At 41.3% G+C, this 257017-nt stretch overlaps 23 protein-coding genes across 41 annotated transcripts in view; 12 read left to right on the top strand and 11 right to left on the bottom strand.

Moving 5' to 3' along the window:
• Nucleotides 1-22133: 22133 nt before the first annotated feature.
• Nucleotides 22134-29863, bottom strand: slitrk3b (SLIT and NTRK-like family, member 3b). The gene is made up of 3 exons (XM_053628689.1): nt 29832-29863; nt 28016-28259; nt 22134-27297 (listed from the first exon to the last, which is right to left on the bottom strand). Exon 3 carries the CDS (start codon nt 27276-27278, stop codon nt 24705-24707), a length of 2574 nt encoding a protein of 857 aa, XP_053484664.1. The 5' UTR covers nt 27279-27297; nt 28016-28259; nt 29832-29863; the 3' UTR covers nt 22134-24704.
• Nucleotides 29864-29889: 26 nt separating this feature from the next.
• nrd1a (nardilysin a (N-arginine dibasic convertase)) lies at nt 29890-51095 on the top strand. Of its 5 annotated transcripts, none has more exons than XM_053628687.1 (31): nt 29890-30019; nt 31068-31237; nt 31534-31768; nt 32174-32255; nt 33178-33331; nt 33836-33909; nt 37220-37315; nt 38207-38329; nt 38659-38716; nt 39128-39201; nt 39378-39447; nt 39722-39799; nt 39886-40006; nt 41046-41104; nt 41220-41274; nt 41599-41703; nt 41868-41991; nt 42283-42369; nt 42450-42569; nt 42976-43027; nt 43196-43346; nt 43446-43573; nt 44855-45017; nt 45573-45604; nt 45729-45867; nt 47733-47780; nt 48475-48527; nt 48622-48705; nt 48912-49119; nt 49219-49308; nt 49832-51095. In XM_053628687.1, the coding sequence occupies exons 2-31, from the start codon at nt 31089-31091 to the stop codon at nt 50021-50023; spliced, it is 3204 nt and encodes a 1067-aa protein (XP_053484662.1). In that variant the 5' UTR covers nt 29890-30019; nt 31068-31088; the 3' UTR covers nt 50024-51095. The 5 variants fall into 5 exon arrangements, with proteins under 5 accessions (XP_053484662.1, XP_053484661.1, XP_053484659.1 ...); XM_053628686.1 differs by lacking the exon at nt 29890-30019 and adding an exon at nt 30305-30390; XM_053628684.1 differs by lacking the exon at nt 29890-30019 and adding an exon at nt 30406-30599.
• Nucleotides 51096-54795: 3700 nt separating this feature from the next.
• Nucleotides 54796-61413, top strand: ifi44c2 (interferon induced protein 44c2). Of its 2 annotated transcripts, none has more exons than XM_053628683.1 (8): nt 54796-55228; nt 57142-57655; nt 57733-57784; nt 58779-58974; nt 59130-59276; nt 59560-59731; nt 60269-60369; nt 60817-61413. In XM_053628683.1, exons 2-8 carry the CDS (start codon nt 57169-57171, stop codon nt 60991-60993), a joined length of 1332 nt encoding a protein of 443 aa, XP_053484658.1. In that variant the 5' UTR covers nt 54796-55228; nt 57142-57168; the 3' UTR covers nt 60994-61413. The 2 variants fall into 2 exon arrangements, with proteins under 2 accessions (XP_053484658.1, XP_053484657.1); XM_053628682.1 differs by having other exon boundaries at nt 54797-55228; nt 57163-57655.
• A 1053-nt stretch (nt 61414-62466) lies between these two features.
• Nucleotides 62467-65752, top strand: apoda.1 (apolipoprotein Da, duplicate 1). 2 transcript variants are annotated; one of them, XM_053628681.1, is made up of 5 exons: nt 62467-62619; nt 63115-63242; nt 63447-63568; nt 63644-63729; nt 63898-65752. In XM_053628681.1, the coding sequence occupies exons 2-5, from the start codon at nt 63120-63122 to the stop codon at nt 64161-64163; spliced, it is 597 nt and encodes a 198-aa protein (XP_053484656.1). In that variant the 5' UTR covers nt 62467-62619; nt 63115-63119; the 3' UTR covers nt 64164-65752. The 2 variants fall into 2 exon arrangements, with proteins under 2 accessions (XP_053484656.1, XP_053484654.1); XM_053628679.1 differs by having other exon boundaries at nt 62468-62619; nt 63105-63242.
• copa (COPI coat complex subunit alpha) lies at nt 65651-78624 on the bottom strand. Its single transcript, XM_053628677.1, has 29 exons — nt 78425-78624; nt 76320-76433; nt 76148-76221; nt 75961-76041; nt 75510-75586; nt 75290-75399; nt 72899-73008; nt 72324-72423; nt 71890-72108; nt 71587-71737; nt 71087-71153; nt 70920-70995; nt 70711-70793; nt 70339-70564; nt 70081-70219; nt 69721-69883; nt 69477-69623; nt 69212-69401; nt 69013-69108; nt 68814-68902; nt 68480-68603; nt 68292-68381; nt 68068-68174; nt 67807-67956; nt 67356-67700; nt 66834-66944; nt 66483-66644; nt 66138-66332; nt 65651-65952 (listed from the first exon to the last, which is right to left on the bottom strand). Exons 1-29 carry the CDS (start codon nt 78462-78464, stop codon nt 65893-65895), a joined length of 3696 nt encoding a protein of 1231 aa, XP_053484652.1. The 5' UTR covers nt 78465-78624; the 3' UTR covers nt 65651-65892.
• Nucleotides 78625-79306: 682 nt separating this feature from the next.
• On the bottom strand, nt 79307-82637 carry pex19 (peroxisomal biogenesis factor 19). Its single transcript, XM_053628678.1, has 8 exons — nt 82534-82637; nt 81854-81936; nt 81591-81753; nt 81416-81501; nt 81064-81237; nt 80553-80711; nt 80328-80372; nt 79307-80190 (listed from the first exon to the last, which is right to left on the bottom strand). Exons 1-8 carry the CDS (start codon nt 82592-82594, stop codon nt 80113-80115), a joined length of 849 nt encoding a protein of 282 aa, XP_053484653.1. The 5' UTR covers nt 82595-82637; the 3' UTR covers nt 79307-80112.
• A 711-nt stretch (nt 82638-83348) lies between these two features.
• Nucleotides 83349-94497, bottom strand: map1sb (microtubule-associated protein 1Sb). Of its 2 annotated transcripts, none has more exons than XM_053628674.1 (7): nt 94315-94497; nt 92325-92426; nt 90717-90799; nt 90028-90168; nt 86764-89905; nt 86295-86503; nt 83349-85923 (listed from the first exon to the last, which is right to left on the bottom strand). In XM_053628674.1, the coding sequence occupies exons 1-7, from the start codon at nt 94466-94468 to the stop codon at nt 85768-85770; spliced, it is 3987 nt and encodes a 1328-aa protein (XP_053484649.1). In that variant the 5' UTR covers nt 94469-94497; the 3' UTR covers nt 83349-85767. The 2 variants fall into 2 exon arrangements, with proteins under 2 accessions (XP_053484649.1, XP_053484650.1); XM_053628675.1 differs by having other exon boundaries at nt 86295-86500.
• A 470-nt stretch (nt 94498-94967) lies between these two features.
• Nucleotides 94968-96791, bottom strand: LOC128610692 (cocaine- and amphetamine-regulated transcript protein-like). The gene is made up of 3 exons (XM_053630110.1): nt 96564-96791; nt 96271-96354; nt 94968-95075 (listed from the first exon to the last, which is right to left on the bottom strand). Exons 1-3 carry the CDS (start codon nt 96789-96791, stop codon nt 94968-94970), a joined length of 420 nt encoding a protein of 139 aa, XP_053486085.1.
• Nucleotides 96792-99929: 3138 nt separating this feature from the next.
• Nucleotides 99930-102103, top strand: gadd45bb (growth arrest and DNA-damage-inducible, beta b). The gene is made up of 4 exons (XM_053628673.1): nt 99930-100300; nt 100868-100969; nt 101141-101366; nt 101657-102103. Exons 1-4 carry the CDS (start codon nt 100257-100259, stop codon nt 101759-101761), a joined length of 477 nt encoding a protein of 158 aa, XP_053484648.1. The 5' UTR covers nt 99930-100256; the 3' UTR covers nt 101762-102103.
• A 1163-nt stretch (nt 102104-103266) lies between these two features.
• On the top strand, nt 103267-109968 carry sec62 (SEC62 homolog, preprotein translocation factor). Its single transcript, XM_053628666.1, has 8 exons — nt 103267-103422; nt 104725-104833; nt 104916-105021; nt 105334-105511; nt 105649-105744; nt 105868-105928; nt 107891-108010; nt 108121-109968. Exons 1-8 carry the CDS (start codon nt 103387-103389, stop codon nt 108588-108590), a joined length of 1176 nt encoding a protein of 391 aa, XP_053484641.1. The 5' UTR covers nt 103267-103386; the 3' UTR covers nt 108591-109968.
• An 839-nt stretch (nt 109969-110807) lies between these two features.
• Nucleotides 110808-118852, bottom strand: samd7 (sterile alpha motif domain containing 7). The gene is made up of 10 exons (XM_053628665.1): nt 118834-118852; nt 116573-116695; nt 114935-115060; nt 114733-114841; nt 114455-114564; nt 114082-114163; nt 112556-113199; nt 112020-112141; nt 111798-111908; nt 110808-111531 (listed from the first exon to the last, which is right to left on the bottom strand). Exons 3-10 carry the CDS (start codon nt 115026-115028, stop codon nt 111313-111315), a joined length of 1491 nt encoding a protein of 496 aa, XP_053484640.1. The 5' UTR covers nt 115029-115060; nt 116573-116695; nt 118834-118852; the 3' UTR covers nt 110808-111312.
• Nucleotides 118397-126483, top strand: elavl1a (ELAV like RNA binding protein 1a). 4 transcript variants are annotated; one of them, XM_053628668.1, is made up of 7 exons: nt 118435-118557; nt 120022-120086; nt 121075-121252; nt 121604-121707; nt 122853-123006; nt 123090-123315; nt 123638-126483. In XM_053628668.1, the coding sequence occupies exons 2-7, from the start codon at nt 120051-120053 to the stop codon at nt 123963-123965; spliced, it is 1026 nt and encodes a 341-aa protein (XP_053484643.1). In that variant the 5' UTR covers nt 118435-118557; nt 120022-120050; the 3' UTR covers nt 123966-126483. The 4 variants fall into 4 exon arrangements, with proteins under 4 accessions (XP_053484642.1, XP_053484643.1, XP_053484644.1 ...); XM_053628669.1 differs by having other exon boundaries at nt 118451-118557; nt 119833-120086; XM_053628667.1 differs by lacking the exon at nt 120022-120086 and having other exon boundaries at nt 118397-118557.
• A 508-nt stretch (nt 126484-126991) lies between these two features.
• zgc:101744 (Receptor expression-enhancing protein 6-like) lies at nt 126992-134745 on the top strand. Its single transcript, XM_053628672.1, has 5 exons — nt 126992-127238; nt 132435-132528; nt 133202-133340; nt 133444-133600; nt 134414-134745. Exons 1-5 carry the CDS (start codon nt 127121-127123, stop codon nt 134446-134448), a joined length of 543 nt encoding a protein of 180 aa, XP_053484647.1. The 5' UTR covers nt 126992-127120; the 3' UTR covers nt 134449-134745.
• Nucleotides 134746-135862: 1117 nt separating this feature from the next.
• Nucleotides 135863-141929, top strand: gng7 (guanine nucleotide binding protein (G protein), gamma 7). 2 transcript variants are annotated; one of them, XM_053628663.1, is made up of 4 exons: nt 135863-135975; nt 137673-137772; nt 137848-137965; nt 138640-141929. In XM_053628663.1, the coding sequence occupies exons 3-4, from the start codon at nt 137885-137887 to the stop codon at nt 138763-138765; spliced, it is 207 nt and encodes a 68-aa protein (XP_053484638.1). In that variant the 5' UTR covers nt 135863-135975; nt 137673-137772; nt 137848-137884; the 3' UTR covers nt 138766-141929. The 2 variants fall into 2 exon arrangements, with proteins under 2 accessions (XP_053484638.1, XP_053484639.1); XM_053628664.1 differs by lacking the exon at nt 135863-135975 and adding an exon at nt 135984-136318.
• Nucleotides 141927-146827, bottom strand: nadkb (NAD kinase b). Of its 3 annotated transcripts, none has more exons than XM_053628661.1 (12): nt 146621-146827; nt 145041-145268; nt 144861-144944; nt 144546-144675; nt 144293-144401; nt 144106-144191; nt 143910-144012; nt 143584-143708; nt 143241-143340; nt 142947-143104; nt 142553-142635; nt 141927-142396 (listed from the first exon to the last, which is right to left on the bottom strand). In XM_053628661.1, exons 2-12 carry the CDS (start codon nt 145265-145267, stop codon nt 142237-142239), a joined length of 1365 nt encoding a protein of 454 aa, XP_053484636.1. In that variant the 5' UTR covers nt 145268; nt 146621-146827; the 3' UTR covers nt 141927-142236. The 3 variants fall into 3 exon arrangements, with proteins under 3 accessions (XP_053484636.1, XP_053484634.1, XP_053484635.1); XM_053628659.1 differs by lacking the exon at nt 146621-146827 and adding an exon at nt 146027-146164; XM_053628660.1 differs by lacking the exon at nt 146621-146827 and adding an exon at nt 145533-145820.
• A 4425-nt stretch (nt 146828-151252) lies between these two features.
• gpr160 (G protein-coupled receptor 160) lies at nt 151253-152254 on the bottom strand. Its single transcript, XM_053630109.1, has one exon. The coding sequence runs from the start codon at nt 152132-152134 to the stop codon at nt 151253-151255; it is 882 nt and encodes a 293-aa protein (XP_053486084.1). The 5' UTR covers nt 152135-152254.
• A 3294-nt stretch (nt 152255-155548) lies between these two features.
• On the bottom strand, nt 155549-163162 carry skila (SKI-like proto-oncogene a). 4 transcript variants are annotated; one of them, XM_053628656.1, is made up of 10 exons: nt 163093-163162; nt 162940-163004; nt 160539-161362; nt 160138-160443; nt 158571-158642; nt 158413-158486; nt 158153-158265; nt 157845-158053; nt 157087-157314; nt 155549-156954 (listed from the first exon to the last, which is right to left on the bottom strand). In XM_053628656.1, the coding sequence occupies exons 3-10, from the start codon at nt 161244-161246 to the stop codon at nt 156670-156672; spliced, it is 1995 nt and encodes a 664-aa protein (XP_053484631.1). In that variant the 5' UTR covers nt 161247-161362; nt 162940-163004; nt 163093-163162; the 3' UTR covers nt 155549-156669. The 4 variants fall into 4 exon arrangements, with proteins under 4 accessions (XP_053484631.1, XP_053484630.1, XP_053484633.1 ...); XM_053628655.1 differs by lacking the exons at nt 162940-163004; nt 163093-163162 and adding an exon at nt 162162-162301; XM_053628658.1 differs by lacking the exons at nt 162940-163004; nt 163093-163162 and adding an exon at nt 162162-162301 and having other exon boundaries at nt 158592-158642.
• Nucleotides 163163-166262: 3100 nt separating this feature from the next.
• prkci (protein kinase C, iota) lies at nt 166263-176102 on the bottom strand. Its single transcript, XM_053628654.1, has 18 exons — nt 175621-176102; nt 173339-173460; nt 173027-173116; nt 172272-172322; nt 172005-172090; nt 171778-171912; nt 171322-171379; nt 171183-171238; nt 170846-171022; nt 170646-170743; nt 170402-170488; nt 170177-170312; nt 168987-169074; nt 168672-168797; nt 168457-168536; nt 167910-167999; nt 167446-167561; nt 166263-167274 (listed from the first exon to the last, which is right to left on the bottom strand). The coding sequence occupies exons 1-18, from the start codon at nt 175698-175700 to the stop codon at nt 167187-167189; spliced, it is 1764 nt and encodes a 587-aa protein (XP_053484629.1). The 5' UTR covers nt 175701-176102; the 3' UTR covers nt 166263-167186.
• Nucleotides 176103-190442: 14340 nt separating this feature from the next.
• LOC128609832 (adiponectin-like) lies at nt 190443-205175 on the bottom strand. Of its 2 annotated transcripts, XR_008386289.1 has the most exons (7): nt 204936-205175; nt 203134-203326; nt 202922-202999; nt 202670-202744; nt 202165-202305; nt 200320-201881; nt 199963-200185 (listed from the first exon to the last, which is right to left on the bottom strand). XR_008386289.1 is itself a non-coding variant. In XM_053628652.1 (6 exons), the coding sequence occupies exons 3-6, from the start codon at nt 193513-193515 to the stop codon at nt 191020-191022; spliced, it is 699 nt and encodes a 232-aa protein (XP_053484627.1). In that variant the 5' UTR covers nt 199963-200185; nt 200320-200532; the 3' UTR covers nt 190443-191019. The 2 variants fall into 2 exon arrangements, 1 of the variants encoding a protein (XP_053484627.1); XM_053628652.1 differs by lacking the exons at nt 202165-202305; nt 202670-202744; nt 202922-202999; nt 203134-203326; nt 204936-205175 and adding exons at nt 190443-191303; nt 192013-192156; nt 193157-193234; nt 193323-193515 and having other exon boundaries at nt 200320-200532.
• A 1069-nt stretch (nt 205176-206244) lies between these two features.
• apol1 (apolipoprotein L, 1) lies at nt 206245-213312 on the top strand. Of its 2 annotated transcripts, none has more exons than XM_053628651.1 (14): nt 206245-206435; nt 207598-207722; nt 208014-208088; nt 208462-208542; nt 208621-208683; nt 208813-208872; nt 209551-209610; nt 209699-209758; nt 210043-210093; nt 211431-211493; nt 211574-211613; nt 211730-211781; nt 211928-212381; nt 212540-213312. In XM_053628651.1, exons 2-14 carry the CDS (start codon nt 207714-207716, stop codon nt 213065-213067), a joined length of 1596 nt encoding a protein of 531 aa, XP_053484626.1. In that variant the 5' UTR covers nt 206245-206435; nt 207598-207713; the 3' UTR covers nt 213068-213312. The 2 variants fall into 2 exon arrangements, with proteins under 2 accessions (XP_053484626.1, XP_053484625.1); XM_053628650.1 differs by having other exon boundaries at nt 206246-206435; nt 211428-211493.
• A 2424-nt stretch (nt 213313-215736) lies between these two features.
• LOC128609830 (putative ferric-chelate reductase 1) lies at nt 215737-225281 on the top strand. Its single transcript, XM_053628649.1, has 11 exons — nt 215737-215794; nt 215993-216084; nt 216246-216452; nt 216791-216883; nt 217919-218084; nt 219909-219991; nt 220114-220302; nt 220564-220659; nt 220754-220898; nt 222726-222836; nt 224594-225281. The coding sequence occupies exons 2-11, from the start codon at nt 215995-215997 to the stop codon at nt 224635-224637; spliced, it is 1224 nt and encodes a 407-aa protein (XP_053484624.1). The 5' UTR covers nt 215737-215794; nt 215993-215994; the 3' UTR covers nt 224638-225281.
• A 2879-nt stretch (nt 225282-228160) lies between these two features.
• LOC128610690 (location of vulva defective 1) lies at nt 228161-247045 on the top strand. The gene is made up of 20 exons (XM_053630108.1): nt 228161-228166; nt 233967-234081; nt 234333-234424; nt 234608-234808; nt 236072-236164; nt 236438-236609; nt 237706-237794; nt 238002-238202; nt 239521-239613; nt 239887-240058; nt 241153-241241; nt 241449-241649; nt 242968-243060; nt 243330-243495; nt 244589-244677; nt 244867-245046; nt 245161-245262; nt 245349-245484; nt 245815-245919; nt 246146-247045. Exons 1-20 carry the CDS (start codon nt 228161-228163, stop codon nt 246187-246189), a joined length of 2439 nt encoding a protein of 812 aa, XP_053486083.1. The 3' UTR covers nt 246190-247045.
• Nucleotides 247046-253658: 6613 nt separating this feature from the next.
• Nucleotides 253659-257017, top strand: part of LOC128609828 (putative ferric-chelate reductase 1) — an 8492-nt gene continuing 5133 nt past the window's right edge. Inside the window, exons 1-3 of the mRNA XM_053628648.1 lie at nt 253659-253756; nt 254053-254144; nt 254239-254430. Of these exons, the coding sequence (XP_053484623.1) occupies nt 254055-254144; nt 254239-254430 (282 nt within the window). The 5' untranslated portion in view covers nt 253659-253756; nt 254053-254054. The remainder of the gene's footprint in view (nt 253757-254052; nt 254145-254238; nt 254431-257017) is intronic.

The raw sequence follows: 257017 nt of genomic DNA, 5'->3' as shown, positions 1-257017 counted from the left end.
CTGCACTCCACAGTCGATGCGTAATTAGTGGTTTGTCGTTCGGAACGCGACAGTGTGTGTGTGTTTTAAAGATGGCCGCAGGATGATTGATGTAGCTTTAATATAAACCCCGTGGCCGTATTGCAGAAAACGCAGCGTTCATTTATCACAGTGTCGCTCGCAGCTCTGCGCAGCTCAGATCGTCTAATCCACTTCATCTGGGTAAAGCAGCAACGGAACCGGAACCAGAATCTTCCGACCATCCTGTAACCTGGAAAAAGAAAAATCACATGTGGAGAAAGCTAAACTACTTTAACACTTTCCCTTAGTCACTTCCATGACTTTCATGAAATGAAGGTGATGAAGGTGATGGTGGAGATGAAGGTGGTGATGATGGGGAAGCTCATGATGTAGATGAAGGTGATGATGGTGGAGATGATGAAAGTGATTATGGTGGTGATGGAGCTGATGATGGAGATGATGAAGGTGATTATCGTGAAGATGATGGTGAAGGTGATGATGAAGGTGATTTATGGTGATGGTGAAGGTCATGATGGAGATGGTGATGATGGAGGTGATTATGGTGGTGATGGAGAAGGTGGTGATGAGCTGATGAAGGTGATTATGGTGATGGTGATTATGGTGGTGGTGGTGATGGAGCTGATGAAGGTGATTATGGTGATGATGGAGATGATGGTGGTGATTATGGTGAATATGATGGTGAAGGTCATTATGATGGAGATGATGGTGGTGATAATGAAGGTGATTATGGTGGTGATGGAGATGATGGTGATGAAGGTGATTATGGTGAAGGTGAAGGTGATGATGGAGATGGTGATGATGGAGGTGATTATGGTGGTGATGGAGAAGGTGGTGATGGAGCTGATGAAGGTGATTATGGTGATGATGGTGGTGATGATGGAGATGATGAAAGTGTTTATGGTGAAGATGACGGTGTAGGTCATGATGATGGAGATGAAGGTGATTATGGTGGTGATGGAGATGATGGTGATGAAGGTGATTATGGTGAAGTTGAAGGTGATGATGGAGATGGTGATGATGGAGGTGATTATGGTGGTGATGGAGATGATGGTGATGAAGGTGATTATGGTGAAGTTGAAGGTGATGATGGAGATGGTGATGATGGAGGTGATTATGGTGGTGATGGAGAAGGTGGTGATGACCTGATGAAGGTGATTATGGTGATGATGGTGGTGATTATGGTGGTGGTGGTGATGGAGCTGATGAAGGTGATTATGGTGATGATGATGGTGGTGATTATGGTGGTGGTGATGATGGAGATGATGAAAGTGATTATGGTGAAGATGATGGTGTAGGTCATGATGATGGAGATGAAGGTGATTATGGTGAAGATGCGTGTGTGTAATAAGCAGTCGTGGTGTGTTGTGTCTGATTGCTGCTCCACTCAGACTCCCGCTTCACTCCACGCTCCTCACTGTGCTGATTTGATCAGAAAGCGAGCGCTCATCCCTTTTCCTGCGCCGTGCCGAGGGAATCTCATCTCATCTCCACGTCTCCTCTGTAACAGGATCAGCGTGAGGATGATGAAGTGTTCTCGCTCGGTGCTCCACGTCTCCTGAACATCTTATTAACAGCTTCCTCTGGTCCTAACCATCACGCTGCATTAATATCTCCATCATTAACTTGTTCTGTAGCTGTGAGAGAAATCACTTTTACAGTCTGCGCTCTTTATTATTCCTGCTGCTGCATGAACCAACAGCTTCCGGTTGCTAGGCAACAGCAGTCACATGATCAGCAGAACAACACCGTTTTTCACCAAATGAGCTGAAAATAGCAGGCAGAGTGTAAAGCGCTGGTGATGAAACTCCGAAGCAATGAGTGCTCAGCTTCCAGAGCTTTAAAGGCCAATCAGTGAGGAACTAAGGTGTAAATAATCTTGTTCTGATTATTAATCATAATAAAGAGAATAAAGATATAATAAATGAAAACTGTTATAAACATAATATAAATATAATACAATAATAATCACAGCATTAAAGATCAGACTCCTGATTTATTTTATGTTTATGGAACAAATCAACAGAAACATGTTCTAAAGAACTTATGACATATCACACCATGTCTCACTCCTCACATATCACACCATGTCTCCTCCTCCTTTCCTCATGTGTCACTCCTCACTCCCCATGTCTCACTCCCTTTCCTCATGTCTCACTCCTTACATATCATTCCCCATGTCTCACTCCTCACACATCACACCATGTCTCACTCCTCACATATCACATGATGTCTCACTCCTCACACATCACACCATGTCTCACTCACATATCACATGATGTCTCACTCCTCACATATCACTCAACATGTCACACTCCTTATGTTTCACTCCACATGAGGAGTGATACACGGGGTGATATGTGAAGAGTGAGACATCCAGAGACACCCCATGTCTCATTCCTCATGTCTCACTCCTCATTTCTCACTCCTTACCCCATGCATCACTCCTATGTCTCACCACTCAGGTGTCACTCCTCATACACCACGGGTTCACATATCACACCAAGAGTGAGACATGGGGTGTCTCACTCCTCATGGGGTGAGAAGTGAGCCATGGTATGTGAGGAGGGTTAGGGTTCATGTCTCACTCTTCACATATCAAACCAAGAGTGAGACGTGGGGTGTGAGGAGTGAGACACAAGAGTGAGATATGGGGTGAGACATGACATATCACACCTCACACTCACCGTTATTCTACATCACACACCGACATGTTTAGGATATTTGCTTTATTACTTTCTAACAAGAGAAATGTTGATCCCAAATATGTTCTGCATAAACCTCCAGGCGTCGCTGATAATCCCTGTATAAATGTTCAGTGCTGGTATAATTTTATATGTGTGTGCGTGTGTGTGTGTGTGTGTTCCCCCTCATAATACAGGAGCATGACACATTTATGTAAATGTGCTGTTTATTAATGTGATCGTGAGTCCAGTCTGAATAAAAGTGTGTGTTTGTACTCAGGGCTAGTTGAAGTGCCCCGTCGTTTCACTCATTAAAAACCACTTTATGTTAATTCTCTAGTGCAGTGTGAGAGAGTGTGTGTGTGTGTGTTTTCACAGGCTGCTGTTTCCGTTAGTGAGGTCATTAGCGATGAATTTGGCCATTACGGAGTTAAAGTGTGCTCGTTTATTTACAGCGCTGTGCTAATGAGCAGCAGCGAGGATGAGAGCGATTTCCCTCATTATTAAAAAAATCTGACTTCCTGTTAGCCGTCCTGCGCTGTGCTAATTTTAGCCTTTCTGCTAATTTCCTGTTGTGAGTCCTCGTTAGTGCTGGAGTTCATTAGCCCTCGTTTGTTTCACAGTGTCATCTCACACTTCTCTGATCCTTCAGCTGCAGAGTCGCCATTATCACAGCAGCACATCACACTCTGATTAACACCGCAATCATAAACACCACATTATAACACTCCCATTACAAGGCGCTCCCATTACAACACGCGTTCCCGTTACAACACGCTCTCCTGTGACAATGCTCTCCCGTCACAACACACTCTCCCGTCACAACACACTCTCCTGTCACAACGCTCTCCCGTTACAACACGCGCTTCCGTTACAACACGCTCTCCCATTACAACACACTCTCCCGTCACAACACACTCTCCTGTCACAACGCTCTCCCGTTACAACGCACGCTTCCATTACAACACGCTCTCCCATTACAACATGCGTTCCTGTCACAACACGCTCTCCTGTCACAACGCTCTCCCTTCACAACGCTGTCCCGTTACAACACACGCTTCCGTTACAACACGCTCTCCCATTACAACACGTTCCCGTTACAACACGCTCCCATTACAACACGCTCTCCCATTACAACACGCTACCGTTACAGCACGCGCTGCCGTTACAACATGCTCCCGTTACAACACGCTACCTTAACAACACGCTCTCCCATTACGACACGCTCCCGTTACAACACGCACTCCCGTTACAACACGCTCTCCCGTTACAACACGCTCCCGTTACAACACGCTCCCCCGTTACAACACGCTCCCGTTACAACACGCTCCCCCTTACAACGCGCACTCCCATTACAACACGCGCTCCCGTTACAACACGCTCTCCCATTACAACACGCTCCCGTTACAACACGCTCCCCCGTTACAACACGCTCCCCCGTTACAACACGCTCCTGTTACAACACGCGCTCCCGTTACAACACGCTCCCCCGTTACAACACGCTCTCCCGTTACAACACGCTCCCCCGTTACAACACGCGCTCCCGTTACAACACGCTCCCCCGTTACAACACGCTCCCCTTACAACGCGCTCCCGTTACAACGCGCTCCCGTTACAACACGCACTCCCATTACAACGCGCGCCCATTACAATGCGCTACCGTTACAACACGCTACTGTTACAACACACTGTCCCGTTACAACATGCTCCCATTACAACACGCTACCATTACAGCACACTACCTTAACAACACGCTCTCCCGTTACAACACGCCACCGTTACAAGACGCTCCCCCGTTACAACGCGCACTCCCATTACAACACGCTCCCATTACAACACGTCACCGTTACAACACGCTCCTGTTACAAAGCGCTACTGTTACAACACGCTGTCCCATTACAACATGCTCCCGTTACAACACGCTCCCGTTACAACATGCTCCCGTTACAACATGCACTCCCATTATAACACATTCCCGTTACAACACGCTCTCCCGTTACTACACGCACTCCCGTTACAACACGCTCCCGTTACAACAGGCTCTCGCGTTACAACATGCGCTCCCGTTACATCACGCTACCGTTACAACACACTCCCGTTACAACATGCTCTCGCGTTACAACACGCGCTTCCATTACAACACGCTCTCCCATTACAACGCGCTCCCGTTACAACACGCTCCCGTTACAACACGCGCTCCCGTTACAAGGCGCTCCCGTTACAACACGCTCCCGTTACAACACGCTCTCGCGTCACGACACGCACTCCCGTTACGACACGCATTCCCATAACAACACGCTCCCGTTACAACACGCTCTCGCGTTACAACACGCGCTCCCGTTACAACACGCGCTCCCGTTACAACACGCTCCCCCGTTACAACATGCACTCCCAATACAACGCGCGCCCGTTACAATGCGCTACCGTTACAATGCGCTACCGTTACAACACGCTGTCCCATTACAACATGCTCCCGTTACAACACGCTACTGTTACAACATGCTGTCACGTTACAACATGCTCCCGTTACAACACTCTACCATTACAACACACTACCTTAACAACAGGCGCTCCCATTACAACACGCTCCCATTACAACACGCTCCCGTTACAACACGCTCTCCTGTTACAACACGCACTCCCGTTACAACACGCTACTGTTACAACATGCTGTCACGTTACAACATGTTCCCGTTACAACACTCTACCATTACAACACACTACCTTAACAACAGGCGCTCCCATTACAACACGCTCCCATTACAACACGCTCCCGTTACAACACGCTCTCCTGTTACAACACGCACTCCCGTTACAACACGCTCTCCCGTTACAACACGCTACCGTTACAACACGCTCCCGTTACAACACGCTCTCCCGTTACAACACGCACTCACGTACAACAAGCTCCCGTTACAACGCGCTCCCGTTACAACACGCACTCCCATTACAACACGCGCCCCGTTACAACACGCTACCATTACAACATGCTCTCCCATTACAAGGCGCTCCCATTACAACACGCGTTCCCGTTACAACACGCGCTCCCGTTACAACACGCTCCCGTTACAACACGCTCCCCCGTTACAACATGCACTCCCAATACAACGCACGCCCGTTACAATGCGCTACCGTTACAATGCGCTACCGTTACAACACGCTGTCCCATTACAACATGCTCCCGTTACAACACGCTACCGTTACAACATGCTGTCACGTTACAACATGCTCCCGTTACAACATGCACTCCCATTACAACACACTACCTTAACAACAGGCGCTCCCATTACAACACGCTCCCATTACAACACGCTCCCGTTACAACACGCTCTCCCGTTACAACACGCACTCCCGTTACAACACGCTCTACCGTTACAACACGCTCCCGTTACAACACGCTCTCCCATTACAACACGCGCTCACGTTACAACACGCTCCCGTTACAACACGCTCCCGTTACAACGCGCTGCCGTTACAACGCGCGCCCCGTTACAACACGCTCCCGTTACAACACGCTCTTCAGTTACAACACGCTACCGTTACAACATGCTCTCCCATTACAAGGCGCTCCCATTACAACACGCGTTCCCGTTACAACACACTCTCCTGTGACAATGCTCTCCCGTCACAACACACTCTCCCGTCACAACACACTCTCCTGTCACAACGCTCTCCCGTTACAACACGCGCTTCCGTTACAACACGCTCTCCCATTACAACACACTCTCCCGTCACAACACACTCTCCTGTCACAACGCTCTCCCGTTACAACACGCGCTTCCATTACAACACGCTCTCCCATTACAACATGCGTTCCTGTCACAACACGCTCTCCTGTCACAACGCTCTCCCTTCACAACGCTGTCCCGTTACAACACACGCTTCCGTTACAACACGCTCTCCCATTACAACACGTTCCCGTTACAACACGCTCCCATTACAACACGCTCTCCCATTACAACACGCTACCGTTACAGCACGTGCTGCCATTACAACACGCTCCCGTTACAACACGCTACCATAACAACATGCTCTCCCATTACGACACGCTCCCGTTACAACACGCACTCCCGTTACAACACGCTCTCCCGTTACAACACGCTTCCGTTACAACACGCACTCCCGTTACAACACGCTCTCCCGTTACAACACGCTCCCGTTACAACACGCTCCCCCGTTACAACACGCTCCCGTTACAACACGTTCCCCCTTACAACGCGCACTCCCATTACAACACGCGCTCCTGTTACAACACGCTCTCCCATTACAACACGCTCCCGTTACAACATGCTCCCCCGTTACAACACGCGCTCCCGTTACAACACGCTCCCCCGTTACAACACGCTCCCGTTACAACACGCGCTCCCGTTACAACACGCTCCCCCGTTACAACACACTCTCCCGTTACAACACGCTCCCCTTACAACACGCACTCCCATTACAATGCGCGCCCATTACAATGCGCTACCGTTACAACACGCTACTGTTACAACACACTGTCCCGTTACAACATGCTCCCATTACAACGCGCTCCCGTTACAACACGCACTCCCATTACAACGCGCGCCCATTACAATGCGCTACCGTTACAACACGCTACTGTTACAACACACTGTCCCGTTACAACATGCTCCCATTACAACACGCTCCCGTTACAACATGCTCCCGTTACAACATGCACTCCCATTATAACACACTCCCGTTAAAACACGCTCTCCCGTTACTACACGCAATCCCGTTACAACATGCTCCCGTTACAACAGGCTCTCGCGTTACAACATGCGCTCCCGTTACAACACGCTACCGTTACAACACACTCCCGTTACAACACACTCCCGTTACAACATGCTCTCGCGTTACAACACGCGCTTCCATTACAACACGCTCTCCCGTTACAACACGCTCCCGTTACAACACGCGCTCCAGTTACAAGGCGCTCCCGTTACAACACGCTCTCGCGTTACAACACGCACTCCCGTTACAACACGCATTCCCATAACAACACGCTCCCGTTACAACACGCTCTCGCGTTACAACACGCGCTCCCGTTACAACACGCTCCCCCGTTACAACATGCACTCCCAATACAACGCACGCCCGTTACAATGCGCTACCGTTACAATGCGCTACGGTTACAACACGCTGTCCCATTACAACATGCTCCCGTTACAACACGCTACCGTTACAACATGCTGTCACGTTACAACATGCTCCCGTTACAACACTCTACCATTACAACACACTACCTTAACAACAGGCGCTACCATTACAACACGCTCCCATTACAACACGCTCCCGTTATAACATGCTCTCCCGTTACAACACGCACTCCCGTTACAACACGCTACCGTTACAACACGCTCCCGTTACAACACGCTCTCCCGTTACAACACACACTCACGTTACAACACGCTCCCGTTACAACGCGCTCCCGTTACAACACGCACTCCCATTACAACGCGCGCCCCGTTACAACACGCTCCCGTTACAACACGCTCTTCAGTTACAACACGCTACCGTTACAACATGCTCTCCCATTACAACACGCTCCCGTTACAACACGCGCTCCCATTATAACGCGCGCTCCTGTTACAACACGCGCTCCCGTTACAACACGCTCCCGTTACAACACGCTCCCGTTACAACACGCTCCCCCGTTACAACACACTCTCCCGTTACAACACACTCCCCCGTTAGAACACGCTCCCGTTACAACACGCACTCCCATTACAACGCGCGCCCCGTTACAATGCACTACCGTTACAACACGCTCCCGTTACAACACGCTCCCGTTACAACACGCTACCGTTACAACATGCTCCCGTTACAACACGCTACCATTACAACACACTACCTTAACAACACGCTCTCCCATTACAACACGCCACCGTTACAAGACGCTCCCCCGTTACAACGCGCACTCCCATTACAACGCGCTCCTGTTACAAAGTGCTACCGTTACAACACGCTGTCCCGTTACAACACACTCTCCCATTACAACACGCTCTCCTGTTACAACACGCTCCCGTTACAACACGCTACCATTACAACACACTACCTTAACAACACGCTCTCCCATTACAACACGCTCCCATTACAACACGTCACCGTTACAACACGCTCCTGTTACAAAGCGCTACCGTTACAACACGCTGTCCCATTACAACATGCTCCCATTACAACACGCTACTGTTACAACACACTGTCCCGTTACAACATGCTCCCATTACAACACGCTCCCGTTACAACATGCTCCCGTTACAACATGCACTCCCATTATAACACACTCCCGTTACAACACGCTCTCCCGTTACTACACGCAATCCCATTACAACACGCTCCCGTTACAACAGGCTCTCGCGTTACAACATGCGCTCCCGTTACAACACGCTACCGTTACAACACACTCCCGTTACAACATGCTCTCGCGTTACAACACGCGCTTCCATTACAACACGCTCTCCCATTACAACGCGCTCCCGTTACAACACGCTCCCGTTACAGCACGCGCTCCCGTTACAAGGCGCTCCCGTTACAACACGCTCCCGTTACAACACGCGCTCCCGTTACAAGGCGCTCCCGTAACAACACGCTCCCGTTACAACACGCTCTCGCGTTACAACACGCACTCCCGTTACAACACACATTCCCATAACAACACGCTCCCGTTACAACACGCTCTCGCGTTACAACACGCGCTCCCGTTACAACACGCTCCCCCGTTACAACATGCACTCCCAATACAACGCGCGCCCGTTACAATGCGCTACCGTTACAATGCGCTACCGTTACAACACGCTGTCCCATTACAACATGCTCCCGTTACAACACGCTACCGTTACAACATGCTGTCACGTTACAACATGCTCCCGTTACAACACTCTACCATTACAACACACTACCTTAACAACAGGCGCTCCCATTACAACACGCTCCCATTACAACACGCTCCCGTTACAACATGCTCTCCCGTTACAACACGCACTCCCGTTACAACACGCTACCGTTACAACACGCTCCCGTTACAACACGCTCCCGTTACAACACGCACTCCCATTACAACGCGCGCCCCGTTACAACACGCTCCCGTTACAACACGCTCTTCAGTTACAACACGCTACCGTTACAACATGCTCTCCCATTACAACACGCTCCCGTTACAACACGCGCTCCCATTATAACGCGCGCTCCTGTTACTACACGCGCTCCCGTTACAACACACTCCCGTTAAAAACACGCTCCCGTTACAACACGCTCCCCCGTTACAACACACTCTCCCGTTACAACACACTCCCCCGTTACAACACGCTCCCGTTACAACACGCACTCCCATTACAACGCGCGCCCCGTTACAATGCACTACCGTTACAACACGCTCCCGTTACAACACGCTCCCGTTACAACACGCTACCGTTACAACATGCTCCCGTTACAACACGCTACCATTACAACACACTACCTTAACAACACGCTCTCCCATTACAACACGCCACCGTTACAAGACGCTCCCCCGTTACAACGCGCACTCCCATTACAACGCGCTCCTGTTACAAAGTGCTACCGTTACAACACGCTGTCCCGTTACAACACACTCTCCCATTACAACACGCTCTCCTGTTACAACACGCTCCCGTTACAACACGCTACCATTACAACACACTACCTTAACAACACGCTCTCCCATTACAACACGCTCCCATTACAACACGTCACCGTTACAACACGCTCCTGTTACAAAGCGCTACCGTTACAACACGCTGTCCCATTACAACATGCTCCCGTTACAACACGCTCTCCCGTTACAACACGCACCCCTGTTACAACACGCTCCTGTTACAACACGCTACCATTACAACACGCCCTCCCGTTACAACATGCTCCCGTTACAACACGTGCTCCCTTAATAACACGCTCTCCCGTTACAACACGCTCTCCCATTACAACACGCTCCCGTTACAATGCGCTCTCCCGTTACAACACGCGCTCCCTTAATAACACGCTACTGTTACAACACGCTCTCCCATTACAACACGCTCTCCCATTACAACACGCTCCCGTTACAACACTCTACCGTTACAACACGCGCTCCCGTTACAACACGCTACTGTTACAACACGCTACCGTTACAACACGCGCTCCCGTTACAACACGCGCTTCTGTTACAACGCGCTCCTGTTACAACGCGCTACCGTTACAACACGCTCCCCCGTTACAACACGTGCTCCCGTTACAACACGTGCTCCCGTTACAACACGCTCTCATTACTACACGCACTCCCGTTACATCACGCTCTCCCGTTACAACACGCTCCCGTTACAACAGGCTCTCGCGTTACAACACGCACTCCCGTTACAACACGCACTCCCATTACAACACACTCCCATTACAACACGCTCTCGTGTTACAACACGCACTGCCGTTACAACACGCACTCCCATTACAACACGCTCCCGTTACAACACGCTCTCGCGTTACAACACGCACTCCCGTTACAACACGCTACCGTTACAACACACTCCCGTTACAACACTCTCTCCCATTACAACACGCTACCGTTACAACACGCTCCCCCGTTACAACACGCGCTCCCATTACAACGCGCGCCCGTTACAATGCGCTACCGTTACAATGCGCTACTGTTACAATGCGCTACCGTTACAACACGCTGTCCCGTTACAACATGCTCCCGTTACAACACACTACCATTACAACACACTACCTTAACAACACGCTCTCCCATTACAACACGCTCCCAATACAACACGCACTCCCGTTACAACAGGCTCTCGCGTTACAACACGCACTCCCGTTACAACACGCTACCGTTACAACACGCTCCCGTTACAACATGCTCTCGCGTTACAACACGCGCTTCCATTACAACACGTTACCGTTACAACACGTGCTCCCTTAATAACACGCTACCGTTACAACACGCTCCCGTTACAACACGCTCTTCAGTTACAACACGCTACCGTTACAACACGCTCCCCCGTTACAACACGCTCCCCCGTTACAACACGCGCCCCGTTACAAAACGCGCTCCTGTTACAACACGCTCCCGTTACAACACGTGCTCCCTTAATAACACGCTCTCCCGTTACAACACGCTCTCCCATTACAACACGCTCCCGTTACAATGCGCTCTCCCGTTACAACACGCGCTCCCTTAATAACACGCTACTGTTACAACACGCTCTCCCATTACAACACGCTCTCCCATTACAACACGCTCCCGTTACAACACTCTACCGTTACAACACGCGCTCCCGTTACAACACGCTACTGTTACAACACGCTACCGTTACAACACGCGCTCCCGTTACAACACGCGCTTCTGTTACAACGCGCTCCCGTTACAACACGCTACCGTTACAACACGCTCCCCCGTTACAACACGCGCTCCCGTTACAACACGCTACCGTTACAACACGCTCCCATTACAAGAGGCTCTCGCGTTACAACACGCACTCCCGTTACAACACGCTCCCGTTACAACACGCTCTCCCGTTACAACACGCACTCCCATTACAACGCGCTCCCGTTACAACACGCTCCCCCGTTACAACACGCGCTCCCGTTACAACACGCTCCCCCGTTACAACACGCGCTCCCGTTACAACACGCTCCCCCGTTACAACACACGCTCCCGTTACAACACGCTACCGTTACAACACGCTCCCGTTACAACAGGCTCTCGCGTTACAACACGCACTCCCGTTACAACACGCGCTCCCGTTACAACACGCTCTCCCGTTACAACACGCACTCCCATTACAACGCTCTCCCGTTACAACACGTGCTCCCTTAATAACACGCTCTCCCGTTACAACACGCTCTCCCATTACAACACGCTCCCGTTACAATGCGCTCTCCCGTTACAACACGTGCTCCCTTAATAACACGCTCCCGTTACAACACGCTCCCGTTACAACACGCTCTCCCATTACAACACGCTCCCGTTACAACACTCTACCGTTACAACACGGTACCGTTACAACACGCGCTCCCGTTACAACACGCTACTGTTACAACACGCTACCGTTACAACACGCGCTCCCGTTACAACACGCGCTTCTGTTACAACGCGCTCCTGTTACAACACGCTACCGTTACAACACGCTCTCCCGTTACAACACGCGCTCCCATTACAACACGCTACCGTTACAACACGCTCTCCCGTTACAACACGCGCTCCCGTTACAACACGCACTCCCGTTACAACACGCTCTCCCGTTACAACACGCTACCGTTACAACGCGTTACCCCGTTACAACACGCTCCCGTTAAAACACACGCTCCCGTTACAACACGCTCTCCCGTTACAGCACGCTCTCCCGTTACAACACGCTACCGTTACAACGCGTTACCCCGTTACAACACGCTCCCGTTAAAACACACGCTCCCGTTACAACACGCTCTCCCGTTACAGCACGCTACCGTTACAACACGCTAATGTTACAACATGCTCCCGTTACAACGCGCTCCCGTTATAACGTGCTCCCGTTACAACACGCTACCATTACAACACGCCCTCCCGTTACAACATGCTCCCGTTACAACACCCGCTCCCGTTACAACACGCTCTCCCATTATAACACGCTCCCGTTACAACACGCTCTCCCGTTACTACACGCACTCCCGTTACAACACGCTCCCGTTACAACAGGCTCTCGCGTTACTACACGCACTCCCGTTACTACACGCACTCCCGTTACAACACTCTCCCATTACAACACGCTCCCGTTACAACAGGCTCTTGCGTTACAACATGCGCTCCCGTTACAACACGCTCCCGTTACAACACGCTCTCCCATTACTACATGCACTCCCGTTACATCACGCTCTCCCGTTACAACGCGCTCCCGTTACAACACGCTCCCCCGTTACAACATGCGCTCCCGTTACAACACGCTCCCGTTACAACACGCTCTCCCATTACTACATGCACTCCCGTTACATCACGCTCTCCCGTTACAACAGGCTCTCGCGTTACAACACGCACTCCCGTTACAACACGCACTCCCGTTACAACATGCACTCCCATTACAACACGCTCCCATTACAACACGCTCTCGTGTTACAACACGCACTCCCGTCACAACACGCACTCCCATTACAACACGCTCCCGTTACAACACGCTCTCGCGTTACAACACGCGCTCCCGTTACAACACGCTACCGTTACAACACTCTCTCCCTTTACAACACGCTACCGTTACAACACGCTCCCCCGTTACAACACGCACTCCCGTTACAACACGCGCTCCCATTACAACGTGCGCCCGTTACAACGCGCTACCGTTACAATGCGCTACTGTTACAATGCGCTACCGTTACAACACGCTGTCCCATTACAACATGCTCCCGTTACAACATGCTGTCCCGTTACAACATGCTCCCGTTACAACACACTACCATTACAACACACTACCTTAACAACATGCTCTCCCATTACAACACGCTCCCAATACAACATGCTACCGTTACAACACGCTCCCGTTACAACACGCTCTCCCGTTACAACACACACTCCCGTTACTACACGCACTCCCGTTACAACACGCTACCGTTACAACACGCTCCCGTTACAACACGCTCCCGTTACAACAGGCTCTCGCGTTACAACACGCACTCCCGTTACAACACACTACTGTTACAACACGCTCCCGTTACAACATGCTCTCGCGTTACAACACGCGCTTCCATTACAACACGTTACCGTTACAACACGCGCTCCCTTAATAACACGCTACCGTTACAACACGCTCCCGTTACAACACGCTCTTCAGTTACAACACGCTACCGTTACAACACGCTCCCGTTACAACACGCTCCCCCGTTACAACACGCGCTCCCGTTACAACACGCGCTCCCATTACAACACGCGCTCCCAATACAACGCGCTCCCGTTACAACACGCTCCCCCGTTACAACACGCGCTCCCGTTACAAAACGCGCTTCTGTTACAACACGCTCCCGTTACAACACGCTCCCGTTACAACACGTGCTCCCTTAATAACACGCTCTCCCGTTACAACACGCTCTCCCATTACAACACGCTCCCGTTACAATGCGCTCTCCCGTTACAACACGCGCTCCCTTAATAACACGCTACTGTTACAACACGCTCTCCCATTACAACACGCTCCCGTTACAACACTCTACCGTTACAACACGGTACCGTTACAACACGCACTCCCGTTACAACACGCTACTGTTACAACACGCTACCGTTACAACACGCTCCCCCGTTACAACACGCGCTCCCATTACAACACGCGCTCCCGTTACAACACGCTCCCCCGTTACAGCACGCGCTCCCGTTACAAAACGCGCTCTCCCGTTACAACACGCGCTCTCTTAATAACACGCTACTGTTACAACACGCTCTCCCATTACAACACGCTCTCCCATTACAACACGCTCTCCCATTACAACACGCTCCCGTTACAACACTCTACCGTTACAACACGCGCTCCCGTTACAACATGCTACTGTTACAACACGCTACCGTTACAACACGCGCTCCCGTTACAACACGCACTTCTGTTACAACGCGCTACCGTTACAACATGCTCTCCCGTTAAAACACACGCTCCCGTTACAACACGCTCTCCCGTTACAGCACGCTCTCCCGTTACAACACGCTACCGTTACAACGCGCTCCCGTTATAACGTGCTCCCGTTACAACACGCTACCATTACAACACGCCCTCCCGTTACAACATGCTCCCGTTACAACACCCGCTCCCGTTACAACACGCTCTCCCATTATAACACGCTCCCGTTACAACACGCTCTCCCGTTACTACACGCACTCCCGTTACAACACGCTCCCGTTACAACAGGCTCTCGCGTTACTACACGCACTCCCGTTACAACACTCTCCCATTACAACACGCTCCCGTTACAACACGCTCTCCTGTTACAACAGGCTCTTGCGTTACAACATGCGCTCCCGTTACAACACGCTCCCGTTACAACACGCTCTCCCATTACTACATGCACTCCCGTTACATCACGCTCTCCCGTTACAACGCGCTCCCGTTACAACACGCTCCCCCGTTACAACATGCGCTCCCGTTACAACACGCTCCCGTTACAACACGCTCTCCCATTACTACATGCACTCCCGTTACATCACGCTCTCCCGTTACAACAGGCTCTCGCGTTACAACACGCACTCCCGTTACAACACGCACTCCCGTTACAACATGCACTCCCATTACAACACGCTCCCATTACAACACGCTCTCGTGTTACAACACGCACTCCCGTCACAACACGCACTCCCATTACAACACGCTCCCGTTACAACACGCTCTCGCGTTACAACACGCGCTCCCGTTACAACACGCTACCGTTACAACACTCTCTCCCTTTACAACACGCTACCGTTACAACACGCTCCCCCGTTACAACACGCACTCCCGTTACAACACGCGCTCCCATTACAACGTGCGCCCGTTACAACGCGCTACCGTTACAATGCGCTACTGTTACAATGCGCTACCGTTACAACACGCTGTCCCATTACAACATGCTCCCGTTACAACATGCTGTCCCGTTACAACATGCTCCCGTTACAACACACTACCATTACAACACACTACCTTAACAACATGCTCTCCCATTACAACACGCTCCCAATACAACATGCTACCGTTACAACACGCTCCCGTTACAACACGCTCTCCCGTTACAACACACACTCCCGTTACTACACGCACTCCCGTTACAACACGCTACCGTTACAACACGCTCCCGTTACAACACGCTCCCGTTACAACAGGCTCTCGCGTTACAACACGCACTCCCGTTACAACACACTACTGTTACAACACGCTCCCGTTACAACATGCTCTCGCGTTACAACACGCGCTTCCATTACAACACGTTACCGTTACAACACGCGCTCCCTTAATAACACGCTACCGTTACAACACGCTCCCGTTACAACACGCTCTTCAGTTACAACACGCTACCGTTACAACACGCTCCCGTTACAACACGCTCCCCCGTTACAACACGCGCTCCCGTTACAACACGCGCTCCCAATACAACGCGCTCCCGTTACAACACGCTCCCCCGTTACAACACGCGCTCCCGTTACAAAACGCGCTTCTGTTACAACACGCTCCCGTTACAACACGCTCCCGTTACAACACGTGCTCCCTTAATAACACGCTCTCCCGTTACAACACGCTCTCCCATTACAACACGCTCCCGTTACAATGCGCTCTCCCGTTACAACACGCGCTCCCTTAATAACACGCTACTGTTACAACACGCTCTCCCATTACAACACGCTCCCGTTACAACACTCTACCGTTACAACACGGTACCGTTACAACACGCACTCCCGTTACAACACGCTACTGTTACAACACGCTACCGTTACAACACGCGCTCCCGTTACAACACGCACTTCTGTTACAACGCGCTACCGTTACAACATGCTCCCGTTACAACACGCTCCCCCGTTACAACACGCGCTCCCGTTACAACACGCGCTCCCATTACAACACGCGCTCCCGTTACAACACGCTCCCCCGTTACAGCACGCGCTCCCGTTACAAAACGCGCTCTCCCGTTACAACACGCGCTCCCTTAATAACACGCTACTGTTACAACACGCTCTCCCATTACAACACGCTCTCCCATTACAACACGCTCTCCCATTACAACACGCTCCCGTTACAACACTCTACCGTTACAACACGCGCTCCCGTTACAACATGCTACTGTTACAACACGCTACCGTTACAACACGCGCTCCCGTTACAACACGCACTTCTGTTACAACGCGCTACCGTTACAACATGCTCCCGTTACAACACGCTCCCGTTACAACACGCTCCCGTTACAACACGTGCTCCCTTAATAACACGCTCTCCCGTTACAACACGCTCTCCCATTACAACACGCTCCTGTTACAATGCGCTCTCCCGTTACAACACGCGCTCCCTTAATAACACGCTACTGTTACAACACGCTCTCCCATTACAACACGCTCTCCCATTACAACACGCTCTCCCATTACAACACGCTCCCGTTACAACACTCTACCGTTACAACACGCGCTCCCGTTACAACACGCGCTACCGTTACAACACGCGCTCCCGTTACAACACGCGCTTCTGTTACAACGCGCTCCTGTTACAACGCGCTACCGTTACAACACGCTCCCCCGTTACAACACGCGCTCCCGTTACAACACGCTCCCGTTACAACACGCTCTCATTACTACACGCACTCCCGTTACATCACGCTCTCCCGTTACAACACGCTCTCCCGTTACAACACGCTCCCGTTACAACAGGCTCTCGCGTTACAACACGCACTCCCGTTACAACACGCACTCCCATTACAACACACTCCCATTACAACACGCTCTCGTGTTACAACACGCACTGCCGTTACAACACGCACTCCCATTACAACACGCGCTCCCGTTACAACACGCTCTCGCGTTACAACACGCACTCCCGTTACAACACGCTACCGTTACAACACACTCCCGTTACAACACTCTCTCCCATTACAACACGCTACCGTTACAACACGCTCCCCCGTTACAACACGCGCTCCCGTTACAACACGCGCTCCCATTACAACGCGCGCCCGTTACAATGCGCTACCGTTACAATGCGCTACTGTTACAATGCGCTACCGTTACAACACGCTGTCCCATTACAACATGCTCCCGTTACAACACGCTACTGTTACAACATGCTGTCCCGTTACAACATGCTCCCGTTACAACACACTACCATTACAACACACTACCTTAACAACACGCTCTCCCATTACAACACGCTCCCAATACAACACGCACTCCCGTTACAACAGGCTCTCGCGTTACAACACGCACTCCCGTTACAACACGCTACCGTTACAACACGCTCCCGTTACAACATGCTCTCGCGTTACAACACGCGCTTCCATTACAACACGTTACCGTTACAACACGCGCTCCCTTAATAACACGCTACCGTTACAACACGCTCTTCAGTTACAACACGCTACCGTTACAACACGCTCCCCCGTTACAACACGCGCCCCGTTACAAAACGCCCTCCTGTTACAACACGCTCCCGTTACAACACGTGCTCCCTTAATAACACGCTCTCCCGTTACAACACGCTCTCCCATTACAACACGCTCCCGTTACAATGCGCTCTCCCGTTACAACACGCGCTCCCTTAATAACACGCTACTGTTACAACACGCTCTCCCATTACAACACGCTCTCCCATTACAACACGCTCCTGTTACAACACTCTACCGTTACAACACGCGCTCCCGTTACAACACGCTACTGTTACAACACGCTACCGTTACAACACGCGCTCCCGTTACAACACGCGCTTCTGTTACAACGCGCTCCCGTTACAACACGCTACCGTTACAACACGCTCCCCCGTTACAACACGCGCTCCCGTTACAACACGCTACCGTTACAACACGCTCCCATTACAACAGGCTCTCGCGTTACAACACGCACTCCCGTTACAACACGCTCCCGTTACAACACGCTCTCCCGTTACAACACGCACTCCCATTACAACGCGCTCCCGTTACAACACGCTCCCCCGTTACAACACGCGCTCCCGTTACAACACGCTCCCCCGTTACAACACACGCTCCCGTTACAACACGCTACCGTTACAACACGCTCCCGTTACAACAGGCTCTCGCGTTACAACACGCACTCCCGTTACAACACGCGCTCCCGTTACAACACGCTCTCCCGTTACAACACGCACTCCCATTACAACGCGCTCCCGTCACAACACGCTCCCCCGTTACAACACGCGCTCCTGTTACAAAACGCGCTCCTGTTACAACACGCTCTCCCGTTACAACACGTGCTCCCTTAATAACACGCTCTCCCGTTACAACACGCTCTCCCATTACAACACGCTCCCGTTACAATGCGCTCTCCCGTTACAACACGTGCTCCCTTAATAACACGCTACCGTTACAACACGCTCCCGTTACAACACGCTCTCCCATTACAACACGCTCCCGTTACAACACTCTACCGTTACAACACGGTACCGTTACAACACGTGCTCCCGTTACAACACGCTACTGTTACAACACGCGCTCCCGTTACAACACGCGCTTCTGTTACAACGCGCTCCTGTTACAACACGCTACCGTTACAACACGCTCTCCCGTTACAACACGCGCTCCCATTACAACACGCTACCGTTACAACACGCTCTCCCGTTACAACACGCGCTCCCGTTACAACACGCACTCCCGTTACAACACGCTCTCCCGTTACAACACGCTACCGTTACAACGCGTTATCCCGTTACAACACGCTCCCGTTAAAACACACGCTCCCGTTACAACACGCTCTCCCGTTACAGCACGCTACCGTTACAACACGCTACTGTTACAACATGCTCCCGTTACAACGCGCTCCCGTTATAACACGCTACCATTACAACACACTCTCCCATTACAACATGCTCCCGTTACAACACATGATGATAGGATAGGAATGAGTGAATGTCAGAGAGAGAGACAGGTACAGTATGAGAAAGGGATGAATAGATATAAAGAAAGAATGAGACAGGAAGAGACAGTAAGACAGGCAGAGAGTGAGAAAGGAATGAGTGGATAAAGTGAGAGAGGGAGCGAGAGAGTGAGACAGGTAGAGAGTGAGAAAGGAATGATTGGATAGATAGAAAGCGAGTGAGACAGGGAGAGATAGAGTGAGACACATTGAGAGTGAGAAAGGGATGAGTGAATGATAGAAAGTTAGAAAGCCAAGTAGAGAGAGAGTGTAAACTCCGCCCCCTTTCACACAGGGTGACTCATTAGAAACAGGAAGTGTTACGCACTGTTAATTTATCACTACTGTTAGCGTGTAACTAGCATTCCTGTAGCCAATGAGACATCTGTAATTGTCATGGAGACGGAGTTATAGCGCAGTGTGTGTAAAAGGAGCTGCAGTGTGTGTTATTATTAAATCTAAGAGAGTAGACACTGACACATTTTAATATGTACACACACTTAGCTTATAGCATTAGCTGTGCTATTTTTATCCCCGTGGGCGGATCGTTAAGGATGTAACCGGAGAAGCTAACGTCAGCAGCTGGGATATATTTAGACTTCCTTACATATACGCATTCCGACACAGGTGCCAGTTTTCCCACTAACTCCCTAACTCAGGGCTGATGGGATACATGCGGGAAACATCACTAAAACTCACTAACCCTCGCTAGCACAGCACTAACACTGCTGGGTTCAACTACAGGAAGTTTGAGTTTCCCATGTGAGACAAGGGAGAGAGACAGAGATGAGCAAATGACAGAAAGAGACAGGAAGAGTGAGACAGGGAGAGTGAGGCAAATAAAAAGTGAGACAGGGATGAGTGGATCACTGTATGAGAAACAGATAGAGAGTGAGACAGGGACAGGTGGATTACAAAGATACAGACGGAGAGTAAGACAAAGAAGAGTAGATGACGGAAAGAAAGAGATAGAAAGTGAGACAGGTAGAGAGTGAGACAGATGGAGAGTGAGACAGGTAGAGTTACATTTAATCTGATTAGCCAATCACAAACATGATACTATGACATCACCCTGACACAATGCTTATCATAAAGTACCGTTATTACAAAATAGAATTAGCTAAGCCCCGGGCTGTTAGCCATCTAAGAGTGTTAGCATAACTAGCGTTAACCATTACATCTCTAACAGGAGCAATCTGATGCTAATCACATTCACAAGCACACTAGCTGAATTTATTTAAACTGTTACATTGTGCCACTTAAAAAGTGGCCGAGTTTGCTAGCGAGCTAGCTGAATTAAGCTATGACGTCAAGATGAAGACATGGAAGGAAGCGCTAACAGCGATGTCACCCCTTGTTGACTTCTTCCAGTGGTGGCATCTCAATATTATGCTAGTTAAAGAGCCAGCCAGGCAATTAGCACATTAGTTTTTTACCAAGCCTGATATTTAGCACAGTCAGTTAATTATCAGGGTAGTTAGGTGGCAATCCAGGTCATTTACACACTACTAGCTAGCCTGATTGGTTTTCTAGATAAGGGTAGCTAGATAGTGAAATAGATGATTTGCATGGTAGTTAGCAATCTAGCTACTTTAATTCAGCTAGTTATCATGTTAGCTCAAATATGCTAACAGCAGTAATATTTAATCTGATGTAATGAATATTACACACTAGGTTGTTTTGCTCACAGCAAAATAGAGAATTAGTGTGTTCGGCAACCAGCAAGCAGGCTACATGACAAATCAGCTAGCAAGTCAACTGTTTAGCAAATTCGTTAGTTATCCTGCTTGCTAGATAGCAAATTCAGTAACTTAGCATGTTAGGCATATTAACAATCAGTTAGTTATCAGGCTATTTGTATGCTAGCTAGATGTTAGCTAGTCAGTGAGCTAATACAGTGTGTAAGTGTGCAATGTAGGTGGCACACACTTCAGAGTAACTAGGGGAAGTGAACAAGTGCACATTAGCATGAGCAATACTTAGCGATTAGCGTTTATCTTCCTTTATTCAGTTCAGGCTAAACGAGAGGCAGAATCATCGTACACTGATTAATTAAACATGATGTACAGGAATAATAATTAAGAATAATTAATAATTAATAACACACTGAAATATAAGAATAAATATAAGCACACGTCCTGCACGCAGATGGATGATTATAAAAATGAGCGGCCGGCCTCGTCGCCGTCCGTAACCATGATCAGATTAAATGTGGAATAAAAACGCTGTACAGTTTTACTGCGTCTCTGAAACGTCGCTAATCACGGGAAAGAAAAAACTAAAACAATCCACAGAATAGAAGCCAGGCTTCATACCACAGATATCCATATTAGTGCCCTAGATAGTGCGCACTGTTGATACTGAACCCCTTGAACTAGCATGCTAACTTTTCTTTGGGTATAGCCTGTAAAATTAGCTAGAATTCCCCAGAGCCAATTTTATTTATTTATTTATTTATGTGGAAATTTCCTCTGATATTAGCTAGCCAGTTCGCTCTGAGGAATTTTTTTTAAACGTTAGCTAGTTTCTGTTTAAGGACTTTTCTCTGACCTTAGCTACCTAGATTGTTTGTAGATATCATTTACATTAGCTAGTTTTTGTTCAAGGAATTAAAACTAATGTGTATTATTATTTGTTTGGGTCGAATTTTAAAATGAGCGAATCTTGTTTCAGGAATTTACTCTATTTTTAGCTAGCCAGTTTGTGGATATTTTTTAACAATAGCTAACTTCTGTTTGGGTAATATACACTGGTGTTCGCTAGCCATTTTGAATTAGTATATTTTTCAAATTAGCTAGCTTGTTTTTATTAATTTTTTTTAGCTAGGCAATTTATAGATATTTTCTGACATTAGTTACCTTTACTTTGGGCCGTTTTCTCTGGCATTAGCTAGTTATTCTTAATTATAGGTAACTTTTATCTGATGTTTCTTTGGAAAGTTTGCCCTTATGTTATCCGGCTGGCTAATGTTGGTGCTCGCCCTAATAATTCAAGAAAATATTTTATTCTTCACAATGAATCTTCCGTTTTTCTCTTCTACGATTTTTTCACTCGGTTAGCATTATAGCTTACAAGCTACTGGTAGCAAAAGGTATATCACTTAGCAGCAAGATATGGAAGACTGGAAAAGTTGTTTGAAGTAATGTTAACGATTAAACATTCATGCATCCTAGACGAGCATTTTGAAATAAATATTTACATCTCAAGCATATTGGCGTATGTTAGTCAGCTAGCTAATTAAGGAAATGCTAACTATGCTTTCTTCTAGCTAATCTAGAAGCTTTGTTGTCTAAAGTAGCTAAATGTTCGATTTTAAAATAGAAATATATGTATACATATATATATATATATATATATATATAAAAATGAGAGTGTTTTGGGTTGTTATGCGCGATGTAGTTCGGCTACCATTAGTGCAATAAAACAACCGCAAGTAGAAATAACTGCGTTAAATCCCAGCGTATTATAATTCACAGAATTTCATGCAAAATTAATAAAATGATATAATTTTTTAAACAAAAATAAATCGTATAATGCTGCGTGCTTGTAGCGATTATATTTAGGTAAATGTTGCCGTTTGCGTACGATGTCACACTGGATGATGTTAAATGTTATTATAATACTACAGTAACAGTGCAACGATTTCATTATTTAGCGCTAAATTTCTTATGTACTTGTTAAAATCTGCTTCGTTAATATCAAAGTACTGTGTAAAGTCACGTTTCTCAAAAAAAAACAACAAAAAAAAAAACAGTTCACCCCAGTTAAAAAAAGAAAAGAAAAAAATTTTACGGGATGTACGTGTCAAGTGATACGTGATTGTGACTCAATCGTTGTTCATATCGTGACGATTCACCTCCACACCAGAAGAGGGCGCCCTCACCTGAATATTCTATACCGCAAACGAATACCGAAAAACTCCACGCTTTTCTAGGTCTAGCCGTATATATAAACACGTGGTCACCACTGAAATGTGGAGAAAGTCTTGCCAACGATTCGGTATTGTGAACGTTCTCGGCATGATTTTTTTTATTTTTAATGTGCCTTGCCTGTTGTTTACATTCCTGTAAATAAACCTCTTTAACCCCCGCCCCCCCCCGAGTCCTTTACGTTACACACAAGCTAACCGTACAGGTTATTTTAGATTTCCTCATCACACAATAGCGTAAGTAATGATGTCATCAGCTACGTAGGTGTCTAATATGGAGATCTGTGGTTCGGACGTGTCGTTCCTTCCTTTTGCAGCTTTGTCCTTTTGCCCTAAATCTGTGTTTTAGATAAATAAACTGTAATTGTATAAAAATAATCATCTTTACATCGTTGCTGGCTGCTCTCATGAAGGCACTTGTTATAAAAGTCAGAGTAAGGGATTTCCTCCGGAGCAACGTGGCGTTCAGTCTTACCATTATTCATTCCTGGAAGAAAGACGACGGGGAAGTCGAGACTTTTATTTGATCGTAAATGTTTTAAAACTGATACGATCTCTCCAGCGCATCAACGTAATCCATTTTGGTTTTCAGTCTCGCGCTGAGGTTGGTGTAATCGCCCGGGGTTTGATTAGCGCAGTCTGTCCTCGACTCTGCGTCCGGGGCAACCGCTCGCTTTGGACTGATGTCGCCCAGCCAGGAACTCGTCCCGAAAAGGCTGTGTACCAATCCCACTTTGGGTGTTGGCCCTTGGCTGTCAATCACCGTCGGACAGAGTATTCCATTCCCATGGAAACCGGCAATATCAGTCACGGTGTTGATGGGAGCATGGCTGACTACAGTCGTCCACTCCTCCTCTTTTTCAAGCACCGTTCTGTAATTGGAGCCGCTCTCACCACAATCCGCACCTTCCATCTTGCACTCTAGAGGCCCCGCCTCCTGCTTGCAAAGCCCTAGAGGCCCTGCCCCGTCTCGCCCACGCTCGTAAGCTGCACATTGCGAAGCTGGCACAGTGATGCATTCATAGACATGGTTAGAGGGTGGAGTTTCGGGCAGTGTGGGTGGAGTTTCTGTAAATATTCCACACTCTATCTGGATTCCGGTTAGCCCCGCCTCTTCCTGCTTCCTAAATGGAAGCTTGTCGCGCTTTTTCATAATAAACGTGCAGAGTGCCGCAGCAGCAAAGAACGACGAGACAAACAGGATGACAAGGCTAAGGACGAGCACAGAAAGAGGAATGACAGCTTTAGGAGGGAACGAAGGCGAAAACTCCATCTCATGTTCATCTGGAGACGAGGACGGCCTTAAAAGCTCGGGGCAAATCACCTCCGGGCTCAGAGAGCGCAAATCCTTCCCCAACATGGTGTCTGGCGTCTTACACAGCACCTCGCCAACGATGACCACCGAGCTTAACGTATCCAACCACTGTTTTAACGGAACGATCTCGCACGCACAGTCCCAGGGGTTCTGATTCAGGTCGATCTGCACCACAGAGTGCAGGTGCTCTAAAACCCCGCCCACTGGCAGGTGAGGGAAGTAGTTGTTGCGCAGGTTGAGCCGAGCGAGCGACGTTCCCTCGAACGCGCCCACAGGAAGCGAATGCAGAAGATTGTTATTCAGAAACAAAAGCTGAAGCGCAGGCATCGGGCTAAACGCCGCCGGCTGAACTTCCTTTATCTCGTTGTATTCAAAATACAAGTAGTGCAGACTCTGCAGGCCGTGGAACATGTCCGCTGTTAGCTTCTCGATGTTATTCCCGTTTAGATACAGACTGCGTAAATTGGGTAAATTGGCAAAAGCACCTTCCTCGACATAAAATATTTGGTTGTTTCCTAAGTGTAACAAATCCAGACTGGAAAAATTCCAAAAGTCAGACCTGTGTATCCTCTGGATCAGATTCCCGCTCAGGTAGAGCTTCTTTGCATTTAGCGGTCGCGGCGTTAGCTCAGAAACATTGTGAAATCCATTCTCCTTGCAGTTCACGGTCAGGCCGAGGTCATTGATGTGCAAGTTGCAGGTGCACTCTATGGGGCAGATGATGGGGATGGGTGGCCTCGTCTCGTATCCAGCGATTGGAGGATGGTTTGGATAAATGCTGCGCGGTGTGGGCGGGGTTTTCGACGGCCTCGGCCTTCGCGTTGGTTTCAGGTTCTTCTGTTCCACTGACGACACTGTGTTCTGGTTTGCGGAGAACATAGACGAAGGCTTGGTTGGTCTCACTCTTCCTGCTGAATGAGGGATTCCTAGATTGGCCTCAACTTCGGCATCCGTCAGCGCCGGGCAGAGCTCGCGCCGCTTGATCTCTCTGAGGTCTTTGCCGTGCAGGTGGAATGGATACTCACACGTTATCTCTCCCACCACGGACGTGTACGGTATTCTCTCCAGCCAGGCCCGCAGCTGGACGATATCGCACGCGCAGTTCCATGGGTTCTCCTCCAGCTGGATCTCCATCAGGTTTCTCCCGATGTACTCCAGTGCTCCTCGGTAGCTCAGATTCTTTAGGCGGTTTCCTCTGAGGTCCAGGTGTGTAAGCGAGACGGATCTGAAGAGGAATGGCGGTAACGCGGGTATCAGGTTATCATTGAGGATCAGCACCCGGAGTTTGTGGAGGTGTCTAAACGCGCCGCTCTCGATCCGCCTGATGACATTGTAGTCGGCTTGCAGGTATTCCAGGCTCTCCAGGCCGAGGAACGTGTCATTGCGGAACACCTCCAGCTTGTTCTCATGGAGGTAAAGCCTCTTCAAGGAGCTCAGTCCATTAAAGGCACCGGCTTGGATGTCCTGCAGCGCGTTGTTGCCCAGGTTCACGGCTACGGCGTTGTTCAGGTGCAGGAAGTTGTTAAAGTACAGCTTGCGTATGGTGTTCTTCTGCAGGTAGAGCTTAAACGGTCTGATCCAGGACTGAGCCACCTGGCTGACGTTGGTGAAACCTTTGCCATCGCAGTGGACGTGGAACAGTCCCTCTTTCACCTCGCAGTAGCAGGGATGGAAACAAGGCTCGTCAATCTCCTCCGATTCATCCAGCAGAGGGATGGGAGTCGTCCGGACGAGATTGACGCCGACACTGCTTAGCAGGACGATCCACAGCATCGTTCCTCCGAATGTGGACGACATCAGGAGCTCCTTCACTGCACTGAAAACCAACAACAAAGAGATTCAGGATTATCGTTCGAATCTTGCCGATATAACATCTGCTTTTTTAGACTGAAAATATGGTGTAGTTCTGAATGTGGCGAGATAAAACCGTACGCCCACCGCGCTGCTGCAGTCTGAAGGCTTCACCGTCCCGCGGGGCCTCGGCAGAGTTTGCTAGTCGGCTATAAATGACTCAGGAATATTAAAGAATCTCCTTGTGGGAAATCTCTCTCACTCTCCTCCCTCATTAGCTAATGCGAGCAGCAGGAGGGATGTGAGGAGAATAAAACCACCGTCAGATCGATGGAGATTAAACATGCCTCCGGTGATAAAATGGAGCCTGGACTAGTGGGAGAAAACGTTCAGCTCACGGGCTAGTGATCTTGGAGAACCTCGTTCGGTCTTTTTTTTTGTGCCATTTTTCAGAGATAAACATGGCAGTTGAAGATGCGGATACAAGATGTCTCTGATTTATTGATCATGTCTTCAAGGCAAACAGAAGGGACGTGTCTCATAGACTCGCGCTATCATCTTACACATCATGTACATGTGTTATAACACATTATAAATGCAGTATTATGCGTACTGGGGACACAGCCCTGAGTCATGTCTGAGATCAGTCATATGCGCAGCAATGTAACACACACACACACACACACACACACACACACATATAGCATTCTACTGTGTGTGTGTGTTGGTTGGTTAATACTCACTGTGGTCGCTGATGTTCTCCATGTCGCTCTGGTTGAGCCGCGCGCGCGTTCTCATACCATGCATTGCTCTTCTTCTTCCACGCGCTGAAGCGGATGGAGGCGCGAGGACGTGACGGGACTGCAGCAGTGTGTGTGTGTGTGTGTGCTTTAGGATGCAGCTCGAGCTGTCACCGGAGGAGGAGAAAAGCGGAGGCTGCAGTTCGATGAGCAGCAGGAAAATCCTCACCGACTCCTCCTGCGCGCGCTTGTATATATGCGCGCGCACGCGTGTGTGTGTGTGTGTGAGAGAGAGAGAGTGAGAGAGAAGGAGCGAGTGAGCGCGCGCTGCTGCATGTGATGACGATAATGACTGGTTTTTTTTTTTTACTCATCACTCACTGCTTCCTCCACATCATTCATCACTCTCTGTTCTCATCATGTGATAAATAAATAAATAAATAAATAAATAAATAAATACTCAAAATGGCGGAACCCATATAGTTTGTGTTAGCTGTTGATGCTAAGTGTAGTTACAGTGACTACGTTTACATGGACAGCAGTAATCTTATTTTTGACCTTACTCTGAGTAAGACAATATTATGACCTCTGGGTCTTTTCTCAGCGATTTATCAACACATCTGAGGAAAATGTCGACATTCTTATTAAACCTGACATGTTATTACTATCACACTCAGTATAAAACTCTAGCATTTTGCTTTTGCTAGCTAGCTCGCTATGTTGCTATCTTCAGTCATGAGCAAGGTTATAGATCTACTCAGCGTCCAGTTTCTCAGTTGCCTAGCAATGGTGTTCTCACTTTAGTGACCCACTATTGTAAATGTAAATAGAAATTGACAAACGGAATAACTTTATGTGAAGATTTCGTTCGACGTCAAACGTTTTTCGACGTGTAATGCGATGGTGACAATTCTCAATACGGCGGTATTAGTTTAAACTTTAAACTAATACCGCCGTATTGAGAATTGTCACCAATTCTCAGCTGTCACAAAATTGTCACCATTTAAACTTTAACATATAATTAAAGTGAAATTCGAGTCATTTATCACAAATTAATCAACACATCTGAGGTAAATATCAATGTTCGGAATAATCCTGATATTTTTATAGCTAGCTGGGCCCTCATTTCCCAGATGCATAGCAACAGGGTTCTCACTTTAACCATGTGAACAATGTGCATGTTTTTGTTACCGTTCAGTGTAAAAGAAAACAACAACAAAACTTTACACCATAATATGTAGGTTCATAGTGTTTACGTGAAGATTTTACTTGACATCTAAATTTTCGAGTTGTGACACGTCAACAAATACGGCAGAACCCATGTTAATTAGCTTTACGCTAAGTGTAATTTCAGACTTTTCTAAGTAAATTATTGACACATCTGAGTAAAATGTCAAAGTTCCAGATAATACTGACATGTTTTTACTGTCACTAGCTGTATAAAGGATTAGCTTTAATTTTGCTAGCTAGCTACATTATTCGCAGTCATGAGCAAATTATACTGTGTCCAGTTTCCCACTAACCTAGCAACATTTCTCATTTTCACCACATGAATGTTTCCTGGTTGAGTTTCTTGCTCACCCATTCCACCATATAAATTTTTATCTCTTTAAGATTTTTGTTGTTTAAGAACGTGACACAATTTCACCTTCTGTGGTTTGTGTAGCTAATGCTAAACCATATTCTGTTAGTAGTACTGAAATGTTACATAATTATACTTCATATTAACATATATTAATATGCTAAACATTTTACCCTACTAAAACTCGAATACAGTTCCTTCACTCATTCATTCATTCGAATTCTATAAGTGCCCTACCCTGGTCCTATCGTATATCCCGTGAATATCCCGGGAACACTGAGTTCTGAAGGAATTATGTAGGAATTTGACGGCTCCAAGTTTGGATTGTATTATGAGCTCCACCTGGTGGTTTAATCAATGGACTGCAACAGAGAATTTATGACTTTTCTTTTTTCTTTACCCTTGGGTATTAAACACTAGGGGAGGTAAGAATAATTAAAATAATTAAAATCATGTAAATAATTTTAATTATTTATATTTACGAGTGTACTATATTTATGAGTGTGCACTTTAAACATGGCTACATTGCAAACTGTTATTGAGAGCCATAAACTGAACTGGCATAAAGACCAACCATTATTCATTTCTGCACAGCAGGTAAACAAACAAGTAAATAAATAAAATGTTTCATATTTAATCAGTAACCTTTACACGTGCACAAACAATACAGTCTCGACGTGCCGAAGCTCAGGCCAATCAGAATTCCCTATTACATCAGGTCCAAGCCAATCAGAGCCAGTTTTGTTGCCGGGGGGTTTTAGCCAATCAGAGGTGAGCAGGGTGAAGTCTGGCCGAGGTAAGAGTGGTGTGAGTGAGTGTGTGTGTGTGTGTGTGTGTGAGAGAGAGAGAGAGAGAGAGAGAGAGAGAGACATAGCTGTAACACTGTAATAACACACTGTTTATCGGAATAACGGAGCTCGTGTGTAAACCTGAAACTATGACATGCTAAGAAACATTCTGACGCGCACGTGCTGGAGCCGACTTCCGCTCATGCGCACCGGTCAGGTCGGTAGAGCGTGAGCTTTCCATGCTCTTCCATACAAGTGATTATAATAGCGGAGTGTGTGTAGAAATGTGTAGAAGTGTGGTCAGCTGATGTCCCGCATAACGGACACGCATGCGGGGATGATGCTGGAATTAACTCTGGATTAACTCGGATCTCTTATGTTTCCTGCTCTAACACATCTGTCTCAGATCATTAACGTGTGTTATAGCTGTGCAAGAAGATTAGATTTGATGTTACTATGTGTATTAGTGTGTGTTCATGAGTGTGTTAGAATGTTTGTGTTCGAGTGGGGCGAAGGTTACATGGCTGTGTTGGGGTGTGTGTGTGTGTGTGTGTGTGTGTGTGTATGGTTTACAGCCTTTTATTAGGATAATTTAAGTGTGTTAGTGTTAGAGTGTGTGCATATGTGTGTGTTGTCACTAGTTTCATTCCTTCCCTTGTTTTGTGCCCTTCCTCTCTGGGTGTAGTGCGCACTTCTCCGTGTTGAGATGCCCAATAAGTCCACACAGAGTGTGGGGAGTGTGTCGGCTCAGAGTGTCACTCCGGACCGAGGAGAACCGAACCTAGGACCAGCACAGCAGGAGAACCGAGGGGACGATGACATCATCAAGTCACCCAGTGACCCCAGACAGTACAGGTAATACCTCAGCTCGCTGAACTGGGAAGGAGGAGTGAGGAAGCAATGAATAAGGAGAACAGGAAACAATGACCACATAAGGACAGGGGAAGTCAGGAATTGCAGTGAACTCTAGGGACCTCAGTGCAGGCCTCATGTTACAGCAAAAGTGAAGAATACAGATAATATTTCTACTGCATACATGCTCATATTCACACCTCAGTGTTTGTCTCTCTTTCTCTCTGTCTCTATCTCTCTCTGACTCTGTCTGTCTTTCTCTTTCTGTCTCTCACTCTCTCTCTCTCTGTCTCTCTCAGATATATAGAGTTGAATAATGGCCTTCGTGCTTTGCTGATCTCAGACTTCAGCAGCTCTGAAGGGAAATCAGATGACGATGATGATGATGACGATGAGGAAGAAGAGGAAGATGAAGAGGAGGAAGATGATTCAGGAGAGGGAACAGATGATGAGTCAGAGGAAGATGATGATGAGCAGGACAGTGACGATGAGGAGGAGGAGGTGAAGAAGAAAAAGAAGAATTCGGAGAAACAGGTCAGTGACATTTCACACACACACACACCCCTAATACACACGCTAGTTCCACTACACTGTTAAAGCTAACAAATCACATAAAACGGATGCCAGTGTGGCTAGCGTATAAGCTAACTCGACTAGTAACTCCAGCTGTTTGGGATGTTCGTCCTTCTGTCCTTTTTATCGTTAGTGCCTGTCCAAAATCTAATAATTGTTTACGTCTAGATGCTAGCTCTGTTAAAATGTAAACGAAGTGGCAGAAAACAAGAAACACGTGGAACCTGTTAAGAGAGAGAGAGACAGGAAACTATGACCATATAAGGAATGTGGAAACCGAATAGGGTCAAATTCATGGGAGGTCATAATTATGTGTATTGTGTGGGGTTTTTTCAGTATATTTATTCACATGTGTGTGTGAGACAGTCAGCAGCAGCCCTGTGTATCGGTGTGGGGAGTTTCAGTGACCCTGAGGACCTGCCGGGTCTCGCCCACTTCCTGGAACACAGTGAGTGTATACACGTCTACCTCAGCACTGATATCACTCCATGTCTCAGTCTTCCCTTCACGCTCTGTGTAGTGTGTGTTTGTGTGTGAAGTTCTAGGTTTCTTGACATACCTCCAAAATCCGCACTGCAGTTCTATAACCTTCTGTTTGCATCTTGGTGTATTTCTCTGTTTCTCCTGTGGCTCTTTTAACACTTTCAACAATGAGAATAAACAAATCATTGCAACATGTGTGCGAAATAATAATAAATGGCAGGATTTGATGTGTGGACGATCTGGAGGCTCAGCTGAATTCACTGATTCTGAAACTGAGAGCGCGCAGCATGAACGCTCATCACTGTTGCCCTGAATATCGCTCAGCTTCGGCGTCTTTGAGGAAATCCGGCATCCGTGGCTGATCTGACTCTGAGCTGTGTGGGATTGAGTAGTAACCATAAGCGCTCTTTCACACATGACGGAGTTCATGCTCTCGCTCTGTGCACGGGTTTTATTTAGCTTTAAATGACAACCTCTCCAGGAGGAATTGCTTTGGGAAGTGTTAACAGTCCATTAAGGCAAAAGAAAATGAAAGAACGGGAAAAAAAGTCTTTTCCGAATGTGTGTAGTTGACTGTAGAATCGATTTAAACTAGTGTGAAATATTTCCTAAGATCCTCATCCCGAGCGCAGTTCCCGTATCCTCAGTGCCACTCAGAACTCTCAAATCTACTGCGAGTCCTCAGTGCATCTCTTTAGCACATCCCTCTGGAACATTCTGTGCACTCTGTCATCTTCAGTCTAGTTACCCTTCTGCATCTAAAATCCTCACTGCAGTTCCAGAATATTACATGGGCTGTGTGTAAATCATAAGATCTTACGCGACATATCGCTGCCTGATATGTTTTTCTCTCTCTCTCTCTCTCGCTCGCTCTTGCTCCGTGTTAGTGGTGTTTATGGGCAGTGAGAAATATCCGCGTGAGAATGGATTCGATGCGTTCCTGAAGAAACACGGCGGCAGTGATAATGCCTCCACTGACTGTGAGAGGACTGTGTTCCAGTTCGACGTGCAGAGGAAGAAATTTCGAGAAGCTCTCGACAGGTACGTCAAAAAATGTAAAGATAAGTAAAAAACACACAGACTTGGATAATACACTCAGAATCATAGAGTCAGAGTCTTACAACAGAGTCAGAATCTTGGGATCAGAACCGTAGATTAGAGTAACAACTGTAGATTAGGGTCAGAATCATACATTAGAGTCAGAATCCTAGATTAGAGTCAGAACAGGTCAGAATCACAGAATAGGGTCAGAACCTTGGATTAGGGTCAGAGTTGTTGATTAGAGTCAGAATTGTTGATTAGAGTCAGAATCGTAGATTGGAGTCAGAACAGTAGATTAGGGTCAGAGTTGTAGATTAGGGTCAGAATCACAGAATAGGGTCAGAATTGTAGGTTAGAGTCAGAAATGTAGATTAGAGCCAGAACTGTAGATTAGGGTCAGAATAGTAGTTTAGAATCAGAAATGTAGATTAGAGTCAGAGTCATAGATTAGAGTCAGAAATGTACACTACCTACATTGTGATGTCTTTTTGGTGTTTTTTCCAGATGGGCTCAGTTCTTCATCTGTCCTCTGATGATCAGAGACGCCATAGAGAGAGAGGTGGAGGCTGTCGACAGCGGTGAGGGAATGCACATCAGGCAGATGGACTACACATTAGCATGTTATTAGTTTATAATAGGGCTGCAAAATTAATTGAATATCGATTGTGATTTTAACTGCCCACGATTCGATTACATGAACATGACCGACCATGATATTGACGCTTAAAGTTCGTCCTCCGCTCATAGAAAACTCTGCTGCAGATCAAATCAAGCGCTTCCTAAACTTACAGCCACTCACCATAGAGCGGCGCAGGGAAGACATCATTTTGTAACGCCAAAACCCGGAAACCAAGATAGCATTTTAGCGCTCCAGCTGCCAGCTTCACTTGCGGGAGGGGAAATCGTGACATTAACATGTTGCTAAAAGGCACTACAGAGGTTGTTGGGGACATTAAACATCATCACGCTGAACAGGAAAAAACGTTGCAGATAAACTCAGGGCTCTACAGTGCGAACATTTCACTTGCATTTACGACTGAATAGAACTTTGTGCGACTGTGAATAAATGTTTATTCGCACCGGTGTGAGTGACCTGTTCGGAGTTGTATAATACAGTCTGAATAAAAACTACAGGAAGTCCAAAATGGATCTACACCACGCAACAGTTACTTTCACACTGCTTTTCATCATCTCAATCAACCGAACAAGTGTGTAAATACTGAAAAGAAACCATTACGATGACAATAGTAACTCTGTACATCATCTGCTTCTCTCAACTTCCCGATCTCACAAATGCCATCTTTTATTGATCCCGCAAAATGACCTGCACCTGCTACTTGCTCGTGTAGAGACAATGGTAAATTAATGATGTTAAGGATACAAGGTGGGTTTTAATTCAAACTTCTTTATTAAATAATTCCTCACCAATCATAATCAAGAGTAGCAACTGTTCAGTCTGTAAACATACAGTACACTGCTGCTCTCCTTCAATAACTCTAATAGCGCATTCACTTTATTTAAACTCATGCTTGCCACATATCACAAGAAAAGTCAACTCCAGTTTCCATGTTTTGATTTAATCCCCATTATCCGCAGACATCGCAACACTGTACTGGGGAACCAATCTAAAAGGAACAACTGATAAGCAAACAAAAACTAATAAAATGTAAAGATAGAAAATGTGCATAGTTATAAATAAATCATTTAATATAAAAAATAGACATTATAATAACTTCATAAAATATAAATAAAATGAGAAATGAAATAATGTTTAATTACTATGGGTTGCAGTTAATATCAATTTGACATTAAGCTTTGTAAGTTATTTCCTTAGAAGGAAATATTAGCCTTTTTCCTAATATGGATCATGTTTGTGTTAGTCTACTTTTAATTAGGACTCTTTATTGTTTAAGATATTTAAAAATAAATATTTTATGTTTGTTTATTTATCAATTATCCAACAGTATTCCTTATTGCTATTATTTTAACTCAGTTAACAGTGACCATGAGCAGAGAGCTTACATTTAACTGTTTATGACAGACCTCCTGATTAAAGCTTAAACAAAAAAGATTGGTATCTGGATCGGTTTCGGTTGTAAAAATCCTGATCGGTGCATCCCTATTGAACACCATTAAACTAAAGCGCTTTGCATCTGACGGGTAAATGAACTCCCCCAATCACATCCTATATGAGATTATTCAGATATGTACGCAATATACACAGAGCGGTTCGAGAACTGACTCCAGCCCAGAACCATGACAGTGGAAAATGTCTAATAGTGTAGCTTTAAATATATTTAAGAGGAGCAGACTTCAAAGACTGAACATTGATGTTTATTGTATTTGTTTACAAGGTGGAACAAGTTAACGGTTGTTGTTTTTTGCATACAGCCTGTAAAATTAACTGAAAATATTACGTTTAGTTTATCAGAAGGTAAGATAATTTGTCATGGCTCACACTATGTTCCTAAATTCTGTCATAATTGGCAAGCTCAAGTTTTCTCATGCCTACTTGTGTGTTATATTGTGGCACATTAATGTTACCATCTCTAAAAAAACAAAGCAAAAAAAAAACAACTTCAACCATGCGCCAAAATTTTTGACTGTGCTCCTAAATTTTTGTAATTTTTGTAAGAAATTGTTACCGTAGAGCCCTGAAACTGGTTCAGGTATGCTGTGCACAATTGCCCTCCAAAAAACGTGGTAAATCTGTGTTATGGAAAATGTTTTTTGGTGACGTTGAAGACGAGCGACCGTGGTGTAGTTTGTTTATAGCATACAGTCAGCTGTTTATTCTGGCGATTGTATTTAGGCTTCAAACTTCATAAAAGTTATGTTAATTTGTGAAAATTATTTTGATGCACAAAACGTGTTAGTATTGTAAACGTTTGCTGATCACAGAGCTTATTTTTTGCAATAATCCAAAAGCCTATGGGAAAATTCTATTGGGTTTTTGTCGAGGAAACCGGTGTGATGGTAACTTCTGGGTTCCGGTACAAAATGACATGCTACACTCTATTGGGAGATTTGGCTGCGTCTCTCCTCCTGTAAACACTGTTATTGACTTTTCTGCATTCGCCTGAATTGTTTTCATTTGGTTGCGTATTGTTATATTTGATGCATATTTTCATTTGGTTGACGGCATTTTTATTTTTACTTATCCTATATTTTGGGTACTAATTTATTTATATTTTGCTTCTATAAGATGATGCACGTTAAGGCTCAGTCTAATTTGATGCAAAGATTTGTACATTAGCAGGAATGTAGCACAACATGGAGGTGAAAGCAGCGGTCTGTTTATTTAAATGTGAAAGTGCAATAAAAATGTTGTCCGTAAAATCAATGAATAATTGTGATAAATAATCGTGATCTCAGTATTGATCAAAATAATCGGGATTATCATTTTGGCTATAATCGTGCAGCCCTAGTATATAATTAGCAGATTATTAACCGGGACAGACACGTAACTGCGTTTATGATTATGTAGCGCATTTGCCTCTTTGAACCGTTAACAGAAAACGTTGACTAGCTGACGGATTTCGTCATAACGTGAGACACGCTAGCATTCTCACCAGCGAAATGTAACCGATGTGCCATGAATGTTATATCACAGCTTTATGCTTTGTAAGAATTTCCACAAACCCATGTGTTCCTCATTCTGAAAAGATCATGAGTTGTCCCTGCAGGCTAACGTACCCGAACTGAAAACTAAAATCTCAGACTAGATATGATCTCGCCATGCCTGTATTAGCCTAGCACTTTACAAATCTTATAATTTCACTACAGGTTATTATTAATAACGTACTGAAACTCAGGACACGGGATTTGGGAAAAGAACCCTGAGTAAACATTAACGAAGGTTTGTGTGAATGTTTTGTTCTATTTCAGAGTATCAGTTAGCAAAGCCGTCAGATTCGCACCGTAAGGAGATGCTGTTCGGCAGTCTGGCTAAACCCCATCACCCCATGGCCAAGTTCTGCTGGGGTGAGTGTCCACACCGGGCCATGGCTCAGTTACACACAGCTGTTAACACAAGTTATATCAAGAACTGAACTGTAAATCAGTATGTATGTTACCTCATGTAACGATGTGATGTGCTAATTATTGCTAGTGTCGCTAAGGTAAAATATTCATCCATTTACACACCAAAACTAGCAGCACCAGATTGATAACGAGATTTCAGTATTATTGCAGTAAATACGCTACAATTAAAAATGAAATATTAAGTTAATTTCAGCTTTTTTTCCTAATTTCTGCAGCTGTTGTTTGTTGTCTATTATTTTCTTAAAAAACAAGGCTGACAAAAAATTGGGTTGAACAGGCAGCATGACAAAACCCACACCAAATCCTTGCAAAATACAAAAGAGACAAATTAATCTTATTACTTCATTATTATTATTATTATTATTATTATTATTATTATTATTATTATTATTTTATAATTCTGTACATGTTATGCAAATTAGCAGAAAAGGCAGGTGTTGTAAGACGTGTTGTTTTCTTGTCATGTACATGGTAACATGCTAGCACGTAGCCGTTAAGTCTTTATAAGTGGCTGTGGAAACGAGACAGAAACATCTGTAACACCAAAATTTACCTCAAATATGCTAAATAAATAATTTTTTTAAAAAGCCTATAGTGACACAGTTAGCATCAACTGCTAACAACAGCTCTTGTGGGTTCTGCCATTTTGAGAAGCGATAGCATTGTGTCACAGCTCAATTGTGACACAATTTTTGTTGTTTGTTTTCTTTCTTCTTTGTTCCTTTTTTTCTCTTTGCTAATATGTGCTTCACACACACTAACGGTCCTGTTCTGGGTTGTGTCCCAAATATCCTGTACCCTAACTAGCGCGGTGTGCTTTTATTGTGAAAGGGAACGCACAGACTCTGAAGACCGAGCCGAAGAAAAATAAGATAAACGTGTACAAGCGTCTGAGAAAGTTCTGGAAGAGACACTACTCTGCTCACTACATGACGCTAGCCGTGCAGTCCAGAGGTAAGTTATGCTAACGCACCTCATTTCTGTTTTATACACTCCCCCTTGGTCACTTCCCCTTGGTTAAAGGACTATTCTGCTACTTTATCAGCTCGAGTGAAGTATCAAGTGTTTTACTTTATTAGCTAGCTATTTATAGTGCTATCTAATTGATAAACCAGGCATTCTTGGTTAGCTAACTATTTAGCAAATCAGTTTTCACTCTCGCTAGTTAGTTAACGAGTTATTTAACCGTTACAAGTGTGTGACAGAAGTGCACACTTTGTCCTAGGGCGCATGTAAAACCCTAAGAGAATGCTGCTGTTTGTTTCTTGTCGTTTTTCCGTCAGAGACGCTGGACACTCTGGAGCAGTGGGTCAGAGAGATCTTCAGCAACGTCCCTAACAAGTGAGTAGCAGAATTGCACTGAGGGCTGTTAGGACACAACCGTGAGTGCAGTGCACATAACACTACTGATTACTGAATTAGGACGGAACCCGGGGAGTTTTCACAGTGAATCACACTGACAGACTGTGACGAGCTGACCGATCAGCAGCTTCGCTTTCCACTTTCTTTAATTCTTGATTTTTTTCCTCTTTTCTGTTTTTTTTGTTCATTTCTTTGTTTTTTCTTCTTTCTACACTTTCTATTTCCTTCTTTTTACTTTTGCTTTAAACACGTTTATTTCATCTTCTTTCTTTTTTTCTTTCTTTCCTGTTTTGTTCCTTGTTCTTCTTTCCTCTCCTTTTTGTTCTTTCTTTCTTTAATAATAATAATAATAATAATAATAATAATAACACCTTTTGTTTGATGTTGCAGTGGTCTGCCCAGACCCGACTTCTCTCACCTGCTTGAGCCGTTTAACACTCCGGCCTTCAACAAACTGTACCGAGGTAAAGGAGTGTGGGCGTGTCCCAATCCATACACCCCATTTATTATATATTCCACCATCAGTCCACTGTGGGCGTGTCCCTGTCCACACACCCTAATCACAACCATTCACATTGTCTTCTCACCACATTTCATAAAAGCACACATTTGAGAAACATTATTTCTGTGTGTGTGGTAGTGGTACCTGTGAGAAAAGAACACTCCCTCACCATCACCTGGGCATTTCCCCCTCAGGAGAAACACTACAGGTGAGTTCACTTGAGTAAAAGGTTTACCTTTGCCAACTACACTAAGCTGTATTACCTGGGATCATAATAGTGAGTTAACTTACCTGAACCTGAACTTGGTTACCTGCTTACCTCCCTTTTGTATCAGCGTTCGGCCCAGGGTAATGACTGAGACTAATTTACCTGGGCTAAAATACTCAGGCTAATGAAGATCAGCTGATGTACCTGGGTTGATGTATAAGTTCACACTACCTGTGTGTGTGTGTGTGTGTGTGTGTGTATGTGCGTGTTGTAGGGTGAAGCCGTTACACTATCTGGCCTGGCTCATCGGTCATGAAGGAGCCGGCAGCATCCTGTCTCTGCTCCGGAAGAAGTACATCTCTCTCTCTCTCTCACACACACACACTTTCATTCTTTACACATACATTAATATGTGTGTGTGTGTGTGTGTCTGTGTAGGTGTTGGGCGTTGGCTCTGTATGGTGGTAACAGTGAGACTGGGTTTGATCAGAACTCCACTTACTCCATCTTCAGCATCAACATCACACTCACGGACCAGGGCTTCCAGAACTTCTACCAGGTCTGCACTACATAGGGACACTACATAGGGTACACTACATAGGGTACAGTTCATAGGGATGATTAATGAAGGTGTAATTAAGGGTGTAATTGAAGGTGTAGTTGATGATGTAGTTGAATGTGTAATTAAAGGTGTAGTTTAAGGTGTAACTGGTATAGTTAAAGGTGTACTTGAAGGTGTAAAGGTGTAATTAAAGTTACAATTGTGTAATTGGTGTAGTTTAAGGTATAATTGGTATAGTTAAAAGTGTAGTTAAAAGTGTAGTTTAAGGTGTAGTTAAATGTTTAATTGTTGTAGATAAATGTTTATTTAAAGGTGTAGTTTAAGGTGTTAAAGGTGTAATTGGTGTAGTTAAAAGTTCAGTTTAAAGTGTAGTTTGTGTAGTTTAAGGTGTAGTTAAAGGTGTAATTGATGTAGTTTAAGGTGTAGATAAAGGTGTAATTGGTGTAGTTAAAGGTGTAATTGGTGTAGTTTAATGTGTAGATAAAGGTGTAGTTTAAGGTGTAGTTAAAGGTGTAACTGGTGTAGTGTAAGGTATAGACAAAGGTGTAGTTGAAGTTGTAATTGGTGTAGTTTAATGTGTAATTGGTGTAGTTAAAGGTGTAGTGTAAGGTGTAGTTTAAGGTGTAATTGGTGTAGTTTAATGTGTAAATAAAGGTGTAGTTTAATATGTAGTTAAAGGTGTAATTTGTGTAGTTAAAAGTGTAGATAAAGGTGTAATTGGTGTAGTCAAAGTTGTAGTTAAAGTTGTAATTGGTGTAGTTTAAGGTGTAGATTTGAGGTCTAGTTTAAGATGTAGTTAAAGGTATAGTTAAATGTAATTGGTGTAGTTAAAGGTGTAATTGGTGAAGTTTAAGGTGTAGATAAAAATGTAGTTTAAGGTGTAGATAAAGGTGTAGTTCATGTAGTTTAAGGTGTAGGTAAAGGCGTAGTTTAAGTTGTAATTTAAGGTGTAGATAAAGGCGTAGTTTAAGTTGTAATTTAAGGTGTAGATAAAAGTGTAATTTAAGGTGTCGTTAAAGGTGTAATTGCTGTACAGGTGGCTGATCTGGTGTTTCAGTACGTGAAGATGCTGCAGCGTCTTGGCCCTCAGCTCAGGTAAGACACTTCCTGTTATTACATGTTCTTCTGTAGTCATGTGACACACATGCACACGTATGCAATCAGACGTTCCACTCTGCTATTCTTTAAAACTAAACGATGTTTTGTGCAGAATTTATGAGGAAATCCAGAAGATTGAAGCTAATGAGTTCCGCTACCTAGAACAGGTATGCTAATTAGCATTCATTTATTAGCATTAGTGTAGTGATTTTGTTATTAGCATTAGCATTAGCAATAACAATGTGCGAATAATGTAAAGTAGCATTTTTGTGGTATTAGCATTAATGTGCTAATGAAATGTGAAGTGTCATTCTTTTATTAAGGCTAGCATTTACGTTAGCATTATCAGTGTGTAAAAAATGACAGATCTCTTATCCATTAGCGTTAACTTCAGCACTGTGTGTGTTTTTAGCAGGAAATGTTAGCTTTTAATAGCATTATCAGTGGGAATGATGTGAATGATGTAATTGTGTGTGTGTGTGTGTGTGTAGACAGATCCGATCGAGTACGTGGAGGATGTGTGTGAGAACATGCAGCTGTTTGCTAAAGAGGATTTCCTAACAGGAGATCAGCTGCTGTTCGAGTTTAATCCAGAGGTAAACACACACACACCTTTAGCAAATTAGCAATCTAGTGCTAACTGTTTGCTACAGCTAGGTACTGTGTGTTAGCCTGTTAAAATCCAGGCTATACAACTGACAGTGCTAATAGATATGGCTAATTAGCTAACGCTGCTCTTTTGTTTCTCTTTGTGTATCAGGTGATCGGCTCTGTCCTAAATCTCCTCACTGCAGACAAAGTAAACTTGCTGCTGCTGTCTCCGGAACATGAGGGTCTCTGTCCTCTGCAGGAGAAGTGGTTCGGCACTCAGTACAGTGTTGAGGGTGTGTGTGTGTGTGAAGGTTACCGTGGGGATTAACAGACTGCAGTAAAAAGATGACATACTACTACACTAGTTTATATAGTACACTGTGTAGTGCACTAGTGAACGGCTAAGGACGGAACCACAATCTGTTCACTGAATGATAGCGTGTTAGCGTAGTATGTGTTAGCATAAAGTGTGTGTTAGCATAGAGTGTGTTAGTGTAGTGTGTGTATTAGCTCAGGATGTGTTAGCGTATTGTGTATTAGCTCAGGATGTGTTAGCATGCTAACATAGTGCTGTTGTGCTGCAGATATCCAGCAACAGTGGAGCGACCGCTGGGCCTCAGACTTAGAGCTAAACTCAGACTTCCACCTTCCTGCTGAAAACCAGTTCATTGGTGAGACACACACACACACACACACATACACACACACACAGCCTTCGTGCTCACAGCGTTGTGTGTTCTGTTCTCCTCAGCGACGGACTTTACACTGAAACCCTTGGACTGTGAGGACACAGAGTTTCCTGTTAAAGTCTCTGACGCTGCCCGAGGGTGTGTGTGGTACAAGAAGGACAACAAATTTAAAATTCCTAAAGGTGTGTTCCGAAATGTTCCTTAAACACTCTTAAATACACCAATAATAATTCATAATAATGATCTAAGAAAGGAATAAACAGTTTGAACCAGTCACGGTCTGATATGCTAAAATATGTTAATTACAATAGGATAAAGATGTACTGACTGGAAGCATTTAGCTTCAGAACCTGCGTGCTAAGCTGTCTTGCTAGCTGGCTTGCTTAGCTGATGTTAGCGCTGAATAGACGGTGGTTGTCATGGTAATTTAAGGTTGTATTCTGACAGGGATAAATAAACCTGTGAGGAAATGTGGAGGTAAACTGTAACTCTGATCATGTGACCTTCTTTAAGTTAGGTAATATTCTAGAAAAGTAAAGAGCTCAGGGTTTCAATCTCTCTCTCTCTCTCCCTCTCTCTCTCTGTTAGCCTACGTGTGGTTCCATCTCATCTCCCCGCTGATACAGAAGTCTCCTAAGAAGTAAGAATGGAGTTTTTCAAAGCTCAAATATTTTTATAATGAGTGTATGTCTTCACTGTCTCACTCTCTCTGTCTCACTCTCTGTCTGTCTCACTCTGTCTGTCTCACTCTCTGTCTGTCTCACTCTGTCTGTCTCATGCTCCGTCTGTCTCGCTCTCTGTCCCTCAGTCTGGTCCTGTTTGACGTATTTGTGAACGTGTTGCTGTATAACGTTTCGGAGCCGGCGTATGAGGCCGACGTGGCTCAGCTCGAGTACAAACTCACAGCGGAGGAACATGGACTCGTCATCAAGGTCAAAGGGTTCAACCATAAACTACGGGTGAGACACACACACACACACACACACACACACGCACACACACACACACAAAACTGCCTCAACCTTGACCTTGGTTTGTATGTGCTGTTTTCTGTGCAGCTGCTGTTTAACCTGATTGTGGATCATCTGTCTGATTTCTCTGTGCCGCCCGACGTCTTCAGCATGTTCACCGAGCAGCTGAAGAAGTCTTACTTTAACATCCTGATAAAGCCTGAGAAACTCGCCAAGTGAGTGTGTGTTCACGCGCTAACCGAAACGGTGCTAAACCACATGCAATAAACCTAGATTTTAGTTTCTTTATTTCATGCTAGTCAGAGTGTGTGTGTGAGTGAGTGAAGATGATGGTGATGGTGGTGGTGGTGTGTATGTGTGTGTGTGTGTGTGAGTGAGTGAGTGAGTGAAGAATATGATGATGATGATGATGTGTGTGTGTCTGTGTGATGATGATGGTGGTCTGCGTGCGAGTTTGTGTGTGTGTGTGTGAGAGTGAGTGAAGATGATGATGATGATGGTGTGTGTGTCCGTGTGTTTGTGTGTGTGTGTGAGTGAGTGAAGATGATCATCATGATGATGATGATGGTGTGTGTGTCCGTGTGTGTGTGTGTGAGTGAGTGAAGATGATGATGATGATGATGATGGTGTGTGTGTCCGTGTCTGTGTGTGTGTGTGAGTGAGTGAAGATGATGATGGTGATGATGGTGTATGTGTCTGTGTGTGTGAGTGAGTGAAGATGATGATGATGATGGTGTGTGTGTCCATGTGTGTGTGTGAGTGAGTGAAGATGATGATGATGATGATGATGGTGTGTGTGTCCGTGTCAGTGTGTGTGTGTGCGAGTGAGTGAACATGATGATGATGATGATGATGGTGTATGTGTCCGTGTGTGTGAGTGAGTGAAGATGATGATGATGATGATGATGATGATGGTGGTGGTGGTGTGTGTGTGAGTGAGTGATGATGATGATGATAGTGGTGTGTGTGTCCGTGTGTGTGTGTGAGTGAGTGAAGATGATGATGGTGGTGGTGTGTGTGTGAGTGAGTGATGATGATGATGATGATGATGATGGTGGTGGTGGTGGTGTGTATGTGAGTGAGTGATGATGATGATGATAGTGGTGTGTGTGTCCGTGTGTGTGTGTGAGTGAGTGAAGATGATGATGATGGTGGTGGTGGTGGTGTGTGTGTGAGTGAGTGATGATGATGATGATGATGATGATGGTGGTGGTGGTATGTGTGTGAGTGAGTGATGATGATGATAGTGGTGTGTGTGCCCGTGTGTGTGAGTGAGTGAAGATGATGATGATGATGATGGTGGTGGTGTGTGTGTGAGTGAGTGATGATGATGATGATGATGGTGGTGGTGGTGGTGGTGGTGGTGTGTGTGTGAGTGAGTGATGATGATGATAGTGGTGTGTGTGTGAGTGAGTGAAGATGATGATGATGGTGTGTGTGTGTGTGAAGATGAAGATGATGATGATGATGATGGTGGTGTGTGTGTGTGTCTCCAGGGACGTGCGCTTGTTGATCCTGGAGGCCGAGCGGTGGTCAGTGGTGCAGAAACACCAGGCGGTGGTGGAGGGGATCAGCGTGGATGAGCTGATGGAGTTTGTATGCAGCTTTAAGGCGGAGCTTTACGCCGAGGGACTGGTGCAGGGGAACCTCACTCGTACGGTATACAACACACACCCATCACGGGGCGCTCTGATTGGCTGAGAGTAGTAGGGATGATGGCAGAAAGGGGTGTGGCCTAATAACAGATTCTATATCATTGATGTGTGATTAGACATAACACATATTCTTCAGCTTTAGTGCATTTGACACGCCAAAACACGGAAACTGATCCATTCCATAATACACACATCTTTTATCACAAGTAATCACATGCTTATGAAGTGAAGGTCCTCCATAACTCAGAGGTAAACGGTACTCTCAGTGATGCTGCCACCATCATGCTTCACACGGTTCTCAGGCCCGACTCTGCCAGTTTTCTCAGCATTAACTGATGATTACAGTGCTAACACAACTTTTTTATTATTTGCACTAAAACGTCTCCGCAGTTTACCTGATGATGAAAGTATTGGCAGTGGTGGGTGTGTGTGTGTATGTGTGTGTGTGTGTGTGTGTGAAGCTGAAATTTCCTAAATAAAGCTATGGGTGTGTGTGTGTGTGTGTGGGTGTGTGTGTGTGTGTGGGTGTTAAAACCATGTGTGTTTGTGTTATCTGCAGGAGGCCATTGACTTTCTGAACTACCTCACACAGTGAGTAACATCTGTTAACATGTTATATGTTTGTTATTAAAGTTAGATTGGTATGTTCCATGTGTTCAGGTGGTGACGCGCACGCGCATGCGCGCGTGTGTGTGTGTGTGTGTGTGTGTTTCAGTAAACTACAGTACAGGAAGTTGTCAGCAGAAGTTCCTGTTCAGTTCAGGGTGGTGGAGCTGCCGCACACGCGCAGTGTGTGTAAAGTGAAGTCTCTCAGTAAAGGAGACGCGAACTCAGAAGTCACTGTTTATTACCAGGTACAAATCCTCTGATATTGTTATTATTATTCTAGTTGTTGTTGTTCTAAAATAAGATTTGTAATACCGTAATTTCCGGACTATAAGCCGCTACTTTTTTCACACACTTTGAACACTGCGGCTTAAACAATGATGCGGCTAATTTATGGATTTTTACGGGCTAACGAGCTTACCAATGAAATTACCGAACAGGTCACAGTGGACCAATGAAACTGTTCGAATTAAATCAAACGCACTCACACTAAATTCTTCAGATCAGTCATTTTGCGCTTCATGCACACACCCTTATCATGGAAAACACACGAAGAAATGCATATGATGCAGCTTTCAAGTTAAAGGCGATCAATCTGGCTGTCGAAGAAGGAAATAGCATGCAAGAAGCAACTTTTGCTCAAGTCTGCCAGTGGATCCTAACAACGTGGAGCAGTGTCAAAAAATCTATCACCAGCAGGTTTCGAAAGGCTGGACTGCTGCGTGATGAAGAAGACAGCACGAGCTCAAGGGCGAATTTGCCTCGAGACGTAAGTGACATTGAGAGCGACAACAAAAGAGAGACTGAGGAAGTGTGTGACGAAGTACCGGTAATTCTGAGGCTGTTCAATTCCGACACTGAAGAAGACGACTTTAGTGGTTTTAGTGCGCAGGAGGAAGATGAAGATAGCGATCAATGACTTTTCCTGGTAGGCAACTGTATTTTTTATTTTTTTAACCAGCCGTGTTACAGGCACTGTTCGGAATAAAGCATTTACGGTACGTATTTAATTAAAAATTAAAAAAAATCTCTGTGTAACATCTTTCTGTGTACATATCTCATGTTTACAACGTGGACACCTGCGGCTTATAGACAAGTGCGGCCTATATATGTACAAAATTTTTTTTCTTTTTAAAGTTAGTGGGTGCGGCTTATATTCAGGTGCGCTCAATAGTCCGAAAATTACGGTAATTAAATTTTAAATGGCGATGGAGTTACAGTCGTGCTGAAATTCAGTTCTTTTTATTCGGCCCCGAACACCGCTGGTGCGAAGCCCTATTGGATCTGCTCCGTTTATTATTATTATTATTATTATTATTATTATTATTATTATTATTTTCCAAAATGAATCACGTTTTAGAGATCCTAAACATACCCGAAAACTCACAAAACTTTGCAGATGCGTCAGAACCGGTGACAATTTACATCTGACAGGGGTTCCAGAATTGATTGTGGCAAAATGGATCAACAGCGCCACCTACAAAATTTCAACGATGTGCGCCTCGTGCCACGTTTCACCTACATGTACGAAATTCGGTACACCTGTATAAGATGGCCATACCTACAAAAACGTCTCTTGAACCCATGCCCTAAACTCAACAGGAAGTCAGCCATTTTGATTTTTCTCTGAGATTTTTGTTCCGTTTTTTTGCCAATTCCAGGCCTCGTATTTTAATGAACTCCTCCTAGCGATTTCATCAGATCGGCGTCATATTTGGTCGATAGATCGATAGGCATAGACGACACTAAATTGTGAAGCTTTTGAGTTTCCGCTGCACGACGTGCGCGTGGTGGTCTCACAAATTTCGATGTTTCGCCATGAAAAAGGAAGTTGGTATAACTCAAACATAGAATGTCCAGTCTGCTCCAAACTTCACGTTTGATACATGTCCCGGCCTGAAGATCTCTACATGCCAAGATTCAGTAATAGTCATAGTGCCACCTGCTGGCAACAAGAAATGATTCATTTTACATCGTGATACACTTCTAACAACATGTAAGTGCTAAAAAAAAATGGAATGGCATTCCCCTGGCAGGGCAGCCCCAACATGCACCCGGGTGTGAGGGCCCGTTCATCGCTGCTTTCAGCTTTAATTGTTGTTGTGTTTTTCAGTCTGGAGCGAAGAACCTGCGAGAGCACACACTGATGGAGCTGCTGGTGGTGAGTGTGTTTGTTTTTGAGATGATGTCATAGTATGCCTTACAGCAGCCTACCAATTGCCAACTTTACAGTACTTCAAACTGACACGCAGTGGTCTCTGTGCCTCAGTAAGGGATGCGTGGCTTGTGTGACTCGGTCCTAGTGAAGAAGGAGGGGCCTATGTGAGTCAATGCTAATGAAGGGGTGTGGCCCCTAAGTAATTGTTCATGATGGAGGCGTGGTTTCTGTGAATTAGTGCCATTGAAGGAGTTGTGGTTACTGTCAGTGTTAATAAAGGAGGCGTGACCACTGTGACTCGGTCTCAGTGAAGGTGGAGGAGCCTCCATAAGTCAAGCTAATGAGGGAGGCATGGCCTCTGTGACTCGGTCTCAGTGAAGGAGGAGGAGCCTCCATAAGTCAAGCTAATGAGGGAGGCATGGCCTCTGTGACTCGGTCTCAGTGAAGGAGGAGGAGCCTCCGTAAGTCAAGCTAATGAGGGAGGCACGGCCTCTGTGACTCGGTCTCAGTGAAGGAGGAGGAGCCTCCGTAAGTCAAGCTAATGAGGGAGGCACGGCCTCTGTGACTCGGTCTCAGTGAAGGAGGAGGAGCCTCCGTAAGTCAAGCTAATGAGGGAGGCACGGCCTCTGTGACTCGGTCTCAGTGAAGGAGGAGGGGCCTCTGTAATTATCAGTATTTGTCTGCGTGTGTGTTACAGATGCACATGGAGGAGCCGTGCTTCGACTTCCTCAGGACTAAAGAGACTCTGGGGTGAGTCGCGGATCAGACCTTTCCCTCCTCCCTCATGTTCTGTCGTTCGTTAACATGTATGTGTGTGTGGGGGGGTGGTGGGTTTGTCCTGCAGGTATCATGTCTACCCCACCTGCAGAAACACCTCTGGCATCCTCGGCTTCTCCATCACTGTGGAGACGCAGGCCACCAAGTTCAGGTGAGTCTCCTGCGCCGCTGAGTCAACAAGGGCGGGGATTAATCAGCCAATGGGCTATTCACAAACACGATCATGTGACATGACCGTACCGATTAACACAATGTATAAGCAGTATTATGTAATGTAGAGTTTTGGGGCTCGCTGCTGACGTCATGATCGTTTTTTATTAAAATTATGTAAATGAGGTGTGTGTGTGTGTGTTACAGTACAGAGCATGTGGAGATGAAGATGGAGGAGTTCCTGCAGAGCTTTGGAGAGACGCTGGCGGCGCTGACTGATGATGCGTTCAGGAGTCATGTGACGGCGCTAGTGAAGCTGAAGCAGTGTGAGGACACACACTTAGGGGAGGAGGTGGAGCGACACTGGAACGAGGTCATCACCCAACAGTATGTCTACGACCGACTCCAGCATGAGGTCAGTGTCTCTCACACACACACACACAATTACCTAAAAGTGTATATGTGTGTGTGATAACTGTGTGTGTGTGTGTGTGTGTGTGTGTGTGTGTGTCAGATCAAGGCTCTGAAGCTGATCAGTAAAGCTGAGCTGATTGACTGGTTCCTGCATCACAGGTCTCAGATCAGCAGGAGACTCAGCGTGCATGTAAGTGACGTGTTAATGACACAGTAATAAATACGTAACACCCTGAAGTTGATTATTTTCCTCTAACAGCATGCTTCCAAGCTTTTTATTCCTCTGACACCACAGCAGCTTACCCACAATTACAATGTTGTATTAATTAAAGCTTAAAGTTACAGCTTTACCTCTGACTATTACAAAGCGCTGACAGTGGATACTCCTTCCTTACACGTTACATAAACACATTTCTCTTTACACATGTTTTAAATAAAAATCTGTTTATTATCAGTGGAGCGTCTGCTGTACACATCCCTGATACTATAGAAACGATAATGCAAGCTCCGCCCCCAAGCACTAGCCGAGCTGGGAGGAGGCATTTGTTACACACAGGGCGGGGTGGCGGGGGGGTGGGGGGTCTTGTTAAGGGGGTTCATCATCATTCAGGAGTGGAAATGATCCTGAACGAGAATGCCAGTGACCTCTAGCACGTCCTGATCTGTGTAATGAGTTAATGAGATTTGATTTGTTTTGATTGATTGATTGACAGGTGGTGGGATTCGGGTCGCAGGAGAACGACCCCCCGGCTGAAGAGGAACCAGAGACATCTCAGTATGGCCAAGTGTCCGAACTGGTGTTCCTCTCTCCGTCACACACATCCCCGTCTGACATCATCATCACCAACATCAGAGCTTTCACACACACACTGACGCTGTATCCATATCACAAAGTCCTCCAGTAAACACACACACACACACACACACACGGTGTACATACATGACCCGGAGCTCTGAGGACATGAGGCTGATCCTGACTTTACAACAATAAGAGTTTTACTTTAAACTCTCTCTCTCTCTCTCTCTCTCTCTCTCTCTCTAAGGGTGCCAATATATTTGCATAGTGTTGTTGAGTGATTTGCTACACGCTGTCCTGTATACAGTTTATTCCCATCATTAAAAAGAGTTTGTAAAAGCGATTAGAAAATTTATAACAGGTGCTTTGAAACGGAACCCCTGAAGCAGTTGTGTGAAACAGAGATTTTTGAGCTCCAAGCTAGACGCGGCGCTGACGTTGCTGGACTCCAGCTGCGAGACTCAGGCGTTAAAGAGATGGTCAGACTGATGAAGCTCTTCCTGCTCTGCTGCTGTGTTTATTAAACTTTTACTAACATGCTTCACAATTTGGATCATGATTTCTATCATCTACATGAAGATCTCCCTGCGTCTTCTGACCTCTGACCATGCCCGGGCCGATAATGAGATAAATTAGACACTTGAGGAATGAGGAACAGGAGTGAGGCTGGTGATGTCAGGGAGCTTCCTGTTAATCTGGTGCTCTATAACCCTCAGAAACCCTGTTTTCTTCCTAATGTTTTAGTCTGGGCGAGGTGCCGCCCCCCAGTCAGTACTCTCCTATCATACGACAGGGTGAAGACCAACACCTGCCTGTCCGAGACACGTGAATTTTTTCGAACTGCTGCTCATGCTGCATAATGGGGTGATGTAACACACACGGAGGAAAGCGCTATCTGCACTCTTCCACATACATGAACAATTGGGTAGTATCGCTGTGATTGACAGGGGAGGGAGAGTAAGCCCCACCCACACAGAAACCACGGACAATTACGCCCTATCCGTATCGATTTTATTATGTCAGAATGGAAATTAATCATTTGAGGTGTTCAGAGAGAAAACCACACGGCACTGTGTCAGAGAATTAAGCCGATTATGTATGTAGCATGATTACATTTCAATAAATAAGTCAATAAAATGAATAAAGTAAAAAGAAATCCTTTGATTTGTGAAATTTCTTCGAAATGATTCATTCAAAAGGAACACCTCTGCTCCACTGTTTCTCTCTCTCTCTCTCTCTCTCTCTCTCTCTCTCACTGTGTGAGTGTGTGTGTGTGAGAGAGAGAGAGAGTGAGATTGTCCATGTTCTTGCTACTGGTTCCTCTGAAACATCTTTCATCACAATGGAGTAAAGAGCAACAGCTGGATATAACAACATACACTGATGATGACGAAGAAGAAAATGAAGATGGTGTGATGGAGTTCCCTCCTGAGATGAGACGAACTGTTAGACAGGAGAGAAGTTGGAGTTACTGACACTAATTATCAGGTAACATCAAAGCAACTGTTAATATATGCAAATTTATTCATGTAAATAAAAATTCTTTTTATTTTGCTTCAGGGTTTAATAAACATATATTGTGGAAATGTGGGTGTGGCCTGGATCAGGAGTGTGTGTGTGTGTGTGCGTGTGTGTGTGTGCACACCTTTGCTGCGGAATGAAGTATTTGTATGAAGTGTTTTCTTACATATGAATTCCATGTTAGAGTGCAAAATTTCACCAAACACACACACACACACACACTTGACAGAGGAGATGCACCAGAAGTGAAAATGTAAAGTGTGCAGGAAAAAAACATTTGGAAGTAAATCAGTTTAAATTTGTGTCACAAAAATGTGTGTGTGTGTGTTTCCTTCTCACACACATCTTCACCTGAGAACATGTGTTAATGAGCTGATGATGATGTCACACAGGTGTGTAACACACCAGACTAAAACAGGATGAGGAAAAAATAAATTTTCTAAAACAGATCATCAGGTCATTCTGCTTCTCCTGTGTGTGTGTGTGTGTGTGTGTGTGTGTGTGTGTGTGTGCGCACGCACACTGGTTATCTGCAGCACTGTGATGGAAAAGTGGTGTACAGGGAGTGGTGTTTGAATAATTGAGTGTCTCGGGGCGGTGGTGTATAAATATTCATCTCACAGCTTCAACATTCATTCACAATTCATTACCAAGTCTTTCTGCTTCTTACACACACACACACACACACACACACACACACAAACAGGGCTCACCTCACATCACACGCACTTGTCTCAAAAAATATTGCTCACTTCAGTAAACTGTTTGATAAAATGATTTATGTTTTGGGGTTCAGATCTCTGGGGGAACCTGAAAGGGTTCTATGTAGAAGTGTACAGCAGGTTTCTATAGGGTTCTAATCATAACAGGAGTGTGGGAAGAGTGTCCTGCTGAAAGTCATAGAAGGCTGAATAAATTTTGGAGACAGACATGTGAACATGAGAAGTCTGACTCTGTGTGTGTGTGTGTGTGTGTGTGTGTGTGTGTGTGTGTGTGTGTATTATGGAGGTCAGATGAGTGCTGGAACTGTGGTGATATCAGGAGGATTTTTAGCTGCTGTGATTCTGCTGTGTATCATCACTGTGCTGTGTTACTGCAGACTGCAGGTATACACACACAAACACATTTCCCTACAGCACTAATCCAGGATAAAAAAAAATCCCACACTAAAGAAATGGATTAAATTGTGTTTGTTATTAGTGTGTGTAATGTGTTTATTGTGTGCGGTTGTGTTTGTGCTGGTGTTTGGTGTTGTTGTTTGGTGTTTGTGCTGGTGTTTGGTGTCGGTGTTTGATGTTTGTGTTGGTGTTTGTATTGGTGTTTGTGTTGGTGTTTGGTGTTTGTGTTGGTGTTTGGTGTTGGTGTTTGGTGTTGGTGTTTGGTGTCGGTGTTTGGTGTTGGTGTTGGTGTTTGTGTTGGTTTTTGGTGTCGGTGTTTGGTGTTTGTGTTGGTGTTTGGTTTTGGTGTTTGGTGTCGGTGTTGGTGTTTGTGCTGGTGTTTGGTGTTGGGTTCTGTGTTTGGTGTCGGTGTTTGTGTAGCGTTATTGTTGTGAGTGTGATGTCTCAGAGTCGGTCGGTGTGCCGGTGTTGGACGCTCGTCCTCGTATCTGCAGTGACGTGTGCAGTGTGGATGGAGTCACCAGGACCCTGCTGCCGTTGACCTCTGGCCCCAGTGCCACCCACAGCTACTGTCTCACCTGCTCACCGTACTATCGCCATGACGACGTGTGTAATGGGAGCATGTGGCTCGCTATTGCTCACCAAGAGCCGAGAGGCGTTACTGCACTCGGCACGGCGGCCATGATGAACTTCTACACCAACACACACGCCATCAGCACCGACGTCTGACCTCTGAAGTTTACAGATAACAACAATTCTTTTGCCTGTTTCCTTCCCAAATCTCTGTTCGTACATAAAGTTATCAGTTTTATTTTGCCAAACTTCCACTTGAAAGATTTCACTTTTACTCAAGAGGAGGCTCCCTAAGTAGGGAGTGTTTTAGGATTTTAATGTTTATATCTGTTTACAACAAGGGGTGAAGTTTAAGTTACTTTTGATGAGCCAATTGTAAACATGATCATGTGACATCCTTACAGTAGCTTTTGCTAGCAAGGTCAGTGCTAGCTAACTAGCTTGTATAGTAGCACATTTACTGTGTGTGTGTGTGTGTGTGTGTGTGTGTGTGTGTGTGTGTGGTACATGTGCAGTAATGATATAAATCATCTGTAATATATTCAGCATGTCTCACTGACTGTCTCTCACAGTTATTAATACTAAACTCCAACCATAAGAAAGAGCATATTATGGCACTTCATATCTGTGTATGGTCTCAGTAGGATCTGCATCAGGCAGAAAAGACACTTGAGAAGAATATGTAGTCTATTAAAATAAGTCATAGCTAATAAAATGTTAGACTCCATCTCATGACGTACTCTCACATTAGCTAAAGGTAGCAAATAATAAACTAAAGAAATGCAATGTTGTGCCTCTGGACAATGATGAATTAAACTTTCACATTTTCTTAGAGATGTTGTAATGGGCATTGTGTTATTATTTAGACTGGACTATCATAATGAGATTGACCACGTTATTCAGTTTCGCATCATATTTTAATAATAATAATAATAATAATAATAATAATAATAATAATAATAATAATAGCTGCATAGTTTTTGTAGTAACTGGACAAACGTTGTAGAAGAAACTGTTAGTACATTTCAAAATGGTGGAAAATCCAGCAGGGTCTTATCATTTTTTTTATTCCAAAACAAGTGAAGGACAAAAGGATTTAGATAACCTACACCCTATCACGCTGCTCAACACTGATTACAAATTATTTACCGGAGTGATTGCTGCTAGATTAAAGGTGGGACTTCAATAATTAGTGAAACTCAATCTGGGTTCCTTAAAGACAGGTCAATACATAACAATATTCATTTTGTGCTTGACATCATAGAATATAATCATTTAATTGAAGACAATGGATTTATTTAATTTAATTTTTTTTGGATTAAAAAAGCCTTTTATATGGTTGAACATCCATTTATTTGTTTTGGTCCAAAATGTATCAATACCATAAAGATGCTTTATAAGGACATAAATAGCTAGGTAGCTCTACCCAAGGGGGACATGCCCAAGATTTCACATGGAGGTGCAAGGCAAGGCTGTGGTGGGCTTATTATAGTAGCAGAACTGTTAGCCATCTTATTAAAGAGGGAGAATATTGCTGGTGTTCATTTTAGGGAACACACATTCTTTGTCAGTCAAAAAAAAAAAAACTAAACAAATGCAGATCCCCTTAGCACTACATTCTGTAGAATGTTTTACCAAAGCATCAGGATTACAATTAAATACAGCTCAGTGTAAACTGATGACTATTCACGAGCTATATTTAATCTCATTATATAATATTCCAGTTAGAAAGGAGGTGAAATACTTAGGGATTACAAATTTGAAAGAAGATATCAGAAAAACGTAAAACAAATATGAATATTTTGTTACAGAGGGACACTTTACACACACATCAGCTTTAGGATTAGTGTGCTAATCTCAGTAAATTATTGTGTTTTATAGAGTTAGCTGGTGATAAATTGTTGTTACGTTTTAATAAAGGTCATATCGGATGTAGTGAATCAGCGTGGTCATGTGATTATTTCCTGAAACGTGAAAGTGAAAGTGATGTGTTTCTGTTCTGCTGAAATCAAACCACTTGTGTGTATGTGAGTGTGTTCTCCTCGTTTCTCTCTACTTCTTATTCTGTGAGGATTGAGACTGAAGCTGCTGTGCTGTCAGAGGTAGGATCTGCTATGACTTCTGTTTCATTTCTACACATTTATTAATCTCCAGTAGAAGAAGAAGCTCATGTTCTGACGCTGTAATAATCTCTGTATGTGAAAATGTTTGTCAGATATCGTAGTAATTATGCAGAATGTGTTGCTTTAATAGGACTAACTGTTCTGTCTTTACTGAATGCTGTAAAAAACAAAAACAAAAACAAAAAAAAAACAACTCCCATACAAACACAGTTATTATTTATTAGCCTCGACATTCCACATCTTTTCTGTTTGTCTTGAACTTTCATTCTAGAATACAGTGTCTGTCTCTCTCTCTGTGTGTTGAGTGTGAGCATGTTGCTTCCTCTCATCTATTTGTTCTATCTTTGTTATATACATATGTATATGTTATATACATATGTATATGTTATATATATATATATATATATATATATATATATATATATATATATACACACACACACACACACACACACACACACACAAATACATATATCACTGATAGAGCATTGAACATGTTGCTTTACAAGCACATGGAGTTTCTTTGAGTGATGGAGGAAGGTTTCTGGGCGTCAACACCAGCATTTGCCAGGTATGTTTTCACCCCAAGGATCAAGGCATGAGAACGTTCTGTTGGTCTCCAGAATGAATAGTGCAGAGGTTCTGTTTCTGAACACCGTCGAAAGGGTGATGTAATCCATCCAGATGTAATCACTTACCAATGTGCTTCCTCTCTCCACAACTTCCTAAAAAGTAACGCTATCAAACATCCCCCCTTTCGTTAAAGATGAGACATTAACTAGTGAGCTCTCTCACTGTGGCAAACTCGCTTCCCCGACTAAAAAGGTAACAATCAGTCTTTTAGAAGATTCACATACATAATCCTGAACAATAACAACACTGAGCTAAAGTGCACATTAACTTTTAAGATTGGTGTTTTTGACTACGTTATCTAAAAACAGGGCACCTGGTGTGGGTGTGTCCACAGGGTACAGGTGGTGAAAACTGTGTTTTGGCTCGAGGCAGCTACATTTATTTAACAATATGGTAGACTTTCCCTCCGATCTGAAAGTCTACAAAGCAAGCAAAGATTCTGTCCTTTTTGTTTTTGATGGTGGTGTTAATGAGTGTGTGTAGAGTGTAGATTCGGTCGGTGTTGCGGTGTTTGGGTAAAAAGGTGAAATTTTTTTTTTATTTCGGACGTTTGTGTTTGTGAGCGAATGTGAGAATGCGTGTATTAAGAATACTGTAGAACACGTTACCCAAACCGCTGCTAACACTAACGCCTCTGTAGTTTCTGGGGACAAATTTGTCACCGTTCTTCAGAACAGGTGTTATGAGGCCTTGGTTCCAGATTTTGAGGAGCCTGTCGATATAGAGCTTCTAACATCTTGTCGTTACTGTATTTAATCATTTCATTGCTGATGTTATCTGGTCCACGTGATTTGTTTAATTTGAGGGTCTTTATGTGTTTCTATTTCTCAGAAAGTGAAATTTTGTAATCTAAGGGATTGTGGTGGGTTTTGATGGTAGTTTCCATTTCATGGAGTGTTTTCTTATTTCTGATGGTTCTGGGTTGGCAGGTTTGAGTAGATCTGTGAAGTAGTTTTTCCAGATTGTTCCATTTTGTATAGCTATTTGTTCAGGTGATTTGTCCAGGTTTTTGTACATTTTCCAAAAGGAGCTTTGATCAATTGCTTCTTCTATTTTGTTTAATTTGGTGTTCATATGTGGTTCTTTCTAGTTTTGTATGTTGTTTATCTGTTTTTAAGGCTCTTGCTTACTACAGTCTGTATTGTGTATCTGAATTAAAGGAGCATTAGTCAGGATAAGGTCTCTAACTGTTAACTTTTTTTTCTTCTTAAGTCAGCCCTTCTTTCTCGCTCATGTACACAAAGCTAACCATGTGGTAGGTTTGTTTTGTTCTGTTTCAGATCTCCATGATGAGTGTGATTAACTCCCGACTGTCCAAGAAGCAGGAGATGAAGCTGTGCGCCCTACTCGGTCACGCTAAACTCAGTCTGCTGTACAAGGCCAGCATGCATGGCTTCAACAGCAACATCTTCCACGAGAAGTGTGATCGTCAGGGCCCCACTGTTACTGTAGCGTATAATAACTCTGGCTACATTTTTGGAGCGTACATCAGTAAAGATTATGCACAGACGGGTCAGAACATCGTAGATGACAAAGCCTTCCTGTTCAGCTTCAATGAGCGTGAGGTTGATAAAGCTCCTCTGCGTGTGGTGAGCACAGAAGCACAGCGATCCTATATTGATGGAAACACTGGGCCCAATTTCAACTCCTTGCTTTTTATATACAATAACACCGCCACTGTGTACAGCAATCCAGGCACGTATAATTTTGACCCAGCGGAGATGCATGGCAATGACCTCCAGTTGAGCGAGTGTGAGGTGTACCGAGTGGAAGGTGAGCTTTATTTCAGTTAAAGTATTAGGTTAAAGCAGAGATGGTTCATGTGAACATTACTGTTTGTTTACCTGCAGGGTTTGGATCACTCATGGAGAAACCGTGGAGAAACCTCGAGTGGAGTTTGGAGTAAGAAAAGTCAAACCCAGTATAAATCTTCCTCAGAATTAAAGTTATATAGGTTAATATAGGTTCCTGATTAATTTAAAATTCCTCTGTGGTTTCCACCATAAAGGAACTGGTTCTACTGGACTAGAACCAAGGAAGTGATGTCATTAGCTGTGAGGGTTATTTTTGGGAAGGTTATGTCACAGTTCACAGTTCCGTTAAAGATCTTAAATCAAACGTCCACCCTGAATGACTCGCATGTTAAAGTTTATAATTACATTTGTGATCTTCAGAGGTTTCCACATGTCCAAGAGGTTTCGACATATCCATTCATTGGTCTATTTTTACTTTGGTTAACGGTTTCCTACATTACCCACAATGCTGTTTGGCTACCTGTTAATGATGGTGGTGCTGTGGGATTTCACCCTCGCTTGTTCACTACCTAAAGAGAGCGATGCCGCAGCAGTTTAGTCCTTTAGTCTGTCCAGCTCTGTCACCTCCTCATCTGTACACTCTGCTCAAACACATCAGCTTACAAAGCTTCAACTTACCATCAAAGCCATCACACTCATCATCTCATACATCCCGAACTAGTCGAGCCGAGTCTTGAGCTGTACCTCTGCGTCGTATAACGTCGTTGCATTCTGGAACTTTGATCAACGTTTGCTCAAACGTCTTCACTACTTCTGCGCTGGATTTGTCTTTCGTATTATGCTGAATGTTGATGGAAAATTAAAAATGAGTGAGAAAAGATGTTTTGTTTCCAGGAGATAATAGTGAAACCTGAGCATTATTACTTACCACAAATGTTCTCACATTTTTCTTTCTGTTGTAACTGCGAACAATAACAATAACAATGTCCCCTGTGACATCATCACGACACACAACCGCTAACTTCTTCAAGATATAACGGCAACAGCCAACAAATTATCATGAGAATCAGTAAACACACCACAAATAGTATAAACATGGTTAACGTGTGTCAGAGTTTAACGTTAATAACTGTGTGTGTTAGGAAGAGGAAGTCTCTGATGGATGAGATCTTGCGCTGGACTCCGAGTGTGAGCTCGGTGCAGAAAGCTCGTGTGTTGCTTGTCGGTGCTGTTGGAGCGGGTAAATCCAGCTTCTTTAACTCGGTTAGCTCCGTGTTTAAAGGCCACGTGAGCTGCCGAGCCAACACGGGCATCGCTGGCACCAGCCTCACCACACAGGTAACTCGCTAATTTCACTAATTATTAAACATATTTTTTATTACAGAGCCCTGTACTACAATTAGAGCATTTGTATAAACCTGTGCATTTGCAGGTATGTCTATAATTATATAAGATGATGATGATAATGATGGTGTGTGTGTGTGTGTGTGTAGTTCCGTGTGTACTCCATTAAGGCGGGCAGTAAGTTTTTGCCGATCACGCTGTGTGACAGTATGGGCCTGGAGGAGGGACTTAACGCCGGACTGGACATCGACGACTTCACCAACATTTTAAAGGGTCACATTCAGGACAGATACCAGGTAGAGCTGAGTAATATCATCTTGTCTAGTGTTAATGTTTGAACATTGGACCACTTTGATGTCTTATGAAGAGCAAAGACATGTGAAACTGAACATACACGAAGGTATAGTTGGTATGAATACAAATTTTGGTCCTATGGATGTGCACTTGAAGCTATCTTTATATGTAATCCACTGGTTCCATGTTCTAAACCCTCAGAAACTCTTTAGTTACACTGCTGATACTTTTTCTGCTCTCTCCCTCTGTCTCTCTCTATCTCTCTCTCTCTCTCTCTCTTTCCAGTTTAACCCGTCGATGCCTCTCCAATCGGAATCATCTTATTTTTGTAAAATCCCGACTTTGAAGGAAAAGATCCACACTGTGGTGTATGTGATGGACGCCTGCAAGATCAAACTGCTATCTGACAAGCTGATCGAGAAACTGACTGCTTTCCGCAGAAAAGCCAACCACATGGGTAACACACACACACGCAATGTTTTTTATCTTATTAACTTGAAGAGAGAGAATAAAGAGAGGGAATAAAGAGAAGCTGGTGATGGAATGAGTGTTTATAGCTGCTATAACGTAAGTGATAATAGGAACTAACTCGTTTCACAACTTTAATTGTAACTATAAATGGATAAAAGTATGATGTGTGTTTCTTAATAAACAGAAATGTAAATTGATATGGATATAAGAAGAATAAAACACTTGGGGACATGCAGTTATAGGAAAATAATCAGCTTTGGGGTGGTAACACCGCTTCATCACAGCGCCCTGTCACTCAGTATTTAGTTTCAACACACAGTGTTTATTATTTACCTGAATGTCCCACTCTAGAACCAAACATAAAGCCAGAACTCCAGAACCCAGCAGAGTTCCTTTAACCTAATGTTTTACTACAGACATGAAAACATTGCAATATCACAAAGTCTCTGTGTGTGTGTGTGTGTGTGTGTGTGTGTGTGTGTGTGTGTGTGTGTGTGTGTATGGGTATGGATGTGTGCTACAGGAATACCACAGATGGTTCTGCTGACTAAGGTGGATGAAGCGTGTCGTTCTGTGGGAGAAGATCTGAAACATGTCTATCAGAGCCATTACATCTACAAGATGGTGAGATTTGGGAAATTGGCATATGAGACACACATGCTATATTTATAACAAAGCTCTTAACAGTCCTAGCTAGTATCAGCTAACTACCTAGCCTAACTTGTTCTTTAGAAAATCAGAAATCCCCTAAATGAGGATCGATAAAAGAGCACAACGGTATCTTTAGTGTCCTTTAGCTAGTGTTTTCTGTTATGGCATAAAGATTAGCTAGCTTTTGTGTGGAAATTATTTCTGATGTTAGCTAGCTAGTTTTTTGTTGATCAAATTAACAGTCTGAACTGGAACTTTAATGTAGCTAGCTAATCTATTATTTCCCCCAGAGAATAATGACAAGCCCATGGTTCTTGAAGTAATGTAGGAGCTTATCTTTCCACATGTGTGTGTGTGTGTGTGTGTGTGTGTGTGTGTGTGTGTGTGTGTGTGTGTGTGTGTGTGTGTGTGTGTGTTTAGATGCAGGAGGTGAGTGTATGTCTGGGTGTTTCTCTCTCCGCTGTGGTTCCAGTGAAGAACTACAGCGAAGAGCTCGAGCTCGACCCATACACTGACATTGTGCTGCTCAACACCCTTCAGCAGATCATCAGAACCTCTGACGCGTACTTCGACGATGTTTCCTGCGAGGAAGAATAGAGTCCAGAACGTTAGACGTCTTAAAAGCTGGACTACATCATCATAAACCTGCTTCAGGCTTAAACCTGCATGTTCAGTCACATTTATTCACAACGTTTACTTCCTCCTCTGCTGAATATAACTGACATGAACAGCTTGCGCTTGTTGAAATAAATATGCATGTGAAATTTAAATCCTTGAAATAAATATTGTGTTTTTGAAATGAATCACTGTTCACTTCCTGATAAGTTTATGAGATGTGTTTCCTGGTTCCTGTGTTGGCCCCTTTCTTCTCTGTTGACTCAGGTACAGACAGATACAGACAGATACCATTTGCGCATTTACATACTTTCCAGTCAATAGTTAACCCATTGTCTCTGTTGTGTGCCTGTTGTATACTCTGTTTTTTCTTTGAATAAATGAGAGATCTTGCCATTTGAACTTTGTGTGTCTGTGAGTCATTTGGCAAACTCTCCCAAGTGCTTGGTGTGGGAAGTGTATGGCAGGGCAAGGGTGCCGTCTTTCTTGTGTATGTTCTTCTTCTCTTTTCCTAACATTGCAATCGCAACACTTCCTGTATGCTCTTAGAACACTTTGGACTGGAAGATGTTAATTTATTTATTTTTATGTTACACTGGAGTGTACTTCAATTCTAATAAACACAATAACAGGCTATAACAAGCACAACAACACAGCTGTGTATAAAAGTGAACATGAAAATGCTCTGCTAGCTACTTTACGTACATAACATCTGCTGTACATAACATCCATGGTGAATGGTTGGTGCTAGCTATGTGAAATAATTTGCGAGGTAACATCAGCACAGTGCTGTGTTTTGGGAGCCAGTCACACTAGAAATGTACATTTTGTGTCTCTGTGTGAAATAAGTGCTGAGACAAATCCTGTTTTCTTTCCTTGACAAACTGATGTTTATTTATTGCACATCCATCTTCTATACCACTTATCCTTTTCAGGGTCACAGGGAAACCTGGAGCCTATCCCAGGGAGCATCGGGCACAAGGCGGGGTACTAACAGGGCAGGGTGCCAATCCATTGCAGGGCACAATCACATACACATTCACACATACATACACTACGGACACTTTGGTCATGCGTGTCTTTGGAGGAAACCCCCGCAGCACAGGGAGAACATGCCATATCCGCACACACACGGTGGGAATCGAACCCCAGGCCCTGGAGGTGTGAGGCGAATGTGCTAACCACTAAGCCACTGTCTGCAGATCCAGCTTAAACAATATCAACCTGGGGATCTGAGATCTCAGCTTTGATAGGATATGATAGGAACTACGTACAATCCTGTTTATGTCTCGACCTCCCTAACACATGGTGTGAAGAATTTGGAGAAAATTGGAGAAGGTCAAAATTTTTGCCATAAAAAATCGAATAAAAGGATACAAAAATAAAAGTTTCATAGTTTAGTTTTTGAGTGAAGAGCTCTGGGAGGTATGTGTGTGGGAAACTCCTGACTGGAATTTGGGTAATTTTCTGCACCGTGTTGTTAATAAAGCGCACACGGCCTCTCGTTCATCACGGGTTTGTCTCGAGTGGTGTGACGGAGGGATGGTGAGGTTCTTCTCCCAGTCCTGATAACACAGAGAGAGAGAGAGAGTCTTCTATCAGCTGCAGGTAATCACCAAAATTCCAACATTTTTATGAAAATAAACTGCTTTCTAATGAAGTGTAAAGATTTACTGAAGTGAATCTGTTCTAAAGTACACAGATTTATAAATATATTGTGTTTACATTGATCTTTTATTCAAAGTGTCGCATTTCAGAGTGTGTTTAAATGTGGATTTCTCTTGTCTAAGCATTCTCTATTATTATTATTATTATTATTATTATTAGTAGTAGTAGTAGTAGTAGTAGTAGTAGTAGTAGTAGTAGTATTTTACACTGCAAAAATGATATCTTAGTAAGTGAAAACATCTTGAACCCAAATATATGTAATATTTTTATTTTAAATTTTTCCGAATCAAATGTTATATTGTTTAAATTAATTTGACTATATTCATCTACGTTAAGACGTCGTCTTCTGTAGTGACGTAATATCCGTCTGAACCTGAACCTCGTGGGTACGGTGCGTTCTATCTGACGCCAGGTGTGTGTGTAAGTGTGTTACAGGTGTGATGGATGTACAGGTGTGTTTTGCGCTCTCATTGGTCGCTTTGTTGGCCGTCGTGGACGCTCAGGTGCCTCACTGGGGGGCGTGTCCCGAACCGAGCACTCAGCCTGCCTTCAACCTCAAACGGGTACCGAGTTCACTTTCACACCTTCACTGGCACCGAGTCCACCTAATCTAACACACCTCACTCTCTCTGTGTGTGTGTGTGTGTGTGTGTGTGTGTGTGTGTGTGTGTGTGTGTGTGTGTGTGTGTGTGTGTGTGTGTGTGTGTGTGTGTGTGTGTGTGTGTGTGTGTGTGTGTGTGTGTGTGTGTGTGTGTGTGTGTGTGTAGTTTATGGGACGCTGGTTCGAGGTGGCGAAACTCCCGGCACAGTTTGAGAAGGGGAGATGTATTGAGACGAACTTCACGCTGACATCTGAGGGGTCGGCTCTCGTACAGAGCTCCGAGATTCTGTAGGTGGGGCGGGGCGGGGGTCAAAAATGTAAAAAAGACAATTAAATTAATGTTTTCACATTTTTCTGATGTAGAAAAGGTGAAGTGAGGAGGATTGAAGGAACTGCTGTTGTTGAAGACCAGAGGAACCCAGCTAAACTGGGCATCAGCTTTTCATACGGTAACACACACACATAACTGAGCCTTTACAATAAAGATACTAGAACTCTAGAACCTTTGTAATGATTCTACAACCACAAATATTAACTCAAGACAGGAGAGACAGGGAGGTTGCCAGATCCTCAGTAACTGTCTGTGTGTGTGTGTGTGTGTGTGTGTGGTGCTGCAGTTCTCCCCTACACTCCGTACTGGATTCTCTCCACGGATTATGTCAGCTCGGCCGTGGTGTACTCGTGCACGGACGTTCTCAGGATCTTCCACGTGGACTTTGCTTGGATATTGGGCCGCGACCGCACTCTGCCCGAGTCCACCATTCAGCGTGCTAAAGCCATTTTCATGGAGAACCGCATCGACGTGAGCCGCATGATCGCCAGCTCACAGGAGGACTGCGGCAGAACCGTGTGGAACCGGGCTGTGTTTCAGTCCTCTCTGTAGTGCGCCCTCGCTCAAGTTCCCTTGGTCCTGATCATTAGAGTTGTTCTGTTTATTACATATCATTTCTTCTGCACAAATTCAGCTCATAGTGGAACCACACACACACAGGCTTCTACAATCACACTTGTCAAACAGCGGTTAGAATCTAAAACCTGCACATTCTAGATTGCATATTTCCAGCACTGTGCTGTCTGAGGAAGTTAGAACCAGACTCTCTTTCGCACAGAAACATTTTAGAATTCCAGAGAATTCACAAAAAAGACTCTAGAACTTCCTTTACACTGCAATATGAATTTTAGAACTTTTACTGTGAGGATTGTAGTATTCTAGAATTGAGGATGCTCAAATTAGATCCTCAGTAAACATCCTAGAACCTTTGTAGTCTGGAGAACTCTATATTCTATATATAAATTCTATAACCGTGATCTGAATTCCAGAACTTTGGCTATGAGGATTCTAGAACCTAACCTAACCTAAATGCTGGAACCAGATTCCCCAGGAGACGTTAGGATCCTGTGATTGCAGTCTGAATCGGGGAACATTTGCACTGGGTATTGTAGAATTCTAGAACCGTGCTCTCTGAGGGTGCTAGAGCCAGCCAGACTCCCAGTGAGGATTCTAGAACCTCTTGCACTGGAAACCCTGAAGGGTCCGATTGTTACCTGAATGCTGGAAATGTGGCTCTGAGAGTACGAGAATTCTAGAATGTTGCTAGTACCAGCAAAAGATTCTAGAAGTTACTTTAGAATGAGGATTCTGTAACTGCCATCTGAACTCTAAAACCGTGCTACCTCAGGACGCTAGAACCCGTGTCCTGAAGATGTAAAAATTTTCCTGTGATCTAGAACCTTTGAACAGAGGTTTCTAGAACTCTAGAACCAACATGCATAGGCCAGACACCATGATGTGAAATTACACAACCTGCACAATGATGAATCTAGAACTACAATCATGATAGAACCTTGACAGTGAGAGTCAAATCCTCATCTACATTACTTGCACTGTGTGTGTTTCTGATACTTAGTGTTTATAGTTAACTGAGTCACGTGATGCATGCGCTTTCTAACTCACTGATCCTGTATGAAACGAGAAACACGAAAATAAATTTCCTAAACCACCATCATGCTCTCAGTGTGTCTCCTGTACTCCGTCCCCGTGTGGCCACTCGGAGAACTGTAGCTGATCAGAATCTGAATCTTTTCAGTGAGTCAGGTTATTTGACTCGGCTCCCCAGAAGAGTCGACTCTTTCAGCGACCAAACGGATCGTTCTTCTAAACCAGAAAAAGTTTGCAACATTACAAGTACTGTTATTTTTTTGTGTAATTGCGGCTGGAATTCACACATCAGTGAAATCTTCACTTTCTAAATGAACAGAATGATGTTACTGTTGGCTGCATTTAAAAAATATATATTTTAATCACAGTTAAACGAGTAACCCTGATGTGAAGAAACCCAGTGAGTCACTGAGAGGACTGGGGACAGGAAATGAGAACAGCACACAGCTTGGAAGAGTTTATTTAAGTTTTTCAGGGGTTAAACATATAGTGTGTGTGTGTGTGTGTGTGTGTGTGTGTGTGTGTGTGTGTGTGTGTGTAACATTAAGTGAGCAGAAACACAATACACACATGATAACGAGAAGCCTTTAGTTTCACTACACTGTAAGATTTTATTATCTATATAGAGTTTGATTTCATTCTTTATCTATAGGTAGGTGTGTGTGTTGCTTCTTCAGCGGAACTGCAGAGGACTCACACGCAGTCCGATCACATCCTTACCGATCTCAGTCACCTGAAGAGAGAGACAGGACACACAAAGTGACATCACTGCAGACTCTGATAAAATAATCAGAGCTCACAACTCTGAACAAACCCACCTTCTTTAACACCTTTACGTCAGACTCCAAAAAGAAAGAACGCGCGTGTGTGTGTGTGTGTGTGTGTGTGTGTGTGTGTGAGTGAGTGAGAGAGACTGACCTGTGTGACCCTGCACACTTGCCCTTTGTAGGTGGGGCAGTAGCAGGCCCCGGACAGAGGGCACTTCTCCACAGGGCGTCCTCTGTACAGCGGGATGAAGGAGGCGGCACACAGGTCGAAGGGGTTGTGTGGGTCGTAGTTGAGCTGGTGGGCGTCGGTCAGGTTTTTCTCGCACGCTGCCAGGATCTTACGCGTCTGAAAGAGAACCAGGTCACATGAGGCTGCGTCCCAAATCAGTGGTAGAGCGAGCTTCACAACGAACAATCTCTCTCTCTCTCTCTCTACTGGTAGTGTTAAACAGGGTGTAGGACGCAACGGGTAGTCGTCATGACAACCAGGCCTCACCTGCTGTGCTACCTCGGGTTTGGGTCCGAGCTCGAGCAGGCGGCGTGCGAACCCTGCGGCTGTCTTAAAGTTCTTCAGTTTGAAGAAGAGATTGAGCGCGGTGCGTAACACCAATACCATGTGGACCGGCTGCAGGTTACAGTGTGTGAAGTACGCCGCCATCTACACACACACACACACACACACACACACACACACACACACACACACACACGTCAGAGCACCATCACTATTCTTCTGAAATATTTGACTTTTATAAACCACACACTGATCTCACTTCAGCTACAATGAGGGAAAAGTAGGGTGGCTGAGCGGGGATTAATCATCCAATGGTTATGACATCATCAGTACCTCACACTGCCTCTTCTGTTGCTCCAGTGTGTCTTTAGGAAGCTTCTTCCTCTCCGTCTCCATGGTGAGACCCACAATGTACTCTTTACAGATAGTGATCAACTGCTGGGCCTGAAACACACACACACACACACACACACACACACACACACACACACACACAATGAGACAGGACTGCTCACATGAGTGTAAGAGTTAGGGATTAAGGATTAATTAGGAAACAAGGGGATATGGGTTTAGAGTGTAAGGGATATGGTGTAGGAGTGTACAGATGTGTGTAGGGGTTAGGATGTAGGATTAGGGTGTAGGGCGTTACCTCAGCAATCTCCTGTTTGTTATTGAGCACCAGGAGGGGGATGGACAGCAGGATTAGGGTGTAGGGGTGTAGGATTAGGGGTTAGGGTGTAGGGCGTTACCTCATCAATCTCCTGTTTGTTATCGAGCACCAGCAGGGGGACGGATAGCAGGATTAGGGTGTAGGGGTGTAGGATTAGGGGTTCGGCTGTAGGATTAGGGTGTTACCTCAGCGATCTCCTGTTTGTTATCGAGCACCAGCAGGGGGACAGACAGCAGGATGCTCCTGAACTTGTCGACAGCCTCGTCGAAGCGCCCCGAGGTGGTCATCTGGTAGCATTGCTGCAGGCGGGCGATGAGGTCACGCAGGTGCAGCCCCACTGCCGGGACTCCGCCCTTCTGCCCGTCTCTCTGCCTCCTGCCCTCGTTCGTACCCCCGTCCCTCAGAGGGTGGGAGAAGAGACAGGGCAGAGATGGAAGCCCCACGTAGGACACGCGCCCCCGCGAGAACGCCTGCAGGAAGAGGGGTTTCAAGGGCTCAAAGTGGACCACACCCACCTGATCGTGCAGCAGCTGCAAGGGACGGGGTCAGAGAGGGAAAGAGAGCGTTCTCAGTGATGGTTTGGGAAGGGTGTCATAATGAGAAGTTAGAAACATTTACATTAATTAAAGCCTTTACCCTCATGGCTGTCTCGAAGGATCCAGCAAGGATGTGATCAACTGGCAACTGAGAGTTGTTACACCACATCTGGGCAGGGCTAGTACCTTTAGTTGGCGGGACAAAGAAGCCTTCTCCTTCAGCACCACCCCCAGCACCAGTTGGCAAATCCTATTGGTCCAAACATGCATCAATCAAATACATTTGCAAATGATCAGTTCAACAACAAAAAAGTACAAATTAATGGCTGATGAGTGTGAAGCAGTGTGTGTGTGTACTGACCAGTTCAGGTGGAAGGTCCAGATCCTCCTCCACTTCCCATCCTCCTCCTTCATCCTTCCCCAGAGCTCCTTCCTCACCCAGACCCTCCTGAGCGTCCATAAACCCATCTGCAGCACGATGAGGACAAATCAACTACACGAAAGCTACAACATAGACTACAACCCACAACATTTGCTCAGTACAAATACTGTGTGTGTGTGTGTGTGTGTGTGTGTGTGACTGACCATCGTCTAAGTGGAGCTCTGCATCTTCACCCCATCCTTCTCCTCCAGGAGCATCCATGTCCAGATCGGCCGCCATCTGACCTGCTTTTCCTGCAACAGGAGCAATTCCAGACACGTACCCCAATGTTAGCACGTCGCTAACAGAACACCGGGAAACTACAACCACAGAAGAAGTGACCTGAACTGACCTTTAGCGGCAATGACTCCCTCGAAGAAGCCCTTAGAGACGGTGAGCAGGGGCCAGTTGGTGTCCAGAGGGTTGATTGGAGGAGGAGGCTGCAGCAGCTCAGCGTTCGGGTCTACTTCGGGGATCTACACACATATACACCATTAGACAGCATTATTAAGTGTACTTTCACTATTATCTCTATTTCACTATTATTATTTCATCTATTATCCTGTTTGCTGAGTCATGAGTGAAACTGATTCTTTTATTAATTTACTATGGCATGTTTGATTCACTGAGTCGATTCAGAATCACTTCGCTCGGATGCTACCAGACCGCCGTAAAATAACGTTTACCATCTCCTTCTCGAGGTCGAAGGTCTCTTTGAGCGCCTCGGCCTCCTCGTCCATGCCGTGTGTTGCTGCAGTCAGGTACGCCAGAGACTCTACACATACACGCCAGGAGTTATAGCAAGAAACACAAAAGTGCACCCGAGTAAACAAGTGTGTAAAGCATGTGCTGTATTAAAGAGAGGGAGAGAGTGTGTGTACTTACTCTGTCCACAGTTCTTGAGGATGCGCACTCTCTCACTGACGTCCCCCAGATACAGAGCACCCTGATAATGTCCACTCATGTCCTTCCTGATCTCAGCTATACACACACACACACACACACACACACACACACGTTACAGACAAAGCGCATATTGCTAACCTCCACTCGTACTCTTCCCAGACTTCCTAGATAGCCTCACCGATCTTCATCATCTTGCGGAGCTTGGCCAGGTTCCCAGTGATCAGGTAGAGGAAGGTGAGCTTGTCGAAGTTCTTGGTTCTCTGGTAGCACATCTCCACCACCTGGTGATGACCCTGCAGAAGAGCCGCCTCACCCAGACGCTCCCAACAGCTCCGCTCGTCCAGAGCCTTGGCCGCCTCCAGCGCCACCTGCAGCACGAAGAAGGAACTGTCAGCACGTGTGTGACCTCAGTGACCTTCAGAAGGGTGACGCGACACACCCACCTCGATGTTTCCGCACTCCAGCGCCAGACTGAAGCGGGTTTTCTCATCCTTGACGAAGTGTAGCGCCACCTCCGGGTAGCCCTTCTTCTGCAGGTACGCAATGATGGACTGACCCACCAGCTTAGCGTTACGCACCATGTGCAGCACCTGAGGAATTATGGGTAACATGTTATCTACATTTCTCTCTCATAAACTCCTCATTGTGGGCGTGTCCCAAAACATACGCCCTGCTCTCTAGACTTACCTCATCATATTTGCGGTTAACGAGTGCGAGTTTGAAGCGGTACTCGGTCGGGTCGATGTTGAGGACGCGAGGTCTGCACTCCCGATCCAGACAGTACACACTGTTCCCCCTCACACGCGTCACGTAGATGGGCAGGTCCAGGGTGCGGATTATACCATGATCACTTTGGAGTGGGGGGGAGGGGGAGATATTACATTTAAATACACAAATAATCCTTATTTTTAAACATTATTCTGAGTATTATTATCATTAGTATTATTCCTAGAGGTGACATTTATTCCACACTGTACTTCGTTAGTGTTACATAGAGGTGTATTTTTGTGTAGTGTCACGTGAGAGAGAGGTAGGTGAGGGCGTCACCCTGAGGTGAGGGCGTATTTGATGTGGTTGGAGGTGGTGTAAATAAACACGCCGCTCTCATCCCATGCGCCGCTCTTCACGCGGATGTTCTCGTGGATGTTACACAGACTCTCTAACTTCCTGTTGCAGATCATGATGGCTGTAGAGACAGTTGAGTGTTTTATTGTTATTATCATTAATATATAAACGATGTAAATTCTCAACATAAATATATAACATACACAGTAAGAGTAGGAAGCACTGATATCAGCGCAGTACCGTGTTTGGCCAGCAGCGCGACGTGGCTGGTGTCCGCGCTCCACACCACGTATTTGACTTTGGCGATTTTGACGGTAGCGAGTGAGCGTTTCTGCTGCACATCGAACAGCGTGACTCCGTCTGCATCCCTCAGAAGCAGAGAACCCGTCCCTGCGTAGAAGATCTCCTCACAGCTCGGAACCTGTACCTTCTTCACGATCTCATTCTTCAGGTTCTTTATCAGCAGCTGTGGACAGAGATAGATTATATATATATATATATAAAAAAAAACACACACATACATACATACATACATACATACATACACACACGTGAACAGGAAGTCTGTGATGCAGAGAAGGCACGAACAGGAAGTGTGTGACGTGTTCTCACCGAGTGCATGCGGTCCAACACGGCGAAGCGATTCCGGGCCACCCATACTGCTGTGAGTCCTGATGAGCGCTTTCCCTCTGGAGCTACACACACACACACACACACACACACACACACACACACACACACACACACACACCGCTTAGAACCTGAGTTTAACTGCAGTGAGTAATGGAGTGTGTGCGTTTGTGTGTGGGATCAGTACTCACCATCAGGGTTCTGCGCGTCGCTCTCTCGAGGGATTGAGTACAGATCATACGTGCTGTTCTCCAGATTAGTGGCTCTCTGAAAAACACAAGAGTGTGAGCGTGCGAGAGTGTGTGTGAGAGTGTGTGTTCAGAATGATCAAATAAGCACTTCTCGTGTAAAGACTTACCGTACACAGCAGCACAGCATTCTCCGCAGGATTGTACGACATGCTGAAGACGGGAAACTTGGAGCCGCTGTGAATAGAACCCAAATTTAAATAACGAAACACTTTTCGGATGGAGGTTAGGGGGCGGAGCTTTGCATAAATCAACTTCATGATGTCACTAAATCGATCACATCTCAGGACAAGGACACAATACTCAGAAAGGCTAGTGTAGCTTAGGTCCGTGATTGAACGCATGACGGTTGTCATGGTAACGGTGAAATATAGGAGCGAGAGAAGAACTCTGATAGCTAGCTGACTAACAGGTAGCTAACCGCTAAGCTAGCCAAGTTTGTAAATTAAAGCGACTAATAAAAGTCTAATAGCGATATCAGGATGGTGTGAGGGTATTCCCACATTTGCATATTCATGAATATTTATAGATCCTGATGAAGGTGTAGAGATGTTGGTCATTTGTTCGATGCTAAAAAGAAGTTCTTGAAGGGCTAATCATGCACACACACCTCCGTAGCTGCATGACAGCCGTGTCTTTGCTGCTGTTGAAGTCAAGCTGACGCAGGAAGCGGTCCTTGACATAGTACAGCATGTTCCCGTACACAGCATAGGCAGGACGCTCACGCTCCAACTTAAACACCAACATCCCGCTGTCATGACCTGAACACACACACACACACACGTTAATGTAAATGTTACACACATCCTGCTCTGATTGCCTTATTAGTGTAGTGTGAATATCAATAAAAAATGGATTTTCTTCTGCTGTATTAAAGTGTGTGTGTGTTTGAGCGTGTGAGAGAGAGACACACCAGCAGCGAACAGGTTGAGGTTGGGATGAGCTCCAAGCACCCAGAAGCGGTCGTGGTCCCTGCGGAAGGTCTGGACGCCTGTCCTCTTGGACATGTCCCACACTCGGATGCTCTTATCCTCAGAGTTGGACAGGATGAGCTCCTGGCGCGGGTGGAAGACAGCGCAGGACACGTTGTTGTAGTGCCCCCTACAGGTGTCCAGCTCCCACGCCTTCGACTCTAAACAACAACAAGAGCAGTGCCACTCGGATACACTCCAACACATTCAAACACAAATATCAAACCATCCGGCTATGCGGCAATCAGGAGGAGGCTGCCTACGTAGGCCACGTACCTGCATATGGATACAGTCTCACTGCCCCATCCCAAACCCCAGAGGCCGCTACATTCATACAAACACGTAACATAGACTCTATGCATGGACACATGCTTACCATTCATCCTCCATATCTTCACCTGCCGGTCGTCAGCTCCGCTCACGATCAGAGGCATGCTGGGATGGAACGCTGCCCAGTTCACCCCTCGATCGTGACCCTGAGGGCAAAAGATCAAAATTAATCACGATGTTATCATCAGTGGGTGGGGCCTGAGCATTAATTTGACTGTATAAAGTTACACAAGCCACTGATGTTTAAAACGTACGTTCAATGTTAAACAAAAAAATGGAGACAGGAGATAATTTGTCGTTTGCTGCAAAAGAACCCTTGTGTCATTGGGGGGGGGGGGGGAATTTCACCACTGCTGCCCTGCCCCCTGCAGAGAAACTCCTCCCACTTTAACAGGTACAGGTGAAAAGATCATGAAGGGCAATACAGGACATTAACGCCCCTGTACATCAGATCTACTTTATACATGCAGGACTAAACCATTAGTTTAGAGGTCTGTTTATTTACTCAAATGTACACAGGAACCACAGAAAGTATGAACAGTTCTAGTTTCAGCTCAGTAGAGTTACACCCCACCACCAAGAACATCATCATGATGAAGATGATGATGCAATCATTCTGACCTCCAGCACGTGTTTAACCACAGCGTCCGACGCTCCGAAAAGATCCACCCCGGTGATGCCACGCACATCTGTTTCCACGGCGCCTGGAGACAGGTTCTTCTTCCTCAAACCTGGAACCGACATTTACAATCCGACCCGTTTACACGATACGACCGAGACACACACACACACACACACACACACACACACACACACACACACAGTACAGAGGAGGAGAGAGAGGAGCAATGTTATAACTGATTACATCTATATACACACACACACACACACACCGTGTTTGTTGGGCTTCTATACACACACACAAACACACACACACAGATTCTGACATACACAAAGCACACAATCTGATTCTCAACCCAGTTCAGACATCAGCAAAAAAAAGAAAAAAAAAGAATACTTATTAATGATTATTTAAAAAAATAATAATCATCATTTACACTTCCTTTTGCTTCATTTCCTGTCTCTGGAGTTTTGATTTCTGAAGACGGACTCTGTGTCGAAGTGTTTCTCCAGATTAATACAGAAATGGAGTCATATGTAAATGAGGAGAAGACTCTGCGTATTGTGATTGGCTAATGAGGAGAAAATCAACAGTACTGACTTAAAATCAAATCTCAGAATCAGGGGGGGGGTTAGGGGAAGCAAGCAGAGGCCATGTCCCAAACGCAGGGTTAATAACTACTTAGTTCCCTCTTTACAAGTGATCTTGAATCTCTGAGATTTGGGACAGAGCCCTAAAAAAATCCAAACTAATCATAAATTCAAGTACAGTACAATAACTAGTGAACAACTCTGGCATTTGGAACACAAGCATAAAATGGATGATGTAGCAAGTGATTCATTTGACCATTTAAAATTCAAATTCTGGCATTTGGGACAAAGCCTTACAATGGCCAACGCTGCAGTATGTACAATAACTAGTGCTGAGCTTTGGAATTAGGGACAGAGCCTTAAAACACCTGATGTTCTAGTACACTAAGTAGTAATGAAGTGTGTGGATTGATAATGAACTAGTGATTTATTGACAGAGTCGACGTGCCCTCAGAAAGGTGCAGTGTGTGTGTGTAAAAAAAGCCCAATGAAGGAGATGCAGCAGGAACTGATGTGTAGGGGCAGATGTTTCCGTCAGGGGAGTGGGACAGCGCTGAGATGGGGGATGGGGTGGATGAATGGATGGTGGGGGTATTTGGGTGGGGCGATGGGGAGGAGGTGTAGGGGGCAGAAATGTAAACTGTGCTCTGGTGGGGCAGGACAGGTGTACAGAGTGAGCATTAGCGTGCACATGCACTAAAGGACACATGGGTAAGCGTGGTCATGCGTTTAGTGCGATTAACATCAAAGACGTGGCTCATGGTGGAACGAGTCAATCATTCCGATCATTATCATTATCATCATTATTAATAATAATAAATTATTATTATTATTGCGCATCAGACGCTGATATGAGTGTGTAAGGGATGTTGCGACTCTCAGTGCAATAACACTTTATTTAATCTCATTTTATTTATTACTTTTACAGAGCAGTAGCTAGTTACTAAGTGATTAGTAAGTAATTAATGATTTATTAATCCAGATCACTGATCTGTACACATGCACATGAGCACTAACGTCAAGTCCACTTCTGTTTCTACATAAAGACACTTACTGCTTACTGTTTGGGTTTTAAACAGTGCTTACAAAGCTGAAGCTCAATAGAGGAAAGGGACATGCTCTGTGTGTGTGTGTGCGTGTTAGACCAGGTTAAAATGGAGGATTAATAATGAGCAGATGAATATTATGAGTGATGATCAGGTTATAAACATGCAGAAAGACAGAAACACCTCTCAGACACACAGACACCACAGAATGTCTGTTGTGTTATTAATCCAGACCGCACTGGTGTTATGATGCTGAATTCACCTCTCCACTTGTTCAGATTAAATCTAATGTACATGATGTAGGACCAAACCATTATGGCTCTGGGGGGGGAGGGGGGTTGAGAATCTGGACCATTTATGATCACAGGGTGGGGTCTGACTCTATATAATGTGCTCTGATGACACCGGACCAGACCATTCCTGAACAGTAGTGGGGATCTGTCCATCTTATCTAATCTGTATCTGTCAAAGTGGAACAAACCATTACAGAAAAAAGTGAAGGGAAGATTCAGTAGAGCTGATGGAGAACCTCAGAGATGTGGAGGAACAAATTCAACATCATAACGCAGGACTGAGTTAATAACACTCGACTTGAGAGAGGTGTTTCAAAACAGAGCCCACAGAGATCTCACCTTTACATTCATCTACTCCCTTTCTTCTCCTCTCCTCCTCTCCCTCCCTCCCTCCATCCATCCATCCATCCATCCATCCATCCACCCCCTCCCCCCTCAGCAGCTTTCCCACTCCTCCTCACCGGAGATATCCCACACCCGCACGGTCTGATCCAGACTGGCCGACACCACCAGGTCCTCCGACGAGTGGAACTGAGCACACATCACGTAGTGGTTATGACCTGTCAGGACACTGAGGGGGAGAAAGAAACAGAGAGACTATATTAACCAGCTGCTCTGTGAATAAACTTGTACGTACGTATGTACACACACACACACACACACACACACACACACACACACCAGACACATGTCCTGGACTGCCAGTTCCACAGACGGATGGTCTGATCATCTGAAGCACTCAGGATCCACGGGTACTCCTGTCCACGGAGAGAGGGGGGGGGGGGTTAGTCCATTCATCATTACATCATCAATAGAAAATCTGTTTGCAGCTTCTCTTAAAGTATGAATAAAGTCTGTCTGATTAGCAGAAAGTGTCTTTCTCTAAATCTTTGTGTCTATCTCGCCATCCTTCTGTCTGTCTAGCCATCCTTTTAGCCATCGAGCCGTCTGTCAAGCTGTCTGTCAATCTTGTCAACTGATTATTTGGCCATCTATCTGTCTGTCTAGCTGTCTGACTGTGTGTGTACGTGCCTGTCAATCCACCGGTCTATCTGTACCTCTATATACACCTACATCTCCAGGTGGTTGTCTCTCTGCATCCATGTGTGTGTGAAAGTGAGTGAGGACTCACATGGTGGAAGAATGTGGTGCGGATGTAGTCCAGGTGTCCAAGCAGAGTGAAGAGACAGCGACGGAGCTTATAGTTCCACACCTACACACACACACACACACACACACACACACAGGTTTACTCCCTCTCTCTCTGTGATAAATCCTGGCTGTTACACTGCAGTAGAATCAGGACACTGATGTTAGACCTTGATTTTATAATCGTCTCCACCCGAGACAAACAGAGGCTGCTGCTTGTGGAAGTCGATCCCTCTCACCGGACCTGTCCAACACACACACACACACACACACACACTCACTCATTAGACTATAAACACACACACAGAGCACCGAGAGATGAAAACGGTGGACGTGTCTAACCGTCATGTTCGTCAAACTTGTCAATGAGGGTACACATGCGATAATCCCACAGCTGGATGACGCCATTGTGCAGACTGGCCAGGATCCACGGCCGCTTCGGGTGGAAACTCAGCCCTGATGAGACACACACACATCTGGATTTATCTGGGCTGATCATTCATCCTCAAGATTTTTTTTGTTGGCCGCCACTTACGTTTCATTGTGTTACGTTGATTGCTCACTGCTACAACACGCTACATTTCATCACAGCACACTGTCCGAGATACGGTCATATCTTTTCATTAATTAAAAAACATTTTAAACACTTACAAACAGACTGGAACTGTGATATTTATGCCAACATTTAATTAATCTAAAAAAAGAAAACAAACAGGTTTAATCTCTGAGAGGGAAATTAAAGTGTTACAGTACCAGTATAGTTAGCAGAAACATCGAAATAACTATTTTTTTGGGATGAACCTAAATGAAAATTCTTGGCTGAAGCTGAATACAATGAAAAACTTGTCCGAAAGCCGAAAGTTTTTTCCATATATTTTGCCATTTTTTTCACCATTGCATTAATTAAATAGTCAAAATGTGCTTTTTACCATTTTGTCTTTCTTTTCAAAGAAAAAAAATCAATTACAAAAACTACTATTTCAAAATATTTATTTAACACTGAACATTTTTTTTCATTCCAGCAGGCACAGGCTACCAACAAGGCACAATATAACTTTAAATAAATAAATGACTAAAATAAAAATATTTTGATGTGGTCATCTTTGAACTCCCCTTGAATAGCCTATGTTAGGCCTATAACTGACTGCTGAAAGAATGTAACACTCTGTAGCCTACAACAAAAAGTGCATTAAAAAGTGCAAAAAATGGTTCTGTTCAATTCTATACGGCTGATTATATTGGGGATATATACCGCTTGCGTCCCTGTACACCTCGCGGAGTATTATAGTAGATATAGTTAGATATGTTGTTAATGTTATGTTCCTTGATAGATTTAGTTTAAACTATAAATTAGTTAATTTAGTCCCTGCTGGTTTTTCCGCTCCTAGTCCATAGTACTAGTTCATGTTTCTTGTTTTGACCCTGTTTTCTGTGACCGCGACTCTGATTCCTGCTTTGCCCCATTAATGCCTGTTTGCCGATAGCCCAGTAATCCTTTGCCTGTCTTGACTAAGTTTTTTGGATTACGATTTGTCTGTCTGTCCTTAAATAAATATGTCTTTACTTGCTTCCATACTCTACTCCCTTACGTCTCGCGACGTGACAGAAACATGCTCCGGAACAGAAACAAAACAAACGCATGTGTCCACACTAAACATCCGAAGAGCACGTAGCTCGTGCACGCGCGCCCCCTCATGGAGGTCGTGACATTTGCGCGTCTCACTCTGGTTGCTAGCCTATTTTGTCGCGTCATCAAACACGTCATTGTGCGGTCAAATTTATTCGGCCGAACACCGAAAGTGCTTTTTTTTTTTTTTTTTTTTTTTTTTTTGCTATTTCCGGCCGAATAATTTCGGTTGCCGAACATTCGGTGCATCCCTACTATTTATATTCATTTCTACCGCACATGCGCAGTCGTAGTTTTATTAGTCAATGTTTATTAAATGTAAATCATGTCACGGGTGTTTATGTTCTTATATAAAGGGTTGGATGAGGAGATTTATTTAAACTTTCTGTACAGAAATGTCACAAACATTTTCCCGGACACGTTGTTATTTGACTGCGTTAATGTGTGATATTAATAATGCATAATGCAGACATGACTTTTATAAAGGATTGAGGATGAAGATTTAATAATTAACACTACAGTTTTACTTATAATTACTTGCAGCATTACTATTAACCAATAACACGTTTTTAAAACGCATTACAGCTGAGTTACTGCCGTTAAATCCTAATGACAGCTAGTTACGACTAATGAACTACATCTAACCAAAACAGGCCACATTTTTTACTTTATAAATGTTTTAAAGCACGTATTCATATTCCTAACACACGCATATTTAAAGCAAATCTAACATAAAATAAAATGATTAAAGAACACAAGCTGAATGAGCTGTAGCTAGCATGCTAACTCCAGCTAGTTCTGTTTGCTAGCTCTGTGTTACCTTTCACTCGGGCCGACTTGGTCTCGAATTTGGTTAACATCTCCGCGTTTCTGAGTGTCTAATCCAAAAATCCAAAAATCCAATCTAAAGAGAACTCGTGTGCAGGAGTGATTCCAGTAATGAATATTCCAGTAATGAATCCCGGAACTCCTGTACTTCCTCAGCTGACACGTCTACCGAAATATAATGTTTCCGGTGCGGGGTGAAATAAAGTTTTTTGTGTGTGTTCAAAACATGACGGAGAAATCTCCACGTAGCTGTTGAGGAACTGGTGCGCATGCGCAGACACAAGAACCGTTCCGCTAGCAAAGCGTTAGCAAAGACATTCAGAAAAGTGAATTTAGCAAGTGTTATGTGTTTTATTTAATCAATAATACTCCTAACTCTTGAAATCTTTGTCTCAAAGCTTTTAGATACATTTTAGAACGAGGTACTTTTTTTTTGGTAACTGTACAAATGTACACACGTTATTTTTGTGTATTGTTGTGCATCATGATAAATTAAGCTCATAAAGTCATTAGTATGCTTTTCATTTTCCATTTTACAAATTTATAGGCATATATGGCCGACTGCAGAATTATTGGCACCCTTTCAAAGAAAGTAGTGACTATAAAAAAAAATTACACACAGCTTTACTTGTAGTGTTAGTCTAGTTATTACAGCACAAATAATATTATTTTATTTGCGTTAATGGAAAAATTACTGCCACCCTTTCTTCTGCAGCTGGAAACGCCTCGCTGATAAGAAATGGTCAGAGGAGGCCGCCAGAATAAACCAAATAACCTTTACATCCGCGGTGAGCAGAAAAGCATCTCAGACTCGCCCACTCACCCAAATTGGATATTTTGTAAGTGATAATAAACTGAACATGAACTCAAACTGAACACAGAGTCAGTCACACACACACGCCGGAGAGATGGAGCAGGACAAGAAGATAAACAATGGTACAGCATGGTGTATGTGCAGCTAGAGATGAGACAAGGAGCTTCACAAACACATGCCACTTTTAATTATTCTAAACGTTCTAAACATCACTGAGGAATAAATCACATTTTATCAACATTTAAAGGAATAGAATATCACTCTCACACTCTCTCTCTCACACTCACACACCTGCATTTAAATGGCTTCACTCTTAGTGTTGTAAAAATCACACAATATTCCCAATAATTATGTATATAAAACCATTAGATGGAATAATGATCAGATTTTTTTTGTTTTTTAATATATCCATTACAGCACAATATTGACTGGTGTACCTCCATCAAAGTCGGAGGAGCTTCTAATAAATTTAATCAGCCGATCATCATCGCAAGGTGCTTTTTCAGCTCTGTGTACTGATTAGCATAAAATAGTGGATGTTACCTGGATAAAGTACTTGTATTTAATTACACAACAGTAGTTTAGCTAAAGTTAGCAAACATCTGCTACTGCTAGAGAAGTAACACTAACGTTAGCTAAAAGGTGTTAACCGATTTTATTGTGTAAACCGACTAATGTGGGGTGAATTATTATTCTGTTTAATTAAAGGCAGTATTTCATGTTAAATAGTCTGTCTGTCTGTCCGTCCGTCCGTCCGTCCGTCCGTCCATCCACACACACACACACACACACACACACACACACACACACACTCTCTCTCAACATTATATCATCGTTATACTGCTAACATGTCCGCCTCTCTGAGGTCACATGATTGAGCACTGCTCCCCCCCTGCTGCTCCAGGAAGATGAAGAGACTCCGGGTCAAAGTTCAGACCAGGGGGCTGATGGAAAACACAGGGCAGAAAGACATGCGCTCAAGTGTGTGTGCACACACTAACACAGATCAGAGACTAAGAGAATGTAGTTTGGAATCTAGAACTGTTCTAGAACAGCCAAACAGATATTTAAAGACACTCACTGCTTCTCCGGCCAGCTCCTTCGGCGGGTGACCCAAATCCTGCAGCTGGGTGAAAAGACACATCGTTATATTTATATTATATATATATATACACACACACACACACACACACACACACACACATACATATATATATATATATAGACACATATACACACACACACAGAGTGTTAACAGCCTCCTCTATCAGTCGGACTGGGACACGGGGAATGAACGTTTCTGTACCTTCTGCATGAGCTCCAGAATGTTCTCAAAGCTGCTCTCTGTGTCTCCGTCTCTCTCAAACTGGCTGCAAATTTCTCCCATGATCCTGTGCTGCTGCTCGTACCGCTGGACGTCCTCAGCTGAGAGCGACTGTCTGTTACTGTCCAACCATTCAGGGTACTGCCGGACACCGGGGACAGCAGGAACAAAGACGCAGTCAGACATTTTACATCAAATAAACGACACATACGAAGAGAATAAACAGAGCAGGAATGTGCTGAGATCATCATAAGTTTAGAGCTCAAGAAAGGGACAGAAAAGTCAGATTGTGGATGGAGACGGAGCCTGATGGGGCCTGAGGAGTGGGCAGGGTCTGAGGGAATGAGACGGAGCTTGTGGACAGATATTCTCACAAGCCACATTCTAATGCTCTAATCGTGATATATGCTCAAGAGTGACACATAGCTCCCCCTCTTACACTCTCTTCCTGCCCTTGACCCCTTCCCTGACCTTGACTCAGTGTGAAACTCACCTTCTCTGTGATCTCCTTGAGTGATGGATACAGCACGTCTTTGGACAGAAGATTCTGCATGATGGACTGCATGATGGGGAGGATATTTCCGTCATCCCCGCCCCCTTCACTGTTCTCATCCAATCCCAGCCCTTCTAACGTTTTAGCCAGATCCTCCCCGGCCAATCCGGTGGTCTGGTAAAACACACACACACACACACACACACGTGCAGAGGACAAATGTTTATTTTGTGCAGTGAGAAATGGATTCTTAAAGCATAGTGAATATAATGAGTTTTCAATTTAAGTCGGAATTATTATTATTCATTCCAGGTGAAATCACTGCTGTTGGTGCTCTGCGTGTTTTTTTTACCTGCAGATTATCTGCGTTTTTGGCCAAACCGCTCAGTGTGTCTTTGAGGCAGGAAGCAAACTCTTGCTGAGACACTGCATCAGTACCTGCACATCATCACGTTCATAACATCAAAATGTCTGCGTGATGATAATATCCATAACTGTACTGAGTATTGTAGGTTACGCTGACGTACCCACTTTCCCGGCGGCCTCGGACAGTTTGTGGAACTGCTGAATCAGCTCGGGTTCTTCCTGTGCGAGCTCAGCCATCGCTCTCTCCCACTCCTCCCTCGCCTGGTGAGCCATCTCTCCTTCAAACAGAGACTCGAAGAACTGACTGTCCTCCAGCAGAGGCGGCTACAGACACACACACACATACACATATTAAGACATGAAGGTGCTGATCGCATGTTATGATTATTTGTCAGCTTAAAATAAAAAAAAATTTAATGGTCACCTTCTGCCCTGTCTTCGCTTCTGCACTGGGGGCTTCAGGAGGAGCACGAGGAACATTCGTCTTCTCAAAGTCATCCAGTGCACCTGGGAGAGAGAGAGAGAGAGAGAGAGAGAACACTTATCGTGAAGTGATGACAGAACCTAACGATAAATATCAAACTGAGAGGAACCGCTAAAGTTTTAAACACAACCTTCCAGATTTTTATCTTATAGGCAGTAGATCAACACACTGTATGTACCACAAAGTGACACCGGTTCTAATAGCTTTTTATTATTATTTGAGGATTCATATCCTATAATAATAATATAATAATAATAATATATAATAATAAACGATAAAGTGTGACTTCCAATGTAAGGACAGAAAAGAGTTGCCTTTATCTGCTTAACGTGCGTTTGCAATAAATAACGAATTTAAGAAAAGTGTTAATCAAGGAATCTAAACAATGCAGTTATCTAGATTGTCGTTTACACTTTAGAGAAGTACAAAATACCATATAAAGGGAGAACACATATTTCCTCGTGATTGTAATGAAAGTCTTGGTGCACAAGTTCTCCCTTTCTCCCTGTAGTTACTGTTTGTGTTGTTTCTAACCCGCTCTTTAGCTGTGGAGGTGTCAGCTCGCCCGCTTTATTTGCTCTGAGCTGTAAAAACACTTCATCTGGAATCGCAAATCTTACTGTCCAATAATTCATCCAGTTCTGCGTCTGCTGCAGCTGAGTTTTCAGATTGCGACGCCATCTCGCACTGCAGTGACAAGCTGGGGTGTCGCGGAAAGATGACGTAGATGTCACGTGACTCGAGTCGACCCCCTAGCTAGTTGACTAGTCAATGACAGCGATGGATTTCTGTGTATCGGAATTAAAATAGCATCGTCTGTTTTAATCGTCGCCTCTTCTTTATAATATAATATAGAAATAAATTGAACTTCTAAACGTATCAGTAAAAGCAGTGGGAAAAAACGAGCTAGATTAGTTAGATTAGATTCTAGATTAGAATTAGGCTCACCCTATTCTTTTTAGAGTCGTGAATCATTTAATCTCTAATTCTAGTAATTACACACACACCAAAAAATAATAATGTAGCTGATTATTTATTTATATATTTTTAAACCAATGTTATGTTTTGTTTCTTATAAAATAATGGATAAAATTATGAAAATAAAGATAATATGAATATTCTGGAATTAAGCATTTACACTTTCATGTTTCCACAGTTTATTCTTTTACAATTATTTTGTACACTAAATTATAAAAATATATACATTTACCATATTTTGTGGCCTCAGTCATTAGCTCCATACAAGTGCAAGAGTTTTCGGACACTTTTCTGCGGAATCTTTTGTGTTTTGTTTAAACTCAAACAGATATTTTTAAACACTGGACATAAAACCATGTTATAATAATCATTAAAAAAATGTATATCCTTTGACTACACCAAGAGAGCGTACTAATTTTTAAAAAATGTTCATATAACTCTTGAGATGACACTGATAGCCAGCGGAGAAACAATATTTTTATTAGCCACTAAATCTGTAGTAAATCTTTTAGAAATTGTTGCAGATTACAGGTTTCTTCATTAATTCTACATTCAGACCTTCTGAGCAAAATGCATTTTTCTTTAAAAAAAAAACAAAACCCAAACATCTTGTCGACAGACAGAACATTTTTTCATTTCCTTTAATAACTCAGACACATGAGGTGAGAGAACAGGATGTGACACCACTCAAAACCATTTTAAATTTGTATTTTAATAACAAATCAGTATAACGCACTTTTCTGTTTTATATTACACACATTCCTCTCGTCTCGTGCCCATGTGGAGTTTCTTTCCAAATAAAATCCTGTGTTTCAGCAGGAGAAAGTTACAGCACACAGTTAAACACACAGCAGCAGCATTACATCACAAACACTCAGGACCTGATTATAAATCTTTAATTTTTTTCCAAATTTCAGTATTTCCAAGTGCTTCAAGAGTCCTGCTCTAACACATTGTTAAATGTTATATATCCATGTATTACGTGTTATTTAGCTACACAATTCTAACCATGGGTTTATAATTTTATAGTGATATTGGTCATTTTAGTGTTAAAAAGTCTACATTTAGACCTTAAGTTAAAAGAACTAGTCGGCTAACCTGATCCAGCTAGCTAAAAAACAGACTGACTAGCAAAATGTACCTCAGCTCACATAGATGTGATAGATTGTTATGGTAAACAAAATGGGAGAGTATTGAACATTTCTTTAGGGAGGTAAACAGAGAAGAGCAGATCATCTGTTTAATGTTAAATATGCCAAAAAAAACAACAACAGTAAAACCACGGTATTAGCTAGATAACATTAGTTTATGCAATCTGACTAGCATGCTAACTAGTAATCTGGTGTTTTCTTTCAAATAATTCCAAATAATATAATAAATTCATGACGGATTTAATCATGTTGTATTGTATGATATGGTATGAAGTTTAGAAGTGAAATTTAAAAGTCTGATTGGCTAGACACAACGTGACTCATTTGCATAAAGTTTAGCTTGACTGAATGTGCACATGGAGACGTGGCGTAAGTGTGAGTTAGCTAAATGTAAATGAATTATTATTAATGTTAGATACAAAGTGGTCAGCTAACTAAAAAAAACAAAAACAGGGTGAATGACAATATGGCGTATTTTTCTATAATATATTAAAGCGGCCCAAGTGTAACAAGGTGTGTTAGAGCAGGACATGTCTCTGAACTGTGCAGAATGTTCAGATAACATGAGCAGCACAATAAAACATCAGGAGCAAGTGAAAAAAAAAGAAAAGAAAATGTTTTAGATGATGAACACAATTATTCTATTTAGAGGAATAAATTTTTGCCATGGGGAAGTAATGAACTTTAACTCCGCACAGCACACAGGTAACAGACTGCTAGCGGTTTAAATACAATATCATTTATTAAGTCAGTAATCATTTATTCACTCCTAATCATGACATTTCACAGCAAATATACACAGCTAGCTTCACTAATGTGTGCTTTATGGATTTTTTGGAAAATCAGAGATGTAATTAGCTGTTTTTTTATTATCTAAAAGGAGAAATGAGAACCTGTTTACACTAACTTCATGATTGGAGCCTTTTTCAATCTGCATCCGGAAGATTAATTCTTTATTTACTATATAATAATATTAATAATATTCTTCATCAGAATGTCCTTATTTCTAGGTTCCTCTCACACATGCGTGTCCTTCCAGTCTACAGCTATTTCCACACTTTGGCTTCTTAAACTGAATTATACTTGTGCGATTTTTAAAAAATCTTAAACAAACAAACCGGAACCACATGCAAGAACACACTGTTACACACGCTGCAGGTGTTTATTACATCAATGAAAGGATTCAAATGTAGATTAAATGTGTAAATGTGAAATACACAGCAATGTGTGATAATGAAATGTCAAAAACCTCCTGTTTCCTGTGTTCTACTTCCTGGTTCTACGTCAGGAATTAACTATAATATTCCTGATTATAACTTCCATAGTTTTAAGGCTCCATCCAAAATTCTAGAACTCATCCCTACTTAGTGTACTTAATAAAACAACAGCTATTTTAGGGCTCTGTCCCAAACCCTAGAACTCATTCCTACTTAGTGTACTCACTAGAATGTCAGCTAAACCTAGAACCACCTAGAACCCACAGGATAAATTCTAATAAGACTGGATAGTGGTTAGTGTAATAGCGTACATTAGTGTTTGTTAGAACCTGATCAGCTCATTAACACCCCCTTAACAAGGTGTGTTAGTGTGAATGTGTGTTAGTATGTGTTAGTGTGTGTTATACCATCAAATACACTACACTATGCCGATTTTTTTAAACATTATTTAAAATTAAATGTTGTGTTTAGCCCCCGCCCACTCTTCCTGTTATTTCATCACCGTGTGTCAGAACTCCACTTTACAGGCAGGGAACGTCTCCTCCTGCATGGCCACTGTGCTGTTGCTACCCAGTACTGTGATGCCCAGCTGCTGCTGCTTCTCCTGGGTCTGATGGTACCACTCGTGCATCATCATCGACTCAAATGTGGGGATTAACGTCACCTGCAGACAGGAAATGACATGCACAGAGATGCAGATAAACTCTTAGCCTAGTATCCTTAACCCTCCTGGCTGGCTATCCTATTGAATGTCTAACTAGTTGTCTCTCTTACTGATTGTCTTTCTTACTGGCTAGCTCTCTTACTGGTTGTCTGTCTTACTGGCTGGCTCTCCTACTGGTTGCCTGTCTTACTGGATGGTTCTCTTACTGGTTGGCGCTCTTATTGGTTGGCTCACTAACTGGTTGTCTCTCTTATTGGTTGTCTCTCTTACTTCCTATTCTTCTTACTGGCTGTATCTCTTACTGACTGTCCTTCTTATTGCCTGTCTCTCCTTAAGGTAAGAAACCATAATCACGGTAAGTGTGAACTCACCGGCACATCTTCAGGCCAAACAGACTTTCCGTCTAGCAAAGCATCCAGAATGGGTCTCATCATGTCTTCTTTCAAAGTGTCATCTCCACTTATAATGTAACAGGATGATCGCAAACGGCAGAAGAATTCAACATCAATAGTGGATGCTGCATTTCCAGATGGGAGGTACGCCAGGTCCAAATACACAGAGGTGATGCCCTTGATACCTGCTGGTGATTATGGAGAAAACCAGTTAGACAAGCGCTAATTGATCCTTTTGTATTTGGATTTTACAGGAAACAGTGACTGACTGCAAACATTTTTTAACAAGAATTAAATGTTATAATCTGATTTACTTACACTGAGGGAACTACAGGACATGATCATTCATATCTTGTAGTTAGCTCAGTGGAAGTATTCAAGTAATGTCCTGCAACAGTTATTAGTTAAACCAACCGTCTTGGTATTTTGTTCATAAATCTTTTCCTACCTGTGGTGGTTGGTCTTTTTGCACCAGAATGGGAGGAACGTGAAACTGGAGTGTCTGCAGTAGAATTTGACCTCAGACTCCCAACCGATCCAGTCTGACTCCCTGTTCTGCTCTTGCTAGCTTGTGCCGAAGTGCTAGATGCACTTAGCCTCTGTGTAACCACAGTCAGCTTCCTGTTCTTTGAACCTGTTTTACCGAGTTTCCCAGGATCAGGCATGCAGGCCCCAGGCTGGGCAGGAAGAGGAGGGATATCTTTGAGAGGAACAGGAAGAGGATCCTGAAGTGGTGAATTATTCAGGTTCAAGTTCTCAGAGGAGCAGTGTACACCCGCTTCCTCATCAGAATCTAACGCACCGTCTGCAGTGATAGAAGGGCATTCCTCCAGACCGGGTTGAGGGTCGGAATCCGAGCCAGTGGGGAAGTAGTCGCTAGCAGAGGTGAGAGGAGTTTCCTGGGCTGGGTGAGTGGCCTTGTTGCTGAAAAATGCCTGGTGCAGGGGCTTCACCACTTCCTGGGAGTGATCGCTGTCATCTGAGAAGTCATGTGGGCTGGTAGCCATAAGTCCTGGTGAAAGGGTGTGCTGATCTTTCTCTAGATGTTTAAAATGTTTAAATTCGCAGGGAGAAACCAAACAAAGGTCGACATCATTAGGAGCATCAAACATCAGACTCTGTGGTCCAGAAGGACGTCCATCCGAGGCATCGTTCATCACCCTCTTTGTATGTGCCATCTTTAAAGACAAAGACATGCCTACTTTGAAGTCAGGATCTGCATAGTGTCCATTAGAGTAGGACATCTCATCCTCATTTGTGGATTCACTGACCGTAGGAAGCACCTGCTCAAAGGACATCGATAAAGACTCGTCAACCTCAGTGGATTGTGGTGAGCTAACTTCGGCAGGCAATGAGTGGGTGGTGGTGGTCACTGTGGGTGATATATCAGGCATAATGTCCTTGGAAGAGCTCAGAGACAGGAAACTGGAGTGTTTCTCTTTAGAAGAACTGGAGTTGCTCTCTTGAGTACTTTTGGGACATCCAGTCTCTGAAGTCTTACACGATCCTCCTTGCTGGCTGTCTGATCCCAAGCACATCTTAGCTACTAAGCTGCTGCGGTCTCTGGAGGCCCAAGTTTCCTCAGGGGAAAGGTGATATGGTGTATGACCAGCACTGTTTGGACCAGATCTTGGAGGACTCAACTCCAAGGTCTTCTCATCTGGGCTAATGCAGACTTCGTCCTGGACACTTTTGGGTGGATTGTCCTTCAAAGCTCCATCAAGCCAGTTAAACTCAGTGGGTGTAAGGTCCATATTTACACTGTGCTCACTCTTTGGAGTCTTGACAATTCCCGAAGCCTCAGTGGACTTGACAGGATTCAGTATGTCATCTAAAGACTTCTCTGGACTCACATGGATGTTTTTTGGATCGTCCTCACTTCCTGATTCCTTCCTTGATGGGATGTCAGGAATTTTAGCAGACAATTCATGTGACTGCTCTTTCTCCATTTCCAGAAACTCTGCTGTCAAATCCTCAGGTGAAGAGATCTCTGAGGGTTTTGGATCCCCCACATCACCTGAGAGCTTCTGGTTTTGCTGCTCCTTGTTAGATTTATTGCTTTTTACTCTGTCCTCTGTCCCGTTGTTTACTTTCATTTCATTTTTCTTTGCACTTGCAGATTTATTTGGGTCTGCAGAAGGGGATGCAGACCTTGGAGCCAGTTTCTTGGCCTCTTTTCCCATCAAATTGTTTTTTCTTTCTTCAGTCTTTTCATCGTTCTTCTGTTTGTTCAAAGGGGAATCCTTTTTGCCTGACATTTTCCTCTGTCCGATTTCCTGTTTTTTTGACACTGTCATGGTACTCCTGTCATCTTTTTTGTTGGCTTTAAAAGACTCCTTCCTTGCAATGGTTTTGTTCAGTTTAGGCTTAACACCAATTTCAACAGTCTTCGGTTTTTCTTCACCATTCATAGACTTGACCTTGACCTGGTCTTTTGGCTCTGGATACCCACGGACTGATTTCTCCTTTGTTGTGGCACTGCTTGACCTGGATTCTTTGATGCCAGACTTGAGGCTATCTTGGCTCTCAGCTCGTTTTGGGTTCTTTTCTGCCTTTGGTTCGATATCTTTGGAGCACACTACAGGGCACTTGAGAAAATCTAGGTGCTTCAGCTTTTCAAGACCTTCCAGTATCTTTGTTTGTGGCGTCGACCCAGGGAAAAGGACTCGAATGATCTTTTCATGTGGGCTAGCAGGATGCCATACAAGTAAAGTGCAAATAGACACCAGAGAACTTAAGGGAACTTCCGAACCTTTGGGACTGGTACTGTTTTCAGGCCAGCGGTTCATGAAGTCCTCAAACTCTTTGCTGCCTTTAACCGGGTTAATGACAAACAGCTCAAGACATCCGACTCCCATTTTCTGAAACAGAATCACTGGTTCTATGGGACCGCTCGAATTGCGAAATAGTGGTTCTGCTGAGATCTTGAGCTTCTCCAAATGACGTAAAGTAAAGCCTGCTTGATCACTACTTCGCAGCACGTTTGGATCACCTTGAATTTTTTTCAGCCTTTTTGGTGCATTAAAGAAAACGACGCCCAACTCTGGAGAGATCAGATTTTTTTGCCATTTTTCCTTCTTCTCTGAGTCAGAGGAATTATCTTCCTCGAGCTCTGCAACCTTTCTTGCAAAAAGACTATTAATCCCTGGAAGATTATCAGTCCCAGCGTGAGATAGAAGAACAGAATCTACACGGTCCAGATGCCTGACTAACTTCCAGAAACAAGACCGTGGATCCGATCCACCATTGACCAGGACGTTGAATCCGTTGACGGCGAAAAAGGCGCAGTCCCCTCTCCCGCCTGGAAATATGTAGCAGCAGGGACGACAGAGTTTGAGGAACCCCACTGTGCTTGGGGGTTCTAGTAGATCAAAAGGCGATGGTGGCTCAATGTTCTCGCAGAGATGATTGGTGAACTCCTGAAGGCCATCCATTTTTGGCAGCACCATTAAAGGGTTCACCTTAATGTCTATTACATCTTGTAAATTGTGTTTTCCGAGTATGGAATTCTTCCATGTTCCAGTCTTCGGGCAGCTAAGGGTGAGGGTTGCTTTTCCTGTCACACTCGCAGAGTTCAGTTGATGTTGAATCTGTTGTGTGCAAAAATAATAACACAGTCAGTGCATCATAATCTGTTTTTGTCAAAAGATTTGACAGTTTGGCTCATTTTTCAAAAAATCAATAGTTAAAAAACATAAAATTTTTCATGGACCTCTTCGTCTGTTAAGATCTGAATGAAGTGGTTTGGAGTGAAATGTCCGGTGTGTAAGACGAGGTCCCCGCTGTCCTCCAGGGAGCGTCCAGTCAGCACGAGCAGCTTGTGCTGAGACGTGTCCGTTATCAGGCCATATATCTGCACATATTAGCATGCTAATCATGGATAAAGTCATAGTAATTACTGTTTTCTGGAACCTAAATAAATGTGTAAATGTGTACATCCTTACAAACAAAACAAAGAAATTTATTAATGTATAAAATGTTTGTGTGTGTGTGTGTGTGTGTGTGTGAATTGCCAAGTGGTTTATTTAGTTATTCATGTATTTACAGACTTATCACTCTAAAATGGATATTTATGTGTAGAATCTGCTTCTTTAGTTATTCATATAGCCAAAATTTGAAACAGCTGTTTTCTGACTGGTTAAACTTTGTCACATGACCATAAATAATACAGCCAAATACAGGCGGTTAATGCTGAAATCCATGGATCTCAATATGTTGATTTTCCTGATCCTGAAATTACAAAATTGTTCAAATTTTCACAATGCAAAAAGTTACAAAATCGAGTTTTATCAAGTCTAGTATTTCTACTTGGATTCTGTTATTCAAATAAAATCTGGATCACATTCACATCTGGATCTGGAATAAAATTTAGCTTGTTTATTAATCAGCCCCTGAACAAACCTGAGAGTAGAGAGTTTCCTCTGAGGGACTGAAGACAACTCTGCAGCTAAACACACTCGTACTGAGCTCCAATATCCGCTGACCTACACACACACACACACACACACACACACACACACACTGATCAGGAGACATTTCTTAATCAAACACTCTGATTTTAGAGACAGATTAGACACTGAAACAGAAAAAAAACAATAATATAGGTTCAGTTTATTACTCAGTTTATCAGCCCAAGTGTGTTAAATGTGCAACAGATATTTCTCACATGTGCAAATAACCTGGAAAAATATCTAGAACATGATTAAAATAAATAAATAAAGGTTTAAGCCATGACTTCAGCACAAGTGTATTCTGTGGTAGAGAAACCTGTTTGGAAAACGGAGTTAATTTTCCAGAACGCTTGTCTATGTTTGAATGGGCCTCCTGTCAGTCATTTTATAGACACGCCCCCAGTGCCACTTCACTCCACCCTCTATTTCAGTATGAAATCAGTACACTCCCAGCACAGCCAGATCATTCTGGCTGAAACCTAAGAAAAAACGCAGAATAAACACTAGCAGCTGGAGTGAAGGAGATGAAGCTGGACACTACGTTGCTCCTGGACACGTATGTAAACACAATCTGTATAAAGCGTTGAAGCGTCCGAATAACAGCTTTACATAACAAATCGAGTAGATACGTTGTTGTTTTTTTTCATTACGGAGAAAAACAGTACAGTGACCTTCTGCATATCAGACCTTTGCGTGTTTGTGGTGTTATAACTTCGATTTCTGGTTCTCAAACACGACTTCTTCTCTCCTTTGTCCCAAGGAGAGGTTGTACAACCTCCACTTCCTTTTTCACAACCACACTTCCTGTTCAACCTGGATCCACGTTCATGGGGTCAAAGGTCAAAAATCAAGCATATGGACTGGGGGTTTTTTTTTGTAAAGATTTTTGAGGAAAATAAAAAACTTGGACATGGTGAGAGAGTCATGTTCTGCCACTGAACGATCGGTCGTTAGCACTTCCTTCCTGAACTTCCAGTGATTTTAACACACAACCAAAGCCTAGCACACACACACACACACACACACACACACACACACACAGACATTCACATCTCACAATCAGATCTGTTCAGTAAACAACAGCGTCATTGTTATGTGAATGTGAAACATTCCTGAACCACACACACACACAGACATACAAACACACACACACAAAGCAGCTCTGTTTTGTTGAGTAATAAACCACACGACCGTCTTTCATGTCCGACTCAGAGTTATTTAAATCACTTGTTTGTGCTGTAATCCTTCTCCATTACAGTGTTTATATTTCATTATTTATTTATGCTTTTTACATGTTTCTATATTTTTATTTTGTATATTTCCCCTTTGTATGCCATATTGTTATTTTTATACCAACAAATTCCTCACACACACGTCTATACATACTTACGTAAAATAAACAGGGCAATCTTTGTCTTTTTTTTTTTGGTTTAATGTTGGCAGAGCTTTGTCTTGGCTGCACAGATGATGTCATTGCTGAAGTCAATCAGCAGAAGTACAGGTAAACTGTGGAGACAAGGTGTGTGTGTGTGTGTGTGTTTTATGTGTGCATGCTCACCTTTAACATCACTGCATCTCTGAGAGGAGTGACGACTCACAAACACTCTTAGCTCTTCATCCAAATTACACACCGTCAGATCCACATCCCACACCCGCAACCCTGCACACACATACACGCACACATACACACCACAACTACACTGAGTACATTCTTATATTATCATATTTACAGTTTAGAATCCTCAAATAAAATAAATTCACCAGCGATTACAATTTTTGGTTTATTAAAAAACGTCATACTTTTTATCCATTTATAGTTATATTTAATTTCAGCGAGAAAGGTTAGTTCCTGTTGTCACTTATGTTATAGCAGCTATAAACAGTCGTTCCCTCACCAGCCTCTCTCTCTATTCTCTCTCTTTATTTTCTATCTTTATTCTCTCTCGCTATTCCCTCTCTTTATTCTCTCTCTTTATTCTCTCAGAATAATCACAGTTTGTGGTGTTAGTGAGAAACAGTAAAGAAGTGTAAACTCCTCTGTCCTGAAGATGTGGGAAAACTTAAAGTTACAGCTTTACCTCTGACTTTTTTACGAAGTGCTGACACTGCAGACTCCTTCCATAAACGTTACATAAACACATTTCTCCCTACAGAAAACTTCACCTTTACAACGACTTTAGAAAATCCATGTATCAGTGGAGCGTCCGCTGTACACGTCCCTGTGATCGAGCTGTTACTATGGAAACTGTAACGTATTAGAACGAGCGCATTATACAAAATGAATCATAAGCAAAATTAATCTAATGAATGTTTAAAATATAAATGAATGATAAAAATCTCTCAGTACAAATTCAAAACTCAACCTCTTTGGAAAAACATGGTCATCATCAGCATCATCAAAAAAGAGGAGTGAATACAAGGAAGAACACAAGTGAAGCTTTGCCGTGAAGCTGTTTTGACTGATATGACAGCATAACTTAACAAATTCTGCTAAATATCAGGAGTCCATAAATCCTGATTGCTTCCGCCAGGAGGTTACGACGTGGCCATAGACCGAGATTTTAACAAGAAAATCAACTCAGACACATCAACTAATCAATAGAGAAATGGCTACAGGAACCAAATTAGTGATTTCTCAGAATATTTCAACCTGGAGATTTGAACCCTGATGAAAAGCAGTGGTGTGAGAGGTCTGAGAACAAGGAAATGAAAATATCATGCATGAAAGAGGCTGCAAAAGCCGCGGATTAGTGTCCGTAACCTTTGCTGGATATTACAGCCATCCTGTTATTCTCTCTAATTGAAAGGTAAGTAGTGTTAATTGTTAGGGGGGTGCCAGTAGTTTTGAAACCTGCATTTCATTGGACAGTTGCACTAGGCTATGTAAAGACTAAATACCCCCCCCCCCCCCCAAAAAAAGAATCAAACTCGAGATATTATACTGTTTTTTTTGTTCACCATTTAATGTAGGGTACAAGTACTTATAGAGGTGGTTATTACGTCATAACGCCATTTTCGGTTTTTTTGGATGTCGCTGACGCGACACTGCAGGATTTTTTGCACAAGACGCTGATGTGTGTGGATTTAACGCGCCTGAGGGTGTGTGTGTGTGTGTGTTCATGCGGACAGGCTCTGGATTTAACCCATAAGCATCGCACACATACACGACAATACCGGAACATTTTACACATTTACATTTATTCATGGACATGAATACGCGCGTGCACGTAAATATAAAGAGTAAATGAAACATGAAGTGTAAATAAGGGTGTGATGAGAGAAAACAGAGATGAGGAGAAGATTTCCAGGCACTGCGCGTGACGCACCGACCGCAAAAATACATCCAATGTAAAGTGTAAATGTAAATGTGTAAACAAACCCGGGGGTGAGTGTCTGCACGCTCACGGGGAGCAGGGAGACGCTCTTATTCCTCTCCTCCCGGTGTGTGTAACCGCATACTCACCCTCATGCGCCACAAAAAAAAAGCCAAAAATATACCTCTAAAACAGGACTCCAGGACTGCAGTAAATATTATAATTATTCTTTACCTCTGTGTATCTCTGAGGCGATAAAGTCCCAGATGTTCCTCTCCGGAGTCGCGCTGATGATGAGGAGAGCCGAGTAGCGCGCGGGGATGAAGCCGGGGTGCGACACGCGCTCCTCCTCCGCCATGATGGGAGGTTCTGCTGAGGATGATGGCATCACACACACACACACACACACACACAGAAAACAATAACAGCAGCCTTACACAATTCAAATTAGCTAACTGCCATAAGGGGGCGTCATTAATAATAATATAATAATAATAATAATAATAATAATAATAATAATAAGGATTTAACACTTTAAACTATACATGTGTGACACAGCAGTGAATAGTGCACTTCTCATTCCTTAAGCACACTTAAACACACACTCTTTCTCTGTCTCTGTCTCTCTCACTGTCTCTCTAAGACACAGAAATGCAGTGAGACAATTTGTAGTAAACGACAGCTTTCTTTTATTGTTGGTCATGAAGTGTACACTATAAGGGGAAAAGGGAAACAGTACAGAAGTATACCCTTCATGAGAATAGTACAGTAGTGTACAGGACACAGCAGGAGTGTACGCTTCACTTTAAGGGAAACACAGCAGGAGTGTACACTTCACTTTAAGCGAAACAATACAGAAGTACTCTTGATGTGTAGGGCTTTCTTCCTCAGACGCACTTCATGATGAAGAAGTCGCAGGTGGTCCCGGGGGGGCAGCCACACAGTTTGCCCACCCTCGCCCCCTTACGTGCTGCACACGGTTCACCCGCATCACACTGTAGGAAACAGGAAATTTAAAAAAAGTGAGGAAGTGACAGAGTAACATGATGTACACTCTTGAAAATGAAGGTTCTTAAATGGTTCTTTACAGCACCATCAGTTCTGCAAAGAACCTTCTTCTTGTCAAGAACCATTTTTCATTGTATAGGGTTCTTGAGTTGAGCTATATGGTTCTTTGGAGATTAAAGAAATTCTTTATGGTTCATTATACGTTCTTCAGTGCAGTGTATTGGTTCTTCAAGGTCTCATCCCTTAACAGGTTAAAGTGAACCCTATAAGGTTCTTCATGGGACTGGAAAAAGTTCTCCTGGCATCACTCTTAAGAACCTTACTTTGGTTCCTTAAAGCATTAACTACGTTTTTTTTTTTTTTAGAGAACTTATAATAACATGGTTCCTTCTGCCACTGCTGTGTAGAACCATTTCCGGATACTTTAAAACACCAGTAAATAGATGAATCTCAAAAGAACCTGAGAGTTAACAGTTCTTTGTGCAACGTAAAAGGGTTCTCCTATGGCATCAGCCTGAAAAGCCCTTTTTGGTTCTAACTGGGACCTTTATTTATGAGAGTGTAGTGCACTCAGAGCTCTGCAGCCTAACAAAGAACCCAATTAATAACAACTGAGATAAATTCACTGTTTAGGGACCAAGGGAACTAGGGAGAATGAAAACTAGACAACACGTAAAAAGCACACTAGAGACACTGGAGACAAAACAACAGGGGAACTAGGGAATACAAGGAAAAACTAGTAGGCGAGAAAAGAAATTGAGACAAACACATCACAGTGTACAAGGGAACTAGGGAACATCCAGAAACTAGGGAAGAAGGACTGTGATTATAAACCTGTAAACTAGGGAGCAAGGGAACTATAAAACAAGGACACTGGGGAATACCTGGAAACTAGGGAACAGCTGTAGGCTGGGGAGAATGAAACTAGGAAAGAAGGACACTAAATGAGACAAACTAGACAGAAGAGAGAACCAGTCAGAATGCACCATGCTGCTCTCAGCCAATCAGAACACACTATACTGCTCTCATCCAATCAGAATACCCTGTACTGCTCTCATCCAATCAGAACACACCATACTGCTCTCATCCAATCACAAAACTCTGTTCTGCTCTCATCGAATCAGAACACACTGTACTGCTATCAGCCAATCAGAAAACAGTATCTGTGTAGTGTTTTCTTACAGAGGGAAGTTGGCCGAATTTCTTCGTGGTGTTTGGTAGTTGTTTGTTCTGTAATTTCTGAAGAACCTCCTGCAGAGCCTCGATCTGAAACACACACACACACACACACACACACACACACACACACAGAAAACCACAGAAACGTTTACAACGTCAAGAACAATTTCCAAATCCCACGAGCCAAAGCTCATGAATCAGATTTGTACAAGTGTGTGAGTAACGTGTGTGAGTGTAATGTCTCCATGTTCTCAGTGTGTGTGTGTGTGTGTGTATGTGTGATTGTGTGTTCTCACCAGGTCTTTCTCCTGTTGGGTTTTGATGATGGCCGTGTGTACGGAGCGCCGATCGAGCGACTCATCACAGCACGAGAGAGCAGCTGACAGACAGCAGGTGGCGCTGATGAGGACGAGGCAGACTTTGGTCATGGTGATGAAGATCGTGTTAATGCTCCTTGTGCTCCAGCGCTGCGACTCTTTATACCCGCCCTGATGCCAGGTTATAAAATATTCATTCTGACCCATCACCTGTCATTCAGATATTCCACCTGGGCCATGTCCCAATTACAGTTTAGGGGTTAGGAAAATGCTGTGGTTAGTACGTGAATAACACACACTGCGGCGCTGTGGATGAGCCGTTACTATGGAAATGATAACATATTAGAATGAGCGCATGAATTATAAGTAAAACTGTGATTTAGCTAGTAGCAGCTGCACTACTGTCAGAGCTGCTTTTATAGAACATTAATCAACACCTGCTGACCAATCACAATCCAGAACTTAGCAGTGCTGTGGGATAAACTAAATTATCACCTCAAACAACATCTCGGTACAACATCTCGGAACAATCTCACCATATTATAAAATATAATAAAATATCATTATATCAGATCCACTGAACATCATTCATCATTCATGCTGAAACCTAATTGGTCCTCACCATAGCAGCTGATAGCCAATAAAATGTTAATAAAACAAACTAAAGGATCTACGTTAGTGCTTCAGTTACATGTAATTACATGAGGAATCGTAACTGTGACTTTGTTAACCCTTTATAAACATAAAGTACATAACTAAAGCGCAAAATGTGTTATTAGACATACTGTATAACAAGCATGTGTGCTGTCTGTGTGTTAAGTAGTCACTCCTACACTTCTGCCTGATTAACACCATGTGGAAGTGATGAATACGCAGTGATTATAGCGTTATATGACAGTGTCATCAGAGCGTAAAGCTCTCTTTAGTTTAAAGTGTAATATTGTAAAGAGAAACAGGAGGCATTAACCCAAGCAGGACATTTCTCCTGGTCAATATTGACAGTGGTGTGATTGGGGTCAGGGGGGCAGATGATGGAGGTCACAGGTGTTCAGTGATCAGACTTTGGTTACTCAGACTTCAGGATGTGAACACGTCCAGAGGTGAAACGCACGCTGTTCCATAATTTTCAGTGATGCATTACGTAATGTCTTATCTCACAGCAGGGTGCTGCAGGAATTTTTACATTTTCAACATATAATTTAATTCAGTTACATTTTATTTTTGTTTAACTGTGGACACTGTATCAGAACCGCTGAAATATGAATATACACTGTTTTTCATGACTGCGATCTTTCGGGTATGAGCCACAGCAGCAGCTGACTTTATGACTTTATGCCGTGTTTCCTCCGAATACCACAACAGCATAAAAGTTGTAGCCTTTTCACGCGCAAAAAAATTACAATCCCTTACAATTCTGTTGTCTGTCCTTTTCTGTAAATTGTAGATATTTATACTTTTCTTGAAATAAAGTACGAAATAAAATACATTGATGTGACACTGAGATTCTTTACAGAACATTGCCGTCAACATCTGCATAAACATTTGCAGCTATGAGGATTAGCACACTAGCTTGTTAGCTAGCAGTGCTGAGGTAAATTTCTCAATGGCAGGAAATCAAAATATCAAAAATTAACATAATTACCATTAATAATTTCACACATATTTTAACAAACCCAACAATTCTGCTTAATCACTTGATAATATTAGCTACCTAGTAAGAGTACTGCTAGTCCTGTTTCTGTCTTGCTAACATTAGCTAGCACTCTAGCAGCCCTGTGGTTTAGATAAACAAAAGAACACACAGTTAACTGGGCTTTAGAGTCTATAATTGTATTTATTATTTTTAAGGCCATGTTTATACAGGTATATTTTCTGGTGAGAGTGTGAATGAAAGTCGCTGAAACCGGCCGTTGGTTCTGAGCTCCGTTCATCAGATTAACATCAGAGCAGTGAGGTGAGAACAATTCATCACTAATTCAGCTTAATCCGTCAGTTAATGATCAATACAGCATTGTTCTGCTCAAACATTCATCTGGAGAAACAAACACCTACTTTCAGATCAAATATGTAATAAAACATTAAAAAAAGAGACTGAATTCATATGAAAATAAACTCACTGTTTCTTTACAAAGCTTCAAAATTCAGTTTATTTTCAGTGGTGTGTTACTTCTGATGATGATGATAATGAGGATGATGAAGTTGATGATAGAAATGATGAAGTGGATGATGAAGAGGATGGAGATGATGAAGAGGTTGGAGATGATGATTAAGAGGATTATGATGGAGATTATGATAATGATGATGATGGAGTTAATGATGAAGAGGATGGAGATGATGATGATGATGAGGAGGAGGAGGAGGATGGAGATGATGATGATGATGAAGAGGATAGAGATGAATAATCAGTATCATGTAGTTCATAAATCACACAAAAACAGCATGAATTCATTTTCAGCGTTTTATTTGTAACCTTGAACTTTCATGGCCGTTTGACTGAAAACAAAATGGCGGACTGTGACACTGCACATTTTTTTTTCTCTCCCTAAACCTGAGACGGGAGTGTGTGAGATGAACATAAATCATTTTCATTCTTGATCACCTGTGTGTCACCTGTCAGTGTTTTATTCTTTTCAGTATGCAATCACGTGACAGGTTGCTTATTGATGAGCGATTCATATTTACACTTTTACTAAAACATGTGTGATTCGTGTTAATCAAGGACATCACTTCACACACACACATCACACACTCCTCTCTCTCTCCCTCTCTCTCTCTCTCTCGCTCTCACACACGCACACACACACAAACGCTGTTTTGGGAGTTTTAATGAGCTACTAATATGTGTGATGTTGATATTGGACAGCAGGGGGCGCAGTGATACAGACACTAAGAATATTTACGCTTTCAATGTACGTCACAATAATAATAATAATAATAATAATAATGATAATAATAATAATAATAATAATAATAATAATAATAATAATAATATACGTTTTAATTATTCAAGATTCAAGCACTTTTTTTAAATAATATGAACAAACTCAGTGTGTGTGGATTGTTCCCACAGATCCTGCAGTGGAAAAATAATATAAGGAGAAATTATAATTATATAAGTATTAAATTAAAATATAATTTTTATGGCACATTTCAGCCAGAGCTTCTTCACAAGCCTGAAATATTTCTAAAGAAAAAGGAATCATATAAATAAAATAGATAATAATTTATTAAATCTCTGTAAACTTTAAGGATTTATAATTTAATCCCATTTAATCACAATATGCATTTTTTTAAATTAAAATTGTTATCTTGTTTAGCCTGGTGTAACATCTACTGATCATATCATGATATTGTTGAATAATTATTCATTATTATTATTATTTCATTATTTCAGTTCACTCTAAACATCTTTCATATTTAATGAGATATTTAGCCCTGAACTGATTCATCAGTCTGATCATAACGATGATTATTTTAACATTTGCCTGGAGGATTTAATTTAATCACACACACACATCAAGGTGAAGTTGGTTTCAGTTGTAGTTTCACCCCGCCCACTGCTGCAGGTATAAGAGAGCGACAGACAGCTCCAGAGAGACAGACAGCTGTGAGAGGAACACTGTGGAGTTATTAATTCTGTGAAACTCCACTTGATTTTATTGGATTATTATTATGACTCTCGGAGATGTTAGGAGTTGCAGCTGCTCTCACACACAGTAAGTCTGACTTCTTATCAACATAATTTGCATGGAATTATTTATTTTTCAAATAGTCCTATTACCTGTACTCTTTTTTTTTGTTTGTTTGTGTTTACAAAATTGATGTAAAGAATTATTATACAATTATAAACAGTCTAATATAGTTACAATAACCCTAATAACTAAACGATTATTATTAAATGGAATACTGTATGCGATAAAATGTAGGTTATTTATCAATCTTTTTTTTATGATTTAAGATTTTTTTTCGCACAAAATTTAAAGGTTTTATTAAGTGATAAATCTACATAAAAAGAAATACAATTATAAACAGTCAAATATAATTATAATAATTTGTCACTTTAACTATAATAACAAATGTATTAATATTATTATTATTTATTTACTGTGAATTTAACAGTTTGTGTTTGTGTGTAAATTTGTTGAGTAAATTTATTATTATTATTATTATTATTATGATGTTAGAGTAAAATTCATTTGTAAATATTTCACTGTAAGAGTGAAAAATATATGTGTTAGTGTTGACACTCATCCCTGTGTGTGTGTGTGTGTGTGTGTGTGTAGGACAGAGGGTGTGGCTGATGCTCTGTTGGAGTTGCTTTCAGCAGCGAGGCATCAGGACTGTGTCACGCTTGGAGTTTACGAAGCTGCACAACTGCTGAATGTGTGAGTTTCATCACTGCAACAACCTCTAACACACACACACACACACACACACACACACACACACACACACACACACACAACCACTAACAAACACACTAACATTAATGTCATACATTAATAAACTATCACTAATATAGAGCAAACTAATATTGTGTGTGTGTTGTTGTGCAGGGATCCGGACAGTGTGGTTCTGTGTGTTCTAGCAGCTGATGAGGAACACGAGGGTGATGTCGCCCTGCAGATCCACTTCACGCTCCTGCAGGCATTCTGTCGTGAGATCCACATCGACGCACTGCGTGTCAGCGGAATGAGACGTCTGGCCGAGACGCTGGGAGAACCGCCCACCTCTGAAGGGCCTGCCCAGGCACCCATAGATCTGCACTGCATCTTGGTTACGGTGAGCTAATGCTAATGTGCTGCAGAATGTAGCTAATAGGTCGTGTAACAGTATCAAACGATTATGAGCGCTACTTAGCATCATGCTAACTTCAGCCCATTTAAAAAATGACTTATTGCTAATCTGTACGGTTACTAGCATGCTAGCTAAGGCTGCAAAGTGAAACTATTGATTGAATATATTTAATTTCACTGAGAATGCAACAGCTGAAGTAAAAATCAGTGTGTGAAAGCTAACTTGCCCTGATATCGCTAACTCTGATAGGTAATCTGTGGTATGCATTTGTCCAGAACCTGCAGGTTGAACACAAGAAGTTGAGTGAAGTGGGTCGGTTCTGCAGGGAGAACCTCTGCAAGAACCAGTGGATTCCTCACATCAGCCTTCACGAGCATTGAGGAGCAACCGAACACAAGTAATTAACTCTGCAACTAAGGCGTCAGACCTCGGGAATGCGTGAGGACAGAACGATCTGCACACGAGTGCTGTGGATAACGGAGAAACCTTTGTGTGATATTATTTTGCCCTATAGGTGGCGCTGTGGCGCTCTATCTTGTTGTATGAAAAAGCAGCGGTTTATTTGGTGTTTACAGTGGCCGTGCTACTTCTGTATTTACTGTAATGCCACCCTGAATCTTGTATCTATGCTAGCATAAATTAGCATTAGCTTATCACTAGCAATCAGAGAAAACAAATCAAAGAATCCTTATAACCTAAATGACAAAGTTTCTGTACACTGAACTACGGCAAGATTTCTTGGACAAACACTATGCTCTAAACTACAGCAACAGACTTGATGGAGAATAAAGACACAGCTACGTTATATGTGCGTTTATATCAGTGCTGCATTCAAGATTTCATAAATATATAAACTTTTTCCTCAACAGGAAGATTTTATTTTATTTCCGGTCATATTGACTATCACACTGTAAAATATTTCTCTTATTTATAAACATGCGAACGTTGATGTTGAATGTGAAATAAATGTTTAAACTTAAAAACAAAACAAAAAAAAACAAATGCTGTGTATTTATTCTTTTAATAATATTATAGAACAATAATACAAACTTTACTAGTGTATAGAATATATTTCATCATTAAACAGATTATAAAATGACCGGCTCAGTAGGAGGGGTATAAAATGGCCACCCCAGGAGGAGGGGTATAAAATAGCTGCCCCATAGGAGGGGTATAAAATGGCCCCTCCAGGACGAGGGGTATAAAATGGCCCCCTCAGGAGGAGGGGTATAAAATGGCCACCTCAGCAGGAGGGGTATAAAATGGCCACCCCAGGTCACTTGCCTGAATGAAAATAATCGTTTGTTTAATAATTATATGTAATTTTAAAACTGTTTTACTTCAAGAGATATAAAAACAATAAAGATAAAGATAAACAGAGGGGAAAGTGTAAAGTATGTGCTTTTTTGTACATTCACAAAATGTACAAACAGTGTGTACATTGACACTGTTTGAACACAGTCGCAGAGAGGAATCGGGATTTTTTATCAATCTTTTCGCAATGATTTTCAAATATGTATTTCTGCAGGCAGAGCCAACTACACATGGGTGTGGCTTAACTTCAAACGGGATTGGCTTAACTCGAAATCCGGTATGCTTTAACACAGCTAATTACAGGGATTTCTCCTTTAAATATTATGGAATTTCACTTAATGGGGTCAAACTTAACATTGGTGATGGACTTGGGTGGAATTGGGACTTTTCCCATTCACTAACCTAGGAGTGGGCGGGGTTAAAAACTGTACTGCCGCCAGCCACTAGAGGGCCTCAGAGACATTTTCATTTCACTTTTAAACCCCAGGTTAAGACGTCCGCTCATATATACAGTACTGCTACAGTACAGTCGGTGTGTGATAGACGCCGTGGTGCTGTGGGTGGCAGTAGAGAGCGCAGTAAATAAGATGTAACGACGAGGAAGAAGTCATAGCAAGTACAAGCACACCGACGCGGTGTTATCATCTGGTCACGTGATCACGTTGGTCGGAGGGGGAAAAATTTTAGCATCATGGCGGAACGCAGGAGACACAAGAAGCGAATTCAGGTGAACTGTTTCACATTTATTTAAAACAAAAAGCGCGTTTTATACTGGAACACCCCTGTATTCGTCCCGGCGGAGTTTATTTCTGCGTTGGTTTGTCATGTGAATTCAGAGCGCGTGAGCTGTTTTTAGCCGGCTATGCTAACTAAGAGGAAAGTTGGCCATTTTGGAGACGTGTGTGTGTGTGTGTGTGTGTGTGTGTGTGTGTGTGTGTGTGTGTGAGAGAGAGAGAGAGAGAGAGAGGAAAAGTGGGAAGGCTTTGGTTTGGGTTAAATGCTGTTAGATAAACTCGTTGTTTATCAGGAGATAAAGAGGAGTGTGTGTGTGTGTGTGTGTGTGTGTGTGTGTGTATATATGTATGTGTGTATATATATATATATATATATATATATATATATATATATATATATGTATATGTATAAAATCAGAGGTGTGTGATGTGGAAAGTTGAGCAGCTGTGATGATTATGGAGCCAGGTGCCATGTTGGCAGGTGGGATAACGTCCTCAGCACGCACGCACACACACACTCCACGGTTTATTCTGATCCAAATTAAACATTTAATGTCTTTACATCACTGCAGTGTGGATAAAACAGCGTCCTGACAGGTGAAGATACAGAGAGTTTTTACCTCCAGCACATTTCCTTCTGATATTATAATAACAATAAAAGATTAAAATGGCCCTGAAATGAAAATCAATGCTACAGAGATTCCTGCATCTGTTCCTTACTGATGTAAACACCAACATGACGAAAATACAAAGAATTGTCAATAGTACTTCACATCGGAACACAATTACAATCTTTTCATGACTCATCCTGTACTCGTCTTGTGTTCGTCCAATTAAATGCTCTGTAGTGTATATGCCGTGCCCCCAGGGGCATGTCTTGCTCTACAGTAGCAGCTTGTTAGGAGTAAACATGGTTGGTGTTTCTGGCTGTGCATCTTCACACTCGCTCACTGTTCCCTTTTCCAGCGGAGAATAAATGTTCATTTGTGCGGATGTGGGCAGAGTTTGTGTGAGTTGGCCGTCATGTGACTTTCCTTCAGAGTGTTTTACCGACTCGAAGCTGGAGACTGATGGAGATTTCTGTCTTTATACCTCGTCTCTGTCAGTAAGAGTCAGCGATATGGTTTTATCATGAGGGGGCGTGGCTTAGCTTATCTCTGTTCAACTTCTGCTGACTGCTGTGTGAATCAGTTCCACTCTTCAGTGTGCTGTTTCGAGGAGATCCTGCGGATTGAAGGTTTCTCCACTGTTGGAACGTCTGCGGTGGATTTTAAATTGTCTTGCTTTGACTCCAGGAGGTGAGCGAGCCGACCAAGGAGGAGAAGGCGGTGGCCAAATACCTGCGCTTTAACTGCCCTACCAAGTCCACTAACATGATGGGCCATCGTGTCGACTACTTCATAGGTCAGTGTTGTGTTTCTGTGCTGCTGCTCTATATTGCTCTGTAGTGCTTTACTGAGTGTGTGTGTGTGTGTGTGTCTCTCAGCATCTAAAGCAGTGGACTGTCTGCTTGACTCTAAATGGGCCAAATCAAAGAAACCCGAAGAAGCTTTTTTCACCACCAGGGAGTCTGTGGTGGATTACTGCAACAGGTGAGTGAGATGGGATCCCTTCAGAGGTGTTTATTAGACTGGATCTGTTCCAAGGTGCTCGTTAGATAAGCTCTGTTATGTGGCACTCCTCAAACGGGTTCATTTCGGTATCATGTGTAGGTGCTCATTAGAACCGATTGCTTTGTAGGCCCTGTTTAGTAGGGATCGTTTCTGAGGCTCTTGTAAACTGAGATCTGTTCCGATGTGCTAATTAGATGAGATTGTTTTGGTGACAGCTTTGCGAGTATAACCGACTCCATTAACAGGTGTTGTTGGTAGTGGGATTGATGATGGGACTCATCTCTCTCACAGGCTCCTGAAGAAGCAGTTCTTCCACCGAGCTCTGAAGGTGATGAAGAAGAAACCGGAGAAAGACCCGAAGAAGGAGAAGGTGAAAGGTGATGGGGGCAAAGAGGAGGAGAAGAAGAGCAAGAAGGAGAAAGAGAAGAAGAAAGATGCTGAGGCCACAGAGAGCAAGAAGGAAAAGAGCGTGAGTGTTGAAGTGTTCATTCTGAAATATCAGGAGCAGTTGTGGTTTCTGTCAGATGGTGTTCTGAAACCTTGTCTCTTTCTGTCTCTGTCTCCGTGTGTGTGTGTGTGTGTGTGTGTGTGTGTGTGTGTGTGTAGGATGAAAGTCCAGGATCCCCGAAGAAGAAGAAGGAGGTTAAGAAGAAGTTTAAACTGGAGCCTCATGAGGATCAGCTGTTTCTGGATGGCAATGAGGTTCTCTTTTAGTTAGTTACAGTTACATTTATATAGCGCTTTAATCTCCTCAACCACCAGTGTGCGCACACACACACACTGGGCTTACAGTCTAAACACTCTGATCTCTCTCTCTTTGTGCAGGTGTATGTGTGGATTTATGACCCGGTCCATTTTAAAACCTTTGCTATGGGACTGGTTCTGGGTACGTAACTGTACAGCTGGAGAGGGTCACCTTTCATTTACAACACACCGTTAGTCACCTTCTTCTGTTCCCTACTCCATATTCACTACTTTTTTCTCCTCCATATTCACTCCCTAATTTCTTCTCCATATTCACTCCCTTCTTCCCTCATTCAGTTATTCAAAATATATCATGAGTCTCAAAGATGTCTCTACAATACACTATATATATAATATATGTAATATATACACACATCTTGGTATGCGAATGTCTTCCGAGCGATGAAGTAGCATTCACTCAGCTGTGTAGCGTCTACTTGATTTCCTAGTTTCATTTATAAAATCTAACACTAAAGTAGTAACATCAAATCAGCTGATTCTATTCAGTTTATGATCTGTCGTTTACTTTATATTATTTAATAAACACATCTCCATATCCATCCACTCTGCGAAATCTAGTTATAAATCCATCTTTGTCCTTTTTTTTTCCTCACTTATTTCACTTCTTTTTCTCCCCCTCGCTCACGCACGTGTTTATTCCCTGCCTCATTTTTCACTAGGGATGCACCGAAATTAAAATTCTTTGCTGAAGCCGAAACCGAATATAATGAAAAACTTGGCCGAACATGTTTTTTCAATTTATTTTGCCATTTTTTTCACCATTGCATAAATTAAATAGTCAAAATGTGCTTTTCACTATTTTGTCTTTCTTTTCAAAGAAAAATATCAATTACAAAAACTACAATTTCAAAATATTTATTTAACACTGAACCTTTTTTTTTCATTCCAGCAGGCATAGGCTACCAACAAGGCACAATATAACTTTAAATAAATAAATGCCTAAAATAAAAATATTTTTATGTGGTCATCTTTGAACCCCCCTTGAATAGCCTATGTTAGGCCTATAACTGACTGCTGAAAGAATGTAACACACTGTAGCCTACAACAAAAAGTGCAAAAAATGGTTCTGTTCAATTCTATACGGCTGATTATATTGGGGATATATACCGCTTGCGTCCCTGTACACCTCGCGGAGTATTATAGTAGATATAGTATAGTTAGATACGTTGTTAATGTTATGTTCCTTGATAGATTTAGTTAGTTTAAACTATAAATTAGTTAATTCAGTCCCCGCTGGTGTTTCCGCTCCCAGTCCATAGTACTAGTTCATGTTTCTTGTTTTGTGTTTTGACCCTGTCTTCTGTGATCGCGACTTTGATTCCTGCTTTACCCCGTTTATGCCTGTTTGCTGATAGCCCGATGACCCTTTGCCTGTCTTGACTAAGTTTTTTGGATTACGATTTGTCTGCCTGCCCTTAAATAAATACGTCTTTACCTGCTTCCGTACTCTACTCCCTTACGTCTCGCGACGTGACAGAAACATGCTCCGGAACAGAAACAAAACAAACGCACGTGTCCACAGTAAACATCCGAAGAGCACGTAGCTCGTGCACGCGCGTGCCCCCACATCCGCGTGTCTCACTCTGGTTGCTAGGCTATTTTGTCATGTCATCAAACACGTCATTTTTCTGTCAAATTTATTCGGCCTTTTCACTTAATTTCGGTTGCCGAACATTCGGTGCATCCCTATTTTTCACCTTTCTGTCTTTTCATCTTTTGTTCCGTCCTCGTTTCTTTTTCTTCACGTCCTTATTGTTATTTACTCTCCTGTTTTTTTTTTGGGGGGGGGGGGGGGTTTCCATTTGTTTTATTTTTTTCTTTAAATACACGTTCTAGTTAGAGCTGGGAGATAAATTATGCCTTAATATGCTTTTGACATATTGTGATTTTTTTTATTTTATTTATTTTTTTAAATGAAATTTTATCTTAAAGTTAAAGTGAAAGTTTGTTTTTTAATGAAAAAATTATTTATAGTTTACTTTTGTAGACGTTATAGAAATAAATTAAATAAAGTATCATTGAACAGGTTATTTTAAACACGACCTGCTGGGAAGATTATAATCATTTCGTGTGTGTGTGTTAGTGATTGCGGTGATAGCTGCGACGCTGTTCCCCCTGTGGCCGGCAGAGATGAGGGTGGGTGTGTATTACCTGAGCGTGTGTGCAGGCTGCTTCGTTGCCAGCATCCTCCTCCTTGCTGTCGGTGAGACTGTAACTCCTGTTTTATATCATGTTAATAACACATTTCTCTTCTCTCTCTCGCTCTCTTTCTCTCTCTCTGACCGGGTTGCCATGTCCTCTCTCTTTCTACAGCTCGCTGTATTTTATTCCTGATTATCTGGTTGGTCACTGGGGGGCGCCACCACTTCTGGTTCCTCCCGAATCTGACCGCGGACGTGGGCTTCGTCGACTCGTTCCGTCCCATTTACACGCACGAGTACAAGGGCCCTAGGGCGAGCTGCAAGAAGGGCGCGGGGGACAAGTCCGAGGGCAAGGGTGGCAAAACGCAGAAATCGGACAGCGAGGACAAATCGGACGGTGAGAAGAAGGAGGAGGAGGAAGAGGAAGTGGAGGATGAAGAGGAAGAGGAGGTGGGAAAGGAAGCGGAGCGGCGTTCGGACTCGGACAGCGAGCGCAGAGAGGACGACGCTTCACAGCACAGCAACGGAAACGACTTCGAGATGATCACGCGCGACGAGCTCGAGCAGCACACCGACGACAACGAGGAGGAAGAGGAGGAGCAAGAGGAAAAAGAGGCGGAGCCCAAACCACACCAGACGTAAACTGTAAACGTTCATGAGATTCGCCCATCACATCGCACATTGCGATCTTCCACTACAGACGCACACGGGGGTAAGAGGTCAACTACGCCGAGAGCCGGAACATGGCTTCTGGCTGCCATTTTGGATTTCTTTTATTTCCTAGTTAAAAGAAAAGAAAAAAAAGAAACACACACGAATGCTCGTACAAATACACACGCTGTGTCTGTGTTTACTGCTTGTGTAATTGTGTAATTAGCATAGACTCTCCATTTTCTGTGTGTGTGTGTGTTTGTGTGTGTGTGTGTGTTTATATCAGATAATCTAACACACACACCCACACACACAATATAATCATGTTCAGTTTGGACCAATGTTTTTATTCTACCGTGTGTGTGTGTGTGTGTGTGTGTGTGTGTGTTGTGTAAACATCTCTCTCTCACATGCAGTTCCAGCAGGTTCTTTTTGGTGATCACATGACAAAGTAAATGTAAGCATCATCCAAGCCCCGCCCACATTTCTATTCCACACAGCCGTTAAGTAACCGCTCGGATTCCTTCTTGCGGCCTATTGGTCGCCGGGGCACCGGATGAGAGCTCCGAGACGTGGAAAGAGTCCCACGTTAGTGCCAAATCTGTAGTTTCGGACATCGGCTTTACGCATCACTTCCTGTTTTACAGTAAAACAAAAAATCAAAACGGTCCCTCACGTCCCAGATAACAGTTTAGCCATCATGTGTGTAACGGTTACCATGGCAACCTGTCTTCTGCCTTCATATGGCTGTGTCCTAAACCAGACGTTCCCACACTTCAGAGTACGAGTTATTTAGCTATCATGACCGCTTAACTTATTTTTATTGAAGTGCACATGATATAATGTTGCTGTCTGTGATGCGCGCGCGCGCACACACACACACACACACACACACACACACACACACACACACACACACTTGATGGAGTGTGTTATGTGGTTTAATCTTCTGGCTCAATGGCGTAGGTAAATTAACGACAAAGTCCATGAACTATTTCAACTCTTCTTACTATTTGTATTTGTCTCATTTTCATTTGCATATTCATTTGCGTATTCGTGTTTTCTGTTCGCTCTGTGACGTCATGCCCACATGCCAGCAGGTGTTTATTATTATTATTGTTTTTTTTTTTAAATCAATATTTCCTTATAGATATAAACCCGAATGTCGGCCTGTTGCGTGTTAGTAATTATAATAATGTATTAATACATGCAGCGTTGCCTCATATTTCTAAATGTGTACAAGTAAAAAAAAAAGTATGAAATCATGTGGAGAGTGTGCGTGAGGAGTGTGTGACACGATCCCTGTATCACTGTCTCATCTCACTGCAATAACTGTATAAAATAATAAAACATATTTCCAATAGCAGAAGGACTGAACTTCATGAATCATTACGTCATCTGATGAAACGTATTCACTCAGAATACAAACGTGTGTAATGGAGCAGGGAAACATATAAAAAAAAATATATAGTTTATCAGTGATTATCCTCTTTTTCACACGATGTGTAAGTGTGGAAGTTATTTATGGAAAGTACACCGATCAGCCATAACATTAAAACCACTGACAGGTGACGTGAGTAACGTTAATTATCTCGTGTTGGAAGCATGAAAAATGGTAAGGATCTGAGTGACTTTGACAAGTGCCAGATTGTGATGTCTAGACGACTGGGTCGGAGCTTCTCCAAAACAGCAGGTGTTGTGGGGTGTTCTTGCTATGCAGTTGTTGGTACTTACCAAAAGTGGTCCAAGGAAGAACAACCGGTGAATCGGCGACAGGGTCATTGGCTCCCGAGGCTCACTGAGCCTCGGGAGCCAATGACCTTGTCGCCGAGTCACCAGTTGGCAGTGACCTCTTTCAGCAGTATACTGCACCCCGTTTGAGGAATGCATATTATTTGAGGAACATGACAAAGATTTCAAGGTATTGACTCGACCTCTAAATTCTCCAGTTCTCAATCCGATCCAGCATCTGTGGGATGTTCTGGACAAACAAGTCCGATCCACTTATACCCCAACTTAGAAGACTTAAAGGATATTCTGCTAATGTCTTGGTTTCGGAAACCACAGCAAACCTTCAGAGGTCTTTTGGAGTCCATGCCTCTTCGGATCAGAGCTGTTTTGGTGGCAGGTGGTTTTAATGTTATGCCTGTATGTAATTATGAATCAAATATAAACTTTAAAAAAAAAAAAAAGCACTACATGGTGAAACAGAATATATGAAACATTGCTTTATTTCAATGCAAAACAAAAAAGAATGCGTTAACAGTGAGAGTAAAAACAAATTTCAAAATACAAACTCAACTAAATCTAAAATAACTTGTGTACAAAGTATAAAAACACAGAACTTCAGCTAATTCTATTTCTTTGGCCTAGATTAACAAAACGTAATGAGAACACGACCCTCATCAAGCTATTATTGTTTAAATTATTCTTAGTACTATTTTATCATCTCACCTGAATCCTCCCTCAGCACGATACGAGACAGAAGGACATATAGGACAGTATTAATATATGAAAGCTATGAATCTTTTCAGCCTGCTACCTTTGACACGTTCACTTTTGAAAATAAATTTGAACTTTATTCTAATCCCCAAACTGATTTATTTCCTGACAGAGTAACAGCGACTCATCACTAGCTACTGTGAACTAGTGCGAATAAAACATGTATAAGTACATGTTTTATAAGTATAATGGAGACTGAACAGTGCCCCCTTCAGGCTGAGTCGCTCCTGGTGGTGGGTGTGTCCCCAGCCGGGGGTCTGGAAGTCTCATACTCGCCCACACTGGGGCTCTGTGTTAAATCTGTGCTGCAGGTCAAAGGGGAAATGACATCACGTGATCTCTCGACATGTTTCTCCAGCTGTGGCTGAAGGAGCGGAGCAGTGAGGGGTGGGGCAGCCATGCAGAGAGCTCCGCCCATCCGTCTTAACACCTACACACACACACGCAGAGTCTTCAGAGATAGACGATTAATTGACACAGCTTTAATTCAGAGTTAATTATCACCTTACACTGTATACTACACTGGTTTGTCAGGACATTGTCGGATTAGTTGCCATGGCAACCACGGTGTCTGTTCATTTCTTAGCTAGTGACTGCCACATAGGCAGTGCACTATCCTATACGACACACTATTGAGTACACTAGTATGTTATTCTGTGTGAAATATATGCAAGGAATGTGTGTGTGTGTGAAAACCTGAGAGCGTATTTTTAGAGCAGGCCCAAGTTTTAGCCCCAGTGTGTCCAGCAGATGATCCTCTGTGAGCAGCGGTAAAGTTTCCCCATCGATCATGTGATCTTTAAACGTCTGAGTTAAACACACACACAGGGCCAAGGTCAGAAGGTAAAACCATGTGGCTGTGTAAATGTTTGTGTAAATGTGTGTGTGTGTGTGTGTGTGTGTGTGTGTGTGTATTGCCTGAGCGTGTTCAGAGCAGCTCGGGATGTTACTGATAAAGTTGTAAACATCATCGACCGTCCACTTGCGAAGATCCTCCACTGCAGAGATCTCATCTGCGTTCAGGAACATGTTAGCGTGTGCTGAAGGTCACACACACACACAGGAGGTGCACACTGTGAGCTACTAATAAGTAATAATGATACAATAAATATGATAAGTGATTTATCAACACCTGCTCCTTAGAAATGGTTCAGCCCACTGACTAATAGACAGACGGATAGATAGACAGACAGACAGACAGACTCTGTTATGTTTTATGTTCCAGTGGTTTGTTCCAGGTTAACATATACACAGAGAGACAGGTGTATTAAATCCCTTTTTTTCTGATGTGGTCTGTTCCAAGTTATTATACACGTAGACAGAGAGAAAGAGAGAGAGAGAGAGATGTATCAGATCCTGTTCTGTTCTGGAATGGTTTGTTCTGGAGTAACATATACAAAGACAGACAGACAGACAGACAGACAGGTGAGTTCATGAATACACAGAGTGCTCACCAGGGGGCAGTAGTGTGTTCCCTCCCAGAGGGAACATGTAGGAGAATGCTGAGAGTGGCGTGATGGGCGGGAACAGGAACTTGTCCATGTCCTTGTCGCCGTTAGCGACGCTGATGTTAGCGGCGTCTGTGTGTGCGCAGCCAGTCTGGGCGCTAACACACACTTTAATCTGTTCTCCATTTCTGTAACTTTTCCTTCCTGTTAGCTCCACTTTAGTCTGCTGATGTTTAGCATTAGCATTAGCGTCACTGCCAGTCTCCACTCTTCCCTCTGGTTCTGGTTCCTTCTCCTCTCCTGAAGCACCTCCAGGACTCGCGTCCACGTTCTTCTCCCCTGTTTGGTTCCTCTCCGACTGAAACGCAGCGCCGCTGTCTGAAAACCTCTGATTGGCTGCTCTCCTGCCTGGGCGCCGCCCCCTCTCCCTCTGCAGAGTACTAATTGGTGGGTAAGGACCGGACATCAGGAAGCTGTTGGCGTGGAGGTCGAAGACATCGTGGCTGTCGTGGAGACGATGACGTCCTCTGAAGACGGCAGGACTGGGATGTGTGATGTGCTGGTACACCAGAGGGTTCTCCATGTTGGTCAGTAAGGTCTTCTGCTGGTTCTCCAGTTCCTTCTGCTGCAGGATGGCGTTCATTTCCATCCTGAACACAAACAGCGTTTATTAATATTTAATAAAATCACCAACTGTACATAATGTTTATCATTTTCAGTATATTTGTTTGTACTTGGAGGATATAGTCCCTCCCCCTCTGTTACAACTACATATAACTCCTGAGTTACCTTTTAAGGGAAAATGGGTGTGGCTGAATGGCTCTGTTCTGACTGGGGAGGAGTTTGGGGTTTTTTGGGCTGGAAAACTAAAAACGTAGCAGATCTACTGCAAGGCAACATATAAATCAGTTTTTCAAAATTATCTTTGAAATTATATATTGATTAAACATTTTTACACACTGCACCTTTAATTGTATAATAAAATGCGCTAGCTTCCTGGCACACTTGGCTAATCATCTGATTTGTTAACGTTAGCTAGCCTGCAGGTGAACTTGGGTAGCTAGTTTAGGTCAGCTAGCTAGCTCACTAGTTCAGCTAAAGTTCCTAAAATATTAAGTTTTATAATTCAAACCAGCGTTAGCTGCTACTTGCTATGTTATGCACGTCTAATCACATCTTTCAGCAGCTAATAATAATACAGTGGAAATGTTTCATGGCTGCCTCCTGAACACCAACTAGCGTATGTGCAGTATGATGCTAACTAGCTTAGCATGTTCACTAAAATAAGTGTTTATTATGTCTGCATCATTAACAGTGTTTCTTTATTAATGTCATTCCTCCATGCTGTGATACAAGCTTAAATGCTGACTTAACAGAACACCAGGTGGCAGCCATTTTTGTTTCATGATGAAATTCTGCTCTCTGATTGGCCAGGCAGGGGAGGTCGGCCCACTAGAGGGCTCTCTAGACAAGGAAACGTCAGTAAGGTTGTGATTATTATGATTTAGTGCGATTAATGTTCAGAACCTTACCTGGCTATGCTCTGTTTGTGGATGATTTCTTGTCGCCTAGCAACCGTTTCCATGGATTCAGGTGGAAGGAAACCATAACCTCCTGAAACAGGAGATTAAGAGAATAAAGATGTCATTTTTAAGGTTGATTATAGAAAAGAATGAGCCATTTACATATTACTGTTTACTGTAATAACGGAATAAGTGGGTAATAAACACTGTGTGTGTGTGTGTGTGTGTGTGTGTGTTATAGTAAAAGATGGGGCGGTGTGATGAAACGGAGTTACTGTTACCACCTGCGGTCACCTTCTGACCAATCACAATCCAGAGTTCTGCAGCAGTGTGCTGTAAAATGTAATAATAACAATAATAATAATAATAATAAATATGTGACCTGCTGAACTGAAGGCTCTTCCTGTGAGGACGGTGGAGTGGGGGGGCAGCGGGGGGGCCAGGGGGCGAGAGTCCGAGGATGAGACGATGTCACTGGGAGGAACCAACTCCCTACACACACACACACACACACACACACACACACACACATGTTTAGGGTAGGTTTTGGTGCTTTTTCACTAGACAGTGTGTAACCATGTTGTTCCTCTGTGTGTGTGTAGAGTGCATCCTGCATTTTGAACACTTCATTGAACACTCTAATCACACACACACACACACCTGTCAATGAAGCGCGGCTCGAGCTGCAGTCTCTGCTGTGTCTGAGAGAGAACTTGTGGGTTCAAAGCCATCGGGTTCCTCATCATCATCTCCTGCCTCTGTCTCAGTTCTGTGCACACACACACACACACACACACACATTATAATGTCCTGTAACACATCATATCGTTATTATACAATGGCACATAGAATCGAGTCTTACCTCCGACTGACATGCTGTTCATGAGTCTGTACCAGTGTTTATCATCCTGCTCTCCTAACGCTGTCATCTTCCTCAGCTGATCTCTCGGGGTCATCACACACACACACACACAAACACACACACACCCTGCACACACACCACATACACACACACACACACACACACACCATGAAACACACTGTGCATTTCAGTGAAACCATGATAAAATGTTAGATTGTGAACTTGATGTTATATAAAGAGATGATAGTAATCAGTGTATAATCCCTGTGTGTGTGTGTGTGTGTGTGTGTGTGTGTGTGTGTGTGTATGTGTTCGTGCAGCATCTGTCGAACTTCACGTCCTTTAACTCCACGCTAATTATCCGATTAGCTAATTCCTGAGTGAACAGCACTTTAGCGGGATGTGTTAGCTTTAATCCCACGCTTTAGAGTTTTACCCTCAGCAAACCTTCCTGTAATCACCACCATGATCAGGGCATGCTAAACGCTAAGCTCATTAGCCTCCATTAGCATCAGGGATGTCCTGAACACACCTAGATTTTTTTAAAGCCATGTATGTGGAAAAAATAAGGAAAAGGAAGTCAAAAATGTCTTCCAGGTTTTAAAAATGTCTAACAATTTCTGTTGTGTGATTGAATGAGGCTAAGCAGAGGGGATGGGGCTTAATCTGCATAAACATAAATATATAAATATATGTAGACCATATGTAAACTCGTATAGAAATGTATACATACTATTGTACATATTCTTAACTGTTTTTTTTTTTTAAAGTATGATTTCTTGGTTAAAAGTTTAAGAAAGCTTTTGAAAAAATGTGATTAAAAAGTTCATTAATTACAACTGATAAATTGTTCATGAGTATTAAAAAATATATGTTATGAAGATCATTACTTAAGAAAACGAACACCATTTTAGTGTTTTATTAATGGCGTGTGCGTGTGTGTGTGTGTGTGTGTGTGCTAATCCAAGTGCAGGATTTGCTAACTGCTAATCTCATTAAAGGAGAGGATTAAAGGGGAAACTGCTGACGACTTACACTGAGCCCACATCATCATCATCATCATCATCATCATCATCATCATGTTCCACATTTCATTTATAAACACTTATAACACCCTGAACTAATCCCATAAACATTGTGTACCTCGCACTCATAATGAAAACCTATTACAGTGAATTACAGTGAAGCTTTCCCGGTTGCCATGATGACTGAGGTGTCAGTATTATGGTATGGTGTATTCATTTAGTAGTTTATAAATAGTAAGTCAGTTAATTGAATAATGATTCCTTTGTTCGTTCATTGATTATTTATGAATGAATTAGAACAGTTACATTTTTTTTATGCATTTATTATTTAGTATATTTCATCCTTATTTTGTTTGTTTGATTAGCTGTTTGTTTATTAAAATATCTATCCCATCAATTTATTTTTATTTAAACTTTTCTTTAAACACATGCATTGATACTGAATTCTTAACACATTTAATTGAAAGTCACTCTTATTATTATTATTATTATTATTATTATTATTATTATAAATCACAGTGTGATGTATGTCTCTGTATGTTTAGATACAAATATTATAAATTTTATAAACATTATAAACATGAAAGAACGAGATGAAGTCACACACACTGACCTGTGTTCTTGGTGCAGAGTGTTTCAGCCGGACGAGTCACAAATCAAATAAATCAAGTGAATAAAGTGTGATGTGGAGATGTAGTCAGGTCTGCCTCATGCTCTAGTCGCTAGAGATGTGATGCTGTGTGTGTGTAAAAGAAAACAGATATTTAAACAGAGATTTAGCTATGCATTAGTGTGTCCTGCTGTAATCCGCACGTCTCTGCTCTGCTCTGATGGTAATGAAGTGTGCAGCATAAGCAAGCTTGTTAAACTCACATAATCCCCCTGTAACGTCTGTAACACACACAAAGCCTCCCCTCACATACGCAAACACACACACACACACACACACAATGCCACAGTGTGTGTTTCATATTCCTCTCATCACCATCCGAACTAATAACAGGAAGTTTGTGGGTTCGAATCCCTGCTGAAGGGCTGTGAGTAAACCTACTCCATCGTATAACACAGACAATACAATACTCTACTCTAAATACTCTAAATAATAAAAACCCTTAATAGTAACAGTTTCCTGTAAAGGTTCTACCTGGTTGGAAACTCAGTTATAGAGTTCAACATGGAACATTTAAGTGACAGCTGAAAAATCCTTAAGGGTTCTACAATCAACCTTCATTCTCCTAACAGTGTAGAAAATATAGAACATTCCACATAGGTTTCAGGCCATAGAATATAGAGTATAATGTACAGATTACAGCAGGAGGAGGAGAAGATGCATGGTGCACAGTTCAGCACTTCATTTGAGTCAGAATGCTGTGGATAAATACCGATTTCAAACAGTTATCCAGGTTTAAGGGGTGAAATCCAAATAATAATCAAAAAACTTATTGTAAATTTTAGCATGTGTATATTGAAGCATATTAAAGTATTTTAATGTATTGAATTAATTACTCTATTTGGTAGGTTATGACTCAAATCAGTATATGCAAAATTATTTGCTTTTGTGATTCGAGTCATTTAGAAGGACTCAGTAATGGGCAAGATGAATTACTTCAGTGTATTAAACTAAACGACTCACATCACTAAAACTAATCATTTGTCTAACATGCTAACATCAAATATTTCAAGGAACATCATGAAACATTTTTCGAAATAACATAATGTCACGTGTTTATGTATGTATACACGTATTTATTAATTTATTTAGATGTATTCATTTTGTATTTGAGTTTTGGATGCTGAGTTCTTAAAATTTGGAGTAAAAGTAACTATTATTGTTGTTATTTAATTAGTTAGTTAGTTAGTTAGTTAGTTAGTTGAGGGCAACTTCAGTGTGTACCGAAGGCCATCACAAAGAAAAACTTTGTAAAATGGTGGGAAAAAAACTGTTATTATTTAGAGGAAAAAGCAACGAATGAGAAACTATTGAATCCTTGTAGTGTAATGAGTTAAATCACTGAATGACTCGAATCAATACTGTGCTAAATGATTCACTTAAGTGATTCGAGTCATTAAGTTCATTACACTAAAAGGAATCAATAACGCGGCAGATGAATCATTCGAATCGACTCGAGTCACTACAATGAATCATTTTATAATCGTTACTGATTCTAATATCAAATGTTTCAAATAACATATAAAAAGTAATTAGTGACATTTTTCAATTACGATTTATTTATTTATTTGACTCCTTTTCAAACTCTTCATGATACACATGCATGGATGCCGAAAAAACAACGTTTTTTAACGGTCCAGGTGAATCGCTTTAGTGTACCGAACTAAATGAGTCGAATCATTTAAAAAAAATCATTTGACGCAGCACTGTTTTAGCGCATAGTAAGATTGATATGAAATCCTAGCCAATCATCTTCAGATAGGTGGGACTTATCGTTGATGGGCGTGGACGTGACTTTCCGGTTAGAATTTCCTTGTGGGGGCGGTTTTGTGTCACGCGCACGCAGCCACGTTCAGACAGAAGGCTTTCGGAAGGTGATTTTTTTTTGTTTTGTTTTTGAGAGCAGATTCGGCGCGGGGGTGAAGTCGGTAAGTTACTAACTAACATAATGATCAATCACGAGTCGTTTAATTTAAAATCACACCGTGTTTTGTTAGCATGTAGCTAACCGGGCGTTTTCTGAGGCCCGCTTTTTATGTTAGCCGGGCCTGAGAGGAGCGCGCGCGCGCTCGGCCTGCTCGCGCGCAAAGTTTCATTGTAAAAAAAGACATAAAAACTGAGTGTCGAATTGGATTTTTTCAATGAAAATCAGTATTGAGATTTCAATAAACGATTAAAAAAAATCATTAACTGGATTTCAATACCTTATAAAACGAACAAACGAATGTATCTATCGTAATCCGCATCGACTCGTAACTCTTGGCTACCAAGCTAATGTTTAACCTAGACAGGAAGAAGATGGCGGCGTCCCAAACGGCGCCATCTTGATCGTATTTTGCGCTACATAGTGAACGAGACCTGGTAATCTTTTTGAGGTTATCAAGGGAACAGTGATGGATTGTGGTATTTGGGACGCGGCTGTGTCGGTATGCTAGTTTCCTGCGCTGTAGTGATTCAGCTATGAACCGTTAGCTTAGCAACAATTCAAACAAAGTCGACCGTAAACGCGCTCCACTTCGCGGTGTAACGGCTAGTTAGCAATAGCAGTGCTAATCATGTTTTTTGTGCTTGTTATATTAGAACCGGTTTCATTTAGGGGCTCAAACCTTTTTGTAAATAATAATAATAGTAATAATGATAATAAAAAAGATCCCTGACCATCTCAGTACAGATTTATTTCACAACCTATACGCAATAAGCGCATTTCTAAAACGTGTGCAGTAATGTTTTAATTACTTTTTAAATCAAAGATTATTTATTAAGTATTTTTTCCTTATTAGTAGCATTTCTTATAGCGTTGTAATAATTGTTAAATGTATGTTATCTGTGTTTTATTTGTATTATTTTCTCACCAAGTTTGATTGGAAATCACATAAAATTCCAGTTGACATTATTTATAGACGTAATGATTGACAATTTTAGTATGATTTATTTCCTGGACCTTTCCTGTATCTCTGAGACGTGATGACAGGAAGTAGATCTGACCCCTCTGATGGTGTGGAGGGAAATGTATTTGCATATAATCCTGACTAGCTGCAGGTTGTGTGAGATATTATGTTAGATAACTCAATCACACACACACATGCGCGTACACACAGAGAGAGAAGTGTGTGTATAGTGTCAACACTATAATAGTGGGCGTGAGGTGTTAAAAATACACGCTGAAGCTGTCCTGCCTGATGGCTCTTCTGTTCTTTCCACAGGTAAAATCAGAAGCCGGCTGATCTTTCTTTCCCCTTTCATTTCGTTTGCTTTTCTTTTTTGTTTCAGCCTCTTTACTTTCCAACCCCACGTCTCTTCCGTGTTTGTTTATTTATTTTTGCTTCAGTTTTTCACTTTTTTTGATCAGCGTGTATTTTTATTACCTTATTTTGTTTCTTTGGTGTCTTCAGATCAGAGTCGGGATCTGTGACGGCTCTTCATGGCAGTCAGAAGGGGACACGTTAGATACTTAAAAGTGAGTAGACTCTGTATCTATTAGGGACATGACCTAATAACGAGAGAGAGAGAGAGAGACGTTTTTACAGCACAAGCTGATTCCGTTGACGTGTATTTGTCGGCACTTGCGTTTATTAGCGCTAGCTTGCGAGTTGCGTTAGCTAGGTAAATGTAACCATGGTAACGGCTCTTGGCACAGCATCTGTAGTTAACTACGAGACCAGCGAGCAAGCGACAAGGAAACGTTGATTTTCCACGTACGTGTGCGATCTCGGCGACATTTAAACAGACTTTCTCAATCATACGCAGATTAAGTTTATCTCTTAAACAAGCAACGAATTCCGAATGGTCACGCGGCACGCGTGGCACGCTTCAGTTCCCCACTCACGCAAAAGTGCAAGAAAAACTTCTGTGTGGTTTCATAACCATGTGGTGACATGTAATACATGCAATTGTTTTTTTAAGCAGCTACTACAGTTTCTCCTCGTAGGTTTGATTAACAAAAAAAAAAACACTGCATAGTCCACACCCACAAACATCAATATTAATGGAAGGTACACACCCACAATTTTTGTTTATTTGCAACCATCAAAGGAAATTAAGCATGAGAAACGTTTCTTCTAAATGTTTTTTAGTAAACACACACACACACACAGATTTCCTGATTTTGAATTACTGCACCAGAAATTATATGGGGCGAAGCTTCTTATACTGAGCGTCTCTGATTGGTCAAATTCTAAATACTGTACCTGACACTGTTGGAAAATTTGCATATTCATAAAAAATCCTTTATAGAGATTTGTTAAATTTTTTTGGTAATTTTATTTTCAAACCCGGATTCTCCCGCTTGAGATGATTCCCGCTCTTTATTAAAGCTTTAACGGCTAAATGACATGACGCACATTTTATTAAACGATTTCCGTATGCAAATTTACTAGCCGTGATGGACGCTAGTAAATTATCTCATTGATATGCTCTTTTCTTCTCTCTCTCTGTCTGTCTCTCAGGAGGTGTACGACATGTCGAACGGTTACGAGGATCACATGGTGGAGGAGGCGAAGGACGCCAAGACGAACCTTATTGTGAACTATCTGCCGCAGAACATGTCGCAGGAGGAGCTGCGCAGTCTCTTCAGCAGCATCGGCGAGGTGGAGAGCGCTAAGCTCATCCGAGATAAAGTCGCCGGTCCGTACATATGTAATATATGTATACGTTTATATATCTCATTCGCACACACACTCACCGATAAGTCCGGGGAATATGGTACTCTCGTATCCAGTTAAAAAAGAAATCATCATCATCATCATCATTATTAATAACTTGCTAATTCAGTGGTTTTCAGCTCAATTTGAATATTTTTTTTCCTCAAGGTTTGTCCTGTTCTTTTCCCTGCAATATGGTTAATTCATTTCTGATATTTTAATGATTTGTTTCTTTCTATCCGTAAGGTTTGTTTGTTTGTTGGTTTGTTTGTTTGTTTTTTGTTTGGTTTAGTTTGGTTGTTTTTATTGTTTTGCTTTGTGTTGTTTTCTCCAGGCCACAGTTTAGGGTACGGCTTTGTTAACTATGTAAACCCTAGTGATGCAGAAAGAGCAATCAGTACTCTGAATGGCTTGAGGCTACAGTCTAAAACCATCAAGGTAATATTACATCACTACATATTTTCCATCACGCGTGGCCTTTTACCCGTCGGTTTATCTTTCTTTTCATTCAAGCTGCCAGTTTGGTTTGTTTTTACTTTTTCACTCGGTAACACTCCACATTAAGGCCTGGGTTATACTTGACGCATGACTTTTTTTCTCCCCCTTAAACAAACTTGACTGTGTCCTCTGCGTACATCTGGAGGATTAACAATGACGTCCAGTAGGTGGAGACAAAACGTCTCTCTATCAGAGACAAAACATTTTGTACACTGATGCTCGGTTTTTCTTTAAAACTTTCCTCTGTCAGCGTGATGGATGCCATGATCCAGGTCTCGAATCGAAAACTCAATTTTGATCTTGCGTTACGAAGTATTTGTTACGTTGCTTGAAATCTTGACGAGTGGTATGTGAAACAGACCTTTTTGAAGATTTTTAAAACTCGCGTGTTGACCATAAGCAAGTGCGATTTATGCACAACGCTAGTTTGTGGACTCTGTCATGTGGCAGTGTGCCGTCTATGTTCGTATTGTGCCATGCAGATAAATACCATTAATTTCTGATGACGTGCACAGGATACGGTGCGGCAGCCATCTTGCGTAGACGTGCAAATATTAAAAAGCAAGTATATTCCAGGCATAAGCGATGGATGTTAATGACTTGAGTTCATGAGTGCAATGTTTTGTTTTGTTTTTGTTTTTTTGTTTGTTTTTTATATTTGATCATTTTTACAGTGTCTGACTGCATAAATTAATGTGTTCTCAATATGCTAATTAAGATGATGAATTGATTATAAACTTAACAAACCGAACTCCTATGAGGTCCAAAAAAGAGCTCTATAACGTGTTAACATTCTAACCTATTTAAATTTAAAACACTATTAGATGATGCTGTTTAAGTAAATAAGTTCTTTTTACTAAGAGAAAGGCACTGCCATGCTGCATTCTTATCGGTTTATAATGAGACATGTGACTTTAAGGCGTGGCCCCCTGAACGCGTGTCCCAAACGTCCCGCCTAACTGTTGTGTGCATTATTTGTGTAGTTGTGTGGAGTGTTTCTGGATCCCTCTGTCTTGTAAGTCTGCTTTGTTTGTTTATAATCTTTGTTGTGAAAGTGTGGGCGCTGTGTGTGTCCCTCGCCGCAGGTGTCATACGCACGGCCGAGCTCGGACTCAATCAAAGACGCCAATCTGTACATCAGCGGCCTCCCTAAGAACATGACGCAGAAGGACGTAGAGGACATGTTCACACGCTACGGACGCATCATCAACTCTCGCGTGCTGGTCGATCAGACTTCAGGTGAGCAGGAAACTCTGAACTCCTCTACGGACATCTGCTGCTTCCGGTTAGCACTCCGTTACCACCTTTTCTGTTCGTGTCAGGTCTTTCCCGCGGCGTTGCATTTATACGTTTCGACAAGCGCTCCGAGGCAGAAGACGCCATTAAAGAGCTGAACGGACAGAAACCTCCCGGCGCAGCTGAGCCCATCACAGTCAAATTTGCTGCCAATCCCAATCAGATTAAAAACTCACAGATCATCCCTCAGGTCTATCACTCACAGTCTCGCCGCTTCGGAGGACCTGTACACCACCAGGCCCAGAGATTCAGGTATGCAACTACACAGTACTACACACTCCATTCAGAATGCAGAACAGTGTGATCTGATTGGCTGAGAGCAGTACAGCGTGTTCTTTATCTGACACGCCACTGCCTGCATGTTTACTGCCAGTTCCACTTTCTCAAACATAGTTTCTTTTTGTTTTCTTTTCTATTTCAATTTAGACCAAGGATTAAAAAAAAAAATCTAAAGTGAACCTAAAATATATTAGGAATTTAGAATCAGAACACACTGTACTGCTCTCATCCATTGTGAATAATTAATATTATTATAATAATAATAATTATTATTATTGTGTGTGTGTGTGTTCAGGTTCTCCCCGATGGGTGTGGAGACCCACATGGGTGGTCTGTCTGGGGCGAACATGGGTGGGAGTGCGCAGGCCGGGTGGTGCATCTTCATCTATAACCTGGGTCCAGATGCAGACGAGGGAATCCTGTGGCAGATGTTCGGTCCATTCGGCGCCGTCACCAACGTCAAAGTGATCCGAGACTTCAACACCAACAAGTGCAAAGGCTTCGGTTTTGTCACCATGACCAACTATGAGGAGGCGGCCGTGGCCATCGCTAGCCTCAACGGCTACAGATTGGGGGACAAAATCCTGCAGGTGTCCTTCAAAACCAGCAAGACGCACAAGTAGACTGACATCGCTCCGAAATCTGTTTTATAATTTCATCTGCTTCACACACACACACACACACACACACACACACACACACACCTTGCATCACTACATCAGTGCACTCATAACGACCGCCGTAAAGTCGGTCATTTAGTATCGTGATGTATTGTTTAACATGCCCTGTGTGTTAGTTCACTTCACACCCCGCATCGCTCTCTCCATCGCGTCTGTTCGTTTTTACACCCAAGGCTGTGACTAAAGTATAAAAAGATGCACAAAACGCTTCAGAATTCAGTCTTGTTCATGCTAGCAAGAAATGTTTTTCTTTTGTAGTATAATTTCACTTGGATTACCCTTGGTAGGATTTTTTTTTTCCCTGCGAGTGGGGTTAAGTCGTTTAACACCCCTTTACTGACATTTCTCTCTCTTTTTTTTCTTTCTCGTTTTGTTATACAAACTGCAGATTGTTAGTGAGATTTTGTTAAGGTACACAACTACCTGTCTTTCTGTTTGGTTTTTCTTCATAATTTAATCTCTTTTTTGTGTTAACCAGTTCATGTGTAGTTTTGAGCGCTTGATATGTGTAGTATTGTTAGCCGCACACACACAGAGGTCATGGCTCGGATGTCGGTATCGGAGCAGATTTGCAATTCTTATAGCTGTATTAGATCTGAAACTGGTTTGCTCCTGCTAATAATGATAAACATGGTGGAGCTGTGTGTGTGTGTGAGAGAGATGTTTCGTGCGCCCTCTGCAGTCTGTGTGCTGAACTGCATCAAAAAGGAAGAAAGGGGTGGAGCCTGGTTCTACATGTGGGTGGGACTAATTTCAGGAAAAAAATGAAACTGGGTTCATGTTGTGAAATTTTGATTGTAAACACCTCACACAGTTTATCCCTTAAAGTCAGCCATTTTGTCTCAATGTTTGTTACAATGAGTATGATTATTATGGGATGTTTAAAACATTCTCAAGTCAGTGTTTCAACATTTGATGCCTTATTATTATTATTATTATTATTATTATTATTATTATTATTTTTCCTTCAGTTTTTGACCCTGAGGCACTTTTCCTGATTGGGTCTGTGGTGTGTTCGGTGAAGCGGAAACTGTTGGTTTATTTAATTTATGAAGAGTAATAAGCGACAGAGAGAGTGAAAGTATGAAGGACCAAAGACGAGGAAAATTCCCCTGGAAAAACAAACAAATTCTCATTTCACCTTCAAGCTTTTGTTGTTTGCTTCTTTTTTTTTTTTTTCTTTATTTACTCTGTTTTATGTGGCTTTAGTTGTATTTTTTTCCCTCAGTACTAATCATAAAAAACGGCCTTTTGATCCTTGTTTGTTTGTTTTGAGGTTGTTTGACAATTCTGAACATTAAATTTTATTTTGATTTGCCGAACATTTAGTTTTGTTTCATTTATTTCTTATTAGCTTTTATTTGTTTGGTTTATTTTTCAAGCGTATTCGACAGCTTTTATGATCCTGAATAAATCCTGTTGTATTAGTTTTTGTTTTTTTTTTGCGTCTTGAGAACAATTAGCTGGGATTAGGTTCGAGTTTTAAGCAGCAGGACTAAGACACTGAAATTCTATGATTTGTAAATATTTTATGGGTTTTCATTTCCAGTTCCAAATCAGTGTTCACATTTAATCTTCAGTAGTACGCAGTGTCAAACATCAGGAAATTATTGTAATTTTTTTTAATCAGACATTTCTGGTTTGTGTAGCAAATTAATTCCTACGATAATTATTACATTTAGATATAATCGTCAAGGGCACTTCAGGAGGCTGCCTAAGTAATGAACGAGGTAATCTGTCCTGTTCAGAGTTCTGTTCACTGGTTTTATGAAGAATAACCCTGCAGTGAGGATGTAGAAGAATCGTTTTTATGATAATTTCCTGATTTCTCGAGCTGTGGTTTGCTGATGTGTAAAGCTGCTGAATGTTGTATTTATCATGGTTAAATAACGTTGTTACAGTACTGTAGCTACAGCTAGTTGTGAGATCCTCACCGGTTCAGTGTAACCATGGCAGCAACATTCAGTGTTGTTACCATGGTTACACAATGTTTTATATTTATAAAGGGTCCCTGTTCTGCTTGTATCTTGTTTTTGCCTCTTTCTCTTTCGCTCACTTTCTCTCTCTCTGTTCCTTTTTTTGTCTTTCCCTCTATCCTTTGTTTTCTCTATTTCTCTCTTTCTGTCTCATTGTCTTCACATCTGTCTGTCTCTGTGTAGAAATGCACAGGATGTGATGAGCAAGAAGGCGATTTGTCCTCTGATGTTGGACGGACGGACACACACACAGCCATTAGTGTGTGAAGAAGCTGGTGTTAAATTGATGTGTAATTGTCCTGCTATGACCTCTTGGTGGTGGTGTGCAGTGTTTCCTCACTCCTGTGTGTGTGTGTTATATTTATTGTCGTACGTGTTCGCTGAAGATTATTTGTTGTTTTGTTTTTTTAAATCGCCATATTGAGATTTACAGTCAGGCTGTATGTAACATGGTGTTTATTTCAAATAAAATACCCAGCAAATGGTCTTGTGTTGGAGATTTAACATCACACACACTCCCACACCACGTGTCGTCCAGACATCCCCCCCCAATCCAGAAGCCACGGAAATACTTTGGTCCATTTTGATGTTGATTCCCCCTTCCAACTCAGTAATGATTTGTTTTCTGTCATAATCACTCTGTCTCACTCTGATATGGATAGATAGGAGATTATTAACTAGATGAAATGAAGAGAACGCAGCTAAAATGATAAAAGATGAGAAATGAAAGCAGCAGGGAGGGGGGAAAAAGTGTTCAGGGGAATTAAAACCTGCAATAATCTACTTTTATTTCCCCAAAGGTTTTAACTGTTAAAGAAACTAGAATAAAGAAGGAAAAGATTAATAATGAAAGGCGGATTGATGAGTTGATTAATAATTAATAATAAAATATCACCAGTTATTATTTATTAACCGCCGCAGAGTGACACACGTGACGTAGCAGGAATCCCGCTCTCTGGTTGGCTAACCCTAACCCTGGGATAGTCACGTCACGCGCGCGTGCACCTGCCAGGCTGTAGCGGGGAGAGAGAGAGAGGAGCGACACGGTGAGTTTACCGCACCTTTCTGCTCGTTGATCCCGCACTTTACCGCACACATAGACAACCACGCGACTTTGCCGTCATGTGGGCTGCGGTGACGGAGCGCTACGAGGCGTTTTTAACGGAGAAGAACTTGCTGACCGACTGTTTAGCGGAGCTCGAGCGGCGCACCGGCGTCCAGAGACACTACATCGCCTCAGGTATGGACTCAGTTAACGGACACACACAAACACACACTGAACTTTAACTTCTTTACGCCACACCTTCACCTGGATCACACGCACACACGCACACACACACACACACACAGAGCTGAGTGTACCCAGAGCTTTCTTTGTATTATGTAAGGAATAAAATGTGTGTGTGTGTGTGTTAGTAAATTAATCAACAACAGGGTGGAGTGTTGAAGTGGAGTTACTGTTACACCCTGAAGTTGATTATTTTCCTCTAACAGCACGTTCCCAAGTGTTTTATTCCTCTTACGCCACAGCAACTCACCAACTATTACACCTTATTATTTATTAAAGAATGACACGTCATACTTTTTTCTGTTTATAGTTACATTTAGCTTTTGTAAAACAAGTTAGTTCCTGTTGTCCTGGTCTAGCAGCTATAAACACCCGTTCCCTCACCAGCTTCTCTTTATTCCCTCTCTTTATTCTAACTCTTTATTCTCTCTCTTTAAGTTAATAAGACATAAAAACAAAAATGCAGTTTGTTACGCATGTTACAGTGAAACAGTAAAGAAGTGTAAACTCCTCTGTTCTGAACATGTCAGAAAACTTAAAGTTACACCTTTACCTCAAACTGTTACACAGCGCTGACACTGGAGACTCCTTCCATAAACATTACATAAAGATCTCATTACACATGTTTTTTAATCTGTTTATTATCAGTGGCACGTCTGCTGTACACGTCCCTGTAAACGAGCCGTTGCTATAGAAACCATAACGTATCAGAATGCGCGCATTAATATAAACCTGCGCTACTGTCAGATCTGCTGTTATAGAAAACTAATCAACACCTTCTGACCAAAGGTCGGCATCGATAATGCTGCACTGCTTATCCATTAGTACTGTAGTGCAAAAAAACCCATGAGATGGAAATTTAAACAAATCCCATCAGCTGAGCTAACTGCTGTATTCTCTAGAGGGGAGTCCTGATGATGTCATCAAAAGGCGGCAGCTTTTAAAAAAAAAAAAACCCACATGTATGTAGTATGTAGGATGTGTGTGTGCATTATGGACACACCCTCGTCCTCTCGCTGGTTTGGATTTCTCATCTCACAGCTGCTCTCCAGGTTATTTATAACTCCGTCCTCAAGTATCTGAACCGCTCAGGAGGTGCTGCGAATCTGTGAAACTGCATTCATAATGGGGTTCAGCTGGACTAGACTCAACCAGGCCTGATTACTGCAAACCCTGTTCAATCAAATCAACACTTAAATGGAACTTTTTCAGCAGCATGAAGTTGGTTAAAAGGTCTTACCTAGTAACACACTATGCCTAAGTTGAAAGAAATTCCAGAAATGATGAGGCAGAAGGTGATTGAAATACATCAGTCTTGGAAGGGTTACAAAGCTATTTCAAAGGCTCTGGGATTCCAAAGAACCACAGTGAGAGTCATTATCTCCAAATGGCAAAAATTTAGCACAGTAGTGAACCTTCCCAGCATTGTCCGACCTTCCAAAATTCTTCCAAGAGCACAGCAATGACTCATACAGGAAGTCACAAAAGGGCCAAGGACAACATCAAGGGACCTATAGGCCTCTCTTGAATCAATAAAAGTCACTGTTCATGACTCCAATATCAGAAAGACACTGGACAAAAATGACATCCATGGAAGAGTGGCGAGGTGAAAACCACCGCTAACCCAGAAGAACATTAAGGCTTGTCTGAATTTTGCCAAAACACACCTTGATGATCCTCAAACCTTTTGGCATGTTCTGTGGACTGATGGGTCGAAAGTGGAACTGTTAAGAAGACAGGGGTGCCGTTACATCTGGCGTAAACCAAATACAGAATTCCACAAAAAGAACATCATACCTACAGTCAAGCATGGTGGTGGCACTAAGATGGTGTGGGGATGCTTTGCTGCTTCAGGGCCTGGGCAACTTGCAGTAATTGAGGGAAACATGAATTCTGCTCTCTACCAGAAAATCCTAAAGGAGAATGTCCAGTCTTCAGTCCGTAAGTTGAAACTCAAGCGCAACTGGATTATGCAGCAAGACAATGATCCAAAGCATAGGAGTAAGTCCTAGTCCTAGAATAAAGTGAAAGACTTATTAGAAGTGTTTGGTTGGAGTTATTACTGCTAAAGGCGGCACAACCAGATTTTAAGTTTAAACATTGGTGATAGATGTTGGATAACATTTTTTGCTTCAATAAAAAAAGATAAAAACTGTATTGTGTTCACTCAGGTTGCCTTATTTTGTTTGAAGATCTAAAACTATTTAGTATGAGATGTACACGAAAACAGAAGAAAATATAGCTGCGAGCAGCAATTATCTGGGTTCAAGCACTGTAGGGCCTGTATCTAATCATTTACACACCATTTATACAGCCATTTTCATGTTTTTCTTTTTCTGTTCTAGCGCCACCAAGTGGTCAAACTCCACAATTTTTGTGGACCTCAGATTGAGCCCTTACATAAGTATACCAAGTTTGGTGAAAATACCAAATGCCGTTTAAGAATTATTACTATGTAACTAATGTGACCACTACATTTACTTTGGCGTGCTGTCGACACGTAAAATCAATATTTAAACTTTTTTTTATTATTTATTATAAATAGACTCCAGAGAATCATGTAGCACTTCTTTCTCTGATACTGAGCGAAAAACCTACGACTAGTTTGCAAAAGTAGGTTTTTAACATTATCTGAAATATTTACAGAACGGTTTGACGGACACCAATGGTTCTTGAGACAAAGTTGTTTAGAATGAGAAGAGCTATCATCTGATATATATATATTACTTGTGTTTTTTTAAAAACATATAACCGTTATATATAACCGTTAAGAGAACTCGTGATGGTGCCACCTAGTGGCCGATTTAAAAAAAACTTTGCAGAAACCTCTTAGACCAAGAGTCAAATAGGTCTATCAAGTTTCGTTCCGTTCGGCCATTGTTAACCTTGTCTAACAGCTTCTGAAAGCTGATTGGCCATGACGTGATGGCTCCTGAGACAAAGACACTGTATGCAAATTCTGAAGTCAATCGGATCAACGGTTCCATAGTTACAGCCAATTTGGCACTGGTTTGGTTCCGATCAGATGAAAAACCTAGAACTAGTTCGCAAAAGTAGGTTTTACAAAAAATCCAAGATGGCGGAGATATCCATTTTGTTTGTCTTGTACCAAGGATTCCATCGATATAATACAAAAGTTATGACCATTTTTCTAAAGAAAATTGGTTTTGCTCACTATAGTGCCACCATCTGGCCGATTGGGCCGAAACTTTCCAACGCTGTAGTGCTCAAAGTTTCAGCTCTCTACGACTCATGGTTTGGTCTGCACGGTCCGTTTTAGGGCAGAATAATAATAATAATAACAATAGTAATAAAAATCCAAAACAAACAAGTACACGATGCTGAACGACGGTTTAGCTAATTACTAGCTGTGGAATCTGTCATTTCGCTGCGTCGCTATAGAAACACGTCTGTGTCGTCACAGTAACTGCAGTAACATTGACACGTCGTGATGGCAGTAACTCTCTCGCACACACGGTTTCATTTCCACTTGTTCTTCATGTCAAATCGAGTGGAACAGTTCTGTGTTTTTTCGAGTTGACGTTTGCGAGAGAAATTGGACGCGAGTTCGTACAAATTATTTTTAGAATTATTTTGATATTTAATAAAAACGCAAAGTTTGACCTGAACACAAGAGCAGAGGAACTGAACTTAGCGGATCAGTTGAATTTGAATGACGTGCAGCTGGTACTTATTTCCCTACACAAATAACCACAGTGCACATACACACGCACACATGCACACACACACACACACACTTGCCAGTCCTGTTTGGTCTCTTTCTGTTCTGGTGTGTGTGCTGCTTAAATACGTTGTTTTTTTTACACACACACACAGAAAGTTGGCTAAAACGTATTTTGGGGGCTGTTGCCCTGAAGATTTTTTATCTTTAGCCCTGAATAATTCTCCGGTTTGTCACAACGTAACTGAACGTCAGTAAAAGAGGACACCTGTAATTTATTATCTTCAGTGAATGCAGGCGAGATCAGTGAGACAGCGTTTACAGGAAAATACACACGTGGAAATACTCGCGTCTTATTGGCTGACAGTCTCTCAATTCTGCTAAACGCTAGCTCACAGTCAGTGTGAGGAAAAATGGATATAAGCCGAGGTTTATATTTATTTAAACCAGTAAAGGTGTTGAAACTGAAACAGAAACATCCTCTGATGCTGAGCAGGAGAATAAGCCATTTAAATGTCTATATGAGTTCCAGTTTACATGAACATGATGAAATATAATGAACTCTGCATGGCTCTGTAGCAGCTAAACACATACAGTGATAGCTTAGCTGTACCTCCTCTTGGCTAGCGACTCCAAACTAGCCTAGTTAGAAAAGTTTTATATTTTATCGGTCTGGTCGTCCTACACAGTGACACACCCGAGGCAAGTTTTATGATAAATCCGACGTTTTTGTAGTGTATTTTTGTAGGATTGAAGGTTTTGAAAATAAAGTAGGTAGTAATCTGATTATTTTTTTACATGTAGTAATCAGTAATGTCATCAGATTATAATTGATTTTAAAATGGTGTATTACTTTTTTTGAGTAACTTACCCAACACTGACACACACACACATACACACATACATGGCTTTCTGTATGTTGCACAGGAATCTCACACACTCCTGCAGAGACATGTGACAAGGAAACACTATGCTCACTTTGTTTTTGTTTGTCCGGCTCATGTTCGTGTTTTGTGTGTGTTAGGGTTAGTGTGTGTGTGTGTCAATGTGTTTGGGTCACATTTGGTGTGTTTGTGTGTGTGTGTGTGTGTGTACTATGAGGGTGTACTATGAGGGTGTGTGTGTATTTGAGCAGGTTTGTGTGGCTCATGTGCTTGTGATTCCAGGCCATGTGTTTGCTCTGTGTGTGTGTGTGTGTATGTGTGTGTGTGTTTGTGTGTGTGTGTGTGTGTGTACTATGAGGGTGTACTATGAGGGTGTGTGTGTATTTGAGCAGGTTTGTGTGGCTCATGTGCTTGTGATTCCAGGCCATGTGTTTGCTCTGTGTGTGTGTGTGTGTATGTGTGTGTGTGTGTGTGTGTGTGTTTTGGCTTAGAGTATTTTATTGGTTTTAAGGATCTTTTTACTCCTCTTCAGAAAACTGCAGGTGAGGGAAACTCATGTTCTTATTGTGTGTGTGTGTGTAGGTACACTGTGCATCATGGCGCTGTACCTGTTATTTGGTTACGGTGCATCTCTCCTCTGCAACCTGATTGGATTCGTCTACCCTGCCTACGCTTCGTAAGTATGACACATGTATGTGTGAGTGAGTGAGTGCGAGAGAGAGTGCGTGAGAGAGTGTGAGTATGTGTGAGTGAGTGCGAGAGAGAGTGCGTGTGAGTGTGTGAGTGAGTGTGAGTGTGTGAGAGAGTGTGAGTATGTGTGAGTGAGTGCGAGAGAGTGCTAGAGTGAGTGCGTGAGAGTGCGTGAGAAAGTGAGTGTGTGAGAGAGTGCGTGAGAGAGTGAGTGAGTGCAAGAGAGAGTGAGTTCGTGAGTATGTGCGTGAGTGAGGGAGTGTGTGAGTGAGGGAGTGTGTGAGTGTGTGAGTGAGTGAGTGAGTGAGTGTGTGAGTGAGTGAGTGAGTGTGTGAGTGAGTGTGTGAGTGAGTGAGTGAGTGTGTGAGGGAGTGAGTGTGTGAGTGAATGAGTGTGAGTGAGTGTGTGAGTGATTGAATGTGTGAGTGAGTGAATGAGTGAGTGAGTGTGAGTGAATGAGTGAGAGAGTGTGAGTGTGTGAGTGTGAGTGACTGTGTGAGTGACTGTGTGAGTGACTGTGTGAGTGAGTAAGTGAGTGAGTAAGTGAGTGTGTGAGTGAGAATACACTTTACCATGATTCCTTGAACAGGAATGCTGACTTTATTTTTATCAGATTAACTTTTGACCCTGTGTATGTGTGTGTTTGCATGTGTGTGCAGTGTGAAAGCGATCGAGAGCAGGAATAAAGAGGACGACACACAGTGGTTGACATACTGGGTGGTGTACGGTATCTTCAGCGTGGCCGAGTTTTTCTCAGACATTTTCCTCTACTGGTTTCCATTTTATTACGCTGGAAAGGTTTTTACACTTCATTCATTGTGTTTATCTGTGTGTGTGTGTGTGTGTGTGTGTGATTACAGAGCACTCGGGTTAATATATGTGTGTGTGTGTGTTTGTGCAGTGTGTGTTCCTGTTATGGTGCATGGCCCCCGTGTCCTGGAACGGTTCTCAGCTGATCTACACTCGAGTGGTTCGTCCATTCTTCCTGCAGCACGAGGCGGCGCTCGACAGCATGGTGAAAGACCTGAGCGGAAAAGCCAAGAGTGCGGCTAAAGAGGGTACACACCACACCTAGTGCTTAACATTAGCATGCGCTGCATCACTTATTACTGTTCGAAGTTAATGGATGAACTTTGATGTTTGGCGGAGCTCGCTAAACACGCTGAAAGAGTTAAACGATATTACAGTGTTTTGTTGTTATTGATTTTAAAATATAAAAACATGTAATGGTGTAAAGGTCAAAAGACTAAATGTGTATAATGTGTAAAGATTTTAATGTTAAAAACGTTGAAATGTTTAAAGGTTAAAGTGTTGCTAGGTGGTTGCTATAGTATTCCAGGTGGTTGCTAGGGTGTTGCAAGGTAGTTGCCATGATATTCCAGTTGGTTGCTAACACATTGTTAGGTGGTTGCTATGGTGTTGCTAGGTAGTTGCTATACTAACCCAGTTGGTTGCTATGGAATTCCATATTGTTGCTAGGGTATTGCTAGGTGGTTGCTATGGTATTGCAAGATGGTTACTATGTTATTCCAGGTGGTTGCTAGAGGGTTGCTAGTCAGTTGCTAAGGACTATTATTATTATTATTATTATTATTATTATTGTTGTTGTTTTTTTTCTTTGTTTACCTGCAACATGCAGAAATGTGTGACGTTCTGAACAAAAAAACAAAAAATAATTAAACATAAAAGTGTCTGAACTGATTTGATGAGTTGAGCTGCATCCTGGACCTTTCCAATATGGTGGATTGTCTAGTCTGGGTGGTACAGAGTACCCATAATGCATTGCAGCAGTACTCCATATACACTGTTATAGATTTAACCTTTAATTCTTTATTTCTGTGTTTTTCTTTTTATTCTTGTCTCTGGTTCAGGTTTCACTCTGTTGGCCAGCGATAAGGATAAATAATCATTTTTAGGAGGTGATGTGAAGAAAATGAGGAAATTTCTTTTCACCACAGTGCCTTTAATTGTCACCTACATTTCATCATCATCTTCATCATCTTCATCTTCATCATCACCATCAGTGACTGAGCTCCAGCTGTTTATATATCATTAATATCATTCTTATAACTGTGAATTAATGTTAACGCATCACTTCACTTCCTAACTATGACTTGTTCATGAAGAACAATGTGTGTTTTTGTTCCAGATCAGTTTTAATACTTAAAATAATAAAATAATAATAAACTTTCACAAAATCTGAGTGCTGTTGTAAATCTTTGACACCAAAGTGTTTTTATTTTTATTTTTAAACTGGACTAAACAACGACAGGCTAAATATCTACCTACTGCTACAGCTACTACTCTCTGAGCTCTGGCACAAACCCTCAAACAGAACAGACGTTCGCTAAATATATATACTCAATTCCAAATGTAATGGCACCTTTTCAGGGAATAGCAAACCTCAACCACAATGAGAAACAAACAAATAATAATAATAAAAAACTTCGCTGGAGCTGCAGGTGGAGTCGTGTTTTTGTGATCAGACAAAAATTTAACTCGGACGTTCAAGTCATTAACAGCTTCAACATGTTTAGTGCAAAAAGATTGATTTATTTCTTAATACATGCATTTTAAACGAATAAATACTGATTTTGGATGTTAGCAGGGTAACATACCCTGGGAGATCAAATTAATAAAATTCTAAATAAATATATTTTTGTTCTATTATAGTCTGTATAGTATATATTTTTAAAATGAAACATTAATTGAAGTTTAAGATATTATTGATTGTGTCATTTCTTTGGATTTACGTTTAATCACGTGGTATAGAACACATTATAAAGTACATGTAAAGCACATACTTGTATATGAGAAGCTTCAAAAGAATCAGTTCTTCAGGGTTATTTGTAATTTAGTGTAAATATGGCATGATATGCTTTAAAATGAGCAAAAAAAACTCAGAGGATTGTGATTTCACCTCAGTTTTTCCATAATGTTTTAAAATGCTTTAAATTACTTTAATAATGCTGTAGGACATACAATTACTCAAATCCATAAAAAAATAAACCATATTACTTTAAACCCAAAACCAACTAAGAAACCTCGTTAAATTAAAAATAATATACCTCTATACTTGCCTGTAGAATAATGCAGGCCGATAATGAATAATTGTTGATTATTAATCCAGAATATATGATATTTACATATTATATAACAAAATAAAGATTTCTTATTTAATTATTATCATTATTAATGTTACTGCGTGTCACCGCTTGAGCCGAACTGCGCATGCGTAGCCGACTCCTGCCAGAGCGTGCTGCGCATGCGCGGTGTGAATCAGGGGGCGGGGCGATAGATCGGGGCGTGACAGACAGAAGGGGGGATTCGGGTGGACACACAACGGCTAAAGGCTAACGGAGTAAATCCAGCCCTTTAAACATTTCCTCCACACACACACACACACACACACTCACACACACTGGACACTGAGGTGAGTGTTTTATCATCGCGGTGTTGGTTTTAAAATTGTGTATTAATGTTTTTTTTAAACCTGCAGTGTGTCATTCAGTCTGTCAGAGGAAATCGCTGCTAACGGTGTTTTTTTTTTCTTCTCCTCAGCAGTGTCACGAATCCCACAGCGGGCTCGTTTTATTCGCTTACATTTATATTAATGTTTATATTCAGGTGTGTAAAGATGATATTGTGAGAAAGATGGGAAAGCGGATGAGAGAAAGAGGATTAGTGATTAAACTGCTTGGTGTGTGGAGATATTTCCGTTAGCTGTGATGTTAACGGCTGCACGCGCCTGCTGTCACCGTGTTTACTCCGCAGCTGTGAGGAGGAAAAAACCCACTGTGTTTATTATTTACTGTTTATTGTTTATTTACAGCGTTACCCACACACACACACACACACACACACACACACACGCACACACACACACACACACACACACTGCAGGATCATGTCCGACATTTTGTCCTAAACATCCAGTGTGTCTCTATCAGTGTAAAGAGGGGGAAAAAACAGGCCTTTAACACACACACACACACACACACACACACCGTGATACACACTGTACTATCACGGCTCACGGTATTATCGCAATATTGTTTTTTATTCTCAAAAATGTTCTTTCTATTCGTTTTTTTTTAAAATAAAACATAAAGCAGTTTAATTAGGAAAAAAACTCTCATAAATTAAATGACAATTAAGCACCAGGAAATTAGAAAGTAAATAATGAAAGTGAAATGAAAGAAAATAACCTTTAAAAACTTAAAATAAATTAAATAAAAATGATCATTAAGATCCTGGAATGAAATGGAACGGATCAATAAAATTGCACAAACACTCTATATAAATGAAAAATATGAATAAAATAAAAGCATAAAGACGGAACGATAATTGAAGCCTTAAATACTTTAAATAAAATGTCGATTATTAACCCTAAATACATTTGAAAAATTTCACAGTTAAAATTTTATGCTCAATTAATTTTTTTAATTGTCCATAAAAATAATAATGTTTTATAATTCAGCATAAAACAGTTATTAGAATCTTGACTGAAAAAAGGTCATTCTTGTTTGATGTTAAACAGCGGTATGTCACATAAATAAATCTAATTAATTAATGAACTTCAGTATGGTCAGGGTAATAAATTAACATTTGTTTAGTTTTGCGCGATGCACAAGGAATGATATTAAACACCAAAAAGATGTAAATACACAAACTCAAAAAAATATTATAATCTCTCTGTAGATGTTTAAACTCAATTGTTTGAATTAAAGTTTTTTTTTCGCTGAAAACATACCGCGGTATCTTGATGTGATATATAAATCCATGATCGCTGGATAATAGGAAGCAAAGCGAAGTGCTATGCCCTCATGCGCTCCTGTCGGTCATCACTACACCTCTTCACTTCTCATTAGCATATATTCAAACGCATCTCAGCTTCTGACATTTGCTCCGCCCCCTAAGCTAGCTGTAAAGTAGGGGACTTATAAAGTGCCTCCTTAGGACCGGGTTAATTCACACATTCTGACATCTGATGTTCTGACAAGTGTGTTAATTACACTGCACTCACCTGGGTCCTAGCCGTATAATTAACATCGCTCAGAGAAGGGGAGAGAGAGAGAGTTTAAACACGCATCATTCATCTCACACTGGTGTGTTTTTGTGTTTGTGCAGGAACAGTGTGAAGATTTTGTGTGCAGATCCATCAATCCTGATCATCAGACCCAGAACCCGTGTGGAGAACCTCAGCCCCACTTCACTTTGGCTTTCAGCAGTGAGTGATACTGGAACACTAAACACTTTCAGTACCTGTAATAAATAAACCTGACACACGTGTGTGTGTGTTCAGATTTCTCACTCAGTGGTGCGATAACTGATGGCCCAGAATGTCTACAAGTAATAACATAGCACAGGCCAGGAAACTGGTGGAGCAGCTGAGGATCGAGGCAGGGATCGAGCGTATCAAGGTACACACACACTAATAATAATAATACGTGTGGAGACGTATTCTTAACACATGTTACAGCATTAACACTAGATTCACCCTCACAGATGGTGGTTTGGCTGTAAGGGTTCTAGAATGATCAGCTAGAAGATGAAGGTTCAATATTTCTTGGCAAGAACTGATGGTTGTGAAGGTTGTAGAACAGTTGGCTAGAAGGTTCAAGACATCTTGGCAGGAAGGTTGTAGAATCTTCTGTCTAAACCTTCTGATGGCTGTCAGGGTTCTAGAATGATCAGAGCAAATCCCCTATGCAGAGGTCTCTGAAGGTTCTAGGGTCCTCAGCTAGAGAATTTGAGACCTCTTGGTGGAAACGTTCTAGAATCACTAGGGCAAACCTTTGGAAGTGTATAAGGGTTCTAGAATTATCAGCGCAAAAGTCCCCGTTGCACAGGTTCCTGATTAGTCAGGGCTCTGAAGGTTCTAGAATCCTCTCCTGTCTCCATGAAGGCACGGTTAAGAGTTTAAGGCAGCCATTTTAAACTGCCATCTACTTCTGCCATAGCTAGTTAGTTAGCCGGTATTAGCAAGGGCTGGACTGGTTGTCATGGTTACAGTGTCTTTCTCTCTCTCTCTCTCTCTCTCTCTCTCTCTCTCACACACTCTCTCTCTCTCACTCTCACGCTCTCTCACTCTCAGGTGTCTAAGGCGGCCGCTGATCTGATGAGTTACTGTGAGCAGCACGCACGCAGCGACGCCCTCCTGGTGGGCGTGCCCACTTCCGAAAACCCCTTTAAAGATAAAAAACCCTGCATCCTCCTATAGCCACTCTCTCTCTCTCACTCTCTCTCTCATTCTCATCCATCCATCAGTCATTCTCTTTATCTGTCTGTCCATCCATCCTGCTTTACTCCTTTTTGTTTCTTTTTTCCCTTTGCTACATTACCTAATATAACGCACAGAGAAGAGGAGAATAAAACACCCGTCTCTCTCCTCACTGAGAACGAGGGATGAGTGTGTATATGATGAGCAGGGAATGGGAAGAAAGGGATGAAAAGAAGAAGAGGAAAAGAAGTAGAGGAAAATAGTGACCTGTACAGCTGAACACCCGTCCGGCTGCGTCCCAATCCTCATCCTGTTCCCTACATAGTGCTCTGCTTTTGCCAGTTTGGAGCACTCGTTCACTCCCACAATGCACTGCAGCAGGGTCGTGTCCTGATGACGTTCCGTGCATGATGCAGTGAGTAGGGTGTAGAGAACATGGTGTGGTTTGGGACACATCCAGGCCTACAGGTTCTCAGTATGTTCCATTCTTTCTTTCTTTTTTTCTACTCTTTTTATTTTCCGAAGAACGTACCTGCGTGAAGTTTTGTACACGCCTTTGCAGACATCAGTGTTGTGGAACATCTGAGTAATAATTCAGCATGTGGTGAACCGCAGTGAATCAGTGAAGGTTCTGCAGGAACATATGGAGGTATCGGTTCTAACCTACCTCACCTTCAGTTCTCTAACTCCAGTAAAAGTCAATCTGGAACTCTGATTGTAAAGTCCACGCAGAACCCACAAGCCCCGTGTATAAACTTTGTTTAGAAAGGCGGTGTGTGTGCGCGAGACTCTTTAACGCTAGCTGTGTGTTACGCTTTTCTTTCGCTGTACAGTGTTTGATAAACAGAGGCACGGTTCTCCTGTGTTCTCTCTTCCTGTGATCTTTCTTTCCTGTCCTGTTCCTCCTCACTTCCTCCTCCACACCTTGTGTTCTGGGTTCCACTCAATACTCAGTGTGTGTGTGTGTGTTCCGTCTGAATGTTTTTATTCACGATGAATTTGACTAGGTTCTAGAATTCTGGATGGGGTTCTGTAATCTCCAGTGTTACAGGTCTAAACTCCACGCTGTCGGTTCTAGAGTTTTTCCAGCAGGGTTCTAAGATTTTACAGTCCTCGCCACAAAGGACGTAGGCTCTTAGGTGCAAAGGCTCTAGAATTTGTGACATGAAGGTTCCTAGACTCTGAGGTGCACCCGTTCCAGGAACCTCTGCAAGGTTGTAGACTTTTGCATGGACATTCTAGACGTCTCCAACGTTCTAGGCTGCTCAAATGAAGAATTGTTGTAGAAGGTGGAGGTTTTAGACGTAAAGTAAGGAGGTTCCAGAACCTTCCGCACAAAGGGTAAGGGTTCTGGAATCCTCAGGACAAAGGTTACAGTACCACGGCAGAGGTACCCGAATACTCAGGGCTCCGAAGGTTCTAGAATCGTCAACTGAAAAGGGTTCTAGAATCCACAATGCAAATCTTCTGATGCCTGTCAGGGTTCTAGAATCATCAGTGCGAAAGTTACAAACCCCCAGTGTAGAGGCTCTAAAGTTCGCAGTGGTTGTCAGGGTTCTTGAATCACGAGCGCAAGAAAAGTTCCCAATGCCCAGTGCAGATGTTCCTACTCAGGGCTCTGGAGGTTCCAGAATCCTCAGATTGAAAAATTCAGAACCTCTTCAGGAAGGTTCTATACTCGTCGGTTCAGTGGACGGGGTTTTAGAATATGAAGGTTCTAGAGCACTCAGAAAAATAATTTTGGGTTACTACACCTGCTACACAATTTTTAAAAATGGAATGTGTGTGTGTGCATTCCAGTCTCTATGGGCTGCGTCCCAAACCACCGCACTACACCGTCATTAGCAAGTGGTGCCACACGTTTACCAGCCACAGCGAGGGTTTCCATGACAACTGGTCAGGGGAACAGTGAAGTGGTTTGGGACGCAGCCTATAGGTAAAGAGGTGGGAGTGAGTGTGTATTCCAGCTTTGTCCCAATTCCTTTTCTGTCTAGCGCACCCTCGCTTGTGCCACAGGTTTTGTCAGATTGCAACAATGCATCCTGGGTAACTGCTGCTCCTACAGTAAAGTTCTGATCTTTACTCTTGCTGATGAAGTAACCAACGGGGAGAGTCGAAGGCTGTATTGGAACAGAGCCAGTGTGCTTGATTCATACATTCAACAGAAGAGCAGCTGATGGAAACACACAGCAGTTTATTTACGTGTGTGTTTGTGTGTGAGTGTGTGTGTGTGTGAGAGAGAGAGAGCGAGAGAGAGAGAGAGACCCAACCCCAATCTAACAAAATGGCCGTTCAAGATGACAAGCTCCTGCATAAGAAAAAAAAACATTCAAGTGCCAAATTTCAGTGATTTATTATTTTTTTTCAGGACCAAACAGAATTTATGGGACTGTGCACGTGTCTGTGTGTGTCTGTCTATGACTATACGTGGCGATATTTGAGGTGTGTGTTTATAAGGGAAACCTGCTGTGCTCCTCACACAGGCCTGGGAGTGTGCCTAGGTAGGGAGCATGTGAAGAGTGTTACATCACTTCCTGTTCGACGTTCCAGTATTTTTTATTTTATTTTTATTTTGCACACAAGTGACTAGAAGTTTCAACAAATAACTCTCTGACTGATGAGTGTGGTGCAAAAGTAATGGCACCCTCATCACATACCTTAAAACTGCGAGCCCGGAGTTCAGGCTCGAGCGTGATTCAAGTGTACATCCTTATTTATGGACATTTTGAAGGAATATGTGCTCACAATAATCACTAGTCTTAAATATTTAAATATGTGCCAACTCTGTGTATGAGAGAGAGAAAGAGAGCAGCTGATGTCTGCAAAAATCCCACTCTGTGGAGATTCAGTGCCAAGTTTCACTAACAGTTCATTTTACTGATGTATGATGATACATCACACAACAAAGGGTGTGTGTGTGTGTGTGTGTGTGTGTGTGTGAGCTCCACCTCCATCTGTCACTCTGTTCTCTCCCCTGCGTGCATCCTTTCTGCCTCGATTATGAAGATATCTCTATTTTTTGTAACCGTTTCTCTCGGACATGCCATAAATCATGTTTTCTTGCACACTGTTAATATTTTGTGGATTTAAAAAAATTGCTGTTTGAAATCGAGAAGAAAAAAAAATCTTAAAGACATAGAAGTAAATAAAGATGAATAATGTCACTCAGAGCTGCTTGTCACTTTATTGCTCTTATTCTTCATTTTTAAATATCAACATTACAAGTGTGAGGTCAGAGTGCGGCTCCAGTGCGGGTTTTTATTGTATCTTATTATTATTATTTAAAATTTTTCTTGACAGTGCTGCAATTTGTCCACAGGAGGTGCTGAGCCACACACTGGAATGTCACTTCACACTCATTAATGAAGCATGTAATTAAAATAAATACAGAATGACATCATCTGAGCACTTTACTATTACAGACCATCATGCAGGTGTGTGTGTGTGTGTGTGTATGAGAGAGAGAGAGAATCAGGTGTCGGTGTCGGTGGAGTCAGAGGCATCGCTCAGGTGTGTTTGTTTCTTGCGGATGTTCCAGTGTAAACACTCTGCTAAACTCTCGAACCAGTCGTACACCAGTCCGTGACGGCACAGAGACGGAACCGGGTAACACGATGTAGTGATCTTAATGCTGCACACACACACAGAAAGGATTAATAATGCACACACACACACACACACTTCTATACCACTGTGGTATTGTTCTAAACACACAGTAAGCTGATTTCTGCAGTAGTGTGTGATTTGGGACGCAGCCCATTAAGGGCTAAGGGAGTGATTGTCTCACCTGTCTCCATGCTGGATTTCCTGTCTCTTCCTGCCATCGAAGGAAACCCACGCCGTGTTCCGAGCGTCTGGAGAGAGAGCGATCTAAACACACACACACACAGATTATCTGAATAAACAGAAATCATCCACCTGTCTCACTTTCTTTCTCACTCTCCGATTCACTCTCACTCCCTCCCTTGTGTCAGTCTGTCTTACTCTCTCTACTGTTACTCTCTCCCCTGTCACTTGTCTCACCCTCTCTCCATCTGTCTCACTGTCTTACCCTCATTCTGTCTCTTTTTCTCCCATCACTCTATCTCACTCTCCTTCGTTACTCTATCTCACTCTCTCCCCCATGTCTCACTGTCTCTTTTTATCTCACATGTAACTGTCTCACTCTCTCCAAGTCTCACCATGAGCTCGACCCCAGCAGGCACGACAATGGGTCTGAAGGAGAGTGAGTGAGGGCAGATGGGCGTGACCATGATGGCAGGGACGTTGGGGTGGATCATGGACGCTCCTGCTGCCGCTGCATACGCCGTGCTCCCTGTGGGTGTCGACACAATCACACCTGCACACAGACAGGGGGCAGAGTCAAACTCACTACTATCAGGATAAAGTGGGCGTGTCCCATACCACACATCCTACTCCATACACAGGTCACAAACACCATTTGCTCAGATGAACTTTGACCTCTGAACACTCACCATCTCCCTGCACGGAGGTAATGAGACGTCCATCCAGGTACAGATCAACGTTGGACAGGTAAGAGGAGGGACCTCTGTCCACCACGACCTCATTCAGCACCTACACACACACACACACACCTAGACATCATGTATACTCTGTGTGTGTGTGTGTGTGTGTGTGTGTGTGTGTGTGTGTAATTAAAACCTAGTGTGTCTTATTATGACAGTGTGTGTGTGTGTGTACACTGCCGTGTATTTAACGCCAAGTGATGATGAAAGGTGTTTTATGCCTGGTGACATGGAGACAGCCTTAGACTTTGGATAGGAGATGTGTGTGTGTGTGTGTGTGTGTGTGTGTTACCTGTAGCTGCAGTGAGACAGGGTTTGTGTGTGTGTGTGTAACACTGCCGTTCTCCTGGTCCCTCTGAAGTGATCCTTTCATCACCTTCACCTTCAGACGACTACGCAGCACCACAGCGGCATTACCTAGGCAACACACACACACATGCACACACACTCTTAACACCTTGTTCAGGTAAGCAGTGACCAGTTAAATGTAACATTGTTTCTGATCTGATGGATTATAGAACGTATAGCGTTTAGAGCGATTGGAACGTTCTAGCACACACACGCACACACACACATGCACGCCAAGCCCCTTTCTCTCACAGTGGAGACTCTGCGTACCTGCGAACACTTTGTCCACTTCAGTCTTATATGTCTCGAAATTAAAGGGTGTGAGGAAGCCGAGCGAGCCGAGGTGGAAGGCCATGACGGGCGGGACGCTGCCCTGCACACACACACACACAGAGCATCTTTATACCACTAACACAATACACAAGTAAACACCAGCATAATGATGATGATGATGATGATGTCTGACCTGGAAGAGTGATGATGCGTACAGCAGTGTACCGTCTCCTCCCAGACACACTATCAGATCTATACAGTCTGAGATATCATCAAACCCTACACACACACACACACACACACACACACACACACGGGAATTTAAATCTCATTCTGTGGTATATGGTGTAGTATGGTATAGTGCGGTGCAGCTTATCCACCCTCTCTGAAGGTACACAGTTGTCTCCTGATGCTAGAGAACGACTCGTCTGCCATCAGAGCTCCATCCTCAACCACCTTCTTCTCCACATACACACTCAGACCTTTCTCCTAAAAAACACACACACACACAGGCTTACTACACTGCACTGCACTTTAAATAACCTTCAGTGGCACTCATAATAAATCTTGAATATAGACTGTTGACCGAAAGCTCGGCCGCTGCGATGAAGATGAAGATGGAGAAGAGCGTACCTGGATGAGGAAACTGCACAACTCCTTAAACGGCTCTAGCAGGTTCTCATCTCGGATCTTGCGGATCACCAAGACGTTGAGTGGCGGCTTGTTCCACACCAACCTCTGACTCACCGGATCCTGGATGTGCCTAATAAACACACACATGCATGCATGCATGCATGCACGCGCGCACACACACGCGCGCACACACACACACACACAAACAGCAATGCATTGTGGGAATGCAAATTGTATATTCTCCATTCTGACCAGATTCTCCACTATGTAGTGAACAGTGTGTGGTTTGGGACATGGCGAGTGTGCATTTCTTACATGATGGAGGTCGGGTTGGGCAGGATGCAGGCTTTGGGTCCGAAGTGTGTGCTGGGATACGGGCCGTGGAGGAAGTGAGCTCGTCTGGAACGAACAGGAGTCGAAACGGTTCTGTGATCAATGTTATCGCAGTAATAAACGTGGCCATGTTTTGGCTCGTCACTGACCCTGTCTCACTACCTGCACTTGTCCAGTCTCTTCGTGGAGCTCTCGCTGGTCTCAGAGGCGTCATGTGACTCGGAGTCTCCTCTGAGCTCGCTCCCTGAACACGCCTGCTCCGCTCCGTTCACTCTCCGCCGACTTCGCTTAATCTCTCTCCGTCTCTTTGGAGACTTCCTGTGACCTTCGGTGCCACAGATCTGTTCTTCTGGCATCTCATTAGGCTGGTTCTCATCTGAACACTCCATCCTGAACACACACACAAAGATTTACACATTTTAAAAGATCAAGATGAACTCAGATAGGCAAAATAAGCTTGTTAATCTTTTGTATTTTAATAATTTATTGAAGTCTTGCTGGATATTCATTTGTATGTCATGAAAATCATGGATACATGACACATTTTATTCATATGTCCATTTATTTTTAATCATTTTTCCAAAACGTCTAACCAACAACAACAACTGAAACCACCAACTCTTAACTCTTATCAGGTTAAAAGACAACATTTACCCCAGACTCCGGCAAAGAACTGTAACTGTCAGCAAAACCTTTAAATCCAAACGCAGTGTTCAGGCATCTTTATACAATTTGAATCTGTTGCTAATCCATTTGAGCTTTGGACACTGTTTAGAGCGCTGAAGTCGCTGCATATTACGTCATAGACCAGCGACGAAAGTGAACGCCCTCCTTGGTTCTGCAGTAGATTAGCTATCGAAGATTAACTAGAATGTTTTTCCTCTTCAAATAGTTCGCCCTCATAATGTATATTAAACACAAATAACACTAAAAAGTCAATATTTTGCTAAATGGTTCAGCACAGAGCATTCATTTTAATTTGACTCACCAGCTCTTAAAATTAGCTTGAAGGATACGCTAACACGGACATGAGGGTGCGTTCGTATTGTTTATTCTGCACATATTTGCGCATATCATGTGAAATAAAGGAATAAACAAACAAACAAACAAATAAACAAACAAATACAGCAGCTTGTTGCCATTATTACCTTAAACCACTTAATTGCTCATTATTTCGTCGGTATGTGACTACATGAACTTTGCCCATTTGGAAGCTGTATATGTCGCAAATCTGTGGTTTTTCATCAATATATTATTAGTGGAAGTATATGTTTTGTTCACATTTTGAGGTGAGAAACTACAGAGTAAAATCTGGCATCTTCATTTTTACAGAATTGTAGAATACAGAGCAATGGGTTCTAGAATTCAGATTGTAGTCACAGGATTATAAAAATCCTCAGTGCAAGGGTTCTAACTGAGGTTTTAGCATCATCAGATAGGACAAATTCACACGGTGTGTTAGGGAGGTTGAGACATAAACAGGAGTGTGTTTAGTTCCATCCTGTCACTCTCCAAAACTGAGATCTGAGATCCCTATTTCCAGGTTTTGCTAAGTCACATGGTGATAGTTTCTGGTTGATATTCTTTAAGGTGGACATGCAGAACAATAAATAAACATCAGTTTGTCAAGAAATGTCTTTTAGATTTGTGGGGTTTTTTTTTTTTTTTTTTTTTTTACTGTTTAGTGTGAATGGGTGAGTTAGCTAGCTTGCTCTAAAGCAGAGATGTTTCCTCAATCTCACCTCAATATTGTAGTCAAAGGTTAAATGACGCACTTCATGAACCATCTCTTAAGGGGAGGTTCTGTTATGAATTCCTCCACTCAGGGCAGGTCAAGGTTTCCAGTGTAGTGAGCCCTGCTTGCTTTTTGTTTATGTTATGGCTGTGTGCATTTTTTTGTTCCAGTCCTGTCTCCACCTGTGTATTGTCATTGGGTTGTTCCCCTACTGTGTGCATCTGCTCTGTGTTCAGCTCTTAATTAGTATGGTTAGTCATGCCTTGTTGTTTCCTTTTCTCTTTGCGAAGTCTTGCCAATCATACCATGCAGATCTGAGCATTTTCTTTTTCTGTTCCTTATTTCCTTTACCAACTCCTGCCTGCATTATTATGGATATGGATTTCCATTGTATTAATTTTATATATGTTACTGAGATAAAGACATAAACAGAAGTGCATTTAGTTTTGTTCTATCATGCTCCAAAGCTAAGAATTGAGACTTTAATCAGCGGATACAGTGTATTATAGTCATTAATTAAACAGATTTTGGTCGCACAGATGCAAACATATACTGATTGATTAAAATGAATATAAGTGCGCTCCTGTTTATTTCTCGACCTCCCGAACACCTGACTTGAATTTGTTGGAAATCTGAGAAAGGTAAAATTTTTCACAAAAAAAATCTAAGGGGTGAAAAATGAAACTTTCTTCAATTTTCTCCAAATGCACATGGTTAGGTAATGACATTGAGACAGAAACAGGAGTGCTTTTACCTATAACACTCCAAAACTGAGATCTGAGACACCCATGTCCAGGTTTTGCACAGTCACATGGTGATAATTCGGTAGTTTTAAGGTATCAGTTTGTCAAGAAACATCTTTTATTTTTGTGTTGTTTACTGTTTATTGTGTATGGGTGCATTAGCTAGTGTGCTCTGAAGCAAAGGTGTTTCAGCTGACAGCTTCATTATATATATTAATTTTTTTTATTGAGCATATACAAAAGTAAATACTGTGAGGTGAACGTGCTAACCACTAAGCCACCATGCGCCCCCAATTGTACATTATAAAAAAGCATAAATATTATACATTGTACACAATGTAAAGGATTTTAAGGCTTTGACATTGCTTGAGGTAGAGATAGTATCCAAGTAACATTTTTTAAGTAACACAATTTTTTACAAAAAGTAAAAATGCATTTATGTGTTAAAAAAAAAAAATTGGCTAGAAAAATAAATAGATTTATTGAAAAATACTTGTCTTTTAAAGTTATAAAAGCCAAACAGGACATCCTTAAACAACAAAGAAAAACTGTCTAAGAAAGACACACATACAAACAAACAGAACTTCCTCCATAAAGTAGGACACATGGACACAATCCCCCAAAAAGTTGAGGGACAGATGCCTCTTCTTCTCCAAAAAAATAAAGGAGCAAAGGAGATCCTTCTCATGTTTTTTTTTTTTTTTTAAATATAAAGATTGACAGGGTAAAATCCGTGTAGCAACTTGAAAGATACCTCTTTAACCTTATAATTGATTAAATATTTGTGGGGTAAATACCACACTTTCTTCCAAGGAATATTATAAGATCATACTGAAGGGACAGTAATTATATCTTTCTGAAAGAGTTGTCTAATCTTTCTATTCCTGAGAGAAGGACGAGACAAAAAGCAACCCCTCCCTATTACTGTTTCACAGGGAGGTGACAGACATAAGAGGGTAAAGATTCTGCTGAGTTTTTTTTGTGTGTGTGTGTGCAATAGCACCACTGGGGATGGCATCCATCACTATGGCAAAGTCTCATGGGGTAGCTAACGGTTGCTAACATTTTGAGCAAAACTGTTCAGTGATGACTAAATTGAGATCTCCTCAGAGGTTACGGTCAGGTTGCTGTGTATGTCATACACCTGCGACGGAAGTTAACTAAGTTTAGCTAACTAATTGCTAAAACGTGTCTTTTGTTCAAACAGCTAGCCTTTATTATGTACGTTGACCACAAATTATATTTAAAAAACAACAACAACAAAAGACACCTTTTTATTGTGCAGTTGTAATGTAAATAATTCAGCACACGATGTTCTTTGTAATTTGACTCGCTAGCTAACAATTAGCTGACTTCACCGAGACGCTAACTCGGCTGTGAGGGTGCGTTCGTGATGTTTATTCCGCACAGATTTGCGCAGAATGAACATCAACGCGCAGCAGCGCGTTGCCATGGTTACTTTGAGCGGTTAATCCTAAAATGTGAGTGCAAGATTTTTCTCAGAGAATGTGTGTGTGTGTGACAAACTGTGTGCCTTTTCAACAACACGTGGAGTGAAAAGATTTATTCGGAACGTAGGTTTTTTAATGAAGGTTATATTTATGTATAGTTTTAATGTTACTGTTTATGTTTGTCATTAGATTGATTCTTGGAGTACTGTGGTAACAGGTGGGAAATTACGGAATAAACTGTATGTTAGTGAATAAAACCGGCCTTGTGTTTGTGCACAAAGTCCATCTGCAAGGTGACATAATAAAACTGAGATAAACACAATGAGACGGGGTGTATAGCAGGGAATTAAAGTGTGTGTGTGTGTGTGTGTGTGTGTGTGGTGTGTGTGTGTTCATTGTGACTGTGTTTACACAGTGATATAATAAATGGATAAGTATAAATATGGAAATAAGCACTGTTCTGCGTGTGTGTGTGTGATTCCCAGAACTAGACAATAATGGTCTTGTGTATTTAGTCTGTTTAAACCATCTGTTGCTCTGAGCTTTGGGAGAAAGGCGTGTACATGTGAAGGTTATAATTCAGACACATGTCGTTTTCCACGTTTTGCTTCTATTAGTCCTTGTTTTCTGGGAGGACCGCGAGTTTTTCCTGTTCTGCCGTGTTGCTGAATGTTAGTTTTCTCTCAGTTTTGCAACCTGACCTCAGGCATTGACTTTAATTGCGACTATCACATTTCCTCTAGTGAACACACCGAAACTTCCACATGGCCATGAAGCTACACACTGTGAAGATTCATATAGACAAATTACATGCAGGCTGGAAGAAAGGACATATTTATCTAAAGAAATCAAATTGAATTGAATTGAATATTTAATTGTAGGTGGTCCCTGCTGGAAAAACAAAACAATAGAAACTCCTCACAGAATTTGTAATGGTTATAATAGGAATATTATTGGTTGTAATGGGAACTGTAATGGTACCTGTGGGTCTCTACTGGTAATTTGTTGCCTTCTGTAGATGGCATGTTATGTCTAGTGGATACAATTAAGGACCAGTAAATGGTAATGGTTTAAATAGTTAGCTGATGGTTTATAATGGTATGTGTAGTGTAAACCATTAGAATTTCTGTGATGATTTCTATTGTTTGTTTGTTTTTTCAGCAAGGGGAATTAATTGACGATGATGATACAGAAAATCAAAGAGGCTTTATGACGTCCTGGTGAATAAAAACAACAAAACACACAATCAGGTTTAGGTTTATAGAGTGTGTTACGAACGTGACCTTCAGATTGCGATTCTTAAGAATAGAGGAAGCAAAAGTACATGAGAAAAGATGGCACCCTTGCCATGCCACGCCACGCCACGACACACACTTCCTGCACCAAGAGATTGGGAGAGTTTGCCAAATAACACACAGAACACACAAAATTCAAATGGTAGGATCTCTCTTTATTCAAAGAAAAAACAGTATATATCACGCTCAACACACAACAGGAAGTTAAAAAGGGACCAGACAGACAAGGGGACTCTGAGATTCACACACACACACACACACACACACACCTCTTCCCGAGGGGGAAATTTAGCATCGTCAAATCCACCTAACGACAAATTAGTTTGAAACCTGAGATCCTGGAGAACCTGTGATGCTCCATACAAACAGAAACCTGAGCTTAGGATGATCACGTGACCTGCGGAGTACTCGAACTGGTCGTGTTCATCCTGCATCATCATCAAAAAATGTTAAGGATGTTAATAACACAACAGATAGCAGATTATTGAGGCAGTGAGGAAGTGCATTTCTTCCCTGTAGCATAATACAATGCTAAGGTGATAAGGAGAAAAGCTTCTAAACCATCAAACAAATAAATAAATAAAACAACAATCTCTTATTTGTTTTATTGTATGTTTGAAAAATTAAATCTAGTAGATAAATGTCAGATTGTCAATGCAAGTCTAAAATTAAATCCAAATTAAATACATGAACACTTTTTGTGTTTATAATGTAACAAACATTTCTAATGTTTATAACATTCCTGCTTCTAAATATGACTTTTTTTCCCAGGTCAGAAAATTGATATTTTCCGCAGTTTGGAGATGTTGAAACTTGGGGGTGGAGATTTTCTGACTTTCTGAGAGACAGTATAGAGCTCGTGAGAGGAAGTGATGTCATTAATCAGGACCACAGTTTCTATAAGACAGACCCATCGCTGTGCTTTTCAAATTTCACCAGACACAGTTTGGGTTCAGATTGGGTTGGGTGGTGGAAAGCGGGCATGGCTTGCTGGAGAGCAGTGGACGGGGTTATGAAGACACCACACGCTGATGAGTAGCTCAGTAAACATTCCTCTGACATTTTATCCCTGGATGATTTTGTACAGATCCTCAACGCTCTTCCATACACCTCATGCTCTCCGATTGGCCCCTAGAGATTTTAGATGACATCAGGCGAGTCTCCGAGTGTGAAGTGTCTGTGCTGGAAGCGTTTCCGCAGTGAAACCCGATTTGTCCCTCAAAAAGCAGATGCGTGTGAGACCTGTGCAGCTCTTCCACGTGTCGTCCTGCGTGTGAGTGCAGAAAACGCAGCTGCAGCTCGTCAGGGCCACTGCAGTGAGCAGACTGTGAATGAAACACAGCCACACGCTGTTCATGTCCAGGTACGGAGGAACTTCTGTCCCGGACGCCAAGATGAAGAGCAGCAGGAACAGGAAGGAGCTCCAGGTGGACAGGAAGTGACACACACACTCCCTCAGCTGTTCGGTGTTCGTTGACCTCACAGAGGAGCGCATGTAGCAGGCCACACCCACCAGCGTTAACAACGACGCCCAGGCCACCTGCCGGCTCTGAGCCCCGCCCGTTACTTGACAGCGCTGCAGGGTGACGTGATTGTCCTCGTCTCTCATAAGCGGGTGGGAATCGGGGACGGTGAAGATGTACATCACGGCCAGAGTCCACAGCAGGAAGACAGCGGTGGTGTGGACCAGCATTTGCGGGGAACGTGGACAGGAACGGCGCCTGCTCCACAGGACGTCCAGTCCAGAGAGGATGAAGACGGGCCAGTGCAGAACCCCCTGGACAGAACACGCCGCCTGCACCAGGACACACACGTGGTACTTAGTGAGGTGCAGCCCGAACACCTGAACGTCCTGCGCCAGGAACACACAGGTGACGCTCAGGTCCAGGAGGGTGTCGCCCAACGCCACTGACACGCAGAACATGCTCCAGAAGCTCCGCCCCACATGACCCTTCTGCACCACCAACACCACCCAGTTCAACAACGTCTTCATCCACAGAGATGCCAACAGGGTCACCATGGAAACCTCCATTTCTCACACACTTACACACTCATACACACAATCACGCGTGTGCACACACACTCTCTGTGTATGAGCAACTCCGGAGTGTGTAGTTCCTGGTTTAGTGTGGACTTTATAAACACAGACACACCTCTCAGCCCTGCCCCCAACACACACACACACACACACACACACACCCATCCCAACTCTCCCGGAAGTTCAGGGAGTCTCCCGCATTTTAATAGCGGCTCCCTGACGCCCGCAAATTATATACAAGATCTCGAAAATCGATTATTTTTTAGGGCGAGCAAGAGAGATTTCAATTGTTATTTCTAATGATAGACGGGTTCTGGAGAAACCGAGAGTGCGCGTGACACACCTGGTGAGAGAGTGACACAGCGCGCGACCTGATTGGTCTCTTTCTTTGTGCTAACTAACCTATCAGAATTCGGTGAAGCCACCTCCCTGAAATGAGTTTTTGCAAGTTGGGATGTCTGCGCACACACACACAGAGCTCACTACCACAGCCCTTACCTGGGTGATTTGCCTGTAAACAAAAGAATGCACACACACACACATACAGTGTGTGTGTCCAGGGCAGGCAAGTTGATGCAAGTTTTTGAGAGCGTAATGAAAACAGAAGCTGTGTGTATGTTCTTTGGCGCGAGCGCGCGCACACACATACATACACACACACACACACACACACACACACACACACAGAGGTTAGCCTTATGAGCGGGTTGCACTGGTTTAGGGAGTGTTTTTAAAACTGCTGATACATGAGATGATGTTAAAGTTAACAGATTTATAGCGCAAATGAAACACACACGTATGTGACAGATTATGCGCGCGCACACACACACATGCTTGATCATACATTCCGTTCCGGAAGTTTCTACTGCACTCTTAAACACACCCTCCCTGACTTTTCTGTACTTCCCCGCCTCTCCAGGTGTGAGTAGTTCCTATGCAGCAGGTAGATGATGGCGTCGTCCACAGAGATTTGGGCCTGGTACACGATCTACATCGGATCGAGGGAGTCACTCACACTCAGCTTCAGGTGCTGCAGAACCAGTCCCTCGAAGGTCTTCATGACATGTGTGGTCAGCACCACAGCGCTTTAGTCATTTAAGGCAGTGGTTTTCAAAGTGGGGGCCGCCAGGGGGCGCCCGGGGGCCTCAACAATTTGGTGTGAAAAATAAATAAATACATGATTTTTTTCTTTCTCACTCTCAGACAACCACACACACACACACACACACACACACACACAAAATCAATTCCTAATGTAATGTAAAGATGTAAGATGTAATTATTAATAAAAAAGGGGGATATATTCAGAAGTCTGTATTTTAATGTGTTTTAAAGACATCTTGCAAAAGGGGGGCCTCGGTCAAATGTTTATGCCATTTGGGGGGCCTTGCCCTGGAAAAGTTTGGGAACCCCTGATTTAAGGTACTGGGACGACCCTTCTTGGACACCGGAACAATGCAGGAGGTCTTCCACAGTTGGGGCACCTTTTTCAGCCTTAGGGAAAGATTGAAAAGGTGTTGAAACACGCCTGCACACGCCTTGAGCAGCCTGGGGTTAAAATTATCTGAGGCCATAAATCTGTTGATTCAGAGCTTGGATAGCGCTCGTCCCACCTGGCTGGATGTTATGAACGGGCTGGTGGAGCATCAAAAGACCACATAGCCGTGTCGACCATTTTTGTGCCACAAAACAATTAAACTACTCGCTGAAGAAGGACGTTACAGCTGGCAAGACGTATAAACAGTACATTTCAGAAATGAACACAAATAATCTACCAGAACTTCATATGTTCAGTTTATTTATTTATAACATTTACACATGACACCTGCAGCAGCAGCTCTGAGAGATTCCCACTGGTGCTGATGTGGTTCAGTTTGAGATGTCAGTCACGTTCATTTCACTGATTGGCAGCTGGTTACGAGGCTCCGCCCCTTCGAGAGATCTCCCAATCGTCATAAGGAGATGTGGTGTGTCCAGGCGAGACAAAGGAGGAGTAAACATCTCCAATAAACATGGAGGGATAGTTTTTTCATGGGTCTTTATGGCTTAAAGGTCGTGTGAGAGAGAGAGTTAAAGAGTGTGTGTGTGGTGAAGATGAAGAAACACTCATACGTTTTTGTGGTTCGTTCATCATGTTTCAACAGCTCTGTCTGTGTGTGTGGGTGTGCGCGCTGCAGTAAAAGATGGATGAAGTAGAGTTAATATTACTATCCTAACGTTGACTATTTTCCTCTAACAGTAAGTCCCTAAGTGTTTTATTACTATTACACCACAGCAACTCACCACTGGTTACAATTATTATTTACTAAAGAGTGACACGTTGTACTTTTTATCTGTTTATAGCTACATTTTATGTTCTCATTTACTTTCTAGCAGCTATAAACAGTTGTTCCCAACTTTCTCTTTATGTGGCGCGAACGCTGTACAACTATCTTTGGATGAGCTGTTGCTATAGCAACGGTAACACATTAGAATGAGCGCATTAAGATATAAACCTGTGATTTGCAGTGCGCGTGTGTATAAAGTGAGTGCACAGCTCCCCCTTGTGTACAATATGGCATTTTCAATATTATTTCGATTCAAAGACTACTTCAGGAAACTTGTAGATATTTATGAATTTTTCACACACACACACACACACACACACACACACTACTCTCTAAGACACAAGTAAAAGAAGCAAAAAGAGAAACACACTCTAAAGAAGTTTAATTTAATTCAAACTCATCATCTGTACACACTGTCATATTTACATCAACACACACACACCTTATACATGTTTGTAACCTGTAAATATTTATCTTCTATAAAATGTTTCCTTTTTAATATAATGTATATTTCTATTTGTCAACATGAGGTAGGCATACAGCGTCCTAATTTAATTTTCATGCAGGACTGAAATCAAACCCTCCCAACCCCGAACCTGTCTCACTGCGTGTGTACACACACACGGCTGTACAGGGGTGGAGTAGTATGATATGCCAATATCAAACTGACACCAAAATAAATGATACATGATGGAGGTATATTGTTGTCGGTTAATAGTAATAGTAACTATATCACTATTCCAGATCATCATTTTGTACCATCACAATGATGTATCGCTCCACCCGTGTGAACGACAAACATCCAAGACCTTGGCCTGATGCAGTGAGAGAGCTTAACGTTTATCAGCCCCGGGTTCATACTTTTCGGAAAATGTCCCGAGGCCTGTTCCGGTTAGTGTGCAGCACTAAGTTAAATACAATTCCAGGCTCTGTACAGGTTCATCATTCAGTACAAGAATGATACATGAGAAACGTGAAATCGTGCCAAGTTTCTCTGACACACACACAGCGCCACCTCATGTACAAAACTATATTTACACCACTTCAGTAAAAATCAGTTCAACCCCCCCCCCCCCCCCCCCCCACAAAGTCGTAAATGTTTAAATATGAATGAAATTAAGAATTAGGATAGGAATATTCATAAACACACACACTCATGGGTCAGTGAGAACATGTGAGATGACAATATGGTGTAGCCATAACTGATGTGATATAAATGAAGTGAGATTACTAGAAATAACCGTAGTACTAATAAATAACTATTATTATTATTATTATTATTATTATTATTATTATAAGCTGTAATGATGTGTAGAGAAATTTCCATCCTTCCCATCATACCATCCTCCTTCATACATGCAATGCAGAATGTTAACTACGGTGTTCATTACTAGCGGATATTAGCATGCTACCACCACAAACAGTGCTTGCTAACAGCCGTGTGTGTGCGTGTGTTAGCAACACTTCTATGTTGTGGTGCATGATGGGAACATTAGTGTATCATATCTAAAATCAACACACTTCATCTTATTTTACAGTATTGAGTAGTACAGAAGTGTACAAGTGTGTGGTTTGTGACTTCTTTTGCTTGTCATTGCAGTGCATGTGTGTGTGTGTATGTGTGTGCACATAATTCTTAGACTCAACATTAACACACCATCAGTAAACACTTATTAACCACACCCTCACTCAACAGCCAATTTATTCCATCTGTAAATAAATACTGTTATAGTAATGAAAATATTATTATAATAATTAATAAAGAGCTCTTACCCTCACTTGTGAATATTAACATTTAGTCATTAACATTAATTAGGACTTAAGAGATTCATGTTTTTTTAAAATCATGGATGGAATAAACATCAAAGAGTTCACCCTTTCAAAAACTAATGAATAAATAAAGGTGTTAATTACTTTAACTGATTAGTAGTGGTGTGTTAATTAATGTATGTTTGGGAATATTAATGTGTCGCTTTACCTCATCGTTAGCTGTACGTGCGTGTAAATGTTATTACTCACAGGTCACAAGTGAAGAGTGTGTGTGTGTGTGTGTAAGTCCATCGCTGTGTCCAACAGGGGGAGACATCTCACACACTGACGTCAGAGTAAGCATCAACCATAACAAAATAATAATAATAATAATAATAATAATAATAATAATAATAATAACAATGATAGGATGTTGAACTATAAAACAGTCCTTTAACATAAAGTGTGTGTGGTTGCAAGTGAGTGTGTGTGTGGAGGGCTGTGGTTGGCTGGTGTAAGAGTTTTAGGACTGTGAATGTGTGAGTCAGTGGTCTGAGAGCTGTGATTGGTCGAGTAGATGCTCTGAGGGCTGTGACTGGCTGAGCTGCTGATCTGCTGCTGTAGCTGAGAGATGAGCAGCTCCAGTTTCTCCCTGGCACCTCGCTCTCGACTCAGCTGATCCTGCAGCTCCTGTCTCTCTGCCTCAGCCCGCTCTAGACTCACCCTCAGATCACACAGCTTGGACACAGAGAGAGAGAGAGAGAGAGAGAGAGAGAGAGAGAGAGAGAGAGAGAGAGAGAGAGAGAGTTATAAAATGGTTGATCTGTGGTGAACAGTATAATTTACATTAAAATGTGTGTGTGTGTATACCTGTACCTGAGCGGTGTACTGCTCCTCCTGGCTCTGGCAGGTACAGTGTGTGCGTGTGTGTCGGAGCTGTTCCAGACTCTGCTCCAACTCCCTCTGCTCCTGCTGAACCCGCCCCAATTTGTGAGCATGCTCAGTGTGCACTGCCTCCAACTCACTCTGCAGCTCAGTGCGCTCCACAGACAAGCGCCTCCACCGCTCCACCTCACCGTCACACACCGCCTGCAGCTCCTACACACACAATCAGTGTATTCGGTCATATAGAAACATCAGACAGACAGACAGAGAGAGAGACACACACACAGCCAGAGAGAGACAGAGAGACACAAACACAGAGACACACACAGAGAGAGAGACACACACACAGAGACACACACACAGAGACACACACACAGAGACACACACACAGAGACACACACACACACACACACACACACAGATACACACACACACAGATACACACACACACAGATACACACACACACAGATACACACACACACAGATACACACACACACAGATACACACACACACACACACACACACACAGAGACACACACACAGACAGACACACACAGAGACACACAGAGAGTGAGACACAGAGAGAGACACACAGAGAGACACACACAGACACAGAGAAAGCAATGATGGAAGGCTTATAATTAATGTACACTAGTATGGACACAAAGTTGTCATTGACTCTCTGAGACTGAGATTTCTGTGCAGCGTTTCGTGTGTGTGAGTGTGTTTTGAGAGTCTGACCGTCTCGAGCTGCCTGTGTGTGTGCAGCGTAGCGTTCAGCTTCTCCTGTTGCCTGTTGTACATGTGAACCATCTCAAACACCAGCTGCTCCTTATCGTCTTCTTCCTTCCCGTCTGTTTCCATGGAGATGGCTGCGGCGGGAGGATGCGTCTCATTGCCGCTGTGAAATTTCGGTTCATCAACGACGGATGTAGCGGTGGCATAGATGTCTGAGGAGGAAGGGGAGGAGGGAGTAAAATGAGTTTAAGTGGGCGTGTGTTAGTCTTCAGTTTAGGTATGTGATTGGCTAGAAGCTGTGAGAATCAGACCGTGTTTTCTGCTGGAGTGCCGTTTCAGCAGTGCGTCCGCTCCGGCACTCTCATGGTTCTTCTGCAGAGACACGTTGGGTGCCACCATCTTATCATACGGGGACAGGTAGTAGCTGTCATACACACACACACACACACACACATCAAAATGACCAATGTTTTAAGTTTCTGACAGATTTAATCTCATACTAACTAATATTAATTAAGGCAGAACCGGCACCACATCTGTGGAAAAGGGGAACCATGTGAGGTTCCGGTACCTGGGGTGGACGAGGGTAGGGGGTCCCACTTCCTGTTTGATGTCAGGGCACAGACGAGTGAAGGCCAAAGAACCCTACACACACACACACACGCACACACAGTTTTCGCTTCAACTCATGACTCATTTATTAATTTCTGTGTGTGTGTGTGTGTTTACCTTTCTCTTTGTGTCACACACCTGATCAGTGGAAGGACTGGACTTCCTCACACAGCGGTCCTCTTCCACAACCTTATCACACACACATACATACACACACATAATAAAGGACTGGAATCTGTGTAATCAGCATTTAGAATGTTATTTGGATTAATAAACATCTGAATTACAAAACAAGCGGCACAAAGTTCTCATGCCAAAGACAACAAACAAGGGTCGTGTGTGTGTGTGGAAACTTCTGCAACTGAAGCTGCTGACAGCTGTTCAGCTCCATAATACACAGGAGAGGGGAGGGGGGGGTGTGTGTGTGTGTGTGTGTGTGTGTGTGTGTGTGTGTGTGTGTGTGTGTGAGAGAGAGAGCGAGAGAGAGACAGACAGATTCAGCGCCCCACACACACACACACACACACACACACACACACACAAGCTGATAGACAGAGAGGATGTGGTTATGGTGCCAGACGAGACAGCAGACGATGTTCCGGAAAAAGCCCACAGAGAAAATGGAGCATCACACACACACACACACACACACACACTGTGAGACAGACCAGACAGAGACAGAGACACACAGTTGTAAGTAGTTGTATGTCTTGCTAAGACTGTACAGCACTTGGGAGGACAGAACGGTTTAATCCAGCTGTGTGGTGACATCCAGCTGTATTCTTGTAAAAAAAAAAAACCCATCAGAGTCCCCACGTCTCACTGTTCAGTCTCACTGTTCGCTTTTCAATTTCCGTTTCCACTTTCGCAGAAACTTTTCTCATCTGTGTGTGTGTGTATGCGCAAGATGAAACCAGTCCAATGTCAGTAGTGAGACCAGTGTGTGTCGGTGACTCACAGCAGCAGTGTGATGAAGTCAGACAAGTTTCCCCAGACACTGACTCACACTCAGACTGTGTGTGTATGTTTCCCCATCAGTAACTGGATTAATCAATGATGGCACAGTCAGTCGTGCTAATGGTGTGTGTGTTGGTTATCAGATCATTCCACAGACAGACAAAAGAGAGACAGAGTAATAAACACACAAACAGACAGATGGTGTGTGTGTGTATAAAAAGAGAAAGAGGTCAGATTATTCTGCACTGACTCATCATTAGTGTTTATTACACACACACACACACACACACACACACACACACAAACACACAAACACAAAGAGAGACAAACAAATGTACAAGAACAAAGAGGCAGCCAGAGACAGACAGATAAACAACAGGTTGATTCAGCATTACTGTTACCACACACACACACTGCAGACGGTTTATTAGTGTGTGACCCCACCGTGACCAAGGAAGCTAACTATGTCTTCGTCTACAAACCTCCCCCCTCTCTCTCACTCACACACACACACACACACACACACACCACCTGCTGTGAAACTGGGTCAGCTGTGGTTTATGAAAACAACTCTACAGAACAAATGCCAAGTCAGACCTGTCTCTCTCTCTCTCTCTCTCACACACACACACACACACACACACACACACACACACACACACAGAGATTATCGAATTTATCTTAGCAGAAACACTTTGCAGCGCGTGTGACAGCGAGCCGTTCTCACCTGGTCCAGGGGCGTGTCTGACTGCAGGTGAAACTTCTCCTTCATCTGCTGGAGCACGGTGCTGAGTTTGTTCTGGTCAGCGGTGCCCTCGTAGCGGCGGCTCAGGTGCAGGTAGAGCGGCCAGCGGGCGGAGTCGAAGCCCCAGTGGCAGGTGCGCTTGTCGGGTGTGCGGTGCGAGTGCATGACGAAGTTCTGAGGCGAAAACAGCAGCTGACACTCCACACACTGCACGCACGGTGCGTTTGGACGCACGTAGAACTGAGGCACAAAGACGCCGCGGCACTTCCCCAGGCACCGGTGCTCCACCTGGACAGAGAAAAGAACATGGTACACAACGTTTTAACGCCGAATAACAAAATAAAGCCATGCGGCAGGAGACCATCATTTGTTTCATCACCGACCTGGAAGCCAAACTGTCCGTTAACAGTTGAAATTTTTGCCCCGGTCTGGGTGTGGTTGTGGGCGGAGCCAGGGCGGAGCAGCGCGTTGCACAGCCTCTGCGCGTCGGTCAGTGTGATGAGGCCGCAGGACGGGGCGTTGAAGGGCAGGATGCCCAGCACTTTGAGGACGTGCAGCTGGTCGGCGTCACAGCGGGCGCAGTACACGTACAGCTCGTCACACACGACATTAATCTGCTGCAACGTGAAGTCTCGCAGCACCGAGTTCAAAACCTGCGGCAGACACAGGCGCTTCTCTCCGCCCACCACAAAGCTGGAGATCGACTCGCCCTCCAACACCGAGTGCATCAGCTCTGTCGACCTGTCACTAGGCACCAACAGAGGCCCCGCCCCCAGGATGGAGGGTGAAGGAAGGGGAGGGGTCATAGGGGTCTGCGCCGAGCCCGCGTCGGCACGGGCGGAGAAAGCAGCCGGTCCCCCAAGCGAGCTCCGGCTGCTCAGTGTGAACTGAGCCAGCGTGTGTTTGAGACCTGGACTCAGGTCCAAGGCTTTATCGCACTCCGAGTCCTCGCGCTTCACCCTGCGCGTCAGCTTCATCTCCGCTATCACGCGCTTCTTTATAGGAGCATCCTCCGGTCTGTCCCTGCACACACGCTTCACCCCGCACCGCAGAGCGCTCACATCTCTAACCGGCACCGTCACGCTCGCCATGCCGTCTCACACACCGTCACCTTTCTGCCCACACCTGTCTCACACCTCCCGTTGGCTTGTCTCACTGTGAAAGACGTTCCGGTCTCAGTACTGGCATGGGGACGCAGCTCTACTTCCTGTCAAAAATAAAACAGTAACTGTAGATAAGAGCTGAAAACCATAGTATGAATAAAGTTTAATTTTTAGTATTTATTATAGTCCCTCTCTCTGTAATATCAGAGAAATTTCCCTCTCAGTTCCCATTTCTAACACACTGAATAACTATTTAAACACACACACATATTCCACTTTTTATATTAACAATAAAAATCAACAATATACATAAAAATATATAAAAATCTGAAATAAACGACGTGTCTGAGGTAAATCACACCGAGCCCGAGTGTAAGCCCCTTAGAGAGACATCTCAATGGAGAGCACTAAAGCTGCGGCTGAATCCCGAACAACTCGTTACTCCCTACTTAGGTGCACTACATGTCGCACTGAATGACTGCGGCTACACCGTATGTAGCGCGCTACAGGCCGCCATTTGGAACACAGCCATAATGCGCTAAATCCAACTAGGAAGGGGGGGGGACGGACGGACCACCACACCATAAGCAAAACGTTACACTCACTCAAACTCACGCATACAGGGAAAAATATAAACTTTAATTAATTATGTGTTTAAATTCGTGTGTACTACCGGAAATAATCTGAAAGAGAAGCTAGGCTAGTTAGCTCGTCGGCTAACGAAGGCTCTGCTGATGTTATCGCGGCGCGAGCCTTCGCGAGAGAGAAAATTCGCTTCAGACATCTCGTCTTTCGCAGCAAAACGAAGGAACACGAGAGAAAATACGTAGCTACGATAACGACACACTTTCTGTCAGATTATATTCTCACGGACAGAATTGAAGAAGATTTAAAGGACCTTACCGTGCTCGAGCTCACTCTCGTTCTCTCTCACTCGCTCTATGTCTCTCTCTGTCTCTAAATCACTCAGTCTGGGTTTCTCTCGACAGCGCGAGACGTGAAAACGTCACCAGACTGCGCTTCCTACCCGTATTTCGTACAAACCCCACCTTAATGCAGTACGATTGGGGGGAAACATGGGCGCTAGCCAATCACAGCGCGGAGAAATCGGCTGGGCGAGAAGGAGAGGGCGTGTTCGTCTAAAAACGGGTGGGCTCTGAAACACAACGGATTTTTCCTTTGATCGACGCAGGGAAAACAAGTTCAAGTTTCGAAATGATTTCCGCAGAGAGATCGAGATCGGGGCTAGAGTTTAACCTGCTTTATTTTCGTCAACATTTCCATAAAGTTATTTTAGTTATTATAGCTTTCAATTAAACTATTTTTCACAAGAAAGGAGGACAGTGAGGCAATCTCTGTCTCTAATTCATACTTGTTTATTTATTTATTGATTTATTTATTTTAAAGAATAAGATGCATCCAGTGCAGTTAATTGGGGGGTAAATCAGGGTTTCAAAAATAATATTTTTTAAAATTAAAAATAAGCTTTTAAATAAAAAAATCTTTTTTTTTTTTTTAAATAAGATGCAATGATACAGCTAATACCACCGTGACCTCTTTCGATCATTGGAAAGCTGAAAGGTTTTACAGTTTACTTTAAAACAACTGTATATAATTTAGTGTATTTTGATAATTTGAGAGAGAGTGAGAGAGAAACAGGGAAAAAACCCAATAATTTTACATTTCTTTTCTGTTGAAACGTCTTCACCAGCATCCGCCATTCATGTGACCGGCCCCTCGGCGCCCCTGAAATTATGGGATAGCACATTAGCTTGCACAGCTTTCTGAATTAGCAGAAAATTTAGCCATTTTAGGAGCGAAATCGTCAACGTACAGTTGCCAAATTAACATTGGGAAGCTGAACACACACACACACACACACACACACACGCACTTCAAGTAATTAAACTTGTCAGAACACTGTTGCTAAGCAACAGGGAAACCTGAACCCGGAGCATAATAAGCTAGCTAGTGGCTGAGAAGAATATTTGACTAGCACATAAGACAGTGTATAGGCACAGTGACAGTAAAAACATCCAAAACATCAACATTTACCTCAAATGTGTTGATAATTACAAAAAATAAAAGAATTTATGACTAAAATTATACAGTTTATTACGCATTAACTGCTAACAACTTCCGACACAATTCATGTAGACTTCTCAGAAATACAGTGACACACAGTTTACTTTAAACATGTTGTTAAAGTAATACTGACTCAAAACGTTTTTCTTTTCATCCTATAGTTAATATGTAAGGAATAAAAAACTTGGAGTGTGCCTGATATGAAGCAAAATAACTTACTATCCAAATCCAGCTGAACAAACAAACATACAATAGAAACCATCATAGAAATTCTAATTGTTTTCACTACAAATATCATTATAAACCGTCAGCTAAGCATTAAAACCATTACTTGTCTTTAGTGGTATCCACTAGACATAACATGCCACCAATAGAAGGCAACAAATTACCAGTAGAGACCAACAGGGACCATTACATCTTCCCTAAAAACCAATACAATTCCCATTATAACCAATACAAATTTTATGAGGGTTTCTACTGATTCTTTCAGCAGGGAAGTTGATTATTTTCCTATAACAGCAGGTGTCTTATTCCTTTTATACCACAGCATTTGGCCAACAACCTATTTTTTATCTAATAAAGAATTCTCATTTTTTATGTTTATAGTTACATTTAATATGTAGAATGTTGACGAAACAAGTTGGTTACTGTTGACACTTACGTTAGAGCAGCTATAAACAGTCGTTCTCTGACCAGATTCTCTTTATTCTCTTTCTTGAAGTTAATAAGACAAAAGCAAACAAACAAACAAACAACTCAGCTTGTCGTGTTACTGAGAAACCACAAAGAAGCGCAAACTCATCTGTCCTGGAGATGTATGAAATCTTAAAGTTAGCCTGTTGAAAAAAAAACAATAGAAACCATCACAGAAATTCTAATGGTTTCATCAGCTAGCCATTAAAACCATTGCCATTATTGGTAACCAATAGAAGGCAACAAATTACTAATAGAAACACACAGGGACCATTACAGTTTCCATTAAAAACATTACAAATTCTATGAGGGTTTCTATTGTTTTTTTTTTTCCAGCAGCTTTCCCTCTGACTGTTACAAAGCGCTGACACTGGAGACTCCTTCCATACATGTTACATAAATGTCTCCTTACTTCACGAAGAAGAAACTTCATATCAACAAGTGCTACTATTAGAGAAAAATAAACTATATTTCTCCTGGGTGAGCTGCTCAGTTTGGGTTAAAGTTCCTCAGCAGCCATTTGTCAGACTGTATTGAGATGTTAAAGAGTCAGAGTGCATTCACACACTCATTCAGTAACACCACACTGCATTCACACTCGGAAAGTTCACACAGTGAACACAGTGAATGTGGCCTGAGGTGCTACGTTTTTGTTTCATTTCAGTCCCAGGTCCTGATTACAGAACCTCCTCCACACACACACACACACACACACACACACACACACACACACACACACACTTAACCAACAGCAGTGAAAAAGAGCTTCACAGTGAAACAATTATTTCTGATTACATACAGGGTCTGTCAGCTGGTCAAACTGTGCAGCACAGTAACACGACATGCAACATGTGTGCATTTGCGATGCCTGATTTAATTCAGCGTGTGAAGGATAAAGAGGCGGAAATTCAATACACTCCAGTTCAATAGACGGCTCTCTGGAAGTCTAAACGCTCTCCTGAGAAATAAGACTCTCTGTCTTTCAAACAAATACACACAAACACTTATTGTAGTCACAGCTTTATATTAATGCACTCATTCCAATGTGTTATCATTTCTATAGAAACAGCTCATTCACAGGATATGGTGGGTGTTCCACATAAATGCATTAAAAAGAAAAATGTGTGCAATCGATAAATGATATGGTGAAGTTTTCTTTAAGAAGAAACATGTTTAGGTAAGGTTTACAGGAGTCTCCAGTGTCAGCACTTTGTAACAGCCAGAGGTAAAGCTGTAAATACGTTTTTTGACATCTTGAGGACAAGCTTCGTTTTATTTATTTTTTTGTCTTATTAACTTGAAGAGAGAGTAAAAAAGAGGTTGGTGAGGGACTGACTGTTTATAGCTGCTATATTGCTGTGGTATAAGAGGAATAAAACGCTTGGGGACGTGCTGTTATTGGAAAATAATCAACTTTGTAGTGGTAACAGTAACTCAGCTTTGCACTGGACCATGATACAACTGCAATAAGAATTATTTTCCTATAACAGCACATCCTAGAGTGCGTTATTCCTTACTTAATAATAGAAGTAGATTTTCCCCACTTTTTCAGTCGAACTGCATAAAAAATATAAATGACTTTTCTTGAAATGTGACCAGATCATCTTGTACTGTGTAACAGGTTAAAGTCAGCTACAGTTTTTAAGCTAACTGCAAAGCTAGTGTTGGCAAACATGAACAAGTGTGACATTTACACTCACGGTGTGTGTTTTACACGGTCAGGTTTTCATGTCTTTCAGCGCACACACACGTCTTTAAAGTTCACACACAGTGCATTCACACTGACCTCTTGACCCCGGCGTCTCCCACTGTGACCTCCTGACCCCTGCTGGTCTGTGCAGTCACATGACCTCAGATCACAAGGGTCAAAGCTAAAGTACCATTTGTTAAGTCTGCAGGATATATGTGTGTGTGTGTGTGTGTGTGTGTGTGTGAGAGAGAGAGAGAGAGAGAGAGAGAGAGAGAGAGTGTGAGTGAGTGAACAAACAACTGCATTTAGCATTGAGGTTAATTCAGATGCAGCCTGCAGAACCTGACTGTTTTTTTTTGCTTCATGTTTGAAAGTGAACATGACTGGATTTAGGATTTAGGAGAGAAGCGCTCCTAATATAGCTAATCAATAGCTCCTTATTAACCATCTAATTAATGCACTAGATAGTGAGACAGGGAGAGTGAGACAGCGAGTCTTACAGTACCATGTGTGTGTGTATTATATGGCATTGGATGTTCAGCTTTTACAGTTTATCATCAAAATGATCATCTGATTCTTTTCTGGCAAAAAAAACAACAACAAAAATCATGATTTAGTTAGGCATTTAAATTGGGCAGGGTTTAGGGGTCAGGGGCGGGGCTTAGGAGGCAGGAAGACAATAAATAGAGCCATGCTACACTACTATAATCTGATGTAAACGTAAATAATTTCTAACCCAACCTTTGTAATTAATCAACACTTTCTGACCAATCAGAATTCAGACCTCGGAAGCGCTGTGGAGGAGCGTAATGAGAGTGCACTAACAGTGTAATAAGTATCTGATCATCGTTATTATCCCATGTGTTTTTATTTAAAACAGATTTTTTTTCTCCATTTAACAGCTTCATCAGAGGAACAGAAATAACAGCGATAATAAAAATAACAGGAATAAGAACAGTGGAATTCCATGAGTGGTTCTTTTCATCTAAAAAGAGAGGAGGGAATACCAGAGCTCTTGCACACACACACACACACACACACAGAGTATACAGAATAAGAGTAGTGTGTAGCATGTAGTGTTTGTGTGTGTGTGTGTGTGTGTGTGTGTGTGTGCGCGCGTGCGTGTGTGGAACACATAATGAACTGTAAAGGATACACAGCATATATTGGAGCTCATGAACAAGTATGTATGCGTACACATGTAGTGTATAATTTGGTCATTAGTGTCCAAGGTCCAGTAGAAGGAGACAGCTATAGTGAGACAGACCAGTAGAGAGAGTGAGACAGATGAGTGTAAGGGGCAAGTGTGCACCCAAAAAAAACAACAAAAAAAACAAACAAAAAAAAACACCGAGATTTGGCAAAAACAATGGAAGCTCTGCGCGCACACACACACACGGACGGACAGTCCCCATCGGTCTCAGATGCTGAATGAGTGTGTAAGCACATGCACACTCTCCTCACACACACTCCTCCGCTGACATCAGCAGTGGGTTGATGTACTCGAAGCCTTCAAACTCTGACTGGTCAATCTTCTTCACCACATCACTGCAACACACACACACACACACATTAGATCCGGGCAGTGATGCGGTTAGTGTTGAGCTGTAGCAGTACAGGTGATGAGGTCATTCTACAGCATTACTGATCCAGGACTGGGGGCAGAGCAACACATCAACACAGCAGTATTCTCACGCTTTGTGACAGACAGACACTCACTCATCGTCAGGGGTGAGCTGTATGGGCTCGTTGGTGAACTGTGCATCGAAGTTATCGAGTCCAAATTCACCGGATATGTTCGGCTTGAAGGGAGGAACCACCTGTTTCTGTTCCATCTGTAACACACACACACACACACACACACACACACACACACACACACACACACAGAGATCTGAGTAATCAGCAGTTTCACACAATGACTCTTCTGTCTCCAGTCTACATAAATTAATCAGACAGACTAGGGCAGGCAGAGAGAGACAGACAGATAACCTGGGGCAGAGACAAACAAACATGGCAGAGACAGACAGGGGCAGAGAGAAGGACAGACAAAGGCAGAGAGACAGACAAACAAAACACCAGACCAGGGACAATGACAGACAGACCAGACTGACCGACTGACCACAGGAGGGGCAGACAGACGGCATGGGCAGACAGACAGGCACAAAGACAGAGTGACTCACCAGGTCCCAGTCTACATTTCGGAAGAAAGGATGAGCCATAATGTCAGCAAAACCTGTTTGAGGATGACAGCCCAGACGCTCCTTAGGGTCCTGACACACACACACACACACACACACACACACACACACACACACACACACACAAAGAGTGAGATAACTGAAGTTATTAGCAGCAGTTACTTTGTGAACTGATGGTGGTGCTGTAACAGTGTTATATGTTTGGATCCCAAGTACTGAACCCTTAGAGTTAACTCTGAATAAACCACTCACAACCTACTCTGGGTAAAAGAATACTAGTGCTGATTGGCTGAGAGACCATAATTAAGCGGTCATATGTAAACAATATGGCCACAGCCTGCCAATAAGTCTGGGATTGTCATAAAAATGGATAGTTTGATTTTGTTCATCACTAGGGGGTGCTGTAATCAGCCAATCAGCATTCGGGAAGCATTTAGCAAGATTAATGTAGGACTCAACATAAAAATATATTTTTTAATTATTTGTAGTAGTATTACAGGGACGCAAATGTGTGTATGTGTGTGTTTACCTTGTTGAGGAATCCCTTCAGTACACTGGCTGCTTTCACTGACAAAGACCTGGGGATCCTGATCTGCTTCTCCAAGATCACTGACACACACACACACACACACACACACACACACACACAAGATCATGAACTCATTTACACACCGTCTCATTTCTCTTCTGTTGTTCTTCTAAATGTGGCGGTTTGTTGATAGTGTAATTCTCTGTGTGTGTTACCCTGGAATAAATAATCTTCCGTGTTCTGGTCCGGATTGTCAGAGCTGCCCACGATGTCGAACGGAGACCTGCCTGCCATCATCTCGAACATCAGCACCCCCAATGCCCACCAGTCCACACTGAACCCTACACACACACACACACACACACACACACACACACACATATATATATATATATATACACACACACACACACACATATATATATATATATATATATATATACACACACACACACACACAGGAATACTAGAAGCAATTAGTGTGCAAGGTGGTGCATTACTATATAGTATTTGTGTGCGTGTGCGTGTACCGTAGTCCTCTCCTCTCAGGATTTCAGGGGCAATATAGTTTGGGGTCCCACAGAATGTGCTGGTGGTGTCTCCAGGCCTCAGACCCTCCTAACACACACACACACACACACACACACACACACAAGTATTAACCCTCTTACCCCTTAGTTCCCACAGTATTATGTCCCACAACCCTATATTCCCCATAGAAACAGCACGCCAACCCTGAGTTCCCAGGCCAAAATTGGCCTCAAAATCAACATTTTAATTTTAACATTTTTAGGCCTTGAAACAACTTATAATAATGTATTTGTATAATATTGCTTTGAAAATGAAGCAGTTCACTGTTTTTACTCCATTTATGGCACAATTCTTAACTAGAAAAATGATGAAAAATGCTCGCTAAAATCCTTATATTCATTTAGAAATACCATACGAGCATCAGGGTGGTCAATGTCTTTGAATAAATTCAAGTAAATAATTAATAAATAAATAAATAAACAAATGCAGAAATGGTCCCGTTATGACTCCAAACCCCTGCAGTGTCAGTCACACTGGTTGATGCTGAAGATGAAGACGGATCAGGGTCTGAATCAGGAGAGTTTGCGTCTCTATCAGTTTCGGTTTCAACAGCGCCTGAACTTTCACTGCTGTCACTATCTAGAATCCTCGCTCTCGCCTGTGTAACTGTGTATGTTTTCTCTTTTTTTCACAGTTTTAGATGTACCTGCGTTCACTGTAGGTGTAACTTTATCTGGAACACGATTAGCTTTTCGCTTTGGCATTTTTAAGTTCACTTCTACTATTACACCAATATTCACGCTTGGATCTTCATCGTAATGCCGGCGTAATAACGTAATCACGTCGTGACGTCATCAACCTTCCGGGTTAAAAAATAATAATTAAATAAGTAACGAATCATAGCAGAGTAATGCCGGTACACCGGCCTTACGGGGATAACGTTTACACTGTAAAGCCGCTATATCGGCCTTACGGGTATTTGGCATAGACGACCAAGCCAGTATATCGTCCTTACGGGAATAGATCAAAGACGGGCAAGCCGGTTTTTCGGCCATACGGGGTAAGAGGGTTAAGCCACCTTGTAGATGCTCACTTAGAGACCAACTTTCCTCTTTTGCCATGTACCCCCCCCCACCCACACACACACGCACTTTCACTAACCCATACACACACACACACACACACACACCTTGCACATGCCGTAGTCAGTGAGTTTGATGTGTCCCTCAGACTCCAGCAGGACGTTGTCCAGTTTCAGGTCTCTGTAGATGATGCCTCGCTCATGCAGGTAGTTCAGAGCCAGACTAATCTCAGCAGAGTAGAATCTGACACACACACACACACACACACACGTGATCAGGTAACACACCTGAAACAGGTGAATCTCACTCTCAAGTCTGTACTTGTTCCCTACCTGGCGTGTTCCTCTGGAAGCTTTCTCTGTCGCTGCATGTGGAACATTAGGTCTCCTCCGTTTACGTACTCGATCACGAAGAAGAGTCTGTATGTACATACGTGTACACACACACACACACACACACACACACACACACACACACACACAAAGTATTAACTGTACCAAATCACACACCCTATTCATATCTAGACCACAAACAAATTCCACTGTGGAAAAGTGTGTGTGTGCGCGCATGTCTAACCTGCTCTCAGTCTGGAAGCAGGAGTGAAGTCCCACCAGAAACGGGTGATTGGAGGCCTGTTCAAACACATGCTTCTCTGTCTGCACCCAGTCTATGTCCTGTACAGACATAAAATTAACACACCGTTAACACAGAAACACTGAAGCTGATATTGTATGAGGTGTTAATGGGCACACTGTCATTAACAAGGTGTTAATTACCTCGTCATCATTAACGAGCTCCTTCTTAACGACCTTCATGGCGTAGATGCGCTCAGTCTTCTTCAGGCGCACGAGAAGCACTTTAGCGTAGCTCCCTCTGCCAATCACCCTGAGCAAGTCGAAATCAGACAGACCCAGACTGGAGGGGGCTTTACCGGGTTCCCTGCTGCTCACCGCCTGAATGCACATGCACACACACCTGTATTACTATCTTTGTGGGAATTCTCAATAACTGCATTGAGTTCTAATCATATTTCTCCACAATGTCAACACTGCCCACCATCTCTCTCTCTCTCTCTCTCTCTCACACACACTTATATCATTGTTGAACTCTGACCTCATGCTCCTCTCCCATATGGTTGATGCTCTCACTGGAGTTCTTATGAGGGAGAACTGACCAAGAGAGAAAAAGTGAACATTAGATCCTCAGCAGTGTGAAATCACACACACACCATCCAAAAATAAGGGTTAATTACCTGGCTCTGGGTGTTCAGCTGGGTGTGGCACCGGGTCCACTCGCTCCAACACTGGCTCCTGCTCAACACACACACACACACACACACACACACTAATTAACGCTTACTTAATGTTGCGGTTATATGACTGTCATAATTAATGTGGCACCTCTGTCTGTGTAAGCAATACAACAATAAACACTATACCTGTACCAGCACAACTAACACCGTAATGAACACCCTACATGTGTCTGTGTAATTAACACTGTAACTGATATATCAATTTATGGTACCTGTATCTGCCATTAACACCGTACCTGTATATGGTTAATTAACCCAGAGTACTCAACACCGTACCTGTATTCGGTTAATTAACCCAGAGTAATCAACACTGTACCTGTATATGGTTAATTAACCCAGAGTAATCAACACCATACCTGTATATGATTAATTAACCCACAGTAATTAACACCGTACCTGTATCTGCCTGCCACACTCCAGTGTGACCAGTTTGTGACACTTCTTGTGGATCAGCAGTTTGCAGCTGATGCACTTGAAGCCCTGGCGGCCGAGCCCCCAGATCCGGTCAGTGCAGATAGCACAGTGAGCACGCTGAACACACACGGTGTTAATGTGTTAAATATCACAGAGTCAACATTATTATTATTATTACTATTATTATTATTAGTGGTGATGATCTGTACCCTGTTGAAGCGTTTGGCCTGGAAGGCGTGTCCGTTAGCGTAGTAGAGTTTCCTCCACCGTCGAGCTCCACGCCGATAAATCGACTCTAAACACACACACAGCGTATCTCTCTGTGAGGTGAAGTTAGATTAAGATCACACACAGTGTACCTCATGTTTAGAACATGCCTCCAAAATCAAAAAATCAACACAGATTGGGAGTTAATTATAAATAAATGTATGTATGTGTGTGTGTGTGTGTGTGTGAGAGAGAGAGAGGAGACTCACTGTCCTCTCCTGGACACGGCATTCCAGGTTTCTCCGGGACACATGGAAACACTACAGAACACACACATAGTCAGATTCAGGGTCTATTCCAGAAAGCGGTTTTAACAAACCCTAAACATTTGCCTGAATGGCGAGTTGCGTGATCAAGTTATCACAGAGTAGTAGAATTAATACAAGTAGAATTTCCATAGTTGGGAATGTGTTGATGAAAATGTCCTACGGTGGACGCGCGACGCAATCTGTTAAATAACTCACAGTCTTTACGAGTCTAAACACGTGTTGCGAATGTCGTCACTACCGAGTGGGCGGTACTAAATCCATTTCATTCAGTCGTCACCAATCTGATTGGTTAATGGAGTCTTCTGAGTAAATACACTGATTAGTTCAGATCTGGCCGATTGTTTTTTCCCCCGTTTGTTTTTTTTTCTGTCAAAATAAGCTCTTAATCAGCATGCTTAAATTAACAGGCGCACAGTAGGTAAAATTTTTAAAGACGAAACATCTCTGCCGCCGCTTAGTGCACAGACACAAGATATAATATGGAAGCTCATCTTCCGATGCTTGGCGTGGTTGTCTCCGAGTTACTAGTGAGAATATGATGTGAATGATAAGTGTTAAGAGAACCTGCTTTACAGCATACCGTTGGCATAGCAACTGAGCCAGACTCGCTCTGATCTCGGTTTATGGAATGGAAAATTCCGTGTTTTTTTCCAAACCACCCGAGCGAACGGATCAGGGTGAGGAGCTGAACTTACCGTGGATTATGAGCTCAGAGTCTTTGTTCAGTTCATAGAGACGGAGAGCTTCTTCCAGCTCCAGCTGAGACGACACGGTGCAGGGGTCTCCTACACACACACACACACACACACACACACACACACACACACACAATCTCAATCAAATAAAACATGGCAATCAGCAGTTCATGAGTCTAATTATAATTCATATTTAATACAAAACCAAATATATACATAGATAAGATTATAAGAATGTGTATATATTGTAAGTGTGTGTGTGTGTGTGTGTGTGTGTGTGAGACAGAGAGAGAGAGGTAGAGAGAGAAAGACCTTCTTCATCAATCCACTTCATGGTGAAAAGCTGGTCGTTGTCCAGAGAGCACATGTCCCTCACCTCACTGTACAGACCCTCGTAGGAGATGGACGGCTCAAAGTGTGTGATCATGATGTCCCTGGAAGGGGGGGGCGGGTCACACAGACATAGAATATAAATAAATTGATGAAACAGTATTAGAAATTGTTGAGCAAGACAATGCACAGGCAAACTGAAGATGAAGAGAGAGAGAAGACTGAGACAAAGAAGAGAGAAGAAGAGAAAAGATGGAGAAGATAGATGAAGAAGAGAGAAGAAGATAAAGAAGGAGAGAGAGAGAGGAGATTGAGATGAAGAGAGAAGATAAAGAAGGAAAGAGAGAGAAGATTGAGAGAAGACTGAGACGAAGAGAGAAGAAGATAAAGAAGGAGAGAGAAGATTGAGATGAAGAAGAGAGAGAAGATGGAAATGAAAAAGAGAGAAGATGGAGGCAGAAGCCATGTAATTTCCGTCGTTCCCAAATTTAAAACCACATCTATTAAAAAAAAAGAAAGAAAACTCCGCCAGTCTCTTGCTCCGTAACAAATGTTCCACACGTCCTGAATCTGCCGTGTTCTGCTGCTGCTCTGTGAATAATCCTCCACTGCTTACACAGGGACCTCCAGCTGTTCCTCAGAGCGTGCTTCTGCCTGAAGAGCTCCAGACACTTCTCAGTGAAGCACAGGGTGTTACCTTCTCTCAGGTGTGCTACAGAACTTTATCTCCACAAACTTCTTGAAAGTTGCCCAATTCTGAGACATGGAGATGCACAACTGATGGAGTCTCGTCCTCTTCCGGTTCCTCGAACACAGCAGAGGAGCACCTTCATAACAAGAGGCTCTATTCGTTCTTCCCCTGAACCATCCAGATCTCCTCCAGCAGCTTGTGGCTTTGGATTAGTGGGTGATGAAGTAGAGGTTCTTCCAGTACCCGTCCTCCAGGGGGTTCCACGGATCTTATTATCACACTCACAGCCACACTTTATTACTAAAATAACCACAAACTCCACGGTCACACAAACCATGTAAGACCTGCCTACATACACAATTCTAATGTGTGTATGCGTGTATGAGAGAAAGAGAGAGAGACACAGATAGTGAGAGTGATAGAAAGATAGAGAGAGAAACAGAGAGAGACAGAGACAGACAGAGAGCAAGAGAGACAGACAGAGGGGGCAGACAGGGAGGGAGAGAGACAGACAGAGAGGGAGAGACAGACAGAAAGAGAGGGGGAAGAGAGACAGACAGGGAGGGAGAGAGAGAGAGGGAGGGAGAGGGGAGAGGAGGGAGAGGGGAGAGGGGGGAGGGGGGGAGGGGGGAGGGGGAGAGAGCGGTGGAGGCAGAGGGAGGGAAATGGGAACAACTTCCTCACATTACAGGTTTATCAGGTCCTGAGTGACAACATTCTCTCTCTCTCTCTCTCTCACACACACACACACACAGAGTGACTACAACATAGAACTATTTCCAGACAAAGAGAGACACCGATACTGAGGATGTGAGTGTGTGTTGGAGATAAATTTGGTGGTTATGTAGTTATTAATGTATTTTTGCGTTACAAAGACAGTGACAGACACAAACACACCAACACTTCGTGTGTAATTTATTAACAAATTAAATGAATTTGTAAACAGATACTATTTGTGTACGATTTCTTTCATATTCCGTAAACATTAAATACAATCCCTGACAGCAGAACAGAATAATAATAATAAAACTAATTTTATTCAAATATTTATAAACAAAACTAAATTAAATCAAACAGTTAGTAAAGAGTAACACAAAGAGAAATAAATCAATCATAATGTTTAATGGGATTAATAAACAATTCCCTCAATCAAAAATTAATCGGGTTTATTCTCCACATGATTTGAGAATAATAATACTAACAATAAATTATTATTATTATTACTACGTCATAACTAAAAAACTACTGAGAAGTAAACAACTAAACGGCATATGATAAAATAAAAACTTTGGTAAACTTTAATTAAGAAAAAACAACAACAGCAACGATAGTAATGAACTGTACATTTATTTTTTTTAACTTTAATAAATAAATGAATTAATTAATACGAACTAAAAGACCCAAGAACTACGAGCACTCCAATAACACACAATGCTAATTTAGTTTAGCCTCAAAGCTACCTGAGGGATTTTATCCAAAACACAGAGACTGTATATTCGTGTAAACGGTGATGAAGTGTTTTAAATGTGAAATAAACGTAAAAATGAAGTGTAGTTTCCTGCCACACGCTTACCCGCGGTAGTAGGCCTTGACCCGGACCTGGTGCGGATTGTCCCCCGGGTGGCTCGCACTGCTGTCCCGCACAGTCGGCATCCTCAGCGCCGGGAGTGAGCGAGTGCTAAACTAGCTAACTGACAGTAGGCTGAACGACAACCAACACAAATAAAAAACTAAATAAAACTTTATATTCACGGTTATAACTAAAATAACAACAACAATAATAATAAATCCCCTGAATAAACACGGTATTTCCTGTAAAAGTGTAAGGAGGAGCACCGGAGCTCACAGGAACAACTAAAGAGCTAAAACTTCTCCAGCCGACGGCAGAATTCCAAATAATTCGCCACTTCCTGTAGACGCGCACTTTCCCTTGCATAGTATCTGCACTTCACTCTAGTGCACTACGTATGGGTGAGAATACAATTGGAATTCTACCAAAGAGGAAACAGTTGGACTGAACCAAGTGTGGAATGCGCAGGGAGGTGCGTGCAAACATATCCGTAGTTAAAAATGCAAAAAAATATAAATAAAAATAAAGTAGCTAAAGTGACGTTTCTGGATATGATATTATGACTCAACGAATTAGTGGGTTTGATAAGTATCCAAGGATTTAATGTGTTTTAAAAATGTTTTGCGTTGAATGGACAGATGCGTTGATCCGCATTGAGATTATACCAACTGAGCTGCGGGGAGGGGAGGCTGAAGAGGGTTAGCTGAGTGTGCATACTGTAATATGCACACACTCTTTTTCATTTGTTTATTTATTTATTTTTACAAAGAACAATAATATGTAAAATAATAATAATAGACTTTACTCAAGCTACATTGTTCTCACCATATTCTAGACAGTTTATTGTTTGTAGTGACTCATGAGAAGACGCTGTACAGGGCATAATGTTACATCAAACACCAAGCTACACTACATAATGAAAAGTATCTGGACTTGTATAACATCTAATTCCAAAACCATGATTAATATGGAGTTAATCCTCCCATCACTCTCTGTGAAAGTTTCACTTTTGGAACATTCATTCTTCTTCATTAGCTAAGCTCTTTATCCTGGTCAGGATCATGTTAAATGGTGTGTGACCGAAGTGAGATGTTACTGAGATTAGCTGTTCGTTTGAAAGCCCAGTGGTGTCCAGGGTTCCTAAACAGCAGCTGAAGCGGACAAGGATGAAATTATTTCAGGAGTTGTTTGTTCTCTAATATAACCGTGCGACCGACTAGCTAGGAAGCTAACATTAGCTACGTCTGTTCGTAACAGTAACTTGCGGAGTCACATAGCTATGCTCATAGTTCAGAACAAAATGCAAGAAATCTTATACCTGAATAAATAACTGGGAATGTACTTAGGTATCAGAAGTTACTGTCATTGCAGTTAAAATTATTTATTATAACCAATAACAAGCAGTAACTCACGGGACATTTGTTAGTTTGCTACATTTACACGCATGCGTGGAATCGAACCGGAAGTCTCACACAAAACGAGGATGTATGAGCTATTACTTACTTCCAGGTTTTAAAATAAGGCGGTATCGTTTTAATGTCCCCTTCAGGAAATGCTCTTGAGAAAGTGATCGTGTTTATTCTGCCTCTCTGATCTGAAATGAGATTTTTGCCTTGGTGATGCTCGATTCTGGAACATAGCTGTGAAGATTTCTCGACTGTTCGGCCAAAAGAAGCACTGGAGTTGGATGATTAAGATTGGCTCGCAGCTCGTTTAACACTTCAGCCCACGGGTGTTTTATAAGAGCCAAGTTAATCCACAACAAAATCTGCAATGTATTTCTCTACGGGTTTTCGTTGGTGAATGATCAGCTCCTTCCTCAAACTGTTGTGATGAAGCATACAATTCTCAAGATCAGGGGTCGTTGTGTGGTCGTTGTGTGGTCTGGTGGAGCGTGGTCTGGATGTGGACCCAGCAAAGTACTTCAGTGGGTCAAACCAAATACTTGAGTAAATAACGTTACGGCTCTGATAAACGTATGAAAAAGAAACGCCAGAAGTTTAATGACTTCCCTTTTCTAAACATGAACCGACTTCTGTAGCAGATCCTCCGTTTTGGTTTATTCAATCACCTTCATTTGTGTATATTATTTCGTTTTATTGAATTGATTTTTCACCGTAACCCCTCTGGTCTGATTAGCAAACAAACAACATGGCTGCTTTAAAGAAACTTCAATCATGAAAACAGTATATTTATAGACGAGAACAGAACCAGGCCTATGATTAAAACACATTGTGTATGCAAAATCATCAAAACACTGTGTGAAGTGCAGCAAACCAATTAGTCATTTAGTCAAAGTGGTATAAGAGATTCTCGTGGCTTTCACACGGAATTCAAATGTGCATGCAGCTGTCTTCCACTGACCATGTGATGCATTGACTAGGTCTTTGCTAAACAAAATAGTCTACCTTGTTTTTCGCCAAAGAACTGCCTTACTCTCATGTGCATGTATCAACCTGCTCATTGTGTAAATAGTTTCATACAAAATAGTTCACCCAACAGTCATAACAGGCAAATATACACCATATGCTTCATCATAAATGTCAGTAATGCCACTAGAACTGATTACAGCAGAATTCTGACATGCAATTACTCGATTGAACAAACATAAACATGATGCCGCTCTCCTCCCACCAGCATCATATCCACCAGCATGTCACATCAACCTTTAAAAGACGTCCAATTTACTAGTTCACTGGTGCAGCTCATCATCTATCAGTTGTTAGAGATTTTTCCCCCTGAGTAATTCACATGGATGAGAACTCCATGATTCCCGAATGCCTACAGAAATGGAATTAATCTTCCCCGTATCATTTTAGGATTAAAATACAATTTCTACACATCCTGGCTATGATTTATATGCTTTAAAAAAAATCAGATTGTTGTTTGTTTGTTTTCAAATGTAAAAATCCTGACATAGATATCAAACTTATCGCGGTATTTTGCATTTAAAGAATTGTTCAAGTGTTCACACTGACCATCACTGGGGAAGACTATGCTTATACAATTTAAACACAGACTTTGCTTCGTTTGTTTGGGAGTCCTTTAAACCTCCATGCAAATCTCTTCCACTTCTTTTCCCTTTTAAATAGACGATATGGTACCTGCCACCTTAGTGAACTGACTTGAAAATAAGTTAAGCTGAGTACAGAGTGTCCCGACAAATACTGAACTGCATATGCAAATTAAGGCTTTACTATGCAAAGCAGAAGCCATACATCAACACTGTCCAGAAGTGCCACAGACTTCTCTGGGCTCGGTCTCATCTGAGATGGACAGTAACACAGTGGAATCGTGTTTTGTGGTCCGACGAGTCAACATTTCAAATAGTTTTTGGACAAGACAGCCGTCGTGTTCTCCGGGCCAAAGAGGAAAAGGACCATCCAAACTGTTATCAGCGTCAGGTCCAAAAGCCAGCGTCTGTCATGGTAGGGGGTGTGTCAGTGCCCATGGCATGGGTAACTTGCACATCTGTGAGGGCAGCATTAATGCAGAAAGATATGTACACATTTTGTAGCAACATATGCTGCCATCCAGAGCAGGACAACACCAAACAACAAACTGCGAAAATCTGACGACTCTAGGGGGCCACAAAGGGATGCACCCTACACAAGGAGGCTCACATGTTGAAAAAGTTTGAGAGCCACTGCCCTACATGTAAGAAAATGAGATTCAGCGCCCTGAGAGCGCCCTCTACTGGACACACACTGACACACATGCAAGAGTCACAAATGAAAAATTTATAAATTTCTGTCATAATGAAATCTGCACACTAACATAGAAACATTTGAGTGACTTTTGTGTGAGATTTGTGTGAAATTTGTGTGAGATTTGGCTTTAGATCCTCAAAAAACCCTATACCGGATTCTCGAGGAACTCTCCTGAACTTGTAAGTCGTTTTGGATAAAAGCGTCTGCTAAATGAATAAATGTAAATGTAAATGTAACTAAATCTCCACAGTTCCTGAATGCAGAAACAGACAGACTTGGAATAAACCCATCATGTTATGTTATGTTATGTTTAAAACACGCATACTGCACATCCCTGTTATAATTTATACACTAAAAAATCAGTCCAGTTTTGTTGCTTTTCCCCTTTAAAAGAAATCTTGATTTAGCTTTCGAATTGATCCCAAAATCTGCATGTAAAGAATTATTAAACTCTTCACACTGACCATCGTTAAGGTCAGCGTTAAGCTTATTTATATAAACTTATTATGAACTGATTTAAAAACACTCCTATTAGTTTACAAATCTCTTAACAATCTAGCTTATTTAAACCTTACGGAGCTCCTATCTTTTCAGAACCCTCTAGAACTCTCAGATGGTTCCCAGATCTAGACTGAAGCTTAGCGGTGATCGCTTTCACTATGGCTGGCCCTAAGCTTTGGAATAGCCTGCCTCTACATATTAGAACTGCTCCTACTTTAACTATTTTTAAATCCAAGTTAAAAACCTATTTCTTTTCCTTGGCATTTGACCAGTCGTAAAAAGATATTTGTTATATTATTGTTGTGTAATGGCTGTTACAATATTAGGATTTCTATTGATATTATTATTTGTATTTTTTATCTTATTTCTATTGTAGCTTTTGTAATTATTGTTACAAAGCACTTTGGGCAGCCTATGACGTTATTAATGGTGCTATATAATAAACTTGGCATTGACCTTGAAATCTTCAGACGGCATGCAAATCTCCACTTCTTTACTGGCATAAAGTTGGCTTGACATTGGAGTGACCGTCTCTAAAGTTACATATGACATTGGTATACAACTTCAATGGCATTTGAAGACAATGACTTACAGTCACAAAGCCAACTGTAAAATCTTCATGTAAGTGTCAGCTATAGATTTCTGATATTTAACCCTACAATGCATGAACCAAAAAACCTACATGAACCGACATTTTTGGTAATTGGACTGTAACTTTAGAGATACTTTAGTGAATTAACTTTAATCGAACGTCCAACATAAAGCCAACTTTATACCAGTTACTTCTTTTGCCTAATACCTTCAAGTAGTTGATACGTCACTCCTAAGACAGCTGAATCAAAATAACTGGCTTAGCTGAGCACATTTAGCAAAAATATTGCATTCACACACATATAAATTTAGAGAAATGTCTATGGGAGAAAAGCGAGCCATTTTGAAGCTAAGAAAAGAGGGAAAATCCATTGCACAAGCATTGCGCATGGCCAGTAGAACAATTTGGAATGTCCTGAAAAAGAATTAAATCCCTGGTGTACTGAGGAACAGACACCGAACGGGTTGGCCAAGGAAAACAACAAAAGCTGATGACAGAAACATTGCGAGAGCTGTGAAGAAAAACCCAAAAACAGCAGACAGTGATATCACCAACAACCTCCACAGGGCAGGGGTAAAGACTTAGAGAGCAGAAATATAGAGGCCATAACACAAGATGCAAACGACTCATCAAGAATCAGAAGGCCAGATTGGAATTCACAAAGAAATACAGAGATTATCCACAAAAAAAGTCCTGGAACCAAGAAAAACCTCTACCAAAATAATGGAAAGACAATCTGTAAAGGTCTATATGTAATAATTAGCATTTAAGAGTGAATCATTGTTTATAGAACCCAGAAACTGTTTTGATATTTGCTTTGCATTATAAAGGAGTCGAATCAGTGCCGAATCAGATTGATTGGTTCGTAATGATACTCTATGTCATAAATGAAATATTAATGAAGATATTATAGAAGCATTATAAACCACTGCTGTCATCTCGGGTTAAACTGTGATCTTAATGTGTCCTAATATGCAAATCTTATGAAAAGAGCTCATGCAAAATGTTATCCAAATGCAGGGAAAAAAGGACGAATGAAATAGTAAAATTTGACCTGTGCAAAACAAATATTATCTGGAAGGTTAGTCAATTACTGTAGCAAACAGAAAGCTACTCTGTTTCTATTCATTTTGTTTGCTTTTTAGACAGAATCTTAATTATTTCTCAGACCATGTACAGAAAGGAGTTTAAAATCTTTGCTATTATTATTATTATTATTATTATTATTATTATTATTATTAGGGGGCCAATCACTGAAGGTTCTACCTTTTCTTAATTTTCTTCACCTGGCTAGGACGTCTGTGGAAACTCATTGAACCTTCTGGTAAAAACTTTGGCACATTGATTGGGGAGGGTCTAAAGTATATTCTGACCAAATTTGGGCCAAGTTCTGCCTATGCTCTAGCACCACCATTGGGTAAAATTTGGGCCTAATTTAGAAGTATGTTTATGGGCATAACTTTCGAACCGTGTGTCCAAAATGAAAAAGGCATCCCTGGATTCTCTGGGTCGAGACGAGTTAAACGCACTCTATGAACTCAATTTCCACCTAATTAGATTTTCCACAATCTTAGATTTTTAGCAAAAACTGTTTTTTTTTTATTAGTCCTACAAATTTTGTCCAATCATCACCAAATGTTGCACACATCATCTTCAATTATAATGGGCCCAGAAATCTGACTGCAAAGCTGGTTTGGGAACAGCACCAAGCAGGAAAGCTGGGTTCTCCAGAGGGCGGTGCCATCAACTTAGCTGATGGAAATTATTACCAAATGACTGGTTTGAATAATCTGTCTAGAGTTATAAAGGCTTAGTAGCGTTTCATAAAGTCAAATGCTGACAGTGAAGACAGACGGTTTAGGAGAGCAGACTACTGGTAAGTTTTGTTTTTGTACACTGATGCAGTGTACAAATACTGTTTATGCTTTTGTTTAAAATCTGGCAAAGGGACTTCCAATGAAAATTATCCTTCAGGCTAATTTGGGTACATTCTACATTTATGAATGCGGATTAATGTACACTGTCCCTTTTTGGGGAAAAAATTCAATAAATAAAATAAAAAAATTATGGTTGATGCCTGTCTTTCTGTGTTAAATATTCTATTTAAAAAAAACCCCTTATTGTAGATGTGATGTCATAACTAAAGGGTGTATTGAGATGCTGCGTCATTTAGCGTAAATATCAATAAATGGAATATATGTGTGATTTTATTATAACATTCTTAAAAGAAAACCTGACTATGGTTTACTTTAATTACACACACTGTGAAAATCCAGAAAACGTTATATGCGCTATTCAAACCATTTGCAAAGTTAGCAATGGTATGTGCTATGGATGATAAATTCCAGGAGCGGGAATGTCTGTAAAAATGTTTTTTGTAAATTTGGACACATTGTGGGAATTTATGTTTTTAGCAGGTGATTTTCTCACAGTGTTAGCATTATTACATTAACACTTAAGCTTTTTTTTCTTCTCTTAATGCGCTCCAGCTACTTGGTCACCATGAAGTTGAATCTTTTTCATCTCCTGTGTCTTACTGGTGAGAACATACATATTTATAAACTATGTTGACTTTCAAAGGGAACTTAATGTTGCGTGAGTTTCACGCTGTGGGAACCGCCATTGCCCGTGACCAGTATCTAAAGCTTGTGTAAGCTCACGCTACATCTCGTTCCCTTCTCAGGGAACAGGGTTACATGCGTAACCCAGACGTTTTCTGAGGTGTATTTTTTGCTTTATCATTCAGATGAATTAAATACCATAATGAAATAATTAATCAAACCAAACCAAAAGCGTTCCCTGTGTTATCAGGAGATAAAATCTTAACCTTTCAATGATGCCAAATTGGCTGTAACACTGCAGATTTGGTTGGTTTTACATTTTTTTTTCAAAATATTTTTATTGAGAATGAAAACATACTTCCTGTCACATAGCAACAATATCATTATTGTTGCTCATTAATTAATACTCTTTATCGTTATACTTACATATACACACATGCATACACAGTGTAGAAAAGAAAAACTAAATTAAAGAGTACAATCAACTAAACTTTAGCCACTGTGAGATGGATGGATATTTAGCAGACTTGCACTGCAACAGTAGGCAATGTCTCGCTATTAGGGATGTGAAAGCGATCGTATCTTTTTGTACAGAGTGTAATGGAACTGAGGCATCAGGAATCCCAAATATAGCAACCAATGGGCAAGGTTTAAATCTACTCTGAGAATAGTGGACATAATAGTAAAGAAACCAGTCCAAAAACCACAGAGATCAGGGCAAAAAAAAACAACATATGACCAAGATGACAGGGAGAGCCATGGCATTTATCACACTTGTCCTCTTCTTCTGGATATATTACAGAAAGTCTCGACTTAGACAAATGGACTCTATGTAAATCTTTGAATTGGATGAGCCCAAGACGAGCACAAGAAGTGGTAGACTGTATCCTCCCTATAGCACGTTCCCAACACTCTTCACTTATGTGTACTCCTAACTCCATTTCCCACGCATTCTTAATTTTGGTACTCGACTCACTACCTAACGCCAGAATAAAATCATATATCTTAGAAATCATTCCTCTCTGATGTGGATTGTTTGAAAACAAGCTTTCCCAAGCCTGTTCAGGAGGCTCAGAGGGGAAATTAGTTAAACATCTAGAGACGAAATTTCGAATTTGAAAATAACGAAACAGATGCGTCACAGGAAGGTCATAAGTAGATGACAGATTGGCAAAGCTATCAAAGACACCATCGGCATACAGATTTTTTTAATTGTTTAATGCCCTTGACATACCACACTGAGAATGTAGAGTCCAAACACAATGAAGGAAATAAGTGGTTGTTGCTTAAAGGACCCAAAGAGGATGCACCTACAAACTTAATGCACCGTCTAAATTGATACCAAATCTTAAGGGTGTTAAGGACAACTTGATTATCAGTATATAGAGAGAGTTTTGTAGGTAGAGAGGAATAAAGTAAAGCAGGTATAGGGGATTCCCTACAAGATGATAATTCCAATTTACACCAAGAAGATCCAGGAGATTTATCCCAGTAGCAAAGTTTATGGATGTACGCAGCCCAGTAGTAGAATAAAAAATTTGGTAATGCAAGTCCTCCACTAAGTATACATCCCTGCAATAAAGTTTTATGAACCCTTGGTGGCTTCCCACCCCAAATAAAAGAACTAATTATTTTATCCAATGAATCGAAGAATTGTTTTGGCATTTTTAAATGAAACGAATATGTTAAAGGTAAAAGGGATATTTTTTATATTATACAGTATATTGGAATATTTTCCCCTCACCTTCATATGATGTTTCTATCCTGCCATGTTTCTGTCCTCATGCAATATTACAAGCAATACATTTTCAAACACCTTCTGCCCACATACAAACATTCAAACACCTACTCCCTAATTTGCATACCAATGTCTGTATTCTGAAATGTTACGCTTGATAGTTAAACTACAACCTGAATTTAGGGAAAACTCTTATCAGTGTGGCGAGCACAACTTAGACAAGTATCAGACCATAGCATTAGAAAACACCACAACTTTATCTGTCAGTACTTTAACTTTAACTGTAATAAATACCTATCCAGATGTTTACCGGGAAGCGTACTTATAAGACATGTAATTCCACCTAACCTGCAGTTCAGAAATCTCTTGTGAGCCGGATGTGAGCTTCGGTTTGAACCAAGAACTCTTAAAGGTTTCACACTTAAAGGTTCACACTAGTACGAAATTATTGCTCTTGTGCAGCAACAGTAGCTTGTAGTTTGTCTCTTCGTTCCAATGACGTGCTGTAGTAGCCACATAGGACTGGTCCGAGGAATTATTTGAAATGATTGTTACTATATATAACCAGCAGTAGACATTATATGAATACAGATGTAGGCTAGACCTAGCTATATTATTTTCATTTTCAAGTTTACATATGACATAAAGTGCCTCAGGTTGCTCATCTGGCCTTCATAAAGTATATTGTCTCACCTGTGTATATATTTACATTTAATATCCTGGTACTATTTCTAGACTATAATGAGCGGTTCGTGGGCGCAATAATTAGCCAGTGGTGTAATATAATGTTATGTTTAATGTATTGTGTTGACTGTTTTAACATGAATAAATAATTAGTCTTTTAAACTCACTATATAATAGGTTAATTAAAACATATACAGATATAATTAATTCATTAAATGCAAATATTTTTCAACAGCTGTTGTTCCAGTCACCCTGCTCATCCCACTAGCCCCAATCCTGATCACGAAAAACATGACATGGTTAGATGCGCAGAAATACTGCAGGAGTGCACACTTTGACCTGGCTCAAGCTAAAACTGCAATTGATTGGGTGATGGTAGGAAACACGTTAGCGAAACAAAGTGTAACAGGACCTGTCTGGCTCGGACTGTACAACGACTTTAACAACTGGCGCTTTTCCCTGAATGATCTCCCGTTACAGAATATAACTCTTAATAAATGGGGCAGTGGAGAACCTAATAATTTTAATGGTCATGAGACATGTGCTGCAATAGACCAAAAAGGACTGTGGTGGGATACACTGTGCCAAGGTGTAAAAACCTTCATATGCTATGACGGTGAGTGGACATCCTGATTTTAACTTGCTTTAGGTTTTCTTATCATTGTATTGACAAATTTTAAAACATATACAGATATAATTAATTAATTAAATGCAAATATTTTTCAACAGCTGTTGTTCCAGTCACCCTGTCCATCCCACTAGCCCCAATCCTGATCAAGAAATTAATTTGCGTCAGCAGGTGGCCTACTATAGGCATGATGAGACGTAGCAACCCATAATGATAACAACAGACTGGGTTGCATACACACATCTAGCCAACACATTGTATGTCCCTCCTATGATAATTCGGCACAGAGTTCTTTAGGGTTAATGCTTGTTCTTTAAATTCCGCCTTTAATAGCTGTAATTAGAATATTTATTCAGGTGCTGGCTCTACTCCTATTCTACTTCATTATATTACAGACCTCCAGGCCAGTGTACATTTAGAACTACTAGAGAGCCTGCAGCTTCAGGATAATGACACGTCCTGACAGTACTCCTTATCAGACCGTAACATTTAATGAAAGGAGCCATTAAATCACTTGACCTGTGTTTAACAATCACTTCCTGTACTCAGTGGGATCATTTGTCTTTAGAGACTCTTTATGATGTTCCCCAAAGTACACAAACAGCTGGTCAATGAACTGGAACTCGGTCCTTCTAAAAACAATCAAGAACTGAGAGAATCCCAGACATCCCAGACAATTGGAGCTGATCAGCTGGATTGTTGTTGTTTTTTTTTATAATGACAAGAGGCTTTGCATTTTATTAATTGACAATTTTTTTTATACTTATTTCACAGCTATTGGTGCAAGCAGGTATATTGGTGTCACTAATAAGTTGAACTGGTCCGACGCTCAGGCTTACTGCAGGCAGCATTACACAGACCTGGCCAGCCCATTAACTCTCGCAGACAACAGCCTGGTACAGCAAGTGGCAATAGTCCAGGGGTTTTCTTGGTTCGGTCTATTCAGGGATGGCTGGAAGTGGGTAGATGGGACCAAAGTGGACCAACTCTTGTGGAAATTCCCACTGCCTGATAATGCCAATCCTCAGGAAAACTGCGGGACACTTAACGGTGGAATACTTTATGATCAAAAATGCACCAGCCAGTACTATTTCGTCTGTGACTTCAGTGAGTCTTTTACTTTCATGTCTACTTCTTAGTGATGTGTTGTGAAAGTTGCTAAACTTCAAAAACCTAAAAGTTAAATGATATTTTCGATTTTTCAGTCTTCATCTTACTACTTCAATGCTTTGTGACTTATTTAAAAATATATTGCCCTCAACTATTCTGAGTAGCATTCAAAGAATTCAAATAAATTCATAAGGAATTTTCCACTGGCTTCTTAAGGGTGTAATTTACCAAATATATTTCTTGTCCACTTTTTTTTTTTTTTTTTTTTTTTTAAACCTACAACATTCAACCACACTCTTGTCAACGTCATCTTACAGTTTGGAGAAGAACTATCCAAGGGATGATCTAGCAAACCTCACCCATTCTGATTAATTCATGGAGACACTGGCTTAATTAAGAGGAAAGTTGAGAGCACAATAGTGAAATAAGTTTAAAAGTACAAGAAGAGGGCAGGGAATAAAATATAGTCAAACACTATTTCCTTTCAGAAGGAGAATCTATATTTGCCAAGTACATCACTAAAGAGCAATTCCAGTGTGTTCCAGGAAATATGTGCTAGTGTATTTGTCAAAAAACACTGGCTGACCCTTCTACCCTTGGATGTAATGACTAAAAAATATGCCAGAAGAGTTTTATGATATGAATCTGGAATGATTGGCAGTTCATTAATTGAAACAGACCCCTGAAAGCCCCACCCCTTTCCCATATCTCACAGTCTCTTGTCTGACTCGAGTTTCCTGCTTGAAAGATGTGCTCGTGCGGCATCCTTGTTCACAAATCAATCAAAAAATGGACAATGTGTTGAGTTCATGAAGACGTGTGTTTCACTTAGCTAACGTTAGACATATATAGAGTTAACATTGGTTCATTGTATGAACTTACAATACATTTGAATGGTGAAAAAATGCCAAGAATTTGGGCCAAATTTGTCACGCGCCAAATATAACACTTTACAAATAATTTTACTGAACATGTGCATGGCTTATAGCGTTCTAATGAAAATGTTCGTGTCTACAGGAACACGTATGGCTTGGTTTCCTCATTAAAACACAGCAGTGATGAAAAGAGAAGTGAAGCACTTGTTAAATGTCTGAAAATCATTGAATTGCACACTCATGCATGTCTATTTTGTCTTCAGTTCCAGTGGTGAAACACGTCGTGAAACTGCAGGTGAAGGCTGATGACAGTGTGTTCGATCCTGCTGTACAGTCAGCCATTTTAGAGCAGGTAAGTCACGTGATTGCTTTAAGTTCGGGAATGAGATATGTCGAGACTTAGTGTTCGAGGCTCTGTAGCAGATTTCATGCGTTTGTATTTTATTTGTCTTTAACGTCCCACTATGGTTCTGCACACTGTAGAATCAGAGACAGGGCAATAAGTAGAGACAAATGGACCGTGACTTGTTTGGATCAGGTTTAATGAGGACTGGAGGAAGAGAGCCACCAGCAATGGAGAGCACTGCCAGTATACTGTATGGTGGTGTAAATAGCTTTGGTGTACTCAGGTATGGAGAACAGGAAAAGAATACAAAGATACAGGGAAAAGAATGATTAAAATCACACCTTTGGCCACTCCCTAGTTAGTGCTTTTGGTGTATTCACCTGCCTTGTCTTCCCTGATGGCTAATAGCTCAGTCTCATGGTGAACTCAGAATATATAGTACGTACTGCTGTATCGCTGCTAGCCCTATTTTCACATGCTGATTGGTCCGTACCCTATCAAATATCCTTTCTCTACAAATAGATATGTTTATTACAGCAGCCTTGAATAAAAAACTGTTTTTATTATTATGTCAGATCAAGCAGAAGCTGGGCACAGAGGCCAAGGTGTCCTGGAGGGTTCAACCGGACGGAAAAATCTTCCACAAGATAATCCAGCACAACAGGTTACCTCTACATTTTTATCCGGTTGAAGAGAGATACAAATGAATATTATGTTTATAACAGAAATGGATTTTATTAATCATATGATGCAATTTTTCTTTTTTGTAGCACTTTGAACTGCTCGGAAAATGTGCAGCTACAGAACCCTTAATGTTATAATTTATCATCAGTCCTGTTTGGAAATCTGAGTTGCCTTTATATGGGATTTCATGACATAAACTCCGATGAGTTATAATAATGATTATGTAATACTCAGTTTAACTATAATAATCTGATTCAAAGGACCACGGGATCAGATACCTAAAAGTCTAAAAGTTGACCATAAACACAGTAGACATTTTTAAGGTTCATTTCCAGAAAGAAAAAAAAAAATCCCCCAAACAAAACATAATATGTACATAAAATGATGTTTCCACTTTTTTTCTCTCAGTTTAAATATTTATTAATAAACCGAAATATATTTAACATTTTTCTTATTTATTCCTCCGTTTTATATATATATATATATATATATATATATATATATATATATATATATATATATATATATATATATATATATGAAAGAAAGAAATGTAGTAATAGTATGTAGTATACTGTTGTTGATGACAGCCATCTTGTACAGCACATAAGATAGTAGATACATTTTTAGGCATTGTTTATCTCCAACTAAAATTAATAAATGAATCAATTGAAATCAGGACTATTGTAAGAGTCTTTTGTGTTTGATTTGTCTGTAATATCCCACACAGTTTTTAGAGTTTTTAAGTGTGAATAGCAACAGTTACAAATTAAGAGACAAGGTGGAGCTGTTGTAACGAGGACAGGAGGACGTCCGCATTACATTACATTACATTACAGCAAACTGAATTAATACTGTAGTAGAGCTGATAAACATAGCTCATCTGACCAGATGCTAGATACATTGCGAGAGACATTAAGTCAGAAAGTGGAGACTTTTCAGACTTTCATTCTTTTTATTTCCTCTCTCTGGTCTGATGGCTTGTCTAAGGAAAACGTTGATGAATAAAATCCAAAATGTTTAAAGACAAATGGACAGGGACGTCTCATCTGTTCAGTAGTCCGTGTTATTCAGTTGTGTTAATCAACTCCATAAGCAAGGAATTTTATGTTAATGGAACTTTAGTAGCCCATGGTCTAAACCAGGGTCTAGTGGTCAGGACTCCAGGTTTGATATAGTCCCATGCTTTATTCAGTACTCCAGATTTATTTTTCAACTGTAGTCCAACTATTGAACTATTAGGTTTATTTTTTAAACATGTGTAATACTATTTTGCCCACGGAATTTCTTCATCCTGAATTTTTCCACCTGCAGAACACATTATATCCAAGTCAACATTATTTATAAGCCGACTTGTTTTTTGAGATATTGAGGTTTGGACCTAAGTGACCATCTGTCTGTCTGTGGAAACCATTAAACATTCTGTAACAAACCCTACAATGAGCTTTCCAAGTGAAACCTGTTTTTCTTTTTGGAACTTTTCTCTAACTCAACTGTTTTAAAAAAAAAGAGTTTATAATTAACATTAAGTAACGTGTTAAAGTGGGAAGTCACTTTGCGTACTGGTGAACATCCCAAAAAAATAGACAAGTTGGAATTTTTAGTTACATAAACCTCCTCATATTTGCTCACTAGAAAGACTTACCGGCACTTGGTTGAGCGAGTTTACAATAAAGTTAAAATATTAAGTTTAAATAACGACATGCTATTTTGAAACAATAAGTTATAAGTTGAAATAATGATCTAATGATTGAAAATAACTACATAATATCTTGAACAACGAGTAAAGGCCAAATAATGCGACGATAAGTCATGACAATTACATGACTGTGTAGAAATAATGAGATATGAAGTCACAATAAAGACGTAACATTTTTTAATACTTGTGGTTCAGGGCTAACGTACTAACTAACGTCACTCACTGGGTGCATTGCTAATATTAAATAGGAAACAGCTCTCCATCACGATGAAGTTTACATTGTAAAGAGGAGATGGCCACTGAATGTGTTGCGTCTCCATCCGTCTGTATAAACTTTCCGGTTCTCCAGGAGTTCCAGGTAGACCCGGTCTCCTTTCTCAAGCAGCAGCGAGACAGAGTTACACGCTGTGTCCTCGGTGTCAGCTCCGGGCGGGTTATCGGAGACTGAAACAATCGCTTCTCCGTTCTTCATCAGGGACAGGCCGGTTGAGTTATCAAACGGGTTGAAGAGGACAATACTGAAGTAGTACACTCCTTTTACAGGCGCTGTGAAGATACCTGGAACGATGATTAACATTATTATTTTAAATGAAGGCAAACATTGTGAAATCCTCGTGAAGAAGCTCGGGATGGACAGGCGGCATTCGTTTGTAGACTTTAGAGATCGGGAAGAAATGGGACTCCATGCGTAACCGACTCCACTGACTCTGCTGCTGTCCTCATTGCCTTTCATCATTATTCTCACACGGGCCTAATTAAAGACACTAATTAAATTAAAGAATGTTGGTATCAGAGCATTGTTGGAAATAAAGATGAGTAAATTAACCTGCTATTTGACTAACACTTGATTCCAGTATCAGTGTCGATGCATCCTTAGACTTAGATACTAGTGTATAATCATTTTTGGCCCACATCATCCTTATTATTATGTAACTGGTGTAACTTTGTGATATAGTAAATTTCTCAACCCTAACAGTTTGACTGTGGAGCGAATGGAAGATATTAGATTCTGCCGTAGCACTGTGTAATAACCACAAACTAGCGCAATGAAACACACACAATTCTCAGAGATTAGAGATTCAAGCAAACTTCCTGATTAAATCCAAACCGTAGTACTTTATTCTAGTATGTATTATTATGTCGATCCTGTTGGCCTATGTTTTGACCTGGAATATGAATCTGCCTGTGCTTGGACCCTGTTAGCGACTAGTTCTCTGAGTGGAAAACAATGCGGTAGATTTCTAACACGATAACAGAGTGTCATTACCTGTTTTGGGGTTGTACGCGTTGCCGACGTTCGTCAAAGCGTTTTCGTACACTAGAGTCCGACGTTCTGAGTACGGTCCGATATTTCTAGAGACAGATGTAAGGGTAGACAGTGTGGCTGAGAACGCCACTTTGGCCATGATACCTAAAGACAGATAAAGTGTTCATTTTCAATTCCATATTCTTGCTATTGTGCAGGATTTAAAAAAGACTTTAAAAAACTATTTTCTTTATTGCAGTTCATGTCTGCAACATGCTAAGCGAAAAATGCATCTCTTCTATGAAAAAAAATATTAAATTAATAATGAAATTTTAAATGGATTAATAGTGCAAAAGTCTGAATTGGTGTATGCATGTATCGTTCTGACATCGTTAATGCATAATCACGTCACACACACCTGGAAATTTGGAAGTTTACACACCACTGTTAAAATCGCAGGTTTAAATAAGGTCAGATTTGCACACCCCTGATCTAGCACTTAATTAAAGCACTTTTGCTTGTAATTCAACACTCAGAGTCTACTAACCTAGCACGTCTTCATTTGGCAAATTTATTCCATTCCTTCTTGGAAAAAATGTTCCAGATCTATCAGAGTGTTAGAGGATCTCCTGTGCACAGCCCTCTTCAAGTCATTCTACAGGTTTTGGTAAGGATTTAGATCTGGGCTTTAACTGGGCCTTTCCAAATCTTGTACACAGGGTCATTATCATGCTGGAAGGTGAACATTTTGTTATCGTTAGCCTTATAGCATGATGCTGCCACCACCGTGTTTCACTGCGAGTATGGTGTTCAGCAATGCTGTGCTACAGGTTTGGTGATGTACTGTAGGTAATTCACTCACATCTCTTTAAATCTATGCTTACACAAAAAACCCCAAAACATTATGTTTCCCTTCAGCAACACATTAAGTTGGTGTTTGATCTGTTCGAAGTCTTGCTTTAGAGATGCACTCGAAAAATCTCCTAAAGATGCAGTAAATCAGAAAACCAGAGAAAAAAAATGTTGAAAATGATGAGTGCCATTTTATAATGGTTAAGAATTCAGAAATTTCCCTTACACAACTCCTTACACAAATGACTAAAAAATGACTTCTTGTGGTTTCTTATTAATGCCAAAGAGCATATTCATCAGGTTTTGGGTTTACCTGGATCTCCTTTCTGTCCCTTAAGTCCTGCTGGACCTTCTGGTCCTATTTTACCTGGAGGTCCCTGCACACTCAGACCTGAAATTAGAACAGGGAAATAACTATGAATGTATCTCTCTCTCTCTCTCTCTCTCTCTCTCTCTCTCTCTCTCACACACACACACACCCAACTCTCCCTTGTCTCCTTTAGGTCCAGGATGTCCGTCTCTTCCGTCTCGTCCAGGAAGGCCATTGTGTCCAGGAGAACCCGGGACTCCAGCCGGTGCAGGACAGCTGAGAGTCTCAGCTCCAGCACTCAGATGGAGCCCGAAGTGTTGCAGCAGCAGAACCGAGAACCACAGAGCACTCAACAGCGCCATCTTCAGACACAAACAACAGATCCAATAAACAAATGAACAAATACCACGTAAGAGAGATATACTTTGTATATATTGTAACCTTATTTTTGACAGGTATAGGTCAAAGGTCAAAAAGATACACATTCTAACTCTCTATATCTAGATCAAAGGTCATGATCATAAAATATATATATAGTTATGTTAAATCGGGATCACATCCATTCGTGACACAAACGTTACCATACATGGTATGGCCATGTGTATTCCAGACACCCACACACGTTGCACACATGTTCTTTCTTTTCACACAGAATATGAAACTCTCTGTGGTAGGTCATAAAAATATATATAGTTATGTTAAATCTGGATCACATCCATTCGTGACAGAAACGTTACCATACATGGTACGGCCATATGTTTTCCACCCACACAAGATGCACACACATGTTCTTTCTAACACTCTGTGGTAGGTCATAAAAATATATATATAGTTATGTTAAATCTGGATCACATCCATTCGTGACAGAAACGTTACCATACATGGTACAGCCATATGTTTTCCACCCACACAAGTTGCACACACGTGTTCTTTCTAACACTCTGAGGTAGGTCATAAAAATATATATAGTTATGTTAAATCTGGATCACATACATTCGTGACACAAACGTTACCATACCTGGTACGGCCATATGTGTTCCACCCACACACGTTGCACACATGTTCTTTCTAACACTCTGTGGTAGGTCATAAAAATGTATATAGTTATGTTAAATCGGCTTCCCATCTATTCCTGACACAAACGTTACTAGTTATGTTAAATCGGGATCCCATCCATTCCTGAAACAAATGTTACTATACATGGAATGGCCGTGTGTATCACACACAGACATCCAAACAAAAATATGACACACACAAACACACTTTATTTTCACATTATTTAAAAGGAATTTAAGTGTTATGTACTAAATTACCATAATTATGAACACAAGTTGTTAAGTTGACAATCATTTTTAAAATTACGTTTCTCCATTTAGATTGTCTGCAGTAGAATGCAGTCTTTTAAACCAGGAAAAATGACTGCCTTTAAGTTTAATAACAATAGTAAGTAAAATCCAGTGTGATTTACATTACAAATCTCATACGTAACATCTCTGCAGGATTTATAGACGTTAAAGCACTGAATGAAATGAGCAATATAGACAAAAAAGAAACACTCTGTGTCTACTACTTTTATCTCTCTCATAGAACTATCCACAGTCCAAAGGCTGTGGAGCTAGAAGGCTACGTGTGCGAATGACAAAAGATTTTAAAAAATAAAATAAAAAATGTATCAATACATGAAATTAGATTACACAATGTAGTTGAGGTTTACATGAATAAGCAGAAATGTAATCATGCTTGTCTTTCCTATAGCACAAATGAAAAGCCCTCTCTAGATGAGCAGATTTGTCAAATGAAACTTTTTCCTTCTTATCCACTGCTATGGTAAACTAAAGAGTAGATATTCAAATTACACTGCTAAATATGACTACATTAGCTACGTGTAGTAGTGCAAAATAGTCCATCAAATGTATTAGCAGGTGTAGCCTATACACGAGTTTAAGTCACTAACCAAAGTAAGTATACAAACTGAAGCTATGATAAAAGAACAAAAACAATGAACCTTTCTCAAAGAAATTCCTAAATCCTCTGACCAAGTATATGGCTGTACCATCTGTCTATTAAATAAATGCCAGTCCTTCATGCTGAAAAAGAAGGATCCAAATATAATACCAGTAGTTTGGCACTGTGACTCAAAAAGTTGTTTTATATCTGACATCTGAAAGCTAACTACTGTCCTCAACTGCTGTACAATACTGATAATGCTCTTACAGTTAAGAGGGCTGAATGGCAGACCTTGTTAAATAATATTTTATGTTTCTTCCTCATAATGTGTTATATTTTATAAATATATTCTTATATATCTTATATTACTTTTTGCCTTTTCTTATACGTTGAAATGGGAGAAGAGGGGCTCGATGCTGGTGCGAAGGTGATCCTGCACAAGGACATGTCTTTGTAACTGTAAGTGACGAGTCAACTTAATCCTTCACATGGTATTCATAAGGTGCCATAAGTTTCTGCTTCTCTATGGGTCATGCTGAAGTTTGAACAAAATGGTTTGACTTAATATCCGCAGCAGCAGTGTACAAGTTATTTCTTCCTAATTTATTTATTAACTTTTATTGTATGACTAAATGCAATAAAAGTTATTTGCCAGATTCAGATGCTCCTAAACAAATTATTATAAAGTATGAGTTGGTAACTGATCAACAAAGACTGCACTATCATTTCTAATATAATGTATTAAATATGGACCACTATTTTCACTGAAATATTTCAGAGATTTTTTTTTTTTTACACTAGTTTACACTAAATGTCTAGTAGAACCTTTTAAAATAACTCGACTGCTTCTATAACTTTGGCTTGTAGTGTATATGACAGCTCCCGGTCATAAACCCCTACAAGGAAATAAACATTAATCATTTTGACTGCAGATCAGGAGTGGGTAAAGACAGACTGGTGATCTGATCTATATTATATATATATATATGTGTACCTTAGATAATGCCTCTCTGAACGCCATGGTGGGACGTTCCTGAGTTGAAGTACTGTTCAAGTCCTAAGCATTAGATCACCCCAATTACTCTTGTATACTCTTTCCATACCATCGTGATCTTTGCCTGACGAAGCCATACACAAAACATATTTGACATTTGGGGCCTAATTCTAAAATCACCAGATACCAAATGCACAACCGTTTTGTCTTGCTGTCATCACAAAATTAAAATGTTTAAACCTTAAGTAACGTAGTCACGGAGGGTGTATATATTTTTCACACTACATGAAGTTTGGGGATCCTTATAGACTGTGGAACAGAAATGTACTCAGTGTGTCTCTGCCGTTTTATTTTATATTGGAGTACAACCATTTTTCTTTTTTACCATTAAGGATGAAACACTTGTTTCTTTTAAAACATCATCTTTAAATGTTTTTCTACCTCCTAACTAAACCCTCGGACTTAAGACACGATCTTTGGAGTTGTTGACGCCCTGCTCAGGGTTAAACAACAACGTCTTTACATTACCTTCATTAATAAATTGTCAAACTAACCTCTTGGTTTTTTTTTTTTTTTGGAGCAAAAGTCAGGTCCTCTCTCATTTCAACAGGTCCTCTTGTTGGTGAATACACAGCAATCATCTAAGGGTATTAGGATTTCTCGGAGCAGACATTGTAACAGATAGTTGCAGAGTTTCTTCTGTGTTTTAACTACGACATCTTAACCATTATTTTAACACTGAGACACACGACTCCCTTTAATTCGTTAACAAACACATTTGTAAGAATTCTGGTCAGCAAAACCCCCAAAAGAACACCTGTGTGTGTCTCTCTCTCTCTCACACACACACACCCCCGCACACCCACATGGTCATCAGAGGTCATAAATGTACTGCTGGGACATGGGATGTCAAAGCATAGACAAAAGCTTATGTATTTAGCGATAGTTCTGTGTAAGTATCCTCATTGGCGAACCATTTTCTGAAATCTTGTTTATAGTTTAAACAAAATGCACAACTCTTTTAAAACACCGTCTTTAAAAAAGGTTTTTTCACCCTTAAATTAACCTGGTTAGAAGGTAGGATATGTAATACATATTTTCATTTTCTTCAGACATATTGTCACTTCAGTCTTCACAACGAATAACACCGATGGTTTTGACCTTTCTTTCAGTAAAAGAGAACAACGACATCATACAGCCTTGAAGGACTGTAGAAATGTTTTACACATCACAATGTTTTTCTAAACAACGTAGCCAATAAATAGTTCAATTATTTCACAAACCTCAGTCTGTTCATTTCTTGACAGAAGGATTACACATAGATCATACACATAGGGAGCTACACATGCATAACATGTCCAAAATTCTAATACATCTACCACATTCAGTCACCAGGTCTAGTATTTTCTGATTGATTAGTTACACAAACTGACAATTACCACAGAAGTAATTTCAGAAACAAAGATTCACTTAAACACAAATGTACACATTGGTAGGGATCGTAAAACCCTGAAACACACGACTCGTCCCTTAATTCATTAACATAAACACACTGTAAGCATTCTGGTCAGCAAACCCCCAAGAAACACATGACTCTCTCTCTCTCTCTCTCTCCCTCTCTCTAACACACCCACACACACGCACGCACACCCACACACCCACACACCCACATACACACACACATATTTAGCAGTGTAATTTGAATATCTACTCTTTAGTTTACCATAGCAGTGGATAAGAAGGAAAAAGTTTCATTTGACAAATCTGCTCATCTAGAGAGGGCTTTTCATTTGTGCTATAGGAAAGACAAGCATGATTACATTTCTGCTTATTCATGTAAACCTCAACTACATTGTGTAATCTAATTTCATGTATTGATACATTTTTTATTTTATTTTTTAAAATCTTTTGTCATTTGCACACGTAGCCTTCTAGCTCCACAGCCTTTGGACTGTGGATAGTTCTATGAGAGAGATAAAAGTAGTAGACACAGAGTGTTTCTTTTTTGTCTATATTGCTCATTTCATTCAGTGCTTTAACGTCTATAAATCCTGCAGAGATGTTACGTATGAGATTTGTAATGTAAATCACACTGGATTTTACTTACTATTGTTATTAAACTTAAAGGCAGTCATTTTTCCTGGTTTAAAAGACTGCATTCTACTGCAGACAATCTAAATGGAGAAACGTAATTTTAAAAATGATTGTCAACTTAACAACTTGTGTTCATAATTATGGTAATTTAGTACATAACACTTAAATTCCTTTTAAATAATGTGAAAATAAAGTGTGTTTGTGTGTGTCATATTTTTGTTTGGATGTCTGTGTGTGATACACATGGCCATTCCATGTATAGTAACATTTGTTTCAGGAATGGATGGGATCCCGATTTAACATAAGTAGTAACGTTTTTGTCAGGAATAGATGGGAACCCGATTTAACATAACTATATATATTTTTATGACCTACCACAGAGTGTTAGAAAGAACATGTGTGCAACGTGTGTGGGTGGAACACATATGGCCGTACCAGGTATAGTAAAGTTTGTGTCACGAATGTATGTGATCCAGATTTAACATAACTATGTATATTTTTATGACCTACCTCAGAGTGTTAGAAAGAACATGTGTGTGCATCTTGTGTGGGTGGAAAACATATGGCCGTACCATGTATGGTAACGTTTCTGTCACGAATGGATGTGATCCAGATTTAACATAACTATATATATATTTTTTTATGACCTACCTCAGAGTGTTAGAAAGAACATGTGTGTGCAACTTGTGTGGGTGGAAAACATATGGCCGTACCATGTATGGTAACGTTTCTGTCACGAATGGATGTGATCCAGATTTAACATAACTATATATATTTTTATGACCTACCACAGAGAGTTTCATATTCTATGTGAAAAGAAAGAACATGTGTGCAACGTGTGTGGGTGTCTGGAATACACATGACCATACCATGTATGGTATGTTTGGGTCACGAATGGATGTGATCCCGATTTAACATAACTATATATATATTTTATGATCATGACCTTTGATCTAGATATAGAGAGTTAGAATGTGTATCTTTTTGACCTTTGACCTATACCTGTCAAAAATAAGGTTACAATATATACAAAGTATATCTCTCTCACGTAGTCTAAATGTACATTACAGGGCTGTAACGAATGGATCAATGGATCAGTGATGGAAATGAATTGAGGCAACAATCATAAATTGATTGTTATGAGTTATTATTGAAAAAAAGGAAAACTGGTGTATAAAAAATAATTCATGTTTTCAAACTGATGTGTAAATAATTTAATAGACTAGCAAAGACTTACAATAGTCCTCCTCTATGTCATCACCATTCATGAATTAAGGGTAGTGAACAAACTTTACGTCACATAATGATCAGAGGATATTGATCGGATTGTATTGTATTGTATCCCAGCAGATTCAGTGGTATCGTCAAATATTAATTTGTCACCTTAAGAATTGAAATTCTATTATTTTGTTTGGAATTAGGTTACAGTACATTATAGTACTGTACATCAGATCTGCCTGGTTGTCCCGAGCATGTCGGGAGATAAACATATTTCCCACATTAAAAAAGTTAAAAAGAAATTTAGGGACAAAATCAGAACACTTTGCCATACATTATGGTAAAATGCCTCCTACAATGTAAAGCAGATTATAAAACAGTTTGTACTAGATGTAGATACACACTTCTGTTTTTTAAATACTGTATATAAATATGTTATAAACATGACTGTAGTTACTGTTACTAATTTTACAGCAGTTACATTAAGAATGACTGCAAATAATTACTTTAAAGTTCATATTTATGTAATACTTACAAGGGTAATCAAATAACTTACCTGGTTTTTGTCCTTGGAATTTGTCAACACTGTAACTATTTCCACCGATTGCTGTATTTTCCAGATGTGCAGGTTCAGAAACCGGTGTCTGAAGACTACCCTAACTGAGGGAGTTTTACTGAGAAATGATGCTGCCCAAAATGGTACTTTGGGATTACTGCACCTTGAAGAATGTCAGATACAACCTCTTCTCTTTCTCAATTCCTTGTATGGTTTTGTCTTTCTGTGATGAATGGGCCAACAGAAAGAACACAGAGTCACACTTAATTTCAAGTTCTTTATTCTCACAGCCTCATGAGGTTTGTATATCCAAAGCACGCATTCTTTGGATGCATTGTTTAACAAGGACAAACTTACCTGCTTTTTGTCCTTGGAATTTGTCAACACTGTAACTATTTCCACCGATTGCTGTATTTTCCAGATGTGCAGGTTCAGAAACCGGTGTCTGAAGACTACCCTAACTGAGGGAGTTTTACTGAGAAATGATGCTGCCCAAAAGGGTACTTTGGCATTACTGCACCTTGAAGAATGTCAGATACAACCTCTTCTCTTTCTCAATTCCTTGTATGGTTTTGTCTTTCTGTGATGAATGGGCCAACAGAAAGAACACAGAGTCACACTTAATTTCAAGTTCTTTATTCTCACAACCTCCTGAGGTTTGTCTATCCAAAGCACGCATTCTTTGGAGCCTCAGGCAGCTTATAGTCAAGAGCCATGGACTCAATGACACCCACATTCCCATAAATCACTCCACAGACCTGCCTTCTTATACAACATGGCTTATTGAAGTGAAATAGAACTGCTTATTTCGTGTCTGATTTTGTTAAAATACACAATTTGAAAAAACGAAAACTTCTTGGTCACTGGTCCATTATGGACATTTGGAATATTGAAAATTCTTTTGCCGACTTTTGTGAGACTTACATAGAAGATGAAGTTTGCCAAATTTCATGACAATTGGACAAAATTCATAGGAGGAGATTGATGTGATGGGCTGTGTTGAACTTGTCTCGACCCAAGGAATCCAGAGAGGCTTTTACATTTTGGACACACGGTTCAAAAGTTATGGCCATAAACATACTTCAAGTTAGCTCCAAATTTAACCCAGTGGTGGCGCTAGAGCGTTGGAAGCATTTGGGCCAAATTTGGTCAAAATGTTCCTTAGCCCGTCCCCAATCAGTGTGAAAGATTTCACAACATTTTACCAGACGGTTCTATGGACTGCCCTAGACAACCTATAGCCAGAAGAAGCAGAAACAGATGAAGAAGAAAAGAATAACAATAAATGTTGAATAACAATATGGTGCCTATGCACCTTCTGTGCTTGGCCCCCTAATAAATAAACATTGTTTAACACTGTCACTGCTAATCAAAACCCAGTTAGCATGATGTATTTTCATGCTGTATGTTGTACAAACATTTCTTAATGATTGAAAACAGACACTCGGTTTTCATGCATGCTTTTTTAAATTTGCCATTATTTTGACTTTTCAATTATTATAAACTTTAATCATTTAATCATAATTTGATACTTATGGATACAATCAGCAGCAGTATTGCGCCACTTTATCGATATCAAGACAACATTAGTAACATCTCCAGATCAGTGTGTAGTATCCATGTTTATTCAGTGTTGGTCATTGCGTACAGAAGATGGCCACTGAACGAATTACGTCTCGCAGAATCCGTGTAAACTTTCCGGTTCACCAGGAGCTCGTTGTAAATCCGGTCTCCTTTCTCGAGCAGCAGAGTGACCGAGTTACTTGCCGTGTCCTCAGAGTCCTGTCCTGGTGGATTATCAGTCACTGCAGCCAAAAGCACTCCGTTCTTCATTATTTCCACACCAGCTGAGGGAGGGTTTGCGTTGAAGAGCACAACATTGAAGTAGTACACTCCTCTAACTGGTGCTGTAAAGATACCTGGAGGCAAGATTTCAGTTATAACTGAGCTGCTGAAGAAAAGGATTTTATTTTATTAATGAAAAAAAGCTTGGACAATTTCAACAACTGTCACGGTATTTCTAAAACTGCATTTTCATTTTGTTTGACTTTGATAGATTGTTCTTATCCATTGGCCTTTGGTATGAAATTGAGAATATGGGGGGGGGGATGGCCACACTTTTTGTTTAAGGGTTCTAACACTTGCTCATTGTTTGTAGTAATATTATAAGAGACATTTATACATAGCAAATAGATAAATTACCTGTCTTTGTGTCGTAGGCATTACCGATGTTGGTCAAAGCACTTTTGTACACCAGAGTCTGACGATCCTCAAATGGTCCGATGTTTCTGTAAGGATCTGCAGGGGAGGAGAGTGTGGCCCAGAATGCCACTTTGGGTTGCTCTTAATAAAGAAGAAGAAGAAGAAGCATGCTTGTTTACATTGGTACAGACCAATCAATGTATGTATGTAATAAAAATGGACAATTTGGTGTAATGAAGTGGAGTTACTGTTGTCACACTATAAAATCACTTCCCAGACTGTTTTATTCCTCTTTTTTTTATTTATTATAAAATAAACAATGCATCTTCTCTTATGGAGTCTGCGCAGAAAAAACCCCAAAACTTTTTGTGTAATGTAAATGGACGATATTACTACACAATCCTGCACTCAAGCAAAAAATTAATAAATGAAATGAAATGAAATGAAATAAAATATTAAGGCATGCACTGTTGCTGTAGATGTTAGTGGTTAGAGAAGTGTTTACCTTGCAGTATCAGATTAACCAGGTATTTAATCTGTTCGAGTTCTGTCGGTAGAGATGATGGGTTCAGCAAATTGCCTAAAGGTGCAATCAGAAAAACTATGTGAAAAATTATGTGTACTATTTCAGGGTTATCAAGAATTCATGAAGTTCCTACAGCTCCTTACACAAACGACTTCTTGCAGCTTTTTTTCTGAGCATATTCATCTGAATATTATTTTTAGAATTGTGTATTTTAACAGGTTTTGGGTTTACCTGGATCTCCTTTCTGTCCCTTAGGTCCTGCTGGACCTATTGGTCCTGTTTCACCTCGAGGTCCCTGCACACTCAGACCTGAAATTAGAACAGGGAAATAACTATGAATGTCTCTCTCTCTCTCTCTCTCTCTCTCTCTCTCTCTCTCACACTCACACACACACACACACACACACACACACACTCACACACACACACACACACACACACACCCAGCTCTCCCTTGTCTCCTTTAGGTCCAGGATGTCCGTCTCTTCCGTCTCGTCCAGGAAGGCCATTGTGTCCAGGAGAACCCGGGACTCCAGCCGGTGCAGGACAGCTGAGAGTCTCAGCTCCAGCACTCAGACGGAGCTCGAAGTGTTGCAGCAGCAGAACCGAGAACCACAGAGCACTCAACAGCGCCATCTTCAGACACAAACAACAGATCCAATAAACACAATTCCCTCGAACATAGTACCAAATCTCACGTAGGGTAACTGCAGATAACTGAACAGAACTCTGGTGCGACAAACAGTTTGACAAATTTCAGCATATGAATGAAAAGATCCAATTTAAATAGTATCAAACATTTTTGCACTAAAGCCAGCTTTAGACTGTATGATTTATGGCCTGAAAATCACCGATCATAAAAAGAATAATGTGATTTAGTATGAATTTTCAAATGAAAATCCGACCAATAGGAGGACAGCACAGGATGACACCAAACTCACGGGACAGCGATGGTTATAGCGAAGATGAAAACAACCAAAACATGTTAATGGACCGAAAAACATCCTTTATTCCTCAACCTCATTTATGAACCTAGATTTTTTAGTACTAGGACATCATTAACATAAAGTCTCAAACTCAATGAAGTCAAGACGCTATCACACTCCACTTACACTAAAGTCGATCTAGGGAACTTTTAGAGTCTACAACATACAATCATACAGTGTACAGTAGTCTAGCAGCTCGTTTTAGATGTACCTTTGTTGAACTGTGTTTAATTCAGCACATGTGTTTCCTGCATGAAGAGCTTCTATCATTAACCAGGCTCACCAGGTTTCAGCAACATTTCCATCCCAACTATATCTTAGAAAACAAACAAAAGACCTGAAACTAGCTTAAAAAAATTCAGGTATTGGAATGAGAGACGCATTTTTTTTCTTTTTCTCAGCCATTGTGCGGGGAAACATTACGCAGTCTTTTTCGTTAGAGGACCTTCATCGTATAGTCTGACACAGAGACCTGTGCTATCACGTGGTGTGCTACAGAGTTCAGAACAGAGTTTATTGCAGTCTTGAGTAGAGCAGATTCATTACGAAGAGACGCAGAAAGAATGAGCGTGTACTGAGAAGCATGATTATGTGGTACGGGATTGCGTAGAGCAACATCTGCTTACAACAATGATGGAAAACAGCCAAGCTAAGATCCTGTGAGGCTTCTCGATCAAGAGAGAAAGTGAATTTATACAAAACAATAAAAGCAAACCATAAAACGAAGTGACATAAAATGTTGGGGAAACACCCAGGAGAAGGTGGAAATGAAATAAAAGAAGTGAAAAAAGAAAGAAAAGAAAATCACACACTCATGGCTGTGAGCATTCAGCGAAGTCAAGTTAAGGAATCCATTTCTGTCCAAAACAGCAAAATCTCTGTGTCACACCCTCAAACTCCCATCAGGAATCTGGTATGAGGACCAAGCACGAGGGAGGATAAAGATACAGCCCACATTGACAGCGTGAAACAGACATTTATGATAACAATAAAATGACTTTATTTAGAAGCTAATTTGGTATACATGCCATTTTAAATAATTCAGCGTAAGGTAAATATTATTTAGCATTAAATTGTTCCTATATCAGATTTTGTACGTATTGATCTTTTTAGATTAAATATGCTGTAAACTTTAACTAAAATGATTCGTTTTTGTTCATATTGTTACAGCAGTTACTTGAAGAATTACTGCAAATAATCATCTTGTTAAAATATTAAAATATTCATGGAATACTTACAGAGGGAATTAAATTACTTACCTAAAGTTGGAGGGTTTTTTTTTTTTAAAGCTTTTCTGTCTGTGGAATTTGTAATGATTATTTCCAGAAATTGCTGTATTCTCCGGATATCTATGTTCAGGAAAAACCTCTAAAGGAGGAATCATGTGAATATTAGAAAGGATTGTGTACAAAATAGTGCTTTGGGGATAACTACAGCTAATAAACCAGCACCTTGAACCACACCTCCTTCTCTCTTTACCCTCCTCCTGCTCTGCTCTTTATCTATCCTCTCCCCGTTTAACCTTCTCTCCATTCAGTCCATCCCGCTCTCCTCCGCATTCCTCAGCATGGAGAATACTCATCTGTAGCATGAAGCTCTCCCACATCTCTAGTGGCCTCATTATATGGGAGATAAAAAATCTAATATCTAACAGTAGCTCCACAATTAAAGTTAAAATTTGAGCAGATCAGTGCACGTATTTCATGTCTGTAATGCTCTACTGGGTTCATACCTTGCTGTCGTTGTCTTTTCTAGTTTTTTTTGCTAGTCTTTTGGAGATTATTTTAATACATTTTACATTATTGCGTATAGATGCATATAAAGCTTCTTATTAATATCTCCAGATCAGTATGTGTATCACTGTTTATTCTGTGTTGGGCATTGAGTACAGAAGATGGCTGCTGAACGAATTACGTCTCGCCTGACCTGTGAAAACTTTCCAGTTCACTTCTGCAGAGCGCGTCGTTGCTCCACCTGACTCTGCAGAGGGCGTCATCGCTCCACCTGACTCTGCAAAGGGTGTTGTTGCTCCACCTAACTCTGCAGAGGGCATCGTCGCCCCACCTGACTTTGGAGAGGGCGTCGTCGCTCCACCTGACTCTGCAAAGGGTGTTGTCGCTCCACCTAACTCTGCAGAGGGCATTGTCGCCCCACCTGACTCTGCAGAGGGTGTCGTCGCTCCACCTGACTCTGCAGAGGGCGTCGTCACCCCACCTGACTCTGCAGAGGGCGTCGTTGTTCCACCTGAATCTGCAGGCGGCGGTGGCACTCCACCTGACTTTGGAGAGGGCGTCGTCGCTCCACCTGACTCTGCAGAGGGCGTTGTCGCTCCACCTGACTCATGTTACTCATATTTACCCCATTGTCACTGACTTCTTCTTGCATTTCCAAATCCTTTACAGTTCCTCATACAAATGACACCCGCTGCAGAGTCAGGTGGGGCGAGGACGCCCTCGGTTGTATGAGGAACTGTGAAGGATTTGGAAATGGCAAGAAGAAGTCACTGACAATGGGATAAACACGAGTATCCGCAAGCAGTCATGATTTGTGGCCTCTTTGGCTTTCCACATGAACCCGAAGGCGTTTTAAAGCACAAACAGACTGATCAGTCGAATCGGTGACTAGTGGAAGATTTTCACTCAGGAAGAAGAGAGTAGCAGTGGAACACCTTCAGGGAAGAACACACCCAGAAAAAGAGTGTCACTAACTTACCGTTTAACTCGGAGTGAAAAGAAAGGAAGAGCTCGGGTTGTAACACAGTAAGCTGGCGAGTTGTTTTTTTCTTTCTCTTTTCATATTTTTCTGTAAAAGTGTCAGTATTGAGTGTCAGAAAGAACAATATGAGGTCTGAATGCTTTGAAACGGGTTTAATAAGAAAGTGACCTGGAGCTATTTTCGTCAGTTTGTGCACTTTAACCGTTAACCACTTTAACCTTGAAAATCAGTGAAAGATTGAATGTTGAAATGATTATTAATAATAAACTGACAAACAAGACACTTTAATCTTAGTGTTGAAAAACAAAACAAAACCCTGTTTATCAAAAGCGTAACACAGTAACTTCCCACTGCCTCAGTCTCTCAAATGACCTTGATATTGTGGGCGTGGCCACGACCGGTGCCGACGCTATTCTTATTGTTATGGGCGTGGCTAAAAATAACGGCTTTACCATTAACACAATAAAACGTGTTTATTCAATTTTTTTCCCCCAATCAGTTCCGTTTGTTTGTTTATTTATTTATAAATATTTATCATGATGTAACTTCAGGTTAACTTTACTACTGCTGTATGTTTTGATTGTGTTACGATGACTTATTTATATTTATTACTGTGTTATTATTAGTATTTACATGTTTATTAATCTACATGAATTAATAAACATGTATTTTTTTCCAATCAGTTCGTTTGTTTATTTATTTATAAATGTTTATCATGCTGTAACTTCAGGTTAACTTTACTACTGCTGTATGTTTTGATTGTTTTACGATGACTTATTTATATTTATTACTGTGTTATTATTAGTATTTACATGTTTATTAATCTACATGAATAATAACTATGTAGTAGATTTAACCAGATCAGTGGCAGTAAAATCCTCAGCACTGGCCGGTTGGTTAGTAATCATTTTGCCTATGTTTACATGATCCGATTTCACAGTCCAACATCGGTCTGAGTATCCGGCAGTCAGAGTCATTCAGAAACCGGAGAGTGCAGATCTGCTTACATTTACATGTGATTAAAACAATGTTGATTTTAGTTCAGTTTTCTGTGTATAGCAGTGAATGTTATCACAAAGCAGCTTTAGAGAAATATATAAATATATAGCTTGTAGCTGCAAATGACTCTGCACAGTACAACTAGTAAACATGATCTCTTTCTGCCCAGATGTTCAGTCGATGTGAGGACACAATGTTCTTGTACAGTTTGCAGATTGATCGGTGGTGAGGTGACTCCACTCCAGGTGAACGGTGATGCAGTGTGATTGACCTGTCTGTGGATACGGTTTCGTAACTGGGCAGCATCGGCTGATTTTACACTGATGGACGATGTGAGCCATTTTCTTTTTATGGTCTCACCATGAGGTGAGAAACCTTCTCTTTGTAGCCTGAGCGAGAGAGAGATAGAAGTTCCTTTCTTTCATGGTCCATACAGTATAAAGGTTAAACCACAGAGAGCGAGAGAGAGAGAAGACAAGGGCTGGTGGAGTGCTTTCGCAGGGGTGTTACTGTACATCCTTTCGGTTACTATAAAAGTTCTTTGATAAAATTGTGTCCCCTATCCGTGAACGTGTGAATCCTACACTGCTGTGCGTCTCACGTCATCCGTTCCTTGTTTACAGGAAAAGTCAGGAGGAATGCTGAGCAGCTTTTTCAGGCGCTCTCCCAAACCGGCTCAGAACTGCACTCATGACCAGGTGGGAGAAACATCTGTGCAAGAGCAGCGTGGGGATTTCACCAATCAAAAGTCCACTTATATGTGGAAGCGAAACCAACAGAATTCAGTTTCTAGTCTAAGTTTGCTGACTTTTTAACTCAGCTTATATTATCCTTGTTTTTAAACGTTTTTAGTATTCAATTTAACAACACTGATACTGATATTATTATTATTATTAATATTATATTATTATTATTATTATTATTATTATTATATTATTATTATTATATTATTATTCTCTTCCTGTTCCTGTCACTTCCTACTTTCATTCCTTCCCTTTCCCTTCTCTGAATAACGCTCATGAGACTCAGCCTGTCTTTGTGTGTGTGTGTTTGTGTGTGTGTGTGTTTCAGGGTGCTGGGAGCTCAGACATCACAGAGAAGAAAGACCGTGCAGATGAAACTCCTCTCGTCCCTCCAAGACCCAGTGAGGAGGTACAGTGTGTTACAGAATAACTATAAAAAACAGAGATTGTGATGTTTGTGATGTTAATCAGCTTTTCTGTTCACCAGGAGCTCAGAAAGACCATCTCACACCGTCTGAGTCTGAATCCAACCGACGCGGATCATAATCAGGTACAGCAGAGGTTTACTTAGTCTTTTCCTCTCTCTCTGTCTCTCTGTTACCTTACATGCATACTAGCGAGTGATCAAGTGAACATGGTGGACATCCAGTGGTTTATTCCTTCTCTTGTTTCGTCTTAGGATTCTGTTGTGTCTGGTAACAAACAGCAGGTCAAAGGAGGTGAAGATATAGGAGGTCAGGTAACAAAACACATGTTCAGCATCATTCTTCTCTGATTATTCTCTGACTGCCGCTTACAACTCTGAGAACCTGGCTAACTACAAGTAGGCCAAATAGCTGAAAGAGACACGCTCAAGTTGGAATTCCACAAAAGGGAGGAAAGACAGTGATGTATGCATGGCTACCTCAATAGCAGTTGAGCTTAACACACACTATGCTCACTTTTAGGTGAACAGCTGTGTGCTAGTCATATCTGTGCCAGATGTGGCCACTTCCTTCACGGGGTAAACTTACAGCGACTTACAGAAGTGAAAGTAAATATATATATTTATACAACTGAGCAGTTGAGGGTTAAGGCCCAGGAGGGACAGCATGGCGGTGCTGGGATTTGAACTCACAACCTTCTGAGGTAGAGGTAGAGTGTGTTTACTTTAAAATATAAGTGCACATTCATAGAATGACAAAAATCGAACGCAATTCGATTTGACAAATTCTCCAAAGTAACAATCATAATTAGATAATACACATGCAGAAACGATGATTTGTTGTAGGGATATTGAAATGAACCCAGTTGGTGACGGAGCCTTGAGATTTTGGATCCAGGAAACTTCAGCCGGATGATAAATTGCATGAACGTGTTTTGTGTAATGTTTTCACACGCTGTTTTCATCACCGCACGTGTAAAACGCGTGTAACAGGATGACAGTGACAAGCATGTGAACGAAGCAGCCGCTGCAGTCGAGAGAGAAAAAATACCGGTATAATCATCATAGCTTATTCGTTTCATAATCAATAATAATCAAATAATAACAAACTTTTAATGTTGGTTTCTTTCTCCACTAAAAGCCAAAGAAAAAGAATGTAAAGAAAAAGAAGAATCCCTTCATGCCTCATGTGACATCTAAGGTAGGGGGAGAAAACTTTATCTTTCGTTTCTGTGGGGGTTTTTCATTTCACTTTAATGGAACACTGGAAATCAGAATGGTTAATTGTTAATGTTAATTAGAGTTAATTGAGTCAGCATTTTCCTTCACAACAGTAATGTCCATGGGTGTTGAATAGCTCAGTATAACTGCTTATGTATACTGTATGTGTGAATTTATGTTCATTTATCTTACATAGCAGAACTGTACATGCGTTGTTTTTATTCATTTATTCAATTAAGCTATTTCTTTCTTTATTTATTACAGAGTAAAATGGTTCAGAAGAAGAGCGGAGAAGATGGCAATGATGATGTAGAGGTATTCAGAGAGGGGAAATTTTACTGCCTATTACTGTCCATTAAAGTCTTCCTGCAGAATCCGTAAATGGAAACGTAAGCGAGTCGTAGACTGTTTATGTGTAAAAGGTAGCCATTTTTATTGGCTGTACCTTTAAGGCCATAGAATGTGTTTAACCCAGATGTTATTCACAACAGAACATAGCAAGCTTATCAAATGTTTAAACTGAGGAAGTATAGCATTTTAAGGGAAAAAGTAAGGTCATTTTGAATTTCAGACCTACAACACGTTGCAGAAAAGCTGGGACGGGGCCAACAATAAGCTGGAAAAGAAAAACAGCTGGAGGTTAATTGGGAACTTTTTGGAATTGGGGTTGAAAAAGTTGACACATTTCTATTAATATTGCAGGTTTTTAATGATGTAAAAAAAGTTAAAATAATTCCTTTAATGGAATTTAGCAACCAACAAAAGTTGAGTGAAAAACAAATAGAAATGTTTTAGATTCAAAAACGAAAAAGAAACATCATCAAGAACAGGATGTTCCGCCAAAATAGACAAAAGAACAAGAAGAAAACTTAACAGGGAGGCTGCCAAGAGACCTACAGCAATATTAAAGGAGCTGCAGGAACATCTGGCAAATACTGGTTACACCCTGCATGTGACAGCTATCTCTCGTATTCTTCACTGGGCTATGGGGTAGGGTGGCGAAGACAAATGTGTCATGGTCTGATGAGACCACTGTAGGACTTCTAAACTTCTAAAAGATATGTTGTTGATGCAAAAACAAGACAAGAACAAAATACCCAGAGTGAAGCATGGTGGTGGCAGCATCACGTTATGGTTCTGCTTTTCTTTCTTTGGCTGGGACTAGGGTTCTAGTCAAGATAGAGGGAATCATGGAGAGCTCCAAATACTCCAAAATCTATATTGGCAGAAAACCTGCAGGCCTCTGTTAGACAGTTGAAGATGAACAGAAATTTCACTTTCCAGCACAAATCCAACTCAACAAAGGAACGACATTTTGCAAAAGTCCTGTCAAAAACATGTGGAATGACTTGAAGAGGGGTGTGTACAGGAGATCCGCTCACTGTCTGAGAGATCTGGAGCATTTTTGCGAGTAAGAGTGGAATAAAATTACCAAATGAAGATGTGCTAAGTTCTTAGACGCTTACCCAAACTCTTACTGGTCTGCAGGTTTACACCTTGCAGGTAAAAAAAATGTCATGCTGAAGATTTGCATTTGAAAATGTATTTTAAAAATGATTTGCAATAATAAAAAAACAAACAAACATGCAAAGTGAGGACAAGCTTATGTATAGGATTTTCTAAATATTTTGTCTTTTTTTTCCGTAAAGAAGAATTCGCTCATGGAGCAGCTGAACGGGTTTCGTCTGGAACGAGTTCACAGCGAAGACGAGGAGGTTTTTCAGCAATACGTCTACCTTTTTCTTTTTCTACAGTTAGTTTTATGTAGATGTATACGACTTGTTTTCTCTCACAGGATCTTGACAGCCTCATGGAGTGGTGGAGCACGGTCCAACGTGAGTGTGTTTAAAGCGTATATATACAGATTTTAGATGGGTAACAACATTAAGGCTGAGAACGTGTGACATAAATGAATGCTAAGGTAACCATAGCGTCTGCTTGTGTTGTTCAGAATGGGAGCCGATGTTCAAAGATGAAGATATGACAGAAAAAGAGGAGGCTAAGTAAGCTGCTTAGCAACAAATTAGTATTTTACTTCTCTTACTTTACTTTTTCACACTAAGGCTTTGCGTTCTAGTAATCCTTTTTTCCCGTTTTAATGCAAATTTTAAAATGTCAGTAAATTCTACAGTTGTTTTCCTCTCTTTAGGACATTTGCACTAACAGCTGAAAAGGTGCAACGCGGCATTCGCGTGTTTAACCAGCTGTTTTCAGAGCGAGCAGAAGCTCTTTGGCAGCACATCATTGACCTCAACCTCATCGCCGACGGTCTGGACCGCTTCAACAAAAGGGCCAAAGTGGCCCAGATCACAGGTGGCTCCACCAGCGCTATTGGGGGTGTGGCCACTATAACAGGCCTCGCCCTGGCGCCTGTTACAATGGGAACATCCCTGATTGTCACAGCAGTGGGCCTGGGCGTGGCTGCAGCAGGCGGGTTAACATCGGCCTCGGCCAGTATCTCCAACACCGTCCATGGCTCGATGGACCGCAAGAAAGTGGAGCGTATCGTGAAGGACTTCCAGAGCAAGATGGCCGACATCGACAAATGCACACGATTCATCAAACGAGGCATCGAGAACCTGCGAGAGTTAAATGCTCCCAAGGTGAGGAGTTCCTTCAGTAAGTTTTCCATCACGTAGCGAACATTTGAGTTTAATTGGACTCTGACCAGCACATACTGAGGATAAATTAATGACAAAGTTGATGTTTTAAAAATCCTTTTAACATTGTAACCGTTGATTCATCCCGTTTTCATTCGAAGGTGAAAAAGCTAAAGGCGTACGATAGCGATTTCTCCGGAATCAACAATATCTACGAGGACGGCGTCATGGCGGGCAAAGCAGTGCTTATCAACGCCAATGAGATCACCAGGTTCACACAAGTCGCCATGGCAACAGGTGGCACAGCAGCCAGAGCAGTTCAGGTTGCAGCCATGGCGACGGGCGTCCTCACCGGTCTCTTTGTTGCCATGGATGTTTACTTCGTGGCAAAGGACTCTCATGAACTTAGGAAAGGAGCCAAGTCGGAATTTGCCAGAAAGATCAGGGATGTGGCAGAGCAGCTGCATCAAGGACTGGTGGAGCTCAATATGATCCGAGAGGAGCTGCAGTGTTCCAACACCTCCACGATCTCCATCTCCAGCCCCTCATCCTCCATTTCCACCTCAACCGCCCTGTCCTCCTCTTCATCCACCTCTGGCACCTCCATCTCTTCCTCTACTTTTCCCTGCGTTTCCTCTTCTCTGTCACAGAACACTGAAGCACAGGCAGAAGCTCAAACTCAGTCCTGACACAGTCCTGTCTTAAATGAATCGTATGTCCTCCTCTTCCATCTCCAAACGGCACTCCTCCATTTTCTCAATGTCCTTATCCAAAACCTGCACCTTCTTACTCTCCTCCACGAGCTTCTCCACTGCAAACACACTCCTACAAAAAGAATTAACAATGCCACTGCTATCTTCTACACCTTCTCCTCAGCATCCTCCTGAATCTCTTCCCGGTAAAAAAAAAAAAAAAAAAAAGAAAGAAAAACAAAGCAGTGAATGTAATGACCTTATAATAATCACCGTTAGGATTATTCGGATCAAAATCGGGAAAAAATGTTGGCAGAAATATTTAAATAAAAATAATAACCTGAATAAATATATACAGGTCTAAAGTCAGATATACACTGATAGATCTTATTTCACACGAAGGAACTCAAAACATTGCCCATTTTTACCTTGACAGAAAGCAAGAGATGAGATTCAGGAAGTGGGCGGGGCTTCACCCCCCCCCCCCCCACCCCAAAATCCCCAATCTACCTGTAATGCAGTGCACCTAAATATCAACTGTTTACTGTCTAACACCAGCTTCTCCGATGGTTTTGTTGAGCTGCTATGCAAAAAACAGATACATTTTGGCAGGTCTGGGAATATAATATAAATTGGAAATATAATATAAATGCTGATCAAATGTAATATGGTGTAAGAATGATAATAATGTTATAACACACAAGCCTAGTCCTGACTGTTTCACATTTCAGCAGTAGTACTGAAAACATTGTATATTTGTTTAAAAAAAAAAAAGCTTTTAGACATCTCATGTTTTGTCTTTTATATTTGCACATTGAGCGCTTTGTTGTAGATAGTCTACGTGTCCCTGTTGTCATTTCTCAGGGTTTTTACTGTATTGTCTTATGATGAAACTGTCGGAATTCTGTTCTTTTGTCTTTAAAACCACACACACAGTGGGGTTTACGACAAACTGTTTTGTTACAAGTGATAATTACTGCCAATAAACTTCACTTGAGTGAAAAGTGGAATCTTTTCAATAATTGGATGGAGGTCAGAATTTTGGTGTATTTATCATGTCTGCCTTTTGCTTTAATAACAGCGTGCACTCGAGCTGGCACGGACTCCATGAGTCTGAGTAAAACCTTATGAGCCGGCGCGTAAGATCGAATCCATCATCGTCATCGTCTGAATAACGATTTATTTATTTATTACAGGAAACGGCAGGAATTAAAGCAAATAATAATGACTTTATTAGGTAAAGTAAGGAATGTCAGAATTTCTGGGGAGAAGTAATTAATGGGGAGAATTTAGAAAGACGTTATATTTTTTATAGTATTGAGGAACTGGATGATATTGAAATGATATTGAAATCGTATGTATATCTCAAGGTGTAACACCGTACATTACGTATGATATTTAACAATATTCCCTGCAATGTCACATCTTATTGCCGACGATTTATTTACACATATTTTGTGTTTTGAAATACAGAATATGTAGCTGTGTTGGTTGGTGTGTGTACAGTACATATCTGCTCTGTGTGAATGATTCTGAGTGCATTATTTGGCTATGAGTCGTGCGTGTAATGTTCAGTGAAGTGCGTTGAAGCGATGGGGGAAAAACTGTATTACGACAAAATCGCAGCTCGCCATGTTACCTGAGAAACCACAAAGCAGAAACTCCTCTGTTCTGAAGATGTCGGAAAATGTTCAACTTTTTATGGCATTTGGCAGATGCCCTTATATTTATCTCATTTATAAATCTGAGCAGTTGAGGGTTAGGGGCCATGCTCAAGGGCCCAACAATGACACCTTGGTGGTGCTGGGATTTGAACTTATGACTTTCTGAGCAGTAAGCCAATGTCTTAACCACCGAGCCACCACTGCCAATTATTCAAGATATTCTGACCAATCCGGAATTCAACAGCACTGTGGGATGAATTAAACTAATCAAATAAAGAACAAACCCATCAAGCTAACCAGGGATCAAGTCTTTCAGCTGTCCTGATATACAGGTACATATTTCACCTTGGCCATGAGGACCAAGAATGGGTAACGGTGCCACGCCTTGAAAGTCTTGATGACTCGCACAAGCACGTTTCCCCAAGATTATAATGTATCTCATCTGTTTACATGATTAGTAGGTAAATCAATGAGCTATTCCAGAAATCTCTCTGTTGAACATTTGTGCTATCTAGGAGTTTGTAAATAAGTCGAGGCCTAGTTATGTGACGGTATGTCAAGTTCAGAATCCAGTTAAATCCAAGCTGTAGTCAAAGCTAACTAGGAGACTGTAAGTCATTAGGTCAAGTTCAGCCACCCACAGTTTTCAGAGAAACACGTTCTATTTTAAGATATTTTATTGATGAAGTTGACTTGAAGAATCCGACATGGACAATCGAGTTTAGTGAAGAAAGTGATAGATTTAAAGGAAAAACAGCTATTCCTTCAGCTAGTTCCTCTCATTACATTTCTTTTTTATAGTTTTGATTTTATTCATGAACACTGACCTTCGACAGTCTTTTGAATGGATCACTATAAGGTGTCCCCAGTGTGGGTTCACGTTTCTGTTATGATGCTCATTTTACATCAATAATAAACCTGTATTTCAACTTTTTTTATTTCTGCAGATGCCACACCCTCAGAGTTTAAAAAGACTGACCCATCTAGGCACGAGTCACACACGCTAGGCATCTTATTCACTGCGTACAGAATCAGCCGTCTTATCATTCCATCTTAGCAGGTCAGTTGTCTTTTTTTTCACCGTTTGTTTTCAACTGTACTTAAATATAATGTTAGAATTGTTTACTAAGTACGAATAACTGTGTTGATTCATTTATTCATTTGAAATGTAGAGGTTGAAAATTGCGGCGTAGTGCACTAGTTCAGAAGGAAAGAGTTTGGAAACAAACAGCAACGCTGTACGTGTGTGTGTTATCAGACATGGAGGCCAGACTGATCGTGGCGGTTGTGTTCGTCTGCGCCGTTTGTCACGTCACTGAAGCCCAGCTGCAGACAACGAAATCACTCGGTGTAAGAAAAACAAAGCGTTAGGATCACTGGACTTGTTCTGTAACATGGACTTATCTTTTTGTTACTGATAGACAGTATAAATCATCTGTATGGAAACAGAAGACCATTGTAAATTATTATTAGGGTTAATGATGGTTCTTTTTCTTTCTTATGATCTTCAGACCAACATCACTCTTACTGGTTGTGGCAGCACTAAGCTGTGTGTGTCAAATCCGTCTAATTGCGATCCTGCAGGAAACTCCAGCTGTTTTTTCAGCTCTACTCAGCTCAGTAATGCAATACTAACCGTGGAACTCTCCGGCACAACTTCAGGATATGTGGCGCTGGGACTCACACCCACTAGCAGCCAAACCCAGCAACTAATTCAAGTAAAATGATGAACTCAGAACCACTTTTTATTGGCTGATAAATTTAGAATCAATAAATATGAAATAAATATCTTTACATTTCTTGTAAACTGAAACATCCAGCTCAGTCTGACGAGCTCCCAGCTGCCAAAACGCAGGCCGAACTGGTCAAACTGGTAGACCAGCTACATAAACATATTTGAACAAAAATAACACAACAGTGAGGCAGTTAGTAAATCTCAGTCATTTAATGATCAATATAGTTAAATAATTATAAACCTGTAAAATTGATGGATTTTACTTCCTTGTTCAAATCAACACTTCCACCGAGTTACGGTTGTAATAATTGTTCTTTTTAGGGAACTGCTGTGTTCGTCTGTGGCAACAATAACAACAGCACCTTCTTCGAAACAGCTATTCAGAACGGCTCAGTGTTGACTCCTGCTAACCTGGTATGACTCTGACGTAGAAGTTCACTTGATTTGTGTATATGAAGAGTGAGACATAAATTTCAGATATAATGCAATAATTAACAATTCGATAAGAGATTTCATTAAATTTCATACAGAATGCAGTTGCTCCAACCAATAAAATTATAAGCCCAATTTGGGACTTACAAAGTTTGGGACATTATGGAAAATGCAAAAAAAAAACAAAAACAAAAAGAGTCATTTGAAAATTCAGTTTACGCTGTACTATATTGAAAACAAATTATTTGATGTTTTACTTTGTGAATTTAAGTTATTTTTGAAAGCATACACTCATTTAAAATCTGATGACTGCAACACACTCAAAAAAGCGAGTGATCGGGGATCACGTGCATTCAGAAGCGGTTTTCAGCCTCGCCCTTTATGCACCGAGATTTGACCGGGTTCCTTGAATTATATTGTGCACTGTAGAAGGTGAAATGCCCAAAATCCTACCAATTTGTCTTTGGGGAATGTTGTTCTCAAAGTGTCGGATTATTCACCGACGCATCTGTTCTCAGATTGGAGAGCCTTGATCCATCCTTGCTCTTGAAGGACTAGGCCTTTTTTTGGAGGCTCCTTATATACTATGATTAGACGATTGCCTCACCTGTTTCACATCACCTTCTTATTTCAACTTCTCACATCGCTATTAGTCCTAAACTGCTCCTGTCCCAACTTTTTTGGAATGTGTTGCATGCATTAATTTCAAAATAAACGTTTACCTTCAAAACCGATGCAGTTGATTAGTTAAAGCATCAAATACCTTTATTTGATGCTTTATAGGTGTCTTTATAGGTTTTTTGTTTAAATACAAGTCAAAGTACATTTACAAATCACTCTTCTTTGTTTTTATTTATTAGCATTTTACATACTGTCCCAACTTTTTCGGAATTGAGGTTGTATAACCACTAATGCTAAACTTTTATACGCCTTTCAGATTTCCAAATTCTTATGAATTTCCAATCCTAAATCTCTAACCCTAACCCCAACACTGTCTCTCTCTGTCCCTCTTCATAGACTGCCATAAATATAACTAGTGTTCAGGGTTCAGTAACAAGAGACCAGAGTCTTATTCAGTGTGTCTTCAACATCACCCTCAATTCCATCCTCCTCAGTTCCATCCTCATCAAAGCAACTGTTCAGTTGTCTTTCAACATCGCCATCCTTAATGGAAACACAAATGGTGAGCTTTCATACTCGTATCCTGTATTGATTCATTAGAATTTTTCTTATGACTGAATCACACACACACACCTTCTCAAAAAATAAACCAACATTCAGAACCCAGGTGGGAAAAAGTACACCCTTCCTACTTCCCCAATCATTAAGAAAGTAAACAGCAGCAAGGTTACTACAGCCACACCATCTCCAAAAAAAAAATTTAATTCACCATTCTACAGTGAGAAAGACTGTTTACAACACTGAAAAAAAAACAACCTTATACGTCTACAGTTTATAAGCATTTTGACTCAATTCAGCATGTAACGTGTATTGAACAAATTTCTCTTGAAAAGTAAGGTAATGATAAAACAATGCAATAGTGAGATACTACTACTACTACTACTACTACTACTACTACTACTACTACTAATAATAATAATAATAATAATAAACACAAGCAGCATTTTCAGGGGCCAAGCAACCAGACTCGGTGAGCCGTACATTCACAGACATGCTGCAACTGTTACATTTACATACATTTATTCATTTAGCAGATGCTTTTATCCAAAGTGACTTACAAATGAGGAAATACAAGCAAAGTGATGTACATATATATATCTCCATGGAAATTGCTGGCTTTTTTGACATATTTGGATAAGCAAACATTTGATCCTCTTTGAGTGCCTCACAGTGCCTCACTCTGTGTTGTCTGTATGATAGTATGCTGAACGGCTAGAATGGCAGCAGACAGTTGTTTAGACAGGTCTCAAGATGATGTGAGCCAAATTTGCTGAAGATTGGACAAAATTTGTAGGAAGAGGAGCAAAACTAGTGGTTTGATGGAAGCATTTTCAGCATGTTCCTGTAACTTTTGACCAGTAAGTGGTGCTTTCATGAAAATCATTGCATATGCATATTTTTGAGAAAATCCAAGATGGTCGACAGGAAGTAAAATTTTACCCGCTAGAGCGTTGGCAGCACTTGGCCCAAATTTGGTTCAAATGTTCCTTAGACCCTCCCCAATCAGTGTGCCAAATTGTATAACTTTTTACTGGACAATTCTATGGGCTGCCATAGACACCCTCGCCAGAAGAAGAAGAAGAAGAAGAAGAAGAAGAAGAAGAAGAAGAAAACAGAATAACAAAAGGGTGCCTATGCACCTTTGGTAATTAAAGCCGCAAGCAGCATTTACAGCCTCACGTCCTGTTTGGTGGCTTCGCCGTTGGATCTGTTAGCACATTATGGGCAAACCATTTGGAATTTCAACATTCTTTTGATAACTTGTCCAGGTTAGTCTAAATATGATGACTGCCAAAGGTGGTGTTGATTAGACACCATTTGTAGGAGGAGTAGCAGAAAAAACAGTTTTTGTCAAAATCCAAGATGGTCACCAGGAAGTACACTGAATTTCAGATCTTGGTGTGTGTTCACTTCAGCATACTCCAGGGAATTATGGGAAAAAAGAAGTGTGTTTTTAGTACAAGCTCTTCAAATGACATAAGGGAATTTTTTAAAAATTGGTACAGTTCTTGACCACAAGGTGGAGCAGGAATCCAGGGATAACTGGCTTTTAAATTTTGGACATACAGTTCGAAAGTTATGACCATTAACGTACTTCCAATTAGGTCTAAGTTTGACCCGATGGTGGTGCTAGAGCGTTGGCAGCACTTGGCCCAACTTTGGTCAGAATGTTCCAGAGTTATGGTCAGAAGTTATATAGCGGTTTTCTCATACCCAAGGTTGCTTTACAAGTACAAGAAAGAAACAAAACACAGAAGAAAAAATGCTGACAGGGATTTAACCTAGAAGAGATGTTTATTAAAGATATTCTGTTTCATTCCTACAGGAACAGACCTGGGAAATGCAGCTATGGTATTTAACTCCAAAGGATCATTAAACCTGGCAGACCCAAAGAGCAATATTCCAAATGTAATGGAGTTTATTATTCACAATCATCATCACTCTTCTTAACTCTCCTGTTGAACTAACCAGACATGTCGTTTCTCGTTGAGTTATGTTAATGACACTGATCATATCTCTTGTTTTCTCAGCATCTTCAGCTCAGCATCACTCGTAACAGTTGTGGCAGCACTAAGGAGTGTGTGTCGTTTCCATCTAATTGTGATCCTGCAGGAACCTCCAGCTGCTTTTTCGTCTCAATTCAGTTAAAAAACCAAATGTTCTTCTTTGAACTCAGTGGCACAACAGCTGGATATGTCGCATTGGGACTCAATAAACAGGTAAAACTTGAATGATATAGTTATTAATGTCCAAGCATCCATTTTCTGTACCACTTATCCTACACAGGGTGCTGAGAGTCTGGAGCCTCCCCAGGGAACTTGGGGCAAGGCAGGGGAAACCCTGGACGTGGTGCCAACCCATCGCAGGGCACAATCACACACACACACACACACACACACACTGGGTATAAAACCTGCTGCTGCAAAACACATTTGAAAGAGAAATCACTGAGTGACTATTTTCTTTTTTCTTTTTTTCAGGGAACTACCATTTTGTTTGCCTGCATCAATATCAGCAACAGTTTCTTCTTCCAAACAGCTATTCAAAAAGGCCAAATTTGGATCCCTGCTAATGTGGTGAGGCTCAAAAATATTATCAAACCCAATCTCAAAATTAATAACAGGTTAAGAGGAGGGAATGCTCATGAATTCTTTTGTCCTCTTTTCCCAGACCGTTGTGTACAACGTTCAAGGTGTAGTTGCACAAAACCCGAGTCTTATTCAGTGTATCTTCAACACCAGCGCCAGTTTCACCATCAGCAACAAATCTGATGAGACCTCATTTAGTGTCTCCATTCTGAGTGGAACCACCAATGGTGAGTTCTGACAATAAATGATAGCTCATATTTTAACTTCACTTTTATGAAATCCAATAAAATCCAACATAACCTTCACATTCAACAGATACATCAGGCTTTGATGCTCTTGGTGGACCCAGACTAACCCTAACCCGAACCCGAACTGAACACGTCTTATTAGTTCAACATTAATATGTTAAGTTTAAAAATAATAAGCCAGGATTTTAAGTCTGATTTCAAATTAAAAATTTCATTGGTCACATACACAGTATGATGTGCAATGAAGTGCTTTTTTTGACTGTCCGCGACATAAAAATAGAATTAACATAAACCCGAATTTACTTCTATACAGGGAAGAAATTAAAAATATAAAAATATGATATAAGGGATACAAAGATCTGTGGCAGAAACTGTATGACATGTATAAGGTGCAGATTTGTGCTGAGGTAGTGGGTGTCCTGGTTGAGTTCCTGAATGGCCTGTGGGAAGAAGTTCCATCTCATCTTCTGTCCCTGTTGCCCGTAAGGGAGTGGAAATGTTTCCCTAACCACAACAGAGAGAAGAGTCCATTGTTTGGATGGCTGAGGTCTTCACTATCTTCTTGGCCTTGGTGCAGCACTGCTTGTTGTAGATAGACTGCTGGTCAGGGATCTCAATGCAGACGGTACGCTCAGCTGATCGGTCTGTCTGTCAGCAAGTTGGCAATCTAGCCTTGTACTGGGCCATGTTCTCAGAGCCAAGAGTGTTTTAGACAGCAGTGCGAGATCTCAGAGCCTTGTGAATGTTCTGATGACGGTTTTGTGGATTATCATCTGCCAGTTTCCAGATAAATCAGAGCTGAGCCTGATCACATCCCAGTCTGTGGCCACTGATTGGTTGGAGGAAAATGAATGGCACTGTAAATTTTTTTGAGGATGGTAGAAAGGGTAACATTTGATGGTTGGGTGTGCAGGAGCATGGCGGAGAAACAATGCTTGTGCTTGTTCACCAGCTGCTCTTTACCATCAGACACACTCCACCTCCCCTTGACTTCCGTGACTCCACTGTTTAGTCCATGCTGTAAACTGAGAAGAACTTGGCCAGCTGGATGGCGTGGTCTGGTAACACTCAATTCAGCCATGTCTCAGTGAAGCAGAGAAGGTTGCAGCTCCAAATGTCCCTCTGGAACTTAACCCTGGCCCTGAAGTCATTGAGCTTGTTCTCCGGAGACTGGATTGGCTCAGCCAGCACGAATCGGTGTTAAAAATAACAATAGGTGAGTGGATTGTAAGCCAATAGAAATAAGAGTGTTTCTGTTGTATCTAATGATACGATAACAAAGTGTGGTCGGAGCAGTCATGACAGCAGCTGACATCACAAGTGCCATCTTGGAATTATCTCATACTTGTTTATATTGGATGCAGAGAAAATGTTCATGTAAAATGCAACACAAATTGTGAAAGCAGTCTAAAGGGTTCAAATCAGTTTCATTTGACAATTTCCATCCGTCCACCCATCCACTGTACCATTTTCTGGAGCCTATCCTAGGGAACTCTGGGCACAAGGCGGGGGACACCCTGGACCGGGTTCCAATCCATTACAGGGTATAATTGCACACCCATTCACATACTACGGACAATTTAGAGATCCTTTCAATACATGATTTTGGACTGGGGAGGAAACCAGGGAACCTGGAGGAAACCCCCAATTTGGCAATTTTATTAAGGAAAATGCATCACAGATTAATGACTTCGGCATATACTAACTATCGGCATTGCTCACTTAATTCCTCATCTAACATTTGCTCTTAAGATGGCAGCATGATCTTTTACTGTTTAATAAAGGTTCTCCACTCCAATTCCACAGAAATCCAATTGGGAAATGCAGCTATAATGTTTGACTCCAAAGTACCATTAAACCCGACTGATCCCACTGGCCAGAACAGCAGCAACTCAATCGTCAGCCGCTGGACTCATGGTAAACACACATTAAACTAGGTTTTTTACTTATGCGTTGCTTCCTAAAGTGTAAATGCACAACAAACCAGTGGCAGGTTAAAATGACAGGTCTTTGTAAAATAAATAAAATGAAACCAAGATCAATCATGTCAGAACCTTTCCCACTCTCAATGTGAAATTACAATGTATGAAAATTAAGTGAAAAACAATCAGAAACATTTTAGGGAAAAATAGGAAAAACAAAAAAAATTTACAATAACCAGGATTCATAAGTGTGAACATCCTTTTATAATTCAGTGTGTTCAAAATGAACCAATCACATTCAATCTCATATTCAAAAGTAATTATCATATGCCTGTCATCAATTAAATTATTCAAATTAACCCCAAATAAAGACTGTTTGTGTAGGAGGGGTATAAAAGAATGTCCAAAACATTAGACGTACCATGGAACACTGTGAAGGCCGTCATCAACAAATGGAGAAAATGGGGCACCACAGCGACATCACCAAGAACAGGATGTCCCTCCAAAACTAATGAAAGGACAAGACAAAAACGGATCAACGAGCCTGCCAGGAGACCTACGGCAAATACCTAAAGAGCTGCAGGAACATCTGACGAACATCTGACATCTGACGAGTACTAATTACTCTCTGCATGTGACAACCATCTCTCGTATTCTTCACATGTCTAGGCTATGGGGTAGCGTGGCTAGACGGAAGCCTTTTCTCACAAAAAAACATCCAAGCCCAAATCACCTAAATCACCCCAAACCATGTGGCAAAATGTGTTATGGTCTGATGAGACCAATTCCAAAAGGTATAATAACTCCATAATTCCAAAAGGTATGTTTGAGGCAAGAAAAGCATCTCATCAAAAGAACACCAAAAGAACACCATACCCACAATGAAACATGGTGGTGGCAGCATCATGCTTTAGAGCTGTTTTTTTTTTCAGCCAGAATTGGGGATTTTTATCGAGGTAGAGGAAATCATGAATAGTTACAAATACCAGTAGATTTTAGTGTAAAACCTTCAGGTGTTTGCTAGTAAGCTGAAGGCTAAAAGGAATTTCACCTTTGAGCAAAACAATAACATAAAGCATACATTCAAATCAACAAAGGAATGGCTTAACCATAAGAAGATCAATGTTTTTGAACAACATAGCCCGAGCCCAGACCTGAATCCAACTAAAACTCTGTGAGGTGACCTTAAGAGGTCTGTACACAGGAGAATTTGACAGATCTAGAATGTTTTTGCACGAAAGAATGGGAAAATATTGTTAAGTCAAGATATGCCACACTGGTAGACTTTTCCCCAGGATGACTGAGTGGTGTAATAATATCAAACAAAGTATTAGTTCAGCGTATTTCAGTTTGGATTTCAATGGCATTGTACAGGTTGTAACGTTTACATTAAAGGTGGGAATGTTCTGATATGATTTATTTTTGTTGAATTTTTTTATATCACAAAAACCTGCTGTTTTAACATGGGTGTGTAAGCTTTGTATATCAATTGCAAACCAGAAGATATATATATATATATAAATACATTTTGAAGATTTTCAAAGCCCATCTGGCACCAACATGCAACATGCCATATGTATATGTACAATAAATCTCTCTCTCTCTCTCTCTCTCTCTCTCTCTCTCTCTCTCTCTCTCTTTCTCTCTCTCTGTCTCTCTCTCACTCTGTCTCTCTCTCTCTCTCTCTCTCTCTGTCTCTCTCTGTCTCTTTCTCTCTCGCTCTCTCTGTCTCTCTCTCTCTCTCTCTCTCAGTGTTGGTTTTGCTGCTCAGTGCTCTGACTCTCCGTCTGCAATAAAACCCAGCCTTGTTAATGTTACCATAATTCTCAAGGTTATTAGTTGGTTGTTTGATTGTGCCATGCATGTGTTTGACTTTTACCAAGATCTAATTAGCATACATTCTGATTTGTAAATGTAACATTAAATAGATGTTAATTTACTGTACTCCTATAAACATTCAACATTCTACTTTTAGATATAGCAGTTTAATCAGAGATGAAATATATTGATTAGTATAATTCAGTATAAGAATTAAATACGTAACCAAAGATGTGATATTTTCACCCTGGGTTTAAGTGCAATTGTGACTCAAATCTGATTTTCTGTGTTGAAAAGTCTCTGTGCATTAAAAAATACAGTCATTTTCTTATGTACGTGTGTATATAAACATGATAAACTTTCAGACTGCTGATATCTGAGTGATTATAGCTTTGAGTTTCTTCCTCTAGATGGCGGCAGCTGAAAGTATTGTTTTCCAGGGGACGTGTATTTACATGCACATTCTTAGTTGATCACCTTGTAAACTGAATTTGCTCACCTGTGGTTTATAAGAAGTAAGTCTTCTTTTAGTAAATACACCTCCACCTTTTGGTAAACCCAGTCACAAAAAAAAAAGTATTTCCTTCTTAGGAGTAACAGGTAACAGTAACAATCCCGTACTATTCTGCATTAAACTGAGTGGGGGGGGGGGGGGGGGGGGGGGGGTTAAGAAATTAAATGGTTACACCATTTATTCAATCCTTAAACAGGTACTCTAATTAAAATCCAGAAGTAGGCTACAATATTGAAAAGATGAACAGAATGAATGTAAAAAAGTGAAAAACAGTACACACCGGTTGACATTAAACGGGAACATTTCCATTGATTTTAATTTCATTTAGTCCTCCCACCCCTGCTGTAAGTAAGGTATGAAGGTAGATTCTTAATTAAAAGAACACTTAGGATTTTATTACGTACACAACCAGTATAAATATCTGCTTCCCTCACTCGTGTTTCTAATGGTAAAGGGAATTCATTTCATTTAGTCGACACAAACATCCCTTTCTTAAAGGATGATGAGATTAGGCAATATTGTATCACAAAATGGATGGATAATGCAATTATAAATAAACTGTGTAATTTTTCAACATTTTTTTATTTATTAGAATGGATTTTGGAAAATGTAGATGGCAAAAATAGTAACAGCACCACATACAGAAAATGGTGCAAACAATGGTAAGATATGTGTGTGTGTGTGTGTGTATATATATATATATATATATATATATATATATATATATATATATACATACACAAAACATTGTTTGTATTATTTGCTATACATGGTGCTGTTAATATCTTTTATGTCAATATTTTTGTGTCATACTTTGAGTGAAGGGATGTATTCGTTGTATTTGTGTTTTATTGAAAATAAACACTTTGAAGTTTTTAGCGATTTTGTATTTATTGACTTTTTATAATTCAAGCACTTTTTAAGATCAAGTATGGCTTTTTTCAAGGTTTTCCAGTACTTAGACCTTGTACGAAACCTGTGTTTTCATAAAAGACAAGCCTTAGTTTGTACTTATCTGTTATGTGTAAACAGTTTTTAGGATTTGTGCATCACTGTACATTATTTTAATGACCTTGCTTTGTGGCAATAACAGTAATAGCGTTTCAGTTAAACAGACCCAGGTGCGGATTTAGTGATTTTGGGGCCCTGGGCAAAATATAGGAATGGGGCCCTCATTTCAGTGTTTTAACATCGATATTAAAATGTTCAGCATATGTTATTTAGTGGCCCTGGACTTTCTGGCCCAGAGTGGACCGCCACACCCGGCCCACAGCACGTCCCATCTAACACACCTACAGAAACACAAATGCTATTTAAACACATTTATTTCACATAACACTGAACAGATATCAAGTCATATATGTAAAATAGGCAAACAGAAACAGAAGAACACTGTGACAGCCAAGACAGTGTTTTACTACTACTAAAGTAATAATAATAATAATAATCATCATCATAATAAACCATCCATCCATCCATCCATCTTCTTTACCACTTATCCTTTTCAGGGTCATGGGGAACCTGGAGCCTATCCCATGGAGCATCGGGCACGAGGCGGGGTACACCCTGGACAGGGTGCCAATCCATCGCAGAGCACAACCACATACACACTCACACACCCATTCATACACTACGGACACTTTAGACATGCCAATCAGCCTACCATGCACGTCTTTGGACTGTGGGAGGAAACTGTAATACCCGGAGGAAACCCACGCAGCACGGGGAGAACATGCAAACTCCGCACACACAGGGCCACAGTGGGAATCAAACCCCCGACCCTGGAGGTGTGAGGCGAACGTGCTAACCACTAAGCCACCATGCGCCCTTCATCGTAATAATAATGTATTTTATTTTATATTATTAATATATTATGAAATTAATCTTGATATTAGTCCTATAGTAATAAATAAGTCTATTTCACTATGACCACTAACCAAGAGCAAACAGTAAGTCGCTGTATGGTACAGTAGGACAGCAGCTTTTTATAATATTCTTCTTTTTTCTAAATTGTAGTAATATTTAAACACGTTTATTTGAAGTAGCACTGAACATGAATTCATATCTGAATGGCATGCTATCATCATGTGACATTAAACTCACATATGATTCATTTGGAGAGAGAGAGAGAGAGAGAGAGAGAGAGAGAATGATACACTCATAAATTAAGCATTCTGATGGAATTAGTGCATGGATTATTAGAAAGACACAATTAATTAGTGAAAAGTAAACATAAAACTTTCTTAACTATAAGTTTATGCAGCGTTTTGGTGGCCCTTGGTAGCTCGGGGCCCAAGGCGGTTTGCCTAATGGTAAAGTCCGCCCCTGAACAGACCGTCCTCTTGGGCATAACATGGAATGTACGTTTTTTTTATGATCTGATGACTGATTCTGGTTTGGAATGAAGAGAAAAATGTGGTTTCACCAGAAAGACATTCCAAGCATAAGCTGAACTGTGGGGTTTCTCATGACCACACGTACTCATTGTCAGAGTACTGTTAATGATGAGCTTAAAATGAATGACGAGATATGGTCAGAGTCGAACCAGCCGGTTAACACATTTAATGTTTTAATTACAGAACAGCATTCCCTCACCACCCACTTTATTAGGAACACCTACGCGTTCATCATCTAATCAAGCAGTCATGTACAATAGGTCTTGGCATGATCTCTGTTACATTAATCGTGGTAGTATTGTTGGTAGCAGATGGACTGGTGTAAGAATTTCAGATACTGCTGGCCACCCAGGAATTTCTCTAGAGTTTACACAGAATGGGTATGAAAACAAAACACACAGAGTGACCGACAGTTCTGTGGGTGGAAATGCCTTGTCATGGAAAAATGGCCAGAATCTTTACAACCGTGGTTGATCAGAAAAGCATCTCAGCATGCACAGAACATTAAATCTTGGAGTGGATGGGCTACAATGGCAGAAGACCACGTCAGGTTCCACTCCTGTCAGCCAAGAACAGGAATCTACGACTATCATGGATGTAAGCTCACCCAAATCACCTGATCTTCAACTGTTCAGTTTCGGTGTTTTGTTTTCACACCATTCTGGGTAAACTCTAGAGTGTCTGAAATTCCTTAAACCAGTCCATCTGGTACCAGCAAACATGACACGGTTAAAGTCAGGACGCTGTACATACAGCACATGAATGGCTGATTAGATAACTATATGAATCTGCAGGTGTTCCTAATAAAGTGGATGATGTGTGTACAAGAACGTAGTAATCATCTAATTCTTTAAGTAATCATCTAATTTTAATTTTAATTATTGTTAGAAACACAGAGCCTGTAATGTATCCTGTTATGACATGCCTCAGAGTTACAACACCTTGCGAAACAAGTTTTATTGTTTACACTGGATTTAAACAATGGTTTCAAAAAAAGAAGTGAAGCAGTTCATGTAGCGTGCTAATGAATTTACTCTTCCACATGATCAATGCATCATGGGTTTTTCTGGGCAGGAGTGAACACAGAAAAAGAACCTTTAGCTATTGTGTGTGTGTGTGTGTGTGTGTGTGTGTGTGTGTGTCTTCCTTCCTTGAGATCCTATGACTGGCCATTAATTGCAGCCAACTTCCTCGCATGCCACTAAAACCTGTTATATGACCATCTTTCTTACCTTATGACATGGTATTCTCATGTGTTGAGACATTTCAGATGTGAAGTGAAGTGGAAAGACGGCTGGGCTTGTGTTTGTCCTTACAATAAAATGTGGTTCTTACTTGAAGACATTCCTAACATCCTGCAGTGTGAGATTGACCATCATCTCTACGTTCTTTCACTTTAGACTGTATTCAACATAACAATCTGCTGAACATTTTAATCTATGTTGTCTTCTTAATTCAGTCACATATACGTTCATTTTTAATGTCTAACCTTAACCCTAACCTAATCCTAACCCTAACCTAATCCTAACCATAAACCTAACCTAATCCTAACCAAAATCATAACCCTAACCCTAATCCTAACCCTAACCATAACCCTAACCCTAATCCTAACCCTAACCATAATCCTAACCCTAATCCTAACCCTAATCCTACCCTAATTCTAACCCCAACCTAACTCTAAAAAACCTAACCATAATCCTAACCCTAACCTAACTCTAACCATAATCCTAACCACAATCCTAACCCTAACCTAACTCTAACCATAATCCTAACCCTAATCCTAACCCTAATCCTACCCTAATACTAACCCCAACCTAACCCTAACCCCAACCTAACCCTAACCAAAATCATAACCCTAACCTTAATCCTAACCCTAACCATAATCCTAACCCTAACCTAACTCTAAAAACCTAACCATAATCCTAACCCTAACCTAACTCTAACCATAATCCTAACCCTAACCTAACTCTAACCATAATTCTAGGGTTAGGGTTAGGGTTAGGGTTATGGGTTATAGGTTATAGGGTTATACCCTACCCTGACCCTAACCCTAACCCTAAACCTAACCTTCGAACCCGACCGTTGACCCTAACCCCAACCCTAACCATAACCCCTGAACCGTACCGCTGACCCTAACCCTAACCCTTGAACCCTATGCCTGACCCCAACCCTAACCCAAAACCTAACCTTTGAATCTGATCGTTGACCCTAACCCCAACCCTAACCATAACCCTTGAACTCTACCGCTGACCCTAACCTTAACCCTCGAACCCTATGCCTGTCCCCAACCCCAACCCTAAACCTAACCTTTGAACCGGATCGTTGGCCCCAACCCTAACCATAAGCTTGGAACCCGATCGCGGACCCTGACCCCAACCCTAACCCTAACCTTTGAACCCCATGCCTGACCCCAACCCGAACCCTAAACCCAACCTTTGAACCCCATCGCTGACCCTAACCCCAACCCTAACCATAACCTTGGAACCCGATGGCAGACCCTGACCCCAACCCTAACCATAACCTTTGAACCCTAGGCCTGACCCCAACCCGAACCCTAAACCTAACCTTTGAACCCCATCGCTGACCCTAACCCCAACCCTAACCATAACCTTGGAACCCGATGGCGGACCCTAACCCCAACCCTAACCATAACCTTTGAACCCTAGGCCTGACCCCAACCTGAACCCTAAACCTAACCTTTGAACCCTACCGCTGACCCTAACCCCAACCCTAACCATAACCTTGGAACCCCACTGCTGACCCCTACCCCTAACCATAACCTTTGAACCCTATGCCTGACCCCAACCCAAACCCTAAACCCAACCTTTTGAACCCCATCACTGACCCTGACCCCAACCCTAACCCTAACCTTTGAACCCCATGCCTGACCCCAACCCTAAGCCTAACAATCTGCCCATTTTTAAACTTCATTCCTGAGCCTAAGCCTCACCCTAACCCTGAATAGTCCGATTTTTTATCAGAAAAGTATAGACACATAGGCCACTAAAAACCAAATAATCCATTTTTTGATAAATACACAGTTCATTCCTCATACACAAAGACAAAATAAAACACTGGGAGTATTACAGACAACAAAAGAGAAGGAAGATGGAGATGTGCCAGTGCACATTTAACCTGAATCAGGGGGGTTTAATTAAGAAATAAATAATTCAAAAAACTAATCCTAATCCTAACCATAATCCTAACCCTAACCTAACCCCAACCATAATCCTAACCACAATCCTAACCCTAACCTAACTCTAACCATAATCCTAACCCTAATCCTACCCTAAACCTTCCCTAATCCTAACCCCAACCTAACCCTAACCCCAACCTAACCCTAATCAAAATCATAACCCTAACCCTAATCCTAACCCTAACCTGACTCTAAAAACCTAACCGTAATCCTAACCCTAACCTAACTCTAACCATAATCCTAACCCTAACCCCCTAACCCTAACCGCTAACCCAAACCTCAACCCTAACCTAACTCTAACCATAATCCTAACCCTAACCTAACTCTAACCATAATCCTAACCATAATCCTAACCATAATCCTAACCCTAATCCTAACTCTAACCATAATCCTAACCACAATCCTAACCCTAACCTAACTCTAACCATAATCCTAACCCTAATCCTACCCTAAACCTTCCCTAATCCTAACCCCAACCTAACCCTAACCCCAACCTAACCCTAATCAAAATCATAACCCTAACCCTAATCCTAACCCTAACCTGACTCTAAAAACCTAACCATAATCCTAACCCTAACCTGACTCTAAAAACCTAACCGTAATCCTAACCCTAACCTAACTCTAACCATAATCCTAACCCTAACCTAACTCTAACCATAATTCTAACCCTAATCCTAACCCTAACCCCCTAACCCTAACCGCTAACCCAAACCCCAACCCTAACCTAACTCTACCCATAATCCTAACCCAAACCTAACTCTAACCATAATCCTAACCCTAATCCTAACCCTAACCTAACTCTAACCATAATCCTAACCCTAATCCTAACTCTAACCATAATCCTAACCCTAACCTAACTCTAACCATAATCCTAACCATAATCCTAACCATAATCCTAACCCTAATCCTAACCCCAACCATAATCCTAACCCTAACCTAACTCTAACCATAATCCTAACCCTAATCCTACCCTAATCCTAACCCCAACCTAACCCTAACCCCAACCTAACCCTAACCTGTGAAATGTGAAAATATGTTGTGCCCTGAATTTGTACATGTAACCTCAAGTAAACGTTACATCATGTGAATATCATGTGTGGAAATAAATGAATCATGAGAAAAAATTATGTGAAAATCAGGAAAAGATATTCAGAGCTCATTATTTCAGCGCTGTTGAATTCTCAATTCTGATTGGCTGACAGAAGTTGTTATTTTTCAGTAAATGCACAGCTAAAGTAGTTCCAGTCAGGTCTTGGCCATGTTACAGCTCCATATCTCTTCCCCAAATTAACTGAAATCACGGAAACGTTAGCCTGCTGTCCACCACGGCACACAAAATGACAGAAAATTTGAATTTTTCCAAAAATTCGTAAGGAATATTGGATGATGGGACGTTGAATTATTAGAAAAATAATGTGTACCCGAGGTGGTAATTGAGCCAGCTATGAGCCAATTATATGCAGTTACTGGAGGGAGAGAGAGAGAGACAGAGAGAGAGAGAGCATGGGAGTGCATGTGTGATAAGCCGGTAAACAAGTATCGATGTTTATTTATTTATTCATTGTATTTTCTGCAGTAACAAAAAACAAAAAACCCTGTCAACAAGTAGGCCAGTCGATATTTATTTATTTATTTATTTGTTCTATTTTTATATTATCAGCCTGAAATTAAATTAAAAAAAAACCTATGAGCTCTCCCTCTCTCTCTCTCTCTCTCTCTCGCGCTCTCTCTCTCTCTCTCCAATAACTACATATCGATTAATTAGGCCTCTGTTACTAGCTCTGAAACGATATATTTTTGGGATTAGCGGCGGAGGCTTGAGATGGGATGTGTAATAAATGAGTTCCACACATGAGAGCATTTTAAGGACAAAAACCTGACATATGTTTTAAAGTAAAACATCTGAACAATGTCTTGAGGTGTTGTATCTGTGATATAAGTGGAATCATTGACTCTGGTCTGTTGAATTATTAGAAAAATAATGCACACTTGAGGTGTAATGGCCTCCGCTTCAGGGTGTGAGTTATTTTCTCATCATTCACCAACCCAAGTTTCCTTTGAAATACTGAGGGAGTATAGTAAGTGTAATTACAGTATAGTAACTTTAATTACAGTATAGTAAACAGTCACCTAATTAACTGTTCCATCTTGTTTTAAACATGCTGTGGTCCAGCCCTTGCTTAAAAAGGCAACTCCTATTCCTTTAGATTTAAATAATCACAAAATGACCTTTGCTTTCAAAAGTTTGCTTTCAAAAGTTTTAGAGAAGGTCGTCTTTCTTCAGCTTTCCTCATTTTAAGTAAAAATCACGTATTAGACGAACATCAGTCCGTTTTCAGAACATGACAAAGTACTGAGTCTGGCCCCTTGAAAGCGACACATGATTTAGTGTTCAAGTGAAACAATGAACATTCTTCTGACGTGTTTACGGCAACGGGCTGGAATTCAGGGCAGCGCATTTACAGTACAGATAAAACTTCCTCAGTAGAAATTGGGAATTTCTCTTCTTCTGCTCCTATCACATGTGGAGTCCCACAAGGCTCCATATTAGGCCCTGTTTTATTTTCTTATATATGCTCCCTTTGCGGGCTGTTATCTCGTATCATTGTTATGTCAACGACACTCAGCTTTATCTTCTGATAAAACCTAATGACGTTTTAAATGATAGCAACTTGCATCACCTGTAAGTCCAGATTTTTTTTTTCAGCCGTTATCTTCCTTTACGGCCATCCAGCCCATTAAAAATCCTTCATTAATTTTAACCCCAAAAGTCACCTGAAACGATGAAAAAAGAAGAAATATGTGAATTTTTTGAGTTTTTGTGATCGTTTTAAAGCCAGAAACTATTCCTAACATCTCCTTTGCATATATATATATATATATATATATATATATATATATATATATATATATATATATATAAAATAAAAGAAATAAAAAAACTCGCTTTTTTCCTTAACAAAACATTTTGTGTGGACAACACCTCTTCCTTTTCTTTAGTCAAGAGATAAACAAATATAAAACGACCAAGATTCATGGGGTCATCTCTCTCCAGGTTGATTTAAACACTGGCTCTGGTGCTTAAAATGTTTCACTACACGATCTCACCCGTCTAGATTCCTCTTCCTGTAATGCTTGTGGAATTTTACACCGATAATAAACCTGTAATTCAACTTTGCCTCTTTTATATTTACTATCTAGGTGCTGGCAAATGACACGCCCTCAGAGTTTAAGAAGCCGGACCCGTCTCAGCATCAACACACTCTAGAGCGCTTCATATTCACAGCATACATAATCATCCGTCTTATCCGTACAGGTAATTTGTTTTAAACTTTAAAAAAGAAATAAATCACCACATGTTGGTTTTGATTTTATTTATTTAACTTTAAGTATATTTCAATATATATATATATATATATATATATATATATATATATATATATATATATATATATATTCTTGACTAATTATTAGTAAATGCACGACTTCTATTAATTGTATTATTACTATATAACTATATGTGTAAACTTGTTGTAAAATCATTGCTCTACGTGTGTGTGTTATCAGACATGGAGGCCAGACTGATTGTAGCGGTTGTGTTCATCTGCGCTGTTTGTCGCTTCACTGAAGCCCAGCTGCAGAACACGACAGCACTCACTGTAAGAACTTGGACCTGAATCTCAGGCTGTCGTGTCACTCAAATGTTTTAAAACTCATTATACCGTATTTTGATTGACTGATTGTCGGAATATTTACTGTAAATGATATGAAATGGGTAGGGTCATGAACAGAACAGAACGGGAGAGTTAACGGTGGTTCATTTTCTCTCTTATGATCTTCAGAACAACATCACTCGTACTGCTTGCGGCACCACTAAGCTGTGTGTGTCGACTCCATCTAATTGCGATCCTGCAGGAAACTCCAGCTGTTTTTTCAGCTCTACTCAGTACAATAATTCAACACTGACCGTGGAACTCTCCGGCACAACTTCAGGATACGTGGCGTTGGGACTCACACCCATTATCAACCTATTTAATTTCACTGTAAGTAGCATACTTATAATATTTGTGCTTTTTACAGTAAGTAGAGTCTGAACAATTATGTCATAATAACATAAAAAGTAATTCAAATATTGACACGTTTTTAGACTATGGGCTCGTTTTAATTAGCTGTGATTATAAGTCTTATTGTTAACATTTAAAAGAGGTTGACTTGAAATGGTCTTGACAAATTATTTAGCAGCTTCTACTGAATTTATTAGTGCATTACAGGCAAATGCCTCTGAATATTAAAAATCCATTTGCTCACATTTACCAGGCCAAGTGTGGTTCTCATTCAATACAAGTTACCCCAGTTAGAGATTGTAGTGATTACTGAGAAACTCTTAGTTGTATGTTGTATAGCTCCTGTTGGTGAAAATGCCCCAAACTTGAGCATCCACGTATATTAGGCTATTTTTGAAAACATTGTAAAAAAACAAAAAACAAACAAAAAAACTCAGCTTTTTTTTTAAAAAAACATTCCAATCTAAGCAAACAGTATTTATGAAAAATATCACAAATCCTATTTTTGTGATTCCATACTGCCGGGACAGGTGGGTGGAGCTAAAAAAAAATAGTGCATACATACTTGTCCCATATCAACCTGATTAGTGAAATCAGCTAGAATTGCTTCTGACCTGCCACAATTTCACTATTCCTTCAGTAACAGGCTTGTGTAGCGTTCTGACAAAGTTTGTTCCTCTTTTAAACACTTTCTAGTGGATTGCTGGACAGGACAGGAATTTTCAAATCACAATTTGATGGTTTAGCTTTATTTATTTCGACATAATACACCACATGGCTGTGTATTTTGCTCCTACATTGCCTCCCAGTGACCCAGGTAAAATCTCCCATCTTTTAATAACAAATGGCTTCCTGTTCACCTTTTTGCTCTCTGCAAACATAACATAGGGTACAACATAACATAGTGCACTCATAAATAGTGTAGAAAGACATTTAAGATTCAGCCCCTGAAAGTGCACGCCTGTTTGTGTCGGTGTGTTTTTGATGTTGTCTCATAAAGTTTGCATTCCCTGCTGAAACATCCAGCTCGGTCTGACAAGCTCCCAGCTGCCAAAACGCAGGCCAAACTGGTGAAACTGGTAGACCGCGTTTGACAGCTGGCAGAGGGACATAGCTTTTTTAAAATAACGCAACAGTGAAGCAGTTAGTAAATCTCAGCCATTTATTGATCAATATTGTTAAATAATTATAAACCTGTAAAATTGAAGGATTTTATTTAAATGTAATAATTGTTCTTTTTAGGGAACTGCTGTGTTCGTCTGTGGCAACAATAACAACAGCACCTTCTTCGAAACAGCTATTCAGAACGGCTCAGTGTTGACTCCTGCTAACCTGGTATGACTCTGATGTAGAAGTTCACTTGATTTGTGCATGTGAAGAGTGAGACACAAATTTCAGATATAATGCAGTAATTAACAACTCGATAAGAGACTTTGTTAAGTTTCATACAGAATGCAGTTGCTCCAACCAATAAACTTAGAATTGCTAATGCTAACCTTTTCCTCAAGATTTCCAAAAATCATGTTCCATGTTCATATTCCAGGCAAAATACTGACAGAGATCTCTAACCCTAACTCCATCACTGTCTCTCTCTGTCCCTCTTCATAGACCGCCTTAAATATAAGCAGTGTTCCGGGAAACGCCAGTGTATTTGGAAACGGGAATCTTGTTCAGTGTGTCTTCAGCATCACCCTCAATTCCACCATCCTCACTTCCATCCTCAACAGTTCAACTGTTCAGCTGTATTCCAACATCACCATCTTCAATGGAACCACAAACGGTGAGCTTTCAGACTTGTATCCTGATTCTTAGTGATTCATTAGAGTTTTACTTATGACTTATGTGAAATCCAACATAATTACACACACACACACACACACACACACACACACACACACACACACACACAGCATTGTAACCACTCACAAATGAAGCAAGGTTTTTTGAATGGGTTTTTGGTTAAATGCCTGAAATAAGGTCTGTGGTTAAGACATAAAATACCTCAGTAATACTCCATTCATGATTCTGTTAAGCTTTCACGTGTCTAGAAAAAGACGGTTGCTAACACGTGGCTAAATGGGACTACGGAGGTTGTCGGGGACATTAAACGCCATCACGCCGAACAGGAAAACTCATCTACTACAGCCTCGCTGCGTTTATATCCACGCTCTTACAACCTATTCCAAGTCAAACTTTCCACTTGTATATTTATTAATTTATAGAATTTTCCAACTGTCGTGTTTGTTTTAAATAAAGATCGAGAGATCTGTCGGAAGCGTAGCGGCGTTGACGTTAAGGTCATGAGACTGTGGTATAGTTTGTTTATCACCTAGCTTTAGCTTTTTACTTCGGCGGATTATATTTAGGCTTCAAAATTCATAAACTTTGAGCTCATTTGTGAGGATTAGCTTGATGAACAAAAACGTGTAAGAATCATAAACTGTTTTCTACGATAATCCAAAAGCCAGTGGAATTCACAATTCTATTGGGATGATGGTAACTTCCAGGGTGGCCTTCAAAAATACATCGTCCCTGCTGCGCTCTATTAATAAATCATGTATTAAGTGTAAAAAGTAAATACGGCTGCTTTTGTACTTAATGTTAGGGCTGAAACTAACAATTATTTTCATAATCAATTAATCGGATGGAGAAAAAAACAAAAACAAACTTTCAATAGAATTTTTTCCTTTCTGGGATAGGCTTCAGGCTCCCTGTGATAAGCGGTACAGAAAATCAATGGATGGAAGCTTTTTGACTCAATTAATTATCTAATGCTCATCAGAACTGAAGCTGATAATGTAATGCACGGGTGAGACAGTGGCATGGATTCCATCAGCAGTATGGTTCAGTAATGATCTTCTGTTACAATCCTACAGGAACACTACTGGGAAATGCAACTACATTAATTACCACCGGACCTTTCGACTTGGCAAATCCCAAGAGCAATATTCCAAGCACACCACCGGTAATGAAGTTTATTATTTATCATCACTGCTCCTGACCCTCCTGTTAATGTCCCTCCTGTCTCATTTACATTAATATTTGTTTTTTTAAATGAACTGATATAATTTTTTTTCTATCTCTGTGATGATCAGTATAAACTGTACTGATAAGGCCTGGGTCAACGGGACAGAGTGAATAATGTTAATTTACTTTCTCTGTTAATCTTCAGCTCAACATCACTCGTACTGCTTGCGGCACCACTAAGCTGTGTGTGTCGACTCCGTCTAATTGCGATCCTGCAGGAAACTCCAGCTGTTATTTCAGCTCTACTCAGTACAATAATGCAACACTGACCGTGGAACTCTCCGGCACAACTTCTGGATACGTGGCGTTGGGACTCACACCCACTATCAACCTATTTAATTTCACTGTAAGTAGCATACTTATAATATTTGTGCTTTTTACAGTAAGTAGAGTCTGAACAATTATGTCATAATAACATAAAAAGTAATTCAAATATTGACACGTTTGTAGAATATGGGCTCGTTTTAATTAGCTGTGATTATAAGTCTTATTGTTAACATTTAAAAGAGGTTGACTTGGCATAGTCTTGACAAATTTTTTGGCAGCTTCTACTGAATTTATTAGTGCATTACAGGCAAATGCCTCTGAATATTAAAAATCCATTTGCTCACATTTACCAGGCCAAGTGTGGTTCTCATTCAATACAAGTTACCCCTGTTAGAGATTATAGTGATTACTGAGAAACTCTTAGTTGTATGTTATATAGCTCCTGTTGGTGAAAATGCCCCAAACTTGAGCATGCATGTATATTAGGCTATTTTTGAAAACAGTGTAAAAAACAAAAACAAAAAACCCCCAGCTTTTAATAAAAAACATTCCAATCTAAGCAAACAGTGTTTATGAAAAATATCACAAATAATATATTTGTGATTCCATACTTCCGTAAATACCCACGCTGCATGGGGGTGCCCTTCTTACCCAGGTGCCGTGAGAGCCGAGCTGGGACAGGTGGGTGGAGCTAAAAAATAGTGCATGCATATTTGTCCCATATCAACCTGATTAGTGAAATCAGCTAGAATTGCTTCTGACCTGCCACAATTTCACTATTCCTTCAGTAACAGGCTTGTGTAACGTTCTGACGAAGTTTGTTCCTCTTTTAAACACTTTCTAGTGGATTGCTGGACAGGACAGGAATTTTCAAATCACAATTTGATGGTTTAGCTTTATTTATTTCGACATAATACACCACATGGCTGTGTATTTTGCTCCTACATTGCCTCCCAGTGATCCAAGTAAAATCTACCATCTTTAAATAACAAATGGGGCAAGTAACAAAAGGCTTCCTGTTCACTTTTTTGCTCCCTGCAAAGGGTACAACATAACATAGTGCACTCATAAATAGTGTAGAAAGACATTTAAGATTCAGCCCCTGAAAGTGCACGCCTGTTTGTGTCGGTGTGTTTTTGATGTTGTCTCATAAAGTTTGCATTCCCTGCTGAAACATCCAGCTCGGTCTGACGAGCTCCCAGCTGCCAAAACACAGGCTGAACTGGTGAAACTGGTAGACCGCGTTTGACAGCTGGCAGAGGGACATAGCTTTTTTAAAATAACGCAACAGTGAAGCAGTTAGTAAATCTCAGCCATTTATTGATCAATATAGTTAAATAATTATAAACCTGTAAAATTGAAGGATTTTATTTAAATGTAATAATTGTTCTTTTTAGGGAACTGCTGTGTTCGTCTGTGGCAACAATAACAACAGCACCTTCTTCGAAACAGCTATTCAGAACGGCTCAGTGTTGACTCCTGCTAACCTGGTATGACTCTGATGTAGAAGTTCACTTGATTTGTGCATGTGAAGAGTGAGACACAAATTTCAGATATAATGCAGTAATTAACAACTCGATAAGAGACTTTGTTAAGTTTCATACAGAATGCAGTTGCTCCAACCAATAAACTTAGAATTGCTAATGCTAACCTTTTCCTCAAGATTTCCAAAAATCATGTTCCATGTTCATATTCCAGGCAAAATACTGACAGAGATCTCTAACCCTAACTCCATCACTGTCTCTCTCTGTCCCTCTTCATAGACCGCCTTAAATATAAGCAGTGTTCCGGGAAACGCCAGTGTATTTGGAAACGGGAATCTTGTTCAGTGTGTCTTCAGCATCACCCTCAATTCCACCATCCTCACTTCCATCCTCAACAGTTCAACTGTTCAGCTGTATTCCAACATCACCATCTTCAATGGAACCACAAACGGTGAGCTTTCAGACTTGTATCCTGATTCTTAGTGATTCATTAGAGTTTTACTTATGACTTATGTGAAATCCAACATAATTACACACACACACACACACACACACACACACACACACACACACACACAGCATTGTAACCACTCACAAATGAAGCAAGGTTTTTTGAATGGGTTTTTGGTTAAATGCCTGAAATAAGGTCTGTGGTTAAGACATAAAATACCTCAGTAATACTCCACTCATGATTCTGTTAAGCTTTCACGTGTCTAGAAAAAGACGGTTGCTAACACGTGGCTAAATGGGACTACGGAGGTTGTCGGGGACATTAAACGCCATCACGCCGAACAGGAAAACTCATCTACTACAGCCTCGCTGCGTTTATATCCACGCTCTTACAACCTATTCCAAGTCAAACTTTCCACTTGTATATTTATTAATTTATAGAATTTTCCAACTGTCGTGTTTGTTTTAAATAAAGATCGAGAGATCTGTCGGAAGCGTAGCGGCGTTGACGTTAAGGTCATGAGACTGTGGTATAGTTTGTTTATCACCTAGCTTTAGCTTTTTACTTCGGCGGATTATATTTAGGCTTCAAAATTCATAAACTTTGAGCTCATTTGTGAGGATTAGCTTGATGAACAAAAACGTGTAAGAATCATAAACTGTTTTCTACGATAATCCAAAAGCCAGTGGAATTCACAATTCTATTGGGATGATGGTAACTTCCAGGGTGGCCTTCAAAAATACATCGTCCCTGCTGCGCTCTATTAATAAATCATGTATTAAGTGTAAAAAGTAAATACGGCTGCTTTTGTACTTAATGTTAGGGCTGAAACTAACAATTATTTTCATAATCAATTAATCGGATGGAGAAAAAAACAAAAACAAACTTTCAATAGAATTTTTTCCTTTCTGGGATAGGCTTCAGGCTCCCTGTGATAAGCGGTACAGAAAATCAATGGATGGAAGCTTTTTGACTCAATTAATTATCTAATGCTCATCAGAACTGAAGCTGATAATGTAATGCACGGGTGAGACAGTGGCATGGATTCCATCAGCAGTATGGTTCAGTAATGATCTTCTGTTACAATCCTACAGGAACACTACTGGGAAATGCAACTACATTAATTACCACCGGACCTTTCGACTTGGCAAATCCCAAGAGCAATATTCCAAGCACACCACCGGTAATGAAGTTTATTATTTATCATCACTGCTCCTGACCCTCCTGTTAATGTCCCTCCTGTCTCATTTACATTAATATTTGTTTTTTTAAATGAACTGATATAATTTTTTTTCTATCTCTGTGATGATCAGTATAAACTGTACTGATAAGGCCTGGGTCAACGGGACAGAGTGAATAATGTTAATTTACTTTCTCTGTTAATCTTCAGCTCAACATCACTCGTACTGCTTGCGGCACCACTAAGCTGTGTGTGTCGACTCCGTCTAATTGCGATCCTGCAGGAAACTCCAGCTGTTATTTCAGCTCTACTCAGTACAATAATGCAACACTGACCGTGGAACTCTCCGGCACAACTTCTGGATACGTGGCGTTGGGACTCACACCCACTACCAACCTATTTAATTTCACTGTAAGTAGCATACTTATAATATTTGTGCTTTTTACAGTAAGTAGAGTCTGAACAATTATGTCATAATAACATAAAAAGTAATTCAAATATTGACACGTTTGTAGAATATGGGCTCGTTTTAATTAGCTGTGATTATAAGTCTTATTGTTAACATTTAAAAGAGGTTGACTTGGCATAGTCTTGACAAATTTTTTGGCAGCTTCTACTGAATTTATTAGTGCATTACAGGCAAATGCCTCTGAATATTAAAAATCCATTTGCTCACATTTACCAGGCCAAGTGTGGTTCTCATTCAATACAAGTTACCCCTGTTAGAGATTATAGTGATTACTGAGAAACTCTTAGTTGTATGTTATATAGCTCCTGTTGGTGAAAATGCCCCAAACTTGAGCATGCATGTATATTAGGCTATTTTTGAAAACAGTGTAAAAAACAAAAACAAAAAACCCCCAGCTTTTAATAAAAAACATTCCAATCTAAGCAAACAGTGTTTATGAAAAATATCACAAATAATATATTTGTGATTCCATACTTCCGTAAATACCCACGCTGCATGGGGGTGCCCTTCTTACCCAGGTGCCGTGAGAGCCGAGCTGGGACAGGTGGGTGGAGCTAAAAAATAGTGCATGCATATTTGTCCCATATCAACCTGATTAGTGAAATCAGCTAGAATTGCTTCTGACCTGCCACAATTTCACTATTCCTTCAGTAACAGGCTTGTGTAATGTTCTGACGAAGTTTGTTCCTCTTTTAAACACTTTCTAGTGGATTGCTGGACAGGACAGGAATTTTCAAATCACAATTTGATGGTTTAGCTTTATTTATTTCGACATAATACACCACATGGCTGTGTATTTTGCTCCTACATTGCCTCCCAGTGATCCAAGTAAAATCTACCATCTTTAAATAACAAATGGGGCAAGTAACAAAAGGCTTCCTGTTCACTTTTTTGCTCCCTGCAAAGGGTACAACATAACATAGTGCACTCATAAATAGTGTAGAAAGACATTTAAGATTCAGCCCCTGAAAGTGCACGCCTGTTTGTGTCGGTGTGTTTTTGATGTTGTCTCATAAAGTTTGCATTCCCTGCTGAAACATCCAGCTCGGTCTGACGAGCTCCCAGCTGCCAAAACACAGGCTGAACTGGTGAAACTGGTAGACCGCGTTTGACAGCTGGCAGAGGGACATAGCTTTTTTAAAATAATGCAACAGTGAAGCAGTTAGTAAATCTCAGCCATTTATTGATCAATATAGTTAAATAATTATAAACCTGTAAAATTGAAGGATTTTATTTAAATGTAATAATTGTTCTTTTTAGGGAACTGCTGTGTTCGTCTGTGGCAACAATAACAACAGCACCTTCTTCGAAACAGCTATTCAGAACGGCTCAGTGTTGACTCCTGCTAACCTGGTATGACTCTGATGTAGAAGTTCACTTGATTTGTGCATGTGAAGAGTGAGACACAAATTTCAGATATAATGCAGTAATTAACAATTCGATAAAAGAATTTGTTAAGTTTCATACAGAATGCAGTTGCTCCAACCAATAAACTTAGAATTGCTAATGCTAACCTTTTCCTCAAGATTCCCAAAAATCATGTTCCATGTTCATATTCCAGGCAAAATACTGACAGAGATCTCTAACCCTGACTCACTGTCTCTCTCTGTCCCTCTTCATAGACCGCCTTAAATATAAGCAGTGTTCAGGGTTCAGTATTGGGAAACGGGAGTCTTGTTCAGTGTGTCTTCAATGTCACCCTCAATTCCACCTTCCTCACTTCCATCATCAACAGTTCACCTGTTCAGCTGTATTCCAACATCACCATCTTCAATGGAACCACAAACGGTGAGCTTTCAGACTTGTATCCTGCTTCTTAGTGATGCATTAGACTTTTACTTATGACTTATGTGAAATCCAACATAATTACACACACACACACACACACACACACACACACACACACACACACACAGCATTGTAACCACTCACAAATGAACAGGGTTTTTTGAATGGGTTTTTGGTTAAATGCCTGAAATAACGTCTGTGGTTAAGACATAAAATACCTCAGTAATACCCCACTCATGATTCTGTTAAGCTTTCACGTGTCTAGGAAGAGACGATTGCTAACACGTGGCTAAATGGGACTACGGAGGTTGTCGGGGACATTAAACGTCATCACGCCGAACAGGAAAACTCATCTACTACAGCCTCGCTGCGTTTATATCCACGCTCTTACAACCTATTCCAAGTCAAACTTTCCACTTGTATATTTATTAATTTATAGAATTTTCCAACTGTCGTGTTTGTTTTAAATAAAGATCGAGAGATCTGTCGGAAGCGTAGCGGCGTTGACGTTAAGGTCATGAGACTGTGGTATAGTTTGTTTATCACCTAGCTTTAGCTTTTTACTTCGGCGGATTATATTTAGGCTTCAAAATTCATAAACTTTGAGCTCATTTGTGAGGATTAGCTTGATGAACAAAAACGTGTAAGAATCATGAACTGTTTTCTACGATAATCCAAAAGCCAGTGGAATTCACAATTCTATTGGGATGATGGTAACTTCCAGGGTGGCCTTCAAAAATACATCATCCCTGCTGCGCTCTATTAATAAATCATGTATTAAGTGTAAAAAGAAAATATGGCTGCCTTCGTACTTAATGTTAGGGCTGCAACTAACAATTATTTTTATAATCGATTAATCGGATGGAGAAAAAAACAAAAACAAACTTTCAATAGAATTTTTTCCTTTCTGGGATAGGCTTCAGGCTCCCTGTGATAAGCGGTACAGAAAATCAATGGATGGAAGCATTTTGACTCAATTAATTATCTAATGCTTATCAGAACTGAAGCTGATAATGTAATGCACGGGTGAGACAGTGGCATGGATTCCATCAGCAGTATGGTTCAGTAATGATCTTCTGTTACAATCCTACAGGAACACTACTGGGAAATGCAACTACATTAATTACCACCGGACCTTTCGACTTGGCAAATCCCAAGAGCAATATTCCAAGCACACCACCGGTAATGAAGTTTATTATTTATCATCACTGCTCCTCACCCTCCTGTTAATGTCCCTCCTGTCTCATTTACGTTAATATTTGTTTTTTAAAATGAACATCTCTGTGATGATCAGTATGAACCGTACTCATAAGGCCTGGATCAATGGGACAGAATGAATAACGTTAATTTGCTTTCTCTGTTAATCTTCAGTTCAACATCAGTCGTTCTGGTTGTAACACCTCTAAGCTGTGCGTGTCAGAAGCGTCTACTTGCGATCCAGCAGGAAACTCCAGCTGCTTTTTCAGCTCATTTCAAGTGAACACCCAAAGTATCTACTATGAACTTAGTGGCACGACATCAGGATATGTGGCGCTGGGACTCACTAACCAGGTTAAGAATTAATAATGTAGTTATTAATGCAAATACAATATTCTGCCATGTGTTTTCACTGCAGTTTGTGTCTTATATATATATATATATATATATATTCTTTTTCTTTTTTAGACTGGTACTTTTGTGTTTCTGTGCGGCTATTACACTGCTAACAGCAGTTTCTTCTTTCAAACGGCTATTAAAAACGGCTCAAGTCTGAACCTTACAACTCTGGTAAGTGAGGCAAATGTGGTGTATTAAATCATTAAAAGTAGAAGGTTGGAATGCGTGCTAGTTTGTCTTTTTTCCTCTTTTCTCAGAACACCGTAAACAGCAATCAAGGTTTTGTAACACAAAACCTCATTCAGTGTGTCTTCAACACCAGCGCCACTTTAAGCACCAGAGCTTCTAACACTGCTCTGTACACGATCTCCCTCATGAACGGAACCACCAACGGTGAGATTTCAGTTACATTCTACTTATTCAAGTTCAATTATAGCTTATAATAAATATAGAATTATAGAAACACTATATAAATATAGTGTGTTTACAGTGTGTGCATAGTCTGAGCCAGATCAAAGCAGTCTAAATGTTTAATCAATTTCATAACCCAATTTTTTAAAAAGGAAAACTCATCAGACATGAATAAACTTGTAGGTCAATTGTACGTGTACAGTCTCTCACAAACCCCCTGGTCTATTGCCATTTTCCACTGAATCCCTCATGTAAGATTTGCTCTTAAGATGGCAGCCTTTTTAATAAACTTTCTCCACTTCACTTCCACAGGAACTCGACTGGGTGATCCAAATACACTGTATACTTCCCCATCAGCAGTAGATCTGTCTAATCCTAATGCCTTAAACACTGCAAACACCAACTTCTGCACTAATGGTAAATACATATTACACATGGTTTTACTGATTTGAAAAAAACAACATCTTAAAGTTTAAAAGCACAACAACAATCCAGCAGATTTTATTTCTGAAAAGATATGCACTATATGTATGATCAGCTATTTCATCTATTTAGTAAATCTGTTTTTACTAAAGATTTTAACTCTCTCTCTCTCTCTCTCTCTCTCTCTCTCTCTCTCTCTCTCGCTCTCTCTCTCTCTTAGTGTTGGCTGTGCTGCTCGCCGCTCTGACGCTACACCTCGTATAAAAACCTGCCATGTTCATTTTAATATAAAATCCCCAGAGCCTATAAACGTGTGTTACAGTATCTGATCTGTGCATGTGTGTTTATACAAGTATGAAGCTATTGTTAATTGGCTGAACATGGAATACATCTGTCATATACAGTATAAACATCACCCTTTTGTTTGTCTTTGTTTTTTTACAGTCGATACGAGAAGTTCATTTGCACTTCCATAGACATCAGACTTTTAAGTATAAGAATTTATAATAACAAGAGTGCAAATGTTTTGAATAAAACTACTTTATATGACCATTTTTAAATAATTGTAATTTCAGTAATTTCATGATCATCATTTTTATTTGAGATACTTTATACACCTAGGTTATTGTAAGTTTCCGCCCCTAAGACTTTGCTATCTGTTTTTCACTTGTGTTGGTTGCTATCATATTAAAGGTAAACAAATATCTAACATGACTTGATTTTGTTTTTTTTGTTTTTTAAATATCATTTAAACTATTTTAACAGGTATGTAGACTTTTTTATAGTCACTGTGTACACCAGTTAGAGTCGCTATTGTCACCACTACGAAGTGGTTTAATCTTTTTCATATGACAGTAATATGCCAACAACTACAAATTGTAATATATGCAATGACTTAGTGTTGTGGAATGGCAGAGAAACAAGTCACTTCCTGTTCCCACATTCTCTCTCTCTCTCTCTCTCTCTCTCTCTCTCTCTCTCTCTCTCTCTCTCTCTCTCTCTCCCTATCTCTCGATGTTAATAAGACAAAAAAATCTTAGTATGTTACTGAGAAACTGTCATGGGTTTATAAATTGTTTATAGGTATAAAGGTTTAAAAAATACACACGTGTGAAAGCAACGTTAACGGTGTCTTTCTTTCTTCCTTTCATTTGACCTACAATGTTGTCTAAAAACACTCATGCCGATTTTGAATATTTATCACATTCAGTGTAATGATCTAAACTGCTATATTACCTAACTATAAAAGATTTCCATATCAGCGTATTTATAAATCGTCATATGTGGGTTTGTTGTTTTTTCTTTCAGAAAAATAGGAGTGACACGTTAAGATGGCTCCGTTTTTAATGACTACAGTACTGTGCAAAATTTTTGTGCAAAATTTTTATGCAACATTTTTTTTTGTACAAACTTTGTTATAGTTTTTTTATTTGTTTATTTTATTTTATTTTATGACGTCCACATTATGGAGTCGGTACCAAAAAAAAAAAATTAGTTTTTTGGCACAAAAGTAAATGTTACAGAATAATGTTTGTATGTTGTTAAAGAAAGCAGCGTATTAAGAGGTAAGAGATGACTTTTCAGGCAAAAAAAAAAAAAACACGACGAATGCTGCAGGGTTTCGCTGCGAAAATAAGAAGCGAGTGCGAAAGTCAAAGTCTCCAGAAGAACCGAGACTGGGTTTGCGAGATGCTCAGTAACCCGTACAGCTCATTTCCTTATAAAACTGCATTAATTATACCGGAGACTACTATTTTTATTTTTATTTACAATTTTCTTGTCACACTAGATATTGACTTTGTTTCATTTACTACAGTTTACTGCTCTTTACGGTATTTTAAAATAAAATGTAGAAACATTCCATTTCATTATTTTCAAGGCATCTTTGCTCTACAGTGCTAAAACTTTTGCGCAGTACCCTACATCTAGTCTCACTGTCTGGGTTTCTGATATGTGACACACCTGTAAATGTGCGGCTTCAAATAACACACCTGACCCGCACAGCCAGACATTCAAGATCAACTGATACTAGTGTGTTCACATCTTTGTTGTCTAATCATTATGCTGAAGAAATGTTTTAAACAACACACCTTAAACTAGCACACCATACACCCTTCTCAAACACCCGAATTCAAACTCTTCAATCCGCACGCAAGCTGTAGTCCATGCACAAGGTGTAGATCAGGTTATGGCATATTAATAAAGTGTGGAATATTGCTGTTCATGACAGTTTGTGTGTTATCCGTTCGTTTACAAAAATCTCTCAATTCAATAAAATCCCATTAAAAGGCCTGTGATTGCTTTACCACCCTTGAAAGTGTATTGAAAGATAATGTTAATTATACTCTTTATTTGGTATCCCTGAGAATTTGGTCTTGAACTGGAGTAACCCCAGACCACACCTTATTTATGAAACAGTTGGGAATTACCATACATTAACCCTCTCTTCTCTCATCCTTCCAGCCCGACATTAGCATACAGGAGGTACACAGGTCTGACTGAGTAATATTTAAAGCAAGAGGAAGTAAAAAGGTTCATTCAAAAATGCCAGTCTTTCCTTTTTTTTTAAATGGAAAGATATCCCTGGCACCCTGTCCAGGGTGTACCCCGCCTTGTGCCCGATGCTCCCTGGGATTGGCTCCAGGTTCCCCGTGACCCTGAAAAGGAGTAAGCGGTAGAAGATGGATGGATGGATGGATGGAAAGATATCTAGTCTTGTTACATTTATTTGACCAACTGGGTGCTTATATGTTTTCCCATCCATCTAAGCGTCAGAATATGCGTCACACCCAGGAACAGTTACGCTTGGATGTGAATAAACACGGATGTGATGTTTCATGTTCTGTTTTGACTTCAGGTTGACACTGATAATTTAATTCCTGTTGAAAACACATTAAAGTTTCAAATGAATTTGAGTTATGTCTTACCATTACCATTTTTTATTGTAATACAGGGTGTGCCAAAAGTCTACATATATAGGAGAAAATAACACTTTTCAGCAAAATATCTTCCAAAATTTTTCACACTTTGTTTATATATATATATATATATATATATATATATATATATATATATATATATATATATATTTGTTTCATATAGCCTTTAAGAACGCCTTTCACAAAAAAGAAGAGCGTGTTGAAATCATTCGCATGGCTGGATTGGGAATCTGTCGCAAGTCTGAGATGGACATGCAAATTACGTGTATAACACCAGATGTGTTAACATGAGTTCATTGGGAGCGTTTACAATGATGATGTTTTGTAGATCAAAGTTACATTTTGCTAACTTCATTTCCCTTATGCATGGAGACTTTTGGGACATTTTTGGTTGTTGGCTAATTTTGGTCCAAATTTATTTATATTTATTCATATTCTTCATAATGACTACTTCGTTTTCTGCCGGGGAAACAGTTGGAGTTTATTCACTTGGATGATGGTGGAATTTGTTGAGACTGGCACTTTTCAGAGAAGTGCTTTACCAATGTAGGGTTGTTCAATTCTGAAATGTTGATATCTCATCTCATCTCATCAGAATTTTACAGAACTGTAACCAAACCTACGGTGAGGTCACAGATATTGATGAGGTAAACAGAGATGTCCAGACGACTGTGTTTCAAGATGTGCCGTCTCCTGTTCTGGCTTCTATTCATACAGCAGCTCGCTTATACAGGATATAATGCAGTCTTTACCGTGTCAATTTGAACAGGGGGTATACTGTTACCTGGAGTTCTTTCTACTGCTAATTCTATCATTTTTATATACACACACATGTACAGTCCAGAAAAAGAAAAGAAACTGACATGACAGATTTAGACAGGACTAAAATGACACAAATCACAAACATGTGAGTGTAATAATTGCATTACCCCATGTCCCCATGTAAAATCCGGTCTGAATCACATCGTCATCATAAGCTGAACAAGAGAGTGGCTGGGGTGCACACTGGAAAGAATATATTAATACATGATTATTTTGCAAAGGTCAACGGTAACCATTCAATTATACACAGTAACCTTGAAAAAGTGAAAGCAAAGCCAACCTAGGTGTGGTGCAACACATAGAGCTTACCATGCATAGACTGACCTTATAGAATGAATGGTGAGATAGATAACCTGTACGACCAGTATCGCATAAAAGAAGGTTACTAATTAAAATAATTGTCAGGTAGTCATCAACTTGAACACTGCAAGTTAAACGTATATGTGTGAAACCATTTCCAGTATCACATTCTGGAATTTAAACAATGTAATATGGTTAACTTGCAGCATTCCAAGTTCTATTTTATAATGACCAGATTATAATTTACAGTAATTAGTCATTTTATTTGCTACTTACATACATACATACATACAATATATGGCACATAGACACTAGCATGTTACCAACACCACCATGCTATAGTATTTTACCAACAGTTTGGCATATTTGAAGATCCAAAACGTGAGACAAGATCAGGGTTGAAATAACAGGCTTAATTAAATTACATTTTATTTGTATAGTGCTTTTAACAATGGCCTGGGTCTTAGTTCAGTTGAACGTAAAAAAATCTCCCAATTGCACAACTTTTTGCATCCACGCCTATAATCCCAACCAGATGCCATGTAAACATTTCTGGCAAGCGTATTTCATATATCCATACAAAAATACTGTGTTTTACATTTTTTAATGTATAAAAATGAAAAGAGCCAAAGTATTACCTTTCCTAAGGTTAAGGTTAGGCCTAGGTCTAGGCATAGCATTAATCAGCTTCAGTAATCTTTATGTCAATGGGAGGGCCTCACAAAGATCACAAAAGAACAACAAATACAGTGTGTGTGCTCACGTGTGTGTGTGTGTGTGTGTGTGTGTGTGTGTGTGTGTGTGTGTGTGTGTGTGTGTGCGTGTGTGTGTGTGTGTGTTTGTGTGTTTATATAGACACATATGTCTGTGGGCTAACAAACTGCTTGATAGTTTGATAGATGTGTTTAACCTGCTTTTATGGAAAGTCCCATATACAGTGGCAAGAAAACGTATGTGAACCTTTTGGAATTTCATGATTTTCTGAATAAATTGGTCATAAAATGTGATCTGATCTTCATCTAAGTCAAGGGTATTGACAAATATAATGTGTCTAAAATAATAACAAAAAAAAATTCTGATCCCTCATTGAGAACAACCAAAAAAACCTCATAGTGCTTGTGGGAAAATTATGTGAACCCTTGAGTTAATGACCTCAAAAAAGCTAATTGGTGTCTCGTTAAGAAAATGAGTTTGGAGGTGTGGACTACAGCTACTTCGACTGATAAAAACCCCTCAAACTTTTGGAGTTTGCTCTGCACAAGAAGCACACGCTTATGTGAGCCATGCCTCGCCAAAAAGAGCTTTCAGAGCATCTACGATCAAGAACTGTTGATTTACATAAAGCTGGCAAGGGTTACAAAGTGATTTCAAAGACTTTAGAAATTCACCAGTCTACAGTTAGGCAAACATTCTACAAATGGAGACACTTTGGGACTGTTGCTACTCTACCAAGAAGTTGGCGCTCAGTCAAAATGACACCAAGAGCTCAACGAAGACTCATCAGTGAGGTAAAGAAACAACCCGGAATGACAGCCAAAGATGTGAAGGCATCATTGGAACTGGCTAACATCTCTGTTCATGAATCTACAATACGTAAAACATTGAACAAGCAGGGTATCTATGGCAGGACACCACGAAGGAAGCCACTGCTTACTAAAAAGAACATTGTTGCATGCCTGAAGTTTGCAAAAGAGCACATTGACACTCCATAGCGGTATTGGCAAAATGTTTTGTGGACTGATGAAACTAAGATTGAACTATTTGGAAAAACCACACAGCACTACATCTGGCGTAGAAAGGGCATGGCATATCATCATGAAAACATCATCCCAACCATAAAGTATGGTGGAGGAAACATCATGATTTGGGCCTGCTTTGCTGCATCAGGGCCTGGCCAGCTTGCAATCATTGAGGGGAAGATGAATTCCCAAGTATATCAAACAATTCTTCAGGATAATGTGAGAATGTCTGTACGTCAGCTGAAACTGTGTAGAAGTTTGGTGATGCAACAGAACAACAACCCAAAACACCGAAGCAAGCCCACAACAGAATGGCTTCAAAAAACAAAAACCGCCTTTTGGAGTGGCCAAGTCAGAGCCCAGACCTCAACCCAATAGAGATGCTATGGAATAGAAGAGAGTCATACACATGAGACGTCCAAAGAATATCACAGAGCTAAAGCAGTTCTGCCAGGAAGAATGGGCTAAAATTCCTCCTGAATGATGTGCAGGTCTGATCCACAGCTACAGGAAGCACCTGGTTGAGACTATTGCTGCCAACTATTGCAACCAGTTATTAATTGTAAGGGTTCACTTACTTTTTCCACTGCCATTTTAAATGTTGAATGAGTATGTTCAATAAAGACATGAGGGATCAGAATTTATTTTGTGTTATTATTTTAGGCACATTATATTTGTCAATACCCTTGACTTAGATGAAGATCAGATCACATTTTATGACAAATTTATTCAGAAAACCATGAAATTCCAAAAGGTTCACATACGTTTTCTTGCCACTGTATTAGTATGGTACTAACAGTGTTTAGTGTCAGACCAAAACAATGGAATTTATTGCAATATTCTGCTTGATGCAACAGGGAAGATATTTCAGGCCTACACAATTGAGAAACAAAGAATTTGTTTCAAAGCACATACCAGTGTGGTTGTGTTTCATTTGTAGAAGGAAGGCTCAATGAGGATGAGGTCACGCCTTACAAACGGAGAACTGCTTGTCAGTTGGCTATAGGTGGAAATGTCTATTGGCAACGTTGTCTTTTGAGAGACTCCAAGACTATGCTGAGTCAGGGAATACATGGATACATGAATATAAACTATTTTAGCTATCTTTTTATGTAAACTAAATACTTTATAGCTAGATAGCTGTTACAGGCTAATCGAGCCAATGCCCTTACGGTTCAAAAGTTATCAGCATAAACACGAGTGAAATTTTGAACTGTTGGTAGTACTAGAGCTTTTGAGATAGAGACTTCAAACTGGCTGTGGTAACAGTTCAGCGTGTCCTCTATATGTGTGCAAAATGTCACAACTTTTTACCATACGGTTTTACGGGCTGCCGTAGACTTCCATGGCGGAATAATAATAATAAAAATAGGAACACTAATGCAAATAGGGGCCATCCCCCATTCTGGGCTTGTCCCCTAATAATAGGAGAAGGCATTACTTCTATACAACACTATGCAATGACTGCATCATTAAACTATGTACAGTATAATTGGGTGTGACCCAACAAGGAATTTTGTCTTTTGTGATTATTTTCCAATAACAGCAAGTGTTTTATTCCACTTATACCACAGCAATTTATCACCACTTGCAATTTTTTACTTATTACACATAGACTTTCAGTTTATAATTACATTAATGTAAATAAAAGCATAAAATTTATTCATTTCTCAGAGGTTTGAATGAAGCATTCAATAATGGAAAAAAAATGGCAGTAACAAGAAAGACCTATTTAAAAACTCAAAGAGAACGTATCTGGTTATAGATATAACTAGATAAAAATAATGAGAGCACAATGAGTAATGCTAATCGTGAGAGCTGAAGGTGTGTACAGTTTCTACTGTCTCTAAAGCCTTGTGTTTGGTATCAGCAAAGAATCATCCAAAACCTGCAAATCAACCTGCTTTTTTCCATGATGCAGATGATGCAGTGGCCATGCCCTCTTCGTATAAAAAGAGTCACACAACATCTCTGTCTTCACCTCCACTAAATATCTTTCCCCATACAAAATCGCCGATCATTTCATTACAGGTAAAAACATTTTAAATTATTATTTAAACTTTAATTTAAAAGTATATATTGTTTTTATATTACAAGAGTAATTACATTTTGTCTAGATATACCTAATACCTAATATGTTTATGTTAAATGAACCTAAAATGAACACTCCCAATGACTTGATCAAATTAACCCAGTGTCATGAATTCACTGTAATTTTAATTGTTAAGTTTCAGGTTTGGACTGTAAATCATTTTTAATGTCCACGGACACATTTGAATGAATTTGTAAAGATTTGTAAAACCATCTCTGTATGTTTGTATTATTAGGTATGGAGGCCAAACTGATTGTAGTGGTTATGTTTGTCTGTGCTGTTTGTCACGGCGTCAAAGCCAATCTGCCGACACCAGTGATTGTCAACGTAAGAAAATCCACAGCATTAATCCTTAAATTCAGCATCATTCTTCTTAAGTGTCTGGTTTAACAAAACGGTTTATTTCTCTTTTGGTCTTTAGACTAGCATCACTAACACTGGCTGTGGAAGCACTAAACTATGTGTGTCAAGTGCACCTAATTGTGATCCTTCAGGAAACTCCAGCTGCTTTTTCAGTTCCATTCAAGTGAACAACCAAACTGCATCCATTGAACTCAGTGGCACAACATCTGGATATGTCGCACTGGGACTCACTGCCAGTAACCAATCAGAGGTAAATGTAATATTCAGAATTAATGTTGCCCATGGGAAAAATTACTTACAAAAACTGGTAGTGGTAGTATTAATAGGAGAACTGGGAGTAATAGGAGTAGTGTCAGGGCAGTAATCAGGGCAAACCAGCAACTAAATTTCCCAGAATGCACCACAAACTACAAACATGGTTGACAACTCCCAAAGCTACACACTGTCCCGTCACCTTCTCTTGAGAACTAATCAGACACACCTTTTCCTAATTACAATCTCAGTGACACCACACTTAATACTTAAGAGACTCTCATTGTGAAGTATATGCTCAGTTACATTTCGTCTCTGCCGTTACCGAGTCTTGATACAGTGTTGTTCATTCTGGTATTGTCTTTGTTCTTGTTTTTGACCTTGTCTTTTTGCCTTGCCTTATTTGGACTGATCGCCTGACCTCTGCCTGTCTTTGTTTATTGGCTTCTGCCTGATCTCTTGGACTTGTTATTTTATTAAATGGCCACACCTGCTCTTGTTTCTGTCCTAATCCTCAAGACGTGACAAGTAGTAATAGCTGGTGGTGATGTTAGATGTGAGGCTAGAATCTAAAATTATATAAAGTACACAGTAAAATCCCTAGTGTTGAATTAACACCCAGAGTGTTATATAACACTGCAGGCTGTGAATTCAACACTGTGGGTGTTAAATCAACACTGGTGATTTTGTTGTGTATATACTGTATATATATATATATATATATATATATATATATATATATATATATATATATATATATATATATACAGTATCTCACAAAAGTGAGTACACCCCTCACATTTTTGTCAATATTTGATTATATCTTTTCATGTGACAACACTAAAGAAATGACACTTTGCTACAATGTAAAGTAGTGAGTGTACAGCTTGTGTAACAGTGTAAATTTGCTGTCCCCTCAAAATAACTCAACACACAGCCATTAATGTGTAAACCGCTGGCAACAAAAGTGAGTACACCCCTAAGTTAAAATGTCCAAATTGGGCCCAAAGTGTCAATGTTTTGTGTGGCCACCATTATTTTCCAGCACTGCCTTAACTCTCTTGGGCATGGAGTTCACCAGAGCTACACAGGTTGCCACTGGATTCCTGTTCCACTCCATGACGACATCACGGAGTTGGTGGATGTTAGAGACCTCGTGCTCCTCCACCTTCCGTTTGAGGATGCCCCACAGATGCTCAATAGGGATTAGGTCTGGAGACATGCTTGGCCAGTCCATCACCTTCACCCTCAGCTTCTTTAGCAAGGCAGTGGTCATCTTGGAGGTATGTTTGGGGTCGTTATCATGCTCGAATACTGCATACTGATCATGCTCTGCTTCAGTATGTCACAGTAAATGTTGGCATTCATGGTTCCCTCAATGAATAGACGTATGAGTGCTGCCAGCATTGCTGCAGAGGTTGAAGGGGTGGGGGGTCAGACTGTCAGTGCTCAGACCATACGCCGCACACTGCATCAAATTGGTTTGCATGGCTGCCATCCCAGAAGGAAGCCTCTTCTAAAGATGATGCACTAGAAAGCCCGCATACAGTTTGCTGAAGACAAGCAGACTAAGGACATGGATTATGAGACCAAAATAATCTAATTTGGTTCAGATGGTGTCAAGCGTGTTTGGCGGCAACCAGGTGAGGAGTACAAAGACAAGTGTGTCTTGCCTACAGTCAAGCATGGTGGTGGGAGTGTCATGGTCTGGGGCTGCATGAGTGCTGCCGGCACTGGGGAGCTCCAGTTTATTGAGGGAACCATGAATTCCAACATTTACTGTAACATACTGAAGCAGAGCATGATCAGTATGCAGTATTCCAGCATGATAACGACCCCAAACACACCTCCAAGATGACCACTGCCTTGCTAAATAAGCTGAGGGTGAAGGTGATGGACTGGCCAAACATGTCTCCAGACCTAAACCCTGTTGAGCATCTGTGGGGCATCCTCAAACAGAAGGTGGAGGAGCACAAGGTCTCTAACATCCACCAACTCTGTGATGTCGTCATGGAGGAGTGGAACAGGACTCCAGTGGCAACCTGTGTAGCTCTGGTGAACTCCATGCCCAAGAGAGTTAAGGCAGTGCTGGAGAATAATGGTGGCCACACAAAATATTGACACTTTGGGCCCAATTTGGACATTTTCACTTAGGGGTGTACTCACTTTTGTTGCCAGCGGTGTAGACATTAATGGCTGTGTGTTGAGTTATTTTGAGGGGACAGCAAATTTACACTGCTATACAAGCTGTACACTCACTACTTTACATTGTAGGAAAGTGTCATTTCTTCAGTGTTGTCACGTGAAAAGATATAATTAAATATTGACAAAAATGTGAGGGGTGTACTCACTTTTGTGAGATACTGTGTATATATATATATATATATATATATATATATATATATATATATATATATATATATATATACGTATATATATATATATATATATATATATATATATATATATATATATATATATATATTACAAGTTCCATCAGTGACATTATAAGAATGATGTTGAAGGCTAATCAGAAGCTACGTTTTTTTCTTTATTTCCTTTTTTTTATTTTTTATTAATGGATG

The sequence above is a fragment of the Ictalurus furcatus genome, chromosome 7, assembly GCF_023375685.1.
Source record: "Ictalurus furcatus strain D&B chromosome 7, Billie_1.0, whole genome shotgun sequence".
In the NCBI taxonomy this organism is placed as follows: Eukaryota; Metazoa; Chordata; class Actinopteri; order Siluriformes; family Ictaluridae; genus Ictalurus; species Ictalurus furcatus.
Note: the sequence above shows the minus strand (reverse complement) of the source record. Positions and strands in the feature narration are given on the sequence as shown.

Excerpts from the sequence above, each read along its gene's own strand:
- slitrk3b (XM_053628689.1), bottom strand. The coding sequence starts at position 27,278 with ATGTCGTCCACATTCGGAGGAACGATGCTGTGGATCGTCCTGCTAAGC.
- nrd1a (XM_053628684.1), top strand. The coding sequence starts at position 30,537 with ATGCTAAGAAACATTCTGACGCGCACGTGCTGGAGCCGACTTCCGCTC. Across the intron at positions 39,202-39,377 it reads CTTCAACAAACTGTACCGAG|TGGTACCTGTGAGAAAAGAA; the intron begins GTAAAGGAGTGT and ends TGTGTGTGGTAG. Across the intron at positions 41,992-42,282 it reads CACTCAGTACAGTGTTGAGG|ATATCCAGCAACAGTGGAGC; the intron begins GTGTGTGTGTGT and ends GTTGTGCTGCAG.
- ifi44c2 (XM_053628683.1), top strand. The coding sequence starts at position 57,169 with ATGATGAGTGTGATTAACTCCCGACTGTCCAAGAAGCAGGAGATGAAG. Across the intron at positions 57,785-58,778 it reads AACCTCGAGTGGAGTTTGGA|GAAGAGGAAGTCTCTGATGG; the intron begins GTAAGAAAAGTC and ends TGTGTGTGTTAG. Across the intron at positions 59,732-60,268 it reads CAGAAAAGCCAACCACATGG|GAATACCACAGATGGTTCTG; the intron begins GTAACACACACA and ends TGTGTGCTACAG.
- apoda.1 (XM_053628681.1), top strand. The coding sequence starts at position 63,120 with ATGGATGTACAGGTGTGTTTTGCGCTCTCATTGGTCGCTTTGTTGGCC. Across the intron at positions 63,569-63,643 it reads GTACAGAGCTCCGAGATTCT|AAAAGGTGAAGTGAGGAGGA; the intron begins GTAGGTGGGGCG and ends TTTCTGATGTAG. Across the intron at positions 63,730-63,897 it reads GGGCATCAGCTTTTCATACG|TTCTCCCCTACACTCCGTAC; the intron begins GTAACACACACA and ends GTGGTGCTGCAG.
- copa (XM_053628677.1), bottom strand. The coding sequence starts at position 78,464 with ATGTTAACCAAATTCGAGACCAAGTCGGCCCGAGTGAAAG. Across the intron at positions 76,042-76,147 it reads GAGACGATTATAAAATCAAG|GTGTGGAACTATAAGCTCCG; the intron begins GTCTAACATCAG and ends GTGTGTGTGTAG. Across the intron at positions 70,996-71,086 it reads ATGCTGTGCTGCTGTGTACG|AGAGCCACTAATCTGGAGAA; the intron begins GTAAGTCTTTAC and ends TGTGTTTTTCAG.
- pex19 (XM_053628678.1), bottom strand. The coding sequence starts at position 82,594 with ATGGCGTCGCAATCTGAAAACTCAGCTGCAGCAGACGCAGAACTGGAT. Across the intron at positions 81,502-81,590 it reads CGAGGCCGCCGGGAAAGTGG|GTACTGATGCAGTGTCTCAG; the intron begins GTACGTCAGCGT and ends GATGATGTGCAG. Across the intron at positions 81,238-81,415 it reads AAAACGCAGATAATCTGCAG|ACCACCGGATTGGCCGGGGA; the intron begins GTAAAAAAAACA and ends GTGTTTTACCAG.
- map1sb (XM_053628674.1), bottom strand. The coding sequence starts at position 94,468 with ATGCCATCATCCTCAGCAGAACCTCCCATCATGGCGGAGGAGGAGCGC. Across the intron at positions 92,427-94,314 it reads CGCCTCAGAGATACACAGAG|GGTTGCGGGTGTGGGATGTG; the intron begins GTAAAGAATAAT and ends ATGTGTGTGCAG. Across the intron at positions 90,800-92,324 it reads GAGATGCAGTGATGTTAAAG|GTCAGCGGATATTGGAGCTC; the intron begins GTGAGCATGCAC and ends GTGTGTGTGTAG.
- LOC128610692 (XM_053630110.1), bottom strand. The coding sequence starts at position 96,791 with ATGGGTCAGAATGAATATTTTATAACCTGGCATCAGGGCGGGTATAAA. Across the intron at positions 96,355-96,563 it reads CCCAACAGGAGAAAGACCTG|ATCGAGGCTCTGCAGGAGGT; the intron begins GTGAGAACACAC and ends TGTGTGTTTCAG. Across the intron at positions 95,076-96,270 it reads AATTCGGCCAACTTCCCTCT|TGTGATGCGGGTGAACCGTG; the intron begins GTAAGAAAACAC and ends TGTTTCCTACAG.
- gadd45bb (XM_053628673.1), top strand. The coding sequence starts at position 100,257 with ATGACTCTCGGAGATGTTAGGAGTTGCAGCTGCTCTCACACACA. Across the intron at positions 100,970-101,140 it reads GCTGCACAACTGCTGAATGT|GGATCCGGACAGTGTGGTTC; the intron begins GTGAGTTTCATC and ends GTTGTTGTGCAG. Across the intron at positions 101,367-101,656 it reads TGCACTGCATCTTGGTTACG|AACCTGCAGGTTGAACACAA; the intron begins GTGAGCTAATGC and ends GCATTTGTCCAG.
- sec62 (XM_053628666.1), top strand. The coding sequence starts at position 103,387 with ATGGCGGAACGCAGGAGACACAAGAAGCGAATTCAG. Across the intron at positions 104,834-104,915 it reads TCGTGTCGACTACTTCATAG|CATCTAAAGCAGTGGACTGT; the intron begins GTCAGTGTTGTG and ends TGTGTCTCTCAG. Across the intron at positions 108,011-108,120 it reads CATCCTCCTCCTTGCTGTCG|CTCGCTGTATTTTATTCCTG; the intron begins GTGAGACTGTAA and ends CTCTTTCTACAG.
- samd7 (XM_053628665.1), bottom strand. The coding sequence starts at position 115,028 with ATGACCCCGAGAGATCAGCTGAGGAAGATGACAGCGTTAGGAGAGCAG. Across the intron at positions 114,164-114,454 it reads AAGAGCCTTCAGTTCAGCAG|GAGGTTATGGTTTCCTTCCA; the intron begins GTCACATATTTA and ends CTCCTGTTTCAG. Across the intron at positions 113,200-114,081 it reads CACAAACAGAGCATAGCCAG|GATGGAAATGAACGCCATCC; the intron begins GTAAGGTTCTGA and ends GTTTGTGTTCAG.
- elavl1a (XM_053628667.1), top strand. The coding sequence starts at position 118,408 with ATGGGCGTGGACGTGACTTTCCGGTTAGAATTTCCTTGTGGGGGCGGT. Across the intron at positions 123,007-123,089 it reads GCTGGTCGATCAGACTTCAG|GTCTTTCCCGCGGCGTTGCA; the intron begins GTGAGCAGGAAA and ends TGTTCGTGTCAG. Across the intron at positions 123,316-123,637 it reads CACCAGGCCCAGAGATTCAG|GTTCTCCCCGATGGGTGTGG; the intron begins GTATGCAACTAC and ends GTGTGTGTTCAG.
- zgc:101744 (XM_053628672.1), top strand. The coding sequence starts at position 127,121 with ATGTGGGCTGCGGTGACGGAGCGCTACGAGGCGTTTTTAACGGAGAAG. Across the intron at positions 132,529-133,201 it reads GTCTACCCTGCCTACGCTTC|TGTGAAAGCGATCGAGAGCA; the intron begins GTAAGTATGACA and ends ATGTGTGTGCAG. Across the intron at positions 133,601-134,413 it reads CAAGAGTGCGGCTAAAGAGG|GTTTCACTCTGTTGGCCAGC; the intron begins GTACACACCACA and ends TCTCTGGTTCAG.
- gng7 (XM_053628663.1), top strand. The coding sequence starts at position 137,885 with ATGTCTACAAGTAATAACATAGCACAGGCCAGGAAACTGGTGGAGCAG. Across the intron at positions 137,966-138,639 it reads CAGGGATCGAGCGTATCAAG|GTGTCTAAGGCGGCCGCTGA; the intron begins GTACACACACAC and ends TCTCACTCTCAG.
- nadkb (XM_053628659.1), bottom strand. The coding sequence starts at position 146,085 with ATGGGCAAAGTTCATGTAGTCACATACCGACGAAATAATGAGCAATTA. Across the intron at positions 144,676-144,860 it reads CCCAACCCGACCTCCATCAT|GCACATCCAGGATCCGGTGA; the intron begins GTAAGAAATGCA and ends TGTGTTTATTAG. Across the intron at positions 143,341-143,583 it reads CTGTCTCACTGCAGCTACAG|GTGCTGAATGAGGTCGTGGT; the intron begins GTAACACACACA and ends GTGTGTGTGTAG.
- gpr160 (XM_053630109.1), bottom strand. The coding sequence starts at position 152,134 with ATGGAGGTTTCCATGGTGACCCTGTTGGCATCTCTGTGGATGAAGACG.
- skila (XM_053628656.1), bottom strand. The coding sequence starts at position 161,246 with ATGGCGAGCGTGACGGTGCCGGTTAGAGATGTGAGCGCTCTGCGGTGC. Across the intron at positions 158,266-158,412 it reads CCTACCCTCGTCCACCCCAG|CTACTACCTGTCCCCGTATG; the intron begins GTACCGGAACCT and ends TGTGTATGACAG. Across the intron at positions 158,054-158,152 it reads GCACTCCAGCAGAAAACACG|ACATCTATGCCACCGCTACA; the intron begins GTCTGATTCTCA and ends CTTCCTCCTCAG.
- prkci (XM_053628654.1), bottom strand. The coding sequence starts at position 175,700 with ATGCCGACTGTGCGGGACAGCAGTGCGAGCCACCCGGGGGACAATCCG. Across the intron at positions 171,380-171,777 it reads AGTGTGGCAGGCAGATACAG|GAGCCAGTGTTGGAGCGAGT; the intron begins GTACGGTGTTAA and ends TGTGTTGAGCAG. Across the intron at positions 169,075-170,176 it reads CTGACTACGGCATGTGCAAG|GAGGGTCTGAGGCCTGGAGA; the intron begins GTGTGTGTGTGT and ends TGTGTGTGTTAG.
- LOC128609832 (XM_053628652.1), bottom strand. The coding sequence starts at position 193,515 with ATGGCGCTGTTGAGTGCTCTGTGGTTCTCGGTTCTGCTGCTGCAACAC. Across the intron at positions 193,235-193,322 it reads AGGAGACAAGGGAGAGTTGG|GTCTGAGTGTGCAGGGACCT; the intron begins GTGTGTGTGTGT and ends TTCTAATTTCAG. Across the intron at positions 191,304-192,012 it reads CGCGTACAACCCCAAAACAG|GTATCTTCACAGCGCCTGTA; the intron begins GTAATGACACTC and ends TCATCGTTCCAG.
- apol1 (XM_053628650.1), top strand. Across the intron at positions 208,873-209,550 it reads GTGAAGATATAGGAGGTCAG|GATGACAGTGACAAGCATGT; the intron begins GTAACAAAACAC and ends CGCGTGTAACAG. Across the intron at positions 211,614-211,729 it reads GTGGTGGAGCACGGTCCAAC|AATGGGAGCCGATGTTCAAA; the intron begins GTGAGTGTGTTT and ends TGTGTTGTTCAG.
- LOC128609830 (XM_053628649.1), top strand. The coding sequence starts at position 215,995 with ATGGAGGCCAGACTGATCGTGGCGGTTGTGTTCGTCTGCGCCGTTTGT. Across the intron at positions 220,660-220,753 it reads TTTGGATCCCTGCTAATGTG|ACCGTTGTGTACAACGTTCA; the intron begins GTGAGGCTCAAA and ends CTCTTTTCCCAG. Across the intron at positions 220,899-222,725 it reads TCTGAGTGGAACCACCAATG|AAATCCAATTGGGAAATGCA; the intron begins GTGAGTTCTGAC and ends CCAATTCCACAG.
- LOC128610690 (XM_053630108.1), top strand. Across the intron at positions 240,059-241,152 it reads CTTCAATGGAACCACAAACG|GAACACTACTGGGAAATGCA; the intron begins GTGAGCTTTCAG and ends ACAATCCTACAG. Across the intron at positions 245,263-245,348 it reads GTCTGAACCTTACAACTCTG|AACACCGTAAACAGCAATCA; the intron begins GTAAGTGAGGCA and ends CTCTTTTCTCAG.